General features: G+C 41.3%; 3 protein-coding genes and 3 long non-coding RNA genes across 8 annotated transcripts; 4 read left to right on the forward strand and 2 right to left on the reverse strand.

The window, feature by feature from the left end:
* Positions 1–34,449: 34,449 nt before the first annotated feature.
* Positions 34,450–167,369, reverse strand: LOC143671143 (uncharacterized). Its single transcript, XR_013169494.1, has 4 exons — positions 167,233–167,369; positions 165,588–165,717; positions 165,426–165,494; positions 34,450–34,478 (listed from the first exon to the last, which is right to left on the reverse strand). It is a non-coding gene; the product is annotated as an uncharacterized LOC143671143 (long non-coding RNA).
* On the forward strand, positions 37,017–50,803 carry LOC143670208 (nuclear RNA export factor 1-like). The gene is made up of 21 exons (XM_077144862.1): positions 37,017–37,180; positions 41,645–41,819; positions 42,044–42,203; positions 43,318–43,401; positions 43,516–43,620; positions 43,737–43,817; positions 43,928–43,997; positions 44,158–44,246; positions 44,366–44,473; positions 44,641–44,750; positions 46,300–46,336; positions 46,654–46,719; positions 46,803–46,858; positions 47,005–47,112; positions 47,232–47,290; positions 48,264–48,379; positions 48,475–48,517; positions 49,098–49,170; positions 49,747–49,929; positions 50,286–50,346; positions 50,459–50,803. Exons 1-21 carry the CDS (start codon positions 37,177–37,179, stop codon positions 50,495–50,497), a joined length of 1,827 nt encoding a protein of 608 aa, XP_077000977.1. The 5' UTR covers positions 37,017–37,176; the 3' UTR covers positions 50,498–50,803.
* Positions 74,135–76,768, forward strand: LOC143670466 (uncharacterized). Its single transcript, XR_013169366.1, has 3 exons — positions 74,135–74,201; positions 74,391–74,520; positions 75,808–76,768. It is a non-coding gene; the product is annotated as an uncharacterized LOC143670466 (long non-coding RNA).
* LOC143670244 (nuclear RNA export factor 1-like) lies at positions 109,732–123,511 on the reverse strand. Of its 2 annotated transcripts, XM_077144915.1 has the most exons (21): positions 123,336–123,511; positions 118,690–118,864; positions 118,306–118,465; positions 117,102–117,185; positions 116,883–116,987; positions 116,686–116,766; positions 116,506–116,575; positions 116,257–116,345; positions 116,030–116,137; positions 115,753–115,862; positions 114,167–114,203; positions 113,784–113,849; positions 113,645–113,700; positions 113,391–113,498; positions 113,213–113,271; positions 112,124–112,239; positions 111,986–112,028; positions 111,333–111,405; positions 110,574–110,756; positions 110,157–110,217; positions 109,732–110,044 (listed from the first exon to the last, which is right to left on the reverse strand). In XM_077144915.1, the coding sequence occupies exons 1-21, from the start codon at positions 123,337–123,339 to the stop codon at positions 110,006–110,008; spliced, it is 1,827 nt and encodes a 608-aa protein (XP_077001030.1). In that variant the 5' UTR covers positions 123,340–123,511; the 3' UTR covers positions 109,732–110,005. The 2 variants fall into 2 exon arrangements, with proteins under 2 accessions (XP_077001030.1, XP_077001031.1); XM_077144916.1 differs by lacking the exon at positions 117,102–117,185.
* LOC143670563 (uncharacterized) lies at positions 136,338–139,224 on the forward strand. Its single transcript, XR_013169401.1, has 3 exons — positions 136,338–136,404; positions 136,594–136,723; positions 138,011–139,224. It is a non-coding gene; the product is annotated as an uncharacterized LOC143670563 (long non-coding RNA).
* An 890-nt stretch (positions 167,370–168,259) lies between the features above and the next one.
* LOC143670241 (nuclear RNA export factor 1-like) lies at positions 168,260–180,905 on the forward strand. Of its 2 annotated transcripts, none has more exons than XM_077144910.1 (21): positions 168,260–168,427; positions 171,772–171,946; positions 172,171–172,330; positions 173,452–173,556; positions 173,650–173,754; positions 173,871–173,951; positions 174,066–174,135; positions 174,294–174,382; positions 174,502–174,609; positions 174,777–174,886; positions 176,434–176,470; positions 176,788–176,853; positions 176,937–176,992; positions 177,139–177,246; positions 177,366–177,424; positions 178,398–178,513; positions 178,609–178,651; positions 179,232–179,304; positions 179,881–180,063; positions 180,420–180,480; positions 180,593–180,905. In XM_077144910.1, exons 1-21 carry the CDS (start codon positions 168,424–168,426, stop codon positions 180,629–180,631), a joined length of 1,848 nt encoding a protein of 615 aa, XP_077001025.1. In that variant the 5' UTR covers positions 168,260–168,423; the 3' UTR covers positions 180,632–180,905. The 2 variants fall into 2 exon arrangements, with proteins under 2 accessions (XP_077001025.1, XP_077001026.1); XM_077144911.1 differs by having other exon boundaries at positions 173,452–173,535.
* The last annotated feature ends 46,832 nt before the right edge of the window (positions 180,906–227,737 follow it).

Genomic DNA, 227,737 nt, shown 5'->3' on the forward strand with positions numbered 1-227,737 from the left:
TTTAGGTTTAAGGTCCATAAAACTGCCCCCAGTTGTAAGATTCATAAGATATCTCCCAACATTTTCCTCTAACTGTTTTATGGTCTTAGACCTAATGTTTAGATCTTTGATCCATTTTGAGTTAACTTTTGTATAGGGTGTGAGACATGGATCTTCTTTCATTCTTTTGCATATGGATATCCAGTTCTCTAGGCACCATTTATTGAAGAGACTGTTCTGTCCCAGGTGAGTTGGCTTGACTGCCTTATCAAAGATCAAATGTCCATAGATGAGAGGGTCTATCTCTGAGCACTCTATTGGATTCCATTGGTCAGTATATCTCTCTTTATGCCAATACTATGCTGATTTGACCACTGTGGCTTCATAATATGCCTTAAAGTCAGGCAGTACGAGACCTCCAGCTTCTTTTTTTTCCTCAAGATGTTTTTTAGCAATTTGAAGCACCCTGCCCTTCCAGATAAATTTGCTTATTGGTTTTTCTATTTCTGAAAAATAAGTTGTTGTGATTTTGCTTGGTATTGCATTGAATCTGTAAATCAATTTAGGTAGGATTGACATCTTAACTGTATTTAGTCTTCCAATCCATGAACATGGTATGCCCTTCCATCTATTTAGGTCTTCTGTGATTTCTTTCAACAGTTTTTTGTAGTTTTCTTTATATAAGTTTTTGTCTCTTTAGTTAAATTTATTCCTAGGTATTTCATTCTTTTAGTTGCAATTGTAAATGGAATTCGTTTCTTGATTTCCCCCTCAGCTTGTTCATTAGTAGTGTATAGAAACGCTACAGATTTTTGAATGTTGATCTTGTAACCTGCTACTTTCCTGTACTCACTTATTAGCTCTAGTAGTTTTGTTGTGGATTTTTCGGGGTTTTCGACATATAGTATCATATCATCTGCAAACAGTGATAGTTTTACTTCTTCCTTTCCAATTTTGATACCTTGTATTTCTTTTTCTTGTCTAATTGCTCTGGCTAGAACCTCCAACACAATGGTGAATAATAGTGGTGATAGTGGACATCCTTGTCTTGTTCCTGATCTTAGGGGGAAAGTTTTCAATTGTTCCCCATTGAGGATGATATTAGCTGTGGGTTTTTCATATATTCCCTCTATAGTTTTAAGGAAGTTCCCTTGTATTCCTATCTTTTGAAGTGTTGAATCTTGTCAAATGCCTTCTCTGCATCAATTGAGATGATCATGTGATTTTTCTGCTTTGATTTGTTGATATGGTGTATTACATTAATTGATTTTCTTATGTTGAGCCATCCTTGCATACCTGGGATGAATCCTACTTGGTCATGATGTATAATTCTTTTAATGTGTTGTTGGATACGATTTGCTAGAATTTTATTGAGGATTTTTGCATCTATATTCATTAGAGAGATTGGTCTGTAGTTTTCTTTTTTTGTAATATCTTTGCCTGGTTTTGGTATGAGGGTGATGTTGGTTTCGTAGAATGAATTAGGTAGTTTTCCCTCCGCTTCAATTTTTTTGAAGAGCTTGAGGAGAGTTTGTACTAATTCTTTCTGGAATGTTTGATAGAATTCACATGTGAAGCCGTCTGGTCCTGGACTTTTCTTTTTAGGAAGCTTTTGAATGACTGATTCAATTTCTTTACTTCTGATTGGTTTGTTGAGGTCATCTATGTCTTCTTGAGTCAAAGTTGGTTGTTCATGTCTTTCCAGGAACCCGTCCATTTCATATAAATTGTTGTATTTATTAGCGTAAGTTGTTCATAGTATCCTGTCATTACCTCCTTTATTTCTGTGAGGTCAGTAGTTATGTCTCCTCTTCCATTTCTGATCTTATTTATTTGCATCCTCTCTCTTCTTCTTTTTGTCAATCTTGCTAAGGGCCCATCAATCTTATTGATTTTCTCATAGAACTAACTTCTGGTCTCATTGATTTTCTCTATTGTTTTCATGTTTTCAATTTCATTTATTTCTGCTCGAATCTTTGTTATTTGTTTCCTTTTGCTTCCTTTGGGATTAGTTTGCTGTTCTTTCTCCAGTTCTTCCAAGTGGACAGTTACTTCCTGCATTTTTGCCTTTTCTTCTTTTCTGATATAGGCATTTAGGGCAATAAATTTCCCTCTTAGCACTGCCTTTGCTGCGTCCCATAAGTTTTGATACGTTGTGTTTTCATTTTCATTCGCCTCGAAGTATTTGCTAATTCCTCTTGCAATTTCTTCTTTGACCCACTCGTTGTTTAAGAGTGTGTTGTTGAGAGTCCACATATTTGTGAATTTTCTGGCACTCCGCCTATTATTGATTTCCAACTTCATTCCTTTATGATCCGAGAAAGTGTTGTGTATGATTTCAATCTTTTTAAATTTGTTAAGACTTGATTTGTGACCCAGCATATGGTCTATCTTTGAGAATGATCCATGAGCGCTTGAGAAAAAGGTGTATCCTGCTGTTGTGGGATGTAATGTCCTATAAATGTCTGTTAAGTCTAGCTCATTTATAGTAATATTCAGGTTCTCTATTTCTTTATTGATCCTCTGTCTAGATGTTCTGTCCATTGTTGAAAGTGGTGAATTGAAGTCTCCAACTATTATGGTATATGAGTCTATTTCCCTTTTCAGTGTTTGCAGTGTATTCCTCACGTAATTTGGGACATTCTGGTTCGGTGGGTAAATATTTATGATTGTTATGTCTTCTTGTTTAATTGTTCCTTTTATTAGTAGATAGTGTCCTTCTTTGTCTCTTTTAACTGTTTTACATTTGAAGTCTAATTTGTTGGATATTGGTATAGCCACTCCTGCTCTTTTCTGGTTGTTATTTGCATGAAATATCTTTTCCCAACCTTTCACTTTCAACCTATGTTTATCTTTGGGTCTAAGATGTGTTTCCTATAAACAGCATATAGAAGGATCCTGTTTTTTAATCCATTCTGCCAATCTATGTCTTTTGATTGGGGAATTCAGTCCACTAACATTTAGTCTTATTACTCTTTGGCTAATATTTTCCTCTACCATTTTGCCTTTTGTATTATATATATATATCTGATTTTCCATCTTTCTACACTCTTCTCCATACCTCTCTCTTCTGTCTTTTTGTATCTGACTCTAGTGCTCCCTTTAGTATTTCTTGCAGAGCTGGTCTCTTGGTCACAAATTCTCTCAGTGACTTTTTGTCTGAGAATGTTTTAATTTCTCCCTCATTTTTGAAGGATAATTTTCCTGGATATAGGAGTCTTGGTTGGCAGTTTTTCTCTTTTAGTAATTTAAATATATCATCCCACTGTCTTCTAGCTTCCATGGTTTCTGCTGAGAAATCTACACATAGTCTTATTGGGTTTCCCTTGTATGTGATGGATTGTTTTTCTCTTGCTGCTTTCAAGATCCTCTCTTTCTCTTTGACCTCTGACATTCTGACTAGTAAGTGTCTTGGAGAACGCCTATTTGGGTCTAATCTCTTTGGGGTGCACTGCACTTCTTGGATCTGTAATTTTAGGTCTTTCATAAGAGTTGGGAAATTTTCAGTGAAAATTTCTTCCATTAGTTTTTCTCCTCCTTTTCCCTTCTCTTCTCCTTCTGGGACACCCACAACACGTATATTTGTGCGGTTCATATTGTCCTTGAGTTCCCTGATCCCCTGTTCAAATTTTTCCATTCTTTTCCCGATAGTTTCTGTTTCTTTTTGGAATTCAGATTTTCCATCCTCCAAATCACTAATTCTATCTTCTGTCTCTTTAAATCTATTATTGTAGGTATCCATTGTTTTTCCATCTTTTCTACCTTATCCTTCACTTCCATAAGTTCTGTGATTTGTTTTTTCAGTTTTTCTATTTCTTCTTTTTGTTCAGCCCATGTCTTCTTCATGTCCTCCCTCAATTTATCGATTTCGTTTTTGAAGAGCTTTTCCATTTCTGTTCGTATATTCAGCATTAGTTGTCTCAGCTCCTGTATCTCATTTGAACTATTGGTTTGTTCCTTTGACTGGGCCATATTTTCAATCTTCCGAGCGTGGTCCATCATCTTCTGCTGGCATCTGGGAATTTAGTCAGATTTCCCTGGGTGTTGGACCCAACAGGTTGAAAGATTTATCTGTGAAATCTCTGGGTTCTGTTTTTCTTATCCTGCCCAGTAGGTGCCGCTCGTGGCACACGTTTGTCTCACGTGTTTGGAAGGGATCCCCCCGGTCGCCATTCTCCTCGGCCTGGGGATTTCCGATCCAATTCTCTCAGTTGGTCCGGGGGGCCGTGCGTGGTGGGGATGCCAGCTGCCGCTGCTTGAGGGGACCCTTTGGCTCCTTTATTAGTGCCCCTATTGGTGTTTGGTTAGACCCAGTCCTTGCCACTGTCGGAAATTCCATCCTCTCCCTGAAGTGGTGCCAGTCGCCGGCTGCCGCGCCCCTGGGAACTCACCACCGGACCAGGAAGCCGCCCTCAGGGGAGGGGCGCCGGTTGCCGGCCACCGCGGCTTGGGTAGCCCTCTGATCCGAGACTCGTAGCCGGTCCAGGAAGCCGCCCGCAAAAGAAGGGCACCGGCCGCCGCGGCTTGGGAAACGTGCCTCTCTGAGACTCTCAGCCGGCCCGGGAAGGAGGGAAGGAGGAGCTCTGGCCACCAGCTTCTGCTTGTCGGGGAAGCGTGCGCCGCTTGGGGATCTCACCGCAGCAGAGTCTCACAGTCAGTCTAGCCAGTCCAGACGAGGGTACGCTGTGTGTCCATTCCCTGCTGTGGCCCCGGGAGCTGTTCTGCACTGTTTCTGTTCACCTAGTTTTTGCTCTGAGGAGGACCAAAGATGCGTGTACCTTACTAAGCCGCCATCTTCCTCCCAGCTGCACTGTTTTTTATTTGCATTTCCCTAATAGCAAATGAGGTTGAGCATCTTTTCTTCTGTGTGTGTGTGTGTGTGTGTGTGTGTGTGTGTGTGTGTGTGTGTGGTTAGCCATTTGTAAATCCTCTTTGGAGAAATGTCTATTCAAGTGTTTTGCCCATTTTCAAATTGGGCTGTTTTTCTTTTTATTGCTTGAGTTGTAGGATTTCTTTATATATTCTGGATAGTAAACCCTTTTCAGATAAACAGTTTCCAAATATTTTCTCCCATTGGGTATGTGACTTTTCACATTCAATGATAACGTCCCTCAATGAGCAAAGTTTCTTAACATGAATGAGGTTCCATTTCTCATCTTTTCTTTTGTTGCTTGTGCTTTGGGTGTAAAGTCTATGATGTCGTTGTCTAACACAAGATTCTGAAGATGTTTCCCTACATTTTCTGATAGGAAGTGTATCATCCTCTTTGGTATATATGAGACTTTGGTCAATTTTGAATTAACTTGTGAATGGGGTGTGAGTAGGGTTCCTTCTTTATTCTTTTACATATGGATATCCAGTTCTCCCAACACCTTGTGCTGAAGAGTTTCTTCTTTCCAATGAAGTGGATGTGGCAGCCTTGTCAATAATCAGTTGGGATTTCTGGGACGATGGCGGGATAGGATATATAGAGTTCCCCTATGCACCAAGGAACATGGAGGGACAGAAAAAAGACAGGAGTAACAATTCCCGGGTGTAAGTTACCAAGGAGGGCCTTCTCCACCATCTAGGGAGAACCTAGTGGCAAAGGCTGAGAAATTGAGATGCAGAGATCCAGAGCCTGGCCAGCTCATGCGAACAGCCCAGCATGTCCATTCCACACCGAAGCCCGAAGCCCTCAGGAGTGCATGGACAGGCAGACAGGGACAAGGAAGTAAGCCAAGCCTACTGCCCCAGCCCCGTGACCTGCGACTCCCCCCACACCCCACACATCTGAACCTGTCACCCGGGCCCCACCACTGAACCCCTGCCCTGATTCCCTTCCCCACGCATCCCTCCCCCACACCCATGCCCCCTGCATGCATGCAAGCCTGTCCCAGCCTGACTCACCTCTGCCACACGAGTGCACGGTGTCACCCAGCCCTTCCTGAGAACTGTTTAACCGTGGCCAGCCCCTCGATTCCCACCTCCCCCTCCCTGCTCCCTGCAGGCAGTCACCTGCACATCCCAGGCTGCAGATGCTCACCTTCATAACCAGGCCACCGTGCACCCAGCCCGTATGGTTGTTCAACCCGACCCGGCTCCCACCTGCACACGTGCACATCAACATCTGGGCCCCACGGATGTATGCACGTGCACACGCCTGTTCATGCCGTACCCCTCAGCTCTGGACAAGCACTGACCTGCGTATCCGGACCACACCTGTCCCCGGGCCACACTGGCAAAATCCCACCCTGCTGCCACTGAGCTCTGTCCTCGTGCACAGCAGTGCCGTGCTCCCCAGGTCCATGCACCGGCATAGCCATATCCTCCCTGGTGGGCACCCACGTATCTGTGCACATAACGCTGGACCCCTACACTCCACCTTGCCTGCCCCGCACACATGCAACCCCTTGCACCACACCACGGCACAACTGCCCTTCTCCAACACCTGGTAGGTGCTCTTGGGTATATCTGTTCCACGTAGCCTCTGCTTTGCACAAGCAGGCACCCTTACCCCACCCCACCTGTGCACCTGCAGACACGTGCCAGGGCCCCACCCACCCTTCATCATCCACCCCTGACACACTTTTGCAACCTCCGTGACCTGTGCCCCGCCCCTACACACACGCGCATCCTCACCCCAACCCCTTCGGAGTCCTCCCCGTGTGCAAAGACACAAATGCACCCCAAACCCCCCGGTGCCACTATTTTTATGCTCTGTATTTCACACCCTGACACCCACAACCCACACGCTTCATGCTGCCACCTGCATCCTGCCCATACACTAGCCCCTTTAGCTCAACACCCCCATCCGCCTCATACCAGCCCCATTTGCTCAACACCCTCATCTGCTTCAAGCCAGCCCCATTTGCTCAACACCCCCATCCGCCTCCAGCAAAACCCTAGCTGTGTGTCAACCATGCCGCACACTTCTACTGCGCTCCAGATTCCCTCTGTATAAGATGGGAAACCCCAAGATTATCATAGGGATGCCATGACCTTAAATAACACCTGAACACACAGACGCATATATAGCCCTGTTATTAATGGCTGTCTGGAAAGCGTGTCTGTATTCAGGAAATTTTTTTATTCTCCATGCTACCTGTCCCTATTTGCAACTCTGGGGCTTATAGGAAGGAAGTGGTACCAGGGTAGAGCTGAATGAGTTTCCAAAAGTGATAGATATGTTGGAAACCCATAGCCTTCTGCTACATCTATAGCTGACCACTGCTTCTAGAGCACAGAAATAGTTCCAATCTTCATCCCTAATGTAAAGCATAGCCAGAGAGCACTTGGATATTGCATGGGTTTCTAGGGCTTGAATTAAGGAAATGGGACACCTGTCTCTGATAAAGAAGAAGAAAGACGAGGAATACGGAGGGTGTGAGTCTGTGTGTAAGGAGGTGGTGTCTTAAGGATTGTGGCAATCATTCAGTGGAATTGGAGGCAGTTTTCGCTTTTTGCATCACCAAAATGCTTGGTAGAATCCTAGGTTTGTGACTGTGGGTTTGCAGGGAGGGAAACTAGAGTGAGAGTCAGGAGCTTGGCCTGGGTCTCAGTGCCTGAGCCATTCTAGGGTGATTTCCTTCCCCTGACTTGGCCCGCACCATCAAACCGGTGTTCCCTGAGTATCCTTCACTGTTCACACCCCCAGTGGCCCAGGGTCTGCAGAGGTCTTGGTGATTACCACACAGGATGCAGGTTCTTGTGGAAGTTACTGTGGCCTCTGTCCACAGAGACCTCTGGGGTTGTCAGAGACCCCTCAAAAAGGTGTTGGGCCTGGTATAATGGGCAGGACTTGTGAAGAAATGGATTGGTGAGAGGGTCCAGAGAGCCCCACCTCTCTGAAGTGAATAATAGAGGCCTCCCAGGTGAGCAGACAGCGCTCCAAGTCAATCAGAAATGTAGGAGTCTGAGGACATCCAGGTTGAAGACTCATCAAGAAATGGCTACTGGACTGGATGATCAGTAAGGCTTTATCTGTTAACAGAACGGTCATTAAGTGCTGACCAGTGCCAGGCATTGTGCTACCAGCAAGAACATCTTTTGGATCCCATGCTCAACAATGGCATTCTACAGAGGAAGAGCAAGGTCCTGGATTACTCTGGCTACTGGACTTCCTCAGGGTGTGCCTTTGATGTCACCCTCTCCAATCCCCAGAAAACGTGCCCTCCTACCGTTGCATCATCACCTTTCTTTGATGCAGGTTAGGGTGATAAAAACAGCCAGACACAACTTCTTTCCGTTTTATTTTTATGGAGTTGAGGGACAGTGCATAACCTCGCTTGATCTAGGTTTGAGATTTCTGCGCTCAGATAGGGCCCTGAGGGGGGTGAAGTGCTCGCATCCGATCCCTGGCATCTTGATCAGGAGTTGCGGGAGGATTGCATTACAAGGGATGGTGCATGGAGGGGAAGGCTGTGATCATTAAGGGCACGGTGCCATTAGAGGCTTAGATCAGCCAAGTGGGACCAGGCGAATCCATATTTAGGAAGACAAGCAGAAGTTAACTCTAGGGCTGGAGCCAGGGCCTATAGGCAGGGAACCTAGAGGCAAGGATATCTGATGAGTTTGGAGAAAAATGCTGGAACAAAGTGTGGGGTGTGGAGAGTGACACAAGGAAGCCAGAGATATTCTCCAAGAAGGCACACATGTGAATTCGAGAAAAGGGCTTTATTAAGGCCACTTCCCAGGAGTTTCTGCAGCCGTTTCTGGGTCCCCTTCCCTACAGAGGTTTGCACTCTCTGTTGGGGACGGGGGGTGGTTCCATCACCACTATGGCCCTGTCTGGCCCCACCCCCACCATGAACACTTGTAAGAAGTGTACCTCATCGGAGATGCCCTTGAGCTTGATGCCTTTGTACATGATGAGGCATGGAAAGAAGAGGCTTATGGGAAATAATGCTGCCCCTTGAAGCTAAGCCCATGGGAATCCCACAGCCCTAGCCTCCTTACCACCCTGTCCTTAAGCACAGTGTGCCAGAGCCCAGGGGGGATGGACACAGCAGCTGAAGCTGGACCCTCCTGTACAAGGCTCCCATTTGCTGCCTTCTGTTCTAATCAACCTGCCAACACCATGTTCCATACCATACCACAGGCAATCTACACACTTCCTTAGCATAGGCATCTGGAATAGAATCTGACACTCTCATTGATCAGTGTGGAGCCAAAATACCGTGGAAACAAGGAGTGACTGGGCTTAGGAATCCCTGCACTGACACCTCAGGATGGCCCGTCAGTTCAGCACCATCACACTGCCAGTGTTCTCTAGCAAAAGACCACCATGCTTATACCTGCTTATAACCAAGCAAACCTGGGGATTTTACTCATTGCAGCAAGGGAAAATACGCCCCGTGGAGATTCTCGTATCCTGCAATATGAGGATGTTATGAATGATTTATTATGGGATTTGGGCTTGTGGTAGGTCTTTTTGGGGAAAGGTTCAGGAAAGTCAGGTGTGCTCTGGTGGTGGTGCTGTCAAGAAGCAAGAGTAATTCAGAGTGGGTATCTTAGTGAATTTTATCTAGAAGAAGGGAAGAATACAGCAAGGCTAAGGATGTATTTGGTAAAGAAACAAGTCACTCACAGTAGCCAGGAGAAGGGGTGTTTGATTATTTTTGTGGTTTGCACAGTGGTCTTGTATTTTTCTCGCTTCATTATAGTAACAGAGTGACTTTTCCTGAAGTTGGTGTCTGTGAGTTGTTTTCCGTTCAACAGGAGTACAGTACCATCCAGCTGTGAATAATCCAATTCATGATGGAGAATGATAGGATGGCAGGCAAAGCAAACCTGAGAGGCTGAGTACTTAAGGGGACAGGCAGTGTACTGGACTAGACAAAGCCAGGTGTAGATGAAGGATGAAGCCAATGAGGACAGCCAGACCAGTTACCCAGAGATAAAGATCTTCTGTGTTGTTTTCATATCTGAGCGCATGATGGACAAACTTGGGCACCACTGTGCTTGGAGGTAATGGAACCAGAACTTAACCCCATATCTGCTTCACTCTCATGTGCTCTGTCCTGACCACTGAGATTCGGTGCTGTCCTCTTTTACAGATGAGACTGGCGCAGGGGAAAGGACTCACTTCTTCCAGGGGGTGTTTATTCCATGTAAAACAACGAGCCGACAGACCGAATAAGTCCTGAAATGCCGAGGGGCCAGCCCTTCTAGAACATCAACTAGTTCCATCTCCCTACTCCATATTATCGACAGCCCCTTGCAACATGAAAAAGTTAGAATGGGCATGACCCAAATACCCCTGAAAGAGTGGGAAAACGATCAAATTGGTAGTGGAGTTGCACAGAGAAGGCCGAGTTTGACAAACGAGTATGAGTGCTGAATCATTATACTGATATTTCTTGTAGCCTCCAGTAGCTTAGAGCAGCTAGAAGGAAAAAGCCAAAATTGTGGCATCGTAATTCATACCAAACTCTGAAATCTGTTCTACAACTAATTGTTGTGATGTACTTTGAAATTTAGTATACACACACACACATATATATATGTATATATGTTATATGTTATTTAAAGAGAATCAGGAGTATAACAGAGGAGATAGGATTTAACAAATGAGTACGACTGCTGAATCATTCTATTTCTGTTTCTGTTGGTCTTCAATGTCTCGGAGCAGCTAGAAGAAAAAATGAAAAATGTGGGACGGTAACCCATACCAAACTTTAAAATCTGTTTTAACCTACTTGTTCAAATGTACTTGAGAACTTATTGCTTTTTTTGTATATGTGTTATAGTTCACAATTAAAATAATTATTAAAAATCTTCTCTGTAAATACTTGTTAAAGTGTATTGGAAATTTATAGCTATTTTGCATATATGTTATATTTCACAATGAAAAGAAACATTACAAAAAAGAAAATACAAAGGAGCCAACAGGTAGAATGTAGCCTGTGCAGTCAGGAAAGGACTGGGTTGACATAAGTGAAGTGTGGCTGTTTATGTTCATATAGTGCACCATCACACATGCCTGTGATTGTCAAAGAGGAAAGCATGCCGTGAATGAAGTTTTCAAACTTTGTCTTCTCATGCTGTTTAGTGCTCAATGTAAAGTATGAATATGTCATTCTTTCTCCAGTAGAAAGTCAATTTCCCTTCGATTGTGAACATTCACCTCTGTGCTTTAAACTAACAGGCTGTACTCAAGCCTTCTGCCAAATCACTTATTTTCCAAGCAGCTGAAAATTAATTGTCTCGATGGGAAGAAAATGAGTGAGTTGCACTCAGGCATATTTGTTTTGAGAATACGATGGGTGGCATTTAAATGGCATCTTGCTGTATCACATAAATAGGCAGTTTCAGGAATTTTGTTCAAGTTTCCTATGAGCATGTATGAAAGCAACTTAATTTCACCCTTGGTTTCTACCTGCATTATCTATAAGTAAATATGTTGGAAGGCAGACTGTAATGGCAATTTGCTTTAAAATGAAACACTCTCTCAGAAAACAAGGAACAATGTTCCTTGAGGGTTTCTGCCAGGGTTTGTCAGTGATATTCTTGCAATAGTTATGTCATTCTGAAACATAAATGATACTTAACTTTCCTCCTCTGTTAAAAAGAATATTCATGTAATTGATGTAAAATTGTAGAAATGAAGACAAACAGTTGTCGCAAACATCACGGTAAGTTGAAACTAGTTTTTAAATGGTTTTCAAGTGTCAGAAAAGAAACCCCAAAAGTTGAGCGTAGTTTGTTACTGGGTTGTGGGAATGTCGGTTAGCGGAACTTCCCCTCCATCCTTGAATCTGTCTTCCGTATTGCCTAAAATGAGTGCAAATCCCTCTATGGTCAGAAACAAAGCCCATACAATTATTATATCCAACAATCAATGCATGGCCGGGTGAAGTAGTGGACAGAGTAAGGGCTTTGGGGTCAAGAAGGCATGGATCCAATTCTGGACTCTCTTAATGACATGCGGCAGGGGAGGACAGTTATGCTCCCCAAGCCTCAGGTCCCCTACTCAGGGAGTGGGGAGAGGATTCCCTCCCACATAGGGTCCTTGTGGGCATCTGAGGAAATCACAAAGGCAGTGAAGGTCATCCAGAAGCTTTGGCCTCAGTCATGCCAGAGATCTGAAACTCAGTTTCGTCAACTGTAAAGAGGGAACCATCAGGTCAACTGTGAAGGTTAGCTAAATGGATTAAATGTTATGTAAATTACAAGATGTCATTGCCCTATTGAAGCAGGATAGTACAGGGGCCTGGGAGGGGAGATAAGATACTGTGAAGGAGCCTGTTTCGGTTTGCTAAAGCTGCCAGAATGTCATATACCAGAAATGAGTTGGCTTTTGCAGAGGGCATTTATTAAGTTACAATTTCACAGTTCCAAAGCCATGAAAATGCCCAAATTAAAACATCACCAAGATGATACGTGGACTCAGAAGAAAGGCCACTGGCGTCTGGAACACCTCTGTCAGCAGGGAAGGCACATGGCTGGCTCTGCTAGTACTTGCTCCTGGTTCGCTGCTTTCAGGTTCTGATTCCAGGGGCTTTCTCTCTGTGTCCTGCAGGTCTTCTCGTAGTGTCTCCAGAGCTTTTCACTCTCTAGGCATCTGTGGCACCTCTCTTTTCTTCTCTGGGGCAACTCTGGATTTCATCACTTAGCTTGGCATCTTCTAGGGCATTTTCTGATTTCAAGCATCTATGTTCTATTTTCCATAGCTGTCTCCAAAGTGTTTATCTGTTAATGGACTCCAAAAAATGGATTAAGACCTACATTAAATGGTTGGGATCACATCTCCACGGAAACAATCTAACCCAAAGGTCCCAACCAACAATACATCTGCCCGCACAGGATTGGATGATAAAACATGGCTTTTCACCGGATGCATCCCCGATTATATTAAACAGATAATCAAAAAGTTTTGGCAAAGTCCCTTGATGAATGGGAGAAAATATATATAACTATTAAACTTTACCACCAGAGAAACACCCTTTTGAGAAGCCATACTGTGTCAAACATTAGGGACACCCAAATCAATAGGCCAAGTCCTTGATCTTGAGGCTTCCTCTTGTGAAGCCTATGTATGTAGCACAGAAGCTTCGCCTACCTATAGGTATGGATAATTGTTACTTCTGGAAGACCCCTTTTGTTGCTCTTATGTGGCCACTCTTCTCTCTAAGCCCAACTCTGCAAGTGAAATCATTGCCCTCCCCCTTATGTGGGACATGACATCCAAGGCCGAAAGCTTCTCTGACGACGTAAGAGATGACTCCCAGGGATGAGCCTGGCCCTGTCACCGTGGGACCAACAATGGCATCCTGAACAAAAGGGGGAAAAGAAGTGTGACCAATAAGGTATCAGTGGCCGAGAGAGTTCCAATAGAGCGCAAAGGCTACTCTGGAGGTCACTCTTAGGCAAGGTTCAGTTAGATATTGCTACCTACCATAGCTGCCAAACCCCAACCCAAACCATTCCTGCCAATCTTAAATGGTTCCAGTTTGTTGGCTGCCAGAATGCAATATATCAGAAAAAGAGTGGCTTTTAGAAAGGGGAATTTAACAAGTTGCAAGTTTACTGTTTTTAGACTGTGGAAATGCCCCAATTAAGGCAAGTCTATAGAAACGTCCGATCTAAGGTATCTAGGGAAATACGCCTTGGTTTAAGAAGGCTGATGAGGAACAGGGATTCCCTCTCAGCTGGAAGGGCACATGGTGACCATGGTGACATCTTCTAGTTTCCTCTCCAGGCCCCTTACTCCCGAGAGACATTCTCCTTCTTCATCTCCAAAGGTCGCTGTGGTTCTCTGGTCATTCTCGTGACTCTGCTCTGTTGCTCTCCCATCGTTCTCCTTGTACTCCGTTCATTCTCCTTTTGCTCCCGTGTTCTGCAGCCTTCTCCAAAATGTCTCCTCTTTAATAGGGTTCTAGTAAACTAATCAAGTCCCACATAGAATGGGTGGAGACATGTCTCCATCTAATCAAGTTTAATACCCGTTCTTTTTTTTTTTTTTTTTTTTTTTAAAGACAGAAGGAAGGAAGGATGGAAGGAAGGAAGAAAGGGAAACATCTTTTTTTTTTTTTTTTTTTTTTTTTAAAGACAGAGAGAAGGAAGGAAGGATAGAAGGAAGGAAGGAAGGAAGAAAGGGAAACATCTTTTTTTAAACATTTTCTTGTTTTATTGTATTTTGTTTTTCCGTTTTTTGTTACATGGGCTGGGGCCGGGAATCGAACCGAGGTCCTCCGGCATAGCAGGCAAGCACTTTGCCCGCTGAGCCACCGCGGCCCGCCCGGGAAACATCTTTAAACATTTTCTTGTTTTATTGTATTTTGTTTGTTTTTGCTTGTTTTTTACATGGGCTGGGGCCGGGAATCGAACCGAGGTCCTCCGGCATGGCAGGCAAGCACTTTGCCCGCTGAGCCACCGCGGCCCGCCTTAATACCCGTTCTTGATTGAGTCACATTTCCGTGGAGATAACCTAATCAAGTTTCTTATCTCTAGTACTGAATAGGGGTTAGAAGAAACCATTGCTCCCACAAGCTTGATTAGGATTAAAACATGGCTTTTCTAGGGTACATATATCCTTCCAAACCAGCACAAACACATAGGCAGTTGTATAAGATTGTACAAAGGTTCCACGTATTAGGATAACTTTTCAGATGCCTACAACCTCCAGATATGTCCCTGGACCAGATAAGTCCTGAAGTGCAGAGGGGCCAGCCTCTCCAGAAGATCAACTAGTTCCATCCCCCATACCATATTATCGACAGCCCCTTCCAACGTGAATTTAGAATGGGCATAGCAAAATACTCCTAAAGAATGGAAGAAAGATCCAAGGTGATGGTGGAGTAAAAAGAAAAGGTAGAGTTGAACAAACAAGTATGATTGCTGAATCATTATACTGGTATTTCTTTTAGACTCCAGTATCTTAGAGAAGCTGGAAGTAAAAACGTAAAATTGTGGAATTGCAACCCATACCGAATTCTGAAATCTGTCCTATGACTAATTGTTGTGATGTGCTTTGAAATTTATTGTTTTTTTGTAAATATGTTACTTTTCACAAAATAGAAAAAAAAAGGAGAAGGAGGAGTTATGAAAGAGATGACAGATTCAACAATTGAGTATGACTGCTGAATAATACTGATATTTCTTTTAATCTCCGGTGTCTTGGAACAGCTAGAAAGAAAATTGAGGAACTGCAATCCATAACAAACTATGAAATCTGTTCTATACTCACTTGTTGCAATGTACTTCACAATTTATTTCGTTTTTGTTGACATGTTAGCATTTTTTAAATTTGTTAACATTCGGATTAAAATGTTGTAAGAACGAAACAAGCAAACAAACAAACAAAAAAATCGTGTGCTGGTTTGAAAGGATGTATGTCCCCTAGAAAAGCCATGTTTTAATCTAAATTCCATTTCATAAAGGCAGAATAATATCTATCCAATACTGTATGTTTGAAACTGTAATCAGATCATCTCCTTGGAGACCTGATTTAATCAAGAGTGGTTGTTAAACTGGATTGTGTGACGACATGTCTCCATCCATTTGGGTGGGTCTTGATTGGTTTCCTCGAGTCCTATAAAAGAGGAAACATTTTGGAGAAAGAAGGAGATTCAGAGAAAGCAGAGAAGAACGACATAGCCACAAGAAGCAGAGAGCCCACAAGCCAGAGACCTTTGGAGATGAAGAAGGAAAATGCCATCCGGGGAGCTTCATGAAACAGGAAGCCAGGAGAAGAAGCTAGCAGATGACGCCGTGGTCGCCATCTGCCTTCCAGATGAGAGAGGAACCCTGACTGTGTTCACCACGTGCCCTTCCACTTGAGAGAGTAACCCTGAAATTCATCGGCCTCCTTGAACCAAGGTTTCTATTCCTGGATGCCTTAGATGGGGCATTTCTATAGACGTGTTTTACTTGGGACATTTTCTTGGCCTTAGAACTGTAAACTAGCAACTTATTAAATTCCCCTTTTAAAAAGCCATTCCATTTCTGGTATATTGCATTCTGGCAGCCAGCAAACTGGAACACCACGGCTTTTCAACCCAGCATAAAACCCTTGAGCAAGGATGTGAATCAAGGTTTGGAGGGCCCACCCTGCACAAACATTCATGGGGCTAACCAATTATGTAAACCACCTGGCAGTAGCCAACCCACCCAAATGCGCTATCTTTTATCAAGCACTGCTCTGGAGAGTAGGCAGATTAAGAGAAAAACCTGAACAAGGGAGAGGGGGAGTAAGTAAAGCTAAGCAATAAAGGCAGATGACCCCACAGTGCCAGGGCCTCTTGCCCCTCATCTCTTTGTTTGCAACAGGGCGCACATGTTCCTTCTCTGCATACATATTTAATAAATTTTCTACCTGCTTACTTTGTGCTATGCCCTTGAATTCTTTCTCATGGCATGGCCAAGAGCCTAGACTCAAATCCAGAAACATATTTTGGCAAGCCAGCCAGAAGACATTTCTCCTCTCTGACCAACTGGATTGGTACGTCATGGCTACTGACTGGGAGCCTTGGCCACGTGCTTTTGCTTTTGCTTCTCATTTGGCTCAGTTCTGTGTCTCTAGGAATCTGGGGACTCTGATCCGGCTCCTCCAGGATATAAACTCAGTTTACTTTGAATTCTCTGGCTCCCTCCTTGGAGGTGGCAGGAGCCCATCTCCACACCGTGCAGATCCAAGGAGACGCATTGTGGTGGGTGATGCTGCCCTTGAGACCTGACTGGAGCATTTTCCCTGTGTCATGCAAGAGTCAAACGGATGGATTAAAAGTAAGTAAATAATAGTGGGAACAAATGTTAAAATAAAATTAGTAGATTGAAATGCTAGTGATCAATGAAAGGGAGGGGTATGTATGAATGTTTTTTCCTGTTTTCTTTTTATTTCTTTTTCTGAATTGATGCAAATGTCTAAGAAATGACCATGATGATGAATATATCACCATGTGACAGAAAAGAATGATCATATTGTATGTTGATTGGTGTTATTAATAAAATTTTTTTAAGTCACATTGATGCCAAGTCAAGTCTCACTCTCACTCTCTCACTCTCTCTCTCTCTCTCTCCCTCTCTCTCTCTCTCTCTCTCTTTCTCTTTCTCTCTCTCTCTTCAGCTCCCTGAAACTTTCCCACACTCCCCCCTCTCCTCCCCTCTGGGGACATAGACCCTTCCTCCTGCTAAATCTGTTCCTCTTTTCCGAGGTCCTCTTTCCTGCTTCATGAAAGTTTCCTTCTTTTTCCTCTGTCTGACTTTCAATGTTTTTTGAGACATCCCATGTTTTGTAACACAAGCTTATGGGCTAAGGATTCTTGTACCAAACAAGGTGTTCTCTTTGACATTCTAGGGTGTCACCTCTGATCTGTGCTTATGATAACTGAATATTTTCCAGTGGAAGTGTCTCCCCTCGATGTCTTCATAGTTTAGTCTCTATTGAGATCCACTGGGGCTGAATATAAAGCTTTTCTAGTACATGCTCACTTTTTAACTCTCAGAAATCAGGAAATTAGAGTACAAAGTTATTCTTGAGAACATTGCTCTAGGCTTCTCTCGCATGGGGTGCACTCCTTCAGGAGCATAGATCTAGACATCTCATGGTGAAGAACATCCCAGAGATGACCAGTGACTTCACTGCCTGTGTCGCCAAGGCATCGGGCTGGTGGAGGTCATTTGAATCTACAACTCCTCGAGAGCATTTATCTGGAATCCTTCTGAGCAAAGGTCTTGCTAAAGTTCCTGACCCATGCTTGGAAATCCCCTGGAAGTATAGGTCTAGACATCTCTCAGCTAAGAGGCTGTCCAGGCTTGAGTCTCTGACTCCTCAAGAGCATAGTCCTGGAATTCTTTCAGGCTAGGATGTGGTTAAAATCCCTGACCCGTTTTCAGGAACCACCAGGAAGCATAAATCCAGGTATCTCTCAGGAAACAGTGGGGTTTGAGCCCCCAACTCCTCAACAGCATTGTCCTGGAACTATTCCAGAGAGGGGTTTAAGTACCTGACCTGTGTTTGGGATCTCCCTCAGAAGCATAGGTCCAGAATCTCACGAAGGAGGCTTTCCAAGAGCATTTCTTGCAATCTTTCCAGGCAAGGGCAGGGTTCAAGTTGCTGTGTCTGTAAACTCCTCTACTTCCTTTTCCAGAGAAAATGGGAAATGACAAAAGCCAAAATAAGCTAAACGGTATGGAAGCATAGCCCTCCAATGAAACTCTCAATGACACACCATCCTCCAGTCTGTAAAAGAAGGAAAAGTAGTCAGAAATTCCCTATGCCCAGATATTTATAGCTTTCTATCTAGACAAGGACCTGAGAGGGACTTGTAGCTACTGCTATGCCCATATCTCAATTTCAATTAGAAGAGCTCGTCTTAATGATCACCTTTTAAAACTTGTTTGCTAAAAGGCATGAGAAAATATACACTGAGCTGGTTAATTGTGAAAAGCCAAAGAAGATCACTCAGGACAAAGAGGAAAACCTGGCCCTGTTTGAGGGGAAATTAGTAGAAGCCCTAAAAAAGTTTACTAATGTGAGTCTGGATTCCCAGGAAAGTCCAATTTTGCCAGGCACCATTATATCCCCCAGTCTGCCCTTGACATTTGGAAAAAGCTGAAAAAGCTCTCCATGGGCCTGAAAACTCCCACTAATAAGCTGTTCGAAACTGTCTTTTCTGTCTTTAACAATTGGGAAAAGGCCAAGGAGAAGAAGGCAATGAGAGGGAAGCAGAAAAACAAAGAACAGGTTCAGCTTGTGGCGGTCATTGTTAAAAGCACCCTGTCTCCTTGAGTCATTGTTAAAAGCACGCTGTCTCCCGAATCATGGTTCCAAGCCTCAAGGGCCTTGCTTCAACTTTGGGTCGGGGACCTTGAGACAACCCTTGACCTCATGACCCACTGGGGCCTTGTCCCAAGTGCCACCAACATGGGCATTGCGACCAGGGACTGCACTGTCTCCTGAAGTGGCGTGGGGGTGGGGGGCAGGACAGCCTCTCAAGCCCTGCTCATGGCAGGTGAAGAAAACTGAAAGTACCTGAAATCACATATGGCTCCGCTGACTTCACACCTGATCAACGACTTAAAGGAGCCTCGGATACCACTCAACATGGCAGGTAAGATTATTAATTTTAAAATTAAATACTAGATCCATGGACTGTGTTCTAAACTGCCATTCTGGAGCTACCTCCACTCCAAACTTGCTTGGTTATGGGGGTTGACGGTAAAGCCAACACTCAAATCTTCACGACCTCTCTCCTTTGTAGGCTTGGGGATACTCTAGTGTTCCATCAATTTCTCACTGTCCCTGAATGACCCGCCCCCGTTCAAGGGAGAGAACTTTTTCACTCCACAGGAGCCACCATAAGGCCAGAACTGACTGGCGTTTACCCCATTGTTTGCCCTGAGGCCCCTACCAAATCAAGGCTTCTTAGAATCCCCAAAGCCTCGGTTTGCATTCAGGTTTTCAAGCCAAAATGTCAAAGACACATTTTTCATATCCTTTTTCACCCTGACTCTTAATATCTATTTGTTTTTGAACGACAAAGACTAATCAGAAGATTCCCACCCTGCTCACGTAGTGCTGCTTCAAGAGTTTCAAAATAGTCCCCATATCTTTAAAAATGCCTTCCCAGCAGACCTTACTGACGTCCAACTCCTAAAAGCACAGTCTTGCAATATGTTAATTTTTTGATCTAACATACTCCTAGTATGAAAGTAAATTTTGCTTATTGTAGTCCTTGCTGACTACGAGACCTCAATGGATATGCAAAGTTGCAGAAGGTTTAAGAAAGTGAATTTAGTATTCAGAAAGTGAATTTTGTTTGTAGTCTTTGCTGACTACAATCACTAGATGGATACCGAATGCTGTGGAGAGTTTAAGAAAGTGAGTTTTGCTTGTAGTCAATAGATATATAAAATTATAGAGAGTTTATGAAAATAAATTCCGTCTGCCATAGTCAATGCATCTCTCTCTCTTTTTTTTTTTTTACTTTTTTATTGTGTAATATAACATATATACAACGCAAAGAAAGAAAATGCAATAGTTTTCAAAGCACTCCTCAACAAATAGTTACAGGACAGATCCCATAATTTGTCAATATGAACCTTGCAGATTTTTCCTTCTAGCTGCTCCAGAATATAGGAGGCTAGAAAGAATAAAATTTTTTTTTATCATCACAATGGACTTTTTTTCTCTTTTTTTGTGAAAACTGACATATATATATAAAAGCAATAAATTTCAAAGCACACCACCACAATTAGTTGTAGAATAGATTTCAGAGTTTGGCATGGGTTACAATTCCACAATTTTAGGTTTTTATTCTAGCTGCTCTAAGATACTGGAGACTAAAAGAGATATCAATTTAATGATTCAGTAATAATATTACTTTGTTAAATCCTATCTTCTCACCATAACTCCACCATCACTTTTGATCTTTCTCACCCCTCTCTTTAGGGGTGTTTGGGCTATGGCCATTCTAAATTTTTCATGTTGGAAGGGTTTGTCAGTAATATGGAGTAGGGAGATGGAACCCTCTGATGTCATGGAGAGACTGGGCCTTCTAGGTTTCAGGACTTATCGGGTCCAGGGACCCATATGGAGGTTTTAGGTTTCTGGAAAGTTACTCTAGTGTCAGTGCTTCTCTCTTAACCTTCTGAGTACTCTAAATGTTTATGCTGGCCTTACAATCCTTTATTTCAAAACACAACTCTCCTCACTCTTAAAGGAGACTGTTACAAAGAATTTGTTCTTTCACCTTGTAAAGGTGAAGTGTAAAAGTAATTTAACATATTACATAGAAAGTGTTTAGGAAGTATTCTAATAATTAGAAGATAATTTCTATCCTTCTGTTAGATAAATCTGCGTGATATTTTAGTCATCTATTGAGAGATTAGATTCCTAAAGACTTAACAATATTCTCACTGTCCATGTTATGTCCTAATACAGAATCATTGCCTTAATTATTCTTAGAAAAAAAGATACATATCATAAAAATAACCAAATTTACTTGTGAGTTACACTACTTTGCTCTTAGGCTTCTTTAAAAGTACATGTGGCCAGCTATAAGTCAGAACTTCATCTTAAAGTCACATCCCAATCAACCGCCTCATTCCTGCACCCCTTAACTTGCTACATGCACCCTCTCATTCACCAGTTGATCAGGAATGAGCTACCCAGCTAGAATTCACTCTTGGACCTAAAGGACTGTCACTCCCTTCCCTTTTCTCCAGTCTCTCTTGGCTAATGAATCTCCAAAGCCCACTCACTTCTATCCTCCTTTTGCTATTGATTGGTCCCTGCATTTTTTAAAACACGTTTACTCCTTCCAGACTAGGAGCCTTTCACACCAAACTAATGCTGATGTGTGGACACTCAGCCATTACAATTGCCCCTCCAGATTCCTCCCCGCTCAACCTAAATGAGGTAGCCAAAAGTTCTATACTCCACCAGGTAGGGCTTACACCCTCTGACAAGCAGCAAGCAGCTACAGAAGACAGACCCTCATCCTCAGTAACCCTTAAGATTAAGGGGCTAGCTCTCCCTCTAAGCCAACTCGGCAGGTAAACTCACTGCCCTCCTCCCTAGATGGGACGTGACTCCCAGGGGTGTAAATCTCCCTATCAATGTGGGACAGGGCTCCAGGGACAAGTTGGGACTTGGCATCGTGGGATTGACCAAAACGGGGAAGAGAGAAATGAGAAAATAAAGTTTTAGTGGCTGAAAGATTTCAGAGTCAAGAGGTTATCGTGCAGGTTATTCTTATGCATTATATAGCTAACCCTTTTCAGTTCATGGTGTATTGGAGTGACTGGAGGGAAATACCTGAAGCTGTTGACTTGTATTTCAGTAGCCTTCAATCTTGAAGATAATTGTATAAATATATAGCTTTTACAAGGTGACCATGTGATTGTGGAAACCTTGTGTGTGATGCTCCTTTTATCTAGGGTGTGGAAAGATGAGTAGAGAGTAAGGATAAAAACAACTATTAGGATGATAAGGGGTAAAAAAATGGGTAGTTTTGGAAACTGGTGGTCAATGTGAGGGAGTGGTAAGGGATATGGGATATATGAGTTTTTTAAAATTTCTTTTTCTGGAGTGATGCAAATGTTCTAAAAATTATCATGGTGATGAAAACACAACTATGTGAAGATATTGTGAATCGCTGATTGTATACTATGGATGGACTGTATGTGTGTAAAGATTTCTCAATAAAACTATTTAAAGAAAAAAAATTAAGGGGCTAGAATTCACTGAGAGGGAAGCTGAGGCAGGCCAGAACAGGGACCCAAGAGGTGTAAGAAGCTACTGTGAGTGATCCCTTGGTCAGACAAAATGCCAGGGCTACCCACTTACATAAAACACTGAGTGCCAGCTGACATGCCCAAACACACTATCTACCACCAGGCACTGCCCTGGAGAGAAGGGAGGGTCGGAGAAAGAGCACTACAAGGAAGGAGAGAGGGAGTGTGCCAGTTTGAAAGTATTGTGTACGCCAGGAAAGCCACGTTTTAATCCTGATCCAATCTTGTGGGTTTGCAAATACCAAACACATTAGCACGACTTTTTAAATGGATAAGGGGAAGATTTTGGATGAGTTGTGAGGCGCTTGATAGAGAAGGCCTAGAATGCTTTGAGATGTTGGTAGAACTGTGGACTCTAGGAATACCTCTGACAATGCTCTAGACAGAAATGAGGCATGTGTTACTGCAAACTGGAAGGAAGGTGATCCTTGTTTTAAAATGGCAGATAACCTGGCAAAATTGACTGGTGGCTTTGGCTGGAAGGCAGATTTTAAAAGCCATGAACTTGGATATTTGGCAGAAGAGATTTACAAATTAAATGTGGAAAGTGCAGCCTGGTTTCTCCTCACAGCTTACAATGAAATGCAACAGGAGAGAAATAGGCTGAAAATGGAACTCTTGGGTACAAAGACACTAGAAATTGATTTCTGGAAAAATTGGGGCTTCCAGGATGGGAGATCATAGAGAATAGTGCCTCATGTGATCATATGACCAAATGTGGAATCAGTCAGCCAAAATTTCAGAGAAAACCAGGATTGGAGATAGAATTATCCACGAAGGATTTGTGGAAACTCCTTATGTCTGATGGGCACAATCTGACCTTACTACATAGAAAGTCAACAAGAGTGTTGTGGGATTTGTATAAACAGAACCACTGCCAGTCTGGACTGAGAAGGACAGAAAAGGTACCGATTGGAGGAAAAATAACTTCCGAGGTGGAGCTATGGAAGCTAAAGTCTAAAGTTAAGAAACCTCGAGCCAGGAGAGCAGACCCACCCAAGCATATGGAGAGGGTGAGTTTGCTCCAAAGGCAGAGGATGGGCCTTCCACTTTGTTGCAATGGAAGAGTGATGCTGCCTCAGGCCTTGGAGACGGTGGCGCACATTCCTCGGGGATTGGGGAGAGACTAGCTGCCACCATATGGAGGGGTTGAGTGTATGTCCCAGAGATGGCAGAGAGACAAGGTACAACCCTGATACTTGGAGAGAGCAGAGCGGTAAAAGAGGCGGTCTCCCCAGTGTCCACGAAGGTTGCATTTGGAGAGAGATGGACAACTGCATAGGCCCTTAGAAAGGGTGGGACTTTTGCCTTCTAAAGCCCCAAAGATAAATGACTCTCAGACTTTGAAATCTAGTGGAGTTTGCCCTGCAGGTTTTTGAAACTGCTTGGGTCTGGAGACCCCTGCGTTCCTTCCCATTTCTACCTATGGAAACAGATATATGTATCCTATGACTGTTCCTCCTTTGTATGGTGGCAGCAAATAATTTTCCTGTGTTTTACAGGTCCAGAGCCAGAGGAGAATTTTTCCTTGTAACAGACCATGCCTGTAACAGACTTTGATGAGATTTTATACTGTTATTGACTTTGTAGTGCATTTGTATTGTTACTAAAGTGTTTTAAGGATTTCTGATAATGTTATGGAATGAATGTATTTTGCACTTGGAAAGAGCGTGTCTTTTGGGGGACCAAAGGATGGAATGTATTGGTCTGAATCTGTAATGGACCCCAGAAAAGCCATGTCCTTTAATCCTCATTCCTTATTGCTGGGTGGAAACTTCATTAGAATGTGACTCCACCCATTCCAGGTGGGCCTTGATTAGTTTACTGGAATCTTTTAAAGAGGAAACATTTTGGAAAGAGAGTCCCTTTTGAGAATGATGAGATATGAGAACTACCAAAGCCTATGTAGCTAGAGACCTTTGGAGTTTAAGAAGGAAAACATCCTTGGGGAGTTTCATGAAACAAGAAGCCTGGAGAGAAAGCCAGCAGATGTCACTATATTCACCATGTGCCTTTTCAATTGAGAGAGAAACCCTGAACGTAATCGGCCTTTCTTGAGTGAAGGTAACCTCTTGTTGGTGCCGTAATTTGGACATTTTTATAGACTTGCTTCGGGACATTTTCTTGACCTTAGAACTGTAAACTAGTATAACGTATTAAATTCCCCATTTGAAAAGCCATTCCATTTCTAAAATATTGCACTCTGGTAGCTCGCAAACTAGAGCAATTTCTATAAAAGAATATTAAACATTTCTCTATAAAATATGTCCCACATTTAAAAAATAACATTTCATATTTCTTTTGTGTGGCACTTGTTTGAGACAGACAAAGTATTTTTTAACCTTCTCTTAATTTTTCTAGTAAATCTGTACTACAGTGTTTGGTTTGCTAAAGCTGCCAGAATCCAATATACAAGAAATGGGTTGGCTTTTACAATGGTGATTTATTTATTTACAATTTACAGTTCTTAGGCTGTGAAACTGTCCAACTCAAGGCATCGACAGAAGATACCTGGACTCTGAAGACAGGCTGTCATCATCTGTGAAACCTCTGTCACATGGGCAGGTACATGGCCAGCATCTGCTGGCCCTTCTCGTCCATATTTCATCGATTTCAGCTTCTGACTTCAGTGGTTTCCTCTCTGCTTTCTGTGGATCGTATCTTAGCTTCTCCAGGGGGCTTTTTCTGTGCGCTTCTCTTAATTTCATCTCTTAGCTTCTGTATGTGTGTTATCCTCTTATAAAAAAACTCCAGTGAGAGCAGTAAGAACCTCCTTGAATGAGGTGGGTCCCATCTCAATTGAAATAACCTAATTAAAAGTTCCTGATACTGAACAAATGTGGTGAGTTCTCTTCCCAATACCCAAAACAGCCAATTTATGATACTGGAGTTTCAAAGAGAGAGAGTTTAATGCTATGTGCACAGCAGGATATCAGATGGCCCATCTGCCCAAAAAATTTGTCTCCCCGAATCTGAGGAGTTTGGGGTTTTTATGGATTCAAACAAGGGAGATGGAGTTGTTACATTACAATAATAAGTGTACACAGGTTGAGAAAAGGCTATAAAAACCATTCCAATAGTAACTGTAAACAAGGCTGAGAGTAGGCTAGAAGAATCAATTCAGTAGTTAAGTATAAACAAGGGTGAGACTAGGCTAGAATAGCCATTACAACAGTATAAACAGGGCTGAGACTAGATGAGTTTTAGTCATTTCAAGTATTAAATTCTCTCTGTTCTACAATAGAGAAAGAAAAACACCTATATAATGATTCCGTAATCATAATCATTTGTTAATTCTTAATTTATCAGTTACAATTCCTCCCTTTTATTTTTGTTTATCCCTTAATCTTGAGGTATATCTGGGTGACTGTTGTAATTTCAAGCTGAAAAGGGACATTGACATTATGAGGTAGAGGAATGAAACTGGTTGTCATTCTTGGAGAGACTGGTACCTCTGGTTTAAGGGCTTAATTGGTTTAGGAACAATCTGGAGGCTTTAAGTCTCTAAAAAATAAACTTAATAAGTAAATTGAAAACTATAGGTTTAGATAAAAGGAAGAGAAGGAGGTGATATATAACTAGGTTACATTTGAGAACTAACCTTTTCTAGATTTTAGATAGAACCAGGGGTGTTTCTTACGGTTTTCAAGAATATCTGGCTGAGACTTACATAATATTAACCTTCAGAATGATCTTCCAACTCTATTTGAGGTTTCTTAGCACTGAAACTTTCTTTCTTTTTCCCCCTTAAACCATGAATCCATTGCTAATTCCACAGTGTCAGGGAACGTTACCACTGAAAGTCATGTTCCACATAGGGAGAAAGGTGATGAGTTTATTTGCAGCATTAGCCTTAGAGAGAGCGAGACCATATTTGAACAACATGGAAAATTTCAGGGAGAACTCTTAGGCATCATGTCATATTAGGTATAATACCTAGTATGGGCTCATATATTTTAGAGTAAATTAGGAACCCCTATTGCTTGAATTCCCCAGGTGGGGAAGTTTGATAGTTCCATGTTTCCTTTCCCCAGTGCCTCAGGGATCTTGCAAATACTTTTTCATTTTATGCCCCAAACACTCTGAAATATAACAGGGTATTATATCAGCTTGTACAGAATACTAAAATCTCATTCCCTAGTTTCCATGCCACATAAAACTGAATTAGGCTCTTCAAATAAACTGACTAGACAGATCAAATTAAATAGTGTGCAGAAGAAAATTTAGATTTTCGATAAAATGAATCTCTCTTCATTTGGTGTCACAAAACAAATTAAAGTTTTAAAATACAGAAAATATCATTTTTAGCCTGTATTTTCATTTACTTTAGTCCTAATCAGATCAACCTCATTAATGCCCCTAATTGAAGTCTAATCTAGTTCAGCTTCTTTAACCCTGGTATATGGAGTACTGTTGCATCTTCAGTACTTCTAGAGCTTGAGATCTCTGATTCTGAGTCTCAGGCATCACACAGATAACCAAAGTTCCAGGGAGCTACCAGGTTATACAAAAAGCACACAGTATCTCGGAATTTAGAAGTAACAGAAGTATGACTGCTGTAAGAGCTTACAATGTAGGCCCTAATTTCCTTATAAGTATTTTCTAAATGAAGCTATTTCCAGAGATAAAAACATTTGACAATTGAATTATATTGGAGTCTGTAATCGTTAGGGTTCTCTAGAGAAACCGAATCAACAGGAAACACTTGCAAATATAAAATTTATAAAAGTGTCTCATGTAACCGTGGGAATGCAAAGTCCAAAATCCGAAGGGCGGAGTGTGAAGCCAACGATTCTGATGGAGGGTGTGGACGAATTCCACAGGAGAGGCTTGCCAGCTGAAGCAGAAAGAAGAGCCTGTCTCTTCTGAATCCTCCTTAAAAGGCTTCCAGTGATTAGATTAAGCATCACTCATTGCAGAAGACACTCCCCTTGACTGTTTAAAATGGAATCAGCTGTGGATGCAGCTGATGTGATCATCATTTAATTCTATGACATGTCCTCATTGCAGCAGACAGGCCAGCACTTGCCTAACCAGACAAATATGTACCACCACTTGGCCAAGTTGACACATGAACCTGACTGTGACAGGGTCATCAACCGCAAACCATAGCAGAAGTTTTGTCCTTTCTCACCTTTACACATATACCAGGGTTATGTTAATTAACAGGTAGAATATAAAATGTACACTTGCCTTGCTTCTCTTTTAACATCCCCTTTTGTTAACCACATGTATTTTAGTGAAGCAAAGAGCAAGACAGTATAACTGACAAAGTAAATTTGATTGTTTCCATGATCTATGTCAATATTAAGATATAATATGGGAAGTGAGAACATTGTCAAGTCTTTAGGAATTTTATACAATCGCTAAATATATGTGTGGTAGTTAGGTTTCATTAAGAGGAGACAAAAAATCTGCATTATCTTAGTAGAGAGAACACTAAACCACATGGTTTCTCTAGAGAACCCTAACTAATACAGACCCCAATATAAGTCATTTGTCAAATGTTTTTATCTCTGGAAACAGCTTCATTTAGAAAATACTTACAAAGAAATTAGGGCCTACATTATAAGCTCTTACAGCAGTCATACTTCTGAAGAATTATACATTTCATTAAGAGGAGACAAAAATCTGCATTATCTTAGCAGAGAGAACACTAAACTCCAGGTTTATGTGAATACATAGTTGGACACAAAAAGCTCTTACAAAATATTATACACAAGCCTATCACATTTTTGGTCAGCATTGGCTATGACAAAAAGAATTCACTTTCAAAGTGAAAATTTTCTAAAATTTTCAGGTTTTGTCTTACAGATTAAAACTAGCCATTTAGAGGCCAAAAGGCTCAAGAAGAGATGCTCAGTGTCCCTGGCCATTAGAGAAAAGCAAATCAAACCCACAATGAGATATCTCACACCCACCAGAATGGCCATTATCAACAAAACAGAAAATGACAAGTGCTGGAGAGGATGTGGAGAAAGAGGCACACTGATCCACTGTTGGTGGGAATGTCAAATGGTGCAACCACTTTGGAAGGCAGTTTGGCGGTTCCTCAAAAAACTGAATATAGAATTGCCATACGACCCAGGTATACCACTGCTAGGTATCTTCTCAAAGCACCTAAGGGCAAAGACACAAACGGACATTTGCACACCAATGTTTATAGCAGCATTATTTACAATTGCAAAGAGATGGAAACAGCCAAAATGTCCATCAACAGACGAGTGGCCAAACAAACTGTGGTATATACATACGATGGAATATTATGCAGCTTAAAGACAGAATAAACTTATGAAGCATGTAATAACATGGATGGACCTAGAGAACATTATGCTGAGTGAGTCTAGCCAAAAACTAAAGGACAAATACTGTATGGTCCCACTGATGTGAACCGACATTTGAGAATAAACTTGGAATATGTCATTGGTGACAGACACCAGCAGGAGTTAGAAACAGGGTAAATTAATGGTTAATTGGAGCTGAAGGGATACAGATGGCGCAACAGGACTAGATCCAAAAACTCAAAAATGGACAGCACAATACTACCTAATTGTAATGTAATTATGGTAAAACACTGAATGAAGCTGCATCTGAGCTATAGTTTTTGTTTGTTTGTTTGTTTGTTTGTATGTGTCTTTTGTTTTTTTCTTTTTCCTTTTTTATATATATATTTTTATTTTTATTATTATTATTATTTTCTCTATATTATCATTCTATATCTTTTTCTGTTGTTTTGCTACTTCTTTTCCTAAATCGATGCAAATGTACTAAGAAATGATGATCTTACATCTATGTGATGATGTTAAGAATTACTGATTGCATATGTAGAATGGAATGATTTCTAAATGTTGTGTTAATTTCTTTTTTTTAATTAATAAAAATAAATAAATAAAATAAAAATAAAAAGGAGGACAAAAAAGAAAACAAACAAAAAAACTAGCCATTTAGAAAACTACACTCCCTAGCCAAGTTTATTGAATTTTGTTAACGTTGACGACAGTAAACAAAATTCACTTCCACAATCTTCCACAACTTTCCATATTCACCCAGTTTCTTCCTCCACACTTTGGAGGACAAAACCGTGCTCCTTTCTTTAACAAAGCAATCCTGTATACTTTACATACATGCATACCTTAAGTTCCAAAAATATCTTTGAGACTATCTTTAACTTCCCTACAAAACATAATTATTTTAAAATTAGTTTGTCAAACTATTAATTTCATCAAACACAAACTTACATTTTCACCTTCTTACTGATCTAGTAAGTAGAATGCTTCCTTTTCTACTGGAGGTTTAAAAAATCTTTGTTTCTGTGCTGGTTTGAAAGGAAGTATGCCCCCTAAGAAAAGCCATGTTTCGGTATAGGTTCCATTTCATAAGGGTAGAATGGTCTACATTCAATACTGTATGTTTGAAGGTGTGATTGGATCATCTCCCTGGATGGTGTGGTTTGGTCGGGAGTGGTTGTAGAACGGGATTGGGGGATGACATGTCTCCACCCATTTGGGTGGGTCTTGATTGGTTTGCTGGAGTCCTATAGAAGAGGAAACATTTTGGAGAATGAGAGACTCAGAGAGGGCAGAGAATGCTGCAGCACCACGAAGCAGAGAGTCCACCTGCCAGTGACCTTTGGAGATGGGGAGGGAAGATGCCTCCCGGGGAGCTTCATGAGGTGGGGGGCCAGGTGAGAAAGCTAGCAGATGATGCCGTATTTGCCATGTGCCCTTCCAGCTGAGAGAGAAGCCCTGACTGTGCTTGTCATGTGCCATCTCACTTGAGAGAGAAACCCTGAACTTCATTGGCTTTCTTGAACCAAGGTATCTTTCCCTGGATGCCTTTGCTTGGACATTACTATAGACTTGTTGTAATTGGGACATTTTCTTGGCCTTAGAACTGTAAACTAGCAACTCATTAAATCACCCCTTTTAAAAGCCATTCCGTTTCTGGTATATTGCATTCCGGCCGCTAGCAAACTAGAACAGTTTCCTAATCTAAAATTATGAACAACCTCAAAAGCATCAAACTCTGGAAATCTTATAACAATTGTTTAATTTGACCCAAGCATACATCCAGAAAAACTCCCTGGTAGCTCTGAAGGACATTTCCTCTTACTTACTGATATTTGGCAATTAGATCTTATTCAATTACCTTTAGCCCAAAGATACTTATATTTTAATAACAATTTGTTTACTATGGTTATCCTTGCAAAAATATTATTGGAAAAAAATTTAATTGCGGAATTCTCTCAGAACAAACTTGGCCTATTCCACAGTATGTCCTTTACGCCTACCATTTCAAATCTCCAGGCCCAGGAGAAAAAATTCTAAACCAAGCCCATCCTCCCCCATCTTTCTGCAACCAACCCTTACCCCATAGCTGCCTTAGCTGATTAGGCCCTGGAGGCAAGGATAGGTAAGATAGAAAGAATGAAGCCTGGTTTTCAAAGTTTTAAATGAGGGTAGTAGTATTTAAGATCCCTAAGAAGGCCTTAGCGTTGTTGAGAGATTTTTGCCCTTTTTTCTTTTTTTTTTTACCATTTTTTGTCGTAGAGTATAACATGTATACAAAGCAAAGAAATAAAAAAGCAGTAGTTTTCAAAGCACTCTTCAGCAAGTGGCTACAGGATAGATCCCAGAGTTTGTCATATTATTCCTTCTAGCTGCTCCAGAATACAGGAGGGTAGAGGGCTTAATTTTTTTTTTCATCATCACAATAGACTTTTTTCTTTCTTTTTTTGTGAAAAATAACATATATACAAAAAAAAGCTATACATTTCCAAGCACAGCACCACAGTTAGTTGTAGAACATATTTCATACTTTGACATGGGTTACAATTTCACAATTTTAGGTTTTTATTTCTAACTGCTCTAAAATACTGGAGATGAGAAGAGATATCAATTTAATGATTTGGCATTCATACTCATTTGTTAAATCCTATCTTCTATACATAACTCCACCATCACCTTTGGTCTTTCCATACCTCTCTTTAGGGTTGTTGGGCTATGGCAATTCTAAAGTTTTGATATTGGAGGGGTCTGTCACTAATATGGGGTAGGGAGATGATGCTATTTAATGTTCTGGAGAGGCTGGGCTACGTTTCAGGACTTATGTGGACTAGGGACCCATATGGAGGTTGTAGGTTTCTGGAAAGTTACTCTAGTGCATGGAACCCTTGTGGAATCTTTTATATTGCCCTAGGTGTTCTTTAGGATTGGCTGGAATGATCCTGGTTGGGTGTTGTATTTTGCCCTTTTAATTGTTTCCAATTATTAGATTATTTTGCCTAAAGCTGTGACCTGGAAAATTGGGAAAGTCTTTGCCTTTTCCTAAGGCAGCTCTCTGCCACCTTCATGAAATTTCAGAGGTTCGTTTATTTCCAATTTTTAGGTTTGTTTACAGTAATTACGGTACTAAGGCTCTGAACCTTGGTGCCCAGAGGATTCTTCCGATTCTTCTTTTTGGGACTCCAGGACTACTAATACATACATACATATATATATATATATATAGTTTATCCTAAAGCAATTTGAATAGAACTCTTTAAAGAATTTTTGTTTGCCAATTGGTATCACCATCTGGATATAGGAAAATATGCATTACACCAACAAGACACCAGTCACATATAGAAAGTTACACAAACACAAAAAACCCAGAAACATAGAAATATAAACCTCACCAACTTGAACGCCACTTTTTCATCCTTTTCTGATATTGTGCCTGTGATTTGAAAGGATTATGTACCCTAGAAAAGCCATGTTTAATACTGATCCATCTTGTGGAACCAGCTGTTTCTTTTAATCCCTATTCAGTACCCTAGGTTGGAAAATTGATTAGATTATCTCCATGGAATTGTGGCTATTAACCTTTGATTAGAGGGAGATGTGACTCCACCATTCCAGGTGGATCTTGATTCGATTACTGGAATCCATTAAAAGAGGAAACACTCTGGAAAATGCTTGACAGCACCAGAGCCATGAGAACTGCAACAGCCCCCACAGTAAGGGAGTTTTGGAGATGAAGAAGAAAAACGCCCCTGGAGGAGCGTCATGAAACAAGAGGCCTGGAGAGAAAGCTAGCAGATACCGCCATGTTCGCCATGTGCCTTTCTAATTGAGAGAGAACCCTGAACTTCATCGACTTTTCTTGAGTGACGGTAACCTCTTGTTGGTGCCTTAATTCGAACATTTTTATAGACTGGCTTTAATTGGAATATTTTCATGGCCTTAGAACTTAAACTGGTAATTTAATAAAGTCCCCTTTTTTAAAGCTGCTCCATTTCCGGTATACCACATTCAGGCAGCTAGCAAACTAGAAAAGATATGCTTGAATATGAGTCCAATTTGAGCTATAGATTGAACTGGACTTTCTATTTTCTTAGGGCCTTGTCTATAGAGTATTATTTTTGAAATTCATCTAAATCTCACGTTGAGAATGGGGTATGCACATATACAAATCCTCTCAGGCCTCCCTGTCCATTTACTGCTATAGGCACTTGCTGGAGGGGTAGAGGTTTTGCAGGTGGCTCTGCTGCTGGTTTTAGAGAACAGCCTTGGCCAAATTGAGTACACTGGCAGGTGTGGGACGGGGAGACCTTTTCTATCTCGGAGTCTTTGACCTCTGATAAAGAGGGATACTGAAGAAAATTTTAACCGAGAAATGAAGAATTAGTAAACGATTGTGATTACTGAACCATATATAGATGGTTTTCTTTCCCTATTGTAGAGTAGGCAGAAGTTAATACCTGAAATTCCTGAAGCTCAATTGGTCTCACCCTTGTTTATACTTTCTATTATAATGGTCACTCTAGCCTGGCATCTGCCTTGTGTATACTTACTATTGTAATGGTAACAACTCTACCCGCCCCCTTGTTTGAATCCATAAAAACCCTGCACTCCTTAAACCCGAGGAGATAGATTTATTTTATGTGCTCTCCTGCTTTGCACGTAACATTAAACTGTTTCTCTCTATGAAACTCCACTCTCGTTGATTGGTTATTACGCATATTGGGCAGAGAACCCAGTGCCTCTGTCCAGTATCAGGATAAGGGGTAAGAGAGCTTCCTCCTTTCCCGATCTATTGGCCCCTTGGTTGTAGGACAGAGGTGGAGCCAATGTTAATAAAGGCTCTATTGGAGCCTCTAGATTTGAATAGTGAGGCCATTTTTCTTTTCCCCACAAACATTTACAGGCAAAAATTTTACATTTTATCATCAACATACATCGCTGGGAGAGAGAAAGTATTAAACATGCATCATTTCATTCCATTTCTGTTCTTTTCCAGAATAACTTTAATACAGTGTTCTTTTCCATAGAGCCATTCTCAGGCCACTTCTCTCCTAAATCTAAATCATGATGAGTCCAGGTTGTGTTATACAAATAAACTATTATTTGTTTTTTTAGAGGCTTATAATTAAAATCTTTCCAATTTTTCAAAAAACAGCCCAAAGCGCTCTGTTTAGGAATGCTATTAGATTTAGAATTACCCATTTTACAGAATTTCCACAAGCAGTAACCAATTAAAACACTTTTACAATACAAATGCAGTAACATACCAACAAATTTGAACAGATGCTTAACCCTTACTATATATTTAAGTAACACACCAATTAATTACTAGACTGAACACGCAGATTAAGAATTAAACAGCATTAAACACTTACTATACCTAGGTAATATGCCAGTTAACAGTTAAGCGGGCATACTTAATTTCATTAAATACCAGTTAATTGTTGGATTACTTATTTTCTAGGAATATACTCAACAAACAAACTCAGGGCAGGGCCTTGAATCTCATACAGATGGACACCTCATAGAGGTCAGGGCCTCAAACTCTGTATAGAATGGTACGCAGAAAACAGAAAGATGTAGGGATCAGAGTAGGGGGGATTGTTCTGAAAGTGGAACCCAGGACCTCAAGTCCAGATTCATGGGACTGGAACCACTGTACTAACTTCCCAATCCACTTTTACCCTGATGATCTACTTACCCAGTCAGATGTCCAGACTTGGGACTGGAAACCGTTTCTCTCTTTGAAGCTTTTTAGGATGCTGAGGGTCTGGAATGCCAGTAAAGCAAATAAAATCCTGGTTGCTGAGCCCCTAGACTAAAACAATGCAGGGTCCACAAAAGGCTGGATTACCGCATTTACCTGTCCTGCTGGGGATCCAGAACTTCTGGCAGTCAGACTCCTTGCTTCTTAGGAGTCTCTGTCTTTTATGGGGCCACCAATTGGATACCAAACAAATGAGGTGGGTTCTCTGCCTGATGCACATAATCAATCTATGACATGGGTGTTACAAAGAGAGAAACAATTTAATGTTATGTGTAAAGCAAGAGAACAGATGGCCCACGAGCCCCAAAATCTGTCTCCCTGTGTCTAAAGAGTTCCGGGATTTATGGATTCAAACAGGGAAGGGGGTGGAGTTGTTACCATTACAATATAAGTATACACAAAGTTGAGACCAGGCTAGAACAACCATTGCAACAGTAACTTTAAAGGGGGCTGAAACAAGACTGTAACAACCACTACAAGACTAAGTATAAACAAGGGTGGGACTAGGCTAGAATAACCATTACAGCAGTCTAAATAAGGCTGAGACTAGTTAAGTTTCATCAATTTCAGGTTTGAACTTCTGCCTACTCTACGTTATAGAAGGAAAAAACACTTATATAATGATTCAATAATCATAATTATTTGTTATTTCTTAATTCCTCAGTTACAGTCCCACCCACAACACTCACAGGAATGGATTAAAATAACATGACCTTTTATGGTGTACATACAGCCTTCAAACTACCACATATAAAGTTTTGCTAGGGTCACACATATAGTTTTAAGTTTTCCTGACCCATAGGGTACTCGGCTAACCTTCACCTTGCTGGTAAGGATGATGGTGGGTGTAAAAGCCTGCCCTTAAGGCCCAGAGTCCTAAAAGTAGGGCCACATTGACTGGCCTGCCCTGGAGGTAGTGCGCGGTGCCCAGGCAGGAAGTACAGAAAGGTGACCTCCATAAAGGAAGGGAATTAATCAGAATTGCTTTAAGTCACAGGCACTTCACATGGTATCTCCCTTAACTGAAACAAGTATTCAATTATTATCGCCACTAATCACAAATGCAGAATTAGGTCTAAAGCTTTTTCCACTGTGTCCCAAAGCCTTAAAGATCTGAATACTGGAATCCTCAGTGGTCTGGTATTTAATGGAACCCTGTGATTACTCAATCCTTTTCTGTCATGAGCTGTATGATCTTTAATTCAAAATATCAATGAAAATTTAAAACCAATTTCTCGACAGTCAAAAGAAAAAAATTAAAACTGTGAAACTCAAGAGTAAATATTTTCAGTGTTACAGGATTTGTGCTAATATGCATGAACATAAAGAACTTTGGCTAATTAGTAAAGATGGATAAGAGATATGAACAAATAATTCACCTAAGAAACAAAATGCTTCTCCAATAAATATCTGGACAGATGCCAAACTACATGAGTTGAAGAAATGAAAATCTGTAAAAAGTCATAAATGATAATGCCATTTTATGTGACTGCAAATTCAAAAAATAAATGTCTAAGGTAGGTAAACACATTATCTAAAGAGAAATACATCTGGAAAATGTGCACCTGTCTATTTGTATGGATAGCTATAGGTCTGTGTGAGGGGATCATGTAGATGGAACCTGATTTCATTTTCTAAATGTACGTTTTTAGTGATTAATATTCTGTAATTAGGTAAATTTGTTGATATGCTTAAAAAATCTAATAATCAATTGATGAAAAGCGTTCATTTATATTTACCTTTTCAGAAAAATGTTCACATAGTACTGTTCTATAAAAAATAAAAATATTACAATTCTTTACTTGACACTTGATCTGTATCACTCTACCTGTCTTACACTTCCCTCACTCCAAACGTTCACACTCTCATATGTGAGAGCTTTCTCTTCAGCTCAGCAACTGGACTTCCTCTCTTGGGGCACAGTGACCCAGGAAGGGATTGATGCCTGAGGATGGAAAATTCCAGAAACTTCTGGCTAATGCACTGGAGCTAAGGCCCCTCCCCTTCCGTTAATCTCTCTCACAAAGTCCCCTTGCTTGAGGCTTTTAGAGCTGCAGTTCCACTTCCGGCCACGAGGGCGCTGCGGTCTATTTAGCTATATTTTTCTTTAAAGGAAAAAGCATATATATATTTTTTTCTACTCTCATTCCAGTGACCCGTCATACTCTATTTGCTATTTCCTTTACACATTCCAGGTCTGCTCCTACAGTCCCCTCTCTTGGATGGGCTTATTGTTATATCCTGTCACTTAGCTCTTTTCAGATCTTTCCAAAACTTTGCCTTTCCTTAAGAAAATTCTGTATATTGCAGCGATATTTTATGAAAACTATGCATGGCAGGATCGTGTCCATTCGATAAAGCTCAATTCTGGTCTGTGAATCTCCACCTAGTCTCTAAATTACCCCTTAGACAAGCTTCCGCATCTCACAGAGCTTGAGCAAACTCAGAAAGGACCTGGTGATTTTGCAATCACAGCCCCCTTGTGAGAAATACCTAAAAGAAGATATACAACACAGCAAATGCAGGGTCTAACCCTACAACAGGTTCTCAGAGTTCTCTGTATTTGCAGAATGAAGGAACACGATGTAATGCCGAACGGAGATTGAACTAAAGCCTCCCTGACTAGTTAAGCACATCTGCAGGGATGGCTCCTTTGGAAACAGCTCCCTGGTTGTTAGGCTGGTAGCAAACCTTAGGGGGCAGTAAGAACAGGAAGTTGTCGCCCCCCCCCCCGTGCCCTCAGGACAGGGACTTCCTGTGAGGACTCCATCTTGTGGCGGTGACAAGGTGGTTTGGAGCTTGCGCTAACCTTTCTCTTCAGCCTCTCTCGAGCTATCGTAAACCCCGATCTCCCGATCCTGCAGACTCCCCCCACGAACACTCTGTGAGGACAGTGGTGACAAGTTTCTGTCCACAGACCACACCATGGGTGAGTTGATAGTGCCAGGGGCTCCGTCTCAGCCTCCACACGGCAGGGGTTCTGGGCCCCTCCCCCACCCACCTCAACGGACACCCAGGGGACCCCATTTAGTTGGGGTGGGTGTGAGGGCACAGGCTCACTTTTCTACTCTCCTGTGGCTGTGGTCACGGCTGAGGTGAAATTGTCCCTCTGGTTGAGGGGAAAGACCTGTTGTATGATCCTCTCAGGTTCAAGGTTTGGGTGACTGGAGGGCCACCTGGGGTGGAGGGTGTTGGAAATTAAGGTTTTGGGGATTCATGCTAGAAGTGGGGGAGGGGCGGGGAACCCACCATTACTCGGTAATTCCCTTGTTCCAACCATTCAAGGTAGATTGAATTGCCCCTGTAGAAACTTTGGGAGGCTTGCTTTATGGCCAATGTATGATGTATTGTGGAATGTTCCGTGTAACTTAAAGTGTTCTATGTCAGTAAAGTAAATTTTGTTTACTTAAATAATCTCCATTTAATTGCTTTTTGTCTGCCTATTTATCTGTCAGTCAGTGAGGTATGTTAACATGTCCCACTGTGACTGTGGACTTGTCTATTTCTCCATATATTCTGTCAGTTTTCACTGTGTATATTTCTGCTCGATGATAAGAGGTCCACACAAATTTTAAATTGTTTTATTAATATTCTCTTTTTGAATTGAACCATCATGAAATCTCCCTCTTTTCTTGTGGTAATGTTTTTCTTTAAAGTGTACTTTTTCTATCCTTAATATGGTTATACCAGCTTTCAGTCGTTCAGTGTTGAAAGGGCATGATTCTTGCCATTTTTTTATTTTCAAATTTTCTATATTGCTGAATTTTACATGTGTTTCTTTAAGAGTGTATGACTGTATGCTTTTCATCTAGTCTGATAACGTCTACCTTTCTATTTGGAATATTTAGTCTGTTTTACATTTGATGTAGTTACAGATATAATTTGGTTTAAATATACATATCGCTGTTTGTTTTACCTTATTTTTGCCTGTTCCAAGTTCTTTTTCTTTTCTTTTCCTTCGAAATGATTAATGTTTCTAAGTATTCAGTTTTTTTCACTTTTTTTTATTAATTAAAGAAAAAAGAAATTAACAGAACATTTAGAAATCATTCCTTTCTACATATGCAATCAGTAATTCTTAACAACATCACATAGATGCATGATCATCATTTCTTAGTACATTTGCATCGATTAGGAAAAGAACTAGGAAAACAACAGAAAAAGATATAGAATGTTAATATAGAGAAAAAAATAAAAATAATGATAATAGTAAAAAAAAAAGGAAAAAGAAAAAAAAAGACACAAACAAACAGACAAAAAAATAACCTATACCTCAGATGCAGCTTCATTCAGTTTTTTAACATGATTACTTTACAATTAGGTATTATTGTGCTGTCCATTTTTGAGTTTTTGTATCTAGTCCTGTTGCACACTCTGTATCCCTTCGGCTCCAATTACCCATTATCTTACCTTGTTTCTGACTCCTGCTGGTCTCTGTTACCAATGACATATTCCAAGTTTATTCTCAAATGTCGGTTCACATCAGTGGGACCATACAGTATTTGTCCTTTAGTTTTTGGCTAGACTCACTCAGCATAATGTTCTCTAGGTCCATCCATGTTATTACATGCTTCATAAATTTATCCTGTCTTAAAGCTGCATAATATTCCATCGTATGTATATACCAGAGTTTGTTTAGCCACTCGTCTGTTGATGGACATTTTGGCTGTTTCCATTTCTTTGCAATTGTAAATAACGCTGCTATAAACATTGGTGTGCAAATGTCCGTTTGTGTTTTTGCCCTTAAGTCCTCTGAGTAGATACCTAGCAATGGTATTGCTGGGTCGTATGGCAATTCTATATTCTTCTTTTTGAGGAACCCAGCAGGTTGAAAGTTTTTTCTGTGAAATTTCTGGGCTCTGTTTTTCTTATCCTGCCCAGTAGGTGGCGCTCGTGGCGCTCATCTGTCTGCGGGTCCCACCAGTAAAAGTTGCTGTGGCTCCTTTAACTTTGGAAAACTGTCGCTGTAGGGGGGGTCACCAGCCGAAGTGGCTTGGGGTAGTGCCAATCCGAATCTCCCAGCCGGCCCGGGGTTCCGTGCGCGGGGAGGGTCGCCGGCCTCCGCGGCTTGGGGGAGCGCCTGTCCAAACTTCCCCGCCGGCCCGGGGCGCCAAGCGTCACGAGGGAGCGCCAGCCACCGCGGCTTGGGGGAGTGCCTATCCACCATTCCCAGCTGGACCAGGAAGCCACGTGTTTGGAAGGGACCCCGGTCGCCGTTCTCCGCAGCTTGGGGATCTCCGATCCAATTTTCCCAGTTGGTCCGGGGGGCCGCGCGTTGGGGGGGGCGCCAGCCGCTGCGGCTTGAGGGGACCGCCTGTCCAATTCTCCCAGCCGGCCCAGGAAGGAGGGAGGGAGGGACTCCGGCCGCCTGCCTCCCCGGCCCTGGGAAGCCATGCCCCTTGGCGATCTCACTGGAGCGGGTTCTCTCAGCCAGTCAGCCATTCCAGAATGGGGTACGCTGTCTTCTTGGTCTCTGTCGTGGCTCCGGGAGCTGTTCTGTATCGTTTCTACTTCCCTAGTAGCTGTTCTGGAGGAGGAACTAAGACCCGCGTGTTTTACTAAGCCACCATCTTCTCCGGAAGTCCCCCAGATATCACCTTTTTAGTTAAGACATAATGGAGAGGTTGGAGGGAAGTACCTGCCCCAGAGTTACTCTGAAAGAGGCACAGATTTCCTTGGCAGCCAGCCACATGGTGTTTCACTGCCCTCCGGACTGTGACTTCTGGACATTGCCCTCCCGGGCCCTATAAGGATTTGTTTGTTTTACTGGCACGTGGTCTGAAGCAGGTGGTCTCAGCGGCCATCAGATGCGGGCCGCTCAGGTGCCGAAAGCTCACTCTGGCCCAGGCACGGTGAAGTTCTTTCTACTTGGCTACTCGCCCACTTCGTGACAGCCCAGAGATGTACCTGAGGGCAGGAAACTAACCTTTTCACCCAGCCCCGGGCGCAGCCTACAAGCCACCCAGGGAATCTAGTATTCAGTTTTTATCTCGTTTGGTTAGGTAGTTAAACCTCCTTTGACCATACATGTAGTGTTTACTCTTAAAATTTTTTTGGTTAGGTAGTTAAACCTCCTTTGACCATACATGTAGTGTTTAGTCTTAAAATTGCAACATCTTTGCCTTATCACAGTCTAGTGTACATTAGTTCTTTTACATGTCTACATACAGTGCAGGGACTTTCAAACAGACTGAATCCATTTGACTTATTGTCATGCATTGTAATTATATATATATATATATATTTTAAATCCCTGAAGAAATTATTGCCATTGTATTATACAGTCAATACTCATTTAGTTTTGTCTACATATTTGCCAGTGTCACTGTACTTCCTTTCCTGCATCTATGTGGTTCCACTTAGGATTGTATTTATTCTACCTGAAGAAGAACTATTAGTATTCTATTTGAGTCTTTTAATACCAAATTTGCCTGAAGTTTGTAACATTAGTATTTCTATGTCTTCCAAATTTAAAAGATAACTTCTTTCTAGGTTTGGAATTCTAGGCTGACAGTTAGTTTTCTTTTGCAGTTTGAAGATATAATTTCACTTCAAGCTACCATTGTGTCTTTTAAAATATGCCAGTTTGTTGCTCCTTTAAGGGTAATCTCTCTTTTTTTTCCTGTCAGCTTTGAATATTTTTTTTTCTCTTTCTTTGGTTTTCAACACTATTACTAAGAGAGGCCTAGGTTTGATTTTACTCATACCCTTCCAGGCTTGGCATACATCGTGCTTCATGAATCGTGACTTGATGTATTTTGTCACTTTTGGAAACTTCTCAGCCATGATCTCTTCACTGCTTCTGCACTGTTCTCTCCACTCTGGGACTCCAATTAAGCATATATTAATTTTAAATATTATTCACTGTATCTTCTTTAATCTTTCTTTTCAGTATTCTCCACTTTTTCTTGCCAGGCTTAATTCTGGTTATATTCTTCAGACTTATCGTTCATTTCTTCTATTCTCCATTCATATGGAGAACTCAACTTTAACCCTTGCAACAAAACACCACACATTCAGGGTAGATTGTATTATCCACCTAGAGTACAGGAGCGAAGTGCGGGTTACAAATGTTAAGCAGTTTGTCCCGATCACTCAGCCTGAAAACAGTATAGAAAAGGCTAACATCCCAAGCTGGACCCTCTGCCCAAACCATTCCCCCATCCTCACCTTCTGCTCTAAATGCTCCCCACCTCTCATGCCCCTGGAGGCAGAACAAAGGCAGAGTCTCCCAAATTTTAAGCACTGTGTTATCTCTCTTGCAGAATATAAAAATCAGGGATATTTCTTCATTAATTGCAAGGCATTGGTCTATTATTCAGATTACTGATGTGTTTTCTACCTTGCTTTGGTTTGAGTTTTATTTATTTTATTCTGTTCTTCCTAATTTCAGAGTACAATGAGAGCCGTGCCCCCTTTCAAAGAAGAGCAAGATGCCGGGGTATTTTCCGAAGGAGGTATAGAAATTGGTATGAACGAGGCAGTTCTGCCATTTATCGTTCATCCTACCAGGAAGAAGAAGGAGATACAGCAATGAATGGTCCCTATATGGGACCCGGAATAAGATAGTAAGTAACCTGTCAGTATGGCTGGCGTGTACTAGTCAGTGGAATATATACCCCTGTAGTTAATTATATAATTTTTCTCTTCTGCAACCCAGCAGAGTGAAGAATGCTAGGACAAGATTACTGGTTGTGCGAACTTTATTGTAGCCTGGTATTGGTGGGGCAAGGGAGTGGAGAAGATGTTTTTAGCACTCTTGGACCCCTTCCTTCCATCTGCTTCCTCATAGTAATCCCCGTGCAAAGCAATCCTACCCTAAGAGTGGCCAATGGCATTATCAGTGCCATGTCCGTACTGATATAGACATGTGGAAAGAGAGATTTCCTCTAGAGACAGCAGTGGAGGAGGAAAGGCGGGATGGAACCCCAGGAAGATGGTTCAAGGTCACAGTGAGTATCTTGGCAAAAAGTATGGAATGTACAGGAGATACAGATCAGGGGAAGTTATGTTGGTCTATGTAGAGACACGAGGTACTTTTCTGGGGAACAGGTGGGGTTTGTAATCTGTCTCTTTTATGGCTAGGAGTTAACATCCTTGATCATCTAAAGACAGGTTCAGAGAAGCAATGTAAATGGAAAAGGCTGGCTGCAGGATGGCTGGGGGAGGTTGGCTAAAGGCAAAGGTGGAAATTACTGCCAAGAAATTGGAGCAAGTTCCCACCAGATGCCTCAGTTTTGCTGTAGCTGTGTGTATGGGAAGGGGAGGTGTGGTGAATCTCTAGAGTCCTTGGTGAGAGGGGCAGGCAGGATCTGCATTAGACAGGCTCTCCAAAAATCTTTAAAAATGAAGATCACGTCTAACACCTTAACTTGATTAATTGCAGGAGAGCGTTTGAACGGACAGAAAGGGGATTTAGAAAATCTACGTTTGGCACGCAAAAAAAAAATCATGGTGTTTTAGTTTGTAAATTGATGGAATGCAATATACCAGAAATGGAACAGCTTTTAAAAAGGGAATTAAGTTGCAAATTTACAGTTCCAATGCTACAGAAATGTCTAAACTAAGGAATCCAGATAAAGATACCTTAACTCCAAAGAAAGGGCTGATGATGCTCAAGATTTCTCTCAGCTGAAAAGGCACATGATGATGTCTGCTAGCTTTCTCTTCTCATTTCATAACGCTTCCCTGGGGGCATTTTCCTTCTGCGTCTCCAAAGGTCCCTGGCGATGTGGGCTCTGTGGGCTCTAAAGCTTTTTCCAAAATGATTCTGTCTTAAAGGGCTCCAGTAAGCAACTCCACCTTGAACGGGTAAAGACACATCTCCACGGAAACCATCTAATCAAAAGTTAGCACCCACAATTGGTGGATCACATCTCCGTGGAAACAGTAAAAAAGTTCCCACTCAACAATATCGAATGAGGATTAAAGAACATGGCTTTTGGGGTACACAACAGTTTCAAATCAGCACGCATGGCAATGGTCATTTCTTTAGAAAAAGGTCTGTTCTCCAGCCTTAATTCCATGTGGTCACTCCTGTCTTCTATCCTTCCTTTTCACCTCTAGGTTCCTTATGGGAGAAAATATAACAGGGCATGGCTACTGGACTCAATCCAGAGTTTTTGCAGTGTCCCCTTCACCCCAGTCGATGTAAGAAAGAATGGTGAAACTGTATGAGTGGGCACAGGGGAGAATAAAGGGGGCCTTGCTGAGCAAGTGGGATCATGCCTACAACACTATTGCTGTTGCCTCCTTTTCCTACAGTTTCACTACGTGAAAAATCGGGCCAAATTCTTTGTTCAGGACTCTAGCACTGCCTCTGCATTGAAGGATGTCAACCTGAAGATTTGTGATAAGGAGAACCGAAAGGTTTGTGTCGAAGATATTAACCATGCCAAACCGAGGTGCGGGAGTACAGGCCAGGGACTGGGTTGTCTTCTTTGGGATTAGAGTTCCCAGTGCTTACCCTACCTCTCTTTATGCAGATATCTATCTTTGTCAACCCTTCTTCTGTTCCCCACTCTGTGCAGAATCAGTTGAATCCAGAACAAATGGAGCAGCTAAAGGTAATGCAGACTCAAGATAATGTGATTCCATATCCAGACCCACCTCTTCTTGCCTCCCCTCCCAATTTCCCATCACTCCCCATAGCTCAGAGTTGTATCTGTTTCTGCAGGTGACCATGTACAAACGATATGATGACTTCCAGGGAACTCTTGACCTCCAGAGCTTACGCTTTGATCCAGGTATGACTGACAGTAGTCATTTTAGGGCAGCAGAGGGCAGATTAGGGGGTCTGCTTATGAGGCAAATTTAGGGATGGTAAATTATAAAGGGGTTGGGGCTGGCTCTAGTCCAACTGGGACCTTCTCAACCTTCTTATTCTCTTCTCTCGGCTTCCTGAAGACTTGGTGGGCCATGATATTGACATGATCCTGAATAGAAGAAACTGCATGGCTGCCACCCTGAAGATCATCAGAGAGGAGTTCCCTGAGGTAATGCCTCAGGCCCAGAGCCTGTATTTAGGTGGAGGGGTGAAATAAGTAGATAGAGAGCATATTTTTCTCCAAAGCCCAAGATAATAACTATCACTCTAATTCTTCTTCCCCAAAAGCTGTTCTCTTTGAATTTGCGTCGTAACAAACTGTACCAGCTGGATGGCTTATCTGACATAATACAGGAGGCCCCCAAAGTCAAGATCCTGAACCTCTCCAAAAACCAAGTGAGAAGTGGGAGTCTGATCAAATTTAGAGTGTGGGTGGGGGTAGTGCTCATCTAGGTGATGACAACAGACAGATGGAGGTAGTTGTGGGTGAGGATGGGAGCTCGGGGTGCAGGGGCCCAGATATTTCTCTTTCACTGGTTTTTCTTTTCCCTGATTCTCCCCAGCTGAAGTCAGTGTGGGAGTTAGAAAAGATGAAAGGGCTGAATCTGGAAGAGCTGTGGCTAGAAGGAAACCCATTGTGCAACAACTTCTCAAATCAGTCCACCTACGTAAGGTCAGTGTTATCCACGATCACTCCTCCTTGGGCACTTTGCCCTCTTAGAAGCCTGAGCTACCCTGACGTGCCCATCTTCAGGAGGTGTTAGCCCTCATCCTATGAGAGGACCACATCTCATTCCCACTTCTCTCTCTGTGCCTCTCAGCTGTGCTTAGATCTCCTTGCCTTCTTATCTGGCCCACTGGGGCTGGGGTCTGTTTTCCGTCTCCCTGCATCCAGCCTTCTGTAGCCCTAGAATGACTGCTACCATTACATTGCTTCCTCTGTCCTCTGGCCCAATGCCAGGACTGGGGCATCCTGGAGGGAAACCTGGGTTCCTTGAGTGAGGGGAACAGAGGTGAGCCACAGCCAGCAAGCAGAGGACAACCAGAGGCAGGTGCAGAGTGAAGAAAGCAGAGGGGCAGAGGTGGAGGAGAAGATAGGAGGACAGCCCTCTGAGAGGCATGTCCCTCTCCCACTCTCCGTGTCACAGGCTCCTGCCCATCCTTCACAGGAGCACAGGGTAGCCCAAGGCAGGTGGGATTCCTCAGGCAAGGAACCAACTAAGGCCCGGTGGCACAGGGGACATCAGGAGAAAATGTGGTGACCATAGGAGGTGACCAGAGACCCTCAATCCCATGCTGTATGGGGCCCTGGCCTTTTACTCCTGGGAAGAGCTCCTGCCCCTAGGGCTGCTCTTTTCCCATGCCCAGCTGATACTGGTAGAGCTCACACAGGTGACAAAAGCTCAAATGCTGGGCCCAGCCCAACAAGTGTATGTTTTCCGTTCCTCCCTTGAGCCTCAGGACCAACCAGCAGCAGAACAAGGCAAGGACTGCAGCAGGGAAGCCATTTCTCCATTATCTCTCTTTTCTTTCCTTAGCCCACACCACCACAGTAGAGCTCTTTTCCATTCCCTTTCCTATTTTTTCCTTTCTCCCTTGTGTTGACTGACTCTCCTATATCTCCTCCGTATCTACCTCCCACACCTACACTCCCTTGCTGTCCTCATCCCTCGCCTGTGTCATTCCTTCCCTATTTCCTGAGCCTTGTCCCACTCATCTCCCTACCCCAACATCCTGGGCCATCACCCCTGAGTAATATCCTGGTCTTGTATAAGGCCAATCCTGGCTGAATGCTGGACACTTAGTGAGGTTGGGGCCTCTCTCCCCATTCCCTGTTCCCTTCAGAGCCTGCTGTGATGACTTGAAGGAGGTGAGGGAGACAGGGAGGGGAAGGAACCCCTGGATCTTGGGCTCAAAATGCTACTTCTTGTGGCCTGACATGGGAGTCAGAGCAGTCCATGCTGAAGCTGCCCAGGAGGAAGGAAAGGGAGGGGAGAAGTAGAAGGAGAGTAAGGGAAAGAGTAAGAGAGAGAGTGTATGTGTGTGCTCTCCCTCTTTTGTCACTCCATATCAGGTTCCAGGGTCCCTGAAGAGGCAGTGGACCTGGAGTGAAGGTGGGGCATATGGGGTTATGTCTCAGGTGTAAGTGTGCTTGCTTCCATAAGGCAGGGCAGCTCCACGCTTTCACTTTCTTTTCTCTCTTTGGTCTTAATTTTTGACAGCTCCATCCTGGAATTGTTCCCCAAGTTACTACGCCTGGTAAGTGTATTCCTTTATCATTGACTCATCTGTCACTGATGCCACCCATGACCTCCCTTAGGTCTTTCCCAAGTTACATTTTTGTTTCTGAACCTCGTTGGAAGAGACCCATGTGGAAGCCAAACAAAGCCTACAGACATTCTCTACGGGCTTCCAGGATGCCCTGGAGAAGACCCTAATGGTAGACTTGCCCATGGAATTTCATGGGCCCTTTGACATCTGACCTCTGACCCCCGTTGTTTCCTAGTCTTGTTCATCTCACTGCTCATCCAGTGCCACCTCCCTGGTCTGCACTGACTTCCTCTTTCCTTCTCCAGGATGGCCAGGAGTTATCATCAATCACCGTTGGCATTGAAGCCCCCAAGAGGCTTCCAACCTGCCAGGTGAGGAGGCAGCATCAAGCAGGCTTGGGGTGGTACACATGGAGGGGATATCATCTGTGGTCCTAGGACTGTTTTAATTCCAGGGGAGCTTCTTTGGTTCTGAGACCTTGAAGAGTCTAGTCCTGCAATTCCTGCAGCAGTGAGTACCCCTCGGACACCAAGGCAGGGAGGGCTGGGATGGGACAGGCCAGTCAAGCACAGGTCTGCTCATGAGGAGGAGGGGCATTTAAGTCCCCTTAGGGGCTGAGACCTCAGAGATAGCCTGTCCCCTTTGCTTCCCTACAGATATTACTTGATCTATGACTGTGGAGACCGACAGGGTCTCCTCAGTGCATACCACAATGAGGCATGCTTCTCCCTGACCACTCCCTTCAAATCCCAGAGCTCATTCTTGTGAGTATCATAGCCCAGATTCTCGTCCTGGTCCGGGTGGCTCCCCTGAAGACACAGGTCAGCTCTTGGCAGCGCCTACCCTAGCCAGTCCATCAACTCCCATTCTTCTTTTCTCCTAGAGGTAGCTTGAACGAGTATTTCAAGGAAAGCCGAAATATGAAGGTGCTCAAGGACGCTGGTGAGTCTGTGATGGGGAAAGATCAGAATGAAAAAGGGGGTGTGAAATTGTTGGGACCACTATGAAACTTATTCATGCAAAGAAATAAGCTAAGCTACTTAAAATTATGTTAAAGAGTCACCCCAGAGAACCTCTTTTGTTGCTCGGATGTGGCCTCTCTCTCTAAGCCACCTCGGCAGGTGGATTCACTGCCCTCCCAACTACGTGCTACATCACTCCAGGGGTGTAAATCTCCCTGGCAACATGGGACAGGAATCCCAGGATGAGCTGGGACCTAGCATCATGGAATTGAGAAAGCCTTCTTGGCCAAAAGAAGGAAGAGAGAAATGAGACAAAATAAAGTTTCAGTGGCTGAGAGATTTCAGAGTCGAGAGGTTATCCCGGAGGGTATTCTTATACATTATATAGATATTCGTTTTGAGTTTTTGGTGTATTGGAGTGGCTGGAGGGAGGTATCTGAGACTGTTGAGGTGTGTTCCAGTAGCCTTAATTCTTGAAGACGATTGTATAAAAATATAACTTTTACAATGTGACTGTGTGATTATGAAACCTGGTGTCTGATTCTCCTTTTATCCAAGGTGTGGATAGATGAGTGAAAAAATACAGATAAAAGTAAATAAATAATAGGGGGATAAATGATAAAATAAAGTGGGTAGATTGAAATACTAGTGGTCAATGGAGGAGGGGGTTAAAGAGTATAGGATATATGAGGGTTTTTTTTCTTTTTTCTTTTTATTTCTTTTTCTGGAGTGATGCAAATATTTCAGAGGATGATGATGGTGATGAATACACGACTATGTGAATTCAGCTCCTGGCAGTGCCAGGACTATGTGATGATATTGTGAGCCATTGATTGTACACCATGTATGGAATGTATGTGTGTGAAGATTTATCAATAAAAATATATATTTTTTAAATCATTGGGGCCAGGGAGGGTATGGCAGCCTGTCACATTTGCTTTTCTTTCCTACAGACCGGCGGGTTCAGCTACTGAAGTACACAAAGCATGACATTGTTGACTCCCTGAGTGTGTTGCCCAAAACCCAGCATGACCTTGGCTCCTTCGTGGTGGACTTGTGCTTCGAGATGGTGAGCATTAGCTTCCTCCCTTACCCAGGTCCAGAAAGCCTGTGGTGCATAGGAGGTTTAGGCAGATCATAAAAGCCTGAATTCTTCCCTTCCAGGAAACAATGCTTTGCTTTTCTGTCAGCGGAGTGTTCCAGGAAGGTGGGTGTCTGTAAAGCCTCTTCCTGATATCCCCCTCTGCTCCCTCTTCCTGTCAAAAGTGCCCCAGCATTGCTTATCCCATCCCTTCCCTTCCTATTCCCTCTATTCTCCTTACCCCATTATGTCCCCAGACCACCCTAATCTGACCTACATCCATAACTTCTTGCCCCATTACAGTTGCAGAGTTAGGAAAACAGGCTGGGGGGTTGATAGCTCCCATCCCAGGTCCTTACCCCACAACCTTGGGCTGGTTACTTAACCTCTCAGGTTCTTCTTCTACAATATGAGACTAATCAGACCCATCTCCTGGGCTGCTGTGAAAAATGAATCAAATGAATTGTGAAGTGTTTGCACAGGACCTGTCACATGTAGGGACCCTATCACTGGGGCCTGATTGTACCTCTTGTTACCCCCCCCCATTCCCGATACCCCCTCCTGGCTCCCAGTGAGCAGTTGTCCCCATCTAGCCCCCTCAGAGTGTCATATGAGTATTAATTGAGACCCTTCTGGGGAACACTGCTTGTGAGCATGTAAATCATGTGCAACTCTAAGGTGTTGTTGTTATTTGTTGTCATTGAAGTGGAAGGAAAGTCTCAGGGCTCTATTCGTGCCTTCACTCAGACCTTCATCACTATTCCTGGCAGCTATTTCGGGTAAGTGCTGTGTTGTGGACACCGCATGGGAACACCCATCTCAGCCAGGGGTCAGTGGTATGGGAATGTGGTAGTGCTGTCCTTGAGGATTTATCAATATCATGTAATGCCAAATAGTTGATCCAAGGAGCAATCTCACCCTCATGTTTAAGAGCATGGGCTCTGAATTTAGAAGACCAGGTTCTCTTCCTGACCTCAACACTCACTAGCTGTGTGACTTTGATCAAGTTACATGACCTATCTGTGATACAAAGTCTTCCTCTGAAAATGGAGATGAAAGTATCTACTTCCTTGGGCTGTTGTAAAGGGTAAATATGGGTGTAAAAAACATCCCTGGGTTGGGGTAAACCTACTAGTCTAGTGAAGCATGTAAACAATCTGTCCAAACGTGGATTTTTTTTTCAAACGTGGATTTTGTGAGAAAGGCAAAGGAACACCTGCCAAGAAATCCAGTAAGCAGGCAGAGCAGGAGTATAGAAAGAACCTGGTTGTTGAATGGCAATGGGAGAAGGATCAATGTTGGAGGTGTCGGGTTGTCTGTCTCTCCAACTGTTAAAGGTCTCATTTTTCCTCCAGTCTGTGCATTGTTAATGAGGAGCTATTTGTGAGGAATACCAGCCCCAAAGAGCTCCAGAGTGCCTTCTCCACCCCGATGCCAATACCCTCCTCCAGCTACATGTCCACCCTCTCCCAGGAGCAGCAGGAAATGGTTCAGGCCCTTTCCACCCAGACTGGGATGAGCCTCAAACACTCTGAGAAGTGAGTGAGCAGAGATAAGGGTGAGCTGGAATGAGTGGGGAGTGAATTATGGTCACTTGCTGGTCATTTGATTTTTTTTTAACTCATTATCACACTCAACATCTTTCCCCCTCAGTACACATTAAGCTACTTTTTCTTTTAACACACAGTACTTTTCCATGGACCTTGTTTCATTACTGACAGACATTTGGGTTTTCAAGCTTTCCCCCATTATACACTGTGTCACCACAGTGTTCCTTCTGATGCATGCGTAACAGCAAAAGAGGCATGGTCTGTGGCATAAATTAAGAAATGAAATTGCATGATCAGTATCTCCACTTCAGTTAAAGGATGTCACTGGTCCTTGCTCTACCCAGATACCTTCATGACAATGACTGGGACTACAGCAGAGTTGCACAGATTTTCAATCTGCCCAAGGTAAGGTCTTGGAATTCAGGTCAAGTTTGCAGAGGGCCAGGGGACCCCAGGAATGAGACTCAGCATTAATGGCTTTGCTGATTTCCCAACTCTTTCCCTTCACTTCTCCCAGGTCAAGAACAAGATCCCAGAAGACGTCCTCATGGAATAATCTAAACTTTGTAGAATGAAGCCACAAGAAGAATCCATTGGGCATAGTCATTCTCATCCTCATCATCCTTGTTATGTTTTTCCTTCAGTCTGAGTATATCCCTGTGACTAAGCCTGGAGGTCTGGCTGGATTCGAGAAACCAAAGCTTAGCTCACGGGGTGACACTCATCTACCCAAAGGGTTCATTGTTCTGTGTATTTATCCTATGTTCCACTTGTCTCCCTTCTTTGGACAATAAAGAATGCCATTGCATGTTACATTAAATCCCTGAAAAATGCATCCAAAGCAGGCATAATTGTCACTTTCCTACAGGGGAGGAAAGGGAAAGTCAGAGATGGTAAGCTACTTCCTGGGAAACTGTGGAGTAGAGACTCTAATCTGGGCCACCCTGAAGCCCAAGCTGTGCTCCACAGGTCGTGTGGCTTCCAACATGGGGAATGCTTACTAACCGTAGTAAACCTGGGGGCTGGGGGCTTATGTCTTTAGTGTATTAGTCAACTATTTTTATACAGAGAATAGTATTACTTTTATAGCCGTACAAACCTATTCAAATTTAAAAACCATCCCTTTGGTGGAAAAACAGCATTAAAGAGCACCTGAAAAGCTGGGAAGAAAAAAATGTCCACATATATGACTGACATAAGATTAATATCCTTGACATAAAGAAATCAGTAGAGAGATGGGAAAATTCAACCAAGAAATTTTATCAAAAGCAATAGTAATGCCCCACAACTCTATAAAAACCTTCCTAACCATAACAACTACCAAAACATAACTGCAAACTTTGAGATAAGATACGGAATGAGAAAACAAAGTTAAAGATTGTTATTTTCAGAAAATACATTATTTATGTGTGTATATATTGATGTACTCTGTACAGGATGTGTGTGAAAGTTATTGCTTATAAAAGTACATTATGCCAGGTAAAAACATTTGCAGGTGATACCCCACCCCCAAGAAGTAGTCATTTTGTTCTGTACCTCAGAGTCCCTCTTCCTAGTGCATAGGAGGCCTTTTGGAGACTACAGAGAGAGAGAATCATTTATATGGGTAGCCCCTTCAAGATAGTTCTTCAAGGGGTCCACAAGTACACCATCCCCTGAGGCCCAGGAACAAAGGGAAAGGAGGGGGCTCAGATGGAGAAGCAGCCCTGATACCTGTGGATGGGGAGAGAGCTGGTAAGGGTACACCCCTTCTGTTTGCAAGCTGCTGGAATGCGATACACCAGAACTGGAACAGCTTTTACAAAGGGGAATTTAATAAATTGCAAGTTTAAAGTTATAAGCTTATAAAACTGTCCAAACTCAGGCATCCAGATAAAGATACGTTAATTCAAGAGAGGGCGAGAGTCAGGAACACCTCTGTCAGCTGGGTAGTCACGTGGCTGACATCTGCTGGTCACTCGCTCCTGGGCTCCGTTGCTTTTAGCCTCTGTTTGTGTGTCCGTTCCTCAGTTTGCTTCTCTGGGGCTGGCTCTCATCTCTTGGCTTCCCATGGCTCTCTCCAGGTTCTGGCTTGCTTAATATCTTATGAAAACATCTGCAGGGCTCCAAGCATCTCTAAACATCCGTGTCTCTGTTCTCTGAAGCAAGTGTTCTCCAAGCATCTACATCTGCTCTCTCTGCCGGCTCTGCGGCTTCTGTCATTTTTAACTCTCCAAAATGTTTCTTTTAAAGGATGCCAGTAAACTAATCACGAGTCACATCTCCATTTAATCAAAAGGTTATACCCACAATTGGGTGTGTCATAGCTCTGTGGAGATAATCTAATCAGAAATTTCCAATCTACAGCATTGAATCACGATTACAAGAAATGGCTGCTCCTGCAAGATTGGATCAGGATTAAAACGTGGCTTTTCTAGGGTACATAATCCTTTCAAACCAGCACACCCCTTCAGCCCTGCGCCTCCTGGGTGGCCTCCAAGTTGCTCTTCTTGTGTAAGAAACTTCCTGGGGTCATGAAAGGCCCAGAGAGAGCCCATTCTCTACTTACTTGAGCCATATTTTCTATCTTCACCCACTTCAACCCCCTCCCTTGGGTAGTGCTCACTCCTAATTAACATAATAATTGGCAGTGTAGTCCCCATTTCAATCATTCACACTTTGGATGGATGGTAGGAATAACATTAATAATTCTTAACAATAAAAAACTTGAGGAATTATACAGCACATAAGTAGATAAATCCCTTGATCAAAATCATAGAACAACAGGGCAATGGTGGCTCAGTGGCAGAGTTCTCACCTGCCATGCTGGAGACCCGGGTTTGATTTCTAGTACCTGCCCATGCAAAAAAAACCAAACAAACCATGCAACAACAATAGTTCCTGGCATCAAATCTTAGTCCTTCTGACCCCAAAGTCCCTAACCACTTTTATTTTTTTTTAACTTTTTTTATTGTATAGTATAACATTTATACAAAGCAAAGAAATGAAAAAGCAATAGTTTTCAAAGCATTCCAACAAGTAGTTACAGGACAGATTCCAGAGTTTGTCTACCATAGGATCCTCACATATTTTTCCTTCTAGCTGCTCCAGAATATAGAAGGCTAGAGTGTTTAAATATTTTTTATCATCACAATCAACCTTTTTCCTTCTTTTTTGTGAAAAATAACGTATATACAAAAAAGCTATAAATTTCAAAGCACAGCATCACAATTAGTTGCAGAACATATTTCAGAATTTGACACAGTTCACGGTTTCACAGTTTTAGTTTTTTACTTCTAGTTGCTCTAAAATACTGGAGACTAAAAGAGATATCACTTCAGTGATTCAGCATTCATATTCATTTGTTAAATCGTATCTTCTCTGTATAGCTCCACTATCACCTTTGATCTCTCCATACCTTTCTTTAGGGGTGTTTGGGCTATGTCAACTCTAAATTTTAAATTTTTCATATTGGGAGGGTCTGTCACTAATATGGGGTAGGGAGATGGAACTATCTGATGTTCTGGAGAAGTTGGGCTAGGTTTCAGGACTTATCTGGACTAGGGACCCATCTGGAGGTTGTAGGGTTCTGGAAAGTTACTCTAGCGCATGGAACCCTTGTGGAATCTTATATATTGCCCTAGGTTTTCTTTAGGATTGGCTGGAATGGTCTTGGTTGGGGGTTGGCACAACCACTGTTTTTATATTGAGTGTCTTGTGTTAGAGATGAGGCCAGCACAGGGAAAGGGATTCACTAAGTTCCTGTGGTGAGTTGATGGATCTGGCACCTGGGACACAGGTTTGAGATCACCGATCTTATACCTAGCTGCCCCATTATTATTCTCTACTCTTGTGTATTATTTATTTTTTATAGGGCTTAATAAGAAATTAATTTACCCATGCCAAACTGAAAGGAAAATAAGGCGACTAAAAAGCACATGGAATAAAATACAATGATGATACGGGGTGATGATATGCTACTATTTACTATTGCAATAGTGCTGCTTGAAAATGGTAGCATCTCTATAGGGGCCTCTAAGAACTATGACAAAAGATTAAGGAGAATAATACATTAACTTTATTACTTATGAAGGTGATATTGGAGAATGTGGCTTACATCTCCAAGCAAGTGGGCTTCCTAATTCTGAACTCAGAATTTTACAGATGTATTCACCAGCAGTGCTGTTAGGGCAGTCACAAAGGCCAAGGACTGCAATCATATCTGTTCTGGTTTGCTAGCTGCCGGAATGCAACACACCAGAGACGGACTGGCTTTTAATAAAAGGGGATTTATTTTGTTGGTTCTTCAGAGGAAAGGCAGCTAACTTTCCACTGAGGTTCTTTCTTACGTGGAAGGCACAAGATGGTCTCTGCTGGTCTTCTCTCCAGGCCCCTGGGTTCCAACTACTTTCCCCGGGGTGACTTCTTTCTGCATCTCCAAAGGCCTGGGCTGAGCTGCTAATGCTGACATGAGGAATGCCGAGCTGCTAGCTGTGCTACATTGCGTTCTCTCATTTAAGCACCAGCCAATTAAGTCAAACGTCACTCATTGCAGCAGACACGCCTCCTCGCCGACTGCAGATGTAATTAGCAACAGATGAGGTTCACGTACCATTGGCTTGTGTCTGCAGCAACAGAACTAGGTATGCTCACCTGGCCAAGTTGACAACTGAATCTAACTAACACAATTTCCATTTGCTGTCTGGTGAGAGTCCTGCTAATTTGTACTCGAGGAAAGTGGCTTCCTTGACTTAGGTTGTCCTTGTGGGAGGAGAGTTTCAGGATACCTTATTTGAGATAGACATATATAACATCTTGGAATAAAACCAGATTTGTCCTTTCCTTCCATTTTTAATATAAGTAAATTGAATGTATATGCATTCCCCCCTTTCTTATATATAAAAAATATACCACGCTATACAGACTCTGGCGTACCTTTTGTTTCTGATTGATTTCTACTTTTACCTTTAACAGCACTGTCATAGTTTGCCAGGGTTGCATAACAAATTACTGAAGAATACTTGGCTTTAAACAACAGAAATTTATTGTCTCACGGTTCTGGAGTCTAGAAGTCCAAAATCATGGTGAGGGAACAGCCATGAGTCCTCTAAAGTCTGTAGGGTACTAGCAGCAGCTTGCTGGCGATTCCTAACTCAATTTCTGCCTCCATCACATTGCCATCCCTCTGTCACTGCATCATTCATCTGTCTCTGTCTAAATTTCTTCCCTTTAAAGGACCCCAGTCATCCCAGATTAGGGGCCACGCTATTCCAGTTAGGCCTTGTCTTAACTATTAATATTTTCAAAGATTCTATTTTCAAATGAGTTCACAATCACAGGTATTAGGACTTGAACATGTCTTTTGGGGAAACACAATTCAATCCATGACAGATGCATTTCTTTAGCATTATTTTAGTTTATATTCTGGCTCTTTATCTGGCTTTTTTAATTGAATGTTTAATTCATTTATTTTCATTTTGATTGATGCAAGTAATTAAGGCTCTAAACTATCCTCTAACAACTGCTCTGGCTGTAGATTCTGACATGTTGTATTTTCATTATCATTATTCTCATTCTGTTCTGCAACATTAGTCCATATTTCCATTTTAGCCCACAATTAATTTAACAAACTTGGATACAGTCAGTGTTCATAAATGTCCCATGTTCATTTGATAAGAAGGTATATTGTATAACATTAAGCTTCAGACTTCGGTATATATAACTATATAGTCTACACTTTGGATTATGCTATTAAAGACTTCTCTGTAATTACTATACTTTTATCCATTTGATTGCTCTTGGATTGACACAAGTATGTTAAAATCATCTGGAGTCGAAGTTCCTCCTCCAGAGCAACTACTAGGTGACCAGAAACAGTGCAGAACAGCTCCCGGGGCCACGGCAGGGACCGGACACACAGCGTACCCCAGTCTGGAATGGCTGGACCGTCTGCGAGACTCCGCTACGGTGAGCTCCCCGAGCGGCACGCGCTTCCCCGGGCGGCGGCGGCTGGCGGCCGGTGCCCCTCCCTCCTTCCTTCCCGGACAGCTGAAAATCTCGGAGAGGCAAGTCTCCCAAGCCACGGCGGCCAATGCCTCTCTTTCGCAGGCGGCTTCCCGGACTGGCTACAAGTCTCGGATAAGCGGGCTCCCCAAGCCACAGCAGCCGGCGACCGGCGCCCCTCCCCCGCAGGCAGCTTCCCGGTCTGGCGGCGGGTCTCGGATCGGCGAGTTCCCCAGGCCGCGGCGGCCGGTGACCTGCGCCCCTCCGCCTCAGGCAGCTGCCCGGAGGAAGAGGAGGGAGTTTCCAACAGTGGCAGGGACTGGGTCCAACCAAACACCAATAGTGGCATTAATAAAGGAGCCACAACATCTTTTGCTGGTGGGACCCGCAGACAGACAAGCGCCACCTACTGGGCAGGATAAAAAACAGAGCCCAGAGACTTCACAGGAAAATCTTTCAACCTGCTGGGTCTCACACTCAGGGAAATCTGATTAAATGTCCAGACACCAGCCAAAAATAACAAATCACACCAGGAAAACTGAAGATATGGCCCAGTCAAAGGAACAAACCAATAGTTCAAATGAGACACAGGAGCTGAGACAACTAATTCTGAATATACGAACAGAAATGGAAAACCTCTTCAAAAACCAAATCAATAAATTCAGGGAGGACATGAAGAAGGCAAGGGATGAACAAAAAGAAGAAATGGAAAGTCTGAAAAAACAAATCACAGAACTTATGGGAATGAAAGATACAGTAGAAGAGATGAGAAAAACAATGGAAGCCTACAATGGTAGATTTCAAGAGACAGAGGTTAGAAGTAGTGAACTGGAGGATGGAACATCTGAAATCCAAAAAGAAAGAGAAACTATAGGGAAAAGAATGGCAAAATTTGAGCAGGGGCTCAGGGAATTGAATGATAATATGAAGCGCACAAATATACGTGTTGCGGGTATCCCAGAAGGAGAAGAGAAGGGAAAAGGAGGAGAAAAACTAATGGAAAAAATTATCACTGAAAATTTCCCAACTCTTATGAAAGACCTAAAATTACAGATCCAAGAAATGCAGCGCACCCCAAAGAGAATAGATCCAAATAGGCATTCTCCAAGACACTTACTAGTTAGAATGTCAGAGGTCAAAGAGAAAGAGAGGATCTTGAAAGCAGCAAGAGAAAAACAATCCATCACATACAAGGGAAACCCAATAAGACTATGTGTAGATTTCTCAGCAGAAACCATGGAAGCTAGAAGACAGTGGGATGATATATCTAAATTACTAAAAGAGAAAAACTGCCAACCAAGACTTCTATATCCAGCAAAACTGTACTTCAAAAATGAGGGAGAAATTAAAACATTTTCAGACAAAAAGTCACTGAGAGAATTTGTGACCAAGAGACCAGCTCTGCAAGAAATACTAAAGGGAGCACTAGAGTCAGATATGAAAAGACAGAAGAGAGAGGTGTGGAGAAGAGTGTAGAAAGAAGGAAAGTTAGATATGATATATATAATACAAAAGGCAAGATGGTAGAGGAAAGTGTTACCCAAACAGTAATAACACTAAATGTTAATGGACTGAATTCCCCAATCAAAAGACATAGACTGGCAGAATGGATTAAAAAACAGGATCCTTCTATATGCTGTCTATAGGAAACACATCTTAGACCCAAAGATAAACATAGGTTGAAAGTGAAAGGTTGGGAAAAGATATTTCATGCAAATAACAACCAGAAAAGAGCAGGAGTGGCTATACTAATATCCAATAAGTTAGACTTCAAATGTAAAACAGTTAAAAGAGACAAAGAAGGACACTATCTACTAATAAAAGGAACAAGAAAACATAACAATCATAAATATTTAGGCACCGAATCAGAATGCCCCAAAATACGTGAGGAATACACTACAAATACTGAAAAGGGAAATAGACACATCTACCATAATAGTTGGAGACTTCAATTCACTACTCTCATCAATGGACAGAACATCTAGACAGAGGATCAATAAAGAAACAGAGAATTTGAATATTACAATAAATGAGCTAGACTTAACAGACATTTATAGGACATTACACCCCACAACAGCAGGATACACCTTTTTCTCAAGTGCTCATGGATCATTCTCAAAGATAGACCATATGCTGGGCCACAAAGCAAGTCTCAACAAATTTAAAAAGATTGAAATCATACACAACACTTTCTCAGATCATAAAGGAATGAAGTTGGAAATCAATAATAGGCAGAGTGTCAGATAATTCACAAATACGTGGAGGCTCAACAACACAATCTTAAACAACGAGTGGGTCAAGGAGGAAATTACAAGAGAAATTAGTAAATATCTCGAGGCGAATGAAAATGAAAACACAACATATCAAAACCTATGGGATGCAGCAAAGGCAGTGCTAAGAGGGAAATTTATTGCCCTAAATGCCTATATCAGAAAAGAAGAAAGGGCAAAAATTCGGGAATTAACTGACCACTTGGAAGAACTGGAGAAAGAACAGCAAACTAACCCCAAAGCAAGCAAAAGGAAAGAAATAACAAAGATTAGAGCAGAAATAAATGAAATTGAGAACATGAAAACCATAGAGAAAACCAATAAGACCAGAAGTTGGTTCTATGAGAAAATCAACAAGATTGATGGGCCCTTAGCAAGACTGACAAAAAGAAGAAGAGGATGCAAATAAATAGGATCAGAAATGGAAGAAGAGACATAACCACTGACCTCACAGAAATAAAGGAGGTAATAACAGGATACTATGAACAACTTTATGCTAATAAATACAACAATGTAGATGAAATGGACAAGTTCCTAGAAAAGCATGAACAGCCAACTTTGACTCAAAAAGAAATAGATGACCTCAACAATCCAATCACAAGTAAAGAAATTGAATCAGTCTTTTCCCAAAAAGAAAAGTCCAGGACTAGACGGCTTCACATGTGAATTCTACCAAACATTCCAGAAAGAATTAGTACCAACCCTGCTCAAACTCTTCAAAAAAATTGAAGTGGAGGGAAAGCTGCCTAATTCATTCTATGAAGCCAACATCACCCTCATACCAAAACCAGGCAAAGATATTACAAAAAAGGAAAACTACAGACCAATCTCTCTAATGAATATAGATGCAAAAATCCTCAACAAAATTCTAGCAAATCGAATCCAGCAACACATTAAAAGAATTATACATCATGACCAAGTAGGATTCATCCCAGGTATGCAAGGATGGTTCAACATAAGAAAATCAATTAATGTAATACACCATATCAACAAATCAAAGCAGAAAAATCACATGATCATCTCAATTGATGCAGAGAAGGCATTTGACAAGATTCAACATCCTTTCCTGTTGAAAACACTTCAAAGGATAGGAATACAAGGGAACTTCCTTAAAATGATAGAGGGAATATATGAAAAACCCACAGCTAATATCATCCTCAATGGGGAAAAATTGAAAACTTTCCCCCTAAGATCAGGAACAAGACAAGGATGTCCATTATCACCACTGTTATTCAACATCATACTGGAGGTTCTAGCCAGAGCAATTAGACAAGAAAAAGAAATACAAGGCATCAAAATTGGAAAGGAAGAAGAAAAACTCTCACTGTTTGCAGATGATATGATACTATACGTCGAAAACCCGGGAAAAATCCACAGCAAAACTACTAGAGCTAATAAATGAGTACAGCAAAGTAGCAGGTTACAAGATCAATATTCAAAAATCTGTAGTATTTCTATACACTAGGAATGAACAAGCTGAGGGGGAAATCAAGAAACGAATTCCATTTACAATTGCAACTAAAAGACTAAAATACTTAGGAATAAATTTAACTAAAGAGACAAAAGACCTATACAAAGAAAACTACAAAAAACTGTTAAAAGAAATCACAGAAGACCTAAATAGATGGAAGGGCATACCGTGTTCATGGATTGGAAGACTAAATATAGTTAAGATGTCAACTCTACCTAAATTGATTTACAGATTCAACGCAATACCAATCAAAATCCCAACAACTTATTTTTCAGAAATAGAAAAACCAATAAGCAAATTTATCTGGAAGGGCAGGGTGCCCCGAATTGCTAAAAGTATCTTGAGGGAAAAAAAACGAAGCTGGACGTCTCACGCTGCCGGACTTTAAGGCATATTATGAAGCCACAGTGGTCAAAACAGCATGGTACTGGCATAAAGATAGATATATTGACCAATGGAATCGAATAGAGTGCTTAGATATAGACCCTTTCATCTATGGACATTTGATCTTTGATAAGGCAGTCAAGCCAACTCACCTGGGACAGAACAGTCTCTTCAATAAACGGTGCCTAGAGAACTGGATATCCATATGCAAAAGAATGAAAGAGGACCCGTATCTCACACCCTATACAAAAGTTAACTCAAAATGGATCAAAGATCTAAACATTAGGTCTAAGACCATAAAACAGTTAGAGGAAAATGTAGGGAGATATCTTATGAATCTTACAATTGGTGTTTGATGAAATTAATAGTTTGACAAACTAATTTTAAAATAATTATGTTTTGTAGGGAAGTTAAAGATAGTCTCAAAGATCTTTTTGGAACTTAAGGTATGCATGTATGTAAAGTATACAGGATTGCTTTGTTAAAGAAAGGAGCACGGTTTTGTCCTCCAAAGTGTGGAGGAAGAAAATGGGTGAATATGGAAAGTTGTGGAAGATTGTGGAAGTGAATTTTGTTTATTGTCGTCAACGTTAACTAAAATTCAATAAGCTTGGCTACGGAGTGTAGTTTTCTAAATGGCTAGATTTTTGCGTGTTTTTTTGTCCTCATTTTTATTTTTAATTAATTTTTTTATTAATTAAAAAAAGAAATTAACACAACATTTAGAAATCATTCCATTCTACATATGCAATCAGTAATTCTTAACATCATCACATAGATGCATGATCATCGTTTCTTAGTACATTTGCATCGGTTTAGAAGAAGTAGCAACACAACAGAAAAGATATAGAATTTTAATATAGAGAAAAAAATAAAAGTAATAATAATAGTAAAAAACAAAACAAAACAAAGCAAAAAAACCTATAGCTCAGATGCAGCTTCATTCAGTGTTTTAACATGATTACTTTACAATTAGGTATTATTGTGGTGTGCATTGTTGAGTTTTTGTATCTAGTCCTGTTGCACAGTCTGTATCCCTTCAGCTCCAATTACCCATTTCTTACCCTGTTTCTAACTCCTGCTGGACTCTGTTACCAATGACATGTTCCAAGTTTATTCTCGAATGTCGGTTCACATCAGTGGGACCATACAGTATTTGTCCTTTAGTTTTGGGCTAGACTCACTCAGCATAATGTTCTCTAGGTCCATCCATGTTATTACATGCTTCATAAGTTTATCCTGTCTTAAAGCTGCATAATATTCCATCGTATGTATATACCATAGTTTGTTTAGTCACTTGTCTGTTGATGGACTTCAACAAAACAAAAAAAAGTAAGAATTACTGATTGCATATGTAGAATGGTATGATTTCTAAATGTTGGGTTAATTTATTTTTTTCCGTTAATTAATAAAAAAAATTTAAAAAAGCAGTACATTTCAAAGCACATCGCAACGATTACTTTTAGAGCAGATTTCAGAGTGTGGTATGCATTACAATTTCACGATTTTAGTCTCTTTGCAATTGTAAATAACGCTGCTATAAACATTGGTGTGCAAATGTCCGTTTGTGTCTTTGCCCTTAAGTCCTTTGAGTAGATTCCCAGCAGTGGTATTCCTGGGTCGTATGGCAATTCTATATTCAGCTTTCTGAGGAACCGCCAAACTGCCTTCCACAGTGGTTGCACCATTTGACATTCCCACCAACAGTGGATAAGTGTGCCTCATTCTCCGCATCCTCTCCAGCACTTGTCATTTTCTGTTTTGTTGATAATGGACATTCTGGTGGGTGTGAGATGATAGCTCATTGTGGTTTTGATTTGCATTTCTCTAATGGCCAGGAACATTGAGCATCTCTTCATGTGCCTTTTGGCCATTTGTATTTCCTCTTCTGAGAGGTGTCTGTTCAAGTCATTTTCCCATTTTGTAATTGGGTTGGCTGTCTTTTTGTTGTTGAGTTGAACAATCTCTTTATAAATTCTGGATATTAGACCTTTATCTGATATGTCATTTCCAAATATTGTCTGTCTCCCATTGTGTAGGTTGTCTTTCTACTTTCTTTTTTTTGGGGGGGGGGGCTTTATCCATTTATTGTCTGATGTACAGAAGAAGCTTCATGATTTGACTGTTAATATCATTTGAAATTGTCTTAATCATGTATTTCAACAACTTCAATCCATTTTTTTTTAGAAATCATTCCATTCTACATGTACAATCAGTAATTCTTAATATCATCACATAGTTGCATATTTATCATTTCTTAGTACATTTGCATCGATTTAGAGAAACAAATAAAAAGACAACAGAATAAGAATTAAAACGATAATAGAAAAAGAAAACCTATACCTCACATGCAGCTTCATTCAATGTTTTAACATAATTGCATTACAATTAGGTAGTATTGTACTGTCCATTTCTGAGTTTTTATATCCAGTCCTGTTGCACAGTCTGTATCCCTTCAGCTCCAATTACACCTTCTCTTTTTTTTTTTAATTAACGGAAAAAAAGAAATTAACCCAACATGTAGAAATCATACCATTCTACAGATGCTCAGTAATTCTTAACATCATCACATAGATGCATGATCATCGTTTCTTCGTACATTTGCATTGGTTTAGAAGAACTAGCAACACAACCGAAAAAGATATAGAATGTTAATATAGAGAAAAAATAAAAGTAATAATAGTAAAAACAAAACAAAACAAAACAAAAACTTATAGCTCAGATGCAGCTTCATTCAGTGTTTTAACATGATTACTTCACAATTAGGTATTATTGTGCTGTCCATTTTTGAGTTTTTGTATCTAGTCCTGTTGCACAGTCTGTATCCCTTCAGCTCCAATTGCCCATTATCTTACCCTGTTTCTACCTCCTGCTCGACTCTGTTACCAATGACATATTCCAAATTTATTCTCGAATGTCCGTTCACATCAGTGGGACCATACAGTATTTGTCCTTTAGTTTTTGGCTAGACTCACTCAGCATAATGTTCTCTAGGTCCATCCATGTTATTACATGCTTCATAAGTTTACCCTGTCTTAAAGCTGCATAGTATTCCATCGTATGTATATACCACAGTTTGTTTAGCCACTCGTCTGTTGATGGACATTTTGGCTGTTTCCATATCTTTGCAATTGTAAATAACGCTGCTATAAACATTGGTGTGCAAATATCCGTTTGTGTCTTTGCCATTAAGTCCTTTGAGTAGGTTCCCAGCAATGGTATTGCTGGGTCGTATGGCAATTCTATATTCAGCTTTTTGAGGAACCGCCAAACTGCCTTCCACAGTGGTTGCACCATTTGACATTCCCACCAACAGTGGATAAGTGTGCCTCTTTCTCCGCATCCTCTCCAGCACTTGTCATTTTCTGTTTTGTTGATAATGGCCATTCTGGTGGGTGTGAGATGATATCTCATTGTGGTTTTGATTTGCATTTCTCTAATGGCCAGGGACATTGAGCATCTCTTCATGTGCCTTTTGGCCATTTGTATTTCCTCTTCTGAGAGGTGTCTGTTCAAGTCTTTTTCCCATTTTGTAATTGGGTTGGCTGTCTTTTTGTTGTTGAGTTGAACAATCTCTTTATAAATTCTGGACACTAGACCTTTATCTGATATGTCATTTCCAAATATTGTCTCCCATTGTGTAGGCTGTCTTTCTACTTTCTTGATGAAGTTCTTTGATGCACAAAAGTGTTTTATTTTGAGGAGTTCCCATTTATTTATTTCCTTCTTCAGTGTTCTTGCTTTAGGTTTAAGGTCCATAAAACTGCCTCCAGTTGTAAGATTCATAAGATATCTCCCAACATTTTCCTCTACCTGTTTTATGGTCTTAGACCTAATGTTTAGATCTTTGATCCATTTTGAGTTAACTTTTGTATAGGGTGTGAGACATGGATCTTCTTTCATTCTTTTGCATATGGATATCCAGTTCTCTAGGCACCATTTATTGAAGAGACTGTTCTGTCCCAGGTGAGTTGGCTTGACTGCCTTATCAAAGATCAAATGTCCATAGATGAGAGGGTCTATATCTGAGCACTCTATTCGATTCCATTGGTCAATATATCTATCTTTATGCCAATACCATGATGATTTGACCACTGTGGCTTCATAATATGCTTTAAAGTCAGGCAGTGCGAGACCTCCAGCTTCTTTTTTTTCCTCAAGATGTTTTTTAGCAATTCGAGGCACCCTGCCCTTCCAGATAAATTTGCTTATTGGTTTTTCTATTTCTGAAAAATAAGTTGTTGGGATTTTGATTGGTATTGCATTGAATCTGTAAATCAATTTAGGTAGGATTGACATCTTAACTGTATTTAGTCTTCCAATCCATGAACACGGTATGCCCTTCCATCTATTTAGGTCTTCTGTGATTTCTTTCAACAGTTTTTTGTAGTTTTCTTTATATAAGTTTTTGTCCCTTTAGTTAAATTTATTCCTAGGTATTTTATTCTTTTAGTTGCAATTGTAAATGGGATTCGTTTCTTGATTTCCCCCTCAGCTTGTTCATTACTAGTGTATAGAAATGCTACAGATTTTTGAATGTTGATCTTGTAACCTGCTACTTTGCTGTACTCATTTATTAGCTCTAGTAGTTTTGTTGTGGATTTTTCCGGGTTTTCGACATATAGTATCATATCATCTGCAAACAGTGATAGTTTTACTTCTTCCTTTCCAATTTTGATGCCTTGTATTTCTTTTTCTTGTCTAATTGCTCTGGCTAGAACCTCCAACACAATGTTGAATAATAATGGTGGTAGTGGACATCCTTGTCTTGTTACTGATCTTAGGGGGAAAGTTTTCAATTTTTCCCCATTGAGGATGATATTTGCTGTGGGTTTTTCACATATTCCCTCTATCATTTTAAGGAAGTTCCCTTGTATTCCTATCTTTTGAAGTGTTTTCAACAGGAAAGGATGTTGAATCTTGTCAAATGCCTTCTCTGCATCAATTGAGATGATCATGTGATTTTTCTGCTTTGATTTGTTGATATGGTGTATTACATTAATTGATTTTCTTATGTTGAGCCATCCTTGCATACCTGGGATGAATCCTACTTGGTCATGATGTATAATTCTTTTAATGTGCTGTTGGATACGATTTTCCAGAATTTTATTGAGGATTTTTGCATCTATATTCATTAGAGAGATTGGTCTGTAGTTTTCTTTTTTTGTAATATCTTTGCCTGGTTTTGGTATGAGGGTGATGTTGGTTTCGTAGAATGAATTAGGTAGTTTTCCCTCCACTTCAATTTTTTTGAAGAGCTTGAGGAGAGTTGGTACTAATTCTTTCTGGAATGTTTGATAGAATTCACATGTGAAGCCATCTGGTCCTGGACTTTTCTTTTTAGGAAGCTTTTGAATGACTGATTCAATTTCTTTACTTGTGATTGGTTTGTTGAGGTCATCTATGTCTTCTTGAGTCAAAGTTGGTTGTTCATGTCTTTCCAGGAACCCGTCCATTTCATATAAATTGTTGTATTTATTAGCGTAAGTTGTTCATAGTATCCTGTCATTAGCTCCTTTATTTCTGTGAGGTCAGTAGTTATGTCTCCTCTTCCATTTCTGATCTTATTTATTTGCATCCTCTCTCTTCTTCTTTTTGTCAATCTTGCTAAGGGCCCATCAATCTTATGATTTTCTCATAGAACCAACTTCTGGTCTCATTGATTTTCTCTATTGTTTTCATGTTTTCAATTTCATTTATTTCTGCTCGAATCTTTGTTATTTGTTTCCTTTTGCTTGCTTTGGGATTAGTTTGCTGTTCTTTCTCCAGTTATTCCAGTGGACAGTTACTTCCTGCATTTTTGCCTTTTCTTCTTTTCTGATATAGGCATTTAGGGCAATAAATTTCCCTCTTAGCACTGCCTTTGCTGCGTCCCATAAGTTTTGATACGTTGTGTTTTCATTTTCATTCTCCTCGAAGTATTTGCTAATTCCTCTTGCAATTTCTTCTTTGACCCACTCGTTGTTTAGGAGTGTGTTGTTGAGGCTCCACGTATTTGTGAATTTTCTGGCACTCCGCCTATTATTGATTTCCAACTTCATTCCTTTATGATCCGAGAAAGTGTTGTGTATTATTTCAATCTTTTTAAATTCGTTAAGACTTGCTTTGGGACCCAGCATATGGTCTATCTTTGCTTCTCATTTCTTATGAAAGACATTGACGCTTTTGTTCAATTTCCTGCCCCTGTCACAGGCAAACACCACACCCCCACACATACACGCAGATACACACGCACACAACACATACACACACACACACACACACACACACCATGCCAGGACCCAAGTTTGGACACTGAATCTCTACATCTTATATATTAACGGACTTCATCAGCATTCTGACAAGCATGCTTAACACAGGCCTATATTCAGGCAGCACCTTTGCTCTACTCCCACACAGTTTAGAGTATTTTAACTCTGACCCGCCCCCACGTTAAGCATGTTTATTATCCAGTGTTTAGTTCTAGCTTGTTTTATTCCCCACAGCAGCCACCACCATGATGAGAACTGTTTTATACAACCACTGCTGGTTCTTATTTGCCCATGTTTGGCATTTGATTCTGTTACCGTTCTTTCCTGCAGTTCATGTCACCTTTGTGTGATCATTTTCCTTCTTGCTAAAGCATGTTCCTCAGAAGCGCCTCTCGAGAGGTGTCTGTTGGTGGAGGGGCTGCTAGTGTTTTGTTCGTCTGGATGTGTCTTTACCTTCAGGTTAGGTTCTTCAGGACGCAGGCCCTGAGGTGGAATTTAGTGTGCAGGGCACTTATTCAGGATCAACACCTGTGGAAAGGGACCAGGAGGTGGCAGACTTCGGCAGAGGGAGAAGTGAGCTGTAATGCAGGCCCAGCAAAAGCTTCGCTGGCATGCATGGGGAGCTCCGAAGGTCAAACGACCCCTCAGAGTTATTCTGCACTGGGCCAGAATAGCCCAGACATTTACAGCCCCTCTTGGATCGGTCATTTCTGGTGGGTCATCTCAGGAAGGGCGTGACCTTGGTTGGGCAAGGCAGCTCTCTGCAGCTCAGGTAATACCAGAAGGGGCTAATGGCCGATGGCTGGCTTCCAACCGCACACCCAGCAGCTGGGACAGAGGGATCTGGGGGGTCGGTGGGTTCTGTCTTCATGTCCATCTCTCCCTCATTCTTAAATAGCATTGTGGGTAGGGGGGCAGCTCTGAATGCACAGTGACGCGTCTCTCATCACTCACCTTTGGTTGCCATTTGTTGATCAGAAGAAGATTGCTCTCAGTCTGCCTGTCATTGCTTTGTAGGAAATCTGTCCTTTCGTCTGCTTATTAGGTCACCTGGACCTCAGTGTTCTGTAGCTCTCCTAGGCTATGCCCAGGTATACTTTCTGAATCTAGCGACCCGTATCTTTGCTTACTTCTGGGAAATTACCAGCCATTTCCTCCTTGAACGTTACTCATCCTCAGACACGCCGCCCCCCCCCCCCCACCAACACCACCACCATTTGCTCTTTCCAGTGCACCTATTAGGTGTATTTTCCATCTTCTCATTTCATTCCTTATCTCTCATCTCCTCTCTTTTATCCATTATTTCTCTTTATCTCTCTGAAGCATTCAGTATAATCTCTTTCATCTATCTTCCAGGTGATTAATTCTCTAGCCGGCTGGGTATCATCTGTTGTTTGAAGTTACATGATTTTCTTTTTGTGTCTCAGTAGTTTTCTTCTAGACAGTCTGCTTGCCTTCAAAAAAAGTAATTAGTGGGTGTTTGCTCATATATTTAAACGTATAGAACACCTATTTTAGTAATTGGCATCCGATATTAAGGAAGACCTCTTTAGCGGTCGGCAGATTTGGTTTATTCCCTGTGTGGCGGTGGCTTGTTTTGTGATCGCGTGTATGTTTGGATAGGCTTTGCCTGTGGCAATATTGTTTAAGCCTCAGTCAGAGGTTGGCACCTACAGAACGGAATCGGTTTGTTTATGCACAGGTCTGATTTTGCGGCCAGGAATTAATTGGGCCATGCTGATTGTGTTCATTTGAGCTCCAAAGCCACATGTGGGCAGGCCTGTGATGACAAATTCTCCAGGGAACACGTCCTGCCTTCCCCCAACTTGAGCCAAGGCCGAGGGATGTGAGTTTCCTTGTCATCTCCTTTGCCCAGAGGGAAGCCGTCTTCCCATTCGCTGAGGGTGTCTCCTTCAATACTCTACGCTATATACGAAGGTCTCAGTTCTTGATTATTTTCTGGCTCCTTCCAAGTGCAGCTGAGCCTTTAAGTGAATATTTATGGTGCTTTTATCAATGCTTTCTCTGTGCTTGGAACGGGAGGGTTTTCACTTTCTTCATTCCACATATGCGTTGTCCCAAGAACAGTCGTACGGGACCTTTGAGACATAAAAAGCAGCTTAGTGCCACGCAGTGGTATCGAGTGGATATCAGACCTACTCTGGAAGTTGCAGGACAACGTCCACTCACGTGCCAGGTGCCTTAGAGGGACTTGTTGCATGGCTGGGCCCGGATACGTCGCTCTCCCTCTCTGAAACGTCTCAGAGCGTCTCTCTGTGGACTCTCCAGCAGGATAGGCAGACTTCTCACACGGCGGCTCAAACCTCTCCAACAGCAAAGGAACCACCAGTCCTGTTAAAGATCAGGTGCAGAATTGGCATTATGTGACAGTCACCATACTCCATTCGTCCACAACATCACAGGCCAGCTCACATTTAAGAGGAGGGGGAGACTGCTCTCAAAAGGGGGACATATCAGATGGCTTATAAGGTAATGGAAGAAAGGTTTTTTAAAAGTCTCTGGAGGGCGGTGCAACGGTAGCTCCGTGGCAGTATTCTCACCTATCATGCCAGAGACCCAGGTTCAATTCCCGGGGCCTCCCCATGACAGAAAAAAGAAAAAAGTCGGTGGAACTACACAATGGTGAACGGTAAGTTAAACCGTGGACTATAGTTAATAGTACAATTATATAAAAGTGCTTTCATCAATTGTCCCAAATGTTCCACAACAATGCAAGGTGTTAATAATAGGGTGATATATGGGAATCCCGTATTGTGTGTACGATTTTTGTAAACCCACAACGTTTCTAATAAAAATATTAAAAATTGAAAGAGGAAAGGCAAACAGACATGAAGGAATGTCCAAGAATGAGAATCCTTCCAATATCCTGCCAGAGAGGACGTTGCAGCCACGCTTCTTGACATCCTGCTGGGTTTACCCGTACTAATCAATTGTTAGCTAGGCTAGTGTCGTGGAATTTTGGACTGGCTTTAGGCTTCCCTTGTCCCTCGTGTGGGGACGCGTCCATTTCAGTGATCCACATTCCTTTCATCTGAGCCAACACCCTTGAAGTGGCATGAAATTTCTAACTGATACACTCATCTCCCACAGATGAGGGTCTGAGCATAGACACACTCATAGGCGGAAAGGAGAATATAGGGAATGACTCGGCCGGGACGTGCTCCCATAGCTGCGTGTCCTGACTCAAGGCCACCGAGGGTTCACAAATTCCTCATGCTCCTCTCCCGCCAGGGTTCCTTACACCGAACCCGTCACTGTAAATCGTCCCTCTCCTTGATGCCTACAAAAGGAAGTACCCACTCCATCATTAACGGGGAAGGTCTGAGGCCACAGAAGGAATCTAGGAGGCTGAAAATAAGAAGCAGCACCCAACTTGTCCGCCATCCCCAGCTGTAGGTATTTGGCCACGGAAACAATATGCTTAGGTATATTCATTTGCATTAATTACCCATTGGAGAGCAAAGTAGTGAAAGCAATTGAATACTGCATTTCCTTTTTTCTGAATGTATTACCCAACAAGCAGGTTAATGCAGAGATGCAGGTTTTTTCTCTGAGCAAACGACAGTCCCAAAAGCTCAAAGGCTAGTCACATGCCTAGTGGACTAGACATTCGAATAAGAGTCAGCAGATCCGCTTGGGTTCTGACGTCAGTTTGAACAATGCAGAAGGCCTGCCACCTATCCTGAATCCCTTCTAGGAAAGGTCTCTTCATGTCTAGAAGCAATGGAATTCACGATGCCAGTTTAGTTATTTCAACGACATGGTAACCGTGTCTGTTATTAATTTTAAGGCAAAACTCCCAGTGATCCGTGCCAGAATACCTGATCAAGCACGATTTCCTCCCAAGGAGATATGGTCCCGCCCTTGTGCACCTCCCATAGGCTGATGTGATTCACAATAACCTCATGTGCAGGTAGACCTTGAAGCAGAGTAAAATCATGGGCAGGTTGCAGGATTTCAGAACATTCACGTGGCAACCGCAGAGGCAGCGGGTGTGAGTAGGGGGACCGTGACAAGCCTCACATGCACCCTTGGCAGCAGAGGCACAATCTGCTTGAAAACACCATGGGGAGGAGGCCTGATGCCCTCTTGCTGGCCTAATGCTTGCCTCAGGGAGGGGCCCACCTTGTCAGGTCTGTGATCCTAGATTTCTTGAAATCCCTTCTAATAAGGAGAAAGAATAAATCGCCCCATTTGTAAACTTCCACTCCTCCGCCAGCCTGCACCGTCCACCCTTTATTCATTCCTTCAGCCAGATGACAGACCCTGTTCAAAGAGAAGGGGCGTGGTGACCTGCCAGCGAACAGACGAATCCCGTTTTACTGGCCACTGCACTGGGGTAGGAGTTGTCACTACGCCGGGTTAAGGCGATTGGCTTTATTTGGTCAGGCGCATGAGCTTGATGTGTAAAGATTAAACCAATATTCACAGAGATTGAGCAAAAAGCGCAGGAAATCAACGTTTTTCTTTGTTCATCACCAACACACTCTTCATTTGATGGAAGAAGCAAGAGAGACGTCCACTCCCAGCTCTGAATTTCGAATCTGAAATCGCTGCGGTTAATAGCAGATGATATGAAAAGCAAAAACAATAGGCAGAGACCCACGCCCCCTTCTTGCCCCTTCTCCAATTGAGAACGTCACAGGACAGCCCTTATTGGCTCCGCCAGATAAAGCTTTCCACATTTTGGGCCAATCGCTGTGAGTGTTGGCTGCGGTTCTGTCATTGGCTGAGCCAGTGTAGCGTGGGGGCAGGGCCTGCTCTCATTGGTTGCTCCCAGCTTCCGAGTGATTAACGGGATAGCGGATTTTGAAGGTTTCTGTTTCAAAACAGAAAAGGCAAGGGGTTAGCCTGGAGACCAGTAGAATCAGATAAATCGAGGTGAATTGGAATAATGCTTTCAGAGGCCAAGGGGCTTGGGTCGATATCAATGGTTGACAGTTTACTTCTCGCTACTTCTGTACTGTGTTTTGGGGCCGCCGTTATGTAGAGCAACAAATTCCTTGATATAGGTCATAAAGAAGGAAGTTAAATTGGGAGTATGTTTGTTCTATCAATTCTGAATCCCCGCGGGTGCTGCTTATACTTTTTCATTTGCAATGGTAAAACTGTTTCCCTTAACATCGCCTTTTCTCCAAACACAACACTTAGATCGGGACTGCTCGCTCGCTTACTGCACGTCTTCCTCATTCACCACTGACAGATTTACTCATTTTCCCTTCCAGCCTTCAACCCAACCTCAACCTTCCTCTGCGCAGACGAGATTTCTTATCTCACTTATCCCGCTCGCACAATCCTCAACCCACAGCCCAGAGAGCCTGCATTTAACTTGGCCAGCATGTTTTACTATGCTTCTATATGCTTTCTTCACTTATGAAAACAGCCACTTCCAAGCCGTGCGATGGTGGCTGTGACAGAATTCTCGCCTGCCGTGCCAGAGACCCGGGTTCGATTCCCGGTACCTGCCCATGTAAAAAACAAACAAACAAAAAAAGACAAAAAACAACCACTTCACACTATAGTGCTCCTATTGGATGTGCTATCTTAAAATGACCTCTCATTTTACAGAGGTACTATATGTATGAGACCACACGCAAGAAAAGCTTTGATGAAATATTTTCATGGACTCTTGTTAAACACTGGGCATTTGAAGCAGGAACAATTTTAGCATGATAGAAATTAGGTACATAGTGAAATGCAGGTCTTTGAACTTGTCTACAGGTCTTTCCTGAAGAGGCTGGAGGCTCTGAAAACAAAAAGCTGCTGTCTTTCAAAACATTTATTAAGGGTTTCTAAGAAGATCACGTAGCTCTGCTCTTGGAGATTTACTCCTTGCTCATGTAACCTTATTTCTTTTCTTTTCCTTTTTTTTAAAACTTTTTAGTGTATAATATATATATACACACAAAGATATATATATACAGAAGAGAGGGAAAAGCAATAATTTTCAAAGCACATTTCAACAAGTCATTACAGAACAGACCTCAGATTTTGTCAATAGGCTACCATTCTGTCATCTCAGATTTTTCCTCCCAGTGGCTCCAGAAACTGGAGGCTAGAAAGAGATTTTTTAATATGGTGATTCAGCAGCCACACTTGTTTGTAAAATCAGATTATGTCTGTCATCCCTTCTCCTCCTTTAAAGCTTCACCCCATCTATAGGGATCTTTGGAGAATGCCTGTTCTTACTTTTCAGTGCTGGCAAGGGGTTTCCAAACTAAAGGATAGGAGAATGTAATTAACTGATAATCCTGGAGAGACTGGTCCCTCTGGGATTCAGGATTTATCTGACCTAGGAATTCTCTGGGAATTGTGTGTTCCAGGAACGCAAAGCTAATGCAGGAAACCGTTATAGAGTCTCAGTTCGAGCCCTAGGCGTTCTTAAGAGTCAACAGGAGTGAAGTTGATTGCAGCGTACCAAACCATAACAATTAGCACTATCTAACTGAAGCTTGTCTCCAGAACAGCCTCTTGACTCCGTTTGATCTCTCTTGGCCACTGATGACTTATTTTATTACACTTCATTTCCCCCTTTTGGTCAGGAAGGTATTATCGATCCCAGGTAGCCAGGGCCAGACTCATCCATGGAAGTCATACCCCATGCTGTCAGGAAAGTTTTCATCCCTCAATGGTTTGTACCACGTAGTGGGGAAGGTAACGATTTTCCATGCAGAGTTGAGTTTAGAGACAGAAAGTTCACATCTGAGCAACAAACAGGCTTCTTGTAAGCAACTCTTGGGCCTTATTATAAGTAGTCTTAACTTCTTCCCTACAGAAGTAAGTTTCATAAGAGCAAGCCTCAAAATCCAGGAACTGGCCTAGTTTCCTGGAAGTCCCCAGTGGTTGGGAGGTTTCACAGATGGGTGAGTTTAATAGTTCCATACATATCTGTATATATATTTTTTCTTCCCTTCAGATCCCTAAGAGACTCTACCGATACTTTCTTTGTACTTTCTTCTTTTTTCTTTTAAAGTCTTTATTGATATATATTATATATTCACATTCCATGTAATCATACAATGTGTACAGTCAGTGATTCACAACACCATCAGAGAGCTGTGCATCTATCATCACAGTCGCCTCCTTCTTCCTTCTTTTGGGAAAAATAATATAAATATTTAAAAGCAATACATTTGAAAGCACATCGCAATGATTACTTTTAGAGCAGATTTCAGAGTATGGTATGGGTTACAATTCCACAATTTTAGGTTGAGTGGCAACTTCTTCCATGAGACCTCAACATTATCCCTTTCCTTCTCCGGGCTTCAGTTTCTTCACTTAGTAAATGCATATAAGTATGCCATGCAGCATGCTTCCGTTCTGCTCTAGGCTCTGCCATAAAATTTCCTCTTTTACTTTTCCCCATAAATGTAGCTGCTACAGCAGAGATTCAGTGCTATCTGTTTTTCAATTAATAAATGGATTCAGGGCCCTAAGTCTCAATCCCTGGCTGATTGAAAAAAACAAAACTCCTCTAAATTGGAAAGTGAATCTAGTGATTAGAGAAGCAGTCCGGCATTAGGTGTTTTCGAAATGGAGGGCAAAACTACTCCAGAAGAGCACTTATTTTTCCCATCTCCCATCTATATGAATATTCACTTAGCAGCTATGTGTCTTTCGCCTCCCTCCATGTACCTTCCATCTGCTCTCTCTCAGTTCAACACTTACACAGTCAAGGGTGGAATCAATACTTTAATGACAAGGATGGTTACCAAAGCAGTGGGAGGGGCAGAGGAGTGCTCCCGCGGTCCTTCGGCCAATCAGAAGGCTGTAGCGGCGTCTGGGAGGCGGGCCCTGATGATATCATCAAGCACGGTTGCCCGGGTGAGGTCTTAAGCTTTGGGGAGAGAGTGGGCGGAGGCCCACAAGAGGAAAGTCCAGGTAGAGCCGGGAGGCGAGCTCGCGGGCTCTCGGCCAATCAGGGAAAGCTGGGCGGGGCCCGGGGTTCCTGCCCAGGGTGCCCGCCCGGGACTTATAACTGCAGAGCTCTGCGCGGGAACGCTACCCTAGCGCAGAGTGAGGAGCTGCACGCACCGGGCAGTTGTCTCTTAACTGTGTTCACGTCTTCAGGTGAGGACCAGCGGCCCCTCCGGGAGCCAGAGGAGGCGAACGCCCGGGGGCTGCGGGTGCGGTGTGTCGGGTCTTCGCACGCTGGAGGGGCCGGTGTCCGGCTGGCCTTGGAAATCTGCGCTGCCACAGGGTGAGTCTGTGCTTCTGTCTTCCTGCCGCATCTTCCGCCCCGAAGCCGGATCCCCCGGGGGTGGGGCGGGGAAGGCCGAGGGAGTGGACGCCCAGAGCCGACCCCGCCGCCGCGGTAGCTACAGCTCCGAGGCTGCGAAGACGAAGCCGCCCCTCTCTCCCTCCCCCTGGAAGCCATTAGGCTGGGCGCCCACAGCGGTAGTCATTAAAAGATGTATGCAAATTGCTCCTGAAAGTCAGTGCACCAGCCCTGTCGTTAAGGTTGGTCCTGGTTTCCCTAGCTTTGCAGATTGCAGTCTGATCGCTCAGCAGAGATTTTGGGGTGACCTCGACTGGATGGAGGCATATTCAGGACTCTAGCTGATTGGGCGGCCTCTATTCTACTCTGGGCCCTGGACGGCTCCTACCCCGCGAGGGTGGAGCTAGGCATGCGCAGGAGACCTCTGCTTTCCAGTTTCTAGGATGTCCTATGGTCAGTTCGGGATAAATGGAATGTTTCCGGGGTACCAGGCATTCATCCTGACCACGGACGGCCACGCACCTCTAAGCCTCATGTCCTTGCCTCTGCTTTTGGAGACAGAGAAAGTGGTGCAATAAGACAACTGTATTTGGTCTGTCCAGTTCTGCTCTTGTGCCAGGCCTGATCCTAATTAGTTGTTCATTTCTTAGAGCAGTTACAAGCCAGTGGCACCAGGACCTTGTTGTGAGACATGTCATTAGTTATTTCCTGATCAGATCCCTTCCCTCTTTTATTGTCCTATTGTTTCTCTTTTAGTCTACTGTCTTCGGTCAGGTCAAAATGGAAAGAACCTAGTTCAACTTAAGCCATGCTTTTTATTTCCGGCTCCCTACCCCCAAGTAATAAAACGCCCCCGCCCCAAAGTATTGAATAGAAAGTGAAGTTGCTTAATAACTAACTGGTTCAACCCAGTCCTTAATTTTCTTTTTTATCCCTACCTGCTCTTGGGCTTTTATCACCTCCATTTTACCTTTGATGTCATTTTAAAAGAGTCGGACGTTTTAGCTGCTGGTTTCTAGAGCATGTTAGTTTCTTGTGCATCCTGATTAAAAGGCAGCTACTGCCTGTTAGAAGCAGAGTGATGATGTGGAATTGAAAGTATACTAATAAAAACCTGACTTTTCTGATCTCTGTTGGTATTTTCCTATTGAAAATCAGAAAGTAAAATACACACTGATGGCAAGTGTGAGGATTTTTGGGTGTGAGTCCTTAGTTTGAGCATAGTTATGCCAGTTAAGCTTTTAAAAATGTTTTGTTTTTTTCTTTTAGGAAAGACGAGTGATAAGCCAGACTTGTCCGAACTGGGAAAGTTTGGCAGGTCAAAACTGAAGAAAACTAATACCGAAGAAAAAATACTCTCCCCTTGAAGGAAACTAAGTCACGGGGGTTTCTAATAAGGCCAATCAGTGGTGCAAGTTCAGTAAATAAACTCTTCTAAGTAAATTTTGTGACAAAGTAAGCAATAATTAGAGTAGCATTGTATTTAACAAAATAGCTAAAAATATGAAATTGTCTTCTGACTTGGATTATATAAGCGATTCTTACATAATAGGCCCTAGTAGCAATGGGGGGACAAAACACCTAGTTCCTTCTTGGAAAATTACTAATACCACCTTAAAACCTATCTTGAAACATCGGACATAGCGCTAGAAAAATCTCAGTTTTGTCCACTTGGTGGTTGTTTGGCATTTTTCTGCATCTAGCAGTTGGGGTCCATGATCTGATCCCTAAAGAACCAGGTGAACTGTAGTTTTTGCTTCCTCTGCCTGATAAGAAGATGAGGTGGAAGTGCAAGTTTAGATCTTGGGTATACTCAAGGCTCCCAGGCTCAAGGGAAAAGTTTTGTTTTCTGGAGTTACAGCCTGCTGGAAAAAGTATATTCACAAAAGCTAAGGGGCGCTTTTTGTCATGACATTATATTTGAGGGTTCCAAAGTTAGTTAAATTTGTCTGAAAGGATATAATTTCTTAATTGTATAGTGATAGATAAATCTGAAGAAAATGCTTAACTAGCTCCTCAGTCTCAGAGTAATCTATGGAAAAAATGGTAACACCATAAGTCTACCTCTTGTGGAAAAATTACAAAACAGCTGATATAGATTCCAGTGAATGTTCAGGGGATTAACACGCACCCAAAGAAACACACTGGCACACACACACACACACAGCTCACTGTGAGGATTTGTGAGCAGTGCTTTGGTGTTATAACTTTAAAGCATGTATGGTAACCTTCCATTGCTTGGCAGGGAGCTCTTTTTGAAGAAACTGAACTTAATCTTAGGAAAACACCCTCTTAATAATTTATCCCCCCCCCCCCCAGCTATCCAGCAGGAGAAAGAATGTATCCAAACATCATAAACCGAGGGTCTCCTTGCAAGAGCAAATTTGAGCATGACCTGCATGTTTTGGTTATAGGCTTGTTTTTTGTAAAGTAACATGTTTGTAGAGAATTTAGGTATCTTTTTCTGTTCTCTCACCCATACTTCCTACCTCAGAGGTCAGGGTTAGCCAACGCTCCATTACTTTCATTTTAAAACTCCCATTGGTGCGCAAATTCCAGATGGTTGATGCTGTCAGTAGTCTCACCATCGATGACCTTTGTGTTTGTAGCCCTTGCACTCCCTACAGGATAAGCCACATTTAACTTTCCACAACGGGTGCCTCCATTGCTCCATAATCTTCATGAAGTTGTATGCCCTAGCAACTTCTCACAGTTTATTTTTATTTCTAATTTGACAATAAAATAATGAATATAATCATTATTTTGAGGCTCTTGTGGTTTATTCTTGGTGGTTTTGAAATGAATGCACATGTACGAGGATACTCTTTCCAACCAAAGAGCATGGTTTAAGGAAAGCTGCTTTAGCAGATTATTCACATGGGAAATGCCCTCTGTCAGGTCCCGAGGGTCCTGATGGAGTATGCTGGATGCTTTTTCTCTCGAGTTGAAATCATAGATTTAGGGTGCCTTTGGAGAAGAGGTAATATGGACCAATTCCCTTATGCCATAAAAGAGATGAAATGAAAACATAAGGCCTTAAGTGATCTGCTGAAGGTAAATAAGGATTAGAAATCAAGCTGGGCTCTCTTGCCTCCTGGAAAGTATATTTCAATTTAATTAGAAGGGACACCTGAGGCTGGGGTCAGATGGGGAAGGAGACAGGAGTCACTTGGTAACATGCACTGTGATAAGCACTTCATGTATTCTATTGAGTATAAACTCAGATATCTAATACGTGCTAATGACGCATAATATACTGCACTTCTGGTATGGTTGTTGTACTGAATGGGAATTTACCATTTTATGAGTCAAGGATTATTAATGTTCACAGTGAGCTTAAGGAGTACATATAAATGGGCACGGTCCAATCCCTGTCCTTGAACAATGCATTTATCACTTTCAGATCAGTTTTCAATCTCACCTATAAACAAATCAATTAGAAAGGTGAACACCTGGGTACACAGTCCCAATGTTTAGTTAGTAAGGTGCCAGAATGCGATATACCAGAACCGGAACAGCTTTTCAAAAGGGGGATTTAATAAGTTCCACGTTTACAGTTCTAACCCCATGAAAATGTCCAAATTAAGGCAAGGCTATAAAAATGTCCAAATTAAGGCATCCAGGGAGAGACACTTTGGTTCAAGAAGGTCGAGGATGTTTGGGGTTTCTCTCTCAAATGGACAGGCACGTGGCGACATCAGGAAAGTCAGGTGTGCTCTGGTGGTGGTGTTGTCAAGAAGCAAGAATAATTCAGAGTGGGTATCTTAGTGAATTTTATCTAGAAGGAGGGAAGAATACAGCAAGGCTAAGGATGTATTTGGTAAAGAAACAAGTCACTCACAGTAGCCAGGAGAAGGGGTGTTTGATTATTTTTGTGGTTTGCACAGTGGTCTTATACTTTTCTCGCTTCATTATAGTCACAGAGTGACTTTTCCTGAAGTTGGTGTCTGTGAGATGGTTTCCGTTCAACAGGAGAACAGTACCATCCAGCTGTGAATAAGCCAATTTATGATGGAGAATGATAGGATGGCAGGCAAAGCAAACCTGAGAGGCTGAGTACTTAAGGGGACAGACAGTGTACTGGACTAGACAAAGCCAGGTGTAGATGAAGGATGAAGCCAATGAGGACGGCCAGACCAGTTACCCAGAGATAAAGATCTTCTGAATTGTTTTCATATCTGAGCGCATGATGGGGAAACTTGGACACCACTGTGCTGGGAGGAAATGGAACCAGAACTTAACCCCATATCTGCTTCACTCTCATGTGCTCTGTCCTGACCACCGAGATTCGGTGCTGTCCTCTTACAGATGAGATCGGCACAGGGGAAAGGACTCACTTCTTCCCGGGGGTGTTTATTCCATGTAAAACAACGAGCCAACAGACCGAATAAGTCCTGAAATGCTGAGGGGCCAGCCCTTCTAGAATATCAACTAGTTCCATTTCCCTACTCCATATTATCGACAGCCCCTTGCAACATGAAAAAGTTAGAATGGACGTGACCCAAATACCCCTGAAAGAGAGGGAGAAAGATCAAAGGTGGTAGTGGAGTTGCATAGAGAAGGCCGAGTTTGACAAACGAGTATGAGTGCTGAATCATTATACTGATATTTCTTGTAGCCTCCAGTAGCTTAGAGCAGCTAGAAAGAAAAAGCCAAAATTGTGGCATTGTAACCCATACCAAACTCTGAAATCTGTTCTACAACTAATTGTTGTGATGTACTTTGAAATTTAGTATATATACACACACACACACACACACACACACATATATGTATATATGTTATATGTTATTTAAAGAGAATCAGGAGTATAACAGAGGAGATAGGATTTAACACATGAGTACGACTGCTGAATCATTCTATTTCTGTTTCTGTTGGTCTTCAATGTCTCGGAGCAGCTAGAAGAAAACACGAAAAATGTGGGACGGTAACCCATACCAAACTTTAAAATCTGTTTTAACCTACTTGTTCAAATGTACTTGAGAACTTATTGCTTTTTTTGTATATATGTTATAGTTCACAATTAAAATGATTATTAAAAATCTGCTCTGTAACATCTTGTTAAAGTGTATTGGAAATTTATAGCTGTTTTGCATATATGTTATATTTCACAATGAAAAGAAACATTACAACAACGAAAAAACAAATGAGCCAACAGGTAGAATGTAGCCTGTGCAGCCAGGAAAGGACTGGGTTGAGATAAGTGAAGTGTGGCTGTTTATGTTCATATAGTGCACCATCACACATGCCTGTGATTTTCAAAGAGGAAAGCATGCTGAGAATGAAGTTTTCAAACTTTGTCTTCTCGTGCTGTTTAGTGCTCAATGTAAAGTATGAATATGTCATTCTTTCTCCAGTAGAAAGTCAATTTCCCTTCAATTATGAACATTCACCTCTGTGCTTTAATCTAACAGGCTGTACTCAAGCCTTCTGCCAGATCACTTATTTTCCAAGCAGCTGAAAATATTGTCTCGAAGGGAAGAAAATGAGTGAGTCCACTCAGGCATATTTGTTTTGAGAATACAATGGATGGCATTTAAATGGCATCTTGCTCTATCACATAATTAGGCAGATTCAGGAATTTTGTTCAAGTTTCCTATGAGCATGTATGAAAGCAACTTAATTTTGCCCTCGGTTTCTACCTGCATTATCTATAAGTAAATATGTTGGAAGGCAGATTGTAATGGCAATTTGCTTTAAAATGAAACACTCTCTCAGAAAACAAGGAACAATGTTCCTTGAGGGTTTCTGCCAGGGTTTGTCAGTGATATTCTTGCAATAGTTATGTCATTCTGAAACATAAATGATACTTAACTTTCCTCCTCTGTTAAAAAGAATAATCATGTAATTGATGTAAAATTGTAGAAATGAAGGCAAATAGTTGTCGCAAACGTCACAGTAAGTTGAAACTAGTTTTCAAATGGTTTTCAAGTGTCAGAAAAGAAACCCCAAAAGTTGACCATAGTTCTATACTCACTTGTTGCAATGTACTTCACAATTTATTTCGTTTTTGTTGACATGTTAGCATTTTTTAAATTTGTTAACATTCGGATTAAAATGTTTTAAAGAATGAAGCAAGCAAACAAACAAACAAAAAAAAACGTGTGCTGGTTTGAAAGGATGTATGTCCCCTAGAAAAGCCATGTTTTAATCTAAATTCCATTTCATAAAGGCAGAATAATCCCTATCCAATACTGTATGTTTGAAACTGTAATCAGATCATCTCCTTGGAGACCTGATTTAATCAAGAGTGGTTGTTAAACTGGATAGTGTGACGACATATCTCCATCCATTTGGGTGGGTCTTGATTGATTTCCTCGAGTCCTATAAAAGAGGAAACATTTTGGAGAAAGAAGGAGATTCAGAGAAAGCAGAGAAGAACGACATAGCCATGAGAAGCAGAGAGCCCACAAGCCAGAGACCTTTGGAGATGAAGAAGGAAAATGCCTCCCGGGGAGCTTCATGAAAGAGGAAGCCAGGAGAAGTCACAATTTATTTCGTTTTTGTTGACATGTTAGCATTTTTTAAATTTGTTAACATTCAGATTAAAATGTTGTAAAGAATGAAACAAGCAAACAAACAAACAAAAAAACGTGTGCTGGTTTGAAAGGATGTATGTCCCCTAGAAAAGCCATGTTCTAATCTAAATTCCATTTCATAAAGGCAGAATAATCCCTATCCAATACTGTATGTTTGAAACTGTAATCAGATCATCTCCTTGGAGACCTGATTTAATCAAGAGTGGTTGTTAAACTGGATTGTGTGACGACATGTCTCCATCCATTTGGGTGGGTCTTTATTGGTTTACTCGAGTCCTATAAAAGAGGAAACATTTTGGAGAAAGAAGGAGATTCAGAGAAAGCAGAGAAGAACGACATAGCCACGAGAAGCAGAGAGCCCACAAGCCAGAGACTTTTGGAGATGAAGAAGGAAAATGCCACCCGGGGAGCTTCATGAAACAGGAAGCCAGGAGAAGAAGCTAGCAGATGACGCCGTGGTCGCCATCTGCCTTCCAGATGAGAGAGGAACCCTGATCGTGTTCACCATGTGCCCTTCCAGATGAGAGAGAAACCCTGACTGTGTTCACCACGTGCCCTTCCACTTGAGAGAGAAACCCTGAACTTCATCGGCCTCCTTGAACCAAGGTTTCTATTCCTGGATGCCTTAGATGGGACATTTCTATAGACGTGTTTTACTTGGGACATTTTCTTGGCCTTAAAACTGTAAACTAGCAACTTATTAAATTCCCCTTTTTAAAAGCCATTCCGTTTCTGGTATATTGCATTCCGGCAGCCAGCAAACTGGAACACCACGGCTTTTCAACCCAGCATAAAACCCTTGAGCAAGGATGTGAATCAAGGTTTGGAGGGCCCACCCTGCACAAACAACATTCATGGGACTACCCAATTATGTAAACCACCTGGCAGTAGCCAACCCACCCAAATGCGGTATCTTTTACCAAGCACTGCTCTGGAGAGTAGGCAGATTAAGAGAAAGACCTGAACAAGGGAGAGGGGGAGTAAGTAAAGCTAAGCAATAAAGGCAGATGACCCCACAGTGCCAAGGCCTCTTGCCCCTCATCTCTTTGTTTGCAACAGGGCGCACATGTTCCTTCTCTGCATACATATTTAATAAATTTTCTACCTGCTTACTTTGTGCTATGCCCTTGAATTCTTTCTCATGGCATGGCCAAGAGCCTAGACTCAAATCCAGAAACATATTTTGGCAAGCCACCCAGAAGACATTTCTCCTCTCTGACCAACTGGATTGGTAAGTCATGGCTACTGACTGGGAGCCTTGGCCACGTGCTTTTGCTTTTGCTTCTCATTTGGCTCAGTTCTGTGTCTCTAGGAATCTGGGGACTCTGATCCGGCTCCTCCAGGATATAAACTCAGTTTCCTTTGAATTCTCTGGCTCCCTCCTTGGAGGTGGCAGGAGCCCATCTTCACGCCATGAAGATTCAAGGAGACGCATTGTGGTGGGTGATGCTGCCCTTGAGACCTGACTGGAGCATTTTCCCGGTGTCATGCAAGAGTCAAACGGATGGATTAAAAATAAGTAAATAATAGTGGGAACAAATGTTAAAATAAATTTAGTAGATTGAAATGCTAGTGATCAATGAAAGGGAGGGGTATGTATGAATATTTTTTCTTGTTTTCTTTTTATTTCTTTTTCTGAATTGATGCAAATGTCTAAGAAATGACCATGATGATGAATATACAACCATGTGACAAGAAAGGATGTTCATATTTTATGTTGATTGGTTTTATTAATAAAATTTTTTTTTAAAGTCACATTGATGCCAAGTCAAGTCTCACTCTCACTGTCTCACTCTCTCTCTCTCTCTCTTTCTCTTTCTCTCTCTCTCTTCAGCTCCCTGAAACTTCCCCACACTCCCCCCTCTCCTTTCCTCTGGGGATGTAGACCCTTCCTCCTGCTAAATCTGTTCCTCTTTTCCGAGGTCCTCTTTCCTGCTTCATGAAAGTTTCCTTCTTTTTCCTCTGTCTGACTTTCAATGTTTTTTGAGACATCCCATGTTTTGTAACACAAGCTTATGGGCTAAGGATTCTTGTACCAAACAAGGTGTTCTCTTTGACATTCTAGGGTGTCACCTCTGATCTGTGCTTATGATAACTGAATATTTTCCAGTGGAAGTGTCTCCCCTCCATGTCTTCATAGTTTATTGAGATCCACTGGGGCTGAATATAAAGCTTTTCTAGTACATGCTCACTTTTTAACTCTCAGAAATCAGGAAATTATAGTACAAAGTTATTCTTGAGAGCATTGCTCTAGGCTTCTCTTGCATGGGGTGCACTCCTTCAGGAGCATAGATCTAGACATCTCATGGTGAAGAACATCCCAGAGATGACCAGTGACTTCACTGCCTGTGTCTCCAAGGCATTGGACTGGTGGAGGTCATTTGAATCTACAACTCCTCGAGAGCATTTATCTGGAATCCTTCTGAGCAAAGGTCTTGCTAAAGTTCCTTACCCATGCTTGGAAGTTCCCTGGAAGTATAGGTCCAGACATCTCTCAGCTAAGAGGCTGTCCAGGCTTGAGTCTCTGACTCCTCAAGAGCATAGTCCTGGAATTCTTTCAGGCTAGGATGGGGTTAAAATCCCTGACCCGTTTTCTGGAACCACCAGGAAGCAGAAATCCAGGTATCTCTCAGGAAAGAGCGGAGTTTGAGCCCCCAACTCCTCAAGAGCATTGTCCTGGAACTCTTCCAGAGAGGGGTTTAAGTACCTGACCTGTGTTTGGGATCTCCCTCAGAAGCATAGGTCCAGAATCTCACGAAGGAGGCTTTCCAAGAGCATTTCTTGCAATCTTTCCAGGCAAGGGCAGGGTTCAAGTTGCTGTACCTGTAAACTCCTCTACTTCCTTTTCCAGAGAAAATGGGAAATGACAAAATCAAAATAAGCTAAACGGTATGGAAACATAGCCCTCCAATGAAACTCTCAATGACACACCATCCTCCAGTCTGTAAAAGACAGGAAAAGTAGTCAGAAATTCCCTATGCCCAGATATTTATAGCTTTCTATCTAGACAAGGACCTGAGAGGGACTGGTAGCTTGTGCTATGCCCATATCTCAATTTCAATTAGAAGAGCTCATCTTAATGATCACCTTTTAAAACTTGTTTGCTCAAAGGCATGAGAAAATATACACTGAGCTGGTTAATTGTAAAAAGCCAAAGAAGATCACTCAGGACGAAGAGGAAAACCTGGCTCTGTTTGAGGGGAAATTAGTAGAAGCCCTAAAAAAGTTTACTGATGTGAGTCTGGATTCCCAGGAAAGTCCAATTTTGCCAGGCACCATTATATCCCCCAGTCTGCCCTTGACATTTGGAAAAAGCTGAAAAAGCTCTCCATGGGCCTGAAAATTCCCACTAATAAGCTGTTAGAAACTGTCTTTTCTGTCTTTAACAATTGGGGAAAGGCCAAGGAGAAGAAGGCAATGAGAGGGAAGCAGAAAACCAAAGAACAGGTTCAGCTTGTGGCAGTCATTGTTAAAAGCACCCTGTCTCCTTGAGTCATTGTTAAAAGCACGCTGTCACCCGAATCATGGTTCCAAGCCTCAAGGGCCTTGCTTCAACTATGGGTCAGGGGACCTTGAGACAACCCTTGACCTCATGACCCACTGGGGCCTTGTCCCAAGTGCCACCAACATGGGCATTGCGACCAGGGACTGCACTGTCTCCTGAAGTGGGGTGGGGGTGGGGGGCAGGACAGCCTCTCAAGCCCTGCTCATGGCAGGTGAAGAAAACTGAAAGTACCTGAAATCACATATGGCTCCGCTGACTTCACACCTGATCAACGACTTAAAGGAGCCTCGGATACCACTCAACATGGCAGGTAAGATTATTAATTTTAAAATTAAATACTAGATCCATGGACTCTGTTCTGAACTGCCATTCTGGAGCTACCTCCACTCCAAACTTGCTTGGTTATGGGGGTTGACGGTAAAGCCAACACTCAAATCTTCACGACCTCTCTCCTTTGTAGGCTTGGGGATACTCTAGTGTTCCATCAATTTCCTGCTGTCCCTGAATGACCCGCCCCCGTTCAAGGGAGAGAACTTTTTCACTCCACAGGAGCCACCATAAGGCCAGAACTGACTGGCGTTTACCCCATTGTTTGCCCTGAGGCCCCTACAAAATCAAGGATTCTTAGAATCCCCAAAGCCTCGGTTTGCATTCAGGTTTTCAAGCCAAAATCTCAAAGACACATTTTTCGTATCCTTTTTCACCCTGACTCTTAATATCTATTTGTTTTTGAGTGACAAAGACGAATGAGAAGATTCCCAACCTGCTCACGTAGTGCTGCTTCAAGAGTTTCAAAATAGTCCCCATATCTTTAAAAATGCCTTCCCAGCAGACCTTACTCACCTTCAACTCCTAAAAGCACAGTCTTGCAATATGTTAATTTTTTGAACTAACATATTCCTAGTACGAAAGTAAATTTTGTTTATTGTAGTCCTTGCTGACTACGAGACCCCAATGGATATGCAAAGTTGCAGAAGGTTTAAGAAAGTGAATTTAGTATTCAGAAAGGGAATTTTGTTTGTAGTCTTTGCTGACTACAATCACTAGATGGATACAGAATGTTGTGGAGAGTTTAAGAAAGTGAGTTTTGCTTGTAGTCAATGCTAACTACAAGCCCTGGATAGATATATAAAATTATAGAGAGTTTATGAAAATAAATTCCGTCTGCCATAGTCAACGCATCTCTCTCTTTTTTTTTTTTTTACTTTTTTATTGTGTAATATAACATAAATACAACGCAAAGAAAGAAAATGCAATAGTTTTCAAAGCACTCTTCAACAAATACTTACAGGACAGATCCCAGAATTTGTCAATATGAACCTTGCAGATTTTTCCTTCTAGCTGCTCCAGAATATAGGAGGCTAGAAAGAATAAAATTTTTTTTAACATCACAATGGACTTTTTTCTCTTTTTTTGTGAAAACTGACATATATATATAAAAGCAATAAATTTCAAAGCACAGCACCACAATTAGTTGTAGAATAGATTTCAGAGTTTGGCATGGGTTACAATTCCACAATTTTAGGTTTTTATTCTAGCTGCTCTAAGATACTGGAGACTAAAAGAGATATCAATTTAATGATTCAGTAATAATATTTCTTTGTTAAATCCTATCTTCTCACCATAACTCCACCATCACTTTTGATCTTTCTCACCCCTCTCTTTAGGGGTGTTTGGGCTATGGCCATTCTAAATTTTTCATGTTGGAAGGGTTTGTCAGTAATATGGAGTAGGGAGATGGAACCCTCTTATGTCATGGAGAGACTGGGCCTTCTAGGTTTCAGGACTTATCTGGTCCAGTGACCCATCTAGAGGTTTTAGGTTTCTGGAAAGTTACTCTAGTGTCAGTGCTTCTCTCTTAACCTTCTGAGTACTCTAAATGTTTATGCTGGCCTTACAATCCTTTATTTCAAAACACAACTCTCCTCACTCTTAAAGGAGACTGTTACAAAGAATTTGTTCTTTCACCTTGTAAAGGTGAAGTGTAAAAGTAATTTAACATATTACATAGAAAGTGTTTAGGAAGTATTCTAATAATTAGAAGGTAATTTCTATCCTTCTGTTAGACAAATCTGCGTGATATTTTAGTCATATATTGAGAGATTAGATTCCTAAAGACTTAACAATATTCTCATTGTCCATGTTATGTCCTAATACAGAATCATTGCCTTAATTATTCTTAGAAAAAAGATACATATCATAAAAATAACCAAATTTACTTGTGAGTTACACTACTTTGCTCTTAGGCTTCTTTAAAAGTACATGTGGCCAGCTATAAGTCAGAACTTCATCTTAAAGTCACATCCCAATCAACCGCCTCATTCCTGCACCCCTTAACTTGCTACATGCACCCTCTCATTCACCAGTTGATCAGGAATGAGCTACCCAGCTAGAATTCACTCTTGGACCTAAAGGACTGTCACTCCCTTCCCTTTTCTCCAGTCTCTCTTGGCTAATGCATCTCCAAAGCCCACTCACTTCTATCCTTCTTTTGCTATTGATTGGTCCCTGCATTTTTTAAAAAACGTTTACTCCTTCCAGACTAGGAGCCTTTCACACCAAACTAATGCTGATGTGTGGACACACAGCCATTACAATTGCCCCTCCAGATTCCTCCCCTCTCAACCTAAATGAGGTAGCCAAAAGTTCTATACTCCACCAGGTAGGTCTTATACCCTCTGACAAGCAGCAAGCAGCTACAGAAGACAGACCCTCATCCTCAGTAACCGTTAAGATTAAGGGGCTAGCTCTCCCTCTAAGCCAACTCGGCAGGTAAACTCACTGCCCTCCTCCCTAGATGGGACGTGACTCTCAGGGGTGTAAATCTCCCTATCAATGTGGGACAGGGCTCCAGGGACAAGTTGGGACTTGGCATCGTGGGATTGACCAAAACGGGGAAGAGAGAAATGAGAAAATAAAGTTTTAGTGGCTGAAAGATTTCAGAGTCAAGAGGTTATCGTGCAGGTTATTCTTATGCATTATATAGCTAACCCTTTTCAGTTCATGGTGTATTGGAGTGACTGGAGGGAAATACCTGAAGCTGTTGACTTGTATTTCAGTAGCCTTCATTCTTGAAGATAATTGTATAAATATATAGCTTTTACAAGGTGACCATGTGATTGTGAAAACCTTGTGTGTGATGCCCCTTTTATCTAGGATATGGAAAGATGAATAGAGAGTAAGGATAAAAATAACTATTAGGATGATAAGGGGTAAAAAAATGGGTAGTTTTGGAAACTGGTGGTCAATGTGAGGGAGTGGTAAGGGATATGGAATATATGAGTTTTTTTAAATTTCTTTTTCTGGAGTGATGCAAATGTTCTAAAAATTATCATGGTGATGAAAACACAAGTATGTGAAGATATTGTGAATCGCTGATTGTATACTATGGATGGACTATATGTGTGTAAAGATTTCTCAATAAAACTATTTAAAGAAAAAAAATTAAGGGGCTAGAATTCACTGAGAGGGAAGCTGAGGCAGGCCAGAACAGGGACCCAAGAGGTGTAAGAAGCTACTGTGAGTGATCCCTTGTACAGACAAAATGCCAGGGCTACCCACTTACATAAAACACTGAGTGCCAGCTGACATGCCCAAACACACTATCTACCACCAGGCACTGCCCTGGAGAGAAGGGAGGGTCGGAGAAAGAGCACTACAAGGAAGGAGAGAGGGAGTGTGTCAGTTTGAAAGTATTGTGTACGCCAGGAAAGCCACGTTTTAATCCTGATCCAATCTTGTGGGTTTGCAAATACCAAACACATTAGCACGGCTTTTTAAATGGATAAGGGGAAGATTTTGGATGAGTTGTGAGGCGCTTGATAGAGAAGGCCTAGAATGCTTTGAGAGGTTGGTAGAACTGTGGACTCTAGGAATACCTCTGACAATGCTCTAGACAGAAATGAGGCATGTGTTACTGCAAACTGGAAGGAAGGTGATCCTTATTTTAAAATGGCAGATAACCTGGCAAAATTGACTGGTGGCTTTGGCTGGAAGGCAGATTTTAAAAGCCATGAACTTGGATATTTGGCAGAAGAGATTTACAAATGAAATGTGGAAAGTGCAGCCTGGTTTCTCCTCACAGCTTATAATGAAATGCAACAGGAGAGAAATAGGCTGAAAATGGAACTCTTGGGTACAAAGACACTAGAAATTGATTTCTGGAAAAATTGGGGCTTCCAGGATGGGAGATCATAGAGAATAGTGCCTCATGTGATCATATGACCAAATGTGGAATCAGTCAGCCAAAATTTCAGAGAAAACCAGGATTGGAGATAGAATTATCCACGAAGGATTTGTGGAAACTCCTTATGTCTGATGGGCACAATCTGACCTTACTACATAGAAAGTCAACAAGAGTGTTGTGGGATTTGTATAAACAGAACCACTGCCAGTCTGGACTGAGAAGGACAGAAAAGGTACCGATTGGAGGAAAAATAACTTCCGAGGTGGAGCTATGGAAGCTAAAGTCTAAAGTTAAGAAACCTCGAGCCAGGAGAGCAGACCCACCCAAGCATATGGAGAGGGTGAGTTTGCTCCAAAGGCAGAGGATGGGCCTTCCACTTTGTTGCAATGGAAGAGTGATGCTGCCTCAGGCCTTGGAGACGGTGGCGCACATTCCTCGGGGATTGGGGAGAGACTAGCTGCCACCATATGGAGGGGTTGAGTGTATGTCCCAGAGATGGCAGAGAGACAAGGTACAACCCTGATACTTGGAGAGAGCAGAGCGGTAAAAGAGGCGGTCTCCCCAGTGTCCACGAAGGTTGCATTTGGAGAGAGATGGACAACTGCATAGGCCCTTAGAAAGGGTGGGACTTTTGCCTTCTAAAGCCCCAAAGATAAATGACTCTCAGACTTTGAAATCTAGTGGAGTTTGCCCTGCAGGTTTTTGAAACTGCTTGGGTCTGGAGACCCCTGCGTTCCTTCCCATTTCTACCTATGGAAACAGATATATGTATCCTATGACTGTTCCTCCTTTGTATGGTGGCAGCAAATAATTTTCCTGTGTTTTACAGGTCCAGAGCCAGAGGAGAATTTTTCCTTGTAACAGACCATGCCTGTAACAGACTTTGATGAGATTTTGTACTGTTCTTGACTTTGTAGTGCATTTGTATTGTTACTAAAGTGTTTTAAGGATTTCTGATAATGTTATGGAATGAATGTATTTTGCACTTGGAAAGAGCGTGTCTTTTGGGGGACCAAAGGGTGGAATGTATTGGTCTGAATCTGTAATGGACCCCAGAAAAGCCATGTCCTTTAATCCTCATTCCTTATTGCTGGGTGGAAACTTCATTAGAATGTGACTCCACCCATTCCAGGTGGGCCTTGATTAGTTTACTGGAATCCTTTAAAGAGGAAACATTTGGAAAGAGAGACCCTTTTCAGAATGATGAGATATGAGAACTACCAAAGCCTACGTAGCTAGAGACCATTGGAGTTTAAGAAGGAAAACATCCTTGGGGAGTTTCATGAAACAAGAAGCCTGGAGAGAAAGCCAGCAGATGTCACTAGATTCACCATGTGCCTTTTCCATTGAGAGAGAAACCCTAAATTTAATTGGCCTTTCTTGAGTGAAGGTAACCTCTTGTTGGTGCCGTAATTTGGACATTTTTATAGACTTGCTTCGGGACATTTTCTTGACCTTAGAACTGTAAACTAGTATAACGTATTAAATTCCCAGTTTGAAAAGCCATTCCATTTCTAAAATATTGCACTCTGGTAGCTCGCAAACTAGAGCAATTTCTATAAAAGAATATTAAACATTTCTCTATAAAATATGTCCCACATTTAAAAAATAACATTTCATATTTCTTTTGTGTGGCACTTGTTTGAGACAGACAAAGTATTTTTTAACCTTCTCTTAATTTTTCTAGTAAATCTGTGCTACAGTGTGTGGTTTGCTAAAGCTGCCAGAATTCAATATACAAGAAATGGGTTGGCTTTTACAATGGGGATTTATTTATTTACAATTTACAGTTCTTAGGCTGTGAAAATGTTCAACTCAAGGCATCAACAGAAGATACCTGGACTCTGAAGACAGGCTGTCATCATCTGTGACACCTCTGTCACATGGGCAGGTACATGGCCAGCATCTGCTGGTCCTTCTCATCCATATTTCATCGATTTCAGCTTCTGACTTCAGTGGTTTCCTCTCTGCTTTCTGTGGATTGTATCTTAGCTTCTCCAGGGGGCTTTTTCCTAATCCCCATCTCCCTGTCCATGCACTCCTGAAGCCTCCAGGCCTCCATTTGGAAAGGAGCGCATAGACTATTTCCACTAGCTGAACAGTCTCTGGTTCTCTGTGTCTCAATTCTTCTGCTTTTTCAACCAGGGCCTCCCTCCCTGGTGTAGAACACCCTCCTTGGTCACTTACACCCTGAAATCACTGTCCCAGTAATTTTTCTGTCACTTCTCTGTTCCTTGGAGCATGGGTGAACTCAACTTATCCTATTCTGCCATCTTCCCGGAACCCCTTTAGTATTGAAGGGCAAATCTCTGGTTGACAAACTCTCTCAATTTTTGTTTGTCTGTGAAAATTTTAATCTCTCCCTCACTTTTGAAAATGTTTTTTTCTTGTGAAATGTAACATCCACACCAAAAAAAAAGGTGCAATAATTTTCAAAGTACACTCAACAAGTAATTATATTATGGATTTCAAAGTTTTGTGTGTGTTACCATTCCACACTCTCAGGTTTTTTTTCTAACTGCTCCAAATCACTGGAAGCTAAAGGAAATATCACTATAGTGATTCAGCAGTCATACTTGTTTGTTAAATCCTATCCTCTCTGGTATAACTCCTCCTCCTCCTTTGATCCTACTTCCAATCCATAAGGGTCTTTGTGCTATGCTCATTCTAACTTATTCATATTGAAAAGGGGTGTCAACAACATAGGATAAGGGAATGGAATCAGTTGACTTTCTTGGAGAGTCTGGCCCCTCTGTGTTTCAGGATTTATCTGGCCTAGGAATCTTCTGGAAGTTAGAGGTTTCCAGAAAGTAAACTTAGTAAATAAAACTTTTGTAGCCTCAGTTAGAGCCCTGGGTGTTCTTAGGTTTAACAGGAATGATGTTAGTTGAGGTATGGCAGAACCATGGCAATTAGCGATATCTAGCTGAAGCCTGCCTAAGAGTAGCCTCCAGAATAGCCTCTTGACTCCACTTGAACTGTATCAGCCAGTGATAATTTTGTTACATTTATTTCCCCCCTTTTAGTCAGGAAGGCACTGTTAATCCCTCAGTGCCAGAGCCAGGCTCAACCCTGAGGTTCATGTCCTGCATTGTCAGGGGAACTTTTCACCTCTTAATGTCATGTCCCATAGAGGGGGAAGGGTAATAACTTTACTTGCAGAGTTGGGCTTAGAGAGAGAGAGAGGCCATGTCTGAAAAACCAGAGGTTTCCTGGAAGCAACTCTTAGGTGCAATTATAGGTTTTCTTAGCCCCTCTGCTACAGAAATAAGTTTCGTAAGGGCAAACCACAAAATCAAGGGCTTGGCCTATTTCCTTGGGAGTCCCTACTATTTGAGAGAATACCAGTGGTTTCCCAGATGGGAAAATGTAATATTTCTGTGTTTTGTCTCCAATTCCTGGGACTCTACCAATACTTTTTAATTACCAACCCACCATGCTCTGGGATATCTCCAGGTATTGCATTAAGCTATATAGAATTACAAGACCTTATTCCCTTCAGGGCTTCATATGGTTTGGGTTGTTTAAATGAGCTATCCAAACAGCTTTATTAGATTGTGTGTTATAGAAAATTTATGTTCCATTCACAATTAACCTCTCTGCCTTTGGTCTCATAAAGTAGGTGAAGCTGTAGAGTATATACACTATCATCTTTTGCCCTGTATTCTGATTTACCTTTGTTCCAACCAGATTGACTTCATTTGTTTGTTTGTTTTTTGCTTTCTTCAAGTACTTTAATGCTTTTTTCAATTGACAAAACAAAACAAGATACAAACACCAACATTCTTAACATATGAACTGACTTTGTTTTTATGTCTAATTGATGCTTGATCTCTTTTTTGGTTATGTTAACTGTTATTGTATGTAGCAATGCTGGGTATTAGCTGCAGAACTCCAATTCTGAATCTCAGGTGTCACAGGTCACAGAAGTACTCAAAGTTCCAGTCTCCATCACTTTTGAAGGACATTTCAGCTGGATAAAGAATGCTTGGCTGGGAGTCTTTCTCTTTCAGGATCTTAAATATATCATACTGCTGCCTTCTCACCTTCATGGTGCCTGTTGAGTAGTCCAAACTCAGACATGTGGTTTCCCTTGCATGTGGTGAGTCGCTTTTCTCCTGCCTCTTTTAGGACTTTCTGCTTCTCTTCAACATTTGACAGACTCATTATTATGTGTCTTGGAGTAGGTGTATTTGGGTTTATTCTTTTTGGGGTTCATTGGGCTTCTTTGGCTTGCATATTTATGTCTTTTATAAGGGTTGGAAAGTTTACCACCATTATCTCCTCAACTAATCTTCCTAGCCTTTTACTCTTCTCTTCTGGAACACCGATGATTCTTACATTTGCATGCTTCATGTTGTCCATCATTTCCCTGAAATCCAATTCCAATTTTTCCATCATTTTTCCCATTTGTTCTTTTGTGTGTTTGAATTCAATTGTCCTGTCCTCTAGTTCATTTATTGTTTCTTCTGCTTCTTCAAATCTACTATTGTGTGTCTCTGTTGGTCTACAATATCTTTCATCTCTGTGAGATCTGCTATTTTTCTATTTATTCTTCAAATTATTCTTTATGCTCTTCTATTGTGTTCTTGATATCCTTTATGTCATTAGCCAACCCATTTAATTTATCTAGGAGTTCTGCAAGAACATCTTTGATTAATTGTTCCAAGTTCTGTATCTCCTCTGGTGTTTCTCCTCATTTGGCTGGGCCATATTTGCCTTCATCTTCATATGTTTTGTGATTTTCTGTTGGCTTCAAGGCATTTGATTATCTTGATAAGGTTATTTTGAAAGTTGATTTCCCTCACTTGTCTAAGGTTTTGTATTTGCTTGAGTTTGCATTTAAATTCTCCTTTTGCACTTGGTTTATCAGTAATTCCCCACCAAGCCAAGGCTTGGACCTTATGCAGGGGATGCAACTCTACTTGAGGATCTGTTTAAAGCTGAACAGATAGGGAGTTTGCCCAATTGCATGTTCTGTTTCTTCCCAGAAGATGGCACTCTTGGGACTCCTCTCCTCCTCAGGCCCGCCTATCCCCCTGACTACAGCAGCCTGCTGAGCTGGATGGAGACCTGGTGCAATTTCAGCCAGGTCCACTTGTCTTGGTGCACAATGAAAGCAGCTAGCCCCAGTGCTGGGGGTTGGCAGTGTGCACCTCAGTGGAGATTCTGCTTGTGGGCTTAATAGGTCTGATGGCCCCTAAGCTTCCACTTGGAATGACCTCGGGCTTTGGGACTGGTATTTCAACTGCCCTTGCCCAAAGCCAACCCAGAAATGCCCGCTTGCTCAGCAGGTGTGTGGCATGGTTCAGGGCATGAGGCAGGGCACAGGGCATGACATGCCTTGCTTCCTCATTCCTGCCTCTCCTTCCATGCACTCCTGAGAGCTCTGGGCCTCCATATGGAAAATGGAATGGTAGGCATTGTGCACTAGCTGGATGGTCTCTGTGCTCAGAAAGAGTAAGTCTGCTGGTTTCTGGGTTCCCCACAGGAACTCCCATCAGTGGAGCTGAGTGGGCTAATCTCCCAAGCTAGCTGTGGGGGCTGGCACTTTCCTGAACACCCTCTTGTCCCCAGTGGTGTTATGACTGAGCCCATTCAACCTGTTCTCTCTGTGCCAATTCCTCTGCTTCTTCATCCAGGATCTCCCTATATAGTGCTGAAGACCCTCTCAGGTCACTTACACCATAGAACTCCTGCTTTGGTTGTTTTCTGTCACTTGTCCAGTTGTTCCATGGAGCAGGGGTGAACTTATACTATACTGCCATCTTCCCAGAAGTACTACCATTGCTTTTAAAATGTATGCAATTGTCTTAATAAAAAAAGATTTAATAACAATGAGTTATCCTATATGTACAAAAGTAGAAATAATTGTGTATTTACAAATCAGGAATTTCATAGTTAAAAATTGTTTTTCTTAACACTTAACATGTGAAGTGATGATGCAAAGTGTGGCACTCCTTGGATCCACATCTTGCTTCATGCTTTTTTTGTTTGTTTATGTCCATACATCAGTTAAAATTATAAGACCTAAATGTAAAGGTACAAAAGAGGCACATTCCTCTACCTACAAACTGGTCCAGCAAAAATAAAGAGCACAGGAATGTGATGCTGAGACAAATTGGAGCTACTGGTTACTGGCTTTTTGGTCTTTGGTTAAGTTACCTTTAAAAGTGCCAAGTCTTTTTTATTTTTAAAATTTACCTGAGAGAGAAAGAAAGAGAGAGACAGAAAGAGAACTAGTAGCCAATCATTTTGCTTATATTCACATCTCAGCTTATGTTTAAGGATATCTTTACTTTTAGCTTTTGCCATTTAGTTGCAATAACAACTTTTTGTTTGTTTGTTTTGCTTTTTCCATTTTGCCAGTTCTGTCATAATTCCTACTCTTAAGAACTATCATTAGTATAAAGGAAGGACAAAACATTCAGTGACTCTCTTCCCCCACCTGTCATCTCCATTCCCAACGCTACCTACACTAAATCTAGAACAAGCTATTTTTTCCCTGAAAATAAAGCAAAAAAGACTTTACATTGCATCATACATCAGATAGCCTAAATAAGTCAAACTATCAGAGGAAACTGTTGGTGTGCAACCTTACAATTTACCCTCTTAAAAGTTCCCCAGTCTGAAAATGTTTCACACAAAACATTTTTCCCATCTTGCATTTTACTACCTTACACATTACATGAAAAATCATTAAAAACACCTACTACATATTTTAAAGCACCAAAATTTCAGCAACTTTTATTAACTACCTTGTAAAAGCCCTCTGCTGTTGTTTTTTCAAATGTTTTTTTTTAATTGAGAACTCTTCACACACATATATTCTATACATGATGTAGAATCAATGGCTCCAACATCATCACATAGTTGTTTATTCACCACCATGATCATATTTTAAGACATTTGCATCAGTGCAGAAAAAGAAATAAAAATGAAACAGAAAAATCTCATGAATACCATATACTTTACCCCTCTCTCTCATTGACCACTAGTATTTCCATCTACCCAATTTATTTTACCCTTTGTTTATTTTTTATCCATATTTTTTACTCATATGGCCATACCCTGGATATAGGGAGCATCAGACACAAGGTTTTCACAATCACGCTGTCACATTGTAAACGTTTTATCTTTATACAATCGTCTTCAAGAATCTAGGGTACTGGAACACAGCTCAACAGTTTCAAGTACTTCCCTCTAGCCACTCCAATACACCATAAATTCTCGACTCTGGTCGAGAATGGTCTTTGGTTAAGATTTCAGAGATTTCTCGACTCCGAAATCTCTCAACCATTGAAACTTTATTTTGCTTCATTTCTCTCTTTCCCCTTTTGGTCAAGAAGGCTTTCTCAATCCCTTTGTTCTAGTTTGCTAGCTGCCGGAATGCAACACACCAGAGACGGACTGGCTTTTAATAAAAGGGGATTTATTTTGTTGGTTCTTCAGAGGAAAGGCAGCTAACTTTCCACTGAGGTTCTTTCTTACGTGGAAGGCACAAGATGGTCTCTGCTGGTCTTCTCTCCAGGCCCCTGGGTTCCAACAACTTTCCCCGGGGTGACTTCTTTCTGCATCTCCAAAGGACTGGGCTGAGCTGCAAGTGCTGAGATGAGGAATACCGAGCTGCTTAGGCTGTGCTACATTGCGTTCTCTCATTTGAGCACCAGCCAATTAAGTCAAACGTCACTCATTGCAGCAGACACGCCTCCTAGCTGACTGCAGATGTAATTAGCAACAGATGAGGTTAACGCACCATTGGCTTATGTCCGCAGCAACAAGACTAGGTATGCTCACCTGGCCAAGTTGACAACTGAATCTAATACATGTCCACCCCTTGTCAACTTGGCAACTTCAAGCATCACCTTAAACAGATGTAAAAAATTCTCTTGCTGTGGACCTGTGAATTTCAAAACAAGTCCGGTGCCAATAAGCAAAGGAGGATATTCACAAGATACAGATTTTCATTTCCAGAGGGAGAAATTGGAAGAAACACAGATATAAAACCTGCAGGGCAAGCGCCGTGGGATTTCAAAGTCTGAAAGTCATTCATCCTTCGGCTATAGAAAGTGGCAGTCCCACCCCTTCCAAGGACCTATGCAGTGGCCGGCCTCTTTCCAAATCAACCTCGGGGAACATCGAGGAGACTACCTCTTGGCTCCACTCTCTCCAGGCATCAGGGCCACCCCTGGGCTCTCTGCCATTTCTGGGGCACACACTCAACCCCTCCACATGGTGGCAGCCAGGCTCTCCCAGTCCCCCAAGGAGCATGCTATGACTTTTCCAAGGCCCGAGGCTGCACAACTCTTCCACTGCAATGAGAGGGGAGACTCATCCTCACCCTTCAGGGTAAACTCACCCTCTCCATGTATATGGGTGGGTCCACTCTCCTGGCCGAGTTGACAACTGAATCTAACTAATACACCCTTGATGCTGGCTCCTGGCTCATTCCGGGATTTCTGTCCCACGTTGCCAGGGAAATTTACATCCTTGGGAGTCATGTCCCACGTATGGGGAAGGGCAATGGGTTCACTTGCCATGTCTGCTTAGAGAGGCCACATCAGAGCAACAAAAGAGGTTCTCTGGGGATGATAGGCCTAATTTTAAGTAAGCTTAGCCTATCCTTTGCAGGAATAAGTTTCATAAGGCCAAACCCAAGATCAAGGGCTTGGCCTATTTGGTTGTCACAACTGCTTGTGAGACTATCAGAAATTCTCCAAATGAGAAAGTTGTCTATTTCCTCCTTTTTCCTCATTCCCCCAAGGGGACTTTGCAAATCTTATTTATTCACTGCCCAAATCACTCTAGGATTTATTGGGGCATCATCACACTAACCTGGACAAATCAACAAGATTTAATGCCCTACTTACAGTGTTCGACTAAACTGACCATACTAGTTAAATTAGGAAATGCACTACCCAAAATATAAATTTTGCACCCAATAAACATCTCTCCCTTTAGTCTCACACATTAGTTGAAGTTTTAAAATATGGACAATTTCATCCTTTACCCTGTATTCTGATATACCTCGGTCCTATCCAAATCAGCTTCATTCATATTTCTACTCTGCTGCTGTTTTACGAGGCATAAAAGACTAGCTCATTTGGTCAAAGCATTCTACATCATTAGTTTGAAATAACTTTTACTGAAACAGCTACAGCATCAAAAGACTTAAGGCAAATTGGAAAGCACAGAAAATGAGACACTTCATACTACATTGAAAGAAAAACAAAAAGCTAAGTAAAGAAACACTGACAGCAACACTGAGTATAGCAATACTTGCACTGCAGGCATAGAACACCATTGGTGAAGTTGGACTAGTTAAACCTGCAGGGCATCCTACAGTTGCTGCTGCTCCCAGGCGGGCGCAGGTTCCAGGCAAGCGAAGGTTCTAGACAACCTCGCAGTGATGGGTAGGGTGGGGGGGGGCAGCCATTCTGGGTGTGGGAACACCTCGCAGGGACGGCGACTTGGGGAGACTTCTCCGCCCTCGACCTCCGGTTTCGCCTAAAAGTGTGGCGCAGCGCTCTGGCTCAGGTGGTGGGTGAGAACCAGGCAGCTGCTGTGGCCGCCACCTTGAGTGCCATGGGTGGGAATTTGTGTGCGGAACTGGCCCCTGACTCTCCTCGCTGCAGCGGAGGAGCCCCCCAACTATTCTTTTTAAAGGGATATACCTAAACTAAAGGCATTCATTTTGGTTAAAAATTTCAAAATAAGGAAATGTATAATAGACATTTGCAAATAAAAAATAACAGGGGTTATAGTTTTGATATTTAAATGGATACAATTGAAGCCAAAATGAATTATATGATAATTATAAAAGCCAAAGTTCACAAGGAAGATGTGAGTGTTTGATATTTATATATCAAGACAATCAGCAAAACTATTCATTGAGCAAAACCTTCAGGAGATGCAAGGAGAAAAAGGAAGAAACACACTAATAATAGATGATTTTTTTTTTCACAATCACAAAGTCATATTGTGAAGGCTATATAATTATACACTCATCTTCAAGAAACATGGCTACTGGAACATAGCTCTACATTTTCAGGCAGTTTCCTCCAGCCTCTCCATTACATCTTTTTTTTTTTTCCATTCTACATATACAATCAGTAATTCTTAATATCATCACATAGATGCATATTCATCGTTTCTTAGTACATTTGCATCGATTTAGAAAAAGAAATAGAAAGACAGCAGAAAAAGAAATAAAATGATAATAGAGAGAAAAAAATTTAAAAAAGAAAAAAAATTATACCTCAGATGCAGCTTCATTCAGTGTTTTAACCTAATTACATTACAATTAGGTAGTATTGTGCTTTCCATTTCTGAGTTTTTGTATCTAGTCTTGTTGCACAGTATGTATCAATTACCCATTATCTTACCCTATTATCTTACCCTCCAGTTACCCATTATCTTACCCTATTTCTATCTCCTGATGGTCTCTGTTACCAATGACATATTCCAAGTTTATTCTCTAATGTTGGTTCACATCAGTGGGACCATACAGTATTTGTCCTTTAGTTTTTGGCTAGTCTCACTCAGCATAATGTCCTCTAGGTCCATTCATGTTATTACATGCTTCATAAGTTTATTCTGTCTTAAAGCTGCATAATATTCCATCGTATGTATATACCACAGTTTGTTTAGCCACTCGTCTGTTGATGGACATTTTGGCTGTTTCCATCTCTTTGCAATTGTAAATAATGCTGCTATAAACATTGGTGTGCAAATGTCCGTTTGTGTCTTTGCCCTTAAGTCCTCTGAGTAGATACCTAGCAATGGTATTGCTGGGTCGTATGGCAATTCTATATTCAGCTTTTTGAGGAACCGCCAAACTGCCTTCCACAGTGGTTGCACCATTTGACATTCCCACCAACAGTGGATAAGTGTGCCTCTTTCTCCACATCCTCTCCAGCACTTGTCATTTTCTGTTTTGTTGATAATGGCCATTCTGGTGGGTGTGAGATGATATCTCATTGTGGGTTTGATTTGCATTTCTCTAATGGCCAGGGACATTGAGCATCTCTTCATGTGCCTTTTGGCCATTTGTATTTCCTGTTCTGAGAGGTGTCTGTTCAAGTCTTTTTCCCAATTTGTAATTGGATTGGCTGTCTTTTTGTTGTTGAGTTGAACAATCTCTTTATAAATTCTGGATATTAGACCTTTATCAGATAAGCCGTTTCCAAATATTGTCTCCCATTGTGTAGGCTGTCTTTCTACTTTCTTGATGAAGTTCTTTGATGCACAAAAGTGTTTCATTTTGAGGAGCTCCCATTTCTTTCTTTCTTTCTTCAGTGCTCTTCCTTTAGGTTTAAGGTCCATAAAACCGCCTCCAATTGTAAGATTCATAAGATATCTCCCTACATTTTCCTCTAACTGTTTTATGGTCTTAGACCTAATGTTTAGATCTTTGATCCATTTTGAGTTAACTTTTGTATAGGGTGTGAGATACGGGTCCTCTTTCATTCTTTTGCATATGGATATCCAGTTCTCTAGGCACCGTTTATTGAAGAGACTGTTCTGTCCCAGGTGAGTTGGCTTGACTGCCTTATCAAAGATCAAATGTCCATAGATGAAAGGGTCTATATCTGAGCACTCTATTCGATTCCATTGGTCAATATATCTATCTTTATGCCAGTACCATGCTGTTTTGACCACTGTGGCTTCATAATATGCCTTAAAGTCCGGCAGCGTGAGACGTCCAGCTTCGTTTTTTTTTCCCTCAAGATACTTTTAGCAATTCGGGGCACCCTGCCCTTCCAGATAAATTTGCTTATTGGTTTTTCTATTTCTGAAAAATAAGTTGTTGGGATTTTGATTGGTATTGCGTTGAATCTGTAAATCAATTTAGGTAGAGTTGACATCTTAACTATATTTAGTCTTCCAATCCATGAACACGGTATGCCCTTCCATCTATTTAGGTCTTCTGTGATTTCTTTTAACAGTTTTTTGTAGTTTTCTTTGTATAGGTCTTTTGTCTCTTTAGTTAAATTTATTCCTAAGTATTTTAGTCTTTTAGTTGCAATTGTAAATGGAATTCGTTTCTTGTTTTCCCCCTCAGCTTGTTCATTCCTAGTGTATAGAAATACTACAGATTTTTGAATATTGATCTTGTAACCTGCTACTTTGCTGTACTCATTTATTAGCTCTAGTAGTTTTGCTGTGGATTTTTCCCGGGTTTTCGACGTATAGTATCATATCATCTGCAAACAGTGAGAGTTTTTCTTCTTCCTTTCCAATTTTGATGCCTTGTATTTCTTTTTCTTGTCTAATTGCTCTGGCTAGAACCTCCAGTATGATGTTGAATAACAGTGGTGATAATGGACATCCTTGTCTTGTTCCTGATCTTAGGGGGAAAGTTTTCAATTTTTCCCCATTGAGGATGATATTAGCTGTGGGTTTTTCATATATTCCCTCTATCATTTTAAGGAAGTTCCCTTGTATTCCTATCCTTTGAAGTGTTTTCAACAGGAAAGGATGTTGAATCTTGTCAAATGCCTTCTCTGCATCAATTGAGATGATCATGTGATTTTTCTGCTTTGATTTGTTGATATGGTGTATTACATTAATTGATTTTCTTATGTTGAACCATCCTTGCATATCTGGGATGAATCCTACTTGGTCATGATGTATAATTCTTTTAATGTGTTGCTGGATTCGATTTGCTAGAATTTTGTTGAGGATTTTTGCATCTATATTCATTAGAGAGATTGGTCTGTAGTTTTCTTTTTTTGTAATATCTTTGCCTGGTTTTGGTATGAGGGTGATGTTGGCTTCATAGAATGAATTAGGCAGCTTTCCCTCCACTTCAATTTTTTTGAAGAGTTTGAGCAGGGTTGGTACTAATTCTTTCTGGAATGTTTGGTAGAATTCACATGTGAAGCCGTCTAGTCCTGGACTTTTCTTTTTGGGAAAAGACTGATTCAATTTCTTTACTTGTGATTGGATTGTTGAGGTCATCTATTTCTTTTTGAGTCAAAGTTGGCTGTTCATGCTTTTCTAGGAACTTGTCCATTTCATCTACATTGTTGTATTTATTAGCATAAAGTTGTTCATAGTATCCTGTTATTACCTCCTTTATTTCTGTGAGGTCAGTGGTTATGTCTCTTCTTCCATTTCTGATCCTATTTATTTGCATCCTCTTCTTCTTTTTGTCAGTCTTGCTAAGGGCCCATCAATCTTGTTGATTTTCTCATAGAACCAACTTCTGGTCTTATTGATTTTCTCTATGGTTTTCATGTTCTCAATTTCATTTATTTCTGCTCTAATCTTTGTTATTTCTTTCCTTTTGCTTGCTTTGGGGTTAGTTTGCTGTTCTTTCTCCAGTTCTTCCAAGTGGTCAGTTAATTCCCGAATTTTTGCCCTTTCTTCTTTTCTGATATAGGCATTTAGGGCAATAAATTTCCCTCTTAGCACTGCCTTTGCTGCGTCCCATAGGTTTTGATATGTTGTGTTTTCATTTTCATTCGCCTCGAGATATTTACTAATTTCTCTTGTAATTTCCTCCTTGACCCACTCGTTGTTTAAGATTGTGTTGTTGAGCCTCCACGTATTTGTGAATTATCTGACACTCTGCCTATTATTGATTTCCAACTTCATTCCTTTATGATCTGAGAAAGTGTTGTGTATGATTTCAATCTTTTTAAATTTGTTGAGACTTGCTTTGTGGCCCAGCATATGGTCTATCTTTGAGAATGATCCATGAGCACTTGAGAAAAAGGTGTATCCTGCTGTTGTGGGGTGTAATGTCCTATAAATGTCTGTTAAGTCTAGCTCATTTATTGTAATATTCAAATTCTCTGTTTCTTTATTGATCCTCTGTCTAGATGTTCTGTCCATTGATGAGAGTAGTGAATTGAAGTCTCCAACTATTATGGTAGATGTGTCTATTTCCCTTTTCAGTATTTGTAGTGTATTCCTCACGTATTTTGGGGCATTCTGATTCGGTGCCTAAATATTTATGATTGTTATGTTTTCTTGTTCCTTTTATTAGTAGATAGTGTCCTTCTTTGTCTCTTTTAACTGTTTTACATTTGAAGTCTAACTTATTGGATATTAGTATAGCCACTCCTGCTCTTTTCTGGTTGTTATTTGCATGAAATATCTTTTCCCAACCTTTCACTTTCAACCTATGTTTATCTTTGGGTCTAAGATGTGTTTCCTATAGACAGCATATAGAAGGATCCTGTTTTTTAATCCATTCTGCCAGTCTATGTCTTTTGATTGGGGAATTCAGTCCATTAACATTTAGTGTTATTACTGTTTGGGTAACACTTTCCTCTACCATCTTGCCTTTTGTATTATATATATCATATCTAACTTTCCTTCTTTCTACACTCTTCTCCACACCTCTCTCTTCTGTCTTTTCATATCTGACTCTAGTGCTCCCTTTAGTATTTCTTGCAGAGCTGGTCTCTTGGTCACAAATTCTCTCAGTGACTTTTTGTCTGAAAATGTTTTAATTTCTCCCTCATTTTTGAAGTACAGTTTTGCTGGATATAGAAGTCTTGGTTGGCAGTTTTTCTCTTTTAGTAATTTAGATATATCATCCCACTGTCTTCTAGCTTCCATGGTTTCTGCTGAGAAATCTACACATAGTCTTATTGGGTTTCCCTTGTATGTGATGGATTGTTTTTCTCTTGCTGCTTTCAAGATCCTCTCTTTCTCTTTGACCTCTGACATTCTAACTAGTAAGTGTCTTGGAGAATGCCTATTTGGATCTATTCTCTTTGGGGTGCGCTGCATTTCTTGGATCTGTAATTTTAGGTCTTTCATAAGAGTTGGGAAATTTTCAGTGATAATTTTTTCCATTAGTTTTTCTCCTCCTTTTCCCTTCTCTTCTCCTTCTGGGATACCCGCAACACGTATATTTGTGCGCTTCATATTATCATTCAATTCCCTGAGCCCCTGCTCAAATTTTGCCATTCTTTTCCCTATAGTTTCTGTTTCTTTTTGGATTTCAGATGTTCCATCCTCCAGTTCACTACTTCTAACCTCTGTCTCTTGAAATCTACCATTGTAGGCTTCCATTGTTTTTCTCATCTCTTCTACTGTATCTTTCATTCCCATAAGTTCTGTGATTTGTTTTTTCAGACTTTCCATTTCTTCTTTTTGTTCATCCCTTGCCTTCTTCATGTCCTCCCTGAATTTATTGATTTGGTTTTTGAAGAGGTTTTCCATTTCTGTTCGTATATTCAGAATTAGTTGTCTCAGCTCCTGTATCTCATTTGAACTATTGGTTTGTTCCTTTGACTGGGCCATATCTTCAGTTTTCCTGGTGTGATTTGTTATTTTTGGCTGGTGTCTGGACATTTAATCAGATTTCCCTGAGTGTGAGACCCAGCAGGTTGAAAGATTTTCCTGTGAAGTCTCTGGGCTCTGTTTTTTTATCCTGCCCAGTAGGTGGCGCTTGTCTGTCTGCGGGTCCCACCAGCAAAAGATGTTGTGGCTCCTTTATTAATGCCACTATTGGTGTTTGGTTGGACCCAGTCCCTGCCACTGTTGGAAACTCCCTCCTCTTCCTCCGGGCAGCTGCCTGAGGCGGAGGGGCGCAGGTCACCGGCCGCCGCGGCCTGGGGAACTCGCCGATCCGAGACCCGCCGCCAGACCGGGAAGCTGCCTGCGGGGGAGGGGCGCCGGTCGCCGGCTGCTGTGGCTTGGGGAGCCCGCTTATCCGAGACTTGTAGCCAGTCCGGGAAGCCGCCTGCGAAAGAGAGGCATTGGCCGCCGTGGCTTGGGAGACTTGCCTCTCCGAGATTTTCAGCTGTCCGGGAAGGAAGGAGGGAGGGGCACCGGCCGCCAGCCGCCGCCGCCCGGGGAAGCGCGTGCCGCTCGGGGAGCTCACCGTAGCGGAGTCTCGCAGACGGTCCAGCCATTCCAGACTGGGGTACGCTGTGTGTCCGGTCCCTGCCGTGGCCCCGGGAGCTGTTCTGCACTGTTTCTGGTCACCTAGTAGTTGCTCTGGAGGAGGAACTTCGACTCCAGATGATTTTAACATACTTGTGTCAATCCAAGAGCAATCAAATGGATAAAAGTATAGTAATTACAGAGAAGTCTTTAATAGCATAATCCAAAGTGTAGACTATATAGTTATATATACCGAAGTCTGAAGCTTAATGTTATACAATATACCTTCTTATCAAATGAACATGGGACATTTATGAACACTGACTGTATCCAAGTTTGTTAAATTAATTGTGGGCTAAAATGGAAATATGGACTAATGTTGCAGAACAGAATGAGAATAATGATAATGAAAATACAACATGTCAGAATCTACAGCCAGAGCAGTTGTTAGAGGATAGTTTAGAGCCTTAATTACTTGCATCAATCAAAATGAAAATAAATGAATTAAACATTCAATTAAAAAAGCCAGATAAAGAGCCAGAATATAAACTAAAATAATGCTAAAGAAATGCATCTGTCATGGATTGAATTGTGTTTCCCCAAAAGACATGTTCAAGTCCTAATACCTGTGATTGTGAACTCATTTGAAAATAGAATCTTTGAAAATATTAATAGTTAAGACAAGGCCTAACTGGAATAGCGTGGCCCCTAATCTGGGATGACTGGGGTCCTTTAAAGGGAAGAAATTTAGACAGAGACAGATGAATGATGCAGTGACAGAGGGATGGCAATGTGATGGAGGCAGAAATTGAGTTAGGAATCGCCAGCAAGCTGCTGCTAGTACCCTACAGACTTTAGAGGACTCATGGCTGTTCCCTCACCATGATTTTGGACTTCTAGACTCCAGAACCGTGAGACAATAAATTTCTGTTGTTTAAAGCCAAGTATTCTTCAGTAATTTGTTATGCAACCCTGGCAAACTATGACAGTGCTGTTAAAGGTAAAAGTAGAAATCAATCAGAAACAAAAGGTACGCCAGAGTCTGTATAGCGTGGTATATTTTTTATATATAAGAAAGGGGGGAATGCATATACATTCAATTTACTTATATTAAAAATGGAAGGAAAGGACAAATCTGGTTTTATTCCAAGATGTTATATATGTCTATCTCAAATAAGGTATCCTGAAACTCTCCTCCCACAAGGACAACCTAAGTCAAGGAAGCCACTTTCCTCGAGTACAAATTAGCAGGACTCTCACCAGACAGCAAATGGAAATTGTGTTAGTTAGATTCAGTTGTCAACTTGGCCAGGTGAGCATACCTAGTTCTGTTGCTGCAGACACAAGCCAATGGTACGTGAACCTCATCTGTTGCTAATTACATCTGCAGTCGGCGAGGAGGCGTGTCTGCTGCAATGAGTGACGTTTGACTTAATTGGCTGGTGCTTAAATGAGAGAACGCAATGTAGCACAGCTAGCAGCTCGGCATTCCTCATGTCAGCATTAGCAGCTCAGCCCAGGCCTTTGGAGATGCAGAAAGAAGTCACCCCGGGGAAAGTAGTTGGAACCCAGGGGCCTGGAGAGAAGACCAGCAGAGACCATCTTGTGCCTTCCACGTAAGAAAGAACCTCAGTGGAAAGTTAGCTGCCTTTCCTCTGAAGAACCAACAAAATAAATCCCCTTTTATTAAAAGCCAGTCCGTCTCTGGTGTGTTGCATTCCGGCAGCTAGCAAACCAGAACAGATATGATTGCAGTCCTTGGCCTTTGTGACTGCCCTAACAGCACTGCTGGTGAATACATCTGTAAAATTCTGAGTTCAGAATTAGGAAGCCCACTTGCTTGGAGATGTAAGCCACATTCTCCAATATCACCTTCATAAGTAATAAAGTTAATGTATTATTCTCCTTAATCTTTTGTCATAGTTCTTAGAGGCCCCTATAGAGATGCTACCATTTTCAAGCAGCACTATTGCAATAGTAAATAGTAGCATATCATCACCCCGTATCATCATTGTATTTTATTCCATGTGCTTTTTAGTCGCCTTATTTTCCTTTCAGTTTGGCATGGGTAAATTAATTTCTTATTAAGCCCTATAAAAAATAAATAATACACAAGAGTAGAGAATAATAATGGGGCAGCTAGGTATAAGATCGGTGATCTCAAACCTGTGTCCCAGGTGCCAGATCCATCAACTCACCACAGGAACTTAGTGAATCCCTTTCCCTGTGCTGGCCTCATCTCTAACACAAGACACTCAATATAAAAACAGTGGTTGTGCCAACCCCCAACCAAGACCATTCCAGCCAATCCTAAAGAAAACCTAGGGCAATATATAAGATTCCACAAGGGTTCCATGCGCTAGAGTAACTTTCCAGAACCCTACAACCTCCAGATGGGTCCCTAGTCCAGATAAGTCCTGAAACCTAGCCCAACTTCTCCAGAACATCAGATAGTTCCATCTCCCTACCCCATATTAGTGACAGACCCTCCCAATATGAAAAATTTAAAATTTAGAGTTGACATAGCCCAAACACCCCTAAAGAAAGGTATGGAGAGATCAAAGGTGATAGTGGAGCTATACAGAGAAGATACGATTTAACAAATGAATATGAATGCTGAATCACTGAAGTGATATCTCTTTTAGTCTCCAGTATTTTAGAGCAACTAGAAGTAAAAAACTAAAACTGTGAAACCGTGAACTGTGTCAAATTCTGAAATATGTTCTGCAACTAATTGTGATGCTGTGCTTTGAAATTTATAGCTTTTTTGTATATACGTTATTTTTCACAAAAAAGAAGGAAAAAGGTTGATTGTGATGATAAAAAATATTTAAACACTCTAGCCTTCTATATTCTGGAGCAGCTAGAAGGAAAAATATGTGAGGATCCTATGGTAGACAAACTCTGGAATCTGTCCTGTAACTACTTGTTGGAATGCTTTGAAAACTATTGCTTTTTCATTTCTTTGCTTTGTATAAATGTTATACTATACAATAAAAAAAGTTAAAAAAAAATAAAAGTGGTTAGGGACTTTGGGGTCAGAAGGACTAAGATTTGATGCCAGGAACTATTGTTGTTGCATGGTTTGTTTGGTTTTTTTTGCATGGGCAGGTACTAGAAATCAAACCCGGGTCTCCAGCATGGCAGGTGAGAACTCTGCCACTGAGCCACCATTGCCCTGTTGTTCTATGATTTTGATCAAGGGATTTATCTACTTATGTGCTGTATAATTCCTCAAGTTTTTTATTGTTAAGAATTATTAATGTTATTCCTACCATCCATCCAAAGTGTGAATGATTGAAATGGGGACTACACTGCCAATTATTATGTTAATTAGGAGTGAGCACTACCCAAGGGAGGGGGTTGAAGTGGGTGAAGATAGAAAATATGGCTCAAGTAAGTAGAGAATGGGCTCTCTCTGGGCCTTTCATGACCCCAGGAAGTTTCTTACACAAGAAGAGCAACTTGGAGGCCACCCAGGAGGCGCAGGGCTGAAGGGGTGTGCTGGTTTGAAAGGATTATGTACCCTAGAAAAGCCACGTTTTAATCCTGATCCAATCTTGCAGGAGCAGCCATTTCTTGTAATCGTGATTCAATGCTGTAGATTGGAAATTTCTGATTAGATTATCTCCACAGAGCTATGACACACCCAATTGTGGGTATAACCTTTTGATTAAATGGAGATGTGACTCGTGATTAGTTTACTGGCATCCTTTAAAAGAAACATTTTGGAGAGTTAAAAATGACAGAAGCCGCAGAGCCGGCAGAGAGAGCAGATGTAGATGCTTGGAGAACACTTGCTTCAGAGAACAGAGACACGGATGTTTAGAGATGCTTGGAGCCCTGCAGATGTTTTCATAAGATATTAAGCAAGCCAGAACCTGGAGAGAGCCATGGGAAGCCAAGAGATGAGAGCCAGCCCCAGAGAAGCAAACTGAGGAACGGACACACAAACAGAGGCTAAAAGCAACGGAGCCCAGGAGCGAGTGACCAGCAGATGTCAACCACGTGACTACCCAGCTGACAGAGGTGTTCCTGACTCTCGCCCTCTCTTGAATTAACGTATCTTTATCTGGATGCCTGAGTTTGGACAGTTTTATAAGCTTATAACTTTAAACTTGCAATTTATTAAATTCCCCTTTGTAAAAGCTGTTCCAGTTCTGGTGTATCGCATTCCAGCAGCTTGCAAACAGAAGGGGTGTACCCTTACCAGCTCTCTCCCCATCCACAGGTATCAGGGCTGCTTCTCCGTCTGAGCCCCCTCCTTTCCCTTTGTTCCTGGGCCTCAGGGGATGGTGTACTTGTGGACCCCTTGAAGAACTATCTTGAAGGGGCTACCCATATAAATGATTCTCTCTCTCTGTAGTCTCCAAAAGGCCTCCTATGCACTAGGAAGAGGGACTCTGAGGTACAGAACAAAATGACTACTTCTTGGGGGTGGGGTATCACCTGCAAATGTTTTTACCTGGCATAATGTACTTTTATAAGCAATAACTTTCACACACATCCTGTACAGAGTACATCAATATATACACACATAAATAATGTATTTTCTGAAAATAACAATCTTTAACTTTGTTTTCTCATTCCGTATCTTATCTCAAAGTTTGCAGTTATGTTTTGGTAGTTGTTATGGTTAGGAAGGTTTTTATAGAGTTGTGGGGCATTACTATTGCTTTTGATAAAATTTCTTGGTTGAATTTTCCCATCTCTCTACTGATTTCTTTATGTCAAGGATATTAATCTTATGTCAGTCATATATGTGGACATTTTTTTCTTCCCAGCTTTTCAGGTGCTCTTTAATGCTGTTTTTCCACCAAAGGGATGGTTTTTAAATTTGAATAGGTTTGTACGGCTATAAAAGTAATACTATTCTCTGTATAAAAATAGTTGACTAATACACTAAAGACATAAGCCCCCAGCCCCCAGGTTTACTACGGTTAGTAAGCATTCCCCATGTTGGAAGCCACACGACCTGTGGAGCACAGCTTGGGCTTCAGGGTGGCCCAGATTAGAGTCTCTACTCCACAGTTTCCCAGGAAGTAGCTTACCATCTCTGACTTTCCCTTTCCTCCCCTGTAGGAAAGTGACAATTATGCCTGCTTTGGATGCATTTTTCAGGGCTTTAATGTAACATGCAATGGCATTCTTTATTGTCCAAAGAAGGGAGACAAGTGGAACATAGGATAAATACACAGAACAATGAACCCTTTGGGTAGATGAGTGTCACCCCGTGAGCTAAGCTTTGGTTTCTCGAATCCAGCCAGACCTCCAGGCTTAGTCACAGGGATATACTCAGACTGAAGGAAAAACATAACAAGGATGATGAGGATGAGAATGACTATGCCCAATGGATTCTTCTTGTGGCTTCATTCTACAAAGTTTAGATTATTCCATGAGGACGTCTTCTGGGATCTTGTTCTTGACCTGGGAGAAGTGAAGGGAAAGAGTTGGGAAATCAGCAAAGCCATTAATGCTGAGTCTCATTCCTGGGGTCCCCTGGCCCTCTGCAAACTTGACCTGAATTCCAAGACCTTACCTTGGGCAGATTGAAAATCTGTGCAACTCTGCTGTAGTCCCAGTCATTGTCATGAAGGTATCTGGGTAGAGCAAGGACCAGTGACATCCTTTAACTGAAGTGGAGATACTGATCATGCAATTTCATTTCTTAATTTATGCCACAGACCATGCCTCTTTTGCTGTTACGCATGCATCAGAAGGAACACTGTGGTGACACAGTGTATAATGGGGGAAAGCTTGAAAACCCAAATGTCTGTCAGTAATGAAACAAGGTCCATGGAAAAGTACTGTGTGTTAAAAGAAAAAGTAGCTTAATGTGTACTGAGGGGGAAAGATGTTGAGTGTGATAATGAGTTAAAAAAAAATCAAATGACCAGCAAGTGACCATAATTCACTCCCCACTCATTCCAGCTCACCCTTATCTCTGCTCACTCACTTCTCAGAGTGTTTGAGGCTCATCCCAGTCTGGGTGGAAAGGGCCTGAACCATTTCCTGCTGCTCCTGGGAGAGGGTGGACATGTAGCTGGAGGAGGGTATTGGCATCGGGGTGGAGAAGGCACTCTGGAGCTCTTTGGGGCTGGTATTCCTCACAAATAGCTCCTCATTAACAATGCACAGACTGGAGGAAAAATGAGACCTTTAACAGTTGGAGAGACAGACAACCCGACACCTCCAACATTGATCCTTCTCCCATTGCCATTCAACAACCAGGTTCTTTCTATACTCCTGCTCTGCCTGCTTACTGGATTTCTTGGCAGGTGTTCCTTTGCCTTTCTCACAAAATCCACGTTTGAAAAAAAAATCCACGTTTGGACAGATTGTTTACATGCTTCACTAGACTAGTAGGTTTACCCCAACCCAGGGATGTTTTTTACACCCATATTTACCCTTTACAACAGCCCAAGGAAGTAGATACTTTCATCTCCATTTTCAGAGGAAGACTTTGTATCACAGATAGGTCATGTAACTTGATCAAAGTCACACAGCTAGTGAGTGTTGAGGTCAGGAAGAGAACCTGGTCTTCTAAATTCAGAGCCCATGCTCTTAAACATGAGGGTGAGATTGCTCCTTGGATCAACTATTTGGCATTACATGATATTGATAAATCCTCAAGGACAGCACTACCACATTCCCATACCACTGACCCCTGGCTGAGATGGGTGTTCCCATGCGGTGTCCACAACACAGCACTTACCCGAAATAGCTGCCAGGAATAGTGATGAAGGTCTGAGTGAAGGCACGAATAGAGCCCTGAGACTTTCCTTCCACTTCAATGACAACAAATAACAACAACACCTTAGAGTTGCACATGATTTACATGCTCACAAGCAGTGTTCCCCAGAAGGGTCTCAATTAATACTCATATGACACTCTGAGGGGGCTAGATGGGGACAACTGCTCACTGGGAGCCAGGAGGGGGTATCGGGAATGGGGGGGGGTAACAAGAGGTACAATCAGGCCCCAGTGATAGGGTCCCTACATGTGACAGGTCCTGTGCAAACACTTCACAATTCATTTGATTCATTTTTCACAGCAGCCCAGGAGATGGGTCTGATTAGTCTCATATTGTAGAAGAAGAACCTGAGAGGTTAAGTAACCAGCCCAAGGTTGTGGGGTAAGGACCTGGGATGGGAGCTATCAACCCCCCAGCCTGTTTTCCTAACTCTGCAACTGTAATGGGGCAAGAAGTTATGGATGTAGGTCAGATTAGGGTGGTCTGGGGACATAATGGGGTAAGGAGAATAGAGGGAATAGGAAGGGAAGGGATGGGATAAGCAATGCTGGGGCACTTTTGACAGGAAGAGGGAGCAGAGGGGGATATCAGGAAGAGGCTTTACAGACACCCACCTTCCTGGAACACTCCGCTGACAGAAAAGCAAAGCATTGTTTCCTGGAAGGGAAGAATTCAGGCTTTTATGATCTGCCTAAACCTCCTATGCACCACAGGCTTTCTGGACCTGGGTAAGGGAGGAAGCTAATGCTCACCATCTCGAAGCACAAGTCCACCACGAAGGAGCCAAGGTCATGCTGGGTTTTGGGCAACACACTCAGGGAGTCAACAATGTCATGCTTTGTGTACTTCAGTAGCTGAACCCGCCGGTCTGTAGGAAAGAAAAGCAAATGTGACAGGCTGCCATACCCTCCCTGGCCCCAATGATTTAAAAAATATATATTTTTATTGATAAATCTTCACACACATACATTCCATACATGGTGTACAATCAATGGCTCACAATATCATCACATAGTCCTGGCACTGCCAGGAGCTGAATTCACATAGTCGTGTATTCATCACCATCATCATCCTCTGAAATATTTGCATCACTCCAGAAAAAGAAATAAAAAGAAAAAAGAAAAAAAACCCTCATATATCCTATACTCTTTAACCCCCTCCTCCATTGACCACTAGTATTTCAATCTACCCACTTTATTTTATCATTTATCCCCCTATTATTTATTTACTTTTATCTGTATTTTTTCACTCATCTATCCACACCTTGGATAAAAGGAGAATCAGACACCAGGTTTCATAATCACACAGTCACATTGTAAAAGTTATATTTTTATACAATCGTCTTCAAGAATTAAGGCTACTGGAACACACCTCAACAGTCTCAGATACCTCCCTCCAGCCACTCCAATACACCAAAAACTCAAAACGAATATCTATATAATGTATAAGAATACCCTCCGGGATAACCTCTCGACTCTGAAATCTCTCAGCCACTGAAACTTTATTTTGTCTCATTTCTCTCTTCCTTCTTTTGGCCAAGAAGGCTTTCTCAATTCCATGATGCTAGGTCCCAGCTCATCCTGGGATTCCTGTCCCATGTTGCCAGGGAGATTTACACCCCTGGAGTGATGTAGCACGTAGTTGGGAGGGCAGTGAATCCACCTGCCGAGGTGGCTTAGAGAGAGAGGCCACATCCGAGCAACAAAAGAGGTTCTCTGGGGTGACTCTTTAACATAATTTTAAGTAGCTTAGCTTATTTCTTTGCATGAATAAGTTTCATAGTGGTCCCAACAATTTCACACCCCCTTTTTCATTCTGATCTTTCCCCATCACAGACTCACCAGCGTCCTTGAGCACCTTCATATTTCGGCTTTCCTTGAAATACTCGTTCAAGCTACCTCTAGGAGAAAAGAAGAATGGGAGTTGATGGACTGGCTAGGGTAGGCGCTGCCAAGAGCTGACCTGTGTCTTCAGGGGAGCCACCCGGACCAGGACGAGAATCTGGGCTATGATACTCACAAGAATGAGCTCTGGGATTTGAAGGGAGTGGTCAGGGAGAAGCATGCCTCATTGTGGTATGCACTGAGGAGACCCTGTCGGTCTCCACAGTCATAGATCAAGTAATATCTGTAGGGAAGCAAAGGGGACAGGCTATCTCTGAGGTCTCAGCCCCTAAGGGGACTTAAATGCCCCTCCTCCTCATGAGCAGACCTGTGCTTGACTGGCCTGTCCCATCCCAGCCCTCCCTGCCTTGGTGTCCGAGGGGTACTCACTGCTGCAGGAATTGCAGGACTAGACTCTTCAAGGTCTCAGAACCAAAGAAGCTCCCCTGGAATTAAAACAGTCCTAGGACCACAGATGATATCCCCTCCATGTGTACCACCCCAAGCCTGCTTGATGCTGCCTCCTCACCTGGCAGGTTGGAAGCCTCTTGGGGGCTTCAATGCCAACGGTGATTGATGATAACTCCTGGCCATCCTGGAGAAGGAAAGAGGAAGTCAGTGCAGACCAGGGAGGTGGCACTGGATGAGCAGTGAGATGAACAAGACTAGGAAACAACGGGGGTCAGAGGTCAGATGTCAAAGGGCCCATGAAATTCCATGGGCAAGTCTACCATTAGGGTCTTCTCCAGGGCATCCTGGAAGCCCGTAGAGAATGTCTGTAGGCTTTGTTTGGCTTCCACATGGGTCTCTTCCAACGAGGTTCAGAAACAAAAATGTAACTTGGGAAAGACCTAAGGGAGGTCATGGGTGGCATCAGTGACAGATGAGTCAATGATAAAGGAATACACTTACCAGGCGTAGTAACTTGGGGAACAATTCCAGGATGGAGCTGTCAAAAATTAAGACCAAAGAGAGAAAAGAAAGTGAAAGCGTGGAGCTGCCCTGCCTTATGGAAGCAAGCACACTTACACCTGAGACATAACCCCATATGCCCCACCTTCACTCCAGGTCCACTGCCTCTTCAGGGACCCTGGAACCTGCTATGGAGTGACAAAAGAGGGAGAGCACACACATACACTCTCTCTCTTACTCTTTCCCTTACTCTCCTTCTACTTCTCCCCTCCCTTTCCTTCCTCCTGGGCAGCTTCAGCATGGACTGCTCTGACTCCCATGTGAAGCCACAAGAAGTAGCATTTTGAGCCCAAGATCCAGGGGTTCCTTCCCCTCCCTGGCTCCCTCACCTCCTTCAAGTCATCACAGAAGGCTCTGAAGGGAACAGGGAATGGGGAGGGACGCCCGAACCTCACTAAGTGTCCAGCATTCAGCCAGGACTGGCCTTATACAAGACCAGGATATTACTCAGGGGTGATGGCCCAGGATGTTGGGGTAGGGAGATGAGTGGGACAAGGCTCAGGAAACAGGGAAGGAATGACACAGGCGAGGGATGAGGACAGCAAGGGAGTGTAGGTGTGGGAGGTAGATATGGAGGAGATATAGGAGAGTCAGTCAACACAAAGGAGAAAGGAAAAAATAGGAAAGGGAATGGAAAAGAGCTCTACTGTGGTGGTGTGGGCTAAGGAAAGAAAAGAGAGATAATGGAGAAATGGCTTCCCTGCTGCAGTCCTTGCCTTGTTCTGCTGCTGGTTGGTCCTGAGGCTCAAGGGAGGAACGGAAAACATACACTTGCTGGGCTGGGCCCAGCATTTGAGCTTTTGTCACCTGTGTGAGCTCTACCAGTATCAGCTGGGCATGGGAAAAGAGCAGCCCTAGGGGCAGGAGCTCTTCCCAGGAGTAAAAGGCCAGGGCCCCATACAGCATGGGATTGAGGGTCTCTGGTCACCTCCTATGGTCACCACATTTTCTCCTGATGTCCCCTGTGCCACCGGGCCTTAGTTGGTTCCTTGCCTGAGGAATCCCACCTGCCTTGGGCTACCCTGTGCTCCTGTGAAGGATGGGCAGGAGCCTGTGACACGGAGAGTGGGAGAGGGACATGCCTCTCAGAGGGCTGTCCTCCTATCTTCTCCTCCACCTCTGCCCCTCTGCTTTCCTCACACTGCCCCTGCCTCTGGTTGTCCTCTGCTTGCTGGCCGTGGCTCACCTCTGTTCCCCTAACTCAGGGAACCCAGGTTTCCCTCCAGGATGCCCCAGTCCTGGCATTGGGCCAGAGGACAGAGGAAGCAATGTAATGGTAGCAGTCATTCTAGGGCTAGAGAAGGCTGGATGCAGGGAGACGGAAAACAGACCCCAGCCCCAGTGGGCCAGATAAGAAGGCAAGGAGATCTAAGCACAGCTGAGAGGCACAGAGAGAGAAGTGGGAATGAGATGTGGTCCTCTCATAGGATGAGGGCTAACACCTCCTGAAGATGGGCACGTCAGGGTAGCTCAGGCTTCTAAGAGGGCAAAGTGCCCAAGGAGGAGTGATCGTGGATAACACTGACCTTACGTAGGTGGACTGATTTGAGAAGTTGTTGCACAATGGGTTTCCTTCTAGCCACAGCTCTTCCAGATTCAGCCCTTTCATCTTTTCTAACTCCCACACTGACTTCAGCTGGGGAGAATCAGGGAAAAGAAAAACCAGTGAAAGAGAAATATCTGGGCCCCTGCACCCCGAGCTCCCATCCTCACCCACAACTACCTCCATCTGTCTGTTGTCATCACCTAGATGAGCACTACCCCCACCCACACTCTAAATTTGATCAGACTCCCACTTCTCACTTGGTTTTTGGAGAGGTTCAGGATCTTGACTTTGGGGGCCTCCTGTATTATGTCAGATAAGCCATCCAGCTGGTACAGTTTGTTACGACGCAAATTCAAAGAGAACAGCTTTTGGGGAAGAAGAATTAGAGTGATAGTTATTATCTTGGGCTTTGGAGAAAAATATGCTCTCTATCTACTTATTTCACCCCTCCACCTAAATACAGGCTCTGGGCCTGAGGCATCACCTCAGGGAACTCCTCTCTGATGATCTTCAGGGTGGCAGCCATGCAGTTTCTTCTATTCAGGATCATGTCAATATCATGGCCCACCAAGTCTTCAGGAAGCCGAGAGAAGAGAATAAGAAGGTTGAGAAGGTCCCAGTTGGACTAGAGCCAGCCCCAACCCCTTTATAATTTACCATCCCTAAATTTGCCTCATAAGCAGACCCCCTAATCTGCCCTCTGCTGCCCTAAAATGACTACTGTCAGTCATACCTGGATCAAAGCGTAAGCTCTGGAGGTCAAGAGTTCCCTGGAAGTCATCATATCGTTTGTACATGGTCACCTGCAGAAACAGATACAACTCTGAGCTATGGGGAGTGATGGGAGATTGGGAGGGGAGGCAAGAAGAGGTGGGTCTGGATATGGAATCACATTATCTTGAGTCTGTATTACCTTTAGCTGCTCCATTTGTTCTGGATTCAACTGATTCTGCACAGAGTGGGGAACAGAAGAAGGGTTGACAAAGATAGATATCTGCATAAAGAGAGGTAGGGTAAGCACTGGGAACTCTAATCCCAAAGAAGACAACCCAGTCCCTGGCCTGTACTCCCGCACCTCGGTTTGGCATGGTTAATATCTTCGACACAAACCTTTCGGTTCTCCTTATCACAAATCTTCAGGTTGACATCCTTCAATGCAGAGGCAGTGCTAGAGTCCTGAACAAAGAATTTGGCCCGACCTTTCACGTAGTGAAACTGTAGGAAAAGGAGGCAACAGCAATAGTGCTGTAGGCATGATCCCACTTGCTCAGCAAGGCCCCCTTTATTCTCCCCTGTGCCCACTCATACAGTTTCACCATTCTTTCTTACATCGACTGGGGTGAAGGGGACACTGCAAAAACTCTGGATTGAGTCCAGTAGCCATGCCCTGTTATATTTTCTCCCATAAGGAACCTAGAGGTGAAAGGAAGGATAGAAGACAGGAGTGACCACATGGAATTAAGGCTGGAGAACAGACCTTTTTCTAAAGAAATGACCACTGCCATGCGTGCTGATTTGAAACTGTCGTGTACCCCAAAAGCCATGTTCTTTAATCCTCATTCGATATTGTTGAGTGGGAACTTTTTTACTGTTTCCACGGAGATGTGATCCACCAATTGTGGGTGCTAACTTTTGATTAGATGGTTTCCGTGGAGATGTGTCTTTACCCGTTCAAGGTGGAGTTGCTTACTGGAGCCCTTTATGACAGAATCATTTTGGAAAAAGCTTTAGAGCCCACAGAGCCCACATGGCCAGGGACCACTGGAGACACAGAAGGAAAATGCCGCCAGGGAAGCGTTATGAAATGAGAAGAGAAAGCTAGCAGACATCATCATGTGCCTTTTCAGCTGAGAGAGAAATCCTGAGCATCATCAGCCCTTTCTTTGGAGTTAAGGTATCTTTATCTGGATTCCTTAGTTTAGACATTTCTGTAGCATTGGAACTGTAAATTTGCAACTTAATAAGTTTCCTTTTTAAAAGCTGTTCCATTTCTGGTATATTGCATTCCATCAAATTACAAACTAAAACACCATGATTTCTTTTTTTGCTTGCCAAACGTAGATTTTCTAAATCCCCTTTCTGTCCATTCAAACGCTCTCCTGCAATTAATCAAGTTAAGGTGTTAGACGTGATCTTCCTTTTTAAAGATTTTTGGAGAGCCTGACTAATGCAGATCCTGCCTGCCCCTCTCACCAAGGACTCTAGAGATTCACCACACCTCCCCTTCCCATACACACAGCTACAGCAAAACTGAGGCATCTGGTGGGAACTTGCTCCAATTTCTTGGCAGTAATTTCCACCTTTGCCTTTAGCCAACCTCCCCCAGCCATCCTGCAGCCAGCCTTTTCCATTTACATTGCTTCTCTGAACCTGTCTTTAGATGATCAAGGATGTTAACTCCTAGCCATAAAAGAGACAGATTACAAACCCCACCTGTTCCCCAGAAAAGTACCTCGTGTCTCTACATAGACCAACATAACTTCCCCTGATCTGTATCTCCTGTACATTCCATACTTTTTGCCAAGATACTCACTGTGACCTTGAACCATCTTCCTGGGGTTCCATCCCGCCTTTCCTCCTCCACTGCTGTCTCTAGAGGAAATCTCTCTTTCCACATGTCTATATCAGTACGGACGTGACACTGATAATGCCATTGGCCACTCTTAGGGTAGGATTGCTTTGCACGGGGATTACTATGAGGAAGCAGATGGAAGGAAGGGGTCTAAGAGTGCTAAAAACATCTTCTCCACTCCCTTGCCCCACCAATACCAGGCTACAATAAAGTTCGCATAACCAGTAATCTTGTCCTAGCATTCCTCACTCTGCTGGGTTGCAGAAGAGAAAAATTATATAATTAACTACAGGGGTATTTATTCCACTGACTAGTACATGCCAGCCATACTGACAGGTTACTTACTATCTTATTCCGGGTCCCATATAGGGACCATTCATTGCTGTATCTCCTTCTTCTTCCTGGTAGGATGAACGATAAATGGCAGAACTGCCTCGTCCATACCAATTTCTATACCTCCTTCGGAAAATACCCCAGCATCTTGCTCTTCTTTGAAAGGGGGCACGGCTCTCATTGTACTCTGAAATTAGGAAGAACAGAATAAAATAAATAAAACTCAAACCAAAGCAAGGTAGAAAACACATCAGTAATCTGAATAATAGACCAATGCCTTGCAATTAATGAAGAAATATCCCTGATTTTTATATTCTGCAAGACAGATAACACAGTGCTTAAAATTTGGGAGACTCTGCCTTTGTTCTGCCTCCAGGGGCATGAGAGGTGGGGAGCATTTAGAGCAGAAGGTGAGGATAGGGGGAAGGGTTTGGGCAGAGGGTCCAGCTTGGGATGTTAGCCTTTTCTATGCTGTTTTCAGGCTGAGTGATCGGGACAAACTGCTTAACATTTGTAACCCGCACTTCGCTCCTGTACTCTAGGTGGATAATACAATCTACCCTGAATGTGTGGTGTTTTGTTGCAAGGGTTAAAGTTGAGTTCTCCATATGAATGGAGAATAGAAGAAATGAACGATAAGTCTGAAGAATATAACCAGAATTAAGCCTGGCAAGAAAAAGTGGAGAATACTGAAAAGAAAGATTAAAGAAGATACAGTGAATAATATTTAAAATTAATATATGCTTAATTGGAGTCCCAGAGTGGAGAGAACAGTGCAGAAGCAGTGAAGAGATCATGGCTGAGAAGTTTCCAAAAGTGACAAAATACATCAAGTCACGATTCATGAAGCACGATGTATGCCAAGCCTGGAAGGGTATGAGTAAAATCAAACCTAGGCCTCTCTTAGTAATAGTGTTGAAAACCAAAGAAAGAGAAAAAAAAATATTCAAAGCTGTCAGGAAAAAAAAGAGAGATTACCCTTAAAGGAGCAACAAACTGGCATATTTTAAAAGACACAATGGTAGCTTGAAGTGAAATTATATCTTCAAACTGCAAAAGAACACTAACTGTCAGCCTAGAATTCCAAACCTAGAAAGAAGTTATCTTTTAAATTTGGAAGACATAGAAATACTAATGTTACAAACTTCAGGCAAATTTGGTATTAAAAGACTCAAATAGAATACTAATAGTTCTTCTTCAAGTAGAATAAATACAATCCTAAGTGGAACCACATAGATGCAGGAAAGGAAGTACAGTGACACTGGCAAATATGTAGACAAAACTAAATGAGTATTGACTGTATAATACAATGGCAATAATTTCTTCAGGGATTTAAAATATATATATATATATATATGTAATTAAAATGCATGACAATAAGTCAAATGGATTCAGTCTGTTTGAAAGTCCCTGCACTGTATGTAGACATGTAAAAGAACTAATGTACTCTAGACTGTGATAAGGCAAAGATGTTGCAATTTTAAGACTAAACACTACATGTATGGTCAAAGGAGGTTTAACTACCTAACCAAAAAAATTTTAAGAGTAAACACTACATGTATGGTCAAAGGAGGTTTAACTACCTAACCAAACGAGATAAAAACTGAATACTAGATTCCCTGGGTGGCTTGTAGGCTGCGCCCGGGGCTGGGTGAAAAGGTTAGTTTCCTGCCCTCAGGTACATCTCTGGGCTGTCACGAAGTGGGCGAGTAGCCAAGTAGAAAGAACTTCACCGTGCCTGGGCCAGAGTGAGCTTTCGGCACCTGAGCGGCCCACATCTGATGGCCGCTGAGACCACCTGCTTCAGACCACGTGCCAGTAAAACAAACAAATCCTTATAGGGCCCGGGAGGGCAATGTCCAGAAGTCACAGTCCGGAGGGCAGTGAAACACCATGTGGCTGGCTGCCAAGGAAATCTGTGCCTCTTTCAGAGTAACTCTGGGGCAGGTACTTCCCTCCAACCTCTCCATTATGTCTTAACTAAAAAGGTGATATCTGGGGGACTTCCGGAGAAGATGGTGGCTTAGTAAAACACGCGGGTCTTAGTTCCTCCTCCAGAACAGCTACTAGGGAAGTAGAAACGATACAGAACAGCTCCCGGAGCCACGACAGAGACCAAGAAGACAGCGTACCCCATTCTGGAATGGCTGACTGGCTGAGAGAACCCGCTCCAGTGAGATCGCCAAGGGGCACGGCTTCCCAGGGCCGGGGAGGCAGGCGGCCGGAGTCCCTCCCTCCCTCCTTCCTGGGCCGGCTGGGAGAATTGGACAGGCGGTCCCCTCAAGCCGCAGCGGCTGGCGCCCCCCACAACGCGCGGCCCCCCGGACCAACTGGGAAAATTGGATCGGAGATCCCCAAGCTGCGGAGAACGGTGACCGGGGTCCCTTCCAAACACATGGCTTCCTGGTCCAGCTGGGAATGGTGGATAGGCACTCCCCCAAGCCGCGGTGGCTGGCGCCCCCTCGTGACGCTTGGCGCCCCGGGCCGGCGGGGAAGTTTGGACAGGCGCTCCCCCAAGCCGCGGAGGCCGGCGACCCTCCCCGCGCACGGAACCCCGGGCCGGCTGGGAGATTCGGATTGGCACTACCCCAAGCCACTTCGGCTGGTGACCCCCCCTACAGCGACAGTTTTCCAAAGTTAAAGGAGCCACAGCAACTTTTACTGGTGGGACCCGCAGACAGATGAGCGCCACGAGCGCCACCTACTGGGCAGGATAAGAAAAACAGAGCCCAGAAATTTCACAGAAAAAACTTTCAACCTGCTGGGTTCCTCAAAAAGAAGAATATAGAATTGCCATACGACCCAGCAATACCATTGCTAGGTATCTACTCAGAGGACTTAAGGGCAAAAACACAAACGGACATTTGCACACCAATGTTTATAGCAGCGTTATTTACAATTGCAAAGAAATGGAAACAGCCAAAATGTCCATCAACAGACGAGTGGCTAAACAAACTCTGGTATATACATACAATGGAATATTATGCAGCTTTAAGACAGGATAAATTTATGAAGCATGTAATAACATGGATGGACCTAGAGAACATTATGCTGAGTGAGTCTAGCCAAAAACTAAAGGACAAATACTGTATGGTCCCACTGATGTGAACCGACATTTGAGAATAAACTTGGAATATGTCATTGGTAACAGAGACCAGCAGGAGTCAGAAACAAGGTAAGAAAATGGGTAATTGGAGCCGAAGGGATACAGAGTGTGCAACAGGACTAGATACAAAAACTCAAAAATGGACAGCACAATAATACCTAATTGTAAAGTAATCATGTTAAAAAACTGAATGAAGCTGCATCTGAGGTATAGGTTATTTTTTTCTCCGTTTGTTTGTGTCTTTTTTTTTTCTTTTTCCTTTTTTTTTTTACTATTATCATTATTTTTATTTTTTTCTCTATATTAACATTCTATATCTTTTTCTGTTGTTTTCCTAGTTCTTTTCCTAATCGATGCAAATGTACTAAGAAATGATGATCATGCATCTATGTGATGATGTTAAGAATTACTGATTGCATATGTAGAAAGGAATGATTTCTAAATGTTGTGTTAATTTCTTTTTTTCTTTAATTAATAAAAAAAGTGAAAAAAACTGAATACTTAGAAACATTAATCATTTCGAAGGAAAAGAAAAGAAAAAGAACTTGGAACAGGCAAAAATAAGGTAAAACAAACAGCGATATGTATATTTAAACCAAATTATATCTGTAACTACATCAAATGTAAAAAAGACTAAATATTCCAAATAGAAAGGTAGACGTTATCAGACTAGATGAAAAGCATACAGTCATACACTCTTAAAGAAACACATGTAAAATTCAGCAATATAGAAAATTTGAAAATAAAAAAATGGCAAGAATCATGCCCTTTCAACACTGAACGACTGAAAGCTGGTATAACCATATTAAGGATAGAAAAAGTATACTTTAAAGAAAAACATTACCACAAGAAAAGAGGGAGATTTCATGATGGTTCAATTCAAAAAGAGAATATTAATAAAACAATTTAAAATTTGTGTGGACCTCTTATCATCGAGCAGAAATATACACAGTGAAAACTGACAGAATATATGGAGAAATAGACAAGTCCACAGTCACAGTGGGACATGTTAACATACCTCACTGACTGACAGATAAATAGGCAGACAAAAAGCAATTAAATGGAGATTATTTAAGTAAACAAAATTTACTTTACTGACATAGAACACTTTAAGTTACACGGAACATTCCACAATACATCATACATTGGCCGTAAAGCAAGCCTCCCAAAGTTTCTACAGGGGCAATTCAATCTACCTTGAATGGTTGGAACAAGGGAATTACCGAGTAATGGTGGGTTCCCCGCCCCTCCCCCACTTCTAGCATGAATCCCCAAAACCTTAATTTCCAACACCCTCCACCCCAGGTGGCCCTCCAGTCACCCAAACCTTGAACCTGAGAGGATCATACAACAGGTCCTTCACCTCAACCAGAGGGACAATTTCACCTCAGCCGTGACCACAGCCACAGGAGAGTAGAAAAGTGAGCCTGTGCCCTCACACCCACCCCAACTAAACGGGGTCCCCTGGGTGTCCGTTGAGGTGGGTGGGGGAGGGGCCCAGAACCCCTGCCGTGTGGAGGCTGAGACGGAGACCCTGGCACTATCAACTCACCCATGGTGTGGCCTGTGGACAGAAACTTGTCACCACTGTCCTCACAGAGTGTTCGTGGGGGGAGTCTGCAGGATCGGGAGATCGGAGTTTACGATAGTTCGAGAGAGGCTGAAGAGAAAAGTTAGCGCAAGCTCCAAACCACCTTGTCACTGCCACAAGATGGAGTCCTCACAGGAAGTCCCTATCCTGAGGGCACGGCGGGGGGGGGGCTGGGGGCGACAACTTCCTGTTCTTACTGCCCCCTAAGGTTTGCTACCAGCCTAACAACCAGGGAGCTGTTTCCAAAGGAGCCATCCCTGCAGATGTGCTTAACTAGTCAGGGAGGCTTTAGTTCAATCTCCGTTCGGCATTACATCGTGTTCCTTCATTCTGCAAATACAGAGAACTCTGAGGACCTGTTGTAGGTTTAGACCCTGCATTTGCTGTGTTGTATATCTTCTTTTAGGTATTTCTCACAAGGGGGCTGTGATTGCAAAATCACCAGGTCCTTTCTGAGTTTGCTCAAGCTCTGTGAGATGCGGAAGCTTGTCTAAGGGGTAATTTAGAGACTAGGTGGAGATTCACAGACCAGAATTGAGCTTTATCGAATGGACACGATCCTGCCATGCATAGTTTTCATAAAAGATCGCTGCAATATACAGAATTTTCTTAAGGAAAGGCAAAGTTTTGGAAATATCTGAAAAGAGCTAAGTGACAGGATATAACAATAAGCCCATCCAAGAGAGGGGACTGTAGGAGCAGAACTGGAATGTATAAAGGAAATAGCAAATAGAGTATTATGGGTCACTGGAATGAGAGTAGAAAAATATATATATATGCTTTTTCCTTTTAAGAAAAATAAAGCTAAATAGACCGCAGCGCCCTCGTGGCCCGAAGTGGAACTGCAGCTCTAAAAGTCTCAAGCAAGGGGAATTTGGGAGAGAGATTAACGGAAGGGGAGGGGCCTTAGCTCCAGTGCATTAGCCAGAAGTTTCTGGAATTTTCCATCCTCAGGCATCAATCCCTTCCTGGGTCACTGTGCCCCAAGAGAGGAAGTCCAGTTGCTGAGCTGAAGAGAAAGCTACATATGAGAGTGTGAACGTTGGGAGTGAGGGAAGTGTAAGACAGGTAGAGTGATACAGATCAAGTGTCAAGGAAAGAATTGTAATATTTTTATTTTTTATAGAACAGTACTATGTGAACATTTTTCTGAAAAGGTAAATATAAATGAACGCTTTTCATCAATTGATTATTAGATTTTTTAAGCATATCAACAAATTTACCTAATTACAGAATATTAATCACTAAAAATGTATATTTAGAAAATGAAATCAGGTTCCATCTACATGATCCCCTCACACAGACCTATAGCTATGCATACAAATAGACAGGTGCACATTTTCCAGATGTGTTTCTCTTTAGATAATGTGTTTACCTACCTTAGACATTTATTTTTTGAATTTGCAGTCACATAAAATGGCATTATCATTTATGACTTTTTACAGATTTTCATTTCTTCAACTCACGTAGTTTGGCATCTGTCCAGATATTTATTGGAGAAGCATTTTGTTTCTTAGGTGAATTATTTGTTCATATCTCTTATCCATCTTTAGTAATTAGCCAAAGTTCTTTATGTTCATGCATATTAGCACAAATCCTGTAACACTGAAAATATTTACTCTTGAGTTGCACAGTTTTAATTTTTTCCTTTTGACTGTCGAGAAATTGGTTTTAAATTTTCATTGATATTTTGAATTAAAGATCATACAGCTCATGACAGAAAAGAATTGAGTAATCACAGGGTTCCATTAAATACCAGACCACTGAGGATTCCAGTATTCAGATCTTTAAGGCTTTGGGACACAGTGGAAAAAGCTTTAGACCTAATTCTGCATTTGTGATTAGTGGCGATAATAATTGAATACTTGTTTCAGTTAAGGGAGATACCATGTGAAGTGCCTCTGACTTAAAGCAATTCTGATTAATTCCCTTCCTTTATGGAGGTCACCTTTCTGCACTTCCTGCCTGGGCACCACGCACTACCTCCAGGGCAGGCCACTCAATGTGGCCCTACTTTTAGGACTCTGGGCCTTAAGGGCTGGCTTTTACACCCACCATCATCCTTACCACCAAGGTGAAGGTTAGCCGAGTACCCTATGGGTCAGGAAAACTTAAAACTATATGTGTGACCCTAGTTAAACTTTATATGTGGTAGTTTGAAGGCTGTATGTACACCATAAAAGGTCATGTTATTTTAATCCATTCCTGTGAGTGTTGTGGGTGGGACTGTAACTGAGGACTTAAGAAATAACAAATAATTATGATTATTGAATCATTATATAAGTGTTTTTTCCTTCTATAACGTAGAGTAGGCAGAAGTTCAAACCTGAAATTGATGAAACTTAACTAGTCTCAGCCTTATTTAGACTGCTGTAATGGTTATTCTAGCCTAGTCCCACCCTTGTTTATACTTAGTCTTGTAGTGGTTGTTACAGTCTTGTTTCAGCCCCCTTTACAGTTACTGTTGCAATGGTTGTTCTAGCCTGGTCTCAACTTTGTGTATACTTATATTGTAATGGTAACAACTCCACCCCCTTCCCTGTCTGAATCCATAAAAACCCGGAACTCTTTAGACACAGGGAGACAGATTTTGGGGCTCGTGGGCCATCTGTTCTCTTGCTTTACACATAACATTAAATTCTTTCTCTCTTTGTAACACCCATGTCATAGATTGATTATGTGCATCAGGCAGAGAACCCACCTCATTTGTTTGGTATCCAATTGGTGGCCCCATAAAAGACAGAGACTCCTAAGAAGCAAGGAGTCTGACTGCCAGAAGTTCTGGATCCCCAGCAGGACAGGTAAATGCGGTAATCCAGCCTTTTGTGGACCCTGCATTGTTTTAGTCTAGGGGCTCAGCAACCAGGATTTTATTTGCTTTACTGGCATTCCAGACCCTCAGCATCCTAAAAAGCTTCAAAGAGAGAAACGGTTTCCAGTCCCAAGTCTGGACATCTGACTGGGTAAGTAGATCATCAGGGTAAAAGTGGATTGGGAAGTTAGTACAGTGGTTCCAGTCCCATGAATCTGGACTTGAGGTCCTGGGTTCCACTTTCAGAACAATCCCCCCTACTCTGATCCCTACATCTTTCTGTTTTCTGCGTACCATTCTATACAGAGTTTGAGGCCCTGACCTCTATGAGGTGTCCATCTGTATGAGATTCAAGGCCCTGCCCTGAGTTTGTTTGTTGAGTATATTCCTAGAAAATAAGTAATCCAACAATTAACTGGTATTTAATGAAATTAAGTATGCCCGCTTAACTGTTAACTGGCATATTACCTAGGTATAGTAAGTGTTTAATGCTGTTTAATTCTTAATCTGCGTGTTCAGTCTAGTAATTAATTGGTGTGTTACTTAAATATATAGTAGGGGTTAAGCATCTGTTTAAATTTGTTGGTATGTTACTGCATTTGTGTTGTAAAAGTGTTTTAATTGGTTACTGCTTGTGGAAATTCTGTAAAATGGGTAATTCTAAATCTAATAGCATTCCTAAACAGAGCGCTTTGGGCTGTTTTTTGAAAAATTGGAAAGATTTTAATTATAAGCCTCTAAAAAAACAAATAATAGTTTATTTGTATAACACAACCTGGACTCATCATGATTTAGATTTAGGAGAGAAGTGGCCTGAGAATGGTTGTATGGAAAAGAACACTGTATTAAAGTTATTCTGGAAAAAAACAGAAATGGGATGATATGATGTATGTTTAATCCTTTCTCTCTCCCAGCGATGTATGTTGATGATAAAATGTAAAATTTTTGCCTGTGAATGTTTGTGGGGAAAAGAAAAATGCCCTCACTATTCAAATCTAGAGGCTCCAATAGAGCCTTTATTAACATTGGCTCCACCTCTGTCCTACAACCAAGGGGCCAATAGATCGGGAAAGGAGGAAGCTCTCTTACCCCTTATCCTGATACTGGACAGAGGCACTGGGTTCTCTGCCCAATATGCGTAATAACCAATCAACGAGAGTGGAGTTTCATAGAGAGAAACAGTTTAATGTTACGTGCAAAGCAGGAAAGCACATAAAATAAATCTATCTCCTCGAGTTTAAGGAGTGCAGGGTTTTTATGGATTCAAACAAGGGGGCGGGTAGAGTTGTTACCATTACAATAGTAAGTATACACAAGGCTGATACCAGGCTAGAGTGATCATTATAATAGAAAGTATAAACAAGGGTGAGACCAATTGAGCTTCAGGAATTTCAGGTATTAACTTCTGCCTACTCTACAATAGAGAAAGAAAACCATCTATATATGGTTCAGTAATCACAAAAGTTTACTAATTCTTCATTTCTCGGTTAAAATTTTCTTCAGTATCCCTCTTTATCAGAGGTCAAAGACTCCGAGATAGAAATGGTCTCCCCATCCCATACATGCCAGTGTACTCAATTTGGCCAAGGCTGTTCTCTAAAACCAGCAGCAGAGCCACCTGCAAAACTTCTACCCCTCCAGCAAGTGCCTATAGCAGTAAATGGACAGGGAGGCCTGAGAGGATTTGTATATGTGCATACCCCATTCTCAACGTGAGATTTAGATGAATTTCAAAAATACTACTCTACTCTATAGACAAGGCCCTAAGAAAATAGAAAGTCCAGTTCAATCTATAGCTCAAATTGGAACTGATATTCAAGCATATCTTTTCTAGTTTGCTAGCTGCCAGAATGTGGTATACCGGAAATGGAACAGCTTTCAAAAAGGGGACTTTATTAAATTACCAGTTTAAGTTCTAAGGCCATGAAAATATTCCAATTAAAGCCAGTCTACAAAAATGTTGGAATTAAGGCACCAACAAGAGGTTACCGTCACTCAAGAAAAGTCGATGAAGTTCAGGGTTCTCTCTCAACTAGAAAAGCACATGGCGAACATGGCGGTATCTGCTAGCTTTCTCTCCAGGCCTCTTGTTTCATGACGCTCCTCCAGGGGCGTTTTCCTTCTTCATCTCCAAAACTCCCTTACTGTGGGGGCTGTTGCAGTTCTCATGGCTCTGGTGCTGTCAAGCATTTTCCAGAGTGTTTCCTCTTTTAATGGATTCCAGTAAACGAATCAAGATCCACCTGGAATGGTGGAGTCACATCTCCCTCTAATCAAAGGTTAATAGCCACAATTGTGCGTGCCACATTTCCATGGAGATAATCTAATCAATTTTCCAACCCAGGGTACTGAATAGGGATTAAAAGAAACAGCTGCTTCCAGAAGATGGATCAGTATTAAAACATGGCTTTTCTAGGGTACATAATCCTTTCAAATCACAGGCACAATATCAGAAAAGGATGAAAAAGTGGCGTTCAAGTTGGTGAGGTTTATATTTCTATGTTTCTGGGTTTTTTGTGTTTGTGTAACTTTCTATATGTGACTGGTGTCTTGTTGGTGTAATGCATATTTTCCTATATGCAGATGGTGATACCAATTGGCAAACAAAAATTCTTTAAAGAGTTCTATCCAAATTGCTTAAGGATAAACTATATATATATATATATAGTTTATATATATATATATATATATATATATATATATATATGTATGTATGTATATATTAGTAGTCCTGGAGTCCCAAAAAGAAGAATCGGAAGAATCCTCTGGGCACCAAGGTTCAAAGCCTTAGTACCGTAATTACTGTAAACAAACCTAAAAATTGGAAATAAACGACCCTCTGAAATTTCATGAAGGTGGCACAGAGCTGCCTTAGGAAAAGGCAAAGACTTTCCCAATTTTCCAGGTCACAGCTTTAGGCAAAATAATCTAATAATTGGAAACAATTAAAAGGGCAAAATACAACACCCAACCAGGATCATTCCAGCCAATCCTAAAGAACACCTAGGGCAATATAAAAGATTCCACAAGGGTTCCATGCACTAGAGTAACTTTCCAGAAACCTACAACCTCCATATGGGTCCCTAGTCCACATAAGTCCTGAAACGTAGCCCAGCCTCTCCAGAACATTAAATAGCATCATCTCCCTACCCCATATTAGTGACAGACCCCTCCAATATCAAAACTTTAGAATTGCCATAGCCCAACAACCCTAAAGAGAGGTATGGAAAGACCAAAGGTGATGGTGGAGTTATATATAGAAGATAGGATTTAACAAATGAGTATGAATGCCGAATCATTAAATTGATAGATATCTCTTCTCATCTCCAGTATTTTAGAGCAGTTAGAAATAAAAACCTAAAATTGTGAAAATAGTAACCATATCAAAGTCTGAAATATGTTCTACAACCTATTGTGGTGCTGTGCTTGGAAATGTATAGCTTTGTTTTATATATATGTTATTTTTCACAAAAAAAGAAAGAAAATAGTCTATTGTGATGATGAAAAAAAAATTTAAGCCCTCTATCCTCCTGTATTCTGGAGCAGTTAGAAGGAATAATATGACAAACTCTGGGATCTATCTTGTAGCCACTTGCTGAAGAGTGCTTTGAAAACTACTGCTTTTTTATTTCTTTGCTTTGTATACATGTTATACTCTACAACAAAGAATGGTAAAAAGAAAAAAAAAAACGGGCAAAAAACTCTCAACAACGCTAAGGCCTTCTTAGGGATCTTAAATACTACTACCCTCATTTAAAACTTTGAAAACCAGGCTTCATTCTTTCTATCTTACCTATCCTTGCCTCCAGGGCCTAATCAGCTAAGGCAGCTATGGGGTAAGGGTTGGTTGCAGAAAGATGGGGGAGGGTGGGCTTGGTTTAGAATTTTTTCTCCTGGGCCTGGAGATTTGAAATGGTAGGCGTAAAGGACATACTGTGGAATAGGCCAAGTTTGTTCTGAGAGAATTCCGCAATTAAATTTTTTTCCAATAATATTTTTGCAAGGATAACCATAGTAAACAAATCGTTATTAAAATATAAGTATCTTTGGGCTAAAGGTAATTGAATAAGATCTAATTGCCAAATATCAGTAAGTAAGAGGAAATGTCCTTCAGAGCTACCAGGGAGTTTTTCTGGATTTATGCTTGGGTCAAATTAAACAATTGTTATAAGATTTCCAGAGTTTGATGCTTTTGAGGTTGTTCATAATTTTAGATTAGGAAACTGTTCTAGTTTGCTAGCGACCGGAATGCAATATACCAGAAACGGAATGGCTTTTAAAAGGGGTGATTTAATGAGTTGCTAGTTTACAGTTCTAAGGCCAAGAAAATGTCCCAATTACAACAAGTCTATAGTAATGTCCAATGAAAGGCATCCAGGGAAAGATACCTTGGTTCAAGAAAGCCGATGAAGTTCAGGGTTTCTCTCTCAAGTGAGATGGCACGTGGCAAGCACAGTCAGGGCTTCTCTCTCAGCTGGAAGGGCACATGGCAAATACGGCATCATCTGCTAACTTTCTCTCCCGGCCCCCCACTTCATGAAACTCCCCGCGAGGCATCTTCCCTCCCCATCTCCGAAGGTCACTGGCTGGTGGACTCTCTGGTTGGTGGTGCTGCAGCATTCTCTGCCCTCTCTGAGTCTCTCATTCTCCAAAATGTTTCCTCTTCTATAGGACTCCAGCAAACCAATCAAGACCCACCCAAATGGGTGGAGACATGTCGTCCCCCAATCCGGTTCAACAACCACTCACCACCAAACCACACCATCCAGGGATATGATCCAATCACAGCTTCAAACATACAGTATTGAATGCAGACCATTCTACCCTTATGAAATGGAACTTATACCAAAACATGGCTTTTCTTAGGGGGCATACTTCCTTTCAAACCAGCACAGAAACAAAGATTTTTTAAACCTCCAGTAGAAAAGGAAGCATTCTACCTACTAGATCAGTAAGAGGGTGAAAATGTAAGTTGGTGTTTGATGAAATTAATAGTTTGACAAACTAATTTTAAAATAATTATGTTTTGTAGGGACGTTAAAGATAGTCTCAAAGATCCTTTTGGAACGTAAGGTATGCATGTATGTAGAGTATACAGGATTGCTTTGTTAAAGAAAGGAGCACGGTTTTGTCCTCCAAAGTGTGGAGGAAGAAACTGGGTGAATATGGAAAGTTGTGGAAGATTGTGGAAGTGAATTTTGTTTATTGTCGTCAACGTTACCTAAAATTCAATAAGCTTGGCTACGGAGTGTAGTTTTCTAAATGGCTAGGTTTTTTTGTTTGTTTGTTTTGTTTTGTTTTGCTTTTTGTCCTCCTTTTTATTTTTATTTTATTTATTTTTTTGTTAATAAAAAAAGAAATTAACACAACATTTAGAAATCCTTCCATTCTACATATGCAATCAGTAATTCTTAATATCATCACACAGATGTAAGATCATCATTTCTTAGTACATTTGCATCGATTTAGGAAAAGAACTAGCAAAACAACAGAAAAAGATATAGAATGATAATATAGAGAAAAAATTAAAATAATAATAATAATAAAATATAAAATATATATATATAAAAAAGGAAAAATAAAAAAACAAAAGACACATAGAAACAAATAAACAAAAAAAACTATAGCTCAGATGCAGCTTCATTCAGTGTTTTAACATAATTACATTACAATTAGGTGGTATTGTGCTGTCCATTTTTGAGTTTTTGTATCTAGTCCTGTTGCACCGTCTGTATCCCTTCAGCTCCAATTACCTATTATGTTACCCTGTTTCTAACTCCTGCTGGTCTCTGTCACCAATGACATATTCCAAGTTTATTCTCGAATGTCGGTTCACATCAGTGGGGCCATACAGTATTTGTCCTTTAGTTTCTGGCAAGACTCACTCAGCATAATGTTCTCTAGGTCCATCCATGTTATTACATGCTTCATAAGTTTATTCTGTCTTTAAGCTGCATAATATTCCATCGTATGTATATACCACAGTTTGTTTAGCCACTCGACTGTTGATGGACATTTTGGTTGTTTCCATCTCTTTGCAATTGTAAATAATGCTGCTATAAACATTGGTGTGCAAATGTCCGTTTGTGTCTTTGCCCTCATGTCCTCTGAGTAGGTATCTAGCAATGGTATAGCCGGGTCATATGGCAATTCTCTATTTAGCTTTTTGAGTAACCGCCAAACTGCCTTCCACAGTGGTTGTACCATTTAACATTCCCACCAAGAGTGGATAAGTGTGCTTCTTTCTCCACATCCTCTCTAGCACTTTTCATTTTCTGTTTCATTGATAATGTCCATTCTGGTGGGTGTGAGGTGATATCTCATTTTTGTTTTGATTAGCATTTCTCGGATAGCCCGGGAAGTTGAGCATCTCTTCATGTGCCTTTTGACCACTTGTATTTCCTCTTCTGAGAAGTGTCTGTTCAAGTCTTTTTCCCATTTTGTAATTGGGTTGGCTGTCTTTTTGTTGTTGAGGTGAACATTCTCTTTATAAATTCTGGATACTAGATCTTTACCTGATATATCATTTCCAAATATTGTCTCCCATTGTGTAAGCTGTCTTTTTACTTTCTTGATGAAGTTCTTTGATGCGCAAAAGTGTTTAATTTTGAGGAGAGATACATTTCTTTCTTTCTTTCTTCAGTGCTCTTGCTTTGGGTGTAAGGTCTAGGAAACTGCCTCCAAGTATAAGATTTATAAGATATTTCCCTGCATTTTCTTCTAACAGTTTTATGGTCTTAGATCTAATGTTTAGGTCTTTGATCCATTTTGAGTTAACTTTTGTATAGGGTGTGAGATTTGGGTCATCTTTCATTCTTTTGCATATAGATATCCAGTTCTCTAGGCACCTTTTATTGAAGAGATTGTTCTCTCCCAGGTGAGTTGGCTTGACAGCCTTATCAAAGATCAATTGTCCATAGATGAGAGGGTCTATATCTGTACACTCTATTTGATTCCATTGGTCAATATGTCTATCTTTATGCCAGTACCATGCTGTTTTGATCACCGTAGCTTCATAATATGCCTCAAAGTCAGGTAGCATGCGACCTCCGACTTCTTTTTTTTTTTTCTCAGGATACTTTTAGCTATTCGGGGCACCCTGCCCTTCCAGATAAATTTGGTTATTGGTTTTCTATTTCTGAAAAGTAAGTTTTTGGTATTTTAATTGGTATTGCATTTTATCATGTATATCTTAAAAGAGATCTGCACGAAAGGGGAGCAAAGAAGTGGGATGTTAGCAGATGGGAGATACAGAGTCAAGAGACTGCATATATATATACAAAATGAGAGTAAATATGTGTGAACAGGAGCAATAACATGATTGCATCCTGATAGAATTTATGCAGTAGATAAACCAGCATTGATGATGTGGGAGGCAGAAAGATGGTAGTGATATCATTAAATTGGTGTGAGAGGAAGAGATCTAGCAGGAAAGTAGAGGACCTGACTTTAGAGGGGAGTATGTATGAAAATTTCATGTATGATATCAATAGGAAGGGCAAATAAACAGATGCAAGTAGGCAAAGAGATGTAGTGATGTACAGCTATTGAAGTTCTCTTCCAATGAGTTAAATTTTCTAGTGAAATAGTAAGTAAGCTAAGAATTGGGATGAGGAGTTGCTGTTGATAATCTGAGGAAAGAGAAGGTGTGAAATAGTAAGTTACAAGTGTTGGAAAATGAAGGGACAGGAGACCTTCAGGGTGATAACTGGCAGCATTAAAAATGGCCCATTTGAAGTTCATGGTTATGAATTTAAAAGTGAGATTAGTCAAGTGGTTGTGTGTTTTCCTCTAGCCACGTTTAGCTGTTTGGTTGCAGGCATGTTGAGGTATAGTTGAATTTAACCAGGACTGTAATTGGCCAAGGAAACAATACAAAGAGAGGGACAGAATAGTGGATGGTATATGTAAAGGAGTGATTATAAAGACTGAACATGATGTTTGAGCTAGGGAAAAGGAGGAGAGAATACAATAAATGAGCAAGAGATGGTGAAAAGCTGATAGGATCAATTGATTACAGATTCTGGTAAGGTTGAAGGATAGTGTGGTCATAGTACCAAAACGAATGAGTTAGAAAGAGAAGAGGCAATGGTCAGAAAAAGGGATGCTTGAAATTGAGATTATGGAGGGGCGCCATAATTGCAATGACAGTACCGAGGGAATGGCCATGTGAAAATCTGAGGTGGGGTTGAGGACAAAGTCATGGAGGAGAAAAGTACAAAGAACTGAAGGGGTCATTCTTGAACCCACCAAGAATTAAGGCAGGAGTACTACTATTGAGAGTCTACGGGTGCCAGGAACTAATATCCTCAAGAAATGAGACGGAATAACTGGAGTTTGGCAGATGATATCAAGAGTGAAGATTAGGCTGTGACACAAGCTGTCAAAATCTGAAAGGTTTTAGGGAGATGGGAGTGGGGATCGTCTAAGGGAAGCAATAGGAAACAAGGAAACACTTACCTGACCCCCAGGCTTTGTGATACGATGATGGTGGGGGTGGGGGGGAATCATTTGCCCCTCTTAAGTGGCCTTCAGGGGAAGGCAGGGAGGACAGAACTCAGAAAAGAGTTGAGAATAAAGAGGATTTACTGAAGGCATATTGTGTTTCAGGAGTTGAGGAGGGGTCAGAGAAGGAAACTAAAGAGCTGTTTGTGAACACAGGCTTAATGAGGTTAGGATGCAGGAGTTGAGGGGTGTCCTGCGGACCCTGGGTTTCTTGTGGTGACCAGCACAAATGGAGAGAAACATATTACAAATGAATTCTGATGGATTCAAAGCGGTTAGGGTTGACAGTTTTAAATGTTGGAATAGGAAGAGGTGCGTGTGTGGGGCTTCTTGTTGACCCCAGATGATGTGGGGAGTGCAGTTGGAATCCTGAACACTGGATCAAACACACTGTTTGAACAGATCACATATATCTGTGTAACAGATCACATATATTTGTAATGATAGAAAAGGATAGGACTACACCTGCAGAAGTGGAAAGGTGAAAGAATACGGAGTGAGGGTCAAGGAAACCTCCAGTTTTCTGTAATCTCTTCACAATTTAATAAAAAGACAAAATAAATATAACTAAATGTTAACAACCTTCAAATTTGGTGGAAATTCTGGTGTTTATCATATTTAATGTCTGGGACATTATAAGTACCCAGTGAATATTATTTGTTGAATGAGTGTATCTTTGTGCTTTAAAAGTTTCTCCAAAAAATATCCCAAACTTTCAAACCAACAGAAAGGGCTACAGGATCACAGAAAAAGGAATGGCGTGATGTGGATGCGAAATATGGGAAGGGCGTGAGAAATCCTCGTGGAGAGTGTGATTCTTGATCTGTGTAGATCTATAACTATACATAAACCATATGGAAAATGTGGCATGCAAGCTAAAAACATAGTCCTACCCCAATTTTACCTTAATGCTCCAAGTTTCTGAGTGAGTATCCAGAAAAATGACCTTGAACATCCAGTCCTTTCAGGTTATTGAAGGATCCTCACTTTTCTTCCCTAGCAGGGAGGTGATGGTGGTGCTGCTGTTCAAAACTTCTGCTCTAGCATGGATTTAATACCTCCATTTAGAGACCTGTTTTATCCAGAGTCGACTGTGAGCCAAGCAGAACGCTAGGGACTGGGAATAAAAAGATGATCTTTGGTTAGACACTCTTCTGATTGTCCTAAAATGAGTGCTACCACGTTCAGAGGCTGATAAAAGTTAGAACTTGACTTTTACATAAGGGAGCATCACGATCATAGAAATGTCCACCTGTGGGGGTGAATGACCCTGAACAACCCATCCCTTGCCATGAGCATCCTTCCTTCAACACCACAGACGATACTGAGCACCGCTTCCGAATGACTTTTCGGTTATCACGGCGTACTTCTACTGCTGTGGCTACAGGAACCAAGAAAGCCAGACTCCGGCGCGTGTAGCGTGGATATCTGAGTTCGCAGACGCTCAAAACTAACCGGAGAAGAAGTCTCTGCTAATTGTGGAGGATACTATTAAGCGTGGCCCACGAGTTTATGTGGGATGAAGGGAAGGCAGGCGGCGGCACCAGAGCAAGGGGAGGGGCAGGGGAGTGCTCCCGCGGTCCTTCGGCCAATCAGAAGGCTGTAGCGGCGTCTGGGAGGCGGGCCCTGATGATATCATCAAGCACGGTTGCCCGGGTGAGGTCTTAAGCTTTGGGGAGAGAGTGGGCGGAGGCCCACAAGAGGAAAGTCCAGGTAGAGCCGGGAGGCGAGCTCGCGGGCTCTCGGCCAATCAGGGAAAGCTGGGCGGGGCCCGGGGTTCCTGCCCAGGGTGCCCGCCCGGGACTTATAACTGCAGAGCTCTGCGCGGGAACGCTACCCTAGCGCAGAGTGAGGAGCTGCACGCACCGGGCAGTTGTCTCTTAACTGTGTTCACGTCTTCAGGTGAGGACCAGCGGCCCCTCCGGGAGCCAGAGGAGGCGAACGCCCGGGGGCTGCGGGTGCGGTGTGTCGGGTCTTCGCACGCTGGAGGGGCCGGTGTCCGGCTGGCCTTGGAAATCTGCGCTGCCACAGGGTGAGTCTGTGCTTCTGTCTTCCTGCCGCATCTTCCGCCCCGAAGCCGGATCCCCCGGGGGTGGGGCGGGGAAGGCCGAGGGAGTGGACGCCCAGAGCCGACCCCGCCGCCGCGGTAGCTACAGCTCCGAGGCTGCGAAGACGAAGCCGCCCCTCTCTCCCTCCCCCTGGAAGCCATTAGGCTGGGCGCCCACAGCGGTAGTCATTAAAAGATGTATGCAAATTGCTCCTGAAAGTCAGTGCACCAGCCCTGTCGTTAAGGTTGGTCCTGGTTTCCCTAGCTTTGCAGATTGCAGTCTGATCGCTCAGCAGAGATTTTGGGGTGACCTCGACTGGATGGAGGCATATTCAGGACTCTAGCTGATTGGGCGGCCTCTATTCTACTCTGGGCCCTGGACGGCTCCTACCCCGCGAGGGTGGAGCTAGGCATGCGCAGGAGACCTCTGCTTTCCAGTTTCTAGGATGTCCTATGGTCAGTTCGGGATAAATGGAATGTTTCCGGGGTACCAGGCATTCATCCTGACCACGGACGGCCACGCACCTCTAAGCCTCATGTCCTTGCCTCTGCTTTTGGAGACAGAGAAAGTGGTGCAATAAGACAACTGTATTTGGTCTGTCCAGTTCTGCTCTTGTGCCAGGCCTGATCCTAATTAGTTGTTCATTTCTTAGAGCAGTTACAAGCCAGTGGCACCAGGACCTTGTTGTGAGACATGTCATTAGTTATTTCCTGATCAGATCCCTTCCCTCTTTTATTGTCCTATTGTTTCTCTTTTAGTCTACTGTCTTCGGTCAGGTCAAAATGGAAAGAACCTAGTTCAACTTAAGCCATGCTTTTTATTTCCGGCTCCCTACCCCCAAGTAATAAAACGCCCCCGCCCCAAAGTATTGAATAGAAAGTGAAGTTGCTTAATAACTAACTGGTTCAACCCAGTCCTTAATTTTCTTTTTTATCCCTACCTGCTCTTGGGCTTTTATCACCTCCATTTTACCTTTGATGTCATTTTAAAAGAGTCGGACGTTTTAGCTGCTGGTTTCTAGAGCATGTTAGTTTCTTGTGCATCCTGATTAAAAGGCAGCTACTGCCTGTTAGAAGCAGAGTGATGATGTGGAATTGAAAGTATACTAATAAAAACCTGACTTTTCTGATCTCTGTTGGTATTTTCCTATTGAAAATCAGAAAGTAAAATACACACTGATGGCAAGTGTGAGGATTTTTGGGTGTGAGTCCTTAGTTTGAGCATAGTTATGCCAGTTAAGCTTTTAAAAATGTTTTGTTTTTTTCTTTTAGGAAAGACGAGTGATAAGCCAGACTTGTCCGAACTGGGAAAGTTTGGCAGGTCAAAACTGAAGAAAACTAATACCGAAGAAAAAATACTCTCCCCTTGAAGGAAACTAAGTCACGGGGGTTTCTAATAAGGCCAATCAGTGGTGCAAGTTCAGTAAATAAACTCTTCTAAGTAAATTTTGTGACAAAGTAAGCAATAATTAGAGTAGCATTGTATTTAACAAAATAGCTAAAAATATGAAATTGTCTTCTGACTTGGATTATATAAGCGATTCTTACATAATAGGCCCTAGTAGCAATGGGGGGACAAAACACCTAGTTCCTTCTTGGAAAATTACTAATACCACCTTAAAACCTATCTTGAAACATCGGACATAGCGCTAGAAAAATCTCAGTTTTGTCCACTTGGTGGTTGTTTGGCATTTTTCTGCATCTAGCAGTTGGGGTCCATGATCTGATCCCTAAAGAACCAGGTGAACTGTAGTTTTTGCTTCCTCTGCCTGATAAGAAGATGAGGTGGAAGTGCAAGTTTAGATCTTGGGTATACTCAAGGCTCCCAGGCTCAAGGGAAAAGTTTTGTTTTCTGGAGTTACAGCCTGCTGGAAAAAGTATATTCACAAAAGCTAAGGGGCGCTTTTTGTCATGACATTATATTTGAGGGTTCCAAAGTTAGTTAAATTTGTCTGAAAGGATATAATTTCTTAATTGTATAGTGATAGATAAATCTGAAGAAAATGCTTAACTAGCTCCTCAGTCTCAGAGTAATCTATGGAAAAAATGGTAACACCATAAGTCTACCTCTTGTGGAAAAATTACAAAACAGCTGATATAGATTCCAGTGAATGTTCAGGGGATTAACACGCACCCAAAGAAACACACTGGCACACACACACACACACAGCTCACTGTGAGGATTTGTGAGCAGTGCTTTGGTGTTATAACTTTAAAGCATGTATGGTAACCTTCCATTGCTTGGCAGGGAGCTCTTTTTGAAGAAACTGAACTTAATCTTAGGAAAACACCCTCTTAATAATTTATCCCCCCCCCCCAGCTATCCAGCAGGAGAAAGAATGTATCCAAACATCATAAACCGAGGGTCTCCTTGCAAGAGCAAATTTGAGCATGACCTGCATGTTTTGGTTATAGGCTTGTTTTTTGTAAAGTAACATGTTTGTAGAGAATTTAGGTATCTTTTTCTGTTCTCTCACCCATACTTCCTACCTCAGAGGTCAGGGTTCCAACGCTCCATTACTTTCATTTTAAAACTCCCATTGGTGCGCAAATTCCAGATGGTTGATGCTGTCAGTAGTCTCACCATCGATGACCTTTGTGTTTGTAGCCCTTGCACTCCCTACAGGATAAGCCACATTTAACTTTCCACAACGGGTGCCTCCATTGCTAAAATCTTCATGAAGTTGTATGCCCTAGCAACTTCTCACAGTTTATTTTTATTTCTAATTTGACAATAAAATAATGAATATAATCATTATTTTGAGGCTCTTGTGGTTTATTCTTGGTGGTTTTGAAATGAATGCACATGTACGAGGATACTCTTTCCAACCAAAGAACAAGGTTTAAGGAAAGCTGCTTTAGCAGATTATTCACATGGGAAATGCCCTCCTCTGTCAGGTCCCGTGGGTCCTGATGGAGTATGCTAGATGCTTTTTCTCTCGAGTTGAAATCATAGATTTAGGGAGCCTTTGGAGAAGAGGTAATATGGACCAATTCCCTTATGCCATAAAAGAGATGAAATGAAAACATGAGGCCTTAAGTGATCTGCTGAAGGTAAATAAGGTTTACAAATCAAGCTGGGCTCTCTTGCCTCCTAGAAAGTATATTTCAATTTAATTAGAAGGGACACCTGAGGCTGGGGTCAGATGGGGAAGGAGACAGGAGTCACTTGGTAACATGCACTGTGCTAAGCACTTCATGTATTCTATTGAGTATAAACTCAGATATCTAATATGTGCTAAAGACCCATAACACTGCACTTCTGGTATGGTTGTTGTACTGAATGGGAATTTACCATTTTATGAGTCAAGGATTATTAATGTTCACAGTGAGCTTAAGGAGAACATATAAATGGGCACGGTCCAATCCCTGTCCTTAAACAATGCATTTATCACTTTCAGATCAGTTTTCAATCTCACCTATAAACCAATCAATTAGAAAGGTGAACACCTGGATACACAGTCCCAATGTTTAGTTAGTAAGGTGCCAGAATGCGATATACCAGAACCGGAACAGCTTTTCAAAAGGGGGATTTAATAAGTTACAAGTTTACAGTTCTAACCCCATGAAAATGTCCAAATTAAGGCAAGGCCATAAAAATGTCCAAATTAAGGCATCCAGGGAGAGACACTTTGGTTCAAGAAGGTCGAGGATGTTTGGGGTTTCTCTCTCAAATGGACAGGCACATGGCGACATCCGGAAAGTCAGGTGTGCTCTGGTGGTGGTGTTGTCAAGAAGCAAGAATAATTCAGAGTGGGTATCTTAGTGAATTTTATCTACGAGGAGGGAAGAATACAGCAAGGCTAAGGATGTATTTGGTAAAGAAACAAGTCACTCACAGTAGCCAGGAGAAGGGGTGTTTGATTATTTTTGTGGTTTGCACAGTGGTCTTGTACTTTTCTCACTTCATTATAGTCACAGAGTGACTTTTCCTGAAGTTGGTGTCTGTGAGATGGTTTCCGTCAACAAGAGAACAGTACTATCCAGCTGTGAATAAGCCAGTTCATGATGGAGAATGATAGGATGGCAGGCAAAACAAACCTGACAGGCTGACTACTCAAGGGGACAGGCATTGTACTGGACTAGATAAAGCCAGGTGTAGATGAAGGATGAAGCCAATGAGGACGGCCAGACCAGTTACCCAGAGATAAAGATCTTCTGTAAAGGTTTCATATCTGAGCGCATGATGGGCAAACTTGGACACCACTGTGCTGGGAGGAAATGCAACCAGAACTTAACCCCATATCTGCTTCACTCTCATGTGCTCTGTCCTGACCACCGAGATTCGGTGCTGTCCTCTTTACAGATGAGATCAGCACAGGGGAAAGGACTCACTTCTTCCAGGGGGTGTTTATTCCATGTAAAACAACGAGCCGACAAACCGAATAAGTCCTGAAATGCCGAAGGGCCAGCCCTTCTAGAACATCAACTAGTTCCATCTCCCTACTCCATATTATCGACAGCCCCTTCCAACATGAAAAAGTTAGAATGGGCGTGACCCAAATACCCCTGAAAGAGTGGGAAAACGATCAAATTGGTAGTGGAGTTGCACAGAGAAGGCCGAGTTTGACAAACGAGTATGAGTGCTGAATCATTATACTGATATTTCTTGTAGCCTCCAGTAGCTTAGAGCAGCTAGAAAGAAAAAGCCAAAATTGTGGCATTGTAACCCATACCAAACTCTGAAATCTGTTCTACAACTAATTCTTGTGATGTACTTTGAAATTTAGTATACACACACACACACACACACACACAGACACATATATATATGTATATGTGTTATATGTTATTTAAAGAGAATCAGGAGTATAACAGAGGAGATAGGATTTAACAAATGAGTACGACTGCTGAATCATTCTATTTCTGTTTCTGTTGGTCTTCAATATCTCGGAGCAGCTAGAAGAAAAAACGAAAAATGTGGGACAGTAACCCATACCAAACTTTAAAATCTGTTTTAACCTACTTGTTCAAATGTACTTGAGAACTTATTGCTTTTTTTGTATATGTGTTATAGTTCACAATTAAAATGATTATTAAAAATCTGCCCTGTAACTTCTTGTTAAAGTGTATTGGAAATTTATAGCTATTTTGCATATATGTTATATTTCACAATGAAAAGAAACATTACAAAAAAGAAAATACAAAGGAGCCAACAGGTAGAATGTAGCCTGTGCAGTCAGGAAAGGACTGGGTTGAGATAAGTGAAGTGTGGCTGTTTATGTTCATATAGTGCACCATCACACATGCCTGTGATTTTCAAAGAGGAAATCATGACGTGAATGAAGCTTTCAAACTTTGTCTTCTCATGCTGTTTAGTGCTCAATGTAAAGTATGAATATGTCATTCTTTCTCCAGTAGAAAGTCAATTTCCCTTCTATTATGAACGTTCACCACTGTGCTTTAATCTAACAGGCTGTACTCAAGCCTTCTGCCAAATCACTTATTTTCCAAGCAGCTGAAAATTAATTGTCTCGAAGGGAAGAAAATGAGTGAGTTGCACTCAGGCATATTTGTTTTGAGAATACGATGGATGGCATTTAAATGGCATCTTGCTGTATCACATAATTAGGCAGATTCAGGAATTTTGTTCAAGTTCCTATGAGCATGTATAAAATCAACTTAATTTTACCCTCGGTTTCTGCCTGCATTATCTATAAGTAAATATGTTGGAAGGCAGATTGTAATGGCAATTTGCTTTAAAATGAAACACTCTCTCAGAAAACAAGAACAATGTTCCTTGAGGGTTTCTGCCAGGGTTTGGCAGTGATATTCTTGCAATAGTTATGTCATTCTGAAACATAAATGATACTTAACTTTCCTCCTCTGTTAAAAAGAATATTCATGTAATTGATGTAAAACTGTAGAAATGAAGACAAACAGTTGTCGCAAACGTGACAGTAAGTTGAAACTAGTTTTTAAATGGTTTTCAAGTGTCAGAAAAGAAACCCCAAAAGTTGACCGTAGTTTGTTACTGGGTTGCGGGATTGTTGGTTAATGGAATTTTCCCCTCCATCCTTGAATCTGTCTTCCGTATTGTCTAACATGAGTGCAAATCCCTCTATGGTCAGAAACAAAGCCCATACAATTATTATATCCAACAATCAATGCATGGCCGGGTGAAGCAGTGGACAGAGTAAGGGCTTTGGGGTCAAGAAGGCATGGATCCCATTCTGGACTCTCTTAATGACATGTGGCAGGGGAGGACAGTTACGCTCCCCAAGCCTCAGGTCCCCTACTCAGGGAGTGGGGAGAGGATTCCTTCCCGCATAGGGTCCTTGTGGGCATCTGAGGAAATCACAAAGGCAGTGAAGGTCATCCAGAAGCTTTGGCCTCAGTCATGCCAGAGATCTGAAACTCAGTTTCATCAACTGTAAAGAGGGAACCATCAGGTCAACTGTGAAGGTTAGCTAAATGGATTAAATGTTATGTAAATTACAAGATGTCATTGCCCTATTGAAGCAGGATAGTACAGGGGCCTGGGAGGGGAGATAAGATACTGTGAAGGAGCCTGTTTCGGTTTGCTAAAGCTGCCAGAATGTCATATACCAGAAATGAGTTGGCTTTTGCAGAGGGCATTTATTAAGTTACAATTTTACAGTTCCAAAGCCATGAAAATGTCCAAATTAAAACATCACTAAGATGATACATGGACTCAGAAGAAAGGCCACTGGCGTCTGGAACACCTCTGTCAGCAGGGAAGGCACATGGCTGGCTCTGCTAGTACTTGCTCCTGGTTCGCTGCTTTCAGGTTCTGATTCCAGGGGCTTTCTCTCTGTGTCCTGCAGGTCTTCTCGTAGTGTCTCCAGAGCTTTTCACTCTCTAGGCATCTGTGGCACCTCTCTTTTCTTCTCTGGGGCAACTCTGGATTTCATCACTTAGGTTCGCACCTTCTAGGGCATTTTCTGATTTCAAGCATCTATGTTCTATTTTCCATAGCTGTCTCCAAAGTGTCTATCTGTTAATGGACTCCAAAAAATGGATTAAGACCTACTTTAAATGGATGGGATCACATCTCCACAGAAACAATCTAACCCAAAGGTCCCATCCAACAATACATCTGCCCGCACAGGATTGGATGATAAAACATGGCTTTTCACTGCATGCATCCAAGATTATATTAAACAGATAATCAAAAAGTTTTGGCAAATTCCCTTGATGACCTGGAGAAAAAATATATAGCTATTAAACTTTACCACCAGAGAAACACGCTTTTGAAAAGCCATACTGTGTCAAACATTAGGGACACCCAAATCAATAGGCCAAGTCCTTGATCTTTAGGCTTCCTCTTGTGAAGCCTATGTATACAGCAGAGAAGCTTCGCCTACCTATAGGTATGGATAATTGTTACTTCTGGAAGACCCCTTTTGTTGCTCTGATGTGGCCACTCTTCTCTCTAAGCCCAACTCTGCAAGTGAAATCATTGCCCTCCCCCTTATGTGGGACATGACATCCAAGGCCGAAAGCTTCTCTTTTTTCTCCCGTGTTCTGCAGCCTTCTCCAAAATGTCTCCTCTTTTATAGGGTTCTAGTAAACTAATCAAGTCCCACATAGAGAGGGTGGAGGCATGTCTCCATCTAATCAAGTTTAATACCCGTTCTTGATTGAGTCACATTTCCGTGGAGATAACCTAATCAAGTTTCTTAGCTCTAGTACTGAATAGGGGTTAGAAGAAACCATTGCTCCCACAAGATTGATTAGGATTAAAACATGGCTTTTCTAGGGTACATATATCCTTCCCAACCAGCACAAACACATAGGCAGTTGTATAAGATTGTACAAAGGTTCCACGTATTAGGATAACTTTCCAGATGCCTACAACCTCCAGATATGTCCCTGGACCAGATAAGTCCTGAAGTGCAGAGGGGCCAGCCTCTCCAGAAGAACAACTAGTTCCATCCCCCTATACCATATTATCGACAGCTCCTTCCAACGTGAATTTAGAATGGGCATAGCCCAAATACTCCTAAAGAATGGAAGAAAGATCCAAGGTGATGGTGGAGTAAAAAGAAAAGGTAGAGTTGCACAAACAAGTATGATTGCTGAATCATTATACTGGTATTTCTTTTAGACTCCAGTATCTTAGAGAAGCTGGAAGTAAAAACGTAAAATTGTGGAATTGCAACCCATACCGAATTCTGAAATCTATCCTATGACTAATTGTTGTGATGTGCTTTGAAATTTATTGTTTTTTTTTGTAAATATGTTATTTTTCACAAAATAGAAAAAAAAAGGAGAAGGAGGAGTTATGAAAGAGATGACAGATTCAACAATTGAGTATGACTGCTGAATAATACTGATATTTCTTTTAATCTCCAGTGTCTTGGAACAGCTAGAAAGAAAATTGAGGAACTGCAATCCATAACAAACTCTGAAATCTGTTCTATACTCACTTGTGGCAATGTACTTCACAATTTATTTCGTTTTTGTTGACATGTTAGCATTTTTTAAATTTGTTAACATTCAGATTAAAATGTTTTAAAGAATGAAGCAAGCAAACAAACAAACAAAAAAAAAGTGTGCTGGTTTGAAAGGATGTATGTCCCCTAGAAAAGCCATGTTCTAATCTAAATTCCATTTCATAAAGGCAGAATAATCCCTATCCAATATTGTATGTTTGAAACTGTAATCAGATCATCTCCTTGGAGACCTGATTTAATCAAGAGTGGTTGTTAAACTGGATTGTGTGACAACATGTCTCCATCCATTTGGGTGGGTCTTGATTGGTTTACTCGAGTCCTATAAAAGAGGAAACATTTTGGAGAAAGAAGGAGATTCAGAGAAAGCAGAGAAGAACGACATAGCCACGAGAAGCAGAGCCCACAAGCCAGAGACTTTTGGAGATGAAGAAGGAAAGTGCCTCCCGGGGAGCTTCATGAAACAGGAAGCCAGGAGAAGAAGCTAGCAGATGACGCCGTGGTCGCCATCTGCCTTCCAGATGAGAGAGGAACCCTGATCGTGTTCACCATGTGCCCTTCCAGATGAGAGAGAAACCCTGACTGTGTTCACCACGTGCCCTTCCACTTGAGAGAGAAACCCTGAACTTCATCGGCCTCCTTGAACCAAGGTTTCTATTCCTGGATGCCTTAGATGGGACATTTCTATAGACGTGTTTTACTTGGGACATTTTCTTGGCCTTAAAACTGTAAACTAGCAACTTATTAAATTCCCCTTTTTAAAAGCCATTCCGTTTCTGGTATATTGCATTCCGGCAGCCAGCAAACTGGAACACCACGGCTTTTCAACCCAGCATAAAACCCTTGAGCAAGGATGTGAATCAAGGTTTGGAGGGCCCACCCTGCACAAACAACATTCATGGGACTACCCAATTATGTAAACCACCTGGCAGTAGCCAACCCACCCAAATGCGGTATCTTTTACCAAGCACTGCTCTGGAGAGTAGGCAGATTAAGAGAAAGACCTGAACAAGGGAGAGGGGGAGTAAGTAAAGCTAAGCAATAAAGGCAGATGACCCCACAGTGCCAGGGCCTCTTGCCCCTCATCTCTTCGTTTGCAACAGGGCGCACATGTTCCTTCTCTGCGTACATATTTAATAAATTTTCTACCTGCTTACTTTGTGCTATGCCCTTGAATTCTTTCTCATGGCATGGCCAAGAGCCTAGACTCAAATCCAGAAACATATTTTGGCAAGCCAGCCAGAAGACATTTCTCCTCTCTGACCAACTGGATTGGTAAGTCATGGCTACTGACTGGGAGCCTTGGCCACGTGCTTTTGCTTTTGCTTCTCATTTGGCTCAGTTCTGTGTCTCTAGGAATCTGGGGACTCTGATCCGGCTCCTCCAGGATATAAACTCAGTTTCCTTTGAATTCTCTGGCTCCCTCCTTGGAGGTGGCAGGAGCCCATCTCCACACCGTGCAGATCCAAGGAGATGCATTGTGGTGGGTGATGCTGCCCTTGAAACCTGACTGGAGGATTTTCCCTGTGTCATGCAAGAGCCATATGGATGGATTAAAAGTAAGTAAATAATAGGGGGAACAAATGTTAAAATAAATTTAATAGATTGAAATACTACTGATCAATGAAAGGGAGGGGTATGTATGAATGTTTTTTCCTGTTTTCTTTTTATTTCTTTTTCTGAATTGATGAAAAAGTCTAAGAAATGACCATGATGATGAATATACAACCATGTGACAGAAAAGAATGATCATATTGTATGTTGATTGGTTTTATTAATAAAAATTTTTTTTAAGTCACATTGATGCCAAGTCAAGTCTCACTCTCACTCTCTCTCTCTCTTTCTCTCTCTCTCTTCAGCTCCCTGAAACTTCCCCACACTCCCCCCTCTCCTTTCCTCTGGGGATGTAGACCCTTCCTCCTGCTAAATCTGTTCCTCTTTTCCGAGGTCCTCTTTCCTGCTTCATGAAAGTTTCCTTCTTTTTCCTCTGTCTGACTTTCAATGTTTTTTGAGACATCCCATGTTTTGTAACACAAGCTTATGGGCTAAGGATTCTTGTACCAAACAAGGTGTTCTCTTTGACATTCTAGGGTGTCACCTCTGATCTGTGCTTATGATAACTGAATATTTTCCAGTGGAAGTGTCTCCCCTCCATGTCTTCATAGTTTAGTCTCTATTGAGATCCACTGGGGCTGAATATAAAGCTTTTCTAGCACATGCTTACTTTTTAACTCTCAGAAATCAGGAAATTAGAGTACAAAGTTATTCTTGAGAGCATTGCTCTAGGCTTCTCTTGCATGGGGTGCACTCCTTCAGGAGCATAGATCTAGACACCTCATGGTGAAGAGCATCCCAGAGATGACCAGTGACTTCACTGCCTGTGTCTCCAAGGCATCGGGCTGGTGGAGGTCATTTGAATCTACAACTCCTCGAGAGCATTTATCTGGAATCCTTCTGAGCAAAGGTCTTGCTAAAGTTCCTTACCCATGCTTGGAAGTTCCCTGGAAGTATAGGTCCAGACATCTCTCAGCTAAGAGGCTGTCCAGGCTTGAGTCTCTGACTCCTCAAGAGCATAGTCCTGGAATTCTTTCAGGCTAGGATGGGGTTAAAATCCCTGACCCGTTTTCTGGAACCACCAGGAAGCATAAATCCAGGTATCTCTTAGGAAACAGCGGGGTTTGAGCTCCCAACTCCTCAAGAGCATTGTCCTGGAACTCTTCCAGAGAGGGGTTTAAGTACCTGACCTGTGTTTGGGATCTCCCTCAGAAGCATAGGTCCAGAATCTCACGAAGGAGGCTTTCCAAGAGCATTTCTTGCAATCTTTCCAGGCAAGGGCAGGGTTCAAGTTGCTGTACCTGTAAACTCCTCTACTTCCTTTTCCAGAGAAAATGGGAAATGACAAAAGCCAAAATAAGCTAAACGGTATGGAAGCATAGCCCTCCAATGAAACTCTCAATTACACACCATCCTCCAGTCTGTAAAAGACAGGAAAAGTAGTCAGAAATTCCCTATGCCCAGATATTTATAGCTTTCTATCTAGACAAGGACCTGAGAGGATCTTGTAGCTTCTGCTATGCCCATATCTCAATTTCAATTAGAAGAGCTCGTCTTAATGATCACCTTTTAAAACTTGTTTGCTCAAAGGCATGAGAAAATATACACTGAGCTGGTTAATTGTGAAAAGCCAAAGAAGATCACTCAGGACAAAGAGGAAAACCTGGCCCTGTTTGAGGGGAAATTAGTAGAAGCCCTAAAAAAGTTTACTAATGTGAGTCTGGATTCCCAGGAAAGTCCAATTTTGCCAGGCACCATTATATCCCCCAGTCTGCCCTTGACATTTGGAAAAAGCTGAAAAAGCTCTCCATGGGCCTGAAAACTCCCACTAATAAGCTGTTCGAAACTGTCTTTTCTGTCTTTAACAATTGGGAAAAGGCCAAGGAGAAGAAGGCAATGAGAGGGGAGCAGAAAAACAAAGAACAGGTTCAGCTTGTGGCGGTCATTGTTAAAAGCACCCTGTCTCCTTGAGTCATTGTTAAAAGCACGCTGTCTCCCGATTCATGGTTTCAAGCCTCAAGGGCCTTGCTTCAACTTTGGGTCAGGGGACCTTGAGACAACCCTTGACCTCATGACCCACTGGGGCCTTGTCCCAAGTGCCACCAACATGGGCATTGCGACCAGGGACTGCACTGTCTCCTGAAGTGGGGTGGGGGTGGGGGGCAGGACAGCCTCTCAAGCCCTGCTCATGGCAGGTGAAGAAAACTGAAAGTACCTGAAATCACATATGGCTCCACTGACTTCACACCTGATCAACGACTTAAAGGAGCCTCGGATACCACTCAACATGGCAGGTAAGATTATTAATTTTAAAATTAAATACTAGATCCATGGACTCTGTTCTGAACTGCCATTCTGGAGCTACCTCCGCTCCAAACTTGCTTGGTTATGGGGATTGACGGTAAAGCCAACACTCAAATTTTCACGACCTCTCTCCTTTGTCGGCTTGGGGATACTCTAGTGTTCCATCAATTTCTCACTGTCCCTGAATGACCCGCCCCCGTTCAAGGGATAGAACTTTTTCACTCCACAGGAGCCACCATAAGGCCAGAACTGACTGGCGTTTACCCCATTGTTTGCCCAGAGGCCCCTACCAAATCAAGGCTTCTTAGAATCCCCAAAGCCTCGGTTTGCATTCAGGTTTTCAAGCCAAAATCTCAGAGACAGATTTTTCATATCCTTTTTCACCCTGACTCTTAATATCTATTTGTTTTTTGAACGACAAAGACTAGTGAGAAGATTCCCACCTTGCTAACGTAGTGGTGCTTCAAGAGTTTCAAAATAGTCCCCATATCTTTAAAAATGCCTTCCCAGCATACCTTACTCACCTCCAACTCCTAAAAGCACAGTCTTGCAATATGTTAATTTTTTGAACTAACATATTCCTAGTATGAAAGTAAATTTTGTTTATTGTAGTCCTTGCTGACTACGAGACCCCAATGGATATGCAAAGTTGCAGAAGGTTTAAGAAAGTGAATTTAGTATTCAGAAAGGGAATTTTGTTTGTAGTCTTTGCTGACTACAATCACTAGATGGATACCGAATGTTGTGGAGAGTTTAAGAAAGTGAGTTTTGCTTGTAGTCAATGCTAACTACAAGCCCTGGATAGATATATAAAATTATACAGAGTTTATGAAAATAAATTCCGTCTGCCATAGTCAATGCATCTCTCTCTCTTTTTTGTTTTTTTTACTTTTTTATTGTGTAATATAACATATATACAACACAAAGAAAGGAAATGCAATAGTTTTCAAAGCACTCCTCAACAAATGTTACAGGACAGATCCCAGAATTTGTCAATATGAACCTTGCAGATTTTTCCTTCTAGCTGCTCCAGAATATAGGAGGCTAGAAAGAATAAAATTTTTTTTTATCATCACAATGGACTTTTTTCTCTTTTTTTGTGAAAACTGACATATATATATATAAAGGCAATAAATTTCAAAGCACAGCACCACAATTAGTTCTAGAACAGATTTCAGAGTTTGGCATGGGTTACAATTCCACAATTTTAGGTTTTTATTCTAGCTGCTCTAAGATACTGGAGACTAAAAGAGATATCAATTTAATGATTCAGTAATAATATTACTTTGTTAAATCCTATCTTCTCACCATAACTCCACCATCACATTTGATCTTTCTCACCCCTCTCTTAGGGGTGTTGGGCTATGGCCATTTTAAATTTTTCATGTTGGAAGGGTTTGTCAGTAATATGGAGCAGGGAGATGGAACCGTCTGATGTCATGGAGAGACTGGGCCTTCTAGGTTTCAGGACTTATCTGGTCCAGGAACCCATCTGAAGGTTTTAGGTTTCTGGAAAGTTACTCTAGTGTCAGTGCTTCTCTCTTAACCTTCTGAGTACTCTAAATGTTTATGCTGGCCTTACAATCCTTTATTTCAAAACACAACTCTCCTCACTCTTAAAGGAGACTGTTACAAAGAATTTGTTCTTTCACCTTATAAAGGTGAAGTGTAAAAGTAATTTAACATATTACATAGAAAGTGTTTAGGAAGTATTCTAATAATTAGAAGATAATTTCTATCCTTCTGTTAGATAAATCTGCGTGATATTTTAGTCATATATTGAGAGATTAGATTCCTAAAGACTTAACAATATTCTCACTGTCTATGTTATCTCCTGTTCTAGTTTGCTAGCTGCCAGAATGCAATACACCAGAAATGGAATGGCTTTTAAAGGGGAGAATTTAATGAGTTGCAAGTTTACAGTTCTAAGGCCGAGAAAATGTCCCAATTACAACAAGGCTATAGTAATGTCCAATCAAAGGCATCTAGGGAAAGATACCTTGGTTCAAGAAGGCTGATGAAGTTCAGGGTTTCTCTCTCATCTGGAAAGGCACATGGCGAACGCAGTCAGGGCTTCTCTCTCGGCTGGAAGGGCACATGGCAGACACGGCGTCATCTGCTAGCTTACTCTCCTGGCTTCTGGTTTCATAAAGCTCCCCGGGAGGCATTTCCCTTCTTCATCTCCAAAGGTCGCTGGCTGGTGGACTCTCTGCTTCGTGGTGCTGCAGCATTCTCTGCTCTCTCCGAGTCTCTCTGAGTCTCTCTGAGTCTCTCATTCTCCAAAATGTTTCCTCTTTTATAGGACTTCAGAAACTAATCAAGACCCACTCAGATGGGTGGAGACATGTCATCCCCTAATCCAGTTTAACAACTGTTCTTAACTAAATCTCATCAACCAGGGAGATGATCCCATCACAGTCCCAAATACACAGCATTGAATAGAGACTATTCTACCTTTAAGAAATGGGATTTATATTAAAACATGACTTTTCTTAGGGGGCATACTTCCTTTCAAACCAGCACATCTCCTAATACAGAATCATTGCCTTAATTATTCTTAGAAAAAAGATACATATCATAAAAATAACCATATTTACTTGTGAGTTACACTACTTTGCTCTTAGGCTTCTTTAAAAGTACATGTGGCCAGCTATAAGTCAGAACTTCATCTTAAAGTCACATCCCAATCAACCGCCTCATTCCTGCACCCCTTAACTTGCTACGTGCACCCTCTCATTCACCAGTTGATCAGGAATGAGCTACCCAGCTAGAATTCACTCTTGGACCTAAAGGACTGTCACTCCCTTCCCTTTTCTCCAGTCTCTCTTGGCTAATGCATCTCCAAAGCTCACTCACTTCTATCCTCCTTTTGCTATTGATTGGTCCCTGCATTTTTAAAAAAACGTTTACTCCTTCCAGATTAGGAGGCTTTCACACCAAACTAATGCTGATGTGTGGACACTCAGCCATTACAATTGCCCCTCCAGATTCCTCCCCTCTCAACCTAAATGAGGTAGCCAACAGTTCTATACTCCACCAGGTAGGGCTTATACCCTCTGACAAGCAGCAAGCAGCTACAGAAGACAGACCCTCATCCTCAGTAACCCTTAAGATTAAGGGGCTAGCTCTCTCTGTAAGCCAACTCGGCAGGTAAACTCACTGCCCTCCTCCCTAGATGGGACGTGACTCTCAGGGGTGTAAATCTCCCTATCAATGTGGGACAGGGCTCCAGGGACAAGTTGGGACTTGGCATCGTAGGATTGACCAATACGGGGAAGAGAGAAATGAGAAAATAAAGTTTTAGTGGCTGAAAGATTTCAAACAGAGTCAAGAGGTTATCGTGCAGGTTATTCTTATGCATTATATAGCTAACCCTTTTCAGTTCATGGTGTATTGGAGTGACTGGAGGAAAATACCTGAAGCTGTTGACTTGTATTTCAGTAGCCTTCATTCTTGAAGATAATTGTATAAATATATAGCTTTTACAAGGTGACCATGTGATTATGAAAACCTTGTGTGTGATGCTCCTTTTATCTAGGATATGGAAAGATGAGTAGAGAGTAAGGATAAAAACAACTATTAGGATGATAAGGGGTAAAAAAATGGGTAGTTTTGGAAACTGGTGGTCAATGTGAGGGAGTGGTAAGGGATATGGGATATATGAGTTTTTTTAAAATTTCTTTTTCTGGAGTGATGCAAATGTTCTAAAAATTATCATGGTGATGAAAACACAACTATGTGAAGATATTGTGAATCGCTGATTGTATACTATGGATGGACTGTATGTGTGTAAAGATTTCTCAATTAAACTATTTAAAGAAAAAAATTAAGGGGCTAGAATTCACTGAGAGGGAAGCTGAGGCAGGCCAGAACAGGGACCCAAGAGGTGTAAGAAGCTACTGTGAGTGATCCCTTGTACAGACAAAATGCCAGGGCTACCCACTTACATAAAACACTGAGTGCCAGCTGACATGCCCAAACACACTATCTACCACCAGGCACTGCCCTGGAGAGAAGGGAGGGTCGGAGAAAGAGCACTACAAGGAAGGAGAGAGGGAGTGTGCCAGTTTGAAAGTATTGTGTACGCCAGGAAAGCCACGTTTTAATCCTGATCCAATCTTGTGGGTTTGCAAATACCAAACACATTAGCACGGCTTTTTAAATGGATAAGGGGAAGATTTTGGATGAGTTGTGAGGCGCTTGATAGAGAAGGCCTAGAATGCTTTGAGAGGTTGGTAGAACTGTGGACTCTAGGAATACCTCTGACAATGCTCTAGACAGAAATGAGGCATGTGTTACTGCAAACTGGAAGGAAGGTGATCCTTATTTTAAAATGGCAGATAACCTGGCAAAATTGACTGGTGGCTTTGGCGGGAAAGCAGATTTTAAAAGCCATGAACTTGGATATTTGGCAGAAGAGATTTACAAATTAAATGTAGAAAGTGCAGCCTGGTTTCTCCTCACAGCTTATAATGAAATGCAACAGGAGAGAAATAGGCTGAAAACGGAACTCTTGGGTACAAAGAAACTAGAAATTGATTTCTGGAAAAATTGGGGCTTCCAGGATGGGAGATCATAGAGAATAGTGCCTCATGTGATCATATGACCAAATGTGGAATCAGTCAGCCAAAATTTCAGAGAAAACCAGGATTGGAGATAGAATTATCCACGAAGGATTTGTGGAAACTCCTTATGTCTGATGGGCACAATCTGACCTTACTACATAGAAAGTCAACAAGAGTGTTGTGGGATTTGTATAAACAGAACCACTGCCAGTCTGGACTGAGAAGGACAGAAAAGGTACCGATTGGAGGAAAAATAACTTCCGAGGTGGAGCTATGGAAGCTAAAGTCTAAAGTTAAGAAACCTCGAGCCAGGAGAGCAGACCCACCCAAGCATATGGAGAGGGTGAGTTTGCTCCAAAGGCAGAGGATGGGCCTTCCACTTTGTTGCAATGGAAGAGTGATGCTGCCTCAGGCCTTGGAGACGGTGGCGCACATTCCTCGGGGATTGGGGAGAGACTAGCTGCCACCATATGGAGGGGTTGAGTGTATGTCCCAGAGATGGCAGAGAGACAAGGTACAACCCTGATACTTGGAGAGAGCAGAGCGGTAAAAGAGGCGGTCTCCCCAGTGTCCACGAAGGTTGCATTTGGAGAGAGATGGACAACTGCATAGGCCCTTAGAAAGGGTGGGACTTTTGCCTTCTAAAGCCCCAAAGATAAATGACTCTCAGACTTTGAAATCTAGTGGAGTTTGCCCTGCAGGTTTTTGAAACTGCTTGGGTCTGGAGACCCCTGCGTTCCTTCCCATTTCTACCTATGGAAACAGATATATGTATCCTATGACTGTTCCTCCTTTGTATGGTGGCAGCAAATAATTTTCCTGTGTTTTACAGGTCCAGAGCCAGAGGAGAATTTTTCCTTGTAACAGACCATGCCTGTAACAGACTTTGATGAGATTTTGTACTGTTCTTGACTTTGTAGTGCATTTGTATTGTTACTAAAGTGTTTTAAGGATTTCTGATAATGTTATGGAATGAATGTATTTTGCACTTGGAAAGAGCGTGTCTTTTGGGGGACCAAAGGGTGGAATGTATTGGTCTGAATCTGTAATGGACCCCAGAAAAGCCATGTCCTTTAATCCTCATTCCTTATTGCTGGGTGGAAACTTCATTAGAATGTGACTCCACCCATTCCAGGTGGGCCTTGATTAGTTTACTGGAATCCTTTAAAGAGGAAACATTTGGAAAGAGAGACCCTTTTCAGAATGATGAGATATGAGAACTACCAAAGCCTACGTAGCTAGAGACCGTTGGAGTTTAAGAAGGAAAACATCCTTGGGGAGTTTCATGAAACAAGAAGCCTGGAGAGAAAGCCAGCAGATGTCACTAGATTCACCATGTGCCTTTTCCATTGAGAGAGAAACCCTAAATTTAATTGGCCTTTCTTGAGTGAAGGTAACCTCTTGTTGGTGCCGTAATTTGGACATTTTTATAGACTTGCTTCGGGACATTTTCTTGACCTTAGAACTGTAAACTAGTATAACGTATTAAATTCCCTGTTTGAAAAGCCATTCCATTTCTAAAATATTGCACTCTGGTAGCTCGCAAACTAGAGCAATTTCTATAAAAGAATATTAAACATTTCTCTATAAAATATGTCCCACATTTAAAAAATAACATTTCATATTTCTTTTGTGTGGCACTTGTTTGAGACAGACAAAGTATTTTTTAACCTTCTCTTAATTTTTCTAGTAAATCTGTACTACAGTGTTTGGTTTGCTAAAGCTGCCAGAATCCAATATACAAGAAATGGGTTGGCTTTTACAATGGTGATTTATTTATTTACAATTTACAGTTCTTAGGCTGTGAAACTGTCCAACTCAAGGCATCGACAGAAGATACCTGGACTCTGAAGACAGGCTGTCATCATCTGTGAAACCTCTGTCACATGGGCAGGTACATGGCCAGCATCTGCTGGCCCTTCTCGTCCATATTTCATCGATTTCAGCTTCTGACTTCAGTGGTTTCCTCTCTGCTTTCTGTGGATCGTATCTTAGCTTCTCCAGGGGGCTTTTTCTGTGCGCTTCTCTTAATTTCATCTCTTAGCTTCTGTATGTGTGTTATCCTCTTATAAAAAACTCCAGTGAGAGCAGTAAGAACCTCCTTGAATGAGGTGGGTCCCATCTCAATTGAAATAACCTAATTAAAAGTTCCTGATACTGAACAAATGTGGTGAGTTCTCTTCCCAATACCCAAAACAGCCAATTTATGATACTGGAGTTTCAAAGAGAGAGAGTTTAATGCTATGTGCACAGCAGGATATCAGATGGCCCATCTGCCCAAAAAATTTGTCTCCCCGAATCTGAGGAGTTTGGGGTTTTTATGGATTCAAACAAGGGAGATGGAGTTGTTACATTACAATAATAAGTGTACACAGGTTGAGAAAAGGCTATAAAAACCATTCCAATACTAACTGTAAACAAGGCTGAGACTAGGCTAGAAGAATCAGTTCAGGAGTTAAGTATAAATAAGGGTGAGACTAGGCTAGAATAGCCATTACAACAGTATAAACAGGGCTGAGACTAGATGAGTTTTAGTCATTTCAAGTATTAAATTCTCTCTGTTCTACAATAGAGAAAGAAAAACACCTATATAATGATTCCGTAATCATAATCATTTGTTAATTCTTAATTTATCAGTTACAATTCCTCCCTTTTATTTTTGTTTATCCCTTAATCTTGAGGGATATCTGGGTGACTGTTGTAATTTCAAGCTGAAAAGGGACATTGACATTATGAGGTAGAGGAATGAAACTGGTTGTCATTCTTGGAGAGACTGGTACCTCTGGTTTAAGGGCTTAATTGGTTTAGGAACAATCTGGAGGCTTTAAGTCTCTAAAAAATAAACTTAATAAGTAAATTGAAAACTATAGGTTTAGATAAAAGGAAGAGAAGGAGGTGATATATAACTAGGTTACATTTGAGAACTAACCTTTTCTAGATTTTAGATAGAACCAGGGGTGTTTCTTACGGTTTTCAAGAATATCTGGCTGAGACTTACATAATATTAACCTTCAGAATGATCTTCCAACTCTATTTGAGGTTTCTTAGCACTGAAACTTTCTTTCTTTTTCCCCCTTAAACCATGAATCCATTGCTAATTCCACAGTGTCAGGGAACGTTACCACTGAAAGTCATGTTCCACATAGGGAGAAAGGTGATGAGTTTATTTGCAGCATTAGCCTTAGAGAGAGAGAGACCATATTTGAACAACATGGAAAATTTCAGGGAGAACTCTTAGGCATCATGTCATATTAGGTATAATGCCTAGTATGGGCTCATATATTTTAGAGTAAATTAGGAACCCCTATTGCTTGAATTCCCCAGGTGGGGAAGTTTGATAGTTCCATGTTTCCTTTCCCCAGTGCCTCAGGGATCTTGCAAATACTTTTTCATTTTATGCCCCAAACACTCTGAAATATAACAGGGTATTATGTCAGCTTGTACAGAATACTAAAATCTCATTCCCTAGTTTCCATGCCACATAAAACTGAATTAGGCTCTTCAAATAAACTGACTAGACAGATCAAATTAAATAGTGTGCAGAAGAAAATTTAGATTTTCGATAAAATGAATCTCTCTTCATTTGGTGTCACAAAACAAATTAAAGTTTTAAAATACAGAAAATATCATTTTTATCCTGTATTTTGATTTACTTTAGTCCTAATCAGATCAACCTCATTAATGCCCCTAATTGAAGTCTAATCTAGTTCAGCTTCTTTAACACTGGTGTATGGAGTACTGTTGCATCTTCAGTACTTCTAGAGCTTGAGATCTCTGATTCTGAGTCTCAGGCATCACACAGATAACCAAAGTTCCAGGGAGCTACCAGGTTATACAAAAAGCACACAGCATCTCGGAATTTAGAAGTAACAGAAGTATGACTGCTGTAAGAGCTTACAATGTAGGCCCTAATTTCCTTATAAGTATTTTCTAAATGAAGCTATTTCCAGAGATAAAAACATTTGACAATTGAATTATATTGGAGTCTGTAATCGTTAGGGTTCTCTAGAGAAACCAAATCAACAGGAAACACTTGCAAATATAAAATTTATAAAAGTGTCTCATGTAACCGTGGGAATGCAAAGTCCAAAATCCAAAGGGCGACTGTGAAGCCAACGATTCTGATGGAGGGTGTGGACGAATTCCACAGGAGAGGCTTGCCAGCTGAAGCAGGAAGAAGAGCCTGTCTCTTCTGAATCCTTCTTAAAAGGCTTCCAGTGATTAGATTAAGCATCACTCATTGCAGAAGACACTCCCCTTGGCTGTTTAAAATTGAATCAGCTGTGGATGCAGCTGATGTGATCATGATTTAATTCTATGACATGTCCTCATTGCAGCAGACAGGCCAGCACTTGCCTAACCAGACAAATATGTACCACCACTTGGCCAAGTTGACACATGAACCTGACTGTGACAGGGTCATCAACCGCAAACCATAGCAGAAGTTTTGTCCTTTCTCACCTTTACACATATACCAGGGTTATGTTAATTAACAGGTAGAATATAAAATGTACACTTGCCTTGCTTCTCTTTTAAAATCCCCTTTTGTTAACCACATGTATTTTAGTGAAGCAAAGAGCAAGGCAGTATAACTGACAAAGTAAATTTGATTGTTTCCATGATCTATGTCAATATTAAGATATAATATGGGAAGTGAGAACATTGTCAAGTCTTTAGGAATTTTATACAATCGCTAAATATATGTGTGGTAGTTAGGTTTCATTAAGAGGAGACAAAAAATCTGCATTATCTTAGTAGAGAGAACATTAAACCACATGGTTTCTCTAGAGACCCCTAACTAATACACACCCCAATATAAGTCAATTGTCAAATGTTTAAATCTCTGGAAACAGCTTCATTTAGAAAATACTTACAAAGAAATTAGGGCCTACACTGTGAGCTCTTACAGCAGTCATACTTCTGAAGGACTATACATTTCATTAAGAGGGGACCAAAAATCTGCATTATCTTAGCAGAGAGAACACTAAACTCCAGTTTTATGTGAATAAATAGGTGGACACAAAAAGCTCTTACAAAATATTATACACAAGACTGTCACATTTTTGGTCAGCATTGGCTATGATGAAAAGAATTCACTTTCACAAGTGAAAATTTTGAAAAATTTTCAGGTTTTGTCTTACACATTAAAACTAGCCATTTAGAGGCCAAAAGGCTCAAGAAGAGATGTTCAATGTCCCTGGACATTAGAGAAATGCAAATCAAAACCACAATGACATACCATCTCACACCCACCAGAATGGCTATTATCAACAAAACAGAAAATGACAAGTGCTTTAGAGGATGCGGAGAAAGAGGCACACTTATCCACTGTTGGTGGGAATGTCAAATGGTGCAACCACTGTGGAAGGCAGTTTGGCGGTTCCTCAAATAACTGAATATAGAATTGCCATACGACCCAGCAATACCACTGCTAGGTATCTTCTCAAAGGACCTAAGGGCAAAGACACAGACGGACATTTGCACACCAATGTTTATAGCAGCATTATTTACAATTGCAAAGAGATGGAAACAGCCAAAATCTCCATCAACAGACGAGTGGCTAAACAAACTGTGGTATATACATACGATGGAATATTATGCAGCTTAAAGACAGAATAAACTTATGAAGCATGTAATAACATGGATGGACCTAGAGAACATTATGCTGAGTGAGTCTAGCCAAAAACTAAAGGACAAATACTGTATGGTCCCACTGATGTGAACTGACATTCGAGAATAAACTTGGAATATGTCATTGGTGACAGACACCAGCAGGAGTTAGAAACAGGGTAAGATAATGGTTAATTGGAGCTGAAGGGATACAGACAGTGCAACAGGACTAGATACAAAAACTCAAAAACGGACAGCACAATACTACCTAATTGTAAAATAATTATGGTAAAACAGTGAATGAAGCTGCATCTGAGCTATAGTTTTTGTTTGTTTGTTTGTATGTGTCTTTTGTTTTTTTCCTTTTTTCTATACATGTTTATTTATTTATTATTATTATTATTTTTATTTTTTTCTCTATATTATCATTCTATATCTTTTTGTGTTGTTTTGCTAGATGTCTTCCTAAATCGATGCAAATGTGCTAAGAAATGATGATCTTACATCTATGTGATGATATTAAGAATTACTGATTGCATATGTAGAATGGAATGATTTCTAAATGTTGTGTTAATTTCTTTTTTTAATTAATAAAACAATTAATTAAAAATAAAAATGAGGACAAAAAAACACGCAAAAATCTAGCCATTTAGAAAACTACACTCCGTAGCCAAGCTTATTGAATTTTAGTTAACGTTGACGACAATAAACAAAATTCACTTCCACAATCTTCCACAACTTTCCATATTCACCCATTTTCTTCCTCCACACTTTGGAGGACAAAACCGTGCTCCTTTCTTTAACAAAGCAATCCTGTATACTTTACATACATGCATACCTTAAGTTCCAAAAAGATCTTTGAGACTACCTTTAACTTCCCTAAAAAACATAATTATTTTAAAATTAGTTTGTCAAACTATTAATTTCATCAAACACCAACTTACATTTTCACCCCCCTACTGATCTAGTAGGTAGAATGCTTCCTTTTCTACTGGAGGTTTAAAAAATCTTTGTTTCTGTGCTGGTTTGAAAGGAAGTATGCCCCCTAAGAAAAGCCATGTTTTGGTATAAGTTCTATTTCATAAGGGTAGAATGGTCTCCATTCAATCCTGTATGTTTGAAGCTGTGATTGGATCATATCCCTGGATGGTGTGGTTTGGTGATCAGTGGTTGTTGAACCGGATTGGGGGACGATATGTCTCCACCCATTTGGGTGGGTCTTGATTGGTTTGCTGGAGTCCTGTAGAAGAGGAAACATTTTGGAGAATGAGAGACTCAGAGAGGGCAGAGAATGCTGCAGCACCACGAAGCAGAGAGTCCACCAGCCAGTGACCTTTGGAGATGGGGAGGGAAGATGCCTCGCGGGGAGCTTCATGAAGTGGGGGGCCGGGAGAGAAAGCTAGCAGATGATGCCGTATTTGCCATGTGCCCTTCCAGCTGAGAGAGAAGCCCTGACTGTGCTTGCCACGTGCCATCTCACTTGAGAGAGAAACCCTGAACTTCATCGGCTTTCTTGAACCAAGGTATCTTTACCTGGATGCCTTTGATTGGACATTACTATAGACTCGTTGTAATTGGGACATTTTCTTGGCCTTAGAACTGTAAACTAGCAACTCATTAAATCACCCCTTTTAAAAGCCATTCTGTTTCTGGTATATCGCATTCCGGCCGCTAGCAAACTAGAACAGTTTCCTAATCTAAAATTATGAACAACCTTAAAAGCATCAAACTCTGGAAATCTTATAACAATTGTTTAATTTGACCCAAGCATAAATCCAGAAAAACTCCCTGGTAGCTCTGAAGGACATTTCCTCTTACTTACTGATATTTGGCAATTAGATCTTATTCAATTACCTTTAGCCCAAAGATACTTATATTTTAATAATGATTTGTTTACTATGGTTATCCTTGCAAGAATATTATTGGAAAAAATTTAATTGCGGAATTCTCTCAGAACAAACTTGGCCTATTCCACAGTATGTCCTTTACGCCTACCATTTCAAATCTCCAGGCCCAGGAGAAAAAATTCTAAACCAAGCCCACCCTCCCCCATCTTTCTGCAACCAACCCTTACCCCGTAGCTGCCTTAGCTGATTAGGCCCTGGAGGAAAGGATAGGTAAGATAGAAAGAATGAAGCCTGGTTTTCAAAAATTTAAATGAGGGTAGTAGTATTTAAGATCTCTAAGAAGGCCTTAGCGTTGTTGAGAATTTTTTGCCCTTTTTTTTTTTTTTACCGTTTTTTGTTGTGGAGTATAACATGTATACAAAGTAAAGACATAAAAAAGCAGTAGTTTTCAAAGCACTCTTCAGCAAGTGGCTAGAGGATAGATCCCAGAGTTTGTCATATTATTCCTTCTAGCTGCTCCAGAATACAGGAGGGTAGAGGGCTTAAATTTTTTTTTCATCATCACAATAGACTTTTTTCTTTCTTTTTTTGTGAAAAATAACATATATACAAAAAAAAGCTATACATTTCCAAGCACAGCACCACAATTAGTTGTAGAACACATTTCAGACTTTGACATGGATTACAATTTCACAATTATAGGTTTTTATTTCTAGCTGCTCTAAAATACTGGACATGAGTAGAGATTTCTATCAATTTAATGATTCGGCATTCATACTCATTTGTTAAATCCTATCTTCTATATATAACTCCACCATCACCTTTGATCTTTCCATACCTCTGTTTAGGGTTGTTGGGCTATGGCAATTCTAAATTTTTGATATTGGAGGGGTCTGTCACTAATATGGGGTAGGGAGATGATGCTATTTAATGTTCTGGAGAGGCTGGGCTACGTTTCAGGACTTATGTGGACTAGGGATCCATATGGAGGTTGTAGGTTTCCAGAAAGTTACTCTAGTGCATGGAACCCTTGTGGAATCTTTTATATTGCCCTAGGTGTTCTTTAGGATTGGCTGGAATGATCCTGGTTGGGTGTTGTATTTTGCCCTTTTAATTGTTTCCAATTATTAGATTATTTTGCCTAAAGCTGTGACCTGGAAAATTGGGAAAGTCTTTGCCTTTTCCTAAGGCAGCTCTGTGCCACCTTCATGAAATTTCAGAGGGTCGTTTATTTCCAATCTTTACGTTTGTTTACAGTAATTACGGTACTAAGGCTTTGAACCTTGGTGCCCAGAGGATTCTTCCGATTCTCCTTTTTGGGACTCCAGGACTACTAATACATACATACATACATATATATATATATATATATATATATATATATATATATATATATATATATAGTTTATCCTTAAGCAATTTGAATAGAACTCTTTAAAGAATTTTTGTTTGCCAATTGGTATCACCATCTGGATATAGGAAAATATGCATTACACCAACAAGACACCAGTCACATATAGAAAGTTACACAAACACAAAAACCCAGAAACAGAAATATAAACCTCACCAACTTGAACGCCACTTTTTCATCCTTCTCTGATATTGTGCCTGTGATTTGAAAGGATTATGTACCCTAGAAAAGCCATGTTTTAATACTGATCCATCTTCTGGAAGCAGCTGTTTCTCTTAATCCCTATTCAGTACCCTAGGTTGGAAAATTGATTAGATTATCTCCATAGACATGTAGCACGCACAATTGTGGCTATTAATCTTTGATTAGAGGGAGATGTTACTCCACCATTCCAGGTGGATCTTGATTCGTTTACTGGAATCCATTAAAAGAGGAAACACTCTGGAAAATGCTTGACAGCACCAGAGCCATGAGAACTGCAACAGCCCCCACAGAAAGGGAGTTTTGGAGATGAAGAAGGAAAACGCCCCTGGAGGAGCGTCATGAAACAAGAGGCCTGGAGAGAAAGCTAGCAGATACCGCCATGTTCGCCATGTGCCTTTCTAGTTGAGAGAGAACCCTGAACTTCATCGACTTTTCTTGAGTGAGGTAACCTCGTGTTGGTGTCTTAATTCGAACATTTTTATAGACTGGCTTTAATTGGAATATTTTCATGACCTTAGAACTTAAACTGGTAATTTAATAAAGTCCCCTTTTTGAAAGCTGTTCCATTTCCGGTATACCACATTCTGGCAGCTAGCAAACCAGAAAAGGTATGCTTGAATATCAGTTCCAATTTGAGCTATAGATTGAACTGGACTTTCTATTTTCTTAGGGCCTTGTCTATAGAGTAGAGTATTATTTTTGAAATTCATCTAAATCTCACGTTGAGAATGGGGTATGCACATATACAAATCCTCTCAGGCCTCCCTGTCCATTTACTGCTATAGGCACTTGCTGGAGGGGTAGAAGTTTTGCAGGTGGCTCTGCTGCTGGTTTTAGAGAACAGCCTTGGCCAAATTGAGTACACTGGCATGTATGGGAGGGGGATACCATTTCTATCTCGGAGTCTTTGACCTCTGATAAAGAGGAATACTGAAGAAAATTTTAACCGAGAAATGAAGAATTAGTAAACGTTTGTGATTACTGAACCTTATATAGATGGTTTTCTTTCTTTATTGTAGAGTAGGCAGAAGTTAATACCTGAAATTACTGAAGCTCAGTTGGTCTCACCCTTCTCTATACTTTGTATTATAATGATCACTCTAGCCTGGTATCAGCCTTGTGTATACTTACTGTTGTAATGGTAACAACTCCACCTGCCCCCTTGTTTGAATCCATAAAAACCCTGAACTTCTTAAACTCGAGGAGATAGATTTATTTTATGTGCTTTCCAGCTTTGCACGTAACATTAAACTGTTTCTCTCTATGAAACTTCACTGTCATTGATTTGTTATTACGCATATTGGGCAGAGAACCCAGTGCTTCTGTCCAGTATCAGGATAAGGGGTAAGAGAGCTTCCTCCTTTCCCAATCTATTGGCCCCTTGGTTGTAGGACAGAGGTGGAGCCAATGTTAATAAAGGCTCTATTGGATCCTCTAGATTTGAATAGTGAGGGCATTTTTCTTTTCACCACAAATATTTACAGGCAAAAATTTTACATTTTATCATCAACATACATCGCTGGGAGAGAGAAAGGATTAAACATACATCATATCATCCCATTTCTGTTTTTTTCCAGAATAACTTTAATACAGTGTTCTGTGGAGAGCCGCCTCCCGGGTCGGGCCTAGTGGACACGCCGCAGCCTGCCCTAGAGTTCCCCCCGCCCATCGAGTGAGCCAAGATGGCGCCCGCATCCTGTTTCCGCCTTATACGTATACCCGACGTTCGGGCCAAGATGGCACCCGATCGTCACTTCCGCCCATGATGTACACGCCCGCCTCTCCTATCCACCTATCCCAGCCTTGTACGTGTAGCTCAGCCATTGGTAATCACCACACTATATCTAGGACCCCGGGCGGGAAGTCGGGGAGACAGCCCGCAGAGAGCCGTGCTTGACGGCCGCATAGAGGTTGTCCCCCGCAGGGAGTCTCCCCCCTGCGTGAGAAATGTAACAAGGTGTGTAAGCTTAGCTCCAGTAAAACTTGGCACTTACGACAAACCTGGAGGAGTGTGTCCGAGTCTTTTTCTTCAGCGTCTTCCCCCGCCGGCCGGGGACCAGAGACCAAGAGAAGAAGCTCCGGACAGTGTTCTTTTCCATACAGCCATTCTCAGGCCACTTCTCTCCTAAATCTAAATCATGATGAGTCCAGGTTGTGTTATACAAATAAACTATTATTTGTTTTTTTAGAGGCTTATAATTAAAATCTTTCCAATTTTTCAAAAAACAGCCCAAAGCGCTCTGTTTAGGAATGCTATTAGATTTAGAATTACCCATTTTACAGAATTTCCACAAGCAGTAACCAATTAAAACACTTTTACAATACAAATGCAGTAACATACCAACAAATTTAAACAGATGCTTAACCCTTGCTATATATTTAAGTAACACACCAATTAATTACTAGACTGAACACGCAGATTAAGAATTAAACAGCATTAAACACTTACTATACCTAGGTAATATGCCAGTTAACAGTTAAGCGGGCATACTTAATTTCATTAAATACCAGTTAATTGTTGGATTACTTATTTTCTAGGAATATACTCAACAAACAAACTCAGGGCAGGGCCTTGAATCTCATACAGATGGACACCTCATACAGGTCAGGGCCTCAAACTCTGTATAGAATGGTACGCAGAAAACAGAAAGATGTAGGGATCAGAGTAGGGGGGATTGTTCTGAAAGTGGAACCCAGGACCTCAAGTCCAGATTCATGGGACTGGAACCACTGTACTAACTTCCCAATCCACTTTTACCCTGATGATCTACTTACCCAGTCAGATGTCCAGACTTGGGACTGGAAACCGTTTCTCTCTTTGAAGCTTTTTAGGATGCTGAGGGTCTGGAATGCCAGTAAAGCAAATAAAATCCTGGTTGCTGAGCCCCTAGACTAAAACAATGCAGGGTCCACAAAAGGCTGGATTACCGCATTTACCTGTCCTGCTGGGGTCCAGAACTTCTGGCAGTCAGACTCCTTGCTTCTTAGGAGTCTCTGTCTTTTATGGGGCCACCAATTGGATACCAAACAAATGAGGTGGGTTCTCTGCCTGATGCACATAATCAATCTATGACATGGGTGTTACAAAGAGAGAAAGAATTTAATGTTATGTGTAAAGCAAGAGAACAGATGGCCCACGAGCCCCAAAATCTGTCTCCCTGTGCCTAAAGAGTTCCGGGGATTTATGGATTCAAACAGGGAAGGGGGTGGAGTTGTTACCATTACAATATAAGTATACACAAAGTTGAGACCAGGCTAGAACAACCACTGCAACAGTAACTTTAAAGGGGGCTGAAACAAGACTATAACAACCACTACAAGAGTAAGTATAAACAAGGGTGGGACTAGGCTAGAATAACCATTACAGCAGTCTAAATAAGGCTGAGACTAGTTAAGTTTCATCAATTTCAGGTTTTAACTTCTGCCTACTCTACGTTATAGAAGGAAAAACACTTATATAATGATTCAATAATCATAATTATTTGTTATTTCTTAATTCCTCAGTTACAATCCCACCCAGAACACTCACAGGAATGGATTAAAATAACATGACCTTTTATGGTGTACATACAGCCTTCAAACTACCACATATAAAATTTTGCTAGGGTCACACATATAGTTTTAAGTTTTCCTGACCCATAGGGTACTCGGCCAACCTTCACCTTGGTGGTAAGGATGATGGTGGGTGTAAAAGCCTGCCATTAAGGCCCAGAGTCCTAAAAGTAGGGCCACATTGACTGGCCTGCTCTGGAGGTAGTGCGCGGTGCCCAGGCAGGAAGTACAGAAAGGTGACCTCCATAAAGGAAGGGAATTAATCAGAATTGCTTTAAGTCAGAGGCACTTCACATGGTATCTCCCTTAACTGAAACAAGTATTCAATTATTATCGCCACTAATCACAAATGTAGAATTAGGTCTAAAGCTTTTTCCACTGTGTCCCAAAGCCTTAAAGATCTGAATACTGGAATCCTCAGTGTTCTGGTATTTAATGGGCCCCCAGTGATTACTCAATTCTTTTCTGTCATGAGCTGTATGATTTTTAATTCAGAATATCAATGAAAATTTAAAACCAATTTCTCGACAGTCAAGAGAAAAAAATTAAAACTGTGAAACTCAAGAGTAAATATTTTCAAACAGTGTTACAGGATTTGTGCTAATATGCATGAACATAACGGACTTTGGCTAAGTAGTAAATGGATAAGAGATAGGAAGAAATAATTCACCTAAGAAACAAAATGCTTCTCCAATAAATATCTGGACAGATGCCAAACTACATGAGTTGAAGAAATGAAAATCTGTAAAAAGTCATAAATGATAATGCCAATTTATGTGACTGCAAATTCAAAAAATAAATGTCTAAGGTAGGTAAACACATTATCTAAAGAGAAACACATCTGGAAAATGTGCACCTGTCTATTTGTATGGATAGCTATAGGTCCGTGTGAGGGGATCATGTAGATGGAACCTGATTTCATTTTCTAAATGTACGTTTTTAGTGATTAATATTCTGTAATTAGGTAAATTTGTTGATATGCTTAAAAAATCTAATAATCAATTGATGAAAAGCGTTCATTTATATTTACCTTTTCAGAAAAATGTTCACATAGTACTGTTCTATAAAAAATAAAAATATTACAATTCTTTACTTGACACTTGATCTGTATCACTCTACCTGTCTTACACTTCCCTCACTCCCAACGTTCACACTCTCATATGTAGCTTTCTCTTCAGCTCAGCAACTGGACTTCCTCTCTTGGGGCACAGTGACCCAGGAAGGGATTGATGCCTGAGGATGGAAAATTCCAGAAACTTCTGGCTAATGCACTGGAGCTAAGGCCCCTCCCCTTCCGTTAATCTCTCTCGCAAAGTCCCCTTGCTTGAGACTTTTAGAGCTGCAGTTCCACTTCCGGCCACGAGGGAGCTGCGGTCTATTTAGCTTTATTTTTCTTAAAAGGAAAAAGCATATATATATTTTTTTCTACTCTCATTCCAGTGACCCGTCATACTCTATTTGCTATTTCCTTTATACATTCCAGGTCTGCTCCTACAGTCCCCTCTCTTGGATGGGCTTATTGTTATATCCTGTCACTTTGCTCTTTTCAGATCTTTCCAAAACTTTGCCTTTCCTTAAGAAAATTCTGTATATTGCAGCGATCTTTTATGAAAACTATGCATGGCAGGATCGTGTCCATTCGATAAAGCTCAATTCTGGTCTGTGAATCTCCACCTAGTCTCTAAATTACCCCTTAGACAAGCTTCCGCATCTCACAGAGCTTGAGCAAATTCAGAAAGGACCTGGTGATTTTGCAATCATAGCCCCCGTGTGAGAAATACCTAAAAGAAGATATACCACACAGCAAATGCAGGGTCTAACCCTACAACAGGTCCTTAGAGTTCTCTGTTTTTGCAGAATGAAGGAACACGATGTAATGCCGAACGGAGATTGAACTAAAGCCTCCCTGACTAGTTAAGCACATCTGCAGGGATGGCTCCTTTGGAAACAGCTCCCTGGTTGTTAGGCTGGTAGCAAACCTTAGGGGGCAGTAAGAACAGGAAGTTGTCGCCCCCAGCCCCCCCCCCCCGTGCCCTCAGGACAGGGACTTCCTGTGAGGACTCCATCTTGTGGCGGTGACAAGGTGGTTTGGAGCTTGCGCTAACTTTTCTCTTCAGCCTCTCTCGAGCTATCGTAAACCCCGATCTCCCGATCCTGCAGACTCCCCCCACGAACACTCTGTGAGGACAGTGGTGACAAGTTTCTGTCCACAGGCCACACCATGGGTGAGTTGATAGTGCCAGGGGCTCCGTCTCAGCCTCCACACGGCAGGGGTTCTGGGCCCCTCCCCCACCCACCTCAACGGACACCCAGGGGACCCCGCTTAGTTGGGGTGGGTGTGAGGGCACAGGCTCACTTTTCTACTCTCCTGTGGCTGTGGTCACGGCTGAGGTGAAATTGTCCCTCTGGTTGAGGGGAAAGACCTGTTGTATGATCCTCTCAGGTTCAAGGTTTGGGTGACTGGAGGGCCACCTGGGGTGGAGGGTGTTGGAAATTAAGGTTTTGGGGATTCATGCTAGAAGTGGGGGAGGGGCGGGGAACCCACCATTACTCGGTAATTCCCTTGTTCCAACCATTCAAGGTAGATTGAATTGCCCCTGTAGAAACTTTGGGAGGCTTGCTTTATGGCCAATGTATGATGTATTGTGGAATGTTCCGTGTAACTTAAAGTGTTCTATGTCAGTAAAGTAAATTTTGTTTACTTAAATAATCTCCATTTAATTGCTTTTTGTCTGCCTATTTATCTGTCAGTCAGTGAGGTATGTTAACATGTCCCACTGTCACTCTGGATTTGTCTATTTCTCCATATATTCTGTCAGTTTTCACTGTGTATATTTCTGCTCGATGATAAGAGGTCCACACAAATTTTAAATTGTTTTATTAATATTCTCTTTTTGAATTGAGCCATCATGAAATCTCCCTCTTTTCTTGTGGTAATGTTTTTCTTTAAAGTATACTTTTTCTATCCTTAATATGGTTATACCAGCTTTCAGTCATTTAGTGTTGAAAGGGCATGTTTTTTTGCCATTTTTCTATTTTCAAATTTTCTATATTGCTGAATTTTACATGTGTTTCTTTAAGAGTGTATGATTGAATGTTTTTCATCTAGTCTGATAACGTCTACCTTTCTATTTGGAATATTTAGTCTGTTTTACATTTGAAGTAGTTACAGATATACTTCGGTTTAAATATACATATCGCTGTTTGTTTTACCTTATTTTTGCCTGTTCCAAGTTCTTTTTCTTTTCTTTTCCTTCGAAATGATTAATATTTCTAAGTATTCAGTTTTTATCTCATTTGGTTAGGTAGTTAAACCTCCTTTGACCATACATGTAGTGTTTACTCTTAAACTTACAACATCTTTGCCTTATCACAGTCTAGTGTGCATTAGTTCTTTTACATGTCTACATACAGTGCAGGGACTTTCAAACAGACCGATTCCATTTGACTTATTGTCATGCATTTTAATTGTATATATATGTATGTATATTTTAAATCCCTGAGGAAATTATTGCAATTGTATTATACAGTCAATACTCATTTAGTTTTGCCTACATATTTGCCAGTGTCACTGTACTTCCTTTCCTGCATGTATGTGGTTCCAGTTAGGATTGTATTTATTCTACCTAAAGAAGAACTTTTAGTATTCTATTTGAGTCTTTTAATAACAAATTTAATTTTAGTAACAAATGAAAAGCGTTCATTTATATTTACCTTTTCAGAAAAATGTTCACATAGTACTGTTCTATAAAAAATAAAAATATTACAATTCTTTACTTGACACTTGATCTGTATCACTCTACCTGTCTTACACTTCCCTCACTCCAAACGTTCACACTCTCATATGTAGCTTTCTCTTCAGCTCAGCAACTGGACTTCCTCTCTTGGGGCACAGTGAACGAGGAAGGGATTGAAATTTTCAAATTTTCTATATTGCTGAATTTTACATGTGTTTCTTTAAGAGTGTATGATTGATTGCTTTTCATCTAGCCTGATAACGTCTACCTTTCTATTTGGAATATTTAGTCTGTTTTACATTTGATGTAGTAACAGATATAGTTTGTTTTAAATATAGATATCGCTGTTTGTTTTACCTTATTTTTGCCTGTTCCAAGTTCTTTTTCTTTTCTTTTCCTTCGAAATGATTAATATTTCTAAGTATTCAGTTTTTATCTCGTTTGGTTAGGTTGTTAAACCTCCTTTGACCATACATGTAGTGTTTACTCTTAAAATTTTTTTGGTTAGGTAGTTAAACCTCCTTTGACCATACATGTAGTGTTTACTCTTATAATTGCAACATCTTTGCCTTATCACAGTCTAGTGTACATTAGTTCTTTTACATGTCTACATACAGTGCAGGGACTTTCAAACAGACTGATTCCATTTGACTTATTGTCATGCATTTTAATTGTATATATATATAAAATCCCTGAAGAAATTATTGCAACTGTATTATACAGTCAATACTCATTTAGTTTTGCCTACATATGTGCCAGTGTCACTGTACTTCCTTTCCTGCATCTATGTGGTTCCACTTAGGATTGTATTTATTCTACCTGAAGAAGAACTATTAGTATTCTATTTGAGTCTTTTAATACCAAATTTGCCTGAAGTTTGTAACCTTAGCATTTCTATGTCTTCCAAATTTAAAAGATAACTTCTTTCTAGGTTTGGAATTCTAGGCTGACAGTTACTTTTCTTTTGCAGTTTGAAGACATAATTTCACTTCAAGCTACCATTGTGTCTTTTAAAATATGCCAGTTTGTTGCTCCTTTAAGGGTAATCTCTCTTTTTTTCCTGTTAGCTTTGAATATTTTTTTTTCTCTTTCTTTGGTTTTCCACAGTATTACTAAGAGAGGCCTAGGTTTGATTTTACTCATACCCTTCCAGGCTTGGCATACATCGTGCTTCATGAATCGTGACTTGATGTATTTTGTCACTTTTGGAAACTTCTCAGCCATGATCTCTTCACTGCTTCTGCACTGTTCTCTCCACTCTGGGACTCCAATTAAGCATATATTAATTTTAAATATTATTCACTGTATCTTCTTTAACCTTTCTTTTCAGTATTCTCCACTTTTTCTTGCCAGGCTTAATTCTGGTTATTTTCTTCAGACTTATCGTTCATTTCTCCTATTCTCCATTCATATGGAGAACTCAACTTTAACCCTTGCAACAAAACACCACACATTCAGGGTAGATTGCATTATCCACCTAGAGTACAGGAGCAAAGTGAGGGTTACAAATGTTAAGCAGTTTGTCCCGATCACTCAGCCTGAAAACAGCATAGAAAAGGCTAACATCCCAAGCTGGACCCTCTGCCCAAAGCCTTCCCACTATCCTCACCTTCTGCTCTAAATGCTCCCCACCTCTCATGCCCCTGGAGGCAGAACAAAGGCAGAGTCTCCCAAATTTTAAGCACTGTGTTATCTGTCTTGCAGAATATAAAAATCAGGGATATTTCTTCATTAATTGCAAGGCATTGGTCTATTATTCAGATTACTGATGTGTTTTCTACCTTGCTTTGGTTTGAGTTTTATTTATTTTGTTCTGTTCTTCCTAATTTCAGAGTACAATGAGAGCCGTGCCCCCTTTCAAAGAAGAGCAAGATGCTGGGGTATTTTCCGAAGGAGGTATAGAAATTGGTATGGACGAGGCAGTTCTGCCATTTATCGTTCATCCTACCAGGAAGAAGAAGGAGATACAGCAATGAATGGTCCCTATATGGAACCCGGAATAAGATAGTAAGTAACCTGTCAGTATGGCTGACATGTACTAGTCAGTGGAATATATACCCCTGTAGTTAATTATATAATTTTTCTCTTCTGCAACCCAGCAGAGTGAAGAATGCTAGGACAAGATTACTGGTTGTGCGAACTTTATTGTAGCCTGGTATTGGTGGGGCAAGGGAGTGGAGAAGACGTTTTTAGCACTCTTAGACCCCTTCCTTCCATCTGCTTCCTCATAGTAATCCCCGTGCAAAGCAATCCTACCCTAAGAGTGGCCAATGGCATTATCAGTGCCACGTCCGTACTGATATAGACATGTGGAAAGAGAGATTTCCTCTAGAGACAGCAGTGGAGGAGGAAAGGCGGGATGGAACCCCAGGAAGATGGTTCAAGGTCACAGTGAGTATCTTGGCAAAAAGTATGGAATGTACAGGAGATACAGATCAGGGGAAGTTATGTTGGTCTATGTAGAGACACGAGGTACTTTTCTGGGGAACAGGTGGGGTTTGTAATCTGTCTCTTTTATGGCTAGGAGTTAACATCCTTGATCATCTAAAGGCAGGTTCACAGAAGCAGTGTAAATGGAAAAGGCTGGCTGCAGGATGGCTGGGGGAGGTTGGCTAAAGGCAAAGGTGGAAATTACTGCCAAGAAATTGGAGCAAGTTCCCACCAGATGCCTCAGTTTTGCTGTAGCTGTGTGTATGGGAAGGGGAGGTGTGGTGAATCTCTAGAGTCCTTGGTGAGAGGGGCAGGCAGGATCTGCATTAGTCAGGCTCTCCAAAAATCTTTAAAAAGGAAGATCACGTCTAACACCTTAACTTGATTAATTGCAGGAGAGCGTTTGAATGGACAGAAAGGGGATTTAGAAAATCTACGTTTGGCAAGCAAAAAAAGAAATCATGGTGTTTTAGTTTGTAATTTGATGGAATGCAATATACCAGAAATGGAACAGCTTTTAAAAAGGAAATTTATTAAGTTGCAAATTTACAGTTCCAATGCTACAGAAATGTCTAAACTAAGGAATCCAGATAAAGATACCTTAACTCCAAAGAAAGGGCTGATGATGCTCAGGATTTCTCTCTCAGCTGAAAAGGCACATGATGTTGTCTGCTAGCTTTCTTTTCCCATTTCATAACGCTTCCCTGGGGGCATTTTCCTTCTGCGTCTCCAAAGGTCCCTGGCCATGTGGGCTCTGTGGGCTCTAAAGCTTTTTCCAAAATGATTCTGTCTTAAAGGGCTCCAGTAAGCAACTCCACCTTGAATGGGTAAAGACACATCTCCACGGAAACCATCTAATCAAAAGTTACCACCCACAATTGGTGGATCACATCTCCGTGGAAACAGTAAAAAAGTTCCCACTCAACAATATCGAATGAGGATTAAAGAACATGGCTTTTGGGGTACACGACAGTTTCAAATCAGCACGCATGGCAATGGTCATTTCTTTAGAAAAAGGTCTGTTCTCCAGCCTTAATTCCATGTGGTCACTCCTGTCTTCCATCCTTCCTTTTCACCTCTAGGTTCCGTATGGGAGAAAATATAACAGGGCATGGCTACTGGACTCAATCCAGAGTTTTTGCAGTGTCCCCTTCACCCCAGTCGATGTAAGAAAGAATGGTGAAACTGTATGTGTGGGCACAGGGGAGAATAAAGGGGGCCTTGCTGAGCAAGTGGGATCATGCCTACAACACTATTGCTGTTGCCTCCTTTTCCTACAGTTTCACTATGTGAAAGATTGGGCCAAATTCTTTGTTCAGGACTCTAGCACTGCCTCTGCATTGAAGGATGCCAACCTCAAGATTTGTGATAAGGAGAACCGAAAGGTTTGTGTCGAAGATATTAACCATGCCAAACCGAGGTGCGGGAGTACAGGCCAGGGACTGGGTTGTCTTCTTTGGGATTAGAGTTCCCAGTGCTTACCTTACCTCTCTTTATGCAGATATCTATCTTTGTCAACCCCTCTTCTGTTCCCCACTCTGTGCAGTATCAGTTGAATCCAGAACAAATGGAGCAGCTAAAGGTAATGCAGACTCAAGATAATGTTGTGATTCCATATCCAGACCCACCTCTTCTTGCCTCCCCTCCCAATTTCCCCATCACTCCCCATAGCTCAGAGTTGTATCTGTTTCTGCAGCTGACCATGTACAAACGATATGATGCCTTCCAGGGAGCTCTTGACCTCCAGAGCTTACGCTTTGATCCAGGTATGACTGACAGTAGTCATTTTAGGGCAGCAGAGGGCAGATTAGGGGTCTGCTTATGAGGCAAATTTAGCGATGGTAAATTATAACGGGGTTGGGGCTGGCTCTAGTCCAACTGGGACCCTCTCAACCTTCTTATCTCTTCTCTCGGCTTCCTGAAGTCTTGGTGGGCCATGATATTGACATGATCCTGAATAGAAGAAACTGCATGGCTGCCACCGTGAAGATCATCAGAGAGGAGTTCCCTGAGGTGATGCCTCAGGCCCAGAGCCTGTATTTAGGTGGAGGGGTGAAATAATTAGATAGAGAGCAGATTTTTCTCCAAAGCCCAAGATAATAACTATCACTCTAATTCTTCTTCCCTAAAAGCTCTTCTCTTTGAATTTGCGCAGTAACAAACTGTACCGGCTGGATGGCTTATCTGACATAATACAGGAGGCCCCCAAAGTCAAGATCCTCAACCTCTCCCAAAACGAAGTGAGAAGTGGGAGTCTGATCAAATTTAGAGTGTGGGTGGGGGTAGTGCTCATCTAGGTGTTGACAACAGACAGATGGAGGTAGTTGTGGGTGAGGATGGGAGCTCGGGGTGCAGGAGCCCAGATATTTCTCTTTCACTGGTTTTTCTTTTCCCTGATTCTCCCCAGCTGAAGTCAGTGTGGGAGTTAGACAAGATGAAAGGGCTGAATCTGGAAGAGCTGTGGCTAGAAGGAAACCCATTGTGCAACAACTTCTCAAATCAGTCCACCTACGTAAGGTCAGTGTTATCCACGATCACTCCTCCTTGGGCACTTTGCCCTCTTAGAAGCCTGAGCTACCCTGACGTGCCCATCTTCAGGAGGTGTTAGCCCTCATCCTATGAGAGGACCACATCTCATTCCCACTTCTCTCTCTGTGCCTCTCAGCTGTGCTTAGATCTCCTTGCCTTCTTATCTGGCCCACTGGGGCTGGGGTCTGTTTTCCGTCTCCCTGCATCCAGCCTTCTCTAGCCCTAGAATGACTGCTACCATTACATTGCTTCCTCTGTCCTCTGGCCCAATGCCAGGACTGGGGCATCCTGGAGGGAAACCTGGGTTCCCTGAGTTAGGGGAACAGAGGTGAGCCACGGCCAGCAAGCAGAGGACAACCAGAGGCAGGGGCAGTGTGAGGAAAGCAGAGGGGCAGAGGTGGAGGAGAAGATAGGAGGACAGCCCTCTGAGAGGCATGTCCCTCTCCCACTCTCCGTGTCACAGGCTCCTGCCCATCCTTCACAGGAGCACAGGGTAGCCCAAGGCAGGTGGGATTCCTCAGGCAAGGAACCAACTAAGGCCCGGTGGCACAGGGGACATCAGGAGAAAATGTGGTGACCATAGGAGGTGACCAGAGACCCTCAATCCCATGCTGTATGGGGCCCTGGCCTTTTACTCCTGGGAAGAGCTCCTGCCCCTAGGGCTGCTCTTTTCCCATGCCCAGCTGATACTGGTAGAGCTCACACAGGTGACAAAAGCTCAAATGCTGGGCCCAGCCCAACAAGTGTATGTTTTCCGTTCCTCCCTTGAGCCTCAGGACCAACCAGCAGCAGAACAAGGCAAGGACTGCAGCAGGGAAGCCATTTCTCCATTATCTCTCTTTTCTTTCCTTAGCCCACACCACCACAGTAGAGCTCTTTTCCATTCCCTTTCCTATTTTTTCCTTTCTCCCTTGTGTTGACTGACTCTCCTATATCTCCTCCGTATCTACCTCCCACACCTACACTCCCTTGCTGTCCTCATCCCTCGCCTGTGTCATTCCTTCCCTATTTCCTGAGCCTTGTCCCACTCATCTCCCTACCCCAACATCCTGGGCCATCACCCCTGAGTAATATCCTGGTCTTGTATAAGGCCAATCCTGGCTGAATGCTGGACACTTAGTGAGGTTGGGGCCTCTCTCCCCATTCCCTGTTCCCTTCAGAGCCTGCTGTGATGACTTGAAGGAGGTGAGGGAGACAGGGAGGGGAAGGAACCCCTGGATCTTGGGCTCAAAATGCTACTTCTTGTGGCCTGACATGGGAGTCAGAGCAGTCCATGCTGAAGCTGCCCAGGAGGAAGGAAAGGGAGGGGAGAAGTAGAAGGAGAGTAAGGGAAAGAGTAAGAGAGAGTGTATGTGTGTGCTCTCCCTCTTTTGTCACTCCATATCAGGTTCCAGGGTCCCTGAAGAGGCAGTGGACCTGGAGTGAAGGTGGGGCATATGGGGTTATGTCTCAGGTGTAAGTGTGCTTGCTTCCATAAGGCAGGGCAGCTCCACGCTTTCACTTTCTTTTCTCTCTTTGGTCTTAATTTTTGACAGCTCCATCCTGGAATTGTTCCCCAAGTTACTACGCCTGGTAAGTGTATTCCTTTATCATTGACTCATCTGTCACTGATGCCACCCATGACCTCCCTTAGGTCTTTCCCAAGTTACATTTTTGTTTCTGAACCTCGTTGGAAGAGACCCATGTGGAAGCCAAACAAAGCCTACAGACATTCTCTACGGGCTTCCAGGATGCCCTGGAGAAGACCCTAATGGTAGACTTGCCCATGGAATTTCATGGGCCCTTTGACATCTGACCTCTGACCCCCGTTGTTTCCTAGTCTTGTTCATCTCACTGCTCATCCAGTGCCACCTCCCTGGTCTGCACTGACTTCCTCTTTCCTTCTCCAGGATGGCCAGGAGTTATCATCAATCACCGTTGGCATTGAAGCCCCCAAGAGGCTTCCAACCTGCCAGGTGAGGAGGCAGCATCAAGCAGGCTTGGGGTGGTACACATGGAGGGGATATCATCTGTGGTCCTAGGACTGTTTTAATTCCAGGGGAGCTTCTTTGGTTCTGAGACCTTGAAGAGTCTAGTCCTGCAATTCCTGCAGCAGTGAGTACCCCTCGGACACCAAGGCAGGGAGGGCTGGGATGGGACAGGCCAGTCAAGCACAGGTCTGCTCATGAGGAGGAGGGGCATTTAAGTCCCCTTAGGGGCTGAGACCTCAGAGATAGCCTGTCCCCTTTGCTTCCCTACAGATATTACTTGATCTATGACTGTGGAGACCGACAGGGTCTCCTCAGTGCATACCACAATGAGGCATGCTTCTCCCTGACCACTCCCTTCAAATCCCAGAGCTCATTCTTGTGAGTATCATAGCCCAGATTCTCGTCCTGGTCCGGGTGGCTCCCCTGAAGACACAGGTCAGCTCTTGGCAGCGCCTACCCTAGCCAGTCCATCAACTCCCATTCTTCTTTTCTCCTAGAGGTAGCTTGAACGAGTATTTCAAGGAAAGCCGAAATATGAAGGTGCTCAAGGACGCTGGTGAGTCTGTGATGGGGAAAGATCAGAATGAAAAAGGGGGTGTGAAATTGTTGGGACCACTATGAAACTTATTCATGCAAAGAAATAAGCTAAGCTACTTAAAATTATGTTAAAGAGTCACCCCAGAGAACCTCTTTTGTTGCTCGGATGTGGCCTCTCTCTCTAAGCCACCTCGGCAGGTGGATTCACTGCCCTCCCAACTACGTGCTACATCACTCCAGGGGTGTAAATCTCCCTGGCAACATGGGACAGGAATCCCAGGATGAGCTGGGACCTAGCATCATGGAATTGAGAAAGCCTTCTTGGCCAAAAGAAGGAAGAGAGAAATGAGACAAAATAAAGTTTCAGTGGCTGAGAGATTTCAGAGTCGAGAGGTTATCCCGGAGGGTATTCTTATACATTATATAGATATTCGTTTTGAGTTTTTGGTGTATTGGAGTGGCTGGAGGGAGGTATCTGAGACTGTTGAGGTGTGTTCCAGTAGCCTTAATTCTTGAAGACGATTGTATAAAAATATAACTTTTACAATGTGACTGTGTGATTATGAAACCTGGTGTCTGATTCTCCTTTTATCCAAGGTGTGGATAGATGAGTGAAAAAATACAGATAAAAGTAAATAAATAATAGGGGGATAAATGATAAAATAAAGTGGGTAGATTGAAATACTAGTGGTCAATGGAGGAGGGGGTTAAAGAGTATAGGATATATGAGGGTTTTTTTTCTTTTTTCTTTTTATTTCTTTTTCTGGAGTGATGCAAATATTTCAGAGGATGATGATGGTGATGAATACACGACTATGTGAATTCAGCTCCTGGCAGTGCCAGGACTATGTGATGATATTGTGAGCCATTGATTGTACACCATGTATGGAATGTATGTGTGTGAAGATTTATCAATAAAAATATATATTTTTTAAATCATTGGGGCCAGGGAGGGTATGGCAGCCTGTCACATTTGCTTTTCTTTCCTACAGACCGGCGGGTTCAGCTACTGAAGTACACAAAGCATGACATTGTTGACTCCCTGAGTGTGTTGCCCAAAACCCAGCATGACCTTGGCTCCTTCGTGGTGGACTTGTGCTTCGAGATGGTGAGCATTAGCTTCCTCCCTTACCCAGGTCCAGAAAGCCTGTGGTGCATAGGAGGTTTAGGCAGATCATAAAAGCCTGAATTCTTCCCTTCCAGGAAACAATGCTTTGCTTTTCTGTCAGCGGAGTGTTCCAGGAAGGTGGGTGTCTGTAAAGCCTCTTCCTGATATCCCCCTCTGCTCCCTCTTCCTGTCAAAAGTGCCCCAGCATTGCTTATCCCATCCCTTCCCTTCCTATTCCCTCTATTCTCCTTACCCCATTATGTCCCCAGACCACCCTAATCTGACCTACATCCATAACTTCTTGCCCCATTACAGTTGCAGAGTTAGGAAAACAGGCTGGGGGGTTGATAGCTCCCATCCCAGGTCCTTACCCCACAACCTTGGGCTGGTTACTTAACCTCTCAGGTTCTTCTTCTACAATATGAGACTAATCAGACCCATCTCCTGGGCTGCTGTGAAAAATGAATCAAATGAATTGTGAAGTGTTTGCACAGGACCTGTCACATGTAGGGACCCTATCACTGGGGCCTGATTGTACCTCTTGTTACCCCCCCCCATTCCCGATACCCCCTCCTGGCTCCCAGTGAGCAGTTGTCCCCATCTAGCCCCCTCAGAGTGTCATATGAGTATTAATTGAGACCCTTCTGGGGAACACTGCTTGTGAGCATGTAAATCATGTGCAACTCTAAGGTGTTGTTGTTATTTGTTGTCATTGAAGTGGAAGGAAAGTCTCAGGGCTCTATTCGTGCCTTCACTCAGACCTTCATCACTATTCCTGGCAGCTATTTCGGGTAAGTGCTGTGTTGTGGACACCGCATGGGAACACCCATCTCAGCCAGGGGTCAGTGGTATGGGAATGTGGTAGTGCTGTCCTTGAGGATTTATCAATATCATGTAATGCCAAATAGTTGATCCAAGGAGCAATCTCACCCTCATGTTTAAGAGCATGGGCTCTGAATTTAGAAGACCAGGTTCTCTTCCTGACCTCAACACTCACTAGCTGTGTGACTTTGATCAAGTTACATGACCTATCTGTGATACAAAGTCTTCCTCTGAAAATGGAGATGAAAGTATCTACTTCCTTGGGCTGTTGTAAAGGGTAAATATGGGTGTAAAAAACATCCCTGGGTTGGGGTAAACCTACTAGTCTAGTGAAGCATGTAAACAATCTGTCCAAACGTGGATTTTTTTTTCAAACGTGGATTTTGTGAGAAAGGCAAAGGAACACCTGCCAAGAAATCCAGTAAGCAGGCAGAGCAGGAGTATAGAAAGAACCTGGTTGTTGAATGGCAATGGGAGAAGGATCAATGTTGGAGGTGTCGGGTTGTCTGTCTCTCCAACTGTTAAAGGTCTCATTTTTCCTCCAGTCTGTGCATTGTTAATGAGGAGCTATTTGTGAGGAATACCAGCCCCAAAGAGCTCCAGAGTGCCTTCTCCACCCCGATGCCAATACCCTCCTCCAGCTACATGTCCACCCTCTCCCAGGAGCAGCAGGAAATGGTTCAGGCCCTTTCCACCCAGACTGGGATGAGCCTCAAACACTCTGAGAAGTGAGTGAGCAGAGATAAGGGTGAGCTGGAATGAGTGGGGAGTGAATTATGGTCACTTGCTGGTCATTTGATTTTTTTTTAACTCATTATCACACTCAACATCTTTCCCCCTCAGTACACATTAAGCTACTTTTTCTTTTAACACACAGTACTTTTCCATGGACCTTGTTTCATTACTGACAGACATTTGGGTTTTCAAGCTTTCCCCCATTATACACTGTGTCACCACAGTGTTCCTTCTGATGCATGCGTAACAGCAAAAGAGGCATGGTCTGTGGCATAAATTAAGAAATGAAATTGCATGATCAGTATCTCCACTTCAGTTAAAGGATGTCACTGGTCCTTGCTCTACCCAGATACCTTCATGACAATGACTGGGACTACAGCAGAGTTGCACAGATTTTCAATCTGCCCAAGGTAAGGTCTTGGAATTCAGGTCAAGTTTGCAGAGGGCCAGGGGACCCCAGGAATGAGACTCAGCATTAATGGCTTTGCTGATTTCCCAACTCTTTCCCTTCACTTCTCCCAGGTCAAGAACAAGATCCCAGAAGACGTCCTCATGGAATAATCTAAACTTTGTAGAATGAAGCCACAAGAAGAATCCATTGGGCATAGTCATTCTCATCCTCATCATCCTTGTTATGTTTTTCCTTCAGTCTGAGTATATCCCTGTGACTAAGCCTGGAGGTCTGGCTGGATTCGAGAAACCAAAGCTTAGCTCACGGGGTGACACTCATCTACCCAAAGGGTTCATTGTTCTGTGTATTTATCCTATGTTCCACTTGTCTCCCTTCTTTGGACAATAAAGAATGCCATTGCATGTTACATTAAAGCCCTGAAAAATGCATCCAAAGCAGGCATAATTGTCACTTTCCTACAGGGGAGGAAAGGGAAAGTCAGAGATGGTAAGCTACTTCCTGGGAAACTGTGGAGTAGAGACTCTAATCTGGGCCACCCTGAAGCCCAAGCTGTGCTCCACAGGTCGTGTGGCTTCCAACATGGGGAATGCTTACTAACCGTAGTAAACCTGGGGGCTGGGGGCTTATGTCTTTAGTGTATTAGTCAACTATTTTTATACAGAGAATAGTATTACTTTTATAGCCGTACAAACCTATTCAAATTTAAAAACCATCCCTTTGGTGGAAAAACAGCATTAAAGAGCACCTGAAAAGCTGGGAAGAAAAAAATGTCCACATATATGACTGACATAAGATTAATATCCTTGACATAAAGAAATCAGTAGAGAGATGGGAAAATTCAACCAAGAAATTTTATCAAAAGCAATAGTAATGCCCCACAACTCTATAAAAACCTTCCTAACCATAACAACTACCAAAACATAACTGCAAACTTTGAGATAAGATACGGAATGAGAAAACAAAGTTAAAGATTGTTATTTTCAGAAAATACATTATTTATGTGTGTATATATTGATGTACTCTGTACAGGATGTGTGTGAAAGTTATTGCTTATAAAAGTACATTATGCCAGGTAAAAACATTTGCAGGTGATACCCCACCCCCAAGAAGTAGTCATTTTGTTCTGTACCTCAGAGTCCCTCTTCCTAGTGCATAGGAGGCCTTTTGGAGACTACAGAGAGAGAGAATCATTTATATGGGTAGCCCCTTCAAGATAGTTCTTCAAGGGGTCCACAAGTACACCATCCCCTGAGGCCCAGGAACAAAGGGAAAGGAGGGGGCTCAGATGGAGAAGCAGCCCTGATACCTGTGGATGGGGAGAGAGCTGGTAAGGGTACACCCCTTCTGTTTGCAAGCTGCTGGAATGCGATACACCAGAACTGGAACAGCTTTTACAAAGGGGAATTTAATAAATTGCAAGTTTAAAGTTATTAGCTTATAAAACTGTCCAAACTCAGGCATCCAGATAAAGATACGTTAATTCAAGAGAGGGCGAGAGTCGGGAACACCTCTGTCAGCTGGGTAGTCACGTGGTTGACATCTGCTGGTCACTCGCTCCTGGGCTCCGTTGCTTTTAGCCTCTGTTTGTGTGTCCGTTCCTCAGTTTGCTTCTCTGGGGCTGGCTCTCATCTCTTGGCTTCCCATGGCTCTCTCCAGGTTCTGGCTTGCTTAATATCTTATGAAAACATCTGCAGGGCTCCAAGCATCTCTAAACATCCGTGTCTCTGTTCTCTGAAGCAAGTGTTCTCCAAGCATCTACATCTGCTCTCTCTGCCGGCTCTGCGGCTTCTGTCATTTTTAACTCTCCAAAATGTTTCTTTTAAAGGATGCCAGTAAACTAATCACGAGTCACATCTCCATTTAATCAAAAGGTTATACCCACAATTGGGTGTGTCATAGCTCTGTGGAGATAATCTAATCAGAAATTTCCAATCTACAGCATTGAATCACGATTACAAGAAATGGCTGCTCCTGCAAGATTGGATCAGGATTAAAACGTGGCTTTTCTAGGGTACATAATCCTTTCAAACCAGCACACCCCTTCAGCCCTGCGCCTCCTGGGTGGCCTCCAAGTTGCTCTTCTTGTGTAAGAAACTTCCTGGGGTCATGAAAGGCCCAGAGAGAGCCCATTCTCTACTTACTTGAGCCATATTTTCTATCTTCACCCACTTCAACCCCCTCCCTTGGGTAGTGCTCACTCCTAATTAACATAATAATTGGCAGTGTAGTCCCCATTTCAATCATTCACACTTTGGATGGATGGTAGGAATAACATTAATAATTCTTAACAATAAAAAACTTGAGGAATTATACAGCACATAAGTAGATAAATCCCTTGATCAAAATCATAGAACAACAGGGCAATGGTGGCTCAGTGGCAGAGTTCTCACCTGCCATGCTGGAGACCCGGGTTTGATTTCTAGTACCTGCCCATGCAAAAAAAAACAAACAAACCATGCAACAACAATAGTTCCTGGCATCAAATCTTAGTCCTTCTGACCCCAAAGTCCCTAACCACTTTTATTTTTTTTTAACTTTTTTTATTGTATAGTATAACATTTATACAAAGCAAAGAAATGAAAAAGCAATAGTTTTCAAAGCATTCCAACAAGTAGTTACAGGACAGATTCCAGAGTTTGTCTACCATAGGATCCTCACATATTTTTCCTTCTAGCTGCTCCAGAATATAGAAGGCTAGAGTGTTTAAATATTTTTTATCATCACAATCAACCTTTTTCCTTCTTTTTTGTGAAAAATAACGTATATACAAAAAAGCTATAAATTTCAAAGCACAGCATCACAATTAGTTGCAGAACATATTTCAGAATTTGACACAGTTCACGGTTTCACAGTTTTAGTTTTTTACTTCTAGTTGCTCTAAAATACTGGAGACTAAAAGAGATATCACTTCAGTGATTCAGCATTCATATTCATTTGTTAAATCGTATCTTCTCTGTATAGCTCCACTATCACCTTTGATCTCTCCATACCTTTCTTTAGGGGTGTTTGGGCTATGTCAACTCTAAATTTTAAATTTTTCATATTGGGAGGGTCTGTCACTAATATGGGGTAGGGAGATGGAACTATCTGATGTTCTGGAGAAGTTGGGCTAGGTTTCAGGACTTATCTGGACTAGGGACCCATCTGGAGGTTGTAGGGTTCTGGAAAGTTACTCTAGCGCATGGAACCCTTGTGGAATCTTATATATTGCCCTAGGTTTTCTTTAGGATTGGCTGGAATGGTCTTGGTTGGGGGTTGGCACAACCACTGTTTTTATATTGAGTGTCTTGTGTTAGAGATGAGGCCAGCACAGGGAAAGGGATTCACTAAGTTCCTGTGGTGAGTTGATGGATCTGGCACCTGGGACACAGGTTTGAGATCACCGATCTTATACCTAGCTGCCCCATTATTATTCTCTACTCTTGTGTATTATTTATTTTTTATAGGGCTTAATAAGAAATTAATTTACCCATGCCAAACTGAAAGGAAAATAAGGCGACTAAAAAGCACATGGAATAAAATACAATGATGATACGGGGTGATGATATGCTACTATTTACTATTGCAATAGTGCTGCTTGAAAATGGTAGCATCTCTATAGGGGCCTCTAAGAACTATGACAAAAGATTAAGGAGAATAATACATTAACTTTATTACTTATGAAGGTGATATTGGAGAATGTGGCTTACATCTCCAAGCAAGTGGGCTTCCTAATTCTGAACTCAGAATTTTACAGATGTATTCACCAGCAGTGCTGTTAGGGCAGTCACAAAGGCCAAGGACTGCAATCATATCTGTTCTGGTTTGCTAGCTGCCGGAATGCAACACACCAGAGACGGACTGGCTTTTAATAAAAGGGGATTTATTTTGTTGGTTCTTCAGAGGAAAGGCAGCTAACTTTCCACTGAGGTTCTTTCTTACGTGGAAGGCACAAGATGGTCTCTGCTGGTCTTCTCTCCAGGCCCCTGGGTTCCAACTACTTTCCCCGGGGTGACTTCTTTCTGCATCTCCAAAGGCCTGGGCTGAGCTGCTAATGCTGACATGAGGAATGCCGAGCTGCTAGCTGTGCTACATTGCGTTCTCTCATTTAAGCACCAGCCAATTAAGTCAAACGTCACTCATTGCAGCAGACACGCCTCCTCGCCGACTGCAGATGTAATTAGCAACAGATGAGGTTCACGTACCATTGGCTTGTGTCTGCAGCAACAGAACTAGGTATGCTCACCTGGCCAAGTTGACAACTGAATCTAACTAACACAATTTCCATTTGCTGTCTGGTGAGAGTCCTGCTAATTTGTACTCGAGGAAAGTGGCTTCCTTGACTTAGGTTGTCCTTGTGGGAGGAGAGTTTCAGGATACCTTATTTGAGATAGACATATATAACATCTTGGAATAAAACCAGATTTGTCCTTTCCTTCCATTTTTAATATAAGTAAATTGAATGTATATGCATTCCCCCCTTTCTTATATATAAAAAATATACCACGCTATACAGACTCTGGCGTACCTTTTGTTTCTGATTGATTTCTACTTTTACCTTTAACAGCACTGTCATAGTTTGCCAGGGTTGCATAACAAATTACTGAAGAATACTTGGCTTTAAACAACAGAAATTTATTGTCTCACGGTTCTGGAGTCTAGAAGTCCAAAATCATGGTGAGGGAACAGCCATGAGTCCTCTAAAGTCTGTAGGGTACTAGCAGCAGCTTGCTGGCGATTCCTAACTCAATTTCTGCCTCCATCACATTGCCATCCCTCTGTCACTGCATCATTCATCTGTCTCTGTCTAAATTTCTTCCCTTTAAAGGACCCCAGTCATCCCAGATTAGGGGCCACGCTATTCCAGTTAGGCCTTGTCTTAACTATTAATATTTTCAAAGATTCTATTTTCAAATGAGTTCACAATCACAGGTATTAGGACTTGAACATGTCTTTTGGGGAAACACAATTCAATCCATGACAGATGCATTTCTTTAGCATTATTTTAGTTTATATTCTGGCTCTTTATCTGGCTTTTTTAATTGAATGTTTAATTCATTTATTTTCATTTTGATTGATGCAAGTAATTAAGGCTCTAAACTATCCTCTAACAACTGCTCTGGCTGTAGATTCTGACATGTTGTATTTTCATTATCATTATTCTCATTCTGTTCTGCAACATTAGTCCATATTTCCATTTTAGCCCACAATTAATTTAACAAACTTGGATACAGTCAGTGTTCATAAATGTCCCATGTTCATTTGATAAGAAGGTATATTGTATAACATTAAGCTTCAGACTTCGGTATATATAACTATATAGTCTACACTTTGGATTATGCTATTAAAGACTTCTCTGTAATTACTATACTTTTATCCATTTGATTGCTCTTGGATTGACACAAGTATGTTAAAATCATCTGGAGTCGAAGTTCCTCCTCCAGAGCAACTACTAGGTGACCAGAAACAGTGCAGAACAGCTCCCGGGGCCACGGCAGGGACCGGACACATAGCGTACCCCAGTCTGGAATGGCTGGACCGTCTGCGAGACTCCGCTACGGTGAGCTCCCCGAGCGGCACGCGCTTCCCCGGGCGGCGGCGGCTGGCGGCCGGTGCCCCTCCCTCCTTCCTTCCCGGACAGCTGAAAATCTCGGAGAGGCAAGTCTCCCAAGCCACGGCGGCCAATGCCTCTCTTTCGCAGGCGGCTTCCCGGACTGGCTACAAGTCTCGGATAAGCGGGCTCCCCAAGCCACAGCAGCCGGCGACCGGCGCCCCTCCCCCGCAGGCAGCTTCCCGGTCTGGCGGCGGGTCTCGGATCGGCGAGTTCCCCAGGCCGCGGCGGCCGGTGACCTGCGCCCCTCCGCCTCAGGCAGCTGCCCGGAGGAAGAGGAGGGAGTTTCCAACAGTGGCAGGGACTGGGTCCAACCAAACACCAATAGTGGCATTAATAAAGGAGCCACAACATCTTTTGCTGGTGGGACCCGCAGACAGACAAGCGCCACCTACTGGGCAGGATAAAAAAACAGAGCCCAGAGACTTCACAGGAAAATCTTTCAACCTGCTGGGTCTCACACTCAGGGAAATCTGATTAAATGTCCAGACACCAGCCAAAAATAACAAATCACACCAGGAAAACTGAAGATATGGCCCAGTCAAAGGAACAAACCAATAGTTCAAATGAGATACAGGAGCTGAGACAACTAATTCTGAATATACGAACAGAAATGGAAAACCTCTTCAAAAACCAAATCAATAAATTCAGGGAGGACATGAAGAAGGCAAGGGATGAACAAAAAGAAGAAATGGAAAGTCTGAAAAAACAAATCACAGAACTTATGGGAATGAAAGATACAGTAGAAGAGATGAGAAAAACAATGGAAGCCTACAATGGTAGATTTCAAGAGACAGAGGTTAGAAGTAGTGAACTGGAGGATGGAACATCTGAAATCCAAAAAGAAACAGAAACTATAGGGAAAAGAATGGCAAAATTTGAGCAGGGGCTCAGGGAATTGAATGATAATATGAAGCGCACAAATATACGTGTTGCGGGTATCCCAGAAGGAGAAGAGAAGGGAAAAGGAGGAGAAAAACTAATGGAAAAAATTATCACTGAAAATTTCCCAACTCTTATGAAAGACCTAAAATTACAGATCCAAGAAATGCAGCGCACCCCAAAGAGAATAGATCCAAATAGGCATTCTCCAAGACACTTACTAGTTAGAATGTCAGAGGTCAAAGAGAAAGAGAGGATCTTGAAAGCAGCAAGAGAAAAACAATCCATCACATACAAGGGAAACCCAATAAGACTATGTGTAGATTTCTCAGCAGAAACCATGGAAGCTAGAAGACAGTGGGATGATATATCTAAATTACTAAAAGAGAAAAACTGCCAACCAAGACTTCTATATCCAGCAAAACTGTACTTCAAAAATGAGGGAGAAATTAAAACATTTTCAGACAAAAAGTCACTGAGAGAATTTGTGACCAAGAGACCAGCTCTGCAAGAAATACTAAAGGGAGCACTAGAGTCAGATATGAAAAGACAGAAGAGAGAGGTGTGGAGAAGAGTGTAGAAAGAAGGAAAGTTAGATATGATATATATAATACAAAAGGCAAGATGGTAGAGGAAAGTGTTACCCAAACAGTAATAACACTAAATGTTAATGGACTGAATTCCCCAATCAAAAGACATAGACTGGCAGAATGGATTAAAAAACAGGATCCTTCTATATGCTGTCTATAGGAAACACATCTTAGACCCAAAGATAAACATAGGTTGAAAGTGAAAGGTTGGGGAAAGATATTTCATGCAAATAACAACCAGAAAAGAGCAGGAGTGGCTATACTAATATCCAATAAGTTAGACTTCAAATGTAAAACAGTTAAAAGAGACAAAGAAGGACACTATCTACTAATAAAAGGAACAAGAAAACATAACAATCATAAATATTTAGGCACCGAATCAGAATGCCCCAAAATACGTGAGGAATACACTACAAATACTGAAAAGGGAAATAGACACATCTACCATAATAGTTGGAGACTTCAATTCACTACTCTCATCAATGGACAGAACATCTAGACAGAGGATCAATAAAGAAACAGAGAATTTGAATATTACAATAAATGAGCTAGACTTAACAGACATTTATAGGACATTACACCCCACAACAGCAGGATACACCTTTTTCTCAAGTGCTCATGGATCATTCTCAAAGATAGACCATATGCTGGGCCACAAAGCAAGTCTCAACAAATTTAAAAAGATTGAAATCATACACAACACTTTCTCAGATCATAAAGGAATGAAGTTGGAAATCAATAATAGGCAGAGTGTCAGATAATTCACAAATACGTGGAGGCTCAACAACACAATCTTAAACAACGAGTGGGTCAAGGAGGAAATTACAAGAGAAATTAGTAAATATCTCGAGGCGAATGAAAATGAAAACACAACATATCAAAACCTATGGGACGCAGCAAAGGCAGTGCTAAGAGGGAAATTTATTGCCCTAAATGCCTATATCAGAAAAGAAGAAAGGGCAAAAATTCGGGAATTAACTGACCACTTGGAAGAACTGGAGAAAGAACAGCAAACTAACCCCAAAGCAAGCAAAAGGAAAGAAATAACAAAGATTAGAGCAGAAATAAATGAAATTGAGAACATGAAAACCATAGAGAAAATCAATAAGACCAGAAGTTGGTTCTATGAGAAAATCAACAAGATTGATGGGCCCTTAGCAAGACTGACAAAAAGAAGAAGAGGATGCAAATAAATAGGATCAGAAATGGAAGAAGAGACATAACCACTGACCTCACAGAAATAAAGGAGGTAATAACAGGATACTATGAACAACTTTATGCTAATAAATACAACAATGTAGATGAAATGGACAAGTTCCTAGAAAAGCATGAACAGCCAACTTTGACTCAAAAAGAAATAGATGACCTCAACAATCCAATCACAAGTAAAGAAATTGAATCAGTCTTTTCCCAAAAAGAAAAGTCCAGGACTAGACGGCTTCACATGTGAATTCTACCAAACATTCCAGAAAGAATTAGTACCAACCCTGCTCAAACTCTTCAAAAAAATTGAAGTGGAGGGAAAGCTGCCTAATTCATTCTATGAAGCCAACATCACCCTCATACCAAAACCAGGCAAAGATATTACAAAAAAAGAAAACTACAGACCAATCTCTCTAATGAATATAGATGCAAAAATCCTCAACAAAATTCTAGCAAATCGAATCCAGCAACACATTAAAAGAATTATACATCATGACCAAGTAGGATTCATCCCAGGTATGCAAGGATGGTTCAACATAAGAAAATCAATTAATGTAATACACCATATCAACAAATCAAAGCAGAAAAATCACATGATCATCTCAATTGATGCAGAGAAGGCATTTGACAAGATTCAACATCCTTTCCTGTTGAAAACACTTCAAAGGATAGGAATACAAGGGAACTTCCTTAAAATGATAGAGGGAATATATGAAGAACCCACAGCTAATATCATCCTCAATGGGGAAAAATTGAAAACTTTCCCCCTAAGATCAGGAACAAGACAAGGATGTCCATTATCACCACTGTTATTCAACATCATACTGGAGGTTCTAGCCAGAGCAATTAGACAAGAAAAAGAAATACAAGGCATCAAAATTGGAAAGGAAGAAGAAAAACTCTCACTGTTTGCAGATGATATGATACTATACGTCGAAAACCCGGGAAAAATCCACAGCAAAACTACTAGAGCTAATAAATGAGTACAGCAAAGTAGCAGGTTACAAGATCAATATTCAAAAATCTGTAGTATTTCTATACACTAGGAATGAACAAGCTGAGGGGGAAAACAAGAAACGAATTCCATTTACAATTGCAACTAAAAGACTAAAATACTTAGGAATAAATTTAACTAAAGAGACAAAAGACCTATACAAAGAAAACTACAAAAAACTGTTAAAAGAAATCACAGAAGACCTAAATAGATGGAAGGGCATACCGTGTTCATGGATTGGAAGACTAAATATAGTTAAGATGTCAACTCTACCTAAATTGATTTACAGATTCAACGCAATACCAATCAAAATCCCAACAACTTATTTTTCAGAAATAGAAAAACCAATAAGCAAATTTATCTGGAAGGGCAGGGTGCCCCGAATTGCTAAAAGTATCTTGAGGGAAAAAAAAAACGAAGCTGGATGTCTCACGCTGCCGGACTTTAAGGCATATTATGAAGCCACAGTGGTCAAAACAGCATGGTACTGGCATAAAGATAGATATATTGACCAATGGAATCGAATAGAGTGCTCAGATATAGACCCTTTCATCTATGGACATTTGATCTTTGATAAGGCAGTCAAGCCAACTCACCTGGGACAGAACAGTCTCTTCAATAAACGGTGCCTAGAGAACTGGATATCCATATGCAAAAGAATGAAAGAGGACCCGTATCTCACACCCTATACAAAAGTTAACTCAAAATGGATCAAAGATCTAAACATTAGGTCTAAGACCATAAAACAGTTAGAGGAAAATGTAGGGAGATATCTTATGAATCTTACAATTGGAGGCGGTTTTATGGACCTTAAACCTAAAGGAAGAGCACTGAAGAAAGAAAGAAAGAAATGGGAGCTCCTCAAAATGAAACACTTTTGTGCATCAAAGAACTTCATCAAGAAAGTAGAAAGACAGCCTACACAATGGGAGACAATATTTGGAAACGGCTTATCTGATAAAGGTCTAATATCCAGAATTTATAAAGAGATTGTTCAACTCAACAACAAAAAGACAGCCAATCCAATTACAAATTGGGAAAAAGACTTGAACAGACACCTCTCAGAACAGGAAATACAAATGGCCAAAAGGCACATGAAGAGATGCTCAATGTCCCTGGCCATTAGAGAAATGCAAATCAAACCCACAATGAGATATCATCTCACACCCACCAGAATGGCCATTATCAACAAAACAGAAAATGACAAGTGCTGGAGAGGATGTGGAGAAAGAGGCACACTTATCCACTGTTGGTGGGAATGTCAAATGGTGCAACCACTGTGGAAGGCAGTTTGGCGGTTCCTCAAAAAGCTGAATATAGAATTGCCATACGACCCAGCAATACCATTGCTAGGTATCTACTCAGAGGACTTAAGGGCAAAGACACAAACGGACATTTGCACACCAATGTTTATAGCAGCATTATTTACAATTGCAAAGAGATGGAAACAGCCAAAATGTCCATCAACAGACGAGTGGCTAAACAAACTGTGGTATATACATACGATGGAATATTATGCAGCTTTAAGACAGAATAAACTTATGAAGCATGTAATAACATGAATGGACCTAGAGGACATTATGCTGAGTGAGACTAGCCAAAAACTAAAGGACAAATACTGTATGGTCCCACTGATGTGAACCAACATTAGAGAATAAACTTGGAATATGTCATTGGTAACAGAGACCATCAGGAGATAGAAATAGGGTAAGATAATGGGTAACTGGAGGGTAAGATAATAGGGTAAGATAATGGGTAATTGATACATACTGTGCAACAAGACTAGATACAAAAACTCAGAAATGGAAAGCACAATACTACCTAATTGTAATGTAATTAGGTTAAAACACTGAATGAAGCTGCATCTGAGGTATAATTTTTTTTTCTTTTTTAAATTTTTTTCTCTCTATTATCATTTTATTTCTTTTTCTGCTGTCTTTCTATTTCTTTTTCTAAATCGATGCAAATGTACTAAGAAACGATGAATATGCATCTATGTGATGATATTAAGAATTACTGATTGTATATGTAGAATGGAAAAAAAAAAAAGATGTAATGGAGAGGCTGGAGGAAACTGCCTGAAAATGTAGAGCTATGTTCCAGTAGCCATGTTTCTTGAAGATGAGTGTATAATTATATAGCCTTCACAATATGACTTTGTGATTGTGAAAAAAAAAATCATCTATTATTAGTGTGTTTCTTCCTTTTTCTCCTTGCATCTCCTGAAGGTTTTGCTCAATGAATAGTTTTGCTGATTGTCTTGATATATAAATATCAAACACTCACATCTTCCTTGTGAACTTTGGCTTTTATAATTATCATATAATTCATTTTGGCTTCAATTGTATCCATTTAAATATCAAAACTATAACCCCTGTTATTTTTTATTTGCAAATGTCTATTATACATTTCCTTATTTTGAAATTTTTAACCAAAATGAATGCCTTTAGTTTAGGTATATCCCTTTAAAAAGAATAGTTGGGGGGCTCCTCCGCTGCAGCGAGGAGAGTCAGGGGCCAGTTCCGCACACAAATTCCCACCCATGGCACTCAAGGTGGCGGCCACAGCAGCTGCCTGGTTCTCACCCACCACCTGAGCCAGAGCGCTGCGCCACACTTTTAGGCGAAACCGGAGGTCGAGGGCGGAGAAGTCTCCCCAAGTCGCCGTCCCTGCGAGGTGTTCCCACACCCAGAATGGCTGCCCCCCCCCACCCTACCCATCACTGCGAGGTTGTCTAGAACCTTCGCTTGCCTGGAACCTGCGCCCGCCTGGGAGCAGCAGCAACTGTAGGATGCCCTGCAGGTTTAACTAGTCCAACTTCACCAATGGTGTTCTATGCCTGCAGTGCAAGTATTGCTATACTCAGTGTTGCTGTCAGTGTTTCTTTACTTAGCTTTTTGTTTTTCTTTCAATGTAGTATGAAGTGTCTCATTTTCTGTGCTTTCCAATTTGCCTTAAGTCTTTTGATGCTGTAGCTGTTTCAGTAAAAGTTATTTCAAACTAATGATGTAGAATGCTTTGACCAAATGAGCTAGTCTTTTATGCCTCGTAAAACAGCAGCAGAGTAGAAATATGAATGAAGCTGATTTGGATAGGACCGAGGTATATCAGAATACAGGGTAAAGGATGAAATTGTCCATATTTTAAAACTTCAACTAATGTGTGAGACTAAAGGGAGAGATGTTTATTGGGTGCAAAATTTATATTTTGGGTAGTGCATTTCCTAATTTAACTAGTATGGTCAGTTTAGTCGAACACTGTAAGTAGGGCATTAAATCTTGTTGATTTGTCCAGGTTAGTGTGATGATGCCCCAATAAATCCTAGAGTGATTTGGGCAGTGAATAAATAAGATTTGCAAAGTCCCCTTGGGGGAATGAGGAAAAAGGAGGAAATAGACAACTTTCTCATTTGGAGAATTTCTGATAGTCTCACAAGCAGTTGTGACAACCAAATAGGCCAAGCCCTTGATCTTGGGTTTGGCCTTATGAAACTTATTCCTGCAAAGGATAGGCTAAGCTTACTTAAAATTAGGCCTATCATCCCCAGAGAACCTCTTTTGTTGCTCTGATGTGGCCTCTCTAAGCAGACATGGCAAGTGAACCCATTGCCCTTCCCCATACGTGGGACATGACTCCCAAGGATGTAAATTTCCCTGGCAACATGGGACAGAAATCCCGGAATGAGCCAGGAGCCAGCATCAAGGGTGTATTAGTTAGATTCAGTTGTCAACTCGGCCAGGAGAGTGGACCCACCCATATACATGGAGAGGGTGAGTTTACCCTGAAGGGTGAGGATGAGTCTCCCCTCTCATTGCAGTGGAAGAGTTGTGCAGCCTCGGGCCTTGGAAAAGTCATAGCATGCTCCTTGGGGGACTGGGAGAGCCTGGCTGCCACCATGTGGAGGGGTTGAGTGTGTGCCCCAGAAATGGCAGAGAGCCCAGGGGTGGCCCTGATGCCTGGAGAGAGTGGAGCCAAGAGGTAGTCTCCTCGATGTTCCCCGAGGTTGATTTGGAAAGAGGCCGGCCACTGCATAGGTCCTTGGAAGGGGTGGGACTGCCACTTTCTATAGCCGAAGGATGAATGACTTTCAGACTTTGAAATCCCACGGCGCTTGCCCTGCAGGTTTTATATCTGTGTTTCTTCCAATTTCTCCCTCTGGAAATGAAAATCTGTATCTTGTGAATATCCTCCTTTGCTTATTGGCACCGGACTTGTTTTGAAATTCACAGGTCCACAGCAAGAGAATTTTTTACATCTGTTTAAGGTGATGCTTGAAGTTGCCAAGTTGACAAGGGGTGGACATGTATTAGATTCAGTTGTCAACTTGGCCAGGTGAGCATACCTAGTCTTGTTGCTGCGGACATAAGCCAATGGTGCGTTAACCTCATCTGTTGCTAATTACATCTGCAGTCAGCTAGGAGGCGTGTCTGCTGCAATGAGTGACGTTTGACTTAATTGGCTGGTGCTCAAATGAGAGAACGCAATGTAGCACAGCCTAAGCAGCTCGGTATTCCTCATCTCAGCACTTGCAGCTCAGCCCAGTCCTTTGGAGATGCAGAAAGAAGTCACCCCGGGGAAAGTTGTTGGAACCCAGGGGCCTGGAGAGAAGACCAGCAGAGACCATCTTGTGCCTTCCACGTAAGAAAGAACCTCAGTGGAAAGTTAGCTGCCTTTCCTCTGAAGAACCAACAAAATAAATCCCCTTTTATTAAAAGCCAGTCCGTCTCTGGTGTGTTGCATTCCGGCAGCTAGCAAACTAGAACAAAGGGATTGAGAAAGCCTTCTTGACCAAAAGGGGAAAGAGAGAAATGAAGCAAAATAAAGTTTCAATGGTTGAGAGATTTCGGAGTCGAGAAATCTCTGAAATCTTAACCAAAGACCATTCTCGACCAGAGTCGAGAATTTATGGTGTATTGGAGTGGCTAGAGGGAAGTACTTGAAACTGTTGAGCTGTGTTCCAGTACCCTAGATTCTTGAAGACGATTGTATAAAGATAAAACGTTTACAATGTGACAGCGTGATTGTGAAAACCTTGTGTCTGATGCTCCCTATATCCAGGGTATGGCCATATGAGTAAAAAATATGGATAAAAAATAAACAAAGGGTAAAATAAATTGGGTAGATGGAAATACTAGTGGTCAATGAGAGAGAGGGGTAAAGTATATGGTATTCATGAGATTTTTCTGTTTCATTTTTATTTCTTTTTCTGCACTGATGCAAATGTCTTAAAATATGATCATGGTGGTGAATAAACAACTATGTGATGATGTTGGAGCCATTGATTCTACATCATGTATAGAATATATGTGTGTGAAGAGTTCTCAATTAAAAAAAAACATTTGAAAAAACAACAGCAGAGGGCTTTTACAAGGTAGTTAATAAAAGTTGCTGAAATTTTGGTGCTTTAAAATATGTAGTAGGTGTTTTTAATGATTTTTCATGTAATGTGTAAGGTAGTAAAATGCAAGATGGGAAAAATGTTTTGTGTGAAACATTTTCAGACTGGGGAACTTTTAAGAGGGTAAATTGTAAGGTTGCACACCAACAGTTTCCTCTGATAGTTTGACTTATTTAGGCTATCTGATGTATGATGCAATGTAAAGTCTTTTTTGCTTTATTTTCAGGGAAAAAATAGCTTGTTCTAGATTTAGTGTAGGTAGCGTTGGGAATGGAGATGACAGGTGGGGGAAGAGAGTCACTGAATGTTTTGTCCTTCCTTTATACTAATGATAGTTCTTAAGAGTAGGAATTATGACAGAACTGGCAAAATGGAAAAAGCAAAACAAACAAACAAAAAGTTGTTATTGCAACTAAATGGCAAAAGCTAAAAGTAAAGATATCCTTAAACATAAGCTGAGATGTGAATATAAGCAAAATGATTGGCTACTAGTTCTCTTTCTGTCTCTCTCTTTCTTTCTCTCTCAGGTAAATTTTAAAAATAAAAAAGACTTGGCACTTTTAAAGGTAACTTAACCAAAGACCAAAAAGCCAGTAACCAGTAGCTCCAATTTGTCTCAGCATCACATTCCTGTGCTCTTTATTTTTGCTGGACCAGTTTGTAGGTAGAGGAATGTGCCTCTTTTGTACCTTTACATTTAGGTCTTATAATTTTAACTGATGTATGGACATAAACAAACAAAAAAAGCATGAAGCAAGATGTGGATCCAAGGAGTGCCACACTTTGCATCATCACTTCACATGTTAAGTGTTAAGAAAAACAATTTTTAACTATGAAATTCCTGATTTGTAAATACACAATTATTTCTACTTTTGTACATATAGGATAACTCATTGTTATTAAATCTTTTTTTATTAAGACAATTGCATACATTTTAAAAGCAATGGTAGTACTTCTGGGAAGATGGCAGTGTAGTATAAGTTCACCCCTGCTCCATGGAACAACTGGACAAGTGACAGAAAACAACCAAAGCAGGAGTTCTATGGTGTAAGTGACCTGAGAGGGTCTTCAGCACTATATAGGGAGATCCTGGATGAAGAAGCAGAGGAATTGGCACAGAGAGAACAGGTTGAATGGGCTCAGTCATAACACCACTGGGGACAAGAGGGTGTTCAGGAAAGTGCCAGCCCCCACAGCTAGCTTGGGAGATTAGCCCACTCAGCTCCACTGATGGGAGTTCCTGTGGGGAACCCAGAAACCAGCAGACTTACTCTTTCTGAGCACAGAGACCATCCAGCTAGTGCACAATGCCTACCATTCCATTTTCCATATGGAGGCCCAGAGCTCTCAGGAGTGCATGGAAGGAGAGGCAGGAATGAGGAAGCAAGGCATGTCATGCCCTGTGCCCTGCCTCATGCCCTGAACCATGCCACACACCTGCTGAGCAAGCGGGCATTTCTGGGTTGGCTTTGGGCAAGGGCAGTTGAAATACCAGTCCCAAAGCCCGAGGTCATTCCAAGTGGAAGCTTAGGGGCCATCAGACCTATTAAGCCCACAAGCAGAATCTCCACTGAGGTGCACACTGCCAACCCCCAGCACTGGGGCTAGCTGCTTTCATTGTGCACCAAGACAAGTGGACCTGGCTGAAATTGCACCAGGTCTCCATCCAGCTCAGCAGGCTGCTGTAGTCAGGGGGATAGGCGGGCCTGAGGAGGAGAGGAGTCCCAAGAGTGCCATCTTCTGGGAAGAAACAGAACATGCAATTGGGCAAACTCCCTATCTGTTCAGCTTTAAACAGATCCTCAAGTAGAGTTGCATCCCCTGCATAAGGTCCAAGCCTTGGCTTGGTGGGGAATTACTGATAAACCAAGTGCAAAAGGAGAATTTAAATGCAAACTCAAGCAAATACAAAACCTTAGACAAGTGAGGGAAATCAACTTTCAAAATAACCTTATCAAGATAATCAAATGCCTTGAAGCCAACAGAAAATCACAAAACATATGAAGATGAAGGCAAATATGGCCCAGCCAAATGAGGAGAAACACCAGAGGAGATACAGAACTTGGAACAATTAATCAAAGATGTTCTTGCAGAACTCCTAGATAAATTAAATGGGTTGGCTAATGACATAAAGGATATCAAGAACACAATAGAAGAGCATAAAGAATAATTTGAAGAATAAATAGAAAAATAGCAGATCTCACAGAGATGAAAGATATTGTAGACCAACAGAGACACACAATAGTAGATTTGAAGAAGCAGAAGAAACAATAAATGAACTAGAGGACAGGACAATTGAATTCAAACACACAAAAGAACAAATGGGAAAAATGATGGAAAAATTGGAATTGGATTTCAGGGAAATGATGGACAACATGAAGCATGCAAATGTAAGAATCATCGGTGTCCCAGAAGAGAAGAGTAAAAGGCTAGGAAGATTAGTTGAGGAGATAATGGTGGTAAACTTTCCAACCCTTATAAAAGACATAAATATGCAAGCCAAAGAAGCCCAATGAACCCCAAAAAGAATAAACCCAAATACACCTACTCCAAGACACATAATAATGAGTCTGTCAAATGTTGAAGAGAAGCAGAAAGTCCTAAAAGAGGCAGGAGAAAAGCGACTCACCACATGCAAGGGAAACCACATGTCTGAGTTTGGACTACTCAACAGGCACCATGAAGGTGAGAAGGCAGCAGTATGATATATTTAAGATCCTGAAAGAGAAAGACTCCCAGCCAAGCATTCTTTATCCAGCTGAAATGTCCTTCAAAAGTGATGGAGACTGGAACTTTGAGTACTTCTGTGACCTGTGACACCTGAGATTCAGAATTGGAGTTCTGTAGCTAATACCCAGCATTGCTACATACAATAACAGTTAACATAACCAAAAAAGAGATCAAGCATCAATTAGACATAAAAACAAAGTCAGTTCATATGTTAAGAATGTTGGTGTTTGTATCTTGTTTTGTTTTGTCAATTGAAAAAAGCATTAAAGTACTTGAAGAAAGCAAAAAACAAACAAACAAATGAAGTCAATCTGGTTGGAACAAAGGTAAATCAGAATACAGGGCAAAAGATGATAGTGTATATACTCTACAGCTTCACCTACTTTATGAGACCAAAGGCAGAGAGGTTAATTGTGAATGGAACATAAATTTTCTATAACACACAATCTAATAAAGCTGTTTGGATAGCTCATTTAAACAACCCAAACCATATGAAGCCCTGAAGGGAATAAGGTCTTGTAATTCTATATAGCTTAATGCAATACCTGGAGATATCCCAGAGCATGGTGGGTTGGTAATTAAAAAGTATTGGTAGAGTCCCAGGAATTGGAGACAAAACACAGAAATATTACATTTTCCCATCTGGGAAACCACTGGTATTCTCTCAAATAGTAGGGACTCCCAAGGAAATAGGCCAAGCCCTTGATTTTGTGGTTTGCCCTTACGAAACTTATTTCTGTAGCAGAGGGGCTAAGAAAACCTATAATTGCACCTAAGAGTTGCTTCCAGGAAACCTCTGGTTTTTCAGACATGGCCTCTCTCTCTCTCTAAGCCCAACTCTGCAAGTAAAGTTATTACCCTTCCCCCTCTATGGGACATGACATTAAGAGGTGAAAAGTTCCCCTGACAATGCAGGACATGAACCTCAGGGTTGAGCCTGGCTCTGGCACTGAGGGATTAACAGTGCCTTCCTGACTAAAAGGGGGGAAATAAATGTAACAAAATTATCACTGGCTGATACAGTTCAAGTGGAGTCAAGAGGCTATTCTGGAGGCTACTCTTAGGCAGGCTTCAGCTAGATATCGCTAATTGCCATGGTTCTGCCATACCTCAACTAACATCATTCCTGTTAAACCTAAGAACACCCAGGGCTCTAACTGAGGCTACAAAAGTTTTATTTACTAAGTTTACTTCCTGGAAACCTCTAACTTCCAGAAGATTCCTAGGCCAGATAAATCCTGAAACACAGAGGGGCCAGACTCTCCAAGAAAGTCAACTGATTCCATTCCCTTATCCTATGTTGTTGACACCCCTTTTCAATATGAATAAGTTAGAATGAGCATAGCACAAAGACCCTTATGGATTGGAAGTAGGATCAAAGGAGGAGGAGGAGTTATACCAGAGAGGATAGGATTTAACAAACAAGTATGACTGCTGAATCACTATAGTGATATTTCCTTTAGCTTCCAGTGATTTGGAGCAGTTAGAAAAAAAACCTGAGAGTGTGGAATGGTAACACACACAAAACTTTGAAATCCATAATATAATTACTTGTTGAGTGTACTTTGAAAATTATTGCACCTTTTTTTTTGGTGTGGATGTTACATTTCACAAGAAAAAAACATTTTCAAAAGTGAGGGAGAGATTAAAATTTTCACAGACAAACAAAAATTGAGAGAGTTTGTCAACCAGAGATTTGCCCTTCAATACTAAAGGGGTTCCGGGAAGATGGCAGAATAGGATAAGTTGAGTTCACCCATGCTCCAAGGAACAGAGAAGTGACAGAAAAATTACTGGGACAGTGATTTCAGGGTGTAAGTGACCAAGGAGGGTGTTCTACACCAGGGAGGGAGGCCCTGGTTGAAAAAGCAGAAGAATTGAGACACAGAGAACCAGAGACTGTTCAGGTAGTGGAAATAGTCTATGCGCTCCTTTCCAAATGGAGGCCTGGAGGCTTCAGGAGTGCATGGACGGGGAGATGGGGATTAGGAAGTAAGTTAAGATATGGTCCTTGAAAGCACTACCCTCAGGCACTGCCCCCACCCTGGAACCCACGACTCCCCCCACAGTCCACACATCTGAACCCCATCACCTGCCCACCCACCATGCTCCAAGCACCCCTGTCCTGAGACCCCTCTCTGTGCATCCCTGCCCCACAACCCCGCCCCTTGTAAGTGCACAAGCCTGTCCCAGCCTGGCCCACCTCTTCCACACAAGCACACAGGCTCACCCTGCCCCTCCCCTCCAGAGACCTGTGCACCCCTGTCCAGCCCTGTGACCCCCATTTCCCCCTCCCTGTCCCTTGCAGGCATTCACCTGCGCATCCACGCTGCACACACTCACCTTCATACATTGGCCAAACCTGTCACAGCCCATGAAGGTGCAATCCTGCCCCACTGCCCCTGAGTTCTGTGCACGTGCACACCAAGGCTCTATCCCACAGACCCACACACACCAGAGCCTTGCCTCGCAGACCCACACAGGTGGACAGCCACATCCTCTCTGCCTGGCACTCAGGTTTTAACCATGCATTGTCTCCTTGACCCCTGCACCACAGTGCCCCTGCCCCGCTCGCATGCACACCTTTGCCCCACCCCCCGGCACAAGTGCCCTTCTCCTACACCTAGCAGGTGATCTCATATGCATCTGTGCCACATAGCCCCAACCCTGCAAACATATGCATGCCTGTCCCAAACCGCAAGCACCTGTGGACCCGCGCCAAAGCCCCACACACCCAACACCACCCACCCCTGAAACACGTCCTGCAACCTCTATGACCTGTGCCCTGCCCCTACACACTCACGCATCCGCATCCCAGCCCCCCTAGACCATTTCTTCTACCCCATCCATGCCCTGCTGTCACCTTTCCCCGACTTCTATGCCCTGAACCCCACACCCTGATACCAATGACCCACAAGCTCCATGTGCACCCTGCCCATGTACCAGCCCTAGTACATCCTCACAGCTCCCCCATCTGCTTCCTATGATGCTCTACCTCTGTGTGCCCCACACCAAATCTTGCTCCTGCACTCCAAGGCCTGTCTGAGCTGCACCCTGCCCCAAGGCCCCCACACTGCACCTCCACAACACTACCTCCCACCCCCACACTCACAAGCACCAGCATAGTGTCTCAACCCATGCATTTACTTGAACTGCAACCCATCACTGCACTGTGCCCTGCAGCCTGCTACACGCCCGTTCTGCAAAAAAAAAAAAGTTTTAGACTAATGAAGGAAATCAACTTCCAAAATAAACCTATCAAGATATTTACATGCCATGAAAACAACAGAAGATCACTAACCATGTGAAGATGTAGACAGATACAGCCCAATCTAATGACCAAATTAAAACACTAGAGGAGATACAGACTTTGGAACAACTAAGCAAGGATGCTCACTTATTTCTACTAAATAAAATCAGTGGTATGGCTAATGACATAAAGGAGATCAAGAAAATGCTAGAAGAGCATAAAAAGGAATTTGAAAGAACAAATTGAAAAATAGCAGATTTCACAGAAAATAAAGATGTTGTAGATCAAATGAAAATATACTAGAAACACAAAGAATAAAGAATAGGCAAAGTAGAGGACAGGAAAACTGATTTAGAACATGCAAAAGAGTACATGACAAAAATGATGGAAATTTTTGAATTGGATCTTGGGAAAATGATGGACAAAGCAAAGTGCACACACATGAGAATCATCGGTGTCCCAGAAGGAGAAGAGAAGAGTAAAGGGCTAGGAAGTTTAGTGGAGGATATAACGGGGGAAAACTTCCCAGCCTTTATAAAAGACATAAATATGCAAATCAAAGAAGCCCAACAAACACCAAATAGAATAAATCCAAATAGTCCTTCCCCAAGACACATACTAATCAGTCTGTTAAATGTTGAAGAGAAGCAGAAAATCCTGAAAGAGGCAAGAGAAAAACAATCTACCATGTACAAGGGAAACCACATAAGACTGAGTTCGAACTACTCAACTGGCAATATGGAGGTGAGAGGGCAGTGGTATGATAGATTTAAAATCCTGAAAGAGAAATACTTTCAGCCAAGAATTCTGTACCCAGCCAAATTGTCCTTCAAAACTGAGAGAGAGATTAAAATTTTCACAAACAAATGCTGAGAGAATTTGTCAACAACCGACCAGCCCCACAAGAATACTAAAGGGAGTTCTGCCAGCTGAAAAAAATATAGGACAGGGTAGCTGGAGGAGGGCACAGAATTGAACAATAGCAGTAGGGGTAACTTAAAGGATAGGAAGAGAAAAAGGAAAAATAATATATAGATCTGACAAAATCCAAAGGATAAGATAGTGGATTCAAAAAATGCCTTTACATCACAAGCATCAGCATAACACCCCAACCTGTGGCCATACCTGCCTGAAACAAATCACCACACTGAGTGCCCCACCCCGTACCTGTTCCCTGCTGTACAGCCATCCCATAAAAACAAGGCTTTAGACTACTGAAAGAAATCAACTCCCAAAGTAAATCAATCAAGATACTTACATGCCACGAAGACAGCAGAAGATCAGTAAGCATATCACAATGCAGACAGATATAGCCCTGCCTAATGATGAAATTAAAAGACCCAAGGAGACAAAGGGTGCAACCACTGTGGAAGGCAGTTTGGCGGTTCCTCAAAAAGCTGAATATAGAATTGCCATACGACCCAGCAATACCATTGCTAGGTATCTACTCAAAGGACTTAAGGGCAAAGACACAAACGGACATTTGCACACCAATGTTTATAGCAGCATTATTTACAATTGCAAAGAGATGGAAACAGCCAAAATCTCCATCAACAGAAGAGTGGCTAAACAAACTGTGGTATATACATACGATGGAATATTATGCAGCTTTAAGACAAGATAAACTTATGAACCATGTAATAACATGGATGGACCTAGAGAATATTATGCTGAGTGAATCCAGCCAAAAACTAAAGGACAAATACTGTATGGTCCCACTGATGTGAACAGACATTCGAGAATAAACTTGAAATATGTCATTGGTAACAGAGTTCAGCAGGAGTTAGAAACAGGGTAAGACAATAGGTAATTGAAGCTGAAGGGATACAGACTGTGCAACAGGACTAGATACAAAAACTCAAAAATGGACAGCACAATAATACCTAATTGTAAAGTAATCATGTTAAAACACTGAATGAAGCTGCATCTGAGCTATAGGTTTTTGTTTTGTTTTGTTTTGTTTTGTTTTGATTTTACTATTATTACTTTTATTTTTTTCTCTATATTAACATTCTATATCTTTTTCGGTTATGTTGCTAGTTCTTCTAAACCAATGCAAATGTACTAAGAAATGATGATCATGCATCTATGTGATGATGTTAAGAATTAATGATTGCATGTGTAGAATGGTATGATCTCTAAATGTTGGGTTAATTTCTTTTTTTCCGTTAATTAAAAAAAAAAAAAGAGAAGGGATAATTGGAGATGAAGGGATACAGACTGTACAACGGGACTGGATATAAAAACTCAGAAATGGACAGCACAATACTACCCAATTGTAATGCAATTATGTTAAAACACTGAATGAAGCTGCATGTGAGGTATAGGTTTTTTGTTTTTGTTTTTTTTGTTTTTTTTTCTTTCTATTATTGTTTTAATTCTTATTCTGTTGTCTTTTTATTTCTTTTTCTAAATCGATGCAAATGTACTAAGAAATGATGAATATGCAACTATGTGATGTTATTAAGAATTACTGATTGTACATGTAGATTGGAATGATTTCTAATTGTTTTGTTAATTCTTTTTTTAATTAAAAAAAAAAAAAAACCAAATGAGGATTTTAAAGTCTATATGACTTTTACATTACATATTATTGCCTCCCATCAAAATGAAAAAGCTATCCCAGGGAAAGTTATATATTCAAATACGAAGATGGAATTCTAGAAATTTATTAGAATCTGTAGAACTTTGATTAAGACTTCTCTCCAAAATCCCTAGGACCCTTGTAAAACAGAAGTATCTTTCAGAGTGAAAGTCAAACTTTAATAGAAAATCAAGAGGAACTCAACTCCCTCCATTGCTGTATTTAAGAGTAAAACAGTTTGGAAAACAGTATTACATTATCTAGAGTGAAGATGTACATCTCTATTACTCAGCAACTCCATTCTTCAAGTTAACTACACCAGAATACTTATACAAGGAAGTTTATGGCAATATTGTTCACAATAGCCAAAAGTTGGAAACAATTTACAAGTTCATCAAAAAGAGAATGAATAAATATTACCTGGGGTGCAATATTATACAGCTGTGAAAATGAAGGAACAAAACAGTGCTCATACTTTCAGTACTGAAAAACTAGTCCTTTAAATTTTCAATGCATTGTGCACGAATAGATATATTTATAAATATAATAAAAATTAGTTTCTAGATCTGTGAATTTAAAAGTTTCCCCAGGTAATTCTTAAGTGCAGCAAGGGTAAAAAGAACTCTAAGTTACACTCTTATCTAAAGTTTGAAGTACATTGGAATCTCAGGTAGGACATGAGATTTTGTTGGTTTGTCCAGAGTGATGCCCCAATGAATCCCAGAGTGATTTGATAAGTGACTGGAAAATTATTTGCAAGTCCCCTTTGGGGAATGGTGAGAGTGGGGAGAAATTCAACTTCCCCAAGTTGAATTCTTGATATTCTCACAAGCAGTGTGGACAACCAAAGCTATAGGCTGAGCCCCCAGTCTTGGGGTTTGTTCATATGAAACTTAACCCCACAAAGGATAGGTCAAGTCTACTTAAAAATTAGGCCTAAGAGTCACCCCAAAGGGAGCCTCTTTTGTTGCTCAGATGTGGCCTCTCTCGCCAGCCAACATGACGAGCAGTCTCACCACCCTCCCCCTCTCTCTGTGGGACATGACTCCCAGGGGTGTGGACCTTCTGGCAACGTGGGACAGAGATCCTGGAATGAGCTGAGACTCAGCATCAAGGGACTGAGAAAAGCCCTAGAATGAGCTGAGACTTAGCATCAAGGGATTGAGAAAACCTTCTCAACCAAAAGGGGAAAGAGGGAAATGAGACAAAGTGTCAATGGCTGAGAGATTCCAAACAGGGTCGAGAGGTTATCCTGGAGGTTATTCTTGTGCATTAAGTAGATATCACCTCAGTATTCAAGATGTAACAGAGAAGCTAGAGGGAACTGCCTGAAAATGTAGAGCTGTGTTCCAGTAGCCATGTTTCTTGATGATGATTGAACAATGATATAGCTTTCACAATGAGACTCTGTGAATGTGAAAACCTTGTGTCTGATGCTCCTTTTAGCTACTATATCAACAGAAGAGCAGAACATATGGAATAAAAATAAATAATAGGGAGAACAAATATTAAAATAAATTTAGTTTGAAATGCTAGTGGTAAATGAAAGTGAGGGGTAAGATGTATGGTATGTATAATCTTTTTTTCTCTATTATTGTGTTATTTCTTTTTGTTGTCTTTTTATTGTTCTAAATCAATGCAAATGTTCTAAGAAATGATGAATATGCAACTATGTGATGATATTAAGAATTACTGATTGTATATGTAGAATGGAATGATATCTTAATGTTTTGTTTGTTAGTTATTTTTTAATAAAAAAGTTAAAAAAAAAAAAAAGACCCAAGGAGATACAGATGTTGGAACAACTAATCAAAGATTTTCAAGCAACTGTACTTAATAAAATAAGTGGGATAGCAAATGGCATAAAGGAGATCAAGGAGATAATAGAAGACCATAAAGAGGAATATGAAAGAATAAATAGAAAAATAGTGGAAATCACAGAGATGAAAGACTCTGTTGACAAAATAAAAAACATACTAGAGGCACACAACACCATATTTGAAGAGACAGAAGAAAGAATAAATGATATAGAAGACAGAATAAAGGACTTTGAAGACTCAAAACAGCAAATGGCAAAAAAAGATGGAAAAAATTGAATGGGAATTCAGGGAAGTGATAGACAAAACAAAGTGTACAAATACAAGAATCATTGGTAGCCCAGAAGGAGAAGAGAGGTATAAAGGGCTAGGAAGAGTACTTGAGGATATAATGGGGGAAAACTTCCCAACCCTCATAAAGGATTGTAAATATACAGGTCAAAGAAGCCCAAAAAACTCCAAACAGAATAAATCCAAATAGGCCTTCCCCAAGGGACATACTAATCAGTCTGTCAAATGTTGAAAAGAAGCAGAAAATCCTGAAAGTTGCAAGAGAAAAACAAAGTACTACATACAAGGGAAACCAAATAAGACTGAGTTCAGACTACTCAACTAGCACCTTGTAGATGCGAAGGCAGTCGTGTGATATATTTAAGATGCTGAATGAGAAAGACTTCCAACCAAGAATTCTGTACCCAGCCAAATTGTCCTTCAAAACTGAGGGAGACAGCTCAGATGAACCTTGTCAAAGTGGAGGTCGCTGATATTTGCCCTGGCGCTAAGGGGGCAGGGCAGATAGAAAAAGAAAAAAAAAGAAAAAGAGGCTTTTGTGGCTGTGTTTCTACGGAGGCTTGGCTGCCTTTGGATACAGAGGCAGGACTTCTGAGGCTGCAACTGCCCCAGGCATACACAGAAACAAACTTCTTTGAGAGCTTGTCTGGAGCTGGTGCCTTCCTCAGGGGAGGGGTGAGGCCCAACTCAGGTGGAATCCCTCCCTCAAGGAATTCAGACCCCAGGCCTTGGTAATTTGAAGCCATTAAAACCAGTCTACAACCTCTTCTGTGTCTCCACCACGCCACCAGCATGGAGAGTCTGCCAAAGCTAAAGGTACCGCATCATCTTATGCTGGTGGGACCTGCAGACAGACAGGCGCCACTTACTGGGCAGGATAAGAAAAACAGAGTCCAGAGACTTCACAGGGAAGTCTTTCAAACTGCTGGGTCTCACCCTGAAGGAAAACTGATGCAGGTGACTTTTTCCTCCTGACAGGAGGCCATTTTGGTCTGGGAAAATCCAGCTGGGGTCTATAATACCTAAGTAGACCCTCCAAAGGGTGGTGGGAAAAGGCACCATTAGGCAGGGCAAGAAACAAGAACTGAAAAATTCTCCTCTGTTAAGCAAAACCTAAGCTAGTGGTCCAGAAAAACCTGAACTGAATGTCAAAGAACAGACAGACAACAAAATCATCCAGCAAGAAAACTCTAGGTAAAAGAAGTCAAAACAATCTCCAGAATATCTAATTAAGGTAATTAAATGTCTAGATGTGAGCAAAACAAATCACACTAGGAAAATTGAAGATATGGCCCAGTCAAAGGAACAAACCAACAATTTAAATGAGATACAGGAGTGGAAACAATTAATTCAGAATGTACAAACAGACATGGAAAACCTCATCAAAAACCAAATCAATGAATTATGGGAGTATATAAAGAATGCAAGGAATGAACAAAAAGGAGAAATTGAAAGTCTGAAAAAACAAATCCCAGAACTTATGGGAATGAAAGGCACAGTAGAAGAGATGAAAAAAACAATGGAAACCTACAATGGTAGATTTCGAGAGGCAGAAGCTAGGGTTAGTGAATTGGAGGACAGAACATCTGAAATCCGAAAGAAAAAGAAAATATAGGGAAAAAATTGGAAAAATATGAGCAGGGACTCAGGGAATTGAATGACAATATGAAGCGCATGCATATATGTGTTGTGGGTGTCACAGAAGGAGAAGAGAATGGAAAAGGAGGAGAAAAACTAATGGAGGAAATTATCACTGAAAATTTCCCAACTCTAATGAAAGACTTAAAATTACAGATCCAAGAAGTGCAGCACACCCCAAAGAAAATAGATCCAAATAGACGTACTCCAAGACACTTACTAGTCAGAATGTCAGAAGTCAAAGAAAAAGAGAGAATCTTGAAAGCAGCAAGGAAAAGCAATCCATCACCTATAAGGGAAGCCCAATAAGACTATGCATAGATTTCTCAGCAGAAACCATGGAGGCGAGAAGACAGTGGGATGAAATATTTAAATTACTAAAAGAGAAAAACTGCCATCCAAGAATTCTATATCCAGCAAAATTGTCTTTCAAAAATGAGGGAGAAATGAAAACATTTTCAGACAAAAAAATCACTGAGAGAATATGTGACCAAGAGACCGGCTCTGCAAGAAATACTAAAGGGAGCACTAGAGGCAGATATGAAAAGACAGGAGAGAGGAGTGTGAAGAGTATGGAAATGAAGACTATCAGTAAAGGTAAAAAGAAGAAAAATTAGATATAACATATAAAATCCAAAAGGCAAAATGGTAGAAGAAAGTACTACCCTTACAGTAATAACACTAAATGTTAATGCATTAAACTCCCCAATCAAAAGACATAGATTGGCAGAATGGATTAAAAAACAGGACCCATCTATATGCTGTCTACAGGAAACGCATCTTAGACCCAAGGATAATCACAGGTTGAAAGTGAAAGGTTGGGAAAAGATATTTCATGCAAATAACAATCAGAAAAAAGCAGGAGTAGCTATAGTAATATCCAACAAATTAGACTTCAAATGTGAAACAGTTAAAAGAGACAAAGAAAGACACAATGTATTAATAAAAGGAACAATTCAGCAAGAAGACATAACAATCATAAATATTTATGCACCAAGCCAGACTGCTCCAAAATACATGCAGCAAACACTGAAAACACTGAAAAGAGAAATAGACGCATCTATCATAGTAGTTGGAGACTTCAATTACCCACTCTCATCAATGCACAGAACATTTAGACAGAGGATCAATAAAGAAACAGAGAATTTGAATGATACAATAAATGAGCTAGACTTAACAGACATTTATAGAACATTAAACCCCACAACAGCAGGATACACCTTTTTCTCTAGTGATCAAGGATCATTCTCAAGGATAGATCATATGTTGGGTCACAAAGCAAGTCTCAATAAATTTAACAAGATTGAAATCATACAAAACACTTTCTCGGATCATAAAGGAATGAAGTTGGAAATCAACAATAGGCAGAGTGCCAGAAAATTCACAAATATGTGGAGGTTCAGCAACACACTCTTAAACAACCAGTGGGCCAAGGAAGAAATTACAAGAGAAATCAGTAAATATCTCGAGGCAAATGAAAATGAAAACACAACATATCAAAACTTATGGGATGCAGCAAAGGCAGTGCTAAGAGGGAAATTTATTGCCCTAAATGCTTATATCAAAAAAGAAGAAAGGGCAAAAATGGAGGAATTAACTGTCCACTTGGAAGAACTGGAGAAAGAACAGCAAACTAACCCCAAAGCAAGCAAAAGGAAAGAAATAACAAAGATTAGAGCAGAAATAAATGAAATTGAGAACATGAAAACAATTGAGAAAATCAGCAAAACCAGAAGCTGGTTCTGTGAGAAAATCAATAAGATTGATGGGCCCTTAGCAAGACTGACAAAAAAAACTGAGGGACAGATTAAAGTTTTCACAGACAAAGAAGTCCTGAAAGAATTTGTGAAGAAGAGACTGGACATACAAGAAATACTAGAAGGAGTTCTGTTGGCTAAAAAAAAAGACAAGAGAGGGAGGTCTGGAGGAGGGCACAGAATTGAAGAGTACCACTAAGGGTAATTTAAATAATACAGAGAGAAAAGAATATATAGATCTGACAAATAAAATAAAAAACATAAGATGGTGGAATCAAGAAATTCCTTTTCAGTAATAACTTTGAATGTTAAGGTACTAAACTTACCAATTAAAAGATATAGATTGGCAGAATAGATTAAGAAACATAATCCAGCTATATGCTGCTTACAAGAGACTCATCTTTACACAAAAGGATACAAATAGATTGAAAGTGAAAGGGTGGAAAAAGACTTTCAACGCAAGTTGTAACCAAAAGAAAGCAGAAGTAGCTATACTAATATTGGACCAAATAGACTTTAGATGAAAACCATCATAAAAGACAAAGAAGAACCATATACACTAATGAGAGAGTCAATTCACCAAGAAGGTATAACAGTCATAAATGCTTATGCTCCCAATCAAGGAGCTGCGAAGTACATGAGACAGACATTGGCAAAAGTGAAGGGAGTGATAGATGTTTCAACAATAATAGAAGGAGACTTCAACACATCAGTCTCCTCTATAGATAGAATGACCAGACAGAAGATCAACAAGGAAATAGAGAAGTTAAATAACTTGATAAATGAGTTAGACCTAACAAACATATATAGGCCATTGCATCCCAAAGCACAAGGTTATACATTCTTCTCTAGTGCTCATGGCACATTCTCCAGGATAGACCATATGAAAAACTGAGGCCCAAAACAGGTCTTTATAAATTTAAAAATATTGAAATTATTCAAAGCACTTTTTCTGATCACAATGGGATGAAGCTGGACCTCAATAACCACCAAAGAACGAGACATTAACACATATATGGAGATTAAATAACACACTCTTAAACAACCAGTGGGTCAAAGAAGAAATTGCTAGAGAAATCAGTGGCTATCTGGATATAAATGAAAATGAGAAAACAACTTATCAGAACTTATGGGATGCGGCAAAGGCTGTGTTGAGAAGGAAATTTATTGCCCTAAATGTCTATATTAAAAAACAAGAAAGAGCAAAAGTTGAGGACCTAACAGCACATCTGGAGGAACTTGAGAAAGAACAGCAAACTAACCCCAAGTCAAATAGGAGAAGAGAAATAACAAAGATTAAAGCAGAGATCAATGCATGGGAGAACAAAAGAACAATAGCAAGAATCATTAAAACCAAAGATTGTTTTTTGAGAAAATCAATAAAATTGGTGGGCCACTAGCAAGACTGACAAAGAAAAAAAAGAGAGAGAGAATGCAAATAAATAAAATCAGAAATGAGAAAGAGTGTATTACCACAGAGCCTGAAGAAATAAAAGAAATCATAAGAGGATACTATGAACAACTATGTGCCAACAAACTAGACAACTTAGGTGAAATGGCCAAATTCCTGGAAACACACAAACAAGCTACACTGACTCAGGAAGAAATAGAAGATCTCAACAAATCAATCACAAGTAAAGAGATTCAATTAGTCATCAAAAATCTTCCTACAAAGAAAAGCCCAGGGCAAGATGGCTTCACAGGGGAATTTTACCAAACATTCCAGAAAGAATTAACACCAATCCTGCTCAAACTTTTCAAAAAAATTGAGGAAAAAGGAATGCTACCTCATTCATTTTATGAAACTAATATCATTTTAATACCAAAATCAGGTAAAGATGCTATAAAAAGTAAAACTACAGGCCAATCTCCCTAATGAACATAGATGCAAAAATTCTCAATAAAATATTAGCAAATCGAATCCAACAGCACATTAAAAGAATTATACACTATGATCAACTGGGGTTTATACCAAGCAGGAATGCAAGGATGGTTCAATGCAAGAAAATCAATTAATGTAATACAGCACATTAAAAAATCAAAAGGGAAAAATCACATGATCATCTCGATTGATGCTGAAAAAGCATTTGACAAAATTCAGCATCCTTTTCTGATAAAAAAAAACACTCCAAAAGATAGGAGTCAAAGGTAACTACCTCAATATAATAAAGGGAATATATGAAAAAGCAATAGCCAGCATCGTACTCAGCGGAGAGAAACAGAAAGCCTTCCCCCTAAGATCAGGCACAAGACAAGGATGCCCACTTTCACCACTATTATTCAGTATTGTGCTAGGAGTTCTAGATAGAGCAATCAGGCAGGACAAAGAAATAAAAGTCATCAGAATTGGAAAGGAAGAATTAGGGCTGCCCTACGTGGTGCAAAGGCTCTCCCAGATCAGCCACACTCCTGAATCACCACCTGTCGCCCTCCTGTCCCTTCTCTAACTTTTCCATGAAGCAGGGCTAATCTTGAACTACTCTATTTGGCCATCTTCCCAGAAGTCTCCAATATGGCTCAACTCTTAAGAGCAGGATTTGCTTCTCTCCGTGTCATGGCAATGAAATGCAGGTATTTGAACTAGTCCTGTAATCTTTGGCCATGAAATAGAGCAGCGGCAACAGACTGGTCTGGGACTTGGTGGTAGGAATTTTATCAGGCTCTCTCTGTGGAGTACACAGAATCTCTTTGGTGAAAGGAGTATCAGATCAGAACAGGGATGCAGGTGAGGGGATTGCCAAATTGCGCTAACAAATTGGGGAGTTTGAGGCAAAGCTTATAACTATGCAGCGAGCTGAGGTTGAAAGGAGTTTATTGTAAAGGAGGGAAGGGGAGGGGGGAGGGGGAAGAGGAAAGGGGGAGGGGGGAAGGGGAAAGAAACACTTTCTTCAGGAGCCTGAAGAAAATATCCATCTGGGTTGTGATGTGTTTCTCCTTTTATACTCTGAAGTTAGGTGTCCCTTACTGGTCCTGAATTCTGCATTTTTTGACTCGTCTGATTGCCTTTGGCTAGTATTTTTCCTTCCTTCGTTTGATGCTTGTTCTGACCTGTTTGCTCCTTACTGCTGGAGTTTGTGCTACAAGTCTGTCTTTGATGTGGTTTTTTTGTCCCAGGCAGCATTTGGCAAGAGGCAGCAGGAGTTGTGGCAAGGAGGAGGGGAAAGGGACAGGGTCATGAGTCAGTGGACCATGAGTTTTGGCTGCTGCTGCAGGGTGAGGAGGGGGTGAGGGCGTGAGTTTCGTCCCCTGTGATCTGTCAGTCAAAACTTATGGGATATGGTAAAGGCAGTGCTGAGGAAAATTTATTGCCCTAAATGACCACATAAAGAAGAGAGAGCAAAAATCGAGGACATAACTTCTCATCTGCTCCCATGGAAAAACTAGAGAAAGAACAGCAAACTAACTCCAAAGCAAAAAGAAGAGGAGAAATAACAAAGATTAAAGCAGGAATAAATGAATTAGAGGAGAAAACTAAACAATAGAGAGAATCAATAGAACCAAAAGTTGATTCCTTGAGGAAATCAATAAAATTGGTGGACCCCGGACTTCCGGAGAAGATGGCGGCTTAGTAAGACGGACAGGTCTTAGTTCCTCCTCCAGAAAAGCAACTAAAGAAACAGAAACAAAATGAAACAGCTCCCGGAGTCACGACAGAGACCAAAAAGACAGCGTACCCCATTCTGGAACGGCTGAACGGGCAGGGAGAATCCGCTGCGGTGAGATACCCGAGGGGCGCGCGTTTTCCCGGCCGGGGCGGCTGGCGACTGGGGTCCCCTCCACGCACGTGGCTCCCGGTCTGACTGGGAACATTGGATAGCGGGGCCCTCCCGTCACGCTTGGCATCTCAGGCCAGCTGGGCAATTTGGACTGGCACTACCCCAAGCCGCAGCGGCCAGCAACCCCCGCCTCCACGCGCGGTTTCCCTGGCCGACTGCCCCGCAGACAGAGGAGTGCCAGGAGCGCCACCTACTGGGCAGGAAAAGAAAAACAGAGTCCAGAGATTTCACAGAAAAAGCTTTCAACCAGCTGGGTCTCACACCCAGGGAAATCTGATCAAATGCCCAGACACCAGCAGAAAATAATGGATGACACTCGGAAAATTGAAGATATGGCCCAGTCAAAGGAACAAACCAATAGTTCAAATGAGATACAGGAGCTGAGACAACTAATGCTGAATATACGAACAGAAATGGAAAAACTCTTCAAAAACCAAATCAATAAATTGAGGGAGGACATGAAGAAGACATGGGCTGAACAAAAAGAAGAAATAGAAAATCTGAAAAAACAAATCACAGAACTTATGGGAGTGAAGGACAAAGAAGAAAAAATGGAAAAAACAATGGATACCTACAATGGTAGATCTAAAGAGACAGAAGCTACAATTAGTGAACTGGAGGATGGAACATCTGAATCCCAAAAAGAAACAGAAACTATAGGGAAAAGAATGGAAAAACTTGAGCAGGGGATCAGGGAACTGAATGACAATATGAAGCACACAAATATACGTGTTGTGGGTGTCCCAGAAGGAGAAGAGAAGGGAAAAGGAGGAGAAAAACTAATGGAAGAAATTATCACTGAAAATTTCCCAACTCTTATGAAAGACCTAAATTTACAGATCCAAGAAGTGCAGCGCACCCCAAAGAGAATAGACCCAAATAGGCGTTCTCCAAGACATTTACTAGTTAGAATGTCAGAGGTCAAAGAGAAAGAGAGGATCTTGAAAGCAGCAAGAGAAAAACAATCTGTCACATACAAGGGAAACCCAATAAGACTATGTGTAGATTTCTCAGCAGAAACCATGGAAGCTAGAAGACAGTGGGATGATATATTTAAATTACTAAAAGAGAAAAACTGCCAACCAAGACTCCTATATCCAGCAAAATTGTCCTTCAAAAATGAAGGAGAAATTAAAACATTTATAGACAAAAAGTCACTGAGAGAATTTGTGACCAAGAGACCAGCTCTGCAAGAAATACTAAAGGGTGCACTAGAGTCAGATACGAAAAGACAGAAGAGAGAGGTATGGAGTAAAGTGTAGAAAGAAGGAAAATCAGATATGATATATATAATACAAAAGCCAAAATGGTAGAGGAAAATATTATCCAAACAGTAATAACACTAAAAGTTAATGGACTGAATTTCACAATCAAAAGACATAGAATGGCAGAATGGATTATGACCCAGCAATACCACTGCTGGGTATCTACTCAAAGGACTTAAGGGCAAAGACACAGACGGACATTTGCACACCAGTGTTTATAGCAGCATTATCTACAATTGCAAAGAGATGGAAACAGCCAAAATGTCCATCGGCAGACGGGTGGCTAAACAAACTGTGGCGTATGCCTACGATGGAATATTATGCAGCTTTAAGACGGACTAAGCTTGTGAAGCATGTAATAACATGGATGGACCTAGAGAACATTATGCTGAGTGAGTCTAGCCCAAAACTAAAGGACAAATACTGTATGGTCCCACTGATGTGAACCGACATTCGAGAATCAGCTTGGAATATATCATTGGTAATGGAGATCAGCAGGAGTTAGAAACGGGGTAAGGTAGTGGGTAATTGGAGCTGAAGGGATACAGACTGTACAACAGGACTAGATACAAAAACTCAAGAATGGACAGCACAATAATACCTAAGTGTAATGTAACTAGGTTGGAACACTGAATGAAGCTGCACCTGAAATATGGTTTTTTGTTTGTTTGTTTGTGTGTTTGTATCTTTTGTTTTTGTTTTTTTTCTTTTTCCTTTATATATATATATATTTTTATTAGTATTATTATTTTAATTCTCTTCTCTATATTAACATTCTATATCTTTTTCTGCTGTTTTGCTAGTTCCTTTCCTAAATCGATGCAAATGTACTAAGAAATGATGATCATACATCTATGTGATGATACTAAGAATTACTGAGTGCATGTGTAGAATGGAATGATTTCTAAATGTTGTGTTAATTTCTTTTCTTTTTTTTGATTAATAAAAAAAAATTAAAAAAAAAAATTGGTGGACCCCTAGCTAGGCTGACAGAAAACCGTGTACTTGTCTGGTCAACTGTGTATGATCAATTATCTACCTCAGAGTCTATTGTCTTTTGTGATGGGTCAGTTTGTTGGTCCTTCCTGTTTCCACAGACCAAATTTTCCTAGCTCAGGAAGTAGGGCTAAGCAGTTATTTCTTTCGAGTATGTTTTAATTCTTAAACTTTATGCATGTATTTGATTCAAGATGTCAGTGACATTTCATAGTTTCAGAAGTCCTTGCTACTCTGAGAAGTGTAGATTCCAGTGAAAATTACATAGTTATGAGGGAAATGTGTTTTTGTTCATTTTTTTAAAAAGTTGTGGTATTATTGGTTCTATACTCCCTGGAATATTAATGCTTTTTGAAAGTCCAAACTGAATGCAGCATTCTCCCTGTACCTAGTACATTTATAGACCTGAGTCACTCACTATTTGATATTTTCACATTAATTCAGACAGAAATTGGATAGCTCAGTTAGAGGGGAGAGAAAATCTGCTGATAGAAATGTCTGATCTAAGTGCTATACTCATCTGGATAAGATTTGGGAAACATAACCTTCGAACATTAAAAAAAAGACAAACATTACATAGTAGACAGCCATTAAATTACAAAAAAGTTAATTTATGAAGAAAGATCTTTTGTACAGCTTGAAAATAAGGGATTTTCCCATGGATATCTATATGCTCAAGAGTGTTAGTTTTTTATTTTTGTTTTATAAATGCCACAAACTTGCCAGTGATAACTTCTTTGTCTGGTTCAATGTAACTTTGTAGTTTTGTTTCCTAGGACTTGTTGTTAAATGCCAAAGAAAATTTTGAACTATATATTTGATCAGATTATTAGCTTTTTCTGTTTTACTGCTTTTGAGAACCTTTGAATAAAAAACATCTGAATTTGTTTTTTAAAAGAATAGTTTTGGATTTCACTCCAATGGCAATCTGAAAATACTTTTAATTGGTGAGTTAAGCCAATTAGCATTAATTCAAATAAACAATATATTTGATTGATTTGACTCAGTTCCTTAATATTATTTATATTAATATATGGATTATATGAGTATAATTTTACTAAGCATTTCACTACTTCATCTGGTTTTATTCTAACCAGTACTTAGAATAGTTATTTCTATTTTTCTAGTGGTGAGTTTTGTACTAACTCCTTAACTACCCTTCTTAATTTCCTTGATACAGAAATAATTCTTACTAAATAATAGAAATATGGACAAATGATAGCAATCGATAATGCACATAATAAGCAATATACATACTCAATAAACCTTGAAAAATGTGCCAGATTACAATAACCAAAGAAATGCCACCCTGGACTATCATGATGGGTGAAAAATGCTACATGATGAAAGATACATATAGTGTAACCTCAGTTTTGCAAGAGAACATATGTAAGGGAATATGTTTTGTTATTTTGCATATATATGAAATGGGTAGAAGCCCATTCCTGTCTCTATCTAGATGTGTTATACTTTCTGAGCCTGACCTTGAACATATGGAAAATGGGCATATTGATTCTTACCTCACAGAGCTGTTGTGAGGAAAAAATGAGCAAATGTAGAGAAAGTGTTGGTGCTTTGAACGAATATGTGTTGTCCTCCTCTGTGCTCTCCTTTCCACAAAAGAGATTACTTAAACATGCACATATCATAGAGATCATTTACATTTGAAGCAACAGTAAATGAAATGTATATAAGTTCATGTGATATATAAGCATTGATGCCATTTCTTTGTAGGATAAGTTACCTGAGGATGGCGGAGAGCAGGAAAGAAATCACATCTCATGGTGTTTGATGTGATATGCTTTCTTATTTGTTTATTTATTTTTTTGCATGGGCAGGCACCGGAAATCGAACCCGGGTCTCTGGCATGGCAAGCGAGAACTCTGCCTGCTGAGCCACCATGGCCTGCCCTATTTTGCTGTTTTAACTTCCCATTTGACATTAGACATTTTTGTTTCTCAGTGAAGGGGTACATGGCAGGAATCGTGCTAGGATGTGGCTACATAATGCATGATCTGTGGACCTTTGCACTGGGGACTCCATGATGGGCCCTGAATTTTTTTTAATAACATCCTAATGTTATAGCAATTTGGCAATCCCTTCACCTGCATCCCTGTTCTGATCTATCACTAAATGCATGGGGTAAGTTGAAAGATAAGTCTGTCTCCATACAGGGAAACAGATTTGGGTCTGCTCAGAGGCATGATTTTGAACAATTTTTAAATCTTTTCAGTCATCCCAGAAGTAGAGAACCTTTAATCTCCAAAACTTGAACTTAAGGCATGTGAGAGAGATTTGCTTCCTTCATTCAGATGCCTGTATTCTCCTTAGGAGATAGTAATGAGAAATGATTTTTCACCATGCCTGCATTAGCACGTACTGATGTCTCTCACCATTTAAAAAATCATTGAAGTCCTACTATGTGCCATATCCTTTGTACAGATTTTTTTCTTCACTCCTCAGGACAGCTCGGTGAGGAAGGCATGGCAAGTCCCATTTCACAGATGAACAAGTTCTGGCTCACAGAGCCTAAGTCACCTCTCCACATAGGTGATAGAATTGGAATAAGGTTCCATCTCTTGCCCTCCCCAGAGGGCCCTGAGCAGCCTCCTTTTTAGAAGATGGACTTCCAGGGCTTGAGAAATAGTCCTTTTACACTCCCCAGCTATTGTGGCCCCATAGCTACTCATTTAGCCCTTCTCGATGATGAAGATGATGGTGGAGACAAAATACTGCCCTTTGTGCCAAGAGACCTGGGTGCAGGGTCACATCAGTTGATCCCTGATGTGATGAGTGGATCTCAGACAGAAGCTCAGGGCTGCTTTGAAACAAATGATCCAGAGGAAAGGAAAGTAATATGGACCAAACTATTTTAACAAGTTGTACTTGAAATCTCCATTAATCCTACAACTAATCAAGTTTCCATTCTTGTAATCTTTATTCAGATCTGAGTATTGAGCTTAGGGGAGTTTTAACATTGTTGTCTCCAGATCAGCAGCTAAACCTAGAAATTATACTAAAATTTTTCACTCTTTGTCTTGAATATCCCAGGACTCTGAGTGCTCTAACCTCCTTGGGGGCTGTCATTACATGTTCCTAGGGTGTCGTTTAGTGCATTTTAAAATTCATGACTTGTATGGTTTTTAAGGCATGATATTAGTGAAATTTAAAAACATGTTCTAAATGAAAAAAAAACCCAAAACCAACTGAGAATTTTGTGCAAATCAAGGAGAAAACATTTGCAAACCTACACCTCAGATATTGTTTAGTATCCACAGTATGTGAAGCACACTTCCCACCAAACAAATGGATGGGCAAGTAATTTTTTTTTTTTTTTTGGGCATGGGCAGGCACCGGGAATGGAACCTGGGTTTCTGGCATGGCAAGCAAGAATTCTGCCACTGAGCCACCATTGCACTACCTTGGGCAAGTAGTTTTAACAAAGAATTCACATAAAATATACATGACAAATTGCGTAGATTGAAATACTAGTGATCAATGAAAGGGGTATAGAAAAAAATAGGGGGAACAAAGGTTAAAATATATTGATTAGATGGAAATACTAGTAGTCAATGAGAGGGAACGGTAAGGGGTATGGTATGTATGCGTTTTTTTCTTTGTTCTTTTCATTTCTTTTTCTGGAGTGATGCAAATGTTCTAAGAAATGATCAAGGTGATGAATATACAACTATGTGGTGATACTGTGAGTCATTGATTGTTCACCAAGTATGGAATGTTCATATGTTAAGAATGTTCGTGTTTGCCTTGTTGCTCAAGATGCGGTGGAGAGGCTGGAGGGAACTTCCTGAAAATGCAGAGCTGTGTTCCAGTAGCCATGTTTCTTGATGATGATTGAACAATGATATAGCTTTCACAGTGAGACTCTGTGAATGTGAAAACCTTGTGTCTGAGGCTCCTTTTAGCTACTATATTAACAGAAGAGTAGAACATATGGAATAAAAATAAATAATAGGGGGAACAAATGTTAAAATAAATTCAGTTTGAAATAGTGGTAAATGAAAGCGAGGGGTAAGGGGTATGGTACGTATAGTATTTTTTTCTCTATTATCATTTCATTTCTTTTTCTGTTGTCTTTTTATTTCTTTTTCTAAATCGATGAAAACGTACTAAGAAATGATGAATATGCAACTATGTGATGATATTAAGAATTACTGATTATATATGTAGAATGGAATGATAACTAAATGTTTTGTTTGTTAATTTTTTTAATTAATAAAAAAAGTTAAAAAAAAGAATGTTCGTGTTTGTATGTTGTTTTGTTGTGTACATGAAAACATACAAATACATGAATAATAACATGTTAAAATATGTAAAAACCACAAGAACTAATAAGATGCAAATGTACATCCTGGGGATCAATATTCGGTGGAAAAGACAAGTTGCAAAATAATCTGAATAATATGATTCCGCTTTTTGAAAAGATGACACGTATGTGTAGGTACATATGTTTGTGTATACCTCATCTGCAGGGACACATCTGAAGAATACACACCATTCCACTGACAGCAAACCCCTTTGACTCAGGGGGCAGGAGTCGGGCCAGTGAGAGATGCAAGATAACTTCAATTTATAAATATACCTTTGTATATTGTTTGAAAATTTCTGCCCAGGATAAAAGCATTGGTTGTTTGGTGTTTTCAGCCCCACCCTAGCTCCTGGTTTTATGCAGTGAACCTGGCTCTGGGTCCGGGTCCCATTTGGGGCACATTTATAGCTTATTATCTCATAGACTATGAACCCCTGACTTACTCTGCCTATTTTCGGACTGGACCCTGCAGGCACACAACTTCAGTTCTTCCTACCACAGTGTGTTTCTATTCAGTCTCTGAAAACAGAGAAGGTTATCTTCCTAGAAACTGGTTATGCCTTTTAATTTTCCCATTTTATGTTTTACCCAATTGTTGCTATATATTTGGAGCACAGAGGTTTACAACAAAATTCTAACTTGATTTAAAGTCTCACTATCATTTATGTACTTTTGATAAATGCATTCTAATAAAATTACAAAACAGAAATTTTGTGAACAGCTTGACAAATGTAATGCGCATATATGTGCATTACTTTGGAAAAGCATACATTCTACTCAATTTTCTGGGGAAAGAAAAATAGATCGAAACAATCCCTTTGAAAGTATATCTGCATGTGTGTGTATTTGTATCCCCTTCAGCTGTATCACCCCAAATATACACTCAAAGTTGCAGCCTTATCTTCAGTTCAGACAGGGCTTAGACTTCCAGTCTCAGGTTTAGATATCCCAGAAAATGATGAATAGAGAGGGATTGCTAGCAGTATGTGAAAAATTCCCGATTCCTGTGGCTGATACCATTAAGCCTAGGCCTGAACCTGCCTCCCTCCTTCCGCCTTGTCCAACTCCTGGTCTGAGACTCTGAGCTGCAATTCTAGCTGTGACCACCAGATGGCATCATTTCCGTTTCCTTTTGGGTTTTTTTTTTTAATAAGAAAGGAAAACATTTTGCAAACATAAACAACGCTATGAAATAGCCTCTTTAGTATGATATCAATTCTGTTTGAAAAAATCGTATGTTAATAAACGTTCGTCCATTTGCCGGTGACCCTAAATCTACATCCCTTCTATTAATTTCTCTTTTCTTTCATCAGCGTTGGATGACGTGTCCACACTGTAGAGAGGTCCTCCGAAAGAGAGCAGGCCATTCACCCTCTTTTACCCAACCCTGTAAAGGCTTCTCCCGGACATTCTCCCCTACCTTCTCTGTCATTATCTCTCCAGTCCACTATGGACACATCTACCCAGACTCTGGCGGCCCACATCCTCTCAGTCACCTCCGTCCTGCAGGCACTGCCAAGGTGCGCTACGGCTACTTGGAATTTCATCGTATGAATGTCCCGTAGTATATGTTTTAGACTTCTTTGAGACCTACCAATTTTTTCAAACAGAATTAGAATCATTCCGTACATAGGTTCATAACCTGGGTTTACAGAAGAGAATTGTATTTTTCGCGCCTTGCAAAAATTTGATAACGGGGCAAGCAGTCGCCACCTAATGGCAGTCCTGAGCGTCACACAACAAGAAGGTGGGATAGAGCGGCTGCGGTCAAAACCGCCAGGAGCAGCTTTCCTGAAGTTTGAGTGGCAGCCGGGTATACCAAGGGTTCAAGGACACTGACGACTTTCAGACAGAAAAGTGTAGCCTGTTTGTAGAACGAAGGGAAAACTCAATGTAAACTATGGAAAAATATTTTTACTTTTATGCATTGAGACTTCTGGATAAATACCTAGATGCTTATAAGCAAAAATGGATTCATGCCACTTTTAATCTTCTTAACCCGTTTTTGCACTTTTTATGACCATTGTTCTATGCAAATACATTCCTATGATAACATTTTGTTACATTACCAAAGAATTTCAGTTGTTAACTTTTTTATAACACTATCAGACTGTTTCATCACACTGATGTCCCATAATTTATTTCACCAGTATCCTTGTGATGAAAATTTAGTTCCTGTACCATCTTTCTATTACAGTTTACTTTACTCATATATTCAAGTATCTCTTTAAGAATTTCTGCTAATACATTCCTAGAATTGTCCTTCAAAACTAAGAGAGCTATAAAATTTTATATAACACATTACATTCAAATTGCTATCATTACTTTTTGTTGTGTAACCGTATGATTGTAAAAACCTGTGATTGACACTCCGCATTTCCAGTGTATGAGCAGATGAGTAATAAAAAAAAAGAGAAGCATGAAAACAAATAATAACAATAATAGGTCTGAAATATGGGGGGGAAATCCCCCTACACAAACTGTGGACAACTGAGTACTATTTTAAAAATTTCTCATCAATTGTAACAAAAGTAACTACTTTTAAAAAACAAGTACAAAAACAAAGTGTTATCAATTGTTACAAACTTTCTACATCAATCCAAGTGTTGTTGGTGCATAGGAATCCTATATTTTGTTGTAAATCCACAACTTCTCTAGTAAAAAAAAAAAAGAATTAAAAAAAATTTAAAGGAGACTAAAGAGATGTGACCACAGAATGCAAAAACAAAATGCTATTATTAATATATATCCCCAACAATGCTGTATGAAAGTGCCTGTTTCTCCACACACTGGAAATCATGTGAAACACTGCTAATCTGATAGGCAAGAAATCATCTCTCATCATTGTTTTCATTATAAATCATTTCCAACAAAAACCTGTCTTGTGGATAGGCATAATCAATTTTCTCACTCCTGTGTTATTTATAATTTATTATAAACAATGTTTGGATGGCATCTTATCAGTTTTGCATACTTCTGAAGGGCACATTTCAAGGTACACTGCACATGACTATTTGTACTGGTGGGCTGAATGTGTTTGTCTTTTATGATCCAAGCAAACTGTCTAGGAAGAATTTTATTATTGTAATAACAGAACCTGAGTGGAGTATCAGTGTGTGTGTGCATGTGTGTGTGTGTTCACAACTACAACCTTTCCCTCTGCTTCTTTCTGCTCTTTCACAGCTTCATTTCCCATTTTGTCTCCCTTCACAAATTTAGGTCCAGGAGTGAAGGTTCAGAATTATCAAGATGGGAGTGCTTAGAATCAAATACTTATAAACATCCTTAACTACATTGTGAAATTAAATTTCTAAAGGGAAAATCGTTGTGCAAAAGGTGTACACCTATGTAGCTTTTTGCTGAGTATTGCCATACTAACACCCGGAAAGATAGTTCCAATATAGAATCCCCACAGTGATCAGGAGAGAATGGCTGCAGAGGAATGGGGCAAGTGATGATACTAACATCATGTTACAAAATGTAGGCCTTGCATTCTGTGATGAAGCACTCAAGCCACTGCCACATTTGAAGGATGTGAAAGTGATCAAAAGGAAATTAAATTTTGCATACAAGCCCATCCTAAGGTAGCAAGTGGGGTGGGAGCGGGGGAAGAGTCATTGCTTGAGAAGAATAGGACCTAGAGTCAGCTGGCCCGGGAGACAGGCACAGTTCTATGTAAGTTCATGTTTATATAAAATACGTGCATCAAAGTCTTTGCATTATAAAGGGTGTTTGTTATAGCGATAAAACAGAAGACCAGACAACATCAACATTATAACAGCTTTACTGCAGTATAATTTATAGACCAAAAGAATCACCCATTTTAAAGACACAATTTCATGATTTTTGGTAAATTTATAGAGCTGTGCACACATCGCCAAATTGCATTTTAGACATTCCCATCATCTCAAAGAATTCCATTACACTTGAATGCAGTTAATCCCCATGACTACCCCTAACCAAAGTAACCACATACATGCTTTCGGTCTTTACCACTTTGCCTATTCTGGGCATTTTATATGAATGGAATCAAATAATATGTGACTATTTGTGTCTTATTCTTTCACTTAGCAAAATGATTTCTGGGATTTATCCATACTGTAACATACATATCAGTATGTCATTCCTTTTTAGTGTTAAACATTATTCCATTGTATGAATACAGCACATATTCTATATCCATTCATCAGTCAGTGGACATTTGGGATGTTTCCAGTTTTCGGCTACTGTGATGTGAATATTCCTGTATAAATTTTTGTGTGAATATACATCTTATAATAATTTTATTGAAAACTACACACTTCACAAAATATATATTTACAACTCTGGTTTCTGAGTTTTCCCCATGAGGGTTATTATTTTTACTGAAGTTAGTATATGTCTGCTATATCATTAAGTAGCCTGGACTAAATTTGTGGAATCTACGTCCTCTGTGATAAAGAGCAAACGATGCCTTTGCTACATTTATGTGTGTGCATGTGTATGTGTGTCTCAGCTACCTTTCGTTCCTGGCTCTATTCAGGGTAGCTTCTAATTCTGTGCAGCTTAAGGGTCAACAAAGTATGGGATAGACTTTGTGCTCAAACAACCCCAGCCAGTTAGGTTTCTGTCCTCTGCCGTTCAATCTGTGTGTGGGAAGGGCAGCGCTGTCTGGTTTCAGACCATTTTCCAGTCCGCCCTGATTTTTACTTTCTGGGGGCCTTTCAATATCTCCTCTGTCCATGAATTGTCCTCACATTCACCCAGGACTGTGTGGCTTGCTTGGAAAATTCCGGATCGCTGATGCACATTCCAGGAATATTCCAAGAATATTCTTGCCCTAAACATGACCACAAACTCAGACTAGAGCCATTAGCTGCTGACTCATTTGCTCAGATAATCAATTCCACAGACAATTTCCCAAACTGAGCAAGTCCCCATGAATTACATCAGAAACGCTCCTGGTCCTCATGGCCTATCTCAACCTGACAGAACTCCATACATACCGCGATGGGAGTGGAAGGAGGGAATAGGAGCAGTCCCCCGTTCAAACACCACTAAATTTCGTTCTTCTTACTCAAGAGGTCAGCTGTTTTCAAAGTATGAATACTTCTCAGATTATTGGATGCCTCTGGTCGCTTTCCATAGCATGAGAATGATTGTTTTTGTCAGTTTTTTCCAGGTTGTAGCTGCTTTTTGGCAATCAGACTTGCCATTCCTAACTGGCCGCAGCAAGAAATGACACTCTTCTCCTCTGCACCCATCTATCTTTCACAAAGGTAACACTGCTCTTGCTAGTTCCCCTCTGAGCTGCCAAGATGGAGAAAGGATCTTTTTTGACCTGAGGTTTGGAGATAGGATTCTCTGTTGCTGCTGTCCTTCCCACTCTCTAGTGATAACTTGGGCAGCACATGTGGCAGTGGTAGCATCCAGGCAGCTATGGTATCATAACTAGCAAGAATTGATCCAATTCTAGTTGCTATTACCTCAGCCTGTGGATTTGGATTTAATAGATGCCAACTGTTGATGGCTTGTGCAAAGATGGGGGACTGATTGTGGAGACATTAAGCATTCCCAGGCTCTTGTTCCAAATTCCAGTAAAAGAGACTGATGACCTCTCCTACTAGGAGGTAATGTCTTGGCTGAAGGTCAAAGCATGAAATCATTATTGCACTGGAGATCCAACCTTAACTAGTAAGAAAGATTCCACTTTGTACATGATCAGCTTTCACACAGAGCTCTACATTTATTTTTAAGAAACTAAAGCATTACTCAGCTTTTGCCTGTCCTGTGAAAATTGTGACTTCCTCTGTATAGAAATGAGAAGTGTTTTTCATTAACAAACATCAGAGTTCAAAATGAACACTAGTGCTGCCCTGCACTTTAGCCAACCTTATTTCTGTGAGAACAACCAACCTTATATCTGTATATGATACTGGGGATCTGAGTAAAGGTGGGTTAGGTAATTTGTGTAAATTATTACAAATCCTGATGCTTATGGGAAAGTGGAAATGTGAACAAAAACTGAATTAATGTAAAAAGATAATAAATTTGTCATCTGAATGATGAATGTGCTCTCTATCCCCAAGATATAGGGGTAATCTCGTGGGCATTTTTGTATTGGGAGGTTGATGAGTGAGGAACAGGCCTCCAATTTATAAGGATCCAAGGTGCATAGACTCTTTAACAGATATTGAAAAATCAATCTGGAAAAAGTTTGTATTAATTTACATCCCCACCAGCAAAATAAGACAGCGTAGGTTTCTCCACATGCACACCCACTTTGGGAATCGTCAACAATAACTGGAAGTTCTTTTCTCATTTTCATTATCTTTAACTGGATGTCAAGGTTATTTATTAAAATTTTCCCTAGTGTAAAGATACTTTGCTAATCAAACTTGTCATTCCTTTTTACTATAAAAGGATATGGTTACATATGCAGCCTCAAAAAAGAATAACGAACCTTCAGGTTCTCCTAGGGCTACTGTCAGCAAATGGGCTTCAGGTTGTGTATGTAAGTGAGTGGCCTCTGGGAGCCCCAAATGACAGTGCATAAGCTTAGAGGGTGATTAAGAATCTCTCTCTCTGTGATATATGTTGAATTCAAGTTTAGAGAGGAATCGGATGTATAAATTCTTGAGTCTTCAGAATGGCACATATTAAAAAAACCAAAAGAGAAAAACTGCCAATTAAGAATTCTATATCCAACAAAATTGTCATTCAAAAATCAGGGTGAGAGGGCGGGCAACAGTGGCTCAAGCAAGTGGCAGAATTCTCGCCTGTCATGCCGGAGACCCGGGTTTGAGTCCCAGAACCTGTTCATGCCAAAAAAGAGAGAGGGAGATTAAAATATCTTCAGACAAAGAATCACTGAGAGAATTTGTGACAAAGAGATTGGCTCTGCAAGAAATACTAAAGAGAGCACTAGAGACAGATAGGAAAAGAAAGGAGAGAGAGTTCTCAAGAAGAGTGTAGAAATGAAGACTATCAGTAATGGCAAAAAGAGGAAAACAGTTAGATATGACATACACAATCCAAAAGACAAAATGGTAGAAGTACTGCCTTTACAGTAATAACATTAAATGTTAATAGATTAAATTCCCCAATCAAAAGATGCAGACTGACAGAATGGATTAAAAAACAGGACCCATCTATATGCTGTCTACAAGAGACTCATTTTAGACCCAAGGAAAAAATACTTTGAAAGTGAAAGTCTGATGCAAAAGAATGAAAGAGTATCCATATCTCACACTCTATAGAAAAATTTACTCAAAATGGATCAAAGACCTAAACATTAAAGCTAAGACCACAAAAGCTTTTAGAAGAAAATGTTGGGAAATGTCTTATAAAACTTGTAATAGGAGGCATTTTCTTATATCTTACACCCAAAGCACAAGCATTGAAGAAAGAAATAGATAAATGGGAAATTCTCAAAATTGAACACTTTTGTGCATCAAAGAATTTTTTCAAGAAAGTAAAAAGGCAGACTACACAGTGGGGGACAGTATTTGGAAAAGACATATCAGATAAGGGTCTAGTATCCAGAATATATAAAGAGATTGTTCAACTCAACAACAAAAAGCCAAAACAAATCAATTACTAAATGGGCAAAAGACATGAACAGACATTTCCCAGAGAGGAAATACAAATGGCTAAAAGGCACATGAAAAGATGTTCAACTTCCCTGGGACGTCAAAACTTGCCACAAAGGGAAATGCAAGTCAAAACCACAATGAGATATCATCTCATACCCACCAAAATGGCAATTATCAATAAAACAGAAAATGACAAGTGCTGGAGAGAATGTGGAGAAAGAGGCACACTTACCCACTGTTGGTGGGAATGTCAAATGGTACAACTGCTATGGAAGGCAGTTTGGCAGTTCCTCAGGAAGCTTAGTATAGAATAGCCATATGATCCAGCAATACCATTGCTAGGTATCTATTCAGAGGACATGAGCGCAAGGACACAAATGGACATTTGCACACCAATGTTTTTAGCAACATTATTTACAACTACCAAGAGATTGAAACAGTCCAAATGTCCCTCAACAGGTGAGTGGATAAACAAGCTGTGGTATAAACATTTGATGGAATATTTTGCAGTGCATGAAAATAAAGTCATGAAGCATGTAACAATGCGGATGGATCTTGAGGACATTTTGCTGAGTGAAATTAACCAGAACAAA

This window comes from Tamandua tetradactyla, chromosome X (assembly GCF_023851605.1).
Source record: "Tamandua tetradactyla isolate mTamTet1 chromosome X, mTamTet1.pri, whole genome shotgun sequence".
NCBI lineage: Eukaryota > Metazoa > Chordata > Mammalia > Pilosa > Myrmecophagidae > Tamandua > Tamandua tetradactyla.

Bases quoted from the DNA above. Each gene is read 5' to 3' on its own strand.
- LOC143670208 (XM_077144862.1), top strand. The intron at 42,204-43,317 runs GTGAGTATCTTG...TTTCACCTCTAG, and splicing joins GAAGATGGTTCAAGGTCACA to GTTCCTTATGGGAGAAAATA. The intron at 50,347-50,458 runs GTAAGGTCTTGG...CACTTCTCCCAG, and splicing joins AGATTTTCAATCTGCCCAAG to GTCAAGAACAAGATCCCAGA.
- LOC143670244 (XM_077144915.1), bottom strand. The intron at 114,204-115,752 runs GTCAGTGTTATC...AATTTTTGACAG, and splicing joins AATCAGTCCACCTACGTAAG to CTCCATCCTGGAATTGTTCC. The intron at 110,045-110,156 runs GTAAGGTCTTGG...CACTTCTCCCAG, and splicing joins AGATTTTCAATCTGCCCAAG to GTCAAGAACAAGATCCCAGA.
- LOC143670241 (XM_077144910.1), top strand. The intron at 171,947-172,170 runs GTAAGTAACCTG...GCTTCCTCATAG, and splicing joins ATGGAACCCGGAATAAGATA to TAATCCCCGTGCAAAGCAAT. The intron at 178,652-179,231 runs GTGGGTGTCTGT...TTGTCATTGAAG, and splicing joins CAGCGGAGTGTTCCAGGAAG to TGGAAGGAAAGTCTCAGGGC.